The 288,358-nt window shown below is 32.0% G+C and overlaps 3 protein-coding genes and 4 long non-coding RNA genes across 23 annotated transcripts; 2 read left to right on the forward strand and 5 right to left on the reverse strand.

Moving 5' to 3' along the window:
• Positions 1–43,470: 43,470 nt before the first annotated feature.
• Positions 43,471–142,624, reverse strand: LOC127732453 (transient receptor potential cation channel subfamily M member 3-like). 12 transcript variants are annotated; one of them, XM_052241498.1, is made up of 15 exons: positions 142,507–142,624; positions 139,468–139,571; positions 137,612–137,882; positions 136,842–136,933; positions 135,522–135,570; positions 58,353–58,484; positions 56,833–57,078; positions 55,946–56,120; positions 53,512–53,680; positions 52,324–52,556; positions 50,904–50,982; positions 49,749–49,773; positions 45,659–45,727; positions 44,439–44,501; positions 43,471–43,672 (listed from the first exon to the last, which is right to left on the reverse strand). In XM_052241498.1, the coding sequence occupies exons 1-15, from the start codon at positions 142,600–142,602 to the stop codon at positions 43,601–43,603; spliced, it is 1,875 nt and encodes a 624-aa protein (XP_052097458.1). In that variant the 5' UTR covers positions 142,603–142,624; the 3' UTR covers positions 43,471–43,600. The 12 variants fall into 12 exon arrangements, with proteins under 12 accessions (XP_052097458.1, XP_052097456.1, XP_052097454.1 ...); XM_052241496.1 differs by lacking the exon at positions 58,353–58,484 and adding an exon at positions 134,645–134,776; XM_052241494.1 differs by lacking the exons at positions 53,512–53,680; positions 55,946–56,120; positions 56,833–57,078; positions 58,353–58,484 and adding exons at positions 129,830–129,998; positions 132,064–132,238; positions 133,083–133,328; positions 134,645–134,776.
• Positions 80,725–86,538, forward strand: LOC127732458 (uncharacterized). The gene is made up of 3 exons (XR_007996270.1): positions 80,725–80,812; positions 83,306–83,388; positions 86,371–86,538. It is a non-coding gene; the product is annotated as an uncharacterized LOC127732458 (long non-coding RNA).
• Positions 116,875–123,106, reverse strand: LOC127732454 (uncharacterized). The gene is made up of 3 exons (XR_007996266.1): positions 122,307–123,106; positions 121,363–121,458; positions 116,875–118,015 (listed from the first exon to the last, which is right to left on the reverse strand). It is a non-coding gene; the product is annotated as an uncharacterized LOC127732454 (long non-coding RNA).
• A 1,517-nt stretch (positions 142,625–144,141) lies between the features above and the next one.
• Positions 144,142–164,393, reverse strand: LOC127732381 (uncharacterized). Its single transcript, XM_052241414.1, has 14 exons — positions 164,216–164,393; positions 161,871–161,923; positions 160,756–160,800; positions 158,867–158,963; positions 156,373–156,425; positions 154,041–154,176; positions 150,724–150,830; positions 150,428–150,527; positions 149,476–149,567; positions 148,619–148,811; positions 147,826–147,860; positions 146,043–146,174; positions 144,702–144,780; positions 144,142–144,158 (listed from the first exon to the last, which is right to left on the reverse strand). The coding sequence occupies exons 1-14, from the start codon at positions 164,220–164,222 to the stop codon at positions 144,142–144,144; spliced, it is 1,146 nt and encodes a 381-aa protein (XP_052097374.1). The 5' UTR covers positions 164,223–164,393.
• Positions 164,394–175,839: 11,446 nt separating this feature from the next.
• LOC127732456 (uncharacterized) lies at positions 175,840–180,083 on the reverse strand. The gene is made up of 3 exons (XR_007996268.1): positions 179,282–180,083; positions 178,171–178,247; positions 175,840–176,103 (listed from the first exon to the last, which is right to left on the reverse strand). It is a non-coding gene; the product is annotated as an uncharacterized LOC127732456 (long non-coding RNA).
• A 14,829-nt stretch (positions 180,084–194,912) lies between these two features.
• Positions 194,913–197,008, reverse strand: LOC127732461 (uncharacterized). Its single transcript, XR_007996272.1, has 3 exons — positions 196,858–197,008; positions 196,061–196,193; positions 194,913–195,017 (listed from the first exon to the last, which is right to left on the reverse strand). It is a non-coding gene; the product is annotated as an uncharacterized LOC127732461 (long non-coding RNA).
• A 43,317-nt stretch (positions 197,009–240,325) lies between these two features.
• On the forward strand, positions 240,326–283,700 carry LOC127732452 (uncharacterized). Of its 6 annotated transcripts, none has more exons than XM_052241483.1 (10): positions 240,326–240,598; positions 253,168–253,227; positions 256,124–256,265; positions 258,484–259,047; positions 261,409–261,975; positions 263,241–263,339; positions 264,416–264,706; positions 266,671–266,865; positions 272,807–272,845; positions 280,942–283,700. In XM_052241483.1, the coding sequence occupies exons 4-10, from the start codon at positions 258,513–258,515 to the stop codon at positions 281,769–281,771; spliced, it is 2,556 nt and encodes an 851-aa protein (XP_052097443.1). In that variant the 5' UTR covers positions 240,326–240,598; positions 253,168–253,227; positions 256,124–256,265; positions 258,484–258,512; the 3' UTR covers positions 281,772–283,700. The 6 variants fall into 6 exon arrangements, with proteins under 6 accessions (XP_052097443.1, XP_052097444.1, XP_052097448.1 ...); XM_052241487.1 differs by lacking the exon at positions 240,326–240,598 and adding an exon at positions 244,082–244,209 and having other exon boundaries at positions 266,671–266,879; XM_052241482.1 differs by lacking the exon at positions 240,326–240,598 and adding an exon at positions 244,085–244,209.
• Positions 283,701–288,358: the final 4,658 nt, after the last annotated feature.

Consider the following 288,358-nt stretch of genomic DNA (forward strand, 5'->3'; position numbering starts at 1 on the left):
ACTGTTGTTTCGCCCTTGCTATCCGTTGTTTCGGCCGTGTTATCTGTTGTTCGCCATTGTGAGCTGTTGTTTCACCCTTGCTATCTGTTGTTTCGGCCTTGTTAGCTGTTGTTTCGACATTGCTAGCCGTTGTATCGGCCTTGCTAGCTGCTTGCTAGCCGTTGTTTCGGCCTTGATAGCTGATGTTTTGGCCTTGATAGCTGTTGTTTCGTCTTGCTAGCTGCTGTTTGAGCCTTGCTAGGTCTTTTGCCCATGCTAGATGTTGTTTTGGCCTTGCTAGCTGCTGGTTGGGCCTTGCGAGGTGTTGTTCGCCCTTGTTAGATATCGATGTTGTTTTGGCCTTGCTAGCTGTTGTTTGGGCCGTGGTAGGTGTTGTTCGCCATTGCTAGATGTTGTTTCGCCCTTGCTAGCTGTTGACCAATGCTTACAATATGTATCGTAATCCGAGTGATTATTTATTTCTCTTTCAATAATTTTATAATATATAACGTTCCGACCATACGAATTCTGGAAGGGGAGGAGATTTGTTGATTTTTTGCTAATTGAATTTTATTTTTATCTGTTGGTAGGCATGCTTGTTTTTTTACCGCGTGAACATTTATTTTCAATTTTTTACAATTGTTTCCTGCGTTTTTTGTTGCAGCATATTTATTTTCATCCTGTATTGTGTAAAACTATATGTTCAGCTCTTACCAGACCATGATATTTATTTTTAAGGTACCCCTGTTCCCCTCTCTTTTCATGAAAATATCAAATGGTCGTTTCTTAACCAAAGTCCTTGAATTTAGAATTTTTCAATTATGTGTAATTAGTTGTGCTTGAAAACAAGGAACACCGTTTATTCTTCGTGTATATACGGAACAGTGTGTTTGGTTCGACTTGAAGCTGAGGAATTTAACACTATCTGGTAGTTTAAATTAAAAATAATGCATGTTATCAGATAGGCGAAAGATACCAAAAGGACATTCAAACTCATAAGTCGAAAATAAACTGAAAACGTCATGGCTAAAACAGGAAAAGACAAACAGACAAAAAAGAGTACACAAAACACAACATAGAAAACTAAAGACAGGTAATGGAATGTATATATCAGATGTGTACAATAAAAAAGAAAAAAAACCTAACTGTTATAAAAATATATACTATGGAAAGCTGGTCAATACCTGACCATGTTTCAGCCGTGCAGGTAAATTGCTATATTTTACAAACCTGTTACTATTGACATGTTTGAATTATTAATTTTCAGGTATCCCAGTGAAAATTTGATATTAAGATAAAATATGTCTTATTGTTAATTTCGTAATGTGACAGTGGATATAGCGATACTGTTAACATGGACAGGTAAACCCATAATCTTTGTTAATACCAAGTCAGGAATATGACAGTTGTTTTCCATTTAGAATTCGTTAGATGTGTTTGAGCTGTTAATTTTGCAATTTTATAAAGGACTTTCCGTTTTGAATTTCCCTTGCAGTTCGGTATTTTTGTTATATTTATTTTAGTCATATCACCGTTAAAGAGCCATTGTATATGGGAAGTCAATATATGTAACACTTTTATACGGCATATTAACATAATATTGGGTTAGTTTGTTCAACTTGTTTACCATAATAATTGTTTGGTTCATTTTATGCTTGATCAAATTGCGTGTAATTTAGGCTTTTATCAATTTCTGAGACAACTTCGGGGATAGTAGCAATTTATTCATTGACTAACCGTAGATCAAATGTTTTATGTATATGTTTGACATCTTGACTGACCGTAGCTCCAATGTTTGATGTATATGTTTGACATTTTGACTGACCGTAGCTTCAATCAATGTTTAATGTATATGTTTGGCATCTTGACTGACCGTAGCACCAATGTTTAATGTACATGTTTGACATCTTAACTGACCGTAGCTTCAATGTGTAATATGTTTGACATCTTGACTGACCGTAGCTCTAATGTTTAATGTATATGTTTGACATCTTGACTGAACGTAGCTTCAATGTTTAATGTATATGTTTGGCATCTTGACTGACCGTAGCTCCAATGTTTAATGTATATGTTTGACATCTTGACTGACCGTAGCTTCAATGTGTAATATGTTTGACATCTTGACTGACCGTAGCTTCAATGTGTAATATGTTTGACATCTTGACTGACCGTAGCTCTATTGTTTAATGTATATGTTTGACATCTTGACTGAACGTAGCTTCATTATTTAATGTATATGTTTTTGTTACCTTATACACCTTCTTAAAAGTGCTGAAGGCGTGTCGATGTCATTTTTCTACGACACTCTCCAATTCTTAATACAGTGTTGGTTATAACATCTAAATGTATTACTTTTTTTTTTACATCTAGGCATATCAGTGAACGTTACTCTCTTTATCAGACATAATACATTGTTATGGTTAAGATATAGTTTAGTTACAATGGTTATAATGACCTGAGTTTACCTTTGGTTATATAACCTCTCTACGTGTGCACCCATATGTGACTTCGAAATGAAAATATGGTCACTGCTGGTCTAACTTCGACCGACAGTGAAACCCTTGCCAAAGTTGGACATCCGTGCGGTTGTGCGGAATGCATACATACGTAGCCACGTACGGTCAAAATGTTGACGTTAAATCCGATGCCTCGTGTAGAGAGAGTACCACGTTCAAAAACCCTTGCAACAATCAATTCGAGGGGTCCGTAGGTGGTCTGATGAAAGAGAAAATTTCTGTCTTTTTTCAATGTACCCTATCTGTTCATTGCATTTCAGGTTTCGCGTCCCTCGCTCATGTCAGACCCCGTTGTTGGATCTAGCTATTGTGTTTGTTGTAAAAGGTTTTCGTCCTGACCATGAATGAAGTATTTGCCATTGGACATTACACAAACATAAACCAATCAATCTCTACGGATGTTGCACTCTACTGATGCAATCGTTAAATTAAAAAAAGAGAAACAAAATGTCTTTGGTACTTGGTTTTGTTTGATTGCTGTTACATTGATCTATATTCCAGAGTCACATTAAATGATAACATCTGATGTATCTTTTCAGATAAAAAAATGTATATACTTCATATTTGTCAATTCAAAACTCCGGCTTAAAAAGGTGTAGGACAGATGCCCATTTGATCTACACGAGAAATAAACTTACTGTTCTTTAATTGGCGTGCGCAATCATTTGTATATTGTTTTGCATGCTGAACTATATAGCATGCATTCTAGATTAATCTTTTTCAATCTCGTCTTTCTATTTTAATTTTTGGTATTTATTTCAGGATGCGGTTGCCCATCAGTAACCGTAAATGGAACTGTATCTGAAATGATAACAGCTTGCTGTGCTTATTGCCAGAAACATTGTTGTTGTAGCTGTATCATCACGACATGCGGAATAGAAGATTGCTGTGCCAATCCAGCATGCTGTACTGGACAGTCCAATCAAAATAATTTTGGAAAGTTGTACCAAAGTGTTCTCAGAAAATACTTTAAAGGTGTTTTTAGAAATTTCGATGAAGGTGTTATAAAAAAAGTCGATGAAGGTGTTCAAGGAAAATTCTATGAAAAAAAGGATTCAAAGACAGGCTGCAAATGATAATAGAATTAAAAACTATTTGTCTTAAATTAATAAATTGATGGAAAAACACTTTCATTGTACACTGCGTAATATTAAATGGTTGAGCGGCCAAATACGTTTAGTCTCAGAACAGTAGAACATGAACGATATTCTAATAGACAACCATTCGGTCTAGCAACTGTTTTCGAGTAACTCTTGTCTTTTACTTTCTCAATCAAATGATTACTGATTGATAGTTTGGTCTGGGCAGCATGATTTATTTATTGGAGAGGCGAAAGATACCAAAGGGAAATTTTACTTCATAAATCGAAAACAAAATTGACAATGCCATGGCAAAAAAAAAAAAAAAAAAAACATACAACAAATAGTATTCACAACCAGCATAGACTGAGCCATACGAAACCCATCAAAAAGCGATGGTAATCTCTGGTGATCCGGAAGGGTAAGAATATCATGTGCAACATGTGAAGCCCGTCGTGTTATTTGCTCTAAGCTAGCTTTTGTTAACTGCGAGAACTCTTTGGTTTGGTTTTTAATCGTTTTTTGGGTTGATTGTTTATATCGATCGTATAATGAAGCCTTTTTCAACTGATTTGTACAGTGTGTTCTTATTGTGTGCTGTCCTGTCACTATCACCGGTTGGAGAGGATTCACCACGTAGAGAGCCACATTTTGTATATGTTTTTCTCAAGCAAGGAGTCTGAGAATCGGAGGTTGTAGTTGGTATTTGTCTATTATTTAATTTGTGTATCAGGCCGTTGGATTTCTCGTTCGAATTGAACTTTGTCATGTTTTATACCTTATTATCAGGTGTGAAATTCGCACATTTTGAAACTGTTCTGCGACCTACTGTTGATTCATCATTATTTGTTGGATGCCAATTTTCGTGGAATTCGTGGGTACAGGTGAACCACGAAATTAAATGTTCAACGAATGACAAATTTTCTATAGGCTTGTATGAAGACTTCGGCAAAACCACAAAATTAAATATCCACAAACATGTACGTTTTCCTTCATCCACGAAAATTGGTATCCACGAAAAGAAATGAATCCACAGTATATACCTTACATTTACGTCATTAGATCTCTGGTGGATAGGTGTCTCATCGGCAAGTTTACCACATTTCATTTATATCGATGACCTTAACCGTTTTTTCAAATCTTTTGGGAAATTATGCTTGTCAATCCTCTTCAACTTGAACTGGATTTGACCTTCAAAGTTGTTTTAATACGGCACGTGTGTATGGCTTACCAAATTATAAGTATAGTTCTTTTAAGCGTTTTATTCTTGTTCTGTTTACCCGAACCCTGAGCTATCCATTGTCCCCATTTATACATGTGGTCCGTAAAGTCAATGAACATGTCTTTTTCTGATTTGTATGTATGCTTGATTTAATAAGCCATGATGAAATAATGTTAATGTTTATGTAAAACGTAACAATACAGTACACATTGTGTTACGAATTATGGGGCTATATTAAAGAACTTCATACTTCACAACATAATTCTTTTTATACGTCATTATATAAGTTAGATAATTGATATATATAAAAATAGGGAGATGTGGTAGGATTGCCAATGAGACAACTATCCACCAAAGTTCAGATGAAGTGGATGTAAGCAATTATAGGCAATGCTTCTGTAGCTTTAATCAAAATACTCAGTTTAATCATTTTATACTTTGTTTAAGATTCAGATAATATTTACTAATGAACAATGTTATTTCTTTATATTTTGTTATTATATTTAGTAGACTTGACCTGGTTTAAACAAAAACCCTTGTCCCACCAACGTTCTTGTATTTGTCTTGTGTCATGTAATTTTTTTTTAAACAAAATAGCCAAATCCATCCATGGTCAACATTGCCTGAGGGAGTTGAACCTTAGTTTTATTAGTCATTTTCCAAACAAAAAGTCCATCATTGAAAACTATAATTTAAAAAAATATGTTTATATAGTTAAAAATTAATACTTAAATTCAGTGAAAAACATATAAAGACTATGCATAGTCAAAATAATAAACATGAAATTATTTAGATAGGCATCTTAATTTCGTTATACATTGAAATATTTTTTAATGATATGCCCTTTTTACATTTTTGTTTTTATTTTTGAATTGGAGTTTTTTTGTTCTTTAAGATACCAAGAAATCTTACATTCTTTGAATTATGTTCAAAAGTTTACTTACAATTTGAAAGATTTACTCGGGTTGCATAAGATTAAAAAAAATCATACTGTGTAACAGTGACACCTAACAATAAAACACTAATTTCTCTTATAATTTAATTTACTCAACGTTTTCCCATTTTCGCATTTTTTTTTAAATGTAATTATTTATTAGAAAGTTAACTCAACCTATTATTTCAAGTATGTTTAACACATTATCTAATGATAGGTCTAAAGTAAGTCTATTTTGTAGATTTCCTTTGTTTCAAAAGGAGCGACACCGGGTGGGTCGATAAGGTAAGATCTCCTGCTATGTATCACCAGCCATGCGAATTTACACTCAGTCAAACGTCAACATCGGGAATAGAACAAAATCTATAGAATAACAAATCAAACGACTCTACTGGTATCTAAAGATCTAAAACTGAGAAAACATGTCGCTAGTCAATTGAGACAACGATAACTTGTATCTGTCAACCTTTTGGTAATAGTGACCATAAATCTAATGTAGTGGATTTTTGTTGTTCTTCTTTATAGTTCTGTTGAATAGTTTTATTTGCGTACGAAACACACCCCTTTTAAGTTCATATAAAGTGAACATGAACAAGAGTAACGCATTAACTGAGATATATTGATACGATACGATGGAGCATATGTTAGTACCTGCTGAAAAAAGGGAGGTTGACAATAGGAAAATTGAATATATTGAATATAAAATCACCTCTACTGGTACTTCATGATGGAATGCATTATATATAAATTACTTTTAGATCAATAGAGCATAAATCAAAAAAGTATTTACAAAACAAAACTGAACTCCAAGGTATATTCAAAAAGGAGGAAGACCACAGAACCTAAGAAAATCAAACGCTCGTGTATATCAACCATTGGAACGAATGGAAAACATCTGTCATATTCAAGAGTGTCAATTATAAGCTCATCTGGCCCAACAGGTCGGTGTGAGCTATTTCTATAACTTGGCGTCCGTCCTCGTCTTTTATACAAAAATATTCTCCTTTGAGCACAGGAGCACCTGAGATCTCCCGGTTTTTTGGTAGGGTTCGTGTTGCTCAGTTTTTAGTTTTTAATGTTGTGTTTTGTAAACTGTTGGTTTTTCGTTTTTTTTTTTGCCATGGCATTTTTAGTTTGTTTTCGAGTTTATGAGTTTGAACAAGCTTTTGTTATTTTGCTCCTCTTTTCTACTAACAAGTCAGCATCTATGAAACTGTTAGTTGCCTTCTTATATATGTTTTTGCCTTTGAATGACAATTCTTTTTCCATTTTTTCTTTGCTTTGGGAAAAAACTAAAGATGACAGAAGGACACTGTGAACAGCAAAAACATAATCACCGATACAAGATCAATAAATAAAAGATTTGAGTGAGGAATTATATTCTAGCCTACAATGCTGGAGTGTGGCCATTAATACAGATGCACACAGACCTAGCTGAGCGGCACATGCTCTTCAAATTCGTTCTTTATTTGGCCTTTTTAACTTTTTTTATTCGAGCGTCACTGGTGAGTGTTTTATAGACGAAACGCGCGTCTGGCGTATAACATTTTGAATCCTGGTATCTATGATGAGTTGATTTACAGCTTCTATATTTCTTTCCATTTACCGGTTTTGGAAATAAATATTTATGGAACCTCAACATTTATGTATAAAAACTAGAAGACGTGAAATACATGACCGAGACTGCAATCCAGAGATAAAAATAACCATAGGATATATAAAAGGCATCAGTCTTAAACAATTGACACGTCTAAACAATATTTTAGCTCAAAATGGTTTGGAGGCGATGAAAATTGTGTTTAAATAAAACACAAAATTATCCTCATAACTTTTAAAAGCATTAACATATGAAACAAGACAACATAATACGATTTTTCTGACTAAAGACCGGTTCACGAATATGAGGCGGCGTTAAACAAGATTTTCAAAATCTTAGCCCTCCCCATAATTATTCTCGATCAATGGACAACCTATACGCACATCAAATAGTACACTTTAGAGATCAGGACATCACTGAACTCCTTAATACAGGTATAACACTGCATGAACGCATGCGTTTAATAAAATTTTTTTTTTCAATAAATTCCTTTCTACTTAAGTTTAGAAATATACTTGAAATTTAAGGCAAATTTTACTACAAGTTTGTCAGAAATTACTGAATTACTTAGATCTGAAAATTAATTCACATTAAAGTAAATTTACAATACAATATATTTCAAGTTTATCAGAATTTATTGAATGTTTTACAGTTGGAATTTAATAACGAATAACGCGAATCTAAAATATTTTCTACTTCTAACTTAAGAGAATTTATTCTGTTATGTTTATTTGCAATTAAAGTCTTGTTAGATCACATTAAACCCCATCTTTAATGAGATTTATTTTTTATAGTATACATATAGTTAGGAGTAGTTTAAAAGGAAATCAGTTTCAGATAATACTTTATTTTATATAAAACCGGTTTCTAATTACGTTTGAAAAAAATGTATATGTTTGAGAAAGTATAATATTTCTACCCAAATTTAAATAAAATAAAGCATTAATTTTGTACTCCAGTTATTCTAATCTTTTTTTTTTCATTGTTCACTGAATTATCCGATTATGAGGAAAGTTACTATGACATGACTTTTTGTATGATGTTTAATAGACCTTTGAGTAGTATGATCTGAGACTACAGTGTTGTGCAGTATATTAGTCTCAGGTTTGATTTATCGGCTAATGAATCATTTATTAAAGAAAACATTTTGTTTTTGTCAGATTTCAAGAAGTTGATCATAATTCTTTACTCCCTTATCCATCCCAATATAACTTATTTTACATTCAAATTCCTATTTTCCTCGTACATAATTTAACATTCTCGAGGGTTATCAAGAAATTAGGCTTTTAGTTTTCTCAATTGAATTGTTTCATAGTTTTCAGGTCGGGGCCTTTTGTAGACGTCTATACGGTATTGATTTTTTTTTCATTGTTAAAGGCCGTACGGTTGCCTATAATTGCTTAAATCCACTTCATTTGAACGTTGGTGGATAGTTGTTCATCGGCAAATATACCATATCTCCTTATTTTTATATACATCAAATATGCTGTATTATGCAATTAAACCGTTTAATCAGGTATTTATCATTCGTACATTCGTTATCATTTGTATTGTTTATATTCATTTGCATTATCTATATAGCTAGGATTTTTACTTTTTGCAATAAAGTTATTATATATTGTAAATGTTTACCTCCCTTTGATTGCAAAAGATGTGTTCAGGGGGAACTAACTGCGCTGCATTTACAGCAACTTTTTAGTTGGTTATTCTTAAATATAAACTATTACCTAATTGGTTTATTTCTCGTTTCCATCTTTCTGTTTACGAGCACAACAACGCCAGCACATACAAGATTTTGTTATATGATCAAGGTTAAAAAAATTAAAAAGATGTACAATACCTAAAAAATGTTAAGGGAAAAGGCTATTTTCTAAACAAATTATATATTTATTTATTTATGTAAATAAAACAATTGGAACAGTCTGGCCAATCCTTGTTTTAAGAAGCAGAAGAAAATTGAAATTTGAAGCAAAAACTACGAAATGAAGAAATGCGTTCTTTTTTTATTTTCGATATCTTATTTTATTCATGTCGTATCTGCTAATACATTTACTGTAATTGCAAACAGATTTCCTTATGCAAGTTTGTGTGACAATCTTTCCATGATATCAATACACATATGACCATGATTCTAGGGAAATCTCAGTGTAATGGTTATGTTTACATGATGATATGTTAAAAAAACATATAATGCCTTCTATATTTTTTATCTCACAATTAAGAATAAAAAATCCATTTGTACAAGAATTAGGATGAGACCTAAATCCACCAGGGACCAACAGACATGGATTCACAGCATGACCGTCACCAATGACCTAAACTCATATATAAATAAATAAATATATAAATATATAAATAATCTTTATTTCAAGAGGATAATCCCATTAGTTAAAACTAATCTTCCTGAGAGTCCTCAAAATAATAATAACATATTAATAAAGTATATACAATATTATAATGACAATATTATAATGATATATACACAATATACAATTGTATATAGATATTAAAGAAAAAGCATATTAATTTGAACAATTTATGAAAAATTTGTAACATTTTGTTTTAAAAGATACAAGTGTATTACTCATCTTTATTTCTTGTGGTAAACTGTTCCGTATTTGAGAACCAGAATATGTAAATGTTTTCTTCAAAAACTTAGTTTTTGGCTCCGGAAGATTTAATAATTTTTCATCAGCTGAACGTAAATTATAATTTTGATAATCAGTAAAATGAAAGTTTTCTTGTAAATAGTTAGGAACCATATCCTTCAATGATTTAAATACATTGTAAAGTATTGCCTTTTGATATTGAATTCGTTTTTCCACATTTAACCAGTTTAAACTTTTAAACAATAAACTGGAGGATGTCATTATGTCAGTTTCTACTATAACCCTAGCAGATTTCTCTAATAACTTATTTATAAGTTTATTTAATCCACTTTCATATCAACTACCCCATACGCTGCAACAATAATCAAACAATGGCAGAATATAAGCATTGAAATAAATAATACTGTAATGGTATATCGTGTAGTAAGCCATCAATTAAAAGCAATTAAAACAATGTAAAACAATTAAAAATTAAGCGAAATCAAAACGGTGCGTAAACAATAAACTAAGAGCAAACAAGGAAGAAAAACCGACGACAACTACTGAATTACGGGCTCTTGACTTGGGACAGGAACATATAAAATGAGGCGGTTTAAACATGTCTGTTAGCGCACAACAATCCGCTTAACTTGGACAGTGGTGTAACAATCGCCGATGTCGGATTTAGGACAATGACTGCTCAAAACTTCACTGATATAAAACATCAGGTGCTTGTTTCTGATTGTTCTTACTATGAATAATATCTTAATCAATTTTTGTAATGATTAATGATTGCAATCATACTTGTAACATAAAACGTCTTAACGTCAGAATATTTGGACTGTCCATAAAAGTAGATATGTTGGGTAGAAGTTTCTTCTTACAACATGCCTCATTCCGACCACTCGCAGAATTTTGCCAGAAGAGTTCTAAAGCGCGAAAAAGCGTTTAACTCTATTTAGAAGAAAAATCAGATTAATTTCACCTTCTGACTTCACCATGCTTTACGTGGTTGCATATTTACACATTTCGCACGGTATTTCTGGGCATCGTCTAGACATGCGTTATAAACACGAAAGCAGGCTAGGTTCATCCTAGTCTTACCTATCCGTATATGCAAACTATAGTGTTGAAATGTTAACCGCTTCGACAGGATACCCTATTGGGTTTTTAAATATTTAGAACTAAATCTTATAGTATATCTGCATTATTGTACTGAAATCTTTGTAGCATGCTCTCTGCAAATGTGAAAGGTCGTGTATTCAATACCTGACAGTATCAAACAAAAGACTTGAAAATAGTGTGGCAGTCGAATCACAATGCATGGTACATACTTATATTGTGTATACTGATCAGAATATAAATTTACTGTATATTTGACACTGGAATTGAAAAAACCGTCGATCCTTCCTGAACGTATAAAAGGTGTTAATCTAAAAACAAATATATATAGACCGCTTGCTTCTGTTATAGAGCCTAGAAAAAAAATTTCAAGAAAAAAAATCGTCCCCCTCCCTTAAATTTTACAGTAGATGACTGAAGAACAACATATCAGATTGATGTGGTCTTACTGTTGCTGTTTAATCTTTTCCAAGCTTCAATCTTTGACACGGGCATCGTACCCATCTTTACGCACCTAGTTTAGATTGTCATCAAAACGAAAGAAGAATATGTGGGATATTAAAAAAAGTATAGTCCTTTGAAAACTTTCAAAACCTTGATCCGTTGTGATTTCCTTGCTTAAATCAACAAAAAAGTGAAAGTGTTGTTGAATATGCTAGATGTGTATCTATTTTACCAATTGCAATCAACGAATCTTTGAATCCTGCATGACTGTGCATGTTTGTGTCATGTAAGATTAAGTGTGTGTGAAATGTGTTTCAGGAATAACTATTGACTTGAGCATGCGAAGCATCCGCTTCTATTTGCATATCATATGAGAAAGGCGAGCTGTAAATGTTATTGTAATATTGTTTTTTGTTTGATAAATGAAAACTAGACAAGCTTGCACAAATATTTGAAAATTTAAGTAGTCAGTTTATAACAATTTTAACCGATAACGAAAACACAATTCCCCTCCCAATATTACATTTTGACGTTTAGCACTTCTCCGTATATTCTCTACATGCAGGTTGTCAAATACCACAGAATTTAATAGTCTGGCTAAAATTAGTTCAAGATGTTATTGTATGAAAAATTTCTAACCTTCAACCTAAAATCTAAATCATTTTGATTTAATGTCACACGAACTCAAAGGTAGAAACCGAGAACTTTTTTTAGAGTACCCATATCATGAACAATTTAGATTGACAAAGAAATAACACCAACTCCTTTAAAATCAAGTCACAAAGGTTAAGTCAAATGACTTTATTTGGACAGGTAACTTCAATATGAATAATGCGACATTGATACTTTGACATTAAGATCAAAATTAAGGTAATATACATTTTGTACAAGTAATGATGACAGGCCCCACATTATCGTATGTACATAGGTCTTCTTCAAAGGAAAAGAGTATTTTTACAAGAGTACTTCCACACAGGAAGAATGGAACACATAATATGCCAACCTTATTTGAAAGGGCGGTTATAAATGAAAGTCTTTTACCTGAAATATCCTATACAAATGTTGTTGCTTTTGATTAAGTTCTAGTTAACTCTAGATTATTTTTTGTATAACCACATCGGTAGTTTCACGGTAGCGTGTATTTTCCCCAAGAACAGGCCTAGAGGTCGTGGGTTTGTCCAAATCGAAATAAAACCAAAGACTTTACAAATGGTATTTGTAGTTATCAGCAGTATAAGAGCAAATACTAAGTCTTGTCAAAATATTAAACAATGAGTTCTTTTTCGGACTATTAACATGTATAAACATTAATAAAGTTTTTCTTTGTGTATATGTGGGAACGACCTTTTGATATTTTGGGAGGGGGATTATTTAATGAATCTTCTGGCCTTGTTATACATGTCCCTGAAAAAAGACAATTTTAGATAAATAAGCCGGCTTAGCAAAAGGGGAAAATTAATATTCTCTACCCGAAAATCATATACTGCCCCCTCTCCTCCAACAATTACATGATCATCCCCTTAACAGCTAGTACGTAGAAAATTATATTCAATAAACAATCAATTTTACTCCCAGCTGTAAGAGTACATTTCCACCATCCCTATCGTTTGTCGTTCAGTTGCAAATGTTACAGATATATCTAAGACGAACCACATTCAACAAATGCTATCCATTTTAAAGAGTTTCAACCTTGATATAGAATATTCATTTATCATATGTAAACTGGAACTGTCGATATGTCTAGGGAACTAGATTGCCGAATGGTCTACGTATACTTAAATGGCCACTAGCGTGTCAAAACTGACGCTGTGACTTTGGTTATTTCTTCGGCAAAGTCTGTTTGGCTTAGATCTTTAAAAATAGACAGGCGGTTCTTGTTTTCCTGTCGAAGGCCGGTGGTTTTCTCTGGCTTTCTCCACTGGCATGGAAAGCCCAGTGTAATGAAAGTGGCGTTAAAACCAGCAAACAACTAATTATTGATCGATATTTTGACCTTGCTGAAGCGCGTTAACTCGTCTGTATACGATGATAATCGATTTGTAATTTGACAACTTGCAGTTTTTAAGTTTTTTATTCACATAAGTTTGAGTTCAGTACAACTTGAATAACAATAACTCGTCATACATTTACGAATCTTTTCCCTTACCGGTAAAATGATTTTATCTCAGTTTGGACCATTTTTCAAGACATAATTGCGCAAACGTTTTCCTTCACTTTCAGATACCGCACTTCTGAGAACCCTAATTGTACGCCTATCCCTGAGAACAGATATACTATATTTTTGCCCAAAATATTGAATAAACCATTTTAATTTCGGATGTCTTAAATGTTATCATTAATACCAGAGAAGGTATGCCATTGTACCATTCAGGTTTGTTTTTAATGTACACAAAAGATTTCCGACGGTCAACACAGAGTCCAATGAAGTAAAATTTCGATTACGACAGTGACATGATGAGGATGTGGAGGGGGTCCCCCTTATTGAATTACATATTTATCTTTGATAAATGCATTGACCTTTAAGAAATATCGTCCAAATGTTGGCTAACTAGCCCCCCCCCCCCCCCCCCCATTTTTTCAAAGTGGTTTATCATTTTCGGACAAAATGGGTGACAGATCAATGAGATGTCGGAATATATGGGCAATCGCACCTCACTCCAATCTATAGAAAGAGAGAATTCTTAACAGAAGGTCTTCAAGTAATCAGTTCTATCTGTTATGGTGTGTCTTTGTATGTACATGTATATTTTCTCTTTTAGTATCATAAAAAGGAAGATGCAAATGTGGTTCAATGGAATCTTTTGTGTAATCATTACAGCTATGGTTGTTTACCAATAACAGTTTCTATTATATAGACAGATGTGGCATATAAAATTTGGTATACATTGGCCTTATGTATTAAAGCAGAGTTCAAGATTAAGATAAAGCAAAAGTTAAAGGATATGAAATTTTACAGAGGTACGGAAAATTTCTCCTGTATTTGTTGCGCTACCGTGTCCAAGTTTTTAAATTGCAAAAATCCTAAATATTTATTTGATAAATCACATATGATATATGATAATATAACAATGCGCAATCCAAGTGTACAACATATACAACATGATAGATAATTATATAAAACATTTTACTACAAGTGAAAATTAAGTATATGCTTTAACCACAAGTCTATTTTATTGGAAGGTAAAATATAATCAATAATCTCCAGCTATGTACTTAATGCTAGCCTAACGAATGGACACCATTTTTTTTTTTTAAATTCAAACTCTGAACCTTTTCAAATGCAGTGTCTAGCTAGGTATTTATTGAAATCAAAGATCCAAATTTCAAAAAGTTTCCAAAATTAAACAGTCTATATATTTATGTTAAAGGTCGTTACTTAAGTGTATCAATTATTATTCAATAAGGAATTTAAAACTCTCCTACAATTTAAATTGCTAAGGGGTAATCACTAAAAAATTTCAAATATCTGTCAAAATAACAGTCTTATGCTATCTGAAAACATTTTAATAGTTTAAAGCTCACCTACATTTACGATTTAAATTGCTTAGGGATATCCAACAGATCATTTTTTTAATAAATACTAAAAATTTGCAAATATCTGTCAAAATTGCAGTCGTGTGCCACCTTAAGGAATTTTAATAATACATGTTTAAAAGGTCACATGTCCGAAAATATATATACAAAAATATGTTTAAATCTAAAAATACACATTTGACACTATGACTTTTTATTTTAAAATAATGGAGAACTTTTTAAATTGGTCTTGTGGAATAAAATTTAGGGGAAATTAGCTCCACCGCTTTCCATCTTAATATTGATTTTTATTTTACCAACGCCTGACTTTTAATTAGTTTCTGACCCTAACTTAAAACTGTAATGTAAAATCTGGCAGATATTTTCACATCCGTAAGAACAAATGTTTCTTAGTAGGGTGCATTTTCTAATAAAGGATCAAAGGATGCACATGGTATTCTATTATCAAACTTTCAATACATCAGGATCGTGGCGTTCCTTATCAATTAGCTTAATGGGGCGTGTTAAATTATTACATAATAATTTGAACTCTTGAAAGCCGCTTATCTTTGAAATTAAGAAAATCGACATTATCTAAACAATGTAAAGTTTTTCTATATATTTACCCATGTAGATGGGTATTTAGATAATGAATAATATAAATGTACATGCATGATACTATATATAAATCATACACTTTTTCTCTTACTTTTATTTATGTTTGCACCCTGTATTTTAATAAACTAAAAGGAAATATGTCTACCTAGCTGAAAAAGCTTACAAGAAAGGCGATGTAAAAACAAATAAATTATATTCTAATATATGAGTTAACCATTTGTTGGAGGCAAATACATTTTATAATGTCAATATAATACTTCCATGATTAAATCATGAATAAATCATTGCTGAACCGTTTTGTGTTTGCATACATGTACATTCTTGTGATGACAGGTAAGAGATGTACTACGAATCAGATGTGGATACAAAAATATTCCATAGATTTTTTAGTTTACATTTTTTCTCTTGCAATCCAATAAAGATTTTTTACTTTTTTACACAAGTATTCCCATTTTAAACTTCCAACACAAATTGAAAGAATTTTTTCCACTTTTGCTAAGCCAACGAAGATACAGATATCTTGTTTTAGGGAGGGAAAAATCATACTTGATAAACAACCCCAAGGGTTGACCGGGATTTAGAAATATTGTCCTCCTTGGACTTCTCTCGTTCCGGCTGTAAAATCCTTGCTCCAGTCGGGGGCTTCCATTTGGCTGTTTGGGATACATAAGTATAGGTAGTCGTGCCCTTCCTGAACACACATGAACTATTTGCCACTGAACATTAAGCAATTAACAATAAATGCAGTTGGTGACTTCCTCGAACGCATCGATCTATCGCATAAAACTCGAAACAAAGAATACCACAGTTAAGTTTGTCTCTCATCTTGACTTATACATCTAGAAATTGACCATGATGGTCGATTTCAAACAAAACTTGACATCAAAAAGATGATTCCAACTACCTTATTTTTAATTTCTATGCAACAGTATCACAGCAGCTCTCGTGTATAGCTTTCTTTTGATACGATATTTCAGAGCGTGTATGTCCTATCATGATTTCTTTGATAGATTTATTACTGTTTATTAACGTCCAGTAGTAAACGTTTCATGCATGTTCAGGACGAGACAAATAAAAAATGAATACCGTGAATAGTTAGGTCCTGCAATAGGGGGTCGACCGGGATGACGTTGGAAATTTGGAATGTCAATTGAAAATGTTGGTATATGGAAAAAGGGACAGAAATTAAGCCTTGCAACTGGCCAACGCCCGTCCTCTCACAGATTTGTTGCAAGGTTTCATACCATGAAAAGAGCACCGGTATCGGAGTTACGTTCTCATTCTGACCGGACGTGGCTGCGAATTTATACATCCAATACAGCCCAACGGACGCTTTATTTTGGATACGGGTTTCTGCCATCGAAAGAAGATCAAGGGGTGATCACGTTTCTAGACCCCTGCCAACCCATGGGGTCTTCTTGATAATTAAAAGGAAGCTTTTAACCCATGGGTTTCACGTGATATAGTTACAGTTATCCTTTCGAAAAAGTTACGGACGCCATCACGTGTTGGTTACAGTTCAGTAATATATGTGTCACAGATTACCACCGATATGTTCATTAGAGTATTGTCTTGATCACAACTCGTCCTGTTTTCCTCGAATGTTACATCACGGAATGAGACTTTTTATCGAATTTGTTCATAAATGAACAACACGACGGGTGTCATAACACAATATCACACACCTATACCCCCCTCCAAAAAAAAAAAAATTTGACCCCCAAAAAATTACCCTCATTTTAAGTAAAAGAGCCCTAAATTTTCATAAAAAAAAAAGCAAAAAAAAACGCAAAAACACCAAAATTTTCTTACTCCCAAAAAAATTTTTTTTTTACTTTGGAAAAAAACGTTATTAAAAACACCCAAAAAACAACAAAAAAATTCCAAAAAAAAAATAAATAAAAAAACCGGGAGAACAGGCGAAGAAAGAATTCTGTGGGATTTAAGAGAAAAAAAAAATTAAGTGTTTTTCCTTAAAAAATGGAAACAAACGAGCGGAGCGAGATACACTCCGAATTACCAAAATATCCACATTGTGCTATTATATGTGGACAAACAGGATGTGGAAAAACAGAGTTTGTTCTTGATTTATTAGAAGGAGAATATAGTGGAGTTTTCAAATATATAGTCATACTTTGTCCAACAATTCAATGGAACAAAGCATACAAAAATCGTGAATGGATTGGTGATGTTAGAAAACCAAAAACAAAAAATCTAATAATTGTTAATCCTATTGTCAAAGAAGAAGAGAAGCTACAAGAACTACTAAGAATGTTCTTTAAAAAATATGCTGGTCATCCAACATTATATATCATTGATGACTGCAGTGCAACAAAAGAACTAACAAAGAAAAAAGATATGCTGTCCGAGCTTGCATTTTCAGGAAGACATGCGGAACAATCAGTGTGGGTCATTTCACAGAGATACAACTCTGTTTTAAAAGATTTAAGAGAACAAACAAAATGGTTATGCATGTTCTACACAAAAGATAGAGATAGTTTTGATAATTGCCTAAGAGAAAATGATGTTATTCCTACTTTGGAAGAAAGACAAAGAATAAAGGAAGAACTTAAAAAAAAGAAACATCGTAAATTAATATTAAAGACAGATCAACCTACTGATTATTGGTTACTTGATTAATTTTTTTAGCAATTCTCAAGTAATGCTTAAGTAATGCTTAAGTAATGCTTAAGTAATTCTTAAGTAATTTAACCAAAATTTTTAACCAAAATAAGCAAAATAATGCTTAAGTAATGCTTAAGTAATTCTTAAGTAATTTAACCAAAATAAGTAATTCTTAAGTAATTTAACCAAAATAAGCAATAAAAAAAAAGCAATGCTGTTGGAAATACTAACAATTGCAACAAACACTGCAGTCTTATCATTGGTTGGATATGTTGTATTTAATTTTTTTAAAGTTAAAAATAAATTATATCCGTTTTTTGAAACGTATAAAATGAATGCATAAGAATTATTAAGCGAGCAAATTGTGGAAAACATAAATATTGATGATGAAGCGAGCGAAGTGAACGGTTCCCTTCAAGAAAAAAAACGCGAAAGATTATCATCCGTTGTTGCTGGTGGGAGTAGTAAACAATATCTGGGTAAAGAATTACAACTGTCAGATATTGATAAAATGACAACAGAGCAAATAAACAAACTATACTGTAAATATGAAGCAAGATTGGGAGCTAGTATGACCAAGACATTAGGAAACTCTTTTATAAATTTATATGTCATGGGTGTATCAAAGTTTTTCAAAGTTGTTAATCCACCAATTTTAATACAAGACTTAGAGGAAGATCCTTTTATCAATAATGCTTTAACTAATACATGTTGTGAACTGTACTATAGATATGGAATGTATCTTGCTCCTTTTACTGCAATATTAACAACAGCAAGACATATTGAACCATTCGCTTCGCTCGATTTCCGAAAAAAAGATGAAAATAATGACTTAAAAAATGATGAATGAAAATCCTGAACAAAAAGAAGTATTTAAAAAACCCAAACCAAAAGACCCAAAAAGAGTAGCTGCTGGTAAGAAAGGTGCAGAAGTAAGAATAAGAAATGCAGAATTGAGAAAAAAAGAAGTGGAAAAATTCAAAAAAGAAAATTCAAAAATCAAACAAATAACAAAAGATTCTGATACAGAAACAGATTATGAATCAAACGAACATATCCCTTCTGTCAAAAAACACTCCAGTTCCCTAGTTGATTACAAATTTGTACTTTTTCCTATAAGTATTGTTGGATTGGGATTGTTTTTTTACAACCAAAGTAAGAAACCAGAAAGAATGATTAAAGAAATAACAAAACCAGAAAAACAAAAGAAAGAAATTGATCCTTTTGAATTTAATTAAATTTAGTACATTAAAATGACAACTCAAAAAGACGGAAAACAAATAGCAAATATGTTATATCATGCTGGAGTGGAAACATTGTTAACAGTTGGATATGCAGAAATAGGTAAAAAGGTATTAAGGAGGCCAGCACCAAAAGTGGATTTTAATATGAATGATGTTGTAATGTTATCCATTGATATATTACTTGCGATAGCAACAAAAGATATGTTGATTAAGCAAGGTATTATACCTGCTGATATCATGAAGTAATTTTTGTTTTTATAAAATGGCAAGTGCTTTAACAATGATGCTTGGTGGGGCAATAACAAATGCTTTTGCATTTTCAGGGAGTAATTATTTATTTTCACATATGGGTAGTAATGCAAATGAAGAGAAAATAAGACATGATAAAGCTATAGAAAAATTAGAAAAAGCACAATCAGAATGGAATAAAAAAAGAATACAAAGATTAGATTTTATAAATGAACAATTACAAAAGGAACATCATGCGGTTCAGACTTTTGATGATGTTGACCAGGCAATGAAACTATACTATCGTGTCACGAATAAAAAATTAACTTCATTATCACCTAAACCTACATTAAGTGATTTTTATACTCCATCAGAAGACCAGAAAAATAGAGAGATTGCATTTGTTGTTGGTGGTATGACATTAACTGGTTTTATTGTTTGGAAATTAAAATAAAAAATAAATACAATTTACGTTTGTATGAAAAATTGGAAAAATAAGAAAAAATTGATAAAAATTAGAGTCCTTAATTTCTGTACTTTTCCTGGTAAAAACAGCAAAATTGCAGAAAAAAGTATGTACTATTCCTGTACTTTTTCTGTTTTTAGAAGATATATAAAAATAAAATAAAAAATTTAATTTTATTAAATTTCAGGACATGGTTCTTCAAAAACAAATTCATAAACTTTATCTGGTCTAATAAAAGCATCCCAACCAGGAGGAAACTTAGATAACTTTTTACCTTCAAACTTTTCCATTACTTCCATTTGTTTTGAAGTTAAAGGACATTCTCCATCATCTCTTAAACAACATATCTGATAATTTGATAATTTTATTTTTCCTAATATAACTTTAGCATAAGGATCATCTTCCTCAGTATAAGCATCAATCATTTTTTAGTCTTCTATTTTTTAAAATAAAAATTTAAATTATATATTTTTTAATATCCATAAGGAAAACTTCTAATTAAATTTTCATTTTCACAATATACCATTCTTTTATCAAACATATAATCATAAGCTTTAACTTGTTTAACTGTTTTAAGTTGATGATCTTTTCCTATTTTTATATTATTATATGGAACAGTTTCATATTTTTCATTTTCATCAGTAACTATTTTTATTTTTTTATCTAATGTAATCTTTTTTTCTACTTCAGCATTTAATCTAAAACCTTTACAACAGCTAACTAGTTTTTCTGTATCTAGTTTCATAGAATAATCTTTTGGACCAGCAGATATAAATTGTTTTATATGATTAGCGTTATGTTTTGAAACAATTTCATCTGTTAAATCTCCTAATTTATTTCCCATCATACTTTCTATTTTTTTACAAGCTTCAGAACCATCATCATTATAAATACAAGAATCTGTATCCATGTATAAAACTCTTTCTTGAAGAATATCCAATAGTTCGTATAATTTTAATCTAGCATGTGCTGTTGTAAACAAAGCTATATAAACATTTACACTTGGATTAGGTTTAGAGTATTCTTCTTTATTTTTATATTCTGTTAAAACAATATCTTCATCTAATATCATAGTACTTATATCTTTATATTTTTCATTAAATACTATTTTAGTTATATGTTCTAAAGTAAAACAATATTCTTTTTGTGTAAAATTATCTCTCATACCAAAATGTCCCCATAAATTATTTAAACATATTTTAGCTATAAATCTTAATCCTGAATTGTACTTAACTTTGTCAATATCTAGATCATAAGCAGTATTATCTATAATGTATTGTATTTTTGTTTTACATTCTTTATCGTTTTTACAATCATTTTTACAATATTTAGGATCACATTTACATCCTGAAGCTTCTTGTTTATATTTCATAAACGTATCTACATAAAGTTTAAATATATCTGTAGATGTTTTTTCAAAATGTTCTAGTTCATATATTTTTTGTAATTCATAACCTTTTTCTATTGCTTTATCTATTTCTATTGTGGACCATGTACCTACTATAACTCTTTCCTCATCAGAATGTATACATTTTTCATTTTTAATATTTTTACATTCTTTACATCTTTTTATTTCATGTATTTTATCATGTTTATTTAAAGTAGGATCATCTATGTGTTTACATTTAAAAGATATTTTATTCATACATGTTCTACATAATCCAAAAAGTAATTTATGTGTATTATCACTAGTTAATTGTTTATAAGGTAAAACAGGGTGATACAATCCTTTAGGTGGTAATATTTTACATTTCATTATTCCGAAATAATTATTTTTTATATAATCATCTACAGATATTTCTGTAGATGTAATAGGATGTCCTATAGGATATTTACAATATTTATTTACTGATGGATACAGAGAACAAAAATCTACATATCTACCTTTTAAATCAGAAAGATTATTGTATAATTGAATAGTTTCTGTTCTTCCTCCATAAAATGCATCTCTTTTATCAATAGGTTTTAAATGTGGATCAACTTCAGGATATTTTTGTTGATCAAACTCACATTCCCATATTGTATGAATTTTTACATTTGGTTTTAGATAATCTTCAATAGTTTTAAGTCTTTCTTTAGTTTGGTTATATAACTCTTTCATAGTTTTTTTATTTCTATCTTTTTTACATATTTCTTCAGGACTATAACATTTTGTACATCCATGCCAATAACATCCAAAAAATTCATAAACATTACGCATTTTATTTTCTCTATCATAATAATAACCATCGACTTTATAACATTTATTATTAATGAATAATTTCTTTTCACCTCCCCTTTTAGCATGTTGAATCATTATATTATATTCTAAAGAAATATACTCTAACCATTGTATTGATTTTTGTGAATGTACTTCTTTAATTGTCATCTTTTTGTGAATTCCAATTGTTTCATTTGTCAACATTAATGTTTTAAATATTTTTGTACAACATTGAGCAATTGTAATATATTGAAATGGATCGATACAATTATTGGTTATATTTAAAAATAATTTTCTATATAAGGTACAACCTTTGGCAAGAATTAAAACATCCAATAGACAATAATAAAATATTTCTTTATAGAATTTAAATTCTTTTTCTTTAACTTTATTATACCATTCATCAAATAATTCTTTATTTTTAATTGTCATAGTATTATAACCAAAATATTCTTTATCAGGATAAATTCCCTTATATTTTTGATTCTCTGTTGTATTAAAATAATGTGGAAAATAACCTTTGTTACCCACAAATCCAAATGTTTTTGGGAAAGCAGCTAATCCACATAATGTAAAATTTATAGAATCTATGAATCTTAAATTTATTCCTTTAATAAATATAGCTGTTAATTTTAGTCCAGAAGAAATTATGTTATGTTCAATTTTATTTTTTACAATGTATCCTAAAATCGGTTGCATATCATAACCTTTTCCATAATGTGAAATAAAAGTGTAGTCTTTAAATTTATCTCTTATGAAATATTTACAAAAGTTGTCTATTACAGAATTTGTTTCATATTTAATTTTTTCTACATCACTAAAACAATCATCTATGTCTAATTCTAACAAGTTTAAATTATCAATATTGAAATCACATTTAAATACTTTTACATAGTTATTTTTATAACAATAAATATTTTCTAAATCGTAAGCTATACAAAAATTCATTATATGTATTCCTGTTTCTTGATTTGCTTCAAAATCAAAATATATATATTTATTATTTTTTACTTGTTTTGGTACTGATGGTTTCATATAACATAAGTGTTCTTCATTACTTTCCGTGTATTTTTCATAACATATTAAACATATTTTTTCACCACATTTGTGATTTTTACCTGTATATGTTTTGTTACATTTATCACAAATATGTTGTTTTCTGATAGTTGTTACTGTATTATCTTTGCATGTATGTTGTTCAGTATAACCAATTAAACATACTTTACAAAACCTACGTTTAGCTAAAAATCCTGTTATATTTGTTATAGTGTCAAAGTGTTCATCATGATAATATAAATATATGTGTTCATTATATTTTTCATTACCACCATATACAATATATTCTGTACTATTTGATGTAAAAACAATTATCCTAATATTAAAATAATTTTCAAAAGCTTTTAAATCTTCCAAATCATTTCCTTCTTCTTTTATTTCTACTCCTGATTGTTCATGAAAATCTTCAGCAACTCTTTTTTGTAATGGTCTACCCTCTTTAATGTGTTTTAATTGTGAATCTGTAAAATCTTTTAATAACTTATTTGAAGCCAAAAAAGTTACAATTGCCCTTGATAAACATATTGTATCATCATTTTTTATTTTGATAATACTTCTTTTATTTATGACATCTAATATTTTTAAAGCTTTACCTTTTCCTCTTTTATTGGGTATAATAGTAACTTCAAAAATAACTTCTTCTAAATTTAATTCTTCAGCACTATTTAATAATCTTTCCATTTGATCCATGAATAACTTTTTAACTGTATTATATGTTCTTATAGGCCAGCTTTTATGTTTAGTAATTATGATTTCATGAATAGGTACTATTTTAATTCTTCCATTAGGGTAATCTTTTATGGAATAGTCTACCATGTGGTCAAAAGCATTTGTAAATGTTTCTTGTTTTTCATCCTTTAGACTAATTTTATAATTAAATACATAAATACTTGCTTTATGTTTATATTCTTTTGTCAAAACAAGTTTATATGAATCTTCTCGCTTGGATAAAATTTTATCCTTTTTTGCCTCCATTTTTTAAGAAAACATTTTAGTTACTTAAAAATGTCTAAAACAAATCTAACAAATAAATTAGCAGATGAATTACATCATAGAGTTATAAAATCTTTTCCTAAAAGACGTGTTTATGTTAATTCAATAGATCAAACATGGGCAGTTGATTTGATAGATATACAACAATATTCAAAACAAAATAAACACTATAAATATTTATTAGCAGTTATAGATGTTTTTAGTAAATATGGTTGGTTGATTCCATTGAAAAATAAAACAGGAGTAGCAGTGAGTGAAGCATTTAAAACATTATTTAAAGAAAGAAAACCAATGTATATTTGGTCGGATAAAGGATCTGAATTTTATAATCGACAAGTAAAAGAATTGTTAAAAGATAATAACATAAAGTTATATTCAACTGAGAATGAGGAAAAGAGCAGCGTGGTGGAACGCTGGATAGGTACAATGAAACAACATATGTTTAAATACTTTACTGCTAATGAAACTTTTAAATATTATGATATATTGGATAAATTAGTTAAAAATTATAATAATACAGTACATTCTTCAATTAAAATGACACCTGTTAAAGCAAGTAAATTAGAAAATGAATTAACCGTGTATAAAAATTTATATCCAGAAAAGAAAGAGAAAATTAAAAAACCTAAATTCAAAGTAGGTGTTAGAGTAAGAATAACAAAAAAGAAAGGTAAATTTGAAAAGGGTTATACTACTCGTTGGACCAAAGAAATATTTGTAATTGAAAAAGTTTTAAATACAAACCCTGTTACTTATAGAATAATTGATTTAAAAGGCGAAGATATTAAAGGTGGATTTTATGAACAAGAATTACAGATGACTAAGTTTTAAATCTCTAGGTACCTGTAAATATTTACAATGATCGATTTAGTTTATTTAAAAGTCATATCCTATTGAATTAAACACTTACTTTAGAAACACTTTTATAAAACCTATATAACAAAAGAAATTTAAATGCCTCAATTGCTTAATATGTTATCAAGGCTATAAAATATCAAGTTTCTTTCAATTTTAATGAGTTATCCATTTTAAATAATAATGATCCCAAGGATCAAATGATACAGCAATGATTATTTCAATAAAATACAACACTTCACATCAATACTTTAATATTTACTAACTTATTATCACAAAGAATAACAATACACCCCATTGAGCATTTTATCACATTAATAAGAGAAGATGAGAACTAGTATTGAATTAAATGATAATTGATAATTCTCTCCATTTTATTATCTTTACTCAAATAATCAATACTATGACTGAATTTTTAAATTGTAAGTGATACAATGATAGATGGAATGTAAAAATATCAACAGTTCTGTAATTGGATTATTGATTAACTCCTTAGTTGCAGTAAACACTTACTTAGTTACACTTTTACAAAAGTAAACAACTCCTTAGTTGCAGTAAACACTTACTTAGTTTCAATAAATACTTACTTAGATACAGTAAACAACTCCTTAGTTGCAGTAAACATTTACTTAGTTGCAGTAAACACTTACTTAGTTTCAATAAACAACTCCTTAGTTGCAGTAAACACTTACTTAGTTGCAGTAAACACTATCTTAACTACCTAATTGTGACATGTTCATATTCAAAATGGAATCTGAATTGAGAAGATGTAATTTAGTTAAAGTGTCGGATGAATTAGAAAAATTAGAAACGTTGTTAGCAAAACATAATAATACGATAAATTTACAAGATACAGAAATAAACAGTACAAAAAAGGAAATTGAATTGTTGACCGATAGAATAAACAAAGCTAAAGAAGATTTTGGTGATAAAAACAAAAGACGGATTTGGTTGAGATTAACAAGACAAAAAGTTAGTGCAAAGACTAAACTCAAAAAATTGACAACGAAAAGAACATACGAGAATGAAGAAAAAACTACATTGGAAATAAAAATAAGTGAATTGATTACCGAAAGGAATAAGATTGCAGAACTTGTTCGTCAAGACAGCAATTACTAGTAATTAACTTCTTTAAATCTTCCATCTTCAAAATTAATTTGTGCATCCTGGATTACAAACAGATAAACATTTATTAATTTATTTGCTCCTGCTGTTTTAGTTATTTGGATAGTAATGCCTTCAGAAGCATTTTCAATTCTTCTACCTGAACCGTGTAATGAGTTGTCATCTGTTGAACGTAAATCTAACCATAATGCATAATTAGTTGTAAGATATTTTTCTAATGTTGTATAGGATAAATTTAAATCCTTTAAAACTTCTTCTGTTGTTTTATTTCTTTTTGAATTTAAAGCAAAGAATTTATTTATTTCATCCCATTGTTGATATGCTTTCATTCCTTGACTGTATAGTTGATTTGGAACACCTTCTATTGTCATTTCTACTTTTGTTATGTTAGGATTATAATAAGTTTCGGTACTTGTTCTTTCAGGATCTTCGAACAACATTAGAATTCCTTTCATACTTCTAGCTGGAACATTTAAATTTATATTCCACAATGTATCAGATTTGTTTTTGGTTATTTTTCTATGTCTTAGTATTCTATCGTACAAAATAACCATCTTACCATTAACTTGTTGTCTTATCTGTCTTGCTAATTCTGCATCAGTAACCATATCAAATTCTAAACAAATGTTTTTGATTGTATAACTTGCAGATGTATCTGTTGATTTAATAACATTGCTATAATTATTAAATGTAAGTTCATATTCAAGTCTATCACCAAGACCTGCTTGATAAAAAGGCATATGAGTTTCTAATAGTTCAAAATCAAGTGGGATACAAAATCTTGCACCATATGCAGTTGCAATTGCTTCATCACCTATGTCTGATGCTTTATTATCTGCACCAACTCTGTGTTTTAACATGTTTGTTTCACCAATTCCTTGGTATGCCATATTTAAACGTTCAGATGTAGATTTCCATAAATCAACATAACAATGATAAATATCACTATCATCAATTGACATAATTTCATTTCCACTTATACGAATTGTTGTTTTTTTAACTATTGTTCTTCCTATGTTTTGATATATAGTTGCATTGTCGTCTGTAGATGTGAGTTCTATTTCAAATGCCAATCTGGTTGTTCCAGGAACAATAACATCATTATTGCTTAGATTGGGGAATCTCACTAATAGCTGTTGATTTTGATCAATAGTTGAAGGATTATTTGTTATTGATACACTTTGACGAATACCTTTCACACCACGGGGTTCTCTTATTTTTCTGTAAGGATTTAATTTGTTTCCGTATGCCGACATTTTTAAGGATTAAATTTGTTATAAAAATAATTCAATTATCACTGATACTAGAGTATTGATACATGTATAATTATTAGTCATACTAATAAAACTTATTAAATCTCCAGCCTTAACTTCAAAAGGTGTATAAAAGTTATTAAAACCGTGTGTGACACCATTATCCAAACTCATTTTGTAAATAGTTGACTTATCATTAACAATCATCTTAATGGCTATAATATCTTCGCTTGTTCTTAAACTTACTAAACTAATACCCAATATTTGTCCTGGAAAGTTCATTACATAATAACCACCACCAACACCAAAATTAAACTTTTTATTTCCATGTATTGGACCATCAATTCCAGCATATATACTTATTATTTTTCTGTCTGGTTTATTTTTAATATTACCAACTATATTTTCAACATTTAAAACTCTGATGCTTAGGGCAGCGACACTCCGATGTAAATTTTTATCCTTAGTATCCATTGTTTGAAGCTCACTCTTCATATTTAATATTTCTTTTTCTACGTTTTTTTTTTTGACACCAAGTATGCTCATTTTATTAAATAAATTATATAACTTCTAAAACACAATTAATTGGTAAATGATTAATTATCTTGTTATTATTTTCATCTCTTATTTCTAATTTCAATTCTGTTATAACATCATTTACTAAACACTTATATTCCGGATGCTCAAATCTCGCTGTTATAACTTCACCAAACTCTTTATTTTCAACTGGAATAACAGCTAATAATTTACTTGGCTTACCATCAAGATAATTATGAGAAGTGCTAACTTGTTCCAAATGGATATATAATGATTTATGGATAGCAAAATCCACAAATTTGTTTCCATAATGTAATTCATTAGGTTCGAATTTACGTTTATTATTAAACCCTAACATATTTCCCAAACCCTTACTTATCCTTAACTCAGTAGTAGTGTTTAATGAAGCGATACCATTTGCTTCATTTACGGATAATACAATATTTTCTTTTTGAAATTCATCCACTATTTGTTGAAAACTATAATAACCATTCATAATCCTTTGCTGTTCCTCTCCGGTTTTTTTTATAAACCCATGATAAACATTATACCAACCTATGCTGTATCTTATAAATTTCAAACCAATACGTTTATTTCCATTTCTGTTATTTATGTATTGTTCTAAGTTTATTGTATTATCAATATTTGAAATAGTATGAAACATTTTTAATATAAAAAAAATGATAACAAAAGAATTTAAATATAATCCTAATGTTTCATATAATCCAGGTATTAAATATTCTGAAAAAGATCATCAATTAAAAACAAATCTTGTAAATCAAACGATATTTGTAAATCAAAAAGAGAACTTTAAAACAGCTTTTCCTGATTTATTTCAAAACTATCAAAACCCATCAATACACACTAACGAACCATGGAATGCCTGGATTCATTCTTCATTTGATTGGTGGCAATGTCAGTTAAATTTTGCAGTTTGGTGTGCAAGTACAGGATGTGGTGTTTCTTATAATGATCATATACAAAATACTTCAAATCTTACAAAGTCTTTTTATATGTTTCATTTATATTATTGTATTGCCAGAATTTTAAAAGAACTTAAATCACCTTTACCAACAGATTCTTCTTTCTGTTATTACAAGAACCCATATGACAAAGCTGCATATCAGAAATTATGTGATGAATTTAATATTTCTCCAAATACAAATTGGAGACAAAAACTAGAATCATCATGTCAAGGATTAGGAAGTTTTGAGCAATATTATAAACCAAGTGGAGAATATAGACAAAGAAATAAAATTAAAGGACCTTTCTTTAGTACTCATGATACTATTAAGCATGAAAAAGATATAAGTATGGCTTGGACAACATTTATTTTAGATAACTCTAATGGGTTTACACAAGCAGGTATTGAACGTATTAATTAAAGTATTAAAATTTATGTATGGGCTTTGTTAGGTGCACAATCTCAAACAAAAACAAAAATTTTAAAAGTAGGAACAGGATTTGATGCACAAAAACAATTCTTAGCAAATGTACAAGATGTAATAAATAGTCCTATCGATTTACCCACCCAGATATCGAATTATGAAAATGTTTTAAAATATGCAAGAAGTAAAGTTGATTATGCTTATGGACTTGGTTTATATATGTCTCCCAGTGATATGGTTTTACAAATTGGAAGTATTGTTGGTTATAATAATAAAATTATAATTGCAACAGAAAATCAAACACTTGGGTTAAATGATGATTTAAATAATAAAAATTTTGATCATGTTGATTTTAAACCAAAAGAACCTGTAAAACCACAAGAACCTATAAAACCTGAAAAGATCATGAAGATAATAAACAAGCAATAATATTTGTAAGTATTGTAATAGGATTTACAGCACTTTATTTTTTCAAATAATCTCTAGCAGCAGTAAACAATAAACTAACAACTAAAATAAGCAATGCCCATAAGTTGTTTGCAAACCAATTTACTACGTCTTTTGTTGCAGACAATAACCAAGAAACAATAGAACCTATAATACCTGGTAATGCAGCTGCTAATTTTCCTGCAAGAAAAGATAATAATTTTCCAAGATTTTTTAATTGTTTTTTTATCCAGTCTTGTACACCACCACCTTTTGATGGAGGAGAAGGAGAAGGAGAAGGAGAAGTAGTTCCACCAGTAAATGCTTCAACAATAACACCAATAATAATTCCAAAAGCAGTTAAAACACTAACTATTGTTATTCCTTGTTCTCTGAATAATGTTCTTATTCTTTCACCTAATGTTTTGTCTTCGTTTAACATTTTATGTATTGTTTGTTTAAATCTGTTTACTTGACTACGTAGTTTTTCTTTATTAATATTAATTACTTCTAGTCTTGCACTTCTCTCAGATTCCAACTCTCTTATTCGACTACTTATTCTATCTATTTGAAATTTATTATTGTCTTCTTTAGCTTGTTCTAATTTGGCATTTTCTTTTGCTAAGTCTTTATTTGTTTCATTCAGTTTTGCTAAATTATTTGCAATCTCATCTTCCGCTGTTGTAAATGCTTTTATTATACCATCCATCTCTCTTTTTGTCATTTTTGTTTGTGTTTCTTCATTTATTAAAGATGTTCCTTGTTCAATAAATGAAGTTTCTATTTCTTTCACATATGTTTCTGCATTACTTGCTGTTTCTAATAATTCTTGTCCTTCTTCTTGTGTAGATATTTCTTGTAATAGAATTATATATTATCGAGTTCATTTAACATTCTCTGAAACCCTGCTCTACCTTCTCTTAAATTATCAGATATTTTATAATCATCTACACCTAAAACATCCCTGACAAAATTAACACCGTATTCTCTTTGAAGAGTGCTAAATTTATAAAACTTTAATACTCCTTTTTGGTAATATGTTAATGCAATATCATTACCTTTTTCATCTTTTACATATAAGATTTGTCTTCCCTTATGATTTTCCCCAACAAAAAAAACCTCTTCATTACGTATAGTTTCACCATTTTTTTTATAAAATTGTTTAATCATTTTTTTTGTAGTTTCTTTTTTACGAATTTTAACATCATTTTCTGATAAATCTCTTGATATTTCAAATTCCTTATTTATATTATTTTGAAACTCTTCGTCATCTTGAAAAGACGTTTCTTCTTCTTCATAATCATCATCATAATCATTATTTTTAAACTCAGGATTATCAAACTCATAACCTCCTTCAGCCATTTTATTCATCTAAAATATTAGATAATAAACAATAAAAAGAACCTGTTAAAAACAACTTAAGATAAAAATAATTAAATTTTTTATTTAACATTATTTTTACATTTTTTACTAATTTTTCTTTTGTTTCTTCATCCATTTATTTAATTAAAAATTGATTCATAGTTTGGTGGATTTCCGTTATCAACTAAAATTATTTTATTAAAGAAAATCAAAGATTTTCCATTTTTTTTTTTAATTCGTTTTTTACTCTATTTTCTGTTTCCTCAATTAGTTTTTTTCTTTCATCATCTAGTAAACTTTTTAAAATTACTTTTTTTTAATTTTTTTTCATCTCATTAAATTTTTCTAATTCATCTAAAATAAGTTTAAATTCATCTACACTTATCTGTCCGTCAGTTAAAGATTTTGATATTAAATCTTTTATGCTGTTTAACTTGCATTCTGCCATTGTTTTAATTTCATAATGTTTTTTTGATTTTGTTGTCAACTTTCTTCTAATTAATTTAACTAGACCTCCTAAACTTCCACATACAACAGCTGCAATTTGTATGGGAAGTAAGATAGGAAAAGCTATTCCTATACCAGCTAAAACAACAGATGTCGAAATTAAACTTGTATCAACACCATCAGTAACATTAACTCCGCGTTTATATTTTTTGTATAGTGATTTACGTTTATCTCTCTCATTTATTAATGTTTTTTCTATTTCTGTTATTTTTTGTAGTCTATAATTTTGTCCATCTTCTATAGGTAATTCTGGATATAAATCAGGAGCTGTAGGTTGTTTCATTTTTTAAAGTAAAAATTGATTTTTTTTTTTTTTTTCTCTTAAATCCCACAGAATTCTTTCTTCGCCTGTTCTCCCGGTTTTTTTATTTATTTTTTTTTTGGAATTTTTTTGTTGTTTTTTGGGTGTTTTTAATAACGTTTTTTTCCAAAGTAAAAAAAAAATTTTTTTGGGAGTAAGAAAATTTTGGTGTTTTTGCGTTTTTTTTTGCTTTTTTTTTTATGAAAATTTAGGGCTCTTTTACTTGAAATGAGGGTAATTTTTTGGGGGTCAAATTTTTTTTTTTTTGGAGGGGGGTATAGGTGTGTGATATTGTGTGTCATATGTGAAGCATGATTTGCTTATCCTTAAAGATCCGGAACAGTTTCAGTTCATTTCTTTGAAGCGCATCGACAACTTTTAAACGTATTGTTAGTTGAAGTTTATGTGAATTTATGGTACAAAATCGTTTCGATAAAAATTGCAAAACTGTTGATGGGCCATGATAATGTTGGCTTGTCGGGGCCTTTTATTGCCGACTATGGGTTTTTCTCATTGTTGAAGGACGTACGGTTGCCTATAAGTGTTTAAATCCACTTCATATGAACTTTAATGGATAGTAGTCTCATTGATAAGCATACCACATCTCCTTGATTTTATATTGTGTTCATCGTTAAGTTAATAAATTTTCTTGGAGAATATGTTTTGATGACAGTCATGATTTGTATCCTTCATTCTCCGTCCGAATACTTTCCTAGCAACATAAAAAGAAGCAAGGGCATGCGATAAAGAACAAGGCAGAAAAAACTATTTTAATATACGGCAGAGAGGTCACGTTTACATTGCTGGCATCTTTTCCTGAATAAGTTAAACAATATTAATGTCTTTATATTTCAAGCATTATATGTGCTAGACCGTACTGTGACCTATAATGGTTTACTTTTATAAATTTGACTTGGATGGAGAGTTGTCTCATTGGCACTCATACCACATCTTCTTATATCTAGCTCATACTATTAGTTATCTTGGTGTAATCAGGGGTGTACAGAATTTTACACCGTTGTTGAAAATTCATACACCCTGAGGCCGAATGGCAGATTTGCATAATACCAATAATTTAATTGATGAAGAATTTTAATATGAATATATTGATACATATATAAATAATTTTTATATTTGATAATATAAAAGTAATGCATCTTAGGATGACCATCAATGGCTTAAACTGCAGAAACACTAAAGTAGTGTCGGCCCATATTAGGCTATATGGGATGTGTGGTTTATAGGCGTTTTATATTAACAAAAAGTGAAAATATCAGCCTATCAAAAGCTGTTAATTAACGTAATTTTAAACTTCGGTGGAGATCACATGTTCATTTGATATTCCGTGCATCCGAGTGGTGGGATTAAATTTTTCACCTAAATATCGAAGAACTATAGATATGGGGGTTTTAAAAAGACATTATTGGAAATCTTTTTGGCAGTGTATATGTACAAAAGGGGGGTTTAACTGAAAAAGGTCTGATACTGCATATATTTACATAGGTTTTTATTTGCAATTCGGCAGTATTCAAGTGTTTTATAAGTCAGGTTCAAGAATGTAATTTGAATTAAGATGTCGGATAGGAGAAGTTAAAGTACATTGTTTATCAGGGGCGGATTCACAAGGCGCGCGCCTCCTAGCGACAGAAAAAAAATGTAATTTATAGGTGAAATTACAGCCAATTTTTTTTGTTAAAGTTTTGTCCTCCTACTCTCATTCTCAGGGGCACCCCAACTCCCCCTTTACATAAAATCCTGGATCTGAGCCTGTTTATTGTGCTTATTTGTGAATCTAAACATCTATATATATCTGAAAGACACTGGAAGCTTGAGATTGAATTAATATTTTTTTCTGATTTCTGTCCATTGATAAGTGTTAATAATGTTAAGTGTTCAAAGGAATTATCACAAATTAACACAAATGCCGTATTGAATGGCAATGAATCCGCAGTCAAACCACTTGAGGTAGGCAGTTTGACATCCGAATTCAACTAACATTAGATTTGAACCTAGAATAAATATACGTGATGACGCAAATGCATGATATTTTTTTCCAGAATATCAGTGTGTATGCTAACCATTTACTATTTCTCGCGCAAGAAAAGTACGTGCATGCATAAACATTGATTTCACTCGTCGAAGGTGTTTTTTTTTTTGCATTTCTTATCTATGTTGTGTTTTGTGTACTATTGTTTGTCTAGATCTGTTGGTCTTTTTCTTCCGTTTTGCAGAAATTGAGAATTGGAATAGGATTATGTCTTTGTATATAAAACACGGAGAAATAATGATGTACACTCCCAAGTAATAAATAAAATAGTCAAGCCTTAAAAGGTAGTTTCAAATGGTAATTGTATACAATTTTCTATTTACAACTAAATTCCTGCAATGCTTTTAATTGACTTGTGCACGAATAACATATTTTCAATAAAGGTAATATTTTTTTATTACCTCATTCTATCAACAGTCAATTATTTCAAATCAAAAGCAAAAATAAATTCAGCAAAAAATATTTGGTGACCAGTCAGTGGTCTCGGGTTCACGTGTTGCCTTTCTTTTTTTATATATATATATATATATATATATGAATCGACGATTTGCCGATGGGTAATATGATATCGTCACAAAAAATCTAAAAATGAGTACACAAATATCATACTTTATATACGAAATGTACTATATGAAAAGCACTTTAAGCTTTACAAATTTGTATTGCGTTTTGAATAATAAGTTACTGTACTATAATGATTAATTATGGATAAGGACAAATTATTATGTCCTATCTAATCAGCATATCTTATATGATATTTTCACCAAAACAGTATTTTTAAGCTGAGTTTTCAAGTTTTATTTCTCAGTTTACAACTGAATTATTATATTTAAAATTGAGAATGGAAATGGGGAATATGTCAAAGAGACAACAACCCGACCAAAGAGCAGACAACAGCCGAAGACCACCAATGGGTCTTCAGCGCAGCGAGAAAATCCCGCACCCGGAGGTGGTCCTCAGCTTGCCCCTAAATAAAATTGTGTACTAGTTCAGTGAAAATGGACGTCACACTAAACTCCAAAACATATAAATGAACTAAAATTAAAAAAACATACAAGACTAACAAAGGCCAGAGGCTCCTGACTTGGGACAGGCGCAAAATTGTTGATTATATATTAATCGCCAGGTAAATTTTATATGTTGTTACAATCATGTCCTGTTGTTCGGAGCGCCTTAAGTGCCATATACATATACAATTTTCGTTCGCCCGAGATTTAATCTGGTGCACATCAGTTTGAAAAATCGTGCGCACCACTTTGAAACTAGTGCGCATGAAAAGTCGTGTGTACCATTTATGAAAGTCGTTCGCATTATTTTAAAAGTCCTACACACCATTTTTGAACGTTTCGCACCAGTTTTTGAAATGACATGCGCATTAGTTTCGAATTCTTGCATACGATTTTTGAATTTCGTGCGCACCAGTTTTAAAATCCAATGATTTGTATTTTAACAACTAAAGTTTCACGTGTCGGGTGTAAATTGCAGGATAATGTATTTGTACTCGCTGCGAAACAGGAGAAAAGCTCGGAGAGCCTCGCTTCTCGTCCTGTTTCTAAACCTCGTACACATACATCTTATATTTTCCGACAATGTACATACATTGTATATAATATATGTTATGCTTTAAATCTGTTATATACACCACTTGTATACATCGGTGAATGTCATAAATTTAGGTGTTTTTTTTAGGTACATATATATTCTGAATGACGGATTGATTTAATAGTCTTTTGGTTATTTAGAAATGATGAACTTTATTGAGTTTTGTAACTCATGTATTTTAAATGGTTTAGTTATAATTGTTATATTTAGATTAACACTTTAACAAAGAAGTCATCTAAATGTAAAGGCAACTGGTAAAAGTGCAAGAAAAACAAATTAATGTTGAAAAGAAAGTGGATATTATGATTCAAATACTACAATCAAAAACAAATGAACGAAAAAAGGGAAGCCAAAAGATTAACGTCCCTGCACTAATTGCAGTAAGTAATTATTCATTGTTCAACTTTTAATTAACCTTTTCAAAATATTGCATATTGTTCATGTAGTAGCGGATTACAATTTTTTTTTCGGACTGTGTACAAAGAAGTAATTGTGGTCGGCACAAGATTCGAATACATATTGCACACTTACATTTTGTGTTTTAATTGTATAAATATTGCAAAATTTTACACACTTTGATTACATGTTGTCATGTTTTAATTAGAATGTAATGAAGTCGTGAAGTTAAGAATGTACATGTATATATATTTTATGTTTGCGACTTTCTACACATATAATTATATAACTTCAGTTCTCAGTTGTTCTTGATGCATGCAATTTAAATGCTTAAGAGCGTATCTTTTTCCTTTCAGCAATCAAGAAGGGATGGTTATCAGCAGGGTATTACTGAAAAGGATTTCATCTGGAGAATATAAAGAACGAAACTGGCAGTATTTCAAAGTATGTATATATGATATTAAATGATTTAAAAGTTTCCTTGGAAATTGAAAAAATCTCATGGTTTGTTATTCAAACCAATGTAATTTAATATGTAATGTATGTCCACATTCATCATTAAACGATAGGGTTTTAGGAAAAATGCTCGATTACTTGTGATTTACGACATTGAAACAGATTTAAATTTGTATCTACTTTGAATCATTAATTATGAAATTCTACTTATTCGAGTATAAATCTTAATTTTGTACACAGCTTTTGGGTCAATTAAAGTGAAAAATTTGCAGGATATATATATGTGTATTTGGTAATCATAGTTCTATTCAGATTCAAACAACATTTTAGCACAAATTGATAATTTTACCGACTTTTGTTACACTCTTATTTAAGGAAGTTTTGATTTACAGTAAGATTATTTTTCAATTTACTTTTTTTAGATATAATTCTGCAGAGAACAAAGAGAAGTCTGGATTCATCATAGAATTTGTAAAAGGCCCAATATCCTGATGAAGTGGAGGGTGTTGTTAGAGGTTTGTAGCCCCCCCCCCAAACCCCAAAAACAAAATAGTCGAAATTGCAGTTCTGCAATACAATTGCTTAGCCTAGAAGGCATGTTTAACTGTCATATTAAGAATGACATCTAAAAAGTTAAAAGTAGTCAAATTCAGTTGATACTTTTTTTATTTCGGAAAAGAGTGTTACGTTACTGAATAAATCCTAGCTTATGTTAACATTACATTGATACTATCGGCTTTTTTTTTACAAGAGGGTATTTTTGTTGTGCTGTTTTATGGAACAACCATTTAACTTTAAGGGGGGAGGGGGTATGTTTTTTTGTCTGAGTCAGAATTTTTTTTTCGCCCAAAGCGCGAACATTTTTATTTTGCAAAATTGAACACTATAAGGTATGAGGGAAATCTGGATTCAGAATATTTTTTTAGGAAATAACCATAACCCCCCCCCCCCCCCCTCTTTGAAATCACATGGTCGATCCCTTGTTGCTACACACCTGTATCTTACCTCTTTTTATTTCGAAACATGACGTTCCAAATTACCATTGAATTCACTTCATATGATTTCGGACCAAGTGTTGAAATGAGTAATCCCATTACCAGCTAGGGGCCTGTTTTTCGAAAGTATCTTATGACTAAGACATGTCTTATGATGGTCTGAGGACATGTCATAGTCGTAAGATATGTTTTCGATATATCATAACTTTTGTCGTAAACTTAAGACACTAGCTCGCGACATGACTTACGATGGTCTTATGATTATCAACTAGAATTCTAATTACTTTTCATGTATAATTTCATGTACAATGTACATTACAATAAAAATAATAGTTGTGTTGCTCAGTCGGCAAAATATTTAGATTTATTCTTTTCCATTTTGCATTCAAACTTTTTGAATCTCCTGCGACGTAAAATTTGGACTCCTTTTCTTACTCATGATTTCGAAAAATAAATATACATATTATTTCTTTCCTTATATATTACTTTATTTACGCATTTGCACGGGCATATAAGCAGACAATTTCAGTAATATTTTGAAACGCCATATAATTTCCATATTATAAATAATAGCAAATGCATACTATTATATAACTTTAATAGATTTATTTTGATTTCGATCATATCACATCAAAACATTCTACCATGGACTAACCAAGTGACACTGTTTAGTCTCAAATGGAGACAAGCAATTGTATATTAAAAAAATTTAAGTAGATTTTTTTTTTTGTAGGACGGATAAAGACAAATTTTGAATCGTTCAAAGCAAAGAAACGAAGAGACGAAACTGGTAAACAAGAAGAACATAACAAGAAAATGGCTGTGTACAGCAAGATGAGAAGAGTAAGAACTGATTTTTTTTATTATGGTGAGCAATTCAGACATTACAGTCAACATAAGAAGCGGATTTAGACGGGAGTTTTATTTAATATTATATACTTATATCACTCTAAACAGGGAACCCCCTTTTAACTTCATTTTCTTTTTGCTTTTCACTAAATTCCTTTTGTGACGCTACAATAAAAAAAGGAAAAAGGTGACCATATCTAACGACGTCACATATATATTTATACATCATTTTGCAGATCAGTGAAAAAGTTTGTCTACGTAACGTCTAAAAATTAAAATAGAAACAGAATCCAACACCGAATCTCGTACAATATAATATTTCTCCACTCTCGACAATTGAATTTTCAATACTCAAAAAGCTCGGCAGGCCTTCATTTGATGTAGCGGTAGAATTTCTTTCTCCCTCTCTCGCCAGCCGGGCTTTTCAAGAGAGAGAGAGAGAGAGAGAGAGAAATTAAATGCTAAGAATTGAGTGTTCTGTTGGATAATATATCATATTCATAAATAATATACAGCATGCTTTCAGTCACAGTAATCACTAGTATTGTTTTTACAGACTGCTTTTTGCTGAGGTTATAATAATAATAAAAATAAAAATAATAATAATAATAATGATAATAATATCTTTATTGAAAGAGAGTTATTACGGCATATATGGAATCTATTTGTATGTATTCAAAATGAAATTCAAGGAATTTTGATTTGAGCTTTATTCTCTTTTTTTTAGAAATTAAACAACAGAAAAAAGGCCCTAAAAGTAAAAGTCCAGTATACCAGAGGAACAAAAAGAAAAGGGCTCGTAAAGCCTTGTGGTGCAGAACATGTCTTATGAACAAACAGATTCATAAGACGAAGGATCGTTTATCGTCAGACCTCTGCCTTGGAGGTCCGACGATGTTGATAAATTAGTAAAAAAAACTAGGCCAAAAGCATGATGGTCAACTAACCAAGAGAAGCAGACGGCAGCACCATAAACGAAAGGTTGGGGCAGTTTCCTCAAGGATAAAACCAGAAGTCGTGCCAGGACATGAATGGGTGTTTAAATAGTTTAAAAATAATGTCAATGATTAAACTTTATTCGTTTTAAGTATGCAAGTTTTACCGACCAAAGTAAATGCTACATGTAATTGTTAATAATTTTTACACAATTATTTGTCCAAAACTAAAAAAAAACAAAAAATCTGATATATCGTTCTATTCTTATATTAACATATTTCAGTCATCACGAAATCAAATAGATGCAAACAGAAAGAGAAAAAATACATCTTCATGCCGGATGTCAACATACCGTCTTCAATAACAACAAGCGGTTCGAAGGAGAACGTTTTTGATAAAAAAAAGTAAAGAAAAGTGCTTTTCGAAACAACAGTAATGTCGTAATGGGCAAAACTATTTAAAAATAACACGAACAATGTACATTTCATTGGCAAAACAAAATATAATAACTTTTTGATTTGTAACCTAGCATCACGAAAAATAAATGTTAAAAAAAATATTTTTTTATAGAATCTTCATTTTTAGATGAAAAATCTTGGTTTTTTTTATAAATATGGAAGTGATACTGAGAAAATAAGCAGTGTATTATTTGCACATAGTAGTAAAAAAAAAAAAGAAGACAAAATGGTAATTCTTCGAAATAGTAAGAAACTTGGTATATATTAAATTTCAATGTTTTAAATATTTCTGTTGTGCGTAATTATACAATATAAACAAGAAAAAACTAGATAGCAGTAAATTTTATCTGGTACCCTGATGTAAGTAATCATACAATGCATGTATACAACAGTTGGTTTTACATTTAAAATCCTTGTTTTAGTGGTGAAGCTCTTCATTGTGTATTTTGTATATTATATTGATGTCCACGCGAGCATAATCAAATATATATTTTGAAATTAATTGCACTGATAAAACATATAGACATGTAACTGGGATCTTATATGTGAATCTTTTTTTTTCTTTCTTCAATTGATTAAAAACAGTAAGCAATGAAAGGGAAACAACTCTTGTTAAAATAAGAATATTTTTCGTATCTTTAAAAATTGAAGAAATTTGTTGTTGTTTTTTTTAGCTTAAAGGTTTACACGTTTATAATTATTAATATTCTTATAAAAAGTAAGTATTAAGATCTTGATTTTTTTATTTTAATAAGAAAGGGGTTGTATAGAATTGGGTGCTTGTTAAACCCTCCAAATTACGTTGGATTTTATTATTCAGTTCGAATCTTTGTATTCAAAGGGAAATAACTCTTTCTATTAAAATAGTTGTTAGTTGTAATTAGGTAAGACAATCAGAACAACCACAACAAAGAGAATTCTGCAAATATGTTTCTGCTTATGATATTTAAATACTCAGTCCTTTTCGTCATGAAGTTGATATGTTTTTGTTCCTTAAAAACAGCTTTAAGCAAAAACAAACAAAAATGCACAAAATTAGAGTTTTATAATTTTGTTATGTATGTAGATGTTTTCTTTTAATTATTATAGAATGGAATGTTAGTACTTTAATTTGTCATGTATTTGTAAATTGAAAATAATGAATAAATTTAGCTAAGATTCTAGATAATTGTTTTTTTTTTATTCAGGATTTCGCCATAGTCTAGATCTCCATTACGGGCAGCTTTTTTTTATGAATTTCCAGTTGCTCCTCTCACTGTAATATCTTATATTTTGAGGCAATCGTGAGTGTTTAATTCGAATTATGGGTTGTGGCAACTTAGGGTGTACAATTATGGCTTTGTTTGTTATACTGAAGTATGTTTGTATAAACAAATATATCCTGCATTATAATAGGGTTCGATTGTAAGAACATGTGGATGAAAGCTGCAAATATACTGTTTTCTGTCGTGAATTTGCAGGTCAATTGGCATATATTTGGTGCACCAAACACGGATATTACAAAGATTTTCGATAGTAAATGGAGTCAAAATGAGTTTAAATTTGAAGTAAATCAAGTTATTTTGCACATAAAATCTTTAAACTTGAAGTTGAATTTGATTTCAATTTGCATTAAATGAAAGTTTATCGTTGTATTAAATTTTTAACTCGATGTTGTATCAGATTTAAAACCACAGTAAACAGCTTACTGTTTGGAATATTATTGACTTTAATTTGTAGTAAATCATGTTATACAGATTTTCTCTACATTAAATTTGATGTTGTATGTATATTAAACTTTGTTAAATTCGAAAATTACTGGACAGTATATCAGGTGTCAATTCATGAACTTACTAGTTGTAAACTACTATTAAACATTGCGTTTACTTGAACTATAAACTACCAGAAAAAAAATAAAATCGGAAATTACGACTGATTTTCAAGTAGTTTATTGATACCTTAAATTAATACTTTCATGCAGTGTAATAGAAGGAGAAAAAACGAAAAATAATCATAAATGATGTTATATTAAAGACTGATCGCATTCAGTGACCACAAGCTTAAAGTTCTTGACCTGTTGATGTGGAATTATGCCGTCCTATCAATTCTACCAAAAAGTTGTGCCAACCATGTCTTACACCTTTTTTCATAGCGAGTTCTTTAACAACTGAAAATGAACAAGTCAGAACAATCGAAACAAGTGAACACAGATATCTATACTACTAAAGGAAGGAACCGATTTCATTGAGCCGCAACTCCTCTGAAACCATACAAAGTCGGAAATATTTGTGATATGACGTATAAATGTAGTGTTTTGTACTTCCTAAATTTGTCTTTGAAACAATCTTTTTTCCACAGAAAACGCCAATTTTTGAGAAAATATCCAAATTCGGAGACCGTTATCGATCCGTGTCTTATACGCTTTCGCGCATGCTCAGTCGACGTACTGCCCGCGAAATTTAAAAACTCTTTGTTTTTAACACTTGCCCAATTGTACCGCGATTCGCGGGCATCTTCTAGTAAAACAAAAATCATAAAAGGTGCTCGTGTAGTTTAGGAAGCAAATACATATGGGAACTTTGAGATGTTCAGTAGCAGATTTTAATTCAGTCGTTGTTGAAGTACTTCGGTAAGGTATTTACGTTAATCGACGAAAACGTTGTTTACACAACACGCTTTCCTTAAGTTTGTTCTATAGCCTCGGCATCTTTCAAAAGAAATCTTGTATTAGGTCATTTTCGAAATATTGAAAACAAAATATCTTCAAAAATTGATGATTTTTTAAAACAAGGAATCAAAACTTTATAATCAACATTATCTCGTCTTCAGAATGATTTGCAGAAAGGGGAAAGGGAGGCGTTAATGAGTTTACAAAACACCTCTTCCAGTTAATTTTAAAAGGTGGATGGAATTTTGGGCCTTTCTTAGAAACACAACACCTCACGGTATTTGAACAAAGTGTCCGGTAACAACATGGCCACAAGGATCATGTCATAACCTATGATTATCAAAAATTTCTAGAGCAGTAAAATTGGTACCGTCAATATTATTATTACCACTTGGCTGATACCTTTGCTGGTGGACTATTTGTTCCCGATAGTATCACTAGCTAAGTAGCCAGTACTCCTACCATGCTTTGTTTTAATTTGTTGTTATAAAATTTTGAAATCTTTTTAATTAAAGGATTTTTTCTCCCTCGTGGATAGCTTTGATTCCTTGTCCAGTTTTGAATTTACTTTTGTTCTATTTATTGTTTTAACAACTCTTAAACGTTTGTATTATATTTTAGGCTTTCAAATATTTTGGCCAATATATAGTAATAGATACATTTCTCACATCTGGTGCACAATGGGTACCGTCAATGTTATTTCAATAACCAGGAATGTTGTATCCAATGTCTACGTCGGCAGCAAAAAATGTACAGTTAAAACTAACATTTGTTCTTTTTTAGGTGTAAAATACAATAAGTAAGGCGGTATCATAAATATTGGAAAAAAACATTTCTGAACGTTAAAATCATTTACTTAACATGATATTTTGATTAAATGAAAAACAATTCTCTATCAACATATATATTTCAAATTGGTCTATCTAAAATTCTAGAAAAAAAGCACAGTTCTCTCTCATTACAAATCCCTATATTGTACTCAGGATGTATTGTTACTACGATTATATCATTCAGATCGTCTACAGAAGACATTAGACTAAGATCCATTCATATCATTTCTAGAACCGTGTTTTAAACTTTCTTCCATACTTTGCAATTTGTCCATCATCTGAAAAAGTAAAAGAACAAAGATGAATTTAAAATCAATTAAAATGTCTATTGAGAAGTTATGAAATTGTTTCCTTATTGGACAGATATGTGCTTTAAGTTGCAGCTAATTTATCAACTGTTAAAATACAATGAAATAAAACAGTCACGAGTCTGCAAATAATTAAACAAATACGTATGAAAAAGTTTTGATTTTAGTCAACCTTAGTTCGTACAGGATAAAACAAAATTGTATATGTCATTATGAAGTAATAGATGGTTACCTTTTTCAAGGTTTTTTTTTTGTCTAATATAAAATCGAAATACAATATGCTGAATGGAAAATATATTATATCAATAAAAAGTAAAAGAAAGCAAGACTCGGGTTGATATTTACGGTCATCCGAATAATTCACCAGATCCTAAATTAAAACCTTCACTAAAGTGGGACGTTCATTTGGCTGTGCGATATGTATAAATACACAGGGCCATTTTCAAATAACTCTTTCAACAACTCTCTGTGGGGTTTTTAGGTGAATTCCTCTATCCAAAATATTCTCTTGCATTTTTCTACGTTTGCGTCCTTGATCTCAGCGGTCATACTGTGCAGCACATACAACAATCCTTTTGTTTGAACGGTTAATTTAATCTTGTCTTTTTTTTCATTGAACGTTAAAGTAAACGAAAGTGAAAACCATTATCTTATGAATGAGCATGATGCCAATTGCATTTGAAGTCAAATGTCAAAAATATCAGAAACAAAAAATTAAATTATTTAAACTACAAACCATTTTCTTTGTATCCTTTAATTCTGTTAAGCTACCTTCCAGATTTTTAAGTCTGTTGATTATCTGAAAAATGATAATAGATAATCAAACATATTCCGAGTAAATGTAGTCTTCTTTATTGTAATAACATATTCCGAGTAAATGTAGTCTTCTTTATTGTAATAACATATTCCGAGTAAATGTAGTCTTCTTTATTGTAGTAACATATTCCGAGTAAATGTAGTCTTCTTTATTGTAATAACATATTCCGAGTAAATTTAGTCTTCTTTATTGTAATAACATATTCCGAGTAAATGTAGTCTTCTTTATTGTAGTAACATATTCCGAGTAAATGTAGTCTTCTTTGTTGTAATAACATATTCCGAGTAAATGTAGTCTTCTTTATTGTAATAACATATTCCGAGTAAATGTAGCCTTATCTATTGTAATAACATTTAGATTAAGATTTCACAGTGACAAACTCATATTTATACATTATATTTGCACAAAAATACAATTAAAAAATAAACAAATAATATATTTTTTATTTTTTTTTATTAATAAACGAATAAATATATGCATAATAGTTAACATAAAAAAGTCACATAACTACGCTGAACAGTGATAACAAAACCTATACTGTTGACACGAGAACTTTGCACAAATGTTTATAGAAACAATGTGAAGACTGAAATTTACACAGTAATGTTTTGCAGATATATTTTTGTATAACATGCACACAGATTTGTGTATAACATGCACACAGATTTGTGTATTGTCAATATTAATTTTTATACCGCTAAAAGTTCAACAATTTTGATAATAAGAGGATTTTTTTACTGGAAAATCGTTTACATCTAACATAATTGTATGAAACAAGGATATGCACTTGCACAAACAACATGACGGATGCAAAAAAGTAAAAAAAAACAAAAAATACCGAACTTCAAGGCAAGTTCAAAAAGGCAAAGTCCAAAAATCAAAAACAAATGCTATCAATCAACGGAACAAGTGCAAAACAACTGCCATATCTCTGATTTAGTACAGGCAACATATGGAACAGGAACTGCTTACCTTGCCGTAGCACCTAAACTTACCCCCAGACTTTTTGTGGGGTTCGTGTTGCTCAATCTTTAGTTTGCTATGTAGTGTTTTGTGGAGTCGTCCGTTTTTTTGTTTTGCTTGGTGTTATTAGTTTATCTTCTGCCTGTTTTTTTTAATGAATATGTTTGTTTACATACCTCTTGAGTTATCCTGTTATTACTCTCGTTTTGTATTTCTTGCTTTGTGCTATTAGAGTCAGATTCTCTCTGAAGCATTTATAAAAACATGATTTTATAGAAATAATGTTGACTGATTCTAATATATTTTTCTTGGTAGTGGCAGATACATGAATGTACAATTGTTTAAATTAAACACATTTAATGATATTGATAAATGCATGTTCCTTTATTGTAATTAATAGGAGACCGTAAAACCTGAAAACAACACTTTATAAATTTCATGCGTCCGAAGCGCTTTTCATGATTTTTGTTCGCCAGGAACGCTCAATGACGACTATTTAAAAATTAAGGATGCATAAGAAACGAACTAGTTGAAGAGCTACATGACCCCCCCCCCCCCCCCCCCCCTCCCTAAAAAAAAATAAAAACAAACAAAAAAAAACAACCTAAAATTTATAGCCAAATTGATCTAATTCAGCTTTGTCGGAGGGAATTGAAACCTTAGTTTCTAAATAATTTATAAATTTATAAACGGGCAATTTTTCAAAAGTTTGTTAAAAATCATTTCAGTACCGAAATACTGACTACTGAGCTGATTATACCCTCGGGGATAAATAGAATACTAGCAGCGGTATCGACCCAGTGCTGTTAAAAATGAAAACAACACTTTATAATTTTCATGCGTTCGAGGAGCTTTTCTGGATAAACCTTCATCAGGAATTTCCGATGTCGAATATTTGAAAGCCAACAATGTTTAAGAACCGATACAATTGGAGAGGTACATGTTCAAGATACAATTTACATTTAAAACTCCTCAAATCTATACGTTTCACATATAGCTGTTTTAACATGAATGAAAACCAAAACATGTTAAATTACCTTGATAAATATCCGTATGCTACACTAATTTGGAATTGGGTAACACCCCTACGATAACTACACAAATTATCTCAGTTTTTGTTCATTGTTTAAAACCCATATGACTACTACACCGATTATCTCAGTTTTGTTCATTGCTTAACCACACACCGATTATCTCAGTTTTTTCATTGCTTAACGACACACCAATTACTACACCGATTATCTCAGTTTTTGTGCATTGCTAAACGACACACCGATTATCTCAGTTTTTGTTCACTGCTTAACGACACACCGATTATCTCAGTTTTTGTTCATCGCTTAACGACACACCGATTACTACACCAATTATCTCAGTTTTTATGTATGGCTAAAAGGCACACCGATTACTATATCGATTATCTCAGTTTTTGTTCATTGTTTAACGACACACGGATTACAACCCGAATATCCAAGTTTTTATTTATGGCTTAACGACACACTGATAACTATATCGATTATGTAAAGTTTTTGTTCAATGCTTAACACCCCACCGATTACTATGCCGATTATGTCAGTTATTGTTCATTGATTAACGACACCCAAATTACTACACCGATTATGTCAATTTTTTGTTCGTTGCTTAACGACACACCGATTACTAAACCGATTATCTCAGTTTTATTTATGGCCTAACGACACACTGATTACTACATCGATTATCACAGATTTGTTTATTGTTTAACGACACGCGGATTACCACACCGAATATCCCAGTTTTTATTTAAGGCTAAGAACACACCGATAACTACATCGATTATGTCAGTTTATTGTTCAATGCTTAACACCCCACCGATTACTACACCGATTATGTCAGTTGTTCATTGTTTAACGACACCCCAATTACTACACCGATTGTCTCAGTTTTTGTTCATTGCTTAACGATGCACCGATCACTACACCGATTATCTCAGTTTTTGTTTATTGCTTATTGACACACTGATTCCTATAACGATTATGTCAGTTTTTATTCATGGCTTAACGACACACCGATTACTGCATCGATTATCTCAGTTTTTGTTCATTGTTTAATGACACACGGATTACTATACCGAATGTTCCAGTGTTTATTTATGGCTTAACGACACACCGTTAACTATATCGATTATGTCAGTTTTTTGTTCAATGCTTGACACCCCATCGATTACTACACCGATTATGTCAGTTGTTGTTCATTGCTTAACGACACCCCAATTACTACAACGATTATCTCAATTTTTGTTCGTTGCTTAACGACACACCGATTATCTCAGTTTTAATTCGTTGCTTAACGACACACCGATTACTACACAGATTATCTCAGTTTTATTTATGGCTTAACAACACACCGATTACTACATCGATTATCTCAGATTTGTTCATTCTTTAACGACACACGGATTACTACACCGTATATCCCAGTTTTTATTTATGGCTTAAGGACACACCGATTACTTCGTCGATTATATCAGTTTTTTGTTCAACGCTTAACACAACACACCGATTACTTCACCGATTATGTCAGTTGTTGTTCATTGTTTAACGACACCCCAATTACAACACCGATTGTTTCAGTTTTAGTTCATTGCTTAACGACCCACCGATTATCTCAGTTTTTGTTCATTGCTTAACGACACGCGGATTACTACACCGAATATCCCAGTTTTTATTTTGGCTTAAGGACACACCGATAACTACATCGATTTTGTCAGTATTTTGTTCAAAGCTTAACACCCCACCGATGACTTCACCGATTATGTCAGTTGTTGTTCATTGTTTAACGACACCCTAATTACTACACCGATTGTCTCAGTTTTTGTTCATTGCTGAACAATGCACCGATTACTACACCGATTATCTCAATTTTTGTTTATTGCTTATTGACACACTGATTACTACACCGATTATGTCAGTTGTTGTTCATTGCTTAACGACAACCCAATTACTACACCGATTATCTCAGGTTTGTTCATAGCTTAACGATGCACCGATTTCTTCATCGGTTTTCTCAGTTTTGTTTATTGCTAATTGACACACTGATTACTACACCGATTATCTCAGTTTTTGTTCATTGCTTAACGACACACTGATTACTACACCGATTATCTCCATTTTTGGTCATTGCTTAACACCCCACCGATTACTACACCGATTATCTCAGTTTTTATTTATGGCTTAACAACATACCTATTACTGCATCGATTATCTCAGTTTTTAATTCATTGCTTAACGACACAGCGATTATCTCAGTTTTTGTTCATTGCCTAACGACACACTGATTACTACATCGATTATCACAGTTTTTATTCACTTCTTAACACAGCATCCGATTACATCAGTTTTTGTTCATTGTTTAACACAATACCCGTTTACCCCCGTTTTTGATCATTGCTTAACGCAATATCTAATTATCTCAGTTTTTGTTAATTGCTTAACACAATTGTTTCTTTCACATCGATTTATGAAATTTATCACCGGTAAACTACTGTTGCATTAACTCCACGACACATTGAAACATTCTCTATTCTCGTAACACAATTTGCCAATAACAAATTTTATGAATAAAGTCGAGCAATCGATTGAACCGTCTTGACAGCCCGACTTTCTGTACTAGAAACTTTTAACGGCGGCTTCGATGGCGAACACACAAAGACTCACGTTGGATAGATCAAAACAAACTGAAATATTCCATATTCAGAAAAAAATATCATAGCTTATTGACAATTTTTTTATTTGTAGAAAATGAAACAACATGTTATAGATGTCATGCGTCCGAAGCGCTTTTCTAGATTTACCTTCATCATGAACGCTCAAAGAGGAATATTTGAAAGCCAAGGATGTACAAGAACCGAAACAGTTGAAGAGCTATATAACCTAAAAGGAGCTTAAAAATAGCGACATCTATCTCACTTCAGCTTTACATGAGGGAGCTGAAACCTTGGTTTCTCTATCATTTCAAAAATTTATAAACGGACAATTTAAAAAAGGTTTTTAATAAATAAATATTATACAATATGATTGAATTTTCAGTCATCTTTTGGTTGTATGAACATACTAATCATGCTAATAGTGCCAACGTTGCCCAAAACACAATACTTTCTGTATAAAAAACCTATGTATAACGAATTGATTTATATGAAATGTATGATTTAATCATTTATTTACATCTAAATCGATCACTCGTATTCGACAGTCAAAATTATTCACTGTTAAAACAAAAGAAAAGGTTTACCGTAACTGTGTTAACATCTATTTTCCTGCAAAAAAAAAGTTAATCGTCATCCGTAATAAAAAAAAATGCACATTATAGCAAAAGTTTTTTTTCTTTATTTCAAATAAATTCTTGACAGCTGATCTGTCACATAAAGATCATCTTAAATCATCAAACCAATTATTACATGATTTCAGAAAACGAACGACTCGAGTAGGAACAACTAATTTGAAATATACGTGGTGACCTTAACAATGTTAGATCTGATAGATCTGACATATTCTCCCCTCAGTGGAGACATGGCCAACACTTTGGCCATAACCCTACGCCACTCGGACAACTAGACTATATCTGTATTTATGGAAAATATTAAGAAGGAAATTTAAGATCATTGTCTTTATACCTTAAAAACATACACATTATTTATGCAAACCAAAACCCCAAAACTTATGTTTTCTCTTTTTTTCCGATCCTTCAATTGCACACATTATAACTTGATGTTTAGAGTTTAAGGATGTAGTCATTTCAGGTTAAGGAATTTTTGTCAGATGTTCGGACTCCTTGGGTTTTCCCTACGATACAAGGTAAAATATCTTGCCCCATTTCACCCTTTTTTCTTTTCCTAGAAGACTTTAATAGCTCATAAAAGGTCATTACTAAAATTTAAGCAGATTCTAGATTTCTTTTCTTACAATTTGAGATCCAAATAATGTCAATGCTAAATATAAGGCTAAAGTCCGAGTCAAACTTATCCCGTCATTTTCTAAAAATCAAATATCTCGAAAAGGAGTGCCATAACCTATCATTATTTTGAGATTATTTTGTTTCTTAACCAATGCTCTTCTGAATTATAATATGAATTTTAAATTCCAGATTTTTTAAGATTTCACCTGAAAACATCTTTATGTGTGACACCGTCCTTACTTCTTTGTAATATTGGCCACTTGACGACGAAAACACATAGCTACAACAGTTTAAACATTAATCAAGCTCTATTAATTTTTTCTTCACATAGGCAACATGGACAACATGTATTTTAAAGGAAAACACAACTTTTATTTGGAAAGATTAGATTTCAAATAAAGAAAAAGAAGAACACACTGTCTTTATAATTCATTACATACCATTCAAATATACACTACAAATAGACAATAATGCATTGAATAGTATATTTACCCTTGGTCTTTTTGAGCCTTTGTCTCCTCTGCTTCTGTCGATTTAAGTTGCAAATCATAATTAGAATCAAAGAGAAAAACTGAAAGTAAAGCATCAAATACTTTTACGATAACTATCAATAGTTAACTTCATTTTTTTAAAAATATTTTTCATTTAAGACTTCATGTAATATAGGGACACTGGTTTAACGTCTTTTTAAACAACGAATGAATATTCTGTAATTGGTACTTCACTTAAATACTCGAATAAAGTGAACAACACCTATTTTTATCAAAATAGATTATTTTGAGAAGTGTCAACACTAGATAACTAAAATCATAATATAGATATAAAAAGATGTGGTTTGAGTGCCAATGATACAACTCTCCATCCAAGTCACAATTTGCAAAAGTAAACCATTACAGGTCATAAGTACTTTTACATTAAAATTCCTTCTTAAGGATATCACCAAAACAAGATTACGAAGCATCTTCAATTTTCCAATTTGACACAGATAGACGACTTCAAAGTAAATAGCAGACTTGGTCAAATTACCATTTCTCTGCAGCAACATACCCCCTTGTCATGGCGTTAACATATTTTAAACAATGTTTTACGCCGGTGCATTCTTCCTTCGACCCTAGTAAAACTATCGCAAAAGTGGGGCGTCCGATCGGCTTTGAGGGATGTACAAGTTCGCAGCCACGTTCGGTCAGAATTGGGACGTTAAATTCGATACTTCATGTAAAGAGAGTGCCACGTTCTTTGTACGTTAGGAACCCTTGCAATAATTCTTTGAGGGGTCTGAGGTGGCCTGTTGCAAGGCTAAATTTCTGTTACTATCCAATGTACCCTCATTTTCCCGAGCAAGTACAGATTTTCACCGACCTTCATCCCGGACCGTCTCTATTACAGGAATTACCTATTATATTTATTGTTAATTTGTTCTCGTCCTGAATATGAATGAGATATTTGCCACTGGACGTAAAGCAACTAACAATCAATCAACCAACCAACACAATTAAGTGGAAAACGACTGATATCAACATAGATAGGGTTAACGGTTTAGAAATTGTTGACCGATACGCTATGCTGTGTACAAACTCACTAGCGACATGTTTTTGCTCTTTCGGATAACAGAATAGTCGTGCGATATGTGAAAGTACAGTAAAGGCTCAATTGTGACATTTAGAGTAAGTGTGGATACGAATTGCGGTTGTTGTTTAACCAACAGACGCTTCTCTTTCGAAGCAACCTTTTGGAGTTCATTTGATTCCCCCAGTTTTTAATTATTTACCTTGATTGATTCTTCGCATTTGTATTTGCACCTGAGGTTATAACTGTTAAAGTTTAACTGTACATCTTTCTTTTAAATGTCTGCAAATTTGCTAATTTAAACAAACGGTACGAAAATCTTCTATTTTTGAAATGTACACCATACCTCTGACAAATTGTGGGTGATGATTAAGCTCTTTAGTACGATCATTTTCGTCAGAATTCTGCTGTCGTAGATTTGCGCAGAAAAGCCACACAATTGCAACTACTGTTCCCGGTAAGGTAAGTAACTGGAGGTGTATTGGAAATATTGTTTGGATACTATATTCCTCAAGAAAAGATGTCTGTAGCTCAGACCAATAAATCATCGATTTTGTATGGACGTCCTCAAAAATGTTACTGAAATTCAATTGAGCAAGTGTGTCAAAATTCGCTTCACAAACAATATATGTGTTTATCTTTGGAAAATATGTCTGTTTGGGTTGCTCACCAACATTGTGTCAATATAACGGACATATAAGCAACTGTCATACAAGTAGGAGGTTTATTTTGTTATAAAACCAGATAAAACCACCATTTTCGGAAAATGCGTGTTCCAAGTCAGGAATATGAAAGTTGTTTTCCACTCGTCCATTTGGTTGCAAACGTTTGATTTTGTCAGTATTTATGGACTTCCACTTTTTGAATATACCATGGAGTTCAGTATTTTTGTCATACTTTTTTCAAATGCAATGTTGAAGAGTATTAAAAACTAAAAACTCCGATAAGTTGTGCGATACGGATAATACGATCTATTCCTGGGATAGACAAATATTAGTGTTCCAAATAATTTAACATTTAAAAACATTAAATTTACAAAAAAAATGAATTCAGTTATCTTTCATACATGTATCAATACCAAAATGCTGACTACAGGATTTGTAAAAAAAGGCAACAGTAGTATACCGTTGTTCAAAAGTCATAAATCGATTGAGAGAAAACAGATCCGGGTTACAAACTAAAACCGAGGGAAACCCTTGTTGACGAAATGTGTTAACCCGTTTTCACAGATAACATTTGTTTAACGAAGCAGACAGGAGTACAAACAAAATAACTACATTTGTAAGTGTTTTCTGTGATTAGAAGCATATTTATTAGTTCAATATTTCCTTAGTTTAGTTTTTTATGTTTTGTTTTGTATATAATTGGTTGTCGTTTGGTCGTTTTTCGTTTTTTCCATTGGCAATGTCATTTTGATTTCGACTTCTGAGTTTGAATTTTCCTCTGGTATTTTTAGCCTCTCTTTTGTATAGATCTGAGCACATTGAATATCATGTTTTTTTGCATTGTTCAGCGTATACCATTTACTTTCTACCTGTACATAGCTATCAAAAGATTCAGCATTATGACCACTGCTATCAATGCGTAAAGGGCTTTTAAGTAAGGTGTAATGTATAAACCAAGTTTCGTTGGACATCGCGGTAAAACTCCACTCACATCACTTTCATATATTGTCTTGTTGAAGGTGCAGTTTGGTTCAGTCACTAAGATTGAATGAGACACAAAATTAGAAACAGAGAAGCAATAATAAACTAATTTTACCAAACAATTTTGTACATTTCACTTGAGAAAGAGTTGTTCTTATTATTATAATTTACAAATCTAATAATTTATGCTCTTATGAACCCTCTCTTTCAAAACATATCAAGTTTAATTTACAATTTGGTGTCTTAATTTTATTGCGGGAAAAGAAAGTATATCTTATTTATGAAGATAGATAGTATAATAATCTTAACCATGTCACAATTGTTATAAAAAAACCGATTAGCATAGTTTCACAAAATAGAAAACAGATAAAAATAAAGTGTATGAATCATGTATATTTATATAATTACAAAATCAATTCTACAAAAATGATTTTAAGACTGTCACAGTAAAATGTGTTCGTAAATAAACAGGTTTTACGTAAGATGAACTACCAAAAACATCTTGCAAATTTTATTTCACATCTGCTCTCAAAATGTTTACTTGCGTTAACCCAAATATATATACACAGATATAAAATCTTTATGCATTTATTAGATCAAAGTTGATTAAAGCCGCGCTAGATTTCTTGACGGTGTATCTATTAAGTTATGTAAATTAAAGTTTGATCTATCTAGTCTTTTCCCTTGAAACAAAGGCAAACAGCAAGAGCACACGCTTTTTAAATGCTGCAAATAATAAACCAGTAGGAGTACCGTATTCGGAAAGTAAAAGATTTATATATTTTAAAAGATGCTAAATTGATATTTAAACTCATGAGTCGAAAACGAACTGAAAAGCAGATACACAGTATACAAAACACAACATACAAAACTGAGCAACACGAACCCCACCTTAAATTGAGAGTGATCTCAGGTGCTCAAGAACGGTAAGCAGATCCTGCTCAATATGTGGCACCCGTCGTGTTTCTCTTGTAGGTACAAACACGATGATAAGTCTTATTCGGTAGGTCAAATCGATGACAAGAGGACGGGAATGCATGTGGTTATAACAATTGGTACATATCCGTCGTCATATGTGAAACAAGTATTGCATATCGGTCAACAAACTCGTGATGGCGTCCGTAAAGTGTTCTATTGATTAATTGATTGGTGTTTAAAGTCACTTTCAACACTATTTTGCTATTTCGTGGCGGTAAGTTTTTATGGATGGAGGAAGCCGGAGTCCCCGGAGTAAACCACCGACCTTCGGTAGGAATAAAATGTTCGAAGGAATGATTTCAAAATCACCGCTTGGAACACTTGGTTTAAAAGTTTCTTTTTAAAGTAGTACTGTTTGTAGTACAAAATCATAAAACCTTATTCATTACTCAGTTATCCTTAACTTTGTATCTATACTCGACCAGATATATCTACTACTAGCATGTTTCATCTGAAACCCGTCTTTCCCTTTTGTTTATGTAGAAAATGGCATGTTTCTTAAAATCAGTATTATTGCTGTATTTATATTATTTCGCTTTAAAGATTTCGTTATACACTGGCTCACACAATGAAATTTCAGTTCAAACGAGTTAATTTGCGAAACTCACCTGAACTGAAAATCACATGAATTTGTTTACGTTAATTTTCAAACAAAGGTATTCAAACACTATTAAAATCATGAAAAATACATATTTTCTTTATAAAGTTCAAGTAAAATTCACGTGAAAAATTTCACTTGAAATTAATGTGAATCTTAATTCACATGAAATTAACGTAAATTTTTTCATGTGAGTTACACGTATAATCTCGTTTGAGTTGAATTTCACACGAGTATTTTTACGTGAATGTCACGTGAACTTTACACAATAAATTAGCATTTTAGTTAAATTTAAAATTAGAATACAGTAAAAAAGTAAAATAGCAAAAATGCCGAACTCCAAGGAAAATTCAAAACGGAAAGTGCGTTTATCAAAAGGCAAAATCACAAGCTCAAACAGATCAAACGAAAGTTTACTTGCACCTTGTTCTTGCTAACAAAACGATCATTAATACCAAAACCTTCCTGACTCAAAAATATATATGACGGTACCTTTAATATTTAGGAAAGTGATAATAGTTGCATCATTCTATACGAAATCGAAATTATAAACCATTTTGTTAAAGTAATAAGCAGTAGCGTAACAAAATAGGTTCACATATCAATTTGAAAAATTAGATAATGATAGATGTTATATCTTCCCTAGTTCCGGTTGTAATTCCTCATTGCATGGAATTGTCTTGCATATCATTTCTCATTTTGACAAAATAGTACTTAAGGTAATGAAATATTTATTTAACTCTTACATGTATCAGCTTCTAAGTTCACTTCTCCAAATAATATCCAATATCCATTCGATAAAATTTTTTCGATCTCTGTCCAGCTAGCCTCAGAATTCGGATATAGAAGCGCATAAAAAGACACGCTGTACCAAAACATTATGACAAACATAATTGTCATGAATGCAATTGTATGGTTAATCTGAAATTAGAATATATCAAACTGACCCGTACATAAATAAAAAAAACCCAATAATATCACTAAGTAGGAAAACTTGTTCTTCTCTGATTTGAAAAGCAAATTCAGATTTTCATGTTGTAAATTTTAGCCTCGGCAGCTCGAAAAGTATCACTTTTATTGTGATAATGATGTTGATCATTTGATTTGAATATTTTTATTTACTACAATAGTTTTGGTAAAACGTTATTGAGATTATATTAAACCTTACGAATCGAAAATAACAAAGAAACTTATTATTTCCATAACCTCAAAGGGTGACTCGGGAATAGAAATATGGTCACTACAGGTCTTCTTTAGACCAGCAGTAAAACCCTTACCGAAATGGGGCGTCCGTTTAGCTAAGCGGGATGTACAAGTACGCAGCCACATCCGGTCAGAATGGGGATGTTAAATCCGATGCCTCTTGTAGAGAGAATGTCACGCTCTCTGCACGTTTAGAACCCTTGCAACAACACTTTGAGGGGTCCGTAGGTGGCCTGTTGCAAGACTTGAATTGTTTTATACTATTCATTTTGGGGTCCTTTATAGCTTGCTGTTCGATGTGAGCCAAGGCTCCGTTTAGAAGACCGTACTTTTACCTATTATTGTTAACTTTTTATAAATTGTGACTTGGATGGAGAGTTGTCTCATGTGCACTCATACCACATCTTCGGATTTATATAGTCTTACATACCATCATTCGAATTATGATTAACTTTGGTCCGAGAAACTCATTTATGTAGTACAAACTGAGTAATCTTATGCAAATAAGCATAAATATTGCAACTAATAAACATTTTGACGTAGTTCGGAAAAAAGATCCTTCAACAGCTCTCAGTAGCATTCCAGACGTATATCCTATAATCAAAATGCAATCTGCTATGTTCCACCAATCACGAAAATATGGTTTGATTCTTTTTCTTATTAAAGCAACAATAACCTAAAACAAAATAGACATGTATGTTAAACGGAACCAATTTAAGCTTATATATTACACACCTTCTATAAACTATTACACACCTCCTATTATATATTACACACCGTCTATAAACTATTACTCACCTTCTTCAAACTTTTACTCATATTCTATAAACTATAACACTACTATTATTCCCATAAGGTATCATTCATAAATGGCACACTTATAATTACAGCCAGTCATTAGTGATATTGTCCATTACACTTCTACAAAACTGAGAGTGACTTGATAAAAGAAAGGCGAAAGATACCAAAAGGGACATTCAAACTCCCAAGTCGGAAATAAACTGACAACGCCATGGCTAAAAAAGAAAAAGAAAAACAGACAAACAATAGGACACAAAACACAACATAGAAAACTAAAGACTGAGCAACACGAACCCCACCAAAAACGGTTGTGATCTCAATTGCTCCGGAAGGGTAAGTAGATCTTGCTCCACATGTGGCACCCGTCGTTATAATCTAGACACCATGTATCAGGAGCTTACTTGTAAACAACAGCACGCTTTTTCAGAAAATCATACACGGGAAGGCAAAGTAAAAAATAACCAAAATATACAAATGTATATAAACTCCATATTAAGTTCTTTTTAAACCTTTTAACATGAGCATAGAATGTTCATAATGGTAGATTGAAGTCATCTCCTTTGTCGCAGTTTTCAATTGACCCTGTCCGTCAGATATTAAGCGTAAGATAAAACTTTCATGAAACCTGTTTTGCTTCTCTGCAAAAGAATTATTTTATATTTGGTCTGCAGCTTGATAATGTTGAGTTGTAGCATGTGAGATATTTTTACATCTGCCGTACAGCAAATTCTTGTCTGCCGATAGTTCGATTTTACCACACTCGTTTAACAATGAAATATTTCGTTAAAATGACTGTTCTTCTATGAGAGGGCATGATCAGTTATGATTTAGTATGCATGTTACCTTATTTATTTGCGTACAGCGACGCAAGTCCAGACACGGTTTTGTCTTAATTGAAAGAGTTATATATATATAATGTATAGCATTTTGTCATTCATTTCTACTCTGCCATCAGTGATACAATATTTCTATTAGTTTGTAATAAGGAATGCGTCTAAAGGGCGGAGAGGTTCAACAATTGATATTATGATTATTAAGTATAAGTAAAATTATCATAAATATGAATAAGATTCAACTGTTTAATCAAGGAAACAGTTGAGAAAAAGCATGAGATTTTGGACATATTTTACTGTCGACATAAGAGGTCACCTGTTTTGTTTCATTTACAAAGAAACTAGCCATCCACGCTATTATAATAAAGTCAATATAGGTGATTCCATCTTCTCTGTAGTCAAACAGCAACATGTATGCATATGCAAGAAGGAGAAAAGTGAATTCCAGCTGTAACATTAATAAACAAAACAAATGTTATTACAAAAATATATTGCCATAGCGTCATTATTTAGAAAATATTTGTTAGACACACTTAGCTTTGCAATGTTTTGTAGACTAGATTGAAATTACAACTGTTGATATTATGCTGACGTGATTTTTTTTTGGGGTTAATGTGTTATTCGTTGACGGACTTTAGTAGCGTACCATGCAGAAACATAGAAACTTTTTGATGCTGTATGAATACGACATATTTATGTAACTTTTAATACGTTGATTGTTGATAAAACGAAATTGACTGGTTTGAAACGTTAAAAGAAATTCTAAACAAGTCAAGTGTGTATCGATTAACCAGTTGAATACTTAAACAAAACATTGAGTAATCTTGTGACAAAAGACAAGACACAATGAACACAATTAAGTGAATGCATTTCTTAGAAACAAAAAGATTTACAAGTATTATGTACTAATGATAAATAGAAAATTTCTGAATAATAGCCAACGATAAATCTTACGAGGCGATGGATCATATAAATATGATACAGTACACTACAAAATATAATAAGCAAGTTTATAAGGGTACAACATCACCAAAAAAATAGTAAAATCATGAATAATGATATGATGTGGTATGATTGCCAATGAGACAACTATCCACCAAAGTTCAAGTGAAGTGGATGTTAGCAATTATAGTCAACTGTAATGTTTACATTGTTTAGGTTTGCAAATTGTGTAAAATATGAACTTTCATACCGAATGTAAAAATATTTTCATGAATGGCAGCTTGTACTTTTTGTAAAACCTGAAATAAATTGAAAAGTTAACGATTATTTTAGAATGGTTACCGGAATAAACAATAGTTACTCTCATGATACCTGTATAGCTAGTTACTATGCATGTCATTAGGAAAGAACAAACCCGAACCCTTGAATCCCAAGGATGTGAAAACTTCAATATCCGAGGATCTGTAAGATAAGGCTCTCAAATCAACCAAAGGTCAATGTTAGGGTTTATCAGCAAAAACATAGTCCGATTTATATATGCTAAACTTCTCCTACAGTGCACACAAAATTACAATTTTCGTTGAAATATCGATCGACAAAATTCAACACTTATATATTGTTGATCAAAATGTCCAGCATTTTTATGATATAATCTTTGGTGACTATAGTCTTGGCATGCGTGTGATCATAAGTAAGTTAGATTTATCATGACCGAAACCAAGGTATTTATATTTACCATTCCCATTTTTGCATGATATGATGGAAGAATTTTGGAGTGAATCTGCATAGCGAAATGAAGGTCTCGACACAAAAATATTGCTTTTGGGTTCCTGGGTTGGACTCTTACATATTCTATGTGATAGGTTGGTCGCTGTTTTTTCAACAACTAGTTGAATACATATAACGCACATTAAGGATTTGACACATTAAGCATTAGCAATAAATTCTGCTTAGTAGGACGAGGCGATGAATTTACAGATGAACACCTGCCACAGACAACAATGGATAGGGACAACTATTAAGAGTTATTTCAATGGGTTTTTAACGTGCATAGATCATAGCACTCTCCCTTCAAGTGGCATCGGATATCACGCGCGAAAGCTGAGTATGACAAGGATATAATAAGATACGTAAAGAGTAACATGAACGATAGTAATTATCTTATTGGAAAGCAAAAACGATATCAAGTCAGGTGTGATTAGGGTTGATAGAACTCATTAAACGTTTTGATATAGTTCAATTAAATACATATTTTAACAGATACATAATTATAGATTATTGATGATTTTTCGAAAGGGCGACAGCCCTGAGATGAGATGTGGCTGATAAACATCCTCGAGTTTGAAAGACCATTGATAATCTGTTTATCGCTATTTTGCCAATGAGGTCGTTCATGTTTACATTGACAACGTCACGTGCGCCCTTAGTTTCTGACGATAATATTCCATCTCCAGCGAGTAGCATGATATGAAAAATTATCACCAAAAAGATCAAAGGAAAAATGCACAAAATAGCGATAATTGCATTTATTGTAATAAAGAAGGATGTTGAGTTGCAAAATTTATCTTACCAAAGTAATAGACGATTATCCATCTCCATGTTAATCATTAATAAAGGCATCACAAATAGATGGACTGAGAATCGAACAATATACCAAAAAGTCTGAAAACAAAACATTTATTACATATTTAATGTAGCTTTAGGTTCTAGTCTTGTTTACCAATTGTAACACCAATGATCTTATATTTTCATAACCTCATCATAGATACCATTCAGACGCCCGTTTCATCTACAAAAGTCTTAGCAGTGACACCGAAATATTTAAAGGCCAAATAAAGTACGAAGTTGAAGAGCATTGAGGACCTAAAATTCCGAAAGGTTTTGCCAAATACAGCTAGGTATCAATTCCTGCAGTAGAAAATCCTACGTTTTTCGAAAACTTGATGGCATATATATATCGTTCTATCGTTTCGATATGATTAAAATGTCTTTTTGTATTTTCACGTTGGTATTCTCTTGTTTTTGGATGTTCTACATTGTTTAGATATTTGCCCTAGTATTCAAATTATTCTGCTTATTTTGAAAATTATCGAAAAATTTGATGAAGTTGTTTTGCGTATTTCTTTTTGTCTATTGTTTTCTCCTTTTTTGGGGGGATGTGTGGGTAAGGTAGCATTTCTTTGATTGTCAATTAGTTCGTTTCTACATATTTCAGATTATCCCTGTCTTGCATTTGCTTCCTTACTTTCCTCATCTCTCCCCGTAACGGAACGATTTTAGATATAAACAAGCCAACGGATTAATCATATCAATGAAATGTTAGTTTTGTTTACTTACCGTCTGACCATCTATATTCTCTGTACCATACCACATCTGTTTTAAGATTTTCTTTACTGTGTCGTTTTCAACGAAATTTTGGTTTTTACTGTTGATAGCATCCATTAGATATCCATGATTCAACAAAAGCCTTCCTGCATGATTGATGGCATCACCCAGCTCTCTTTCTTCTGTTTTGTTCTCATTAATTGTCATTTGTTTCTTTCGTTCCTTTGTAACATTAGCATCATAGATATGCCGAATTATGCAGATAACTCTTTCAGTGAAGACACTTGAACAATATAGTAACAAAATGAAAAGACTTATATTTATATATATATATATACCTCCCACATCTCCTTCACTTATAACTATTGTTAACAATTGAAGTTACATTACAGCATAGGGGAAGGTTGAGCGTTTACTAACACATTGTTTATGTGACTTTTCCAAGCCAGCCACATGTTATCCGTTGTTTGTCGTTGTTTATGTGACTTTTCCAAGCCAGCCACATGTTATCCCTTGTTTGTCGTTGTTTATGTGACTTTTCCAAGCCAGCCACATGTTATCCCTTGTTTGTCGTTGTTTATGTGACTTTTCCAAGCCAGCCACATGTTATCCGTTGTTTGTCGTTGTTTATGTGACTTTTCCAAGCCAGCCACATGTTATCCGTTGTTTGTCGTTGTTTATGTGACTTTTCCAAGCCAGCCACATGTTATCCCTTGTTTGTCGTTGTTTATGTGACTTTTCCAAGCCAGCCACATGTTATCCGTTGTTTGTCGTTTGTTTCTGTCTGCCTTATCATTAACCATTCATTCTTATATTATAAATCAGGTAATTTGATTTTTTCTTCTGAAATGTGTCACATTTTGTATTTTAAAACTAACTATATGGTGTTTGGTTCCCGCATTTAAAGAGGCCCATAAGATGACATGTAATTGTTAATATCTTTGTCCTATGGAAAGTTGTCTTATTGGCAATCGTATCTCATTTCCTTCTTTTGAATTAACTAGATACACATAAAATCAAGCAATAAACACTCATGCAGAAAAGAAATTGCTAAGTAGATTTACAAAACAAGCAAGTCATTTCTATGTGGAATATTGTTTATTAAGATTCAAATTTCTAGTCATTTCATTTGAAGATATTCACAAATCATCTAATCTCTGAGCAATTTAAAATTGCTATTTTGAATGAGGGCTTGTCATTTAATCATATGTTTTTATATTTTTTTAAATGCATGACCAAATCAGTGACGTCAACTGTACCTTTAGGTCGTAATAAGCTGTTGATGTTAAATACAAACGTAAACGCTACTTTTAAATTAGTCTTTTAATATCAGATTTATTAAATAAAATTGAGAATGAAAAAGGGGAATGTGTCAAAGAGACAACAACCCGACCATAGAGCAGACAACAGCCGAAGGCCACCAGTGGGTCTTCAATGCAGCGAGAAACTCCCGCACCCGGAGGCATCCTTCAGCTGGCTCCTAAACAAATATGTGTACTAGTTCAGTGAAAATGGACGTCATACTAAACTCCAAATTATACACAGGAAACTAAAATTAAAAATGATACAAGACTAACAAAGGCCAGAGGCTCCTGACTTGGGACAGGCGCAAAAATACGGCGGGGTTAAACATGTTTTTTGAGACCTATGCTACAATGCACATCTCATCGCAAAATTGACATTTGATTGCCAACATTAATGCTTTGGCTACACAAGAAGCATACACTACGTCGAGGTATTTAAAGCATTCGTCCTTTAAACGCATGAAATAATTGCAACTGGACGTTAAGTCAGCAGTCAATCAATCAGTAATAAACACGTTGTAATATGTTTTATTTTATTTGCATCATTACTTTTTTAAACGTTGTAGTTTTTCCTTCAAGTGTGTCGCTGTTTTCCAATTTCTGATTTCATCTTCTAATATAGCACACCCAACAAGAAGATGACGATTCCCAATCTGAAAGAAGAAATGTTAATTTGGTCATCTTTTATAAGGTATTATATCTGAACCTATATTGTTTTCTGTTTGGTATTAAATTAAGAATTAAGATCCATTTTGTTACATCTGGTGATCCGTTTATTTGGCAATCGCCATGGCAGTCAGCAGGGTTTAAGAACATCCGTTGTTCGACCTGCTAGTCAAATGCGTTTTGTTAAAATATACTTTTTCACTTTTTTGGTATTTTGGAAAATGTTGTTTGTGCTGTATTTAGATCCCTCTACCATGAAATTTGTTTTGCATGCACACGTATAAAAATTGCGGTTTTTATCCAACGCAACCATAGGTTTGAACGTTGTTTTCAATTTAGACTTGTTTATATATATAGATATATATATTTTATATATTTTGTTTGTTCTCATTTTTTAAAATAAACTTCATCGAATAAACTGATATTTTGTGGTTTAATTCTTCGCTTCTTAACACAATTTGCAATACGAGTTTTTCAGATATAAATTAACGTAAGAGTAAATATATTTTTTTCAGTCGGGCATCGTTCTTTCAACATTCTTGGATCGTCCTTATAGCGTTTGAGCATTGTTAGTAATTCTTCTTGTTAGTAATGATGATGATGCTTTTCTTTTTGACGTAAAACAGATCGAAAATAAACATAAATAATTCTTTCAGACAATGAGCTCATTCGGACTCGGATCTGTTTGTGCATTTAGTCATTCACAATAACTTTTATTTATTTTTGTTTTCTTTACTATCAATCTAACTTAATTGAAAACAAATTACAGAAAGATTATAATTGTTTTTGAAAATGTAACTTGAATTTTCTTCGGCTTTTGTATTTGATTTATGTTGTTCGAATATTATTTTTTACGCATTTTTAAAACATTTGAACATACATTTGTTCCATAAATATTTCAATATGGAAAATAAAAAAAAAAAAGAAATCCGAAAAAGAAAAACAAACAAGAAAATATTCTGCATGTTTGTAATATAAATGAAGGAAAGGTTGTAATATAAATGACGGATTTTTTAGACGTAAAAACGAAACGAACATAATTGAAAATTAATTAGTTTATTCGAATTCAGATTTGTTTTTTCATTGAGTCATTCGAAATGGATTGTATGTGTTTGTGTGTTATCTACCGAATACAAATTCAACTTCATCAATTATGATTTAATTAATGAAATTACTAAAATGCTTTCTTAAAAGTTCCAATATAAGATATAGACTAGTAAATTGATCAAAATATGATCACCGCTTAAATTTAATTTGCGACAACAAAACAACTCTTTCACTAAACGATTCATTTCTGCAAATTTGTTGGTTAGTTCAAGTAAACTATGACATCAAAAGCACTATTTTGTGTCAGAGTGAGGCAACTTTTACGTTCTAAATTAGAGGGAGTGAATTGGTGGTCTGACACCTATATATATGAAATATCAGAGAAAGTTTGCTTAGGCTAAAGACATGTTGTTCTTGGTTTACTTCTATTTGCCGGTTGTGTTGTGATGGTTAAAACTGAAAATATATTTCTTTTTGAAACCCATTTGCATATTATTAACTAGCCTCGTTCAGAACTTTTTTTCATTTGTTTTATGCTTTTTATGTATTAATAATTTTTGCATTTTAACCTGTGGGGATTTGACTTTTTACAATAAAGATTATTATTTTAATTTTATTATTTATCTATGTCCTATATCTTAATCTGTCCTCGAAATAAAACGATTCTATACGAATGTTTAGAAAAATAGAACAACTTTTGAATATTTATGTGTCACTTGTATTCTGCTGTGTATATCCTCCGAAATAACAGCAACTCCGCCCCACTTCCAGTTAATTTCTGTAGACTTTAATGTACATCATTTTTTTTATTTGTCTGTTCCTAAATATGAATGATATTTTAACAACTGCACGATTATTTTTTTCACTGGAACCAACCATTAATATTTCACGTCCGCACAAATAATTAAAAAAAAACTACACCAATGATGCATTTCTCCAAGGATATATAACAAAACAAATGTGACATATGTGACTGTAACCAAACGACACAAAGGAACATAAAAAGTAAAATCACAAAAATACTGAACTCCGAGGAAAATTCAAAAAGGAAAGTCCCTAATCAAATGGCAACATCAAAAGCTCAAACACATCAAACGAATGGATAACAACTGTCATATTCCTGACACTTGGTACAAGCATTTTCTTATGTAGAAAATGGTGGATTAAACCTAGTTTTAAAGCTAGCTAAACCTCTCACTTGTATGACAGTCGCATCAAATTCCATTATATTGATAACGATGTGTGAACAAAACAAACAGACATAATAGGTAAAAATGTCAAAAATAGGGGTACATCAGTCAACATTGTGTTATAATCTTAATCACATAAAAACAAACAAATATGTATAAACAAGGAAGCACACAATGACCTGTAAACCAAGCATATTAGCAAAAATTGAAGACAAGAATACACAAATTTACCATGGTACAATGACGGGATGTATAAGTACAGAGCCACGTCATATATGTATCAAACAAACATAAAAAGGCATATAGACAAAGCACATTAGCAAAAATGAAAGACAAAATACGAGAATTATCATAGAACAATAACATAATGACGAGATGTACAAGTACCGAGCCACGTCAAATGGATATCAATAAAAACAGACTGAACAGTATATTCATAAAGACAAATAAAAGAATAGTATAACATGTTATTAAGATGATAAACAACGTCAGTACCAATAATCTATACTACAAGACCATCGTGTATTATTTGTGAAGTTGATAATGAATATTTATCAACAAGGTCTTGGTACCTTCCGATGAACTTTTTTTAGAAAAAATGACGCGACGTTCTTTGACATACCCCTGGTTCATCAACTTTCTGCCCAGACACTGGTGACGTGTCATATACGCCAAGGACACAGTACTCAAACAGAAAAATTAGATGTAGAATATTCGTTATTGAGATGCAGATAATAAAAAAAGTATAGCATATGATATGCAACCTTTCAGACAGAATCACTAAAGAAAGTGTGGCATAAACGTCAATCAAACATAACTCCAAAGAATATGAACAAATGTGGAATAGGTTAACGGGACATTGATTGTTGGTTGCTTAACGTCCAATGGCAAACATTACATGCATGTTCAGGACGAGAACAAGTTAACAATAAATACAATAGATAGGTCTTACAAAAGAAGCCAAGGTCGGGGAAATTCGTACTGCCACTGGAAAAAGAGGGTGTATTTGATAGGGACATAAATTTGGCCTTGCAATAGGCCACCTACTGACCTCCCAAAGAGTTGTTGGGTTGTTCTTAAGGCGCAAAGAGCGTGGCATTCTCTCAACACGAGACATCGAATTTAACGTCCCCGTTCTGACCGATAGTGGTTGCATACTCGATCATCCGGCACAGCCAAACGGACGCCCCACTTAGGCGAGGGTTCCACTGCCGTTCGGGGGAAGACCAATGGTAATCATATCTCTACTTCCCAGTCACCTTTGGCAGTGATGTATCATATAAATCAATGGCACAGTACTGTAACGAAATAAATAATAACAACAGATGTGTCAGGTAACTACTCAACGATACAAAAAAAATAATTAAACAATGTGGCATATACGTAAATGATTGATTGTTCGTTGCTTAAAGTCCAGTGGCTCACTATTTCATTTTCAGAGATAACAAATTAACAATAGACCATAGGAAGGTCCAGAAGTCCTGAAGTAGAGGCTTTCTGGGGTTAAAGTCGGGATACATTAACTGTCATTGGAAAATGAAGGTAACGTGAATTGGGATAGAAATTGTGTTTTGCAACATTCCATTTACGGACCCCTCAAAGAAATGTTGCAAGGGTTCTTAACGTGCAGGGAGCATGGTGCTATGTCGACATGAGGCATCAGATTTAATGTCCTCCGACCAGACGTTGCTACGTACTTGTACAACCAGCACGGTTAAACGATGTAAACAGGACAGTATCTGGCGAAACAAAGTCGGAAAATATGTTGCATTAAACCTACTGACACCATACTCCCACGACGCAAATAATAAAAAAAACTTGTCATTTTCGTCAATGAGAAAGTATCATTACATTAAACATGTTCAAACTAGTGTAAAAAGTGACATTTACATTTCTGTGCATCAGCGATACAGTATCCTCACAACACAAATAGTGAATGAGGTAAGAGAAGAAAATATTACATATACGCTGGACAAAGAGTACCTCAAAGACAAAAATAATTAAAAAAGGTTGCATATACGGAATAAGACGTTACTCCAAAAACAAATCATTTTTTTTAAAATGTGTTATATACGTCAATGAGACAGTAGACCAACGACACTAATGATAAAAAAAACTGGCATTTTCGCCAACAAGAAAGTACACTAACGACGCAAGTTGTTGAATATGTGATATTAATGACAATAAGACAGTACTCCAAAGACGGTAAAATGGTGTGGCACATACTTCACATAACTCAAACGACACAAATAATAAAAACAATGTTGTGGCATATAGGTTTTTAAAATAAATACTGAAATAGGATGTTTCGTATATATCTTTGACATAGTACTCCTACGATACAAATAAAACATAAGTTGTGGCATATTTGTCAATGTGACAGTACCTTAGCGACGCGAAAAAAAATATAGCATATAGGTCAATCAGACCATGCCCTGACAAAACAAATAATACAAGAAAGATGTGGCATAACCGTGAATGCTGAGACAGTACCATAACAACACAAATAAAGAAAATGTGGCATTACGGTCAAGGATACAGTACCGAACAACACAAACGACAAACAAGAGGTGCCGTATAAATCAATGACACAGTTCTTCAACGATACAAATTGTAATAAAGATGTGCATATCCGTCAAGGATACAGTACAGTGCACATAAAAAAATAAACACAAATGTGGCATATTTGTCAGGAAAACAGAACTCAAACGACACAAACAATGACAAAATGTGTCATACGAGGCCAATAATAAAACAAAAAAGATGTGGCTTCAACGTCAATGAGAGACTACCATTAGACAGCAAATTGTGAAAAAAGTCTTATGTGTCATCGAGACAGTTTCATAACAACGCAACTAATGAAACATGGCATATTCGTCATTAAGACAGAACCCTAACGACGCGAATGAAAGAGATGTGACATTAACGTCTAGAAAATATACCCAAGCTACACAGATCTTTAAAGAGTATGTGTCATATACGTCAATGACACAGTACACTGACGACATCAATAATAAAACAACAATGTGGCAATGAAAGAATACCCTTACAAAGCAAATAGTGAAAATGTGACTTAGGAATGAAAAAGGCAGTATACTTACAACGCAAATAGTGAAAAAGGTGGCATAGACGTCCATAAGCCGCTCCCAAAATTCATTACAAACAAACCCAATCCTCCTCCATATTCGCCTTGGACACAGTACTCAAACGGAAAAAGATGTGGCATAAACGTAAATGAGACTATACCCTTACAACGCAGATAATAAAAAAAAGTTATGTCATATGATATACAACCTTAAAGACACAAGAACTAAAGAAAGATGTGGCTTATACGTCAATAGTGAAAATGTGACTTAGAAATGAATAAGGCAGCAAATAGTGAAAATGGTGGCATAGACGTCAATAAGACAACAACCAACAACATAAATAATAACAAATAAATATTGCATTACTTTTCTAGCAAACGGTTGCAGAACTAGTACATACTACAAGGAACATAAACCGCATCCCTGTTTACGCCTCGAGTCAACGGAAAAGGATCCAATATAAGATTATTAACTATATCAGAAGAAGAAATATCAGTGTTTAAAATTTTAATCCATTTAATAACATTTGGACCAACATTATTCTTTTCTTACGGTTAAAAAAGGAAATCATACTCAACACGATCATATGGTTTCTCTTGATCGAGACCAACAAAAGCACAAGGAATGTATGTTTTTTGTTCGCCAAATCAGATATATTCCTAAAACGATGAGCATTGTCAAGAATTGATCGATCACGAACCGCAAAAGTCTGATCTGGATGTATCAAAACATGAATGACAGTCATAAATCTATTGGTGATATTTATGGATACAATCTTGACGTTAACATTGAACAGTGATATCAGTCGATTCATCTTTAATAGATGAGATATTTCTGGATATTTACATACATTATAAGTGTTATATATGATAGTTTCTGATCATTGGACAATGTACCTTCTTTAAATATATTATTTTACATATCGAGTAAAACATCAGACACAATATCAAAAAAAGTTACATACAATTCATTAGATATGCCATCTGGACAAGGAGACTAATTATTCTCCATACCTTTGAGAGGTTTTAAAATTTTCATCTTTTGTAAAAAGTTTATCATTTATATTCTAGTCTGATTCACTCAATGTTGGTAAATCTTCTAAAAACAGATTCACAAAGTTTACTATATATACCTTCTGTAGTGAATAAAGTGGTATGAAATTCCGAAACTGGTCTATATCACCAGAAGTGGAAAAATGTTTAGAATTTTCCTCAATTTTTGTAATAAATTTTTTCCGTCCTCTATTAGCTTCAAGTTGAAAAAAGAACTTGGACGGTTATTCAGAATTGTCTAAAAAATAGCTCTCGAACGAATTTTTGAACCTTGAAAATTATCTTTTTAAAACTCATGTATCAACTGTTTGATGGCCTTTACCTGTTCCATATATTCGCCAGGGTTAGACTGCGCATGTCAATGTAATCTTTTGTGGGTCATATCCATGTATAATTTTACGTTTAATTTTATTCTTGCGACTTTATATTTATCCATTTTTATGACTTATGTTACTTGAAAAGGAAAACTTATATATATACAGACACATGTACATATGAAATTTATTAAACAACAATATGATTTATAAATATCAAACAAATTTTGTGACATGAAACAATAATGAAATGGAGCAAAGCTCTTCGAAGTATTTAATGTCCGTATGTCATATCCATATCATCTACATCCTGCTCCCTACAACACTTGTCTTGCAAAGGGGGGATACTAACTTCGTTCTGACCCCATCCGTACTCGTCTTGCCAGGGCCTATACTGTCCTCCTCCCCTCCCGCGCTTGTCTTACTGTGTCAGGAGAAACATCAATGAAAACTTCGCATATTCGTCATTTAGACATAACCGTAACGACGCAAATGGAAAAGAGATGTGACATTTACGTTTAGGAAACCATACCCAAACTTACCATATATTAAAAGAGTATGTGTCATAAACGTCAATGACACAGTACACTGATAACTTCAATAATTAAACAACACTGTGGCATATACGCCAATGAAAGAACACCCTTACAAAGCAAATAGTGAAAAGTGTGACTTAGGAATGAATAAGGCAGTATACTTACAACGCAAACAGTGAAAAAGGTTACATAGACGTCAATAAGACAACAACAAACAACAAAATTAACAACAAATAAATCTTGCATTACTTTTCTACTACAATGGCATCCCTGTTTTACGCCTCGACTCAATGACTAAAGGATCATAGTATATACAATTATAAACTATACCAGAAGAAGAAATATCAGTGTATACAATTTTGAACCATTAAAAATATTTGGACCAAAATCATACTTTTCTATATATAGCTAACGCTTCAAAAAGAAAATCATACTCAACACGATCATACGCTTTCAAGACCAACAAAGGCAGAGTTTTTTGTTCGACAAACCAGAGATATTCCTTAAAAGATGAGCATTATCAAGAATTGATCGATCACGAACGGCACATGTCTCATCCGGATGTTTCAAAACATGCATGACAGTCATAAATCTATTATTCATAATTTTGGATATAATCTTGACGTCAACATTTAACAGTGATATCGGTCGATACAGCTTTAAAATATGAGATTTTTCTGGATTTTTTACATATAAGTGTTAGATATGATAGTTTCTGATCATCAGGCAAAGTACTTTCTTTAAATATAGTATTATACATATCAAGTAAAAAATCAGACACAAAATTTAAAAAAGTTACAAAACATTTTTCAGATAGACCATCTGGACCAGGAATTCTCCATACCTTTGAGAGCTTTTAAAATGTCATCTTTTATAAAAGGTTCGTCAATAAAATTTTTGTCATATTCACTCAATTTTGGTTAATCTTCTAAAACAAATCACAAAGTTTATTATCAATACCTTCTGTAGTGAATACAGTGGTATAAAAATCCCGAAACTGGTCTATAATATCGCCCGAAGTTGAAAAATGTTTTGAATTTTCCTCAATTTTTGTAATTAATTTTTCCCTCCTCTGTTAGCTTCAAGTTGAAAAAAGAACTTGGATTTAGTCTTAGATGCATGCTATTTTTTTATTAGTTGGTACTGGCTTTGAACTAGCTGTCAGTAACCGAGTACTCTCAGATCTGTACTTAGTATTTTTTTGTTGTTGGGATATACAAGTACCCGGCCACGTCCACTCTGTGTTTTTGTTATATGTATTTCTATTTGTATCCATCTGATAAGTTAAGCCTTTTTCAACTGATTTTTATAGTTCGTTCTAATGTTGTACTGTTTCACCACTGTCCCAGGTTAGGGGGAGGGTTGGAGTCCCGCTAACATGTTTAACCCCGCCACATTCTGTATGTATGTGCCTGTCCCAAGTCAGGAGCCTGTTATTCAATGGTTGTCGTTTGTTGATTTGTTACATATTCGTTTTTCGTTCAATTTTGTACATAAATTAGGTCGTTAGTTTTCTCGTTTGAATTGTTTTACATTTGTCATTTCGGGGCCTTTTATAGCTGACTATGCGGTATGGGCTTTACTCATTGTTAAAGGCCGTACGGTGACCTATAGTTGTTAATTTCTGTGTCATTTGGTCTCTTGTGGAGAGTTGTCTCATTGGCAATCATACCACATCTTCTTTTTTATATTGGACGATTATTCAGAACTGTTAGCTTTTGAACGAATTTTTGAACCTTGAAAATTATCTTTTTGAAATTCGTGTATCAACTGTTTGATGGCCTTTACCTGTTCTATATATTCGCAAGGGTTAGACTGCTCATGTTTTTGTAATCTATATAATTGTTGTTCATATTCATGTATAATTTTATTCCTTCGTTTACAATAATAAATAATAAATAACTTTATGTTATCTTTACAAATTGACCAAAGATCTTGATCTCCATCCAAATCATCAATTAAATTTAACAAAATATTTTTGAACGAGTCTCTAAAAGGTTTATCTTGTTAAATATCATTATCAATTTTTCAATAACAATAAACAGTGGTTAAGTTTTTATATTTTCAAAAGTTAAAATAACAGCATCACTATCACTACAACTAGTAGCGTTTACAGTAACATTATGTATATATTGTTTAAAAATGCTACTTATATGTATTCTATCTAAACGACATGAAATAGTTTGAGCATGAGAACACCAGGTTAAAGAAACTTTGTCAGTTAAAAGATATCTAAACGAATCGCATAAACTGTAATAAGAAAGTAATGCCCTAATCTGATCAGCCCCTTTTTGCCCAAAATTTGGATTACCTCCCCTCTTATCCAACTTGCCATTCATAATACAATTAAAATCCCCGGCGGATATGATTTTCCTGACACACACAAAATGTGGGTGAATTTTTTTCAAAAATTCCACTCTTTCTTTTTTATTATTTGGACAATATACATTAATAAGTCTGAATGTATATTTCAGTCTACATAAATAAATCTTCCATTAATGTCAAATTTAAAATTATCAGTTATAATATTTTTATTACATATTAATATTCCAACACCTCTGGCTATATTAGATCCATATGAAAAATATGATTTACATTTAAAAAAGTTTTCAGTATTGTTATTATTATTATTATTAACATTTTTCTTCCACCAAATTTTGTCCGAGATTTTTTTTTTTTTTTTTGAAATTTTTGACTTGTTTCAATGGTAACAGAGACCATTTCCAAAATTTTAATGACAGATGCCACATTGATACATTGGAGTGTACATACCATCGAAGTTTCAATGGATTTGACCTACCATTTTAAGAGAGGAAATTCTTCTTTAAGGTTTTTGGAGAATTTTGACTTTTTTTGCACTGTTTCCATGGTAACGGCAGCCGTTTTGGAAATTCCAAAGCCAAATGTCACATTGTAAAATGCCAGTCATCATTACTGTGAAGTTTCATCAAGTTTGGATCCCAATTATTGTCACATTAAACTTTGATGTCCGTTTGTGTTGCTTATTCAATTGTGTCATTATAACGGAACTATAAACAACTGTAATACGACAGGGAGGTTAAAGTAGCTATAAACCAGGTCTAACCCATCATATTTTTCGGAAAATGCCTGTATCAAGTCAGGAATATAAAAGTTGTTTTCCATTCGTTCCATCCGTTGGATGAGAGAGTCTAGCGTTTGATTTTGTCAGTTTTTATGGGTTTTCCTTTTTGAATTCAACTTGGAGTTCGATATTTGTATTTTACTTTTTTTCCAAATGTATTTTATTGTGTTCTAGATTTTTGTTTCATTGTATTGATCTGCAGACGTAAGAGAAGACAACCCCAAAAATCAGACTTCTAATATACATACTATATATAATGTCTTATTGAGAAAAATAAAAATGACAATAATTACAAATTCAAATGTTATAGGCATGTGAGAAAATAGGAAAAGTTGAGAAAATAGACGGCGATGGTGATGTTGTTGTACAGTTTGGACAGCAAGTCTGGGTCTATAGTCCTGCTTGCCTTATTCCTGCACCAGGTCAGAAGGTCCATAATCTGGAGTTGGTACAGACCGAAATGAAACCAAAAGCAAGTGAAGGTTATTATTGAACATAAATAAATCAAAAACAGCAGTCTACCGATTTTCATATCTCACGAATCGAATAAGAAGTAAATCAAAGTTACAAACACAATAACTGAGGGAATCGTATTAACTCACAAAGGAACTGCGTAAGCGTCTCTTGCTAAGCATGCATCCCCGCCAATCCACACTCAGTCAAGAATTCCCAATCAGAAATAGGACAAAATCGAAACATTGCAGATTATAGGACTCCTCTTATATACTAAGATTTAAGACTGCTGGTGTGTTTAGACACAGAAATATGGTTCAGTTGCCTTATTCGTTATGATGATCGTAAAACATGTGTAGATTTTGTCGTTCGTTCTCATAACTCTTTTTAATCGGTTTTTGTGTTAAGAACACATCCTTGCTAATAAACTTTGTATGAAGTAAACATGCATGAGATAAACGTATCAAATGATATATTATTCGATAGAGGGTATGTAACTGCTTTGAAATGGGAACTTGTAGATTGGGAAGTTGAAATCTCAAGTTCGACATAAAATTTAGTTTGAAGTAGTTGATCTGTGGAATGAGGTGGTTGACTTAACAATTTACAGGCAATTAAATATATTTCTAACAGTTTGATAATGTAAGAATATATATGTGGTTGGCTCTAAACAAGTATGGTTAGTTCGTCTTATTAGAAAATGAGGTGTGTAACTGTAACTTTCCTTTTATTTTTGTAGTATTATTCATGGTTTTAATAACTGTCTAAACCTTTGCTTATATCAGAAAGTACAAGAAATGACTTATCCGACAGCCTTGCCAGACTTGTTGCACACATGGTAATCCTGGGTCATCAACAAAGGATGCAAACTATTGGACCAGAGCATATGGTGCAAGCTGTAGTAAATGGCGATATAGCTACTGTTCAGCAATATATCAAACTGAAGAAAGATTTGGTAATAGTTCCATTCGATATAAATAAACTTAAACAAATAGACAGACAACACCATGACGACAAAATAAAATAAGAACAAAAACATAGGACATAATATAGTCCATGAAACACCAAATAATAAACGAAAGGTGGTGCATATTAAATTCAACTTAATATTTTTTCAATACGATTAATGCTTACCTCCCCCGTAGTGACACTCATTGTGAGTTCATACAAAACAGCTCTTATAATTTACTGTACTGAAATAAAGCAAAACTGGACTAGCATAAAATTAGATTCAATAAAACAAGAAACGACTGATTTGCGAATAAATATGAATTTGACTTTCTTATTTAGAAACAATTAATTAAAAATTGAGAAAGGAAATGCGGAATGTGTCAAAGAGACAACAATCCGACCAAAGATTAGAAAACAGCCCAAGGCCACCAATGGGTTTTCAACACAGAGAAAAAATCTCGCACCCGGTGACGGGCTTCAGCTGGCACATAAACAATAATGTGTACTAGTTCAGAGACAATGGACGTCACACTTAACTCCGAAACATATAAATGAACTAAAATTAAAAAAAAAACAAGACTAACAAAGGCCAGAGGCTCCAGACTTGGGACAGGCGCAAAATGCGGCGGGGTTAAACATATTTTGTGAGATCTCAACCCTCCCCCTATACCTCAAGCAAATGTAGAATAAACAAACACACAGAAATACACATAGTAAAGCTCAGAAGTCCGAGTCCGATGTCAGAATAGGAAATAGAAGAAACTAAGCAAAATGACAATGATACATAAATTAACAAAGGACGACTAGCAGTTACTGACATGCCAGATCCAGACCTCAATATAACTGATTAAAAGAGTATGTCTTCACCATATGAAGATCAAGCACAATCCCTCCCGTTAAGGATTTAATATAATACCATCATAAAATATACGAAAAGAACATAACCTGTATCATAAAAAAAAAAATTCACAAAGATAATGAACTCCGAGGAAAATTCAAAACGGAAAGTCCCTAATCAAATGGCAAAATCAAATGATAAAACACATCAAACGAATGGACAACAACTGTCATATTCCTGACTTGGTACAGGCATTTTCAAATGTAGAAACTGGTGGATTGAACCTGGTTTTATAGCGCTAAACCTCTCACTTGTATGACAGTCGCATCAAATTCCATCATATTTACAACGATGCGTAAACAAAACAGACATTATAGGTAACATTGTCAAAATATGGGTGCAGCAGTCATCACTGTGTCACAATCTCAAAACAAACAAACATTTAACAAAGAAGCACAAAAAACATCTATCTCATTTAACAACCACATTCATTGCTTACTTATATATGTATTGTAAATGAAACCATAAAGGATTGAAATATCTAAAGTCCTCTGACTACATTCGATGTACATCTACTCTTAGTGTAGACTCGCGTGTTTGACGCCAGAAAATGTAAACGTCACACAGTAAGAAATATAAAATAATTTTGTCATTCAAAGTATTTTCAAAATTATAATTTCACATGGGGAATGGTGGAATACAGGGTTGAAAAATCAAAAGTTTTTTGTTAGAACTAATTTCAGAAAAAGACCAAGATTTAAAATTATCCAGAAGTTCTTAAGAATTTTTAAGAATCCACATATGGTTAATAGCACTACGCGAGTAAATTAATTGTGTCGCTCAAAGTATTTTCAAAATTATAATAGAACAATAACATAATGGTATTATAATAGAACAATAACAAAATGGTGGGATCTTTAAAAGTACAGAGCCACGTCATATGTATTAAAGAAACACATAAAGTAACACGTACAAAACACACCAGCAAAAATCAAAGATAATACAAACACATTGACAGGATGTGTAAGTACCGAGCCATGTCAAATGGATATCAAAGAAAACAGACCAAACATTAAAAGTAATATTAATGATAGAACAAAGACAATTAAAAGAACAATATAACACGTTATTAAGATGATAAGCAACGTCAGTACGCAGAATCTATACATCAAGACCATCATTTATTATTTGTGAAGTTGATACGGAATATTTATCAACAAGGTCTTGGTACCTTCCGATGAACTTTTTTTAGAAAAAGGATGAGACGTTTTCTGACATACCCTTGGTTCGTCAAATTTCTGCTCAGACACTGGTGACGTTTTACAAAGTCTGAGTAGGAGCTGCAAGCTCTTGAATATCGAATACATTGGGAAATGTATAACCCATATAATGCTGGTTTTAGAATACATGTGTTTATTTCCGATGCAAAGACCCAATGAGTGAATTAATATTAATTCCAAAATATGCCATCTTTAATGTCCTGACAACATTATCGTGACTATATCCCGTCTGTTTGAAGGTTCGGTTAGCTTTTGAGGTGAATGATGACATTTTTGTGCTTTGCATAGAACTGTATTACATCGACATATCCGTGAAAAGTTACCGTCCGGCCCCCCCCCCCCCCCCCCCCCAAAAAAAAAAAAACCTGCTCTATATTGTCTTTGGAAAATATTCCATTTGATTACAGAGTTATGTGAATTTAATTTGTTGGATTCACAAGAATATTGATTAGACGTAAATTCCTGTCGGTCTTTTTTAAAATTGAGGAAAATGATATTTTGTCTATTCTTTATTGAGACATCTCAACGCCACACAAAAACATGCTATTTTCGCAATATGCTTAACTAAGAAATTTAGTAGTAGCACTTTTTGAGCAAAGTTGAAATACAGTTTTTGCTATACTTTAACGGCTGTTTTCTGTTTTACGCCCACCGATATTATATTTGTAATTTTTGTTTAAATAATTTTGTCCTAAATTTTATAGCAAATTAAAATCCTTGTAAACTCATTTCTTCTTTCATGTTCGAAGATGGAGAGCATTGTGGATCCACAATTTCTATAAAAAAAAAAACACCAAACAGTCCTAAACAATTGTAAAATTTCGATTTTGGTATTTCTACAGTAAAAATGATAAATTAACAATACATTATCAGCATAAATATAGTAATTACATGTGTTTTTTTAAGTGAAGACGTACCATAATTTTGTTATTTGACATTTAGGATGTCAAAGGTGACACACCATTGCATGATGCAATTGCAGCAGGAAACGACAATGCAGTAGAATTATTACTTGCTATTCCATCAATCAATCTGACACTTCGTAACAACAAAGATTTTAACCTACTAATTTTTGCTGCATTCAAGGAAACGATAAGTATGTTCTTGAATGTATAGTATCATCATTAACTGGTACTACGGTGTTTAAAAATTAAACCTCCTGATAATACTTTAAATGCAAGATTTGAAAACTTAAACTAATCGCTCAGTTCAATTGAATGTGAGTGGGAAACTCAATAACTTATTTGTGCATAAACAAATATTTGTAAGTACGACAACAGAAGCTTTAGCAATTATTAAGTAGTAAAAGATTCTGAAATAATACGGCATAAATAATCACTGTGTCGCTGTTGGTTGATTACCAGACAAACGAAATGTCATCATCACAGGAGCCAGTTCTTCAGTACTGGAATTTTAAGTATAATAAATATTGTTTGCAATGTCAAGTTTCATAAAATGATGTAAATGTGCTATAAACTTATATCCCTCACGAAAATGTAAAGATAGACGAACATGGCTATTCTACAGATATTTATGATTGTGTGAATAAAACTTTCGTTTCAGTTTGTATTCGTCCTAATTGAACATATTTGCGTTTTCAGTACATGAACTGGTAATCAAGTATGTCTTTGGGTCTTTTTGCATCGGAAATAAACACATTTATTCTAAAATCAGTTGTTGGCATGATACGGGTTATGTTCTTCTCATATATTTTATGATGGTATGATACTAAACCTCTAACGGGAGGGATTGTGCTTGATTTTCATATGATGAAGACATAATCTTTCAATCAGTTTAATCGAGGTCTGGAGCTGGCATGTCAGTAACTGCTGTAGTCCCTTGTTAATTTATGTATCATTGTTATTTTGCTCAGTTTCTTAAGTTACCTATTCTGACATCGGACTCGGACTTCTTTTGAACTGAGTTTTACTGTGCGTATTACTCTGTGTTTGTTTTATTCTACATAGCTAGAGGTATAGGGGAGGGTTGACATCTCACAAAACATGTTTAACTCCGCCGCATTTTTGCGCCTGTCCCAAGTCAGGAGCCTCTGGCCTTTCTAAGTCTTGTATGTTTTTTTAATTTTAGCTCATTTATATGTTTTGGAGTTTAGTGTGACGTTCATTTTCATTGAACTAGTACACATATTGTTTAGAGGCCAGCTGAAGCCCGCCTCCGGGTGCGGGATTTTCTCGCTGTGTTGAAGACCAATTGGTGGCCGTCGACTGTTTTCTGCTGTTTGGTCGGGTTGTTGTCTCTTTGACACATTCCCCATTTCAATTCTCAATTTTATTAAAGTCAACATTCATATAAACATATCAGCTGATTATGTCAGAAAGGGGGTCTTATTTACCCTTTTTGTACTAAAAACAACTGCAAAAAAGAAATTAAGTAGATTATCTGTTTTTTACAAAATTCTATCTTGAAGTGCGACAGAAAAACTGCTAGAAAAATCCCAAGAGCTGTCTAAAACAACGAAAAAAGATAAATTTTTGGCCCTGCATGTTGCTGCTATCAATGATCATCAAGATGTTGCAGAAAAACTTTTAACCAAGGTTATGTTTTTCAAAAGCTTATACTAAGGATCAATGACGGAGATTACTAGTTATATATAAATAATACATAGATGAGACATTGATAGAGCAGATTGTTACCCCGAGAGAGCATTGTTAAGTGAGGCAAAGCCGGGGTTGACAATGTTTTTTCCAGGGGTACCAACCTCTCTATCACCCTCTCAACTATGTGTTATTTAATTTATTATACTGAATGTTCTATCACTATTGTATTTTACTGTAAAATTTTTAATTTAAAGTACATAACAACGTCACAGTTATTAGAAAAACAACAAAAGTGAAGCAAAATGATTTTTAATTTTGACAGTCAATGAAAACGTTCTGAGGTCAAAACGTAGAACATGAGGATTGTCTTTTATTTATCGATGTAAAGTCAATTCAATATTGATTTTTGATTGGTCTGCACGAGAGGGTGATATTCAAGACATTGTCTCCCGCTGAGCCAAGGGAGAGAGTAAATTGTCTCCCTTGTATTAGCCAATCAAAATCTTGTATTTTAACGTGAAGCATAATAATAGAAAATAGATGTTTCTGTTGTAGTTACTGTCATTATCTATGCTACTTGAATAATGCAGTACGATATATTATCTAACATAACGTAAACACAACGCATCCAAGAATTAAACTTATATATAACTAACATATGGTGTTGATTAAAAATCACACCATTCCAGGCCTTTTTGTTTTCCACATAACTAATATTACCAATAAGTAACAAGTTCCGGGTCGAATCCGATACCAATACCAATAGAATATGTCACATGTAGTTAACGGTTGTATTAAGAAAACCAGGACGGGATCAAACAGAAAGATTTTAAAAGCAGAGACAACTGTGCACCTTATAATCAACATTACTTTATCAGATGGCTATACGAATACTAAAAATATAGGCTAAAAATAAGGCGTAGGTATTTTAATTCCATCAAGGAACCACGGTCAATATCGCGGATGTTTTCTAGTGGTTCTGTAGTAAATGTGTATCATTTGTACAAAGCATTTTTATATTCTTCAAGGGTGACACAGACATTAATCTGAAGAATGATGAAGGATTAACTCCTCTTCACGTTGCATGTCATGAAACATATTTTGAAATGGCTGAGCTGCTAATCGAAAACGGTAAGTGCGCTCTTATGGTCTGCACTGACAAATACATTATCGAATATACCTTAAAAGGACTTTTACATTTGGTTGATATCTGTACCCTATTCCTTGACTGACGCGGGAATTAAGGCTCTTTCTCTACTGATGTTGATGTGATTTTTTTGTTCGGTACTTAAATGTTTCATTATGGAAATCGTTGTTCCCACGAGTCTTTAAGGAAAGAAATGGGTATTCTCCTGTTGAACGGTGTTTTAATTTCTTGTTTCGCTTAATAGTATAACACGAATTATAGTATTCTTAATTCATGCAAGAGATTGAAAAATTGAAAAGAAAGTGATCTTTTTAGATACCCGTATAGTCGTATGATCTGTACGTCAGCCTATTGTGTCCTATTGCTGATTGTAAAATGCTGATTAAGTTTTAATTCGCATGGCGGGTGATGCATGCATAGCAGTAGACGATTACCATGGTGATACATCCGGTCTCTCTCCTTTTGGAGATAATGTGATTCCTTCATTTTTTGTGAAAAATTGATTGGTCTCTTCTAAATCGATTTACGAGATTAGAACATCACCAAACCTCTGTCGACCTAATACTTTCTTAAATAACTTTTTTTAATATGCAACTGAAAATGATATGATGCAAAGCTTATCCGGATAACTTGACTTCATGCCCGGTTTTCGTATGGTTAGTTTTATGTTGTTTGTCCAATCGTCGCTTTTATTTTTGGACATGGTGTTGTGAGTTAATATTGGGCATGCTTTTCTATTGACCCCTTGCTATCTTCTCTCTTTTTCTTTTTGTCTCTTTCTCTCTCTTTAACTAAACAGTGCATACACCTGGAAAATTTGATATGATATGAATGCTTCGACTGATTGCTTGTTCGCTTGATTCCAGTGGCACATATTGCTTGAATGTTCATGGCATGAACAAATTAAAAATTGACACTATCGAGGAAGGATCTGTAAAAGGTGGTCGACCAGAATGAAGGACTTGAAATTTAGAATGTCACTAGAAAATGATTTTATATTGGATAGGGACATACATTTAGCCTCCCAAAAGGCCATTAACGGACCCCCTCAAAAAGGTGTTTTAATTGTTCTTACAGTGTAGAGAGGGGAGCATGCCACTCACTATACGAGGAATCAGATTTAATGTCCTCATTCTGATTGGGCATGCCTGTGAATTTACACATTGCAAAACGGACACACCAACTTAACAATCATAATACTCCCAATCGAAAAAGGACAAATGATGACCAGTCATATATATTCACGTCAACCCTTGGGATAATTGGTATGAGTGCAATTATGACAACTTCCCATCAAAACATATTTAACGATGAAATATAAATGCATACAATTATTATTATTATTATTATTCAGGACAATTTTTTTGGATATGCCGGTTATGGTCTCATTGAACACCTCAATTCCATTTTAGCTTCAGCTAAAAATTTCTCTCCTGGAAGAACTTGATGAAACTTAGAATTTGGGATATTAAGAATTGAGCCGAGTGGAAAGAGGCAAAAAAAGATATGTCCTTTCGTGCCAAAATGTTACATTTGTTTTATTGCAGGGGGAAGCTTTGGTTGTAGGTCCCCTGATTACGCATCTCCAGGTCATAAAGGAAAATTAGGAAAAAACGTTGAAAATGCAACGCTTGACTCTAAGATTTTATCTTATACCATTGATATGAATATATATTTGCTCAATCATAAGTTTTAAAAATAATTATATAAGGAAACAGCTATCAAGATTATAAGTGTTTTATTACATGAAAGAGAGTATAGTTAGAAAAGCTTCAAAAAACCTGCAAACACTAAGACAGCACACCACCAATATCTGATAGTGTCGTTCTTTATGTCTAACAAACAAACAGAAGAAGGTATTAACTTACATCAACCAAATATTGAAATGAAGTTTGAATATAGTTATCAAAGGTACCAGGCATATAATTTGATACGCCGGACGCGCGTTTCGTCTACATAAGACTCATCAGTGACGCTAAGATCAAAATAGTTAGAAAGCCAAAAAAGTATAAAGTTGAAGCCAGAAATGATGACACAACATAGATAGAAATGAATCAAGTCTTAGACACCCCTACTGAATAAACAGTCTATCAGATACTGATTTAATGTATTCATCAAATTTGCGATAAGTTTTGCACGTTTAAAATACAGAATTGCTGAAATCTTGTTAACAAATTTCGATGCCCGCCTTAGAAGTATTAAAAAATTGGAAACCCCCCTTTCCATTTTCAAAAATTTTCAAGGCCCCCTTTATTTCCCTCCTCCTTTCAAGTAACAAATGAACAATTGGCACGAAGCATAAAAACACAATTATCTCAGATTTTATTGGGAAATATCTCCATCAATACTGTAGTAAATAAAAACCGCTCACAACGCGATATCAGATCAGACTAACTTCTTACAATATACCGCCTCTCATACATGTCATAGTCTTTTGAACCTGTTTTCGTATAAACTTATCAGACTTTTTTTTCCAGATGCCGATGTCAATACAAAGAGTAATACTGGGCATACACCTTTACATGTCACGCTTGGTGTTGAGCAACAAAATCTCCCAGGTGTAAGATATCTCTTTTTTTTTGTTAATTTTATTTGAAAGCAAATGTTTTAAAGATATTGTTGATGATGATTGGTTGATCAAGTGTAACGTTTGTTTTTGTTAGTTTGAATGAACTTTTTCCTTATTGAATGTACCTGGGAGTTTGGTGTTTCTGTTATTTGTTTTCTTTGACGCTTAGTACATTATATCAATGTATTACTTTTCATTTATTAAACTTCAAGTACTAGTATTGAAAACCAAGAGTTCCCAGTATGGGAGGGGTCATATATGCCGAATGTTCGAATAATTTAACATCCCATATACAGTACAGATAGCGATATTGATGGTATCGGTGATGTTATATGTCAACACACAAGCACCAACAACTGTTATTCCACCAGTACTGGAATCAGCCCCGTGGTGTACAAAATCACAAAGATACCAAGAGTGAAATTTGATAGGACAAACGTGCAGTTCGTCTTCCTAAGACTCAACAGTTACGATCGAATCAAAATAATTGAAAGGCCAAAAATACGGAGCTCATGAGCACTGGAAACTGTATTGCTGATCATCGGAATCATTTGCATAGATTACTCCTAAAATTCCTTTGGCACAAAAAAAAATAACGCTGTCATTTGACAACGTATCCTAAGTAAAAGCAAGCAAAAAAATGATTGAGGGGAATACTGCTTTCTTATGTGCTACAGGACATATTTCATCTTTAATTTTTCGACGCCAAACGTAGCATTCTACCAACATACAGCTGTTAGCATTAAATATCACAATTTGTAGAAGTAAAGAGAGAAAGTAAAACCACATTCGCAAAATGTAATCTGTTTATTTAGAGGTTAAAAATGAGCGGACATTCTTTTTCATACTTTAACATTATCAATTCCTTCATAATTGGCATACTGATCTGTATGATCAAGAGATGGGTGTCCCTCAGGGCAGTATTTTATCTATTACATTATTTAGTCTTAAAATCAACAGCCTTGTTGAAGTTTTAAAAAGTAATATTGAAGGTTCATTGTATGTTGATGACTTTTTAATATGTTATAGAGGCAAAAATATGAATAACATAGAAAGACAATTACAGTTATGTCTTGGAAGAATTGAAAAATGGGCCTCGGAAAATGGGTTTAAATTTTCCACTTCAAAAACGGTCGGGATGCATTTTTGTAACAAAAGGCAATTGCATCTTGATCCAGAACTCACTTTGTACGGCAACCCAATTAAAATGGTTGATGAAACCAAATTTCTTGGGTTAATTTTCGATAAAAAGTTAACCTTTCTACCCCATATCAAAATGTTAAAATCGAAATGTTTAAAAGCATTAGATATTTTAAAAGTTGTCGGCAGCACCGACTGGGGTGCTGATCGCAACATTTTACTTAATTTATATAGATCTCTAGTTAGATCTAAACTAGATTATGGCTCTATAGTGTATGGCTCTGCAAGGAAGTCCTACATACAGATTCTCGATGCTGTGTATCATCAGGGTTTGCGTCTCTGTCTTGGCGCATTTAAAACCTCACCAGTTGAGAGTCTGTATGTAGAGGCTGATGAGCACTCACTCTCTAACAGACGTTTGAAGCTTGGACTTCAATATGCTGTCAAACTAAAAGCCTACTCAGATAATCCTGCCTACAGCTGTGTTTTTAATCCAATTTATGAAGATATTTTTGCAAAACATGAAAATAAAATTCCGTTAGGTATACGTTTAAAATCACATTTAGCTTCTTTTGATCTAAAATCTGTTGCTCAAGTTGAAACTTGCAAATGTCCTCCATGGGAACTTCCCAAACCAAAAATGATATTTGATCTCCGTGAACACAATAAAAATAAAACAAATCCTCTTTTAATTCAGCAACACTATGCTGAAATCAAAGCCAATTATTCAGATTTTTCAACTGTCTATACTGATGGATCAAAAGATGGTGACAGAGTTGCATCTGCTGCTGTCTTCAGGGACAGAGCTGCAACTCTCCGTTTGCCATCTGAAGCATCGATCTTTACTGCTGAAGCAGAAGCAATAATTTTGGCTTTGAAATTTATTGCTTCTTCAGATAAATCCAAATTTATTATATGTTCTGATTCACTTTCATGCTTACAAGCTATACAAAATACTAAAATTAAAAACCCAACAATTCTCAAAATTTTATATGTAATGAGGAATTTAAAAATTCTTCTTAAAGAAATATTATTTCTATGGGTGCCGAGTCATGTTGGAATCCTTGGAAACACAGCTGTAGACCTTGAGGCAAAGAATGCCCTGGGTGACCCTTTATCTAACTGTGATATACCATATACCGATTTTAAATCTAATATTAGAGAATATGTTTTTAATATATTGAAAAATGAATGGAGTAAAAAAGATGGTAATAAATTACATGAAATTAAACCTAATTTATGTAAACCTTTCAATAATTTTATGTGCAGAAAAGATCAGTGTGTTATTTCTAGATGTCGTATTGGTCATACTAGAATAACACACGAATATCTTTTAAAAAATGAAGTAGAACCACAATGTATACCTTGTAACTGCAAGTATACTATTAAACATGTTTTAATCAATTGTTTTGACTTTGCTGATATTCGGAAGAAGCATTTCAATGTCAATAATATGTATGATTTATTTAATAATATTCCATTTACAAATATTGTTTCATTCTTAAAAGAAATTGGAATATATTATTAAATATAAAAATGTTGTTATATTTAAAAACGATTTTAATTTTTATCACGTTATCTTAGTGTTGATTTTTATTTGTAAATAATCAATTTGCTTTAGTCTAGAATTTTAGTTTATTGAAAGACCTTTTGTCTGATTTTAAAAATATACCTTAAATTGTTATAATATTCGAATTAGCTCTCGCCGCGATATAGCCTTTCTGTGCTAATGCGGCGTAAAGCAAACAACAATCAATCAATCAATAATTGGCATAAAGGTATAATTATACCTTGATCGTAAATTTTAATATACTTAACATTTTTGTTGTGAAGCTGTTAGGATTAATGTTGAGTCGACCAAATGACGAGAGCGAACGGGTGAAAATCGCCTGTTTGTTAATTGACAACGATGCAGACACTACAATCAAAGATAATACAGGGAAAACCCCTCTTCAAATATGCAAAAGTCCTAGAGTACGAGACGGAGTTCTTAACTTCATAAAGCGGATGTAAGTACATTATTATATATCAGGCGATCATATACACATAAATGTTCTTCAGTTGCTAAATAAATACCAGTTACACATATAAAATAAAAAAAAAAGCATATTAATGAAATGTTGTCACTTGAAAAGGGAAAAGGGAAAATTATCAGCCATTTCAATCTGATTTTAACAGTTCGTTAATACGTTGAGCTGTTTACCCACTGTCCCTTGTTTGGGGAAGGTTTAACGCCCAATACTGTGTTTAACCCCTTATTCTATACAAGTCAAGAGCATGTAATGTAGTTGTTGATGTTCGTTGCTGTCTGTCATATTAATTTTCGTGTATTGTTTTGTCATAAATCAGGCCGTAGGTTTTTGTTTATGCTGTTTTACATTTTGTTATATCATGGTCTCTTATATGTGACTGCAGGTTTAATTTTGCGCATTGTTGAAGGCCGTATATTGCTTAAGCGTTGCTTAAATCTACGTTATTTGGACTTTTATGGGTCGTTTCGCATTTATAATCCTATTTAATTTATTTAGAGTTACTACATCGTGTTACCTCCGCCATGACAAACGACAGTCTACAAAACACAACAACGAAAACTGAGCAAAACGTACTACACCAACAACCGGGACTGATCTGAGAGCTCCAAAAGGGTAAGGAGATTCAGCTCCAAAAAATGAAAACAACTCTTTATAAGCATCCGAAGCGCTTTTCTGGATTATCCTCCGTCAGGAACGATCAAAGTCGAATATTTGAAAGCCAATGATGTATAAGAAACGAAACAGTTGAAGAGCTGTATGACCAAATTAACAAAATTAGAAACAATGAATCAGATGTGAATATTTGAAACGACAAACGATATAGTTTGTTTATGTGTGCATAAGTATAAAAAAAAAACATTCTATTATCGATCCTAAATTTAATGACAGATTAAAAAATAAAATCCAACTTTGTTTCATTGAATAAAAGCAAACGTAGACTTACATAACTTGTTAGAGGAAAATAAAACTTTGCAAGGAAATTTTCTGATTTAAACAAATATTTCTCTGAATCTGACAATATCACCATCTTAGGACGTATTTTTTTTTTAACAAAAAACGGGGTCTTTTATAGCCTATCAACGGTATGAGTTTTTCTCATTGTTTAAGACCATACAATTGCCTATAATTGCTTACATCCACTTCATTTGAACTTTGGTGGATATTTGTCTTATTAGCAATCATACCACATCTCCTTTATTTTTATATTTATAACAATTTGCTCCTCTATTTATTGTTTCAGGCAACAAAAGAAAAGTCAGAGTGGAGCAACAGCCGCAGGTGATCCATTTTTGGCCCTTTTGTCTGCCTTGCTAGTTTTGCCTTGCATTTCATGTAACGACAATGTTGCCAACGCAACTTTCCGTCCATGCGGTCATAAAATTGTGTGTGCTGAATGTAGCGTTCGTTTTGACGTATGTCCAAAGTGTAAAACTGATGTTGAAACACGAATTGATGACGGTAAGAATAACACCTTGTGTTCAATCATCAATATTAAACTTTATGCCTGAATTCGATTAGAATGAAGTTAATTTTGATAATGTTCTGGCAAATCATAAACAAGACAGGTATTGAAATGTACGGACATTTACTATCAATAGACCGTAGATAGGATACCCGTTAATAATCGATATTTCACAATCATAATTAACATTTTGATACCATAGTAGCAGTGATTTGTTCGCCTACTAAAGATATTTTTGGTCATGTTGGACTCTAATATTCGATAATGAACATTTGAATATCAAAGAAAAGTTTTTTTTTGTAATAACATTGTAAACCAATGTATGTCTAATTTCAAACTGAAAACCGTTCAAAGAGCATCCTTTTTCCAAGTCGTCCTTATACACTTACGTCTGTTTGTAAAACACCAACAATTATAATTAATCTTCTTTTTATGTATTTAAAGGTTAACCCTCCGGTTTGTATAATTATTACAGTAATTATTGAAATTGAATCGAACTTTTTCCATTTATTTTTATGTTCTGTTGTTCTTTTCATATTTCCAGAGGGAAGACGCATCGTATTAGAAAATCCCTGTCAATTGCAGTAAAAACAATGGAGGATAGAATTTACCCGTCAAGACATGAAGTGAACAATGTTGTTAACCTATATGTAGTTTTAATGAGACTGTATTTTATATAAGTTGTCTCCCATGCATGTTATATATATTCTTAAATCATCTTTGAATGCTTCTCAGTAAATAATATAATTCCTAACAAGGAGTAGTAGATAGCAAATTAAAACAATTGTCTAATGCGATAGATTACTATCCCACACGGAAGACAACTGCCATGTACTTAGTAGTCTATGTCGTAAGATCTTTTGAAAAGAAATATGGTTGATAGCTGTTATAAGTCATCATAATAAAGATATAGACGTTTACTTCTAGGAATATTTATACGCTCATTTTAATAATCATTTATTATAAAATGTATTAAAACGTTAGAATTACTCATCCAAATTCATATGTAATGTTTATATATCAAAAACATGTATCTAATCTCTAATCTGTAAATGTTACTTTTAACCATATCAATTTTACAGCACAAAATGCGATCCGTTTTTTTTTAGAGATAAACCATGTTTCTTTTGTCATGATCCAAATTTAACTTTAGTCTTGATTTAGCTATTATTGAGATGTATTTATGCTAATTGTGGCATCAATCAAGTAGACATTACACAACAAATTAATTTGTTGTGTCCAGTATATTCCAGTTTACTCAAATGTAATTTATATTTGTATTTTATAGTATTTCGATAGTCTTAAATTGTTTAACATTTCACAGCGGTATAACATGTAACTTTAATTATTCTTCATTTAGTTTATTTATTTTGTATTTACCTTGTATCATAGTATAAATTTATTTGTTCTGTGTATGTTTTCTGGTGTTAATATGTCTTTTGATTGAGATAAGCTATTTCAATTGATATTTTATAGTGTGTCTTTCTTTGTTGTGATGTTACACTATTGTTTCAGATAAGGGTGAAGGTTTGGTACCATTTAAACGTTTAAACCCGCTGCAATTGTTTGCAACTGTCCTTAATAAGGAATCTGATGTTCAGTAGTTGTCGTTTGTTGATGTGGTTCATAAGTGTTTCTCGTTTTTCGTTTTTTATATAGATTAGACCGTTGATTTTCCCGTTTGAATGGTTTTACACTAGTAATGTTTGGGGCCCTATATAGCTTGCTGTTCGGTGTAAGCCAAGGCTCCATGTTGAAGACCGTACTTTGACCTATAATGGTTTACTTTTATAAATTTTGACTTGGATGGAGAGTTGTCTCATTGGCACTCATACCACATCTTCTTATATCTAAGTCTTAATTTTTTTATCGTATAAATTGATAAAAGGAAAATTGTTGAAATGTCTAAGTGAACTTCCACATGTTTCGGTTTCAGCGTTCCTGATGAACATAAAGCCAGAAATGCGTTACGGACGCATCAAATTAATAATGTTATTTTCCTATACTATCACTGGGTCGATACCCCGAGGATATCATCAAATCGGTAGTCAGCGCATCGTAATTGACATGAATTTCAACCAAATTTTCTTTAATTTTCCGGTCATAAATAAAAAAATTTATTTAGAAAATAAGGTTCCAACTGCCTCAGACAAAGTTGACCGTACATTACTTTGGCTATATTTTTAGATCCCTTTTGGTCATATATTTTTTCATGTGTTAAGATCTGATCCTTGGCCTTCACATGTATGGGTTTGAGTGAATCTGAAAAAAATAAATCAAGAAAAGTGCTTCAAACGCACATATTAATAGTTTATTTTCATTTGGAAGGGTGAGTTACTTCGTCTATGTTTGAGATGTTAGTTAATTCGTCCAAGTTAGAATCTTAAGAACTTCGAGAAAATGTAAAATATCATTCTCTGAACCAAATTCTATCAAAACCTTTACTTTTTCCACTCTACACCTCACCTTACCACATGAAACATTAAAACCCTGTCTTAAAGAAATAATCCACAATGCTTTCCGCCATTCAAAAAGGTACCATACGCTACAAATCAATTGTGTTGGAACATAATTTTGCTTGTTTTGTAAAATATGAGCCCGAAAATAAAACATACTACACCGAAGAACAAGACATCAGTATGCTGGAGTTTATCATTGACAACATATTTGTTGCATTTAGAGGTCGAATTTTCTAGCAGATTAGGAAATTTTTACTGCCACAAGGAATTCGAATTTTCAAAAAAGGGCCCAAATCTTGCCTTGTCGTGTTCCTCATGTAGGTACACACTCGTTAAAAAATCTAATTCGGTAGGTAATATATAAGAAAAAGAGGACGGTTGTCATTACGACCATAAAAACAGACCCGTCGTCATCAGCCAACTCATGACTGCGACCGTAATTGTTTGAAGGGATGTTTTCCTCTTTACCACTTGTAACACTGGGTAAATAGCTTCTCTGTACCCAGCAATCCTCTTTAAAAAAAAATCATGATAGGAAAAGCATGCTCTCTATCACTATATACATGTAAGAATATACAAAGACTATTTTCAACTTAAAATCAGAACAAAAATCAACTCATCAATGATTTATTCAGTTATACACAAGATAGGAATAAAAAAATAGACATCGGTGCTTCTACCATCTTTATAAACCGAACCACAGTTTATCTTAAAAGTGCAAAAATTACAGACACAATATTTCCATGTTGTAGGAAAATATATAATTTATTTATTTATACCAGCTTTAGAAACAGAAAGAAAAGTCAGGCTCGCCGAGCTTTTCTCCGGTTTCTTAACGATTACAAGTGTATTTCATATTTTCTTACAACGTGTGTATATTGATTTTATACTGAAGTTTAATATCAATGCTTAAGTGTTTAGTTTTTTTTTATTATTTCCCAACCGTTGGATTTGATTTTTTAACGAAATCAACATGACTGCAACGCAGACAACGATGCGGACCCAAAATTGAACTGTTACGTGAACAGTAATTTGAATATAACTGGTCGCTCACTACAGAAGCGGGATACCAGGTATACAATATAAATGTATACTTTATGTGTATTGCCTCATGTTATCTGTCTACCTGTTTTTGTATAGTAGAAAAGTCGATTGCAGGATTAATATAAAATAAAACAAATAAAGAGATAACAGGGATATAGTTTACTAGTTTAAAAACTACGATACAATACAACAAACCATCAACTACTAACAACTACGATACAATACAACAAACCATCAACTACTAACAACTTCGAAAAATCTGGGATACACACATAGGTAATCCCCAAGGGTGACTGTGGTCGCCCTTGGTCTTCTTCTGAACGGGGGTAAAATCTTGCCAAAGCTGGGACATTCGTTTGACTGTAAAAGATGTACAAGTACGCATAAAAATTTCCCCGACATTCATTCCGGAAGGCCTCTATTACAGGGCCTATCTATTGTACTTATTATTTATTTGTTCTCGTCCTGAACATGAATATTTGTTACTGGACGTTGAGTAACCGACAATCAATCAATCAAACACACACAGATAACCAAGAAAGAACAGCACATATACAAGATAACCTGACTTGGTCACAAGATGTGGTAGGATATACCAATTTAACGTACAACACATAGTCCAGATAGCCTGACTTGGTGACAAGATGTGGTAGGTTTATACAAATTTAACGTATAACACATGGTCCAGATAGCATGACGTGGTCACAAGATGTGGTAGGTTTATACCATTTAAGGTACAACAAATGGTCCAGATAGTCTGACTTGGTCAAAAGATGTGGTAGGTTTGTACCAATTTAACGTACAACACATAGTCCAGATAACCTGACTTGGTCAATAGATGTTGTAGGTTTATACTAATTTAACGTACAACACATGATCCATATAGCTTGACTTGGTTACAAGATGTGGTAGGGTTATACCAATTTAACGTACAACACATAGTCCAGAAAGCCTGACTTGATTCAAGACACGGTGAGGTTATACCAATTTAACGTACAACACATTGTCCAGATAGCCTGACTTGGTGACAAGATGTGGTAGGTTTATACCAATTTAACGTACAACACATAGACCAGATAGCCTGACTTAGTCACAAGATGTGGTAGGTTTATACCAATTTAACGTACAACACATGGTCCAGATAGTCTGACTTGGTGACAAGATGTTGCAGGTTTATACCAATTTAACGTACACCACATAGTCCAGATAGCCTGACGCGGTCACAAGATTTGGTAGGTGTATACCATTTAAGGTACAACACATGGTCCAAATAGTCTGACTTGGTCCAAAGATGTGGTAGGTTTATACCAATTTAACGTACACCACATAGTCCAGATAGCCTGACGTGGTCACAACATTTGGTAGGTGTATACCATTTAAGGTACAACACATAGTCCAGATAGTCTGACTTGGTCAAAAGATGTGGTTGGTTTATACCAATTTAACGTACAACACATAGTCCAGATAGCGTGACTTGGTTCAAGACATGTTGGGTTCATACCCATTTAACGTACAACACATGGTCCAGATAGCCTGACGTGGTCACAAGATGTAGTAGATTTATACCAATTTAACGTACAACAAATAGTCCAGTTAGCCTGACTTGGTCATAAGATGTTGTAGGTTTATACCAATTTTAATGTACAACACATGGACCAGATAACCTGACTTGGTGACAACATGTGGTAGGTTTATACCAATTTAACGTACAACACCTAGTCCTGATAGCTTGACTTGGTTCAAGACATAGTAGGTTTATACCAATTTAACGTACACCACATAGTCCAGATAGCCTGAAGCGGTCACAAGATTTGGTAGGTGTATACCATTTAAGGTACAACACATGGTCCAGATAGTTTGACTTTGTCAAAAGATGTAGTAGGTTTATACCAATTTAACGTACACCACATAGTCCAGATAGCCTGACGTGGTCACAACATTTGGTAGGTGTATACCATTTAAGGTACAACACATAGTCCAGATAGTCTGACTTGGTCAAAAGATGTGGTTGGTTTATACCAATTTAACGTACAACACATAGTCCAGATAGCCTGACGTGGTCACAAGATTTGGTAGGTGTATACCATTTAAGGTACAACACATGGTCCAGATAGTCTAACTTTGTCAAAAGATGTAATAGATTTATACCAATTTAACGTACAACAAATAGTCCAGTTAGCCTGACTTGGTCATAAGATGTTGTAGGTTTATACCAATTTTAATGTACAACACATGGACCAGATAACCTGACTTGGTGACAACATGTGGAAGGTTTATACCAATTTAACGTACAACACCTAGTCCTGATAGCTTGACTTGGTTCAAGACATAGTAGGTTTATACCAATTTAACGTACACCACATAGTCCAGATAGCCTGACGCGGTCACAAGATTTGGTAGGTGTATACCATTTAAGGTACAACACATGGTCCAAATAGTCTGACTTGGTCAAAAGATGTGGTTGGTTTATACCAATTTAACGTACAACACATAGTCCAGATAGCCTGACGTGGTCACAAGATTTGGTAGGTGTATACCATTTAAGGTACAACACATGGTCCAGATAGTCTAACTTTGTCAAAAGATGTAATAGATTTATACCAATTTAACGTACAACAAATAGTCCAGTTAGCCTGACTTGGTCATAAGATGTTGTAGGTTTATACCAATTTTAATGTACAACACATGGACCAGATAACCTGACTTGGTGACAACATGTGGTAGGTTTATACCAATTTAACGTACAACACCTAGTCCTGATAGCTTGACTTGGTTCAAGACATAGTAGGTTTATACCAATTTAACGTACACCACATAGTCCAGATAGCCTGACGCGGTCACAAGATTTGGTAGGTGTATACCATTTAAGGTACAACACATGGTCCAAATAGTCTGACTTGGTCCAAAGATGTGGTAGGTTTATACCAATTTAACGTACACCACATAGTCCAGATAGCCTAACGTGGTCACAACATTTGGTAGGTGTATACCATTTAAGGTACAACACATAGTCCAGATAGTCTGACTTGGTCAAAAGATGTGGTTGGTTTATACCAATTTAACGTACAACACATAGTTCAGATAGCCTGACTTGGTTTAAGACATGTTGGGTTCATACCCATTTAACGTACAACACAGTGTGCAGATAGCCTGACGTGGTCACAAGATTTGGTAGGTGTATACCATTTAAGGTACAACACATGGTCCAGATAGTCTGACTTTGTCAAAAGATGTAGTAGATTTATACCAATTTAACGTACAACACATAGTCCATTTAGCCTGACTTGGTCATAAGATGTTGTAGGTTTATACCAATTTTAATGTACAACACATGGACCAGATAACCTGACTTGGTGACAACATGTGGTAGGTTTATACCAATTTAACGTACAACACCTAGTCCTGATAGCTTGACTTAGTTCAAGACATAGTAGGTTTATACCAATTTAACGTACAACACATTGTCCAGATAGCCTGACTTGGGCACAAGATATGGAAGGTTTATACCAATTTAACGTACAACACATAGTCCAGATAACCTGACTTGGTCAAAAGATGTAGTAGATTTATACCAATTTTAATGTACAACACATGGACCAGATAACCTGACTTGGTGACATGTGGTAGGTTTATACCAATTTTACGTACAACACCTAGTCGTGATAGCTTAACTTGGTTCAAGACATAGTGGGTGTATACCAATTTAACGTACAACACATTGTCCAGATAGCCTGACTTGGGCACAAGATGTGGTAGGTTTATACAAGTTTAACGTACAACACATAGTCCAGATAACCTGACTTAGTCAAAAGATGTAGTAGGTTTATACCAATTCAACGTACAACACATGGTCCATATAGCCTGATTAGTCACAAGATGTGGTAGGTTTATACCAATTAAACGTACAACACATAGTCCAGATAGCCTGACTTGGTCACAAGATGTGGTAGGTATATACCAATTTTAATGTACAACACATGGACCAGATAACCTGACTTTGTGGTGACAAGATGTGGTAGGGTTATACAAATTTAATGTACAGCACATGGTCCAGAAAGCCTGACTTGGTGACAAGATGTGGTAGGTGTAAACCAATTTAGCGTACACCACATGGTCCAGATAGCCTGACTTGGTGACAAGATGTGGTAGGTTTTTACCAATTTAGCGTACAACACATAGTCCAGATAGCCTGACGTGGTCACAAGATGTGGTAGGTTTATAACAATTTAAATTCAAAGAAATCTTTGCTTATCTATACGATATGTCGTAAAACACGCAGCTTTTAGGATGATTACTTAATTGAATATAGGATAAACAAGAAAAGAAAAATGTGTATGAGGACACGAATGCCCCCAGCACAAGCTTGCTTGTTTTGGTTCTGAGAAATGTGTATGAGTTTCATAAAATATGCGAAAGGCAGACTTAAGAAACGAAAAAAATAGGAATTTTCCAAGTTAAAACGGGGATAACTCTAGAACGGTAAGTGACTTAGTGCCCAAATTCGAACTCTCTCTCTCTGCGAGTTTTGGTTCTTAGCATTGTGTATGAGTTTCATTAACTTTAAATGGGGCAAACTTAAGTAAAAGTGAGGAAACGAAACAATTTTCAATTTTCCAAGTTATAGAGAGGCATAACTCTAGAACAGTTAGTGACTCACTGCCCACATTCGAGCTCTGTATGCTAGTTTTAATTCCTAGCATTGTGTATGAGTTTCATAAAATATACATGAGGCAAATGTAATCGATTACATTATATAACTTTTATCTAAAATAACCATAATTACCTGGGATTACATAAGATGACATTGTATACTGAGATATTGACAAAATGTTCTGAAATATTTATCCTCACATAAAAAACCTTTTTTGAGTGGATACATGTGTTTTTCATTTTTTTTTAATATACTCATTATGAAATAAAACAAGAACAGTGTGCCATTGCTCTGTTTGATAGCATTCCCTATAAAAGCAATACCATTGTCTAATTAACAATAACATTATCTAATTAGTCCTAAGCCTAGTGCAAATTTTCAATTTACAAACAAAAACTGAACATTACATCCACTTCATTTGAACTTTGCTGGATAGTAGTTCCATTGGCAATCATACCACATCTCCTTATGTTTATATATAATGACTAATTAATGACCCTGTAGCTTTTTATCTGTTTGAGTGAATACATGTGTTTTTCATTTTTTTTTAATATAAACATGTTATTAGGAAAATAAAACAAGAACAGTGTGCCATTGCACTGTTTGATAGCATTCCCTGTAAAAGCAATACCATTGTCTAATTAACACTATCATTATCTAATTAATCCTAAGCCTAGTGCATATTTTCAATTTACAAACAAAAACTGAACATTACATCCACCTCATTTGCACTTTGGTTGTTTCATTGGCAATCATACTACATCTCTTTATGTTTATATATAGTGACTAATTAATGACCCTGTAGCTTTTTATCTGTTTACGTTTACTTTTATTTACATTTTATTCATGTGTAAATTATCACTTACAATTTTATGAAAAACAATAGGTGACCATGGGAAATAAAAACAGATTATATTAATTGATCGAATCAATAAAGTTATTAGTTTATTTTCATACTTTACATCGATGAATTAAATATTTCAATATTGGTTATTTAAAAAACACATTAAAATTTGTATGGAAAGCAACATATATACAAATTATGAACACAAGAATTTAGTTTTAAATTCCAATATTGATTAGGTTTGCTAATTCATGTTAATAATGAAATTCAAAATTGGAACCGAACCCTTACATACATGTTATATGCTGTTGAATGTCCCTGTAATTATATTGTGTAAACCCCAAAATGAAAATATGGAAAGGTTATTCATTAAGTGAACTGTTTTTAAAATAAATGGCATGTTTACACTTAACATGGTTAAATTAAATCTAACATTGTTATATTATGAAAAGAATCAATCACATTGACCCATGGTCAATCACAGTGGTCATAATTTTGATGATTTTCTTTATTCATGCTTGTACAAAATATGTTTAAAAAACCAGTTTCATATACAAATACAAATACGGCTATTGTTTGATTTAAATTTGCTGGTATTCTCCTCGGATTGTATAGTATTTTGCCTCGGACTTGGTACAACATATTAACTTGGACTTTGTAAAGAATCCTTCCCAGGCCTTGATGCAGTTTTATCCCTCGAACTTGGTACAGTATTCCCCCTTGGACGTGATATAGCAGTATCCCTCGAACATGGTACTATAGTTTTCCTCGGACTGGTTACAGCAATCTACCCTGGACTTGGTACAGCATATCAACTAGGACTTGGTACAGAATCCTACCCCTATTTCGATGCAGTATTATACGTCGAACTTGGTGCAATATTCTCCCTCGGTCTTGGTACTATAGCCTCCCTCGGACTTGGTACTATAGTCTCCCTCGGACTTGGTACTATAGTCTCCCTCGGACTTTGTACAGTATTCTCCGTCGGACTTGATACAGTATTATCCCTCAAACTTGGTACTATAGACTCCCTCGAACTTGGTAGAGTAGTATCCCTCGAACTTGGTAGAGTATTCTACCTCAAACTTGGTAAACTATTCTCCTTCGAACGTGTTACAGTATTCATCCTCTGAACTAGGTATTGTAGTCTCCCTCGTACTCGTTACTGTATTCTGCCTTGGACTTGGTACAACATCTTAACTATGACTTGGTACAGAATCTTACCCCGGTTTTAATGCATTACTATCCCTCGGACTTGGTACTGTATTCTTCCTCGGACTTGATACAGTATTATCCCTCGAACATGGTACCCTAGTCTCCATCGGACTTGATAAAACATCTTAACTCAGACTTGGTATAAAATTCTACCCCGGCCTTCATGCAGTATATCCCTTTACCATGGTACAATGTACTCCCTCGGACTTATAACAGTAGTATCCCTCAAACATGATAATTTAGTCGCCCTCAGAATTAGTACAGTATTCTGCATCGAACTTTGCACAGCATCATAACTCGGACTTGTAGTCAGCACTTCGGTGTTGACATGTATATCAATTATATGGTCGTTTTTATAAATTTCCTGTTACAAAACTTTGAATTTTTCGGAAAACTAAGGATTTTCTTATCCCAGGAATAGATTACCTTAGCCGTCTTTGGCACAACTTTTTGGAATTTTGGGTCCTCAATGCTCTTCAACTTTGTACTTGTTTGACTTTAGAACTATTTTGATCTGAGCGTCACTGATGAGTCTTTTTGATCTGAGCGTCACTGATGAGTCTTATGTAGACGAAACGCGCGTCTGGCGTATTAAATTTTAATCCTGGTACCTTTGATAACTATTGGCACAGAATCCTACTCCGGCCTTGATGCAGTATTATATCTCGAACTTGGTACAGTATACTCCCTCCAACTTGTTACAGTATTCTCCATCGAACTTGGTAAAGTATTTTCCATCGGACTTGGTACTGTATTCCGCCCTCAGTATTGATACAGCATTATTTCGCGAACATGGTACTATAGTGTCCCTCTGACATGTTACAGTATAACCCTCGATCTGGGTACAATATACTCCCTCGCACTTGTTATAGTACTATCCTTTGAACTTGGTATTTAAGCCTCTCTCGGACTTTGGTACATTTATCTGCCTTGGACTTAGTACATCATCTTAACTCGGACTTGGTACAGAATACTACTCCGGGCTTGATGCAGTATTATCCCTCGAACTTGGTACAGCATTATCCCTTTAACTTGGTACACTATTCTCCCTTGGACTTGATTCAGAAGTATCCCTGTAACTTGGTACTTTAGTCTACCTTGGACTTGGAACAGTATTCTTCCTCGGACTTGGTACAGCATCTCAACTCGGCATTGGTACATAATCCTACCCCGGTCTTGATGCAGTTTTATCCCTCGAACTTACTGAAGTATTTTCTCTTTGACTTTGTACAGTGCTATTTCTCGAACTTGGGACAGTATTTCCCCTCGAATTCGGTACAATATTCTCCCTCGGAATTGATACAGTAGTATCCCTCAACTTTGGTACTGTAGTCTCCTTCAGACTTGGACCAGTATACTCCAACCGCCTTGTTGCAGTATTATCTCTCGAATTTGGTACAGTTTTATCCCTCCATCGCGGTACAGTATTCTGCCTTGGACTTGGTACAGTTAAATCCATCGAACGTGGTACAGTATTCTCCCTCGTACTTGGTACATCATCGTTACTCGGACTTGGTACAGAATCCTACCCATACCTTGATATAGAATTATCACATGAACTTGGTACATTGTTCTACTTCGGACGTATGACAATTATCTACCTCGTTTCAAAATATCAACAACGGATTTAGTACAGTGTCATATCTTTGACTTTGTACAGTCTCATGAGGGATAATATGTTGTCATTTGCGCGCCTTTGTAAGTAAATAAATCTGTGTAAATTGTTTATTCTGCTCAGCAAAGTAAGGATTAAATAAACTAGAAAATACATTGGTACGCATAGGACAAATGAAAGATAACTGGTTGATTTAAGATGGCAAAATGAAGACATGTTCATGACCTTTTGTATATGCATTTATGTTTTATACAGGACGTGAACATGATTAATTACGTCAACTTGAATTAAGTTGGTTTTATATATCGCAAATGACGGCTTGTAATATTTGAAAGTGCACAAAACATCGAAATGAGATTACCACATTGTCATTTCACATTTCTTGTTATAGTTTTTGCATGTGGAGTTTTTAGGCCAAGTCTCTGTAACCATTTTCGGGGTAAATCAGGTATGTCTAAATAATTTCAATTCTAGAAGTCTGTGTAATTCTTTTATTTACTCTGGAAAAAATTATGTTATTCATTGAAAGAAAAGCAGATAAAAACACAATTAAAAAGCAAAAAGATTACTTATCTTTAACTAAAGAATTACTAAAAAAGGTAGGATATACTAAGGAGACATCCAAAAGTCAAACGGAAACTAATAACACAATGATCAAAAACAAAAGATGACAAACAGACAAATAAGTACACAAACACAAAATAGAAAAAGTAAAGACTGAATAACATGAATCAAATGAAAAACAGGGGGTAATCGCATATGGTTCTGACGGGGAAGCAGATCCGGTTCCAATAGGGGCACCCGTCACGTCATTACATAGTAAATCTTATAGGAGAATAGAATCGTGTGCGCCGGAAGGGTTGACAATTCCTTTCTCTTAATGTGGGGTTGTTGATTCTTTGTATCATTTAAATGTTTTACTTATAAGAACATCAATATAATCACTATTCCTATATTCAGGAACTGTTGAGGACTCAATTACCACGTAACAGAACGATGTTGTTTCACGTGCCTATGATATATCGTCACGGCTCGGTAAACTAAACGATGGTATAAACGTTGCTACATGCGTATGATATTGTCACGTCTCGATAAATAAAACGATGGTATAAACGTTGCTACATGCGTATGATATACCGTCACGGCTTGGTAAATAAAACGATGGTCTTAATGTTGCTACATGCGTATGATCGCAATAATAAGTTTTGGCATTTTGGTATCAGATATATATATCTGTATGCAGAGTTTCATAAAATGATGAATCATCCATTTTTGTGATTTTTTCACTTTAACTTATAATTATAATAGATTCACGGACATTTTTTTCTGAATTTTCAGTAATAACGGTTCAGTCGAAAGAAGAATAATGTTTGTAAACAAACATGGCATATTGTTACGATGTTTTGGGTTCAAGCATGTGATAATCTTTTACGGTTAAGTCAATTAAACAAAGTCGTTGGTACATAGAAATAAGAAGATGTGGTATGAGTGCCAATGAGGCAACTCTCCAAACAAGTCACAATGTGTAAAAAGTTAACAATTATAGGTCAAAGTACGGCCTTCAACACGGAGCCTTGGCTCACACCGAACAGCAAGCTATAAAGGGCCCCAAATTGACTAGTGTTAAACAATTCAAACAGGAAAACCAACAGTCTAATCTATATAAAAACGAGAAACGAAAAACACTTAAGAACCACATCAACAAACGACAACCACAGAAACAGGTTCCTGACTAGGAACATGTGCAAACAAATGCAGCGGGTTTGAAAATTTTAAAATAATAAAATTCAAATGAAACTTGTTAACACAAATTTCCTCTTTAATTGTTGGTAAAAGACTGGCGAAAAATATCAAAGGGACATTCAATCTCACAAGTCGAAATCAAACTGACAACGCCATGTCAAAAACAAAAGGACCACGAGATAACAATAGACATATTGATTTATTAGCTATTTGTGTCTGCTCTCTTATTAGTTTTGGAAAGAAACAATATGTAGACACCACCATTTCTATTTTGATGAAAAGACATTTATTACGACTTTTATAAAACAAAAAATCAGAGTATTATAATTAAACGATTAAAATAGTTCAATTTATTATTTGTGATTCATTTTCCAAATCTAAGATGTTGTAATTTAGTTACGAATCAATTTGTCTTCGTTTGAAAATTTCAAATATATTCTGCCAAAATCCGGTGACATGTGAACAAAAGAAAAAAAAACACGATTTGTTATTTTTCATTACAATAAAAGCTTTTTTCGCTGAACTAATATATCGTAATAGCATCCATCGAAATGTTCATAATTCATTTTAAGTTAGCTATTTAAATATGAATTGCTAAAATGATTCTTAGTTGGATTTGTTTTTGTTTTTATAGAATTCAAAGCCATATTTTATCCTTATTGCTAGCTTTGCTTCAACATACATACCAGTGAAACATACAACATTTTATTTGATAAATATGAAGTCTCAATATACGGGCCGTTTTTTCCCTAAAAATCTTTTTCAAAACATTTGTAAGACAAAATGAAATACGGAGTAAAACGGCATTAATCACCCGAATTTCCAAAGGTTGTGCCATATACAGCTTATTTGGTTAAGGCAAATAAATCTGCAATCATCTTTTTGAAAGGACGATTTAATCAATATGAAAACTTCATTTTGGTAAGATTGCTTGGCAGTATAGTGTTAAGTTTCGAAAAGTCATATCTGTTAAACTAATTAAAAGGACCAATAGCACGTAATTTTCCGACTTTCCTTTCTTTACCAACTTAAACCATTTGGAATTTAAACAATATAGTCCTCTTGCATTTCATTTAACCTTTCAACTGTTAGTTGAGTCTTAATGATGAGTCTTATGTAAACGAAACGCGCGTCCTGCGTACAGAATAAAAAAAAAGTCTGGTAATCCCAACCCCTGTATATCTATTGACATTCCTCCTTGTAAATACGCCACATTTGAAGGATTTTATGTAATCCCTTATGGAGTTACTTTGGCACCAATTCACTTTTTTTTTACATTTATTAGCGATTGCGGTCGATGTGGTTTGAAAGAACCATGAATGTCTTTATCTTCTAAAAAATCAAATCCTTGGGTTAGTTTGTTCAACTTGTTTACAATAATAATTGTTTGGTTCATTTTATGCTTGGTCAGATTGCGTGTAATTTAGGCTTTTATCAATTTCTGAGACAACTTCGGGGATAGTAGCAATTTATTCATTGTTGACATCTTGACTGACCGTAGCTCTAATGTGTAATGTATATGTTTGAAATACTGACTACCCGTAGCTCCAATGCTTAATGTATATGTTTGACATATTGACTGACCGTAGATCCAATGTTTTATGTATATGTTTGACATCTTGACTGACCGAAGCTCCAATGTTTAATGTATATGTTTGAAATATTGACTGACCGTAGCTCCAATTTTTGATGTATATTTTTGACATCTTGACTGACCGTAGCTTCAATCAATGTTTAACGTATATGTTTGGCATCTTGACTGACCGTAGCTTCAATGTTTAATGTATATGTTTGACATCTTGACTGACCGTAGCTTCAATGTGTAATATGTTTGACATCTTGACTGACCGTAGCTCTAATGTTTAATGTATATGTTTGACATCTTGACTGACCGTAGCTCTAATGTTTAAGGTATATGTTTGACATCTTGACTGAACGTAGCTTCAATATTTAATGTATATGTTTTTGTTACCTTATACACCTTCTTAAAGGTGCTGAAGGCGTGTCGATGTCATTTTTCTACGACACTCTCCCATTCTTTATACAGTGTTGGTTATAACATCTAATTTAAAAATGTATTACTTTTTTTTTATATCTAGGCATATCAGTGAACGTTACTCTCTTTATCAGACATGATACATTGTTATGGTTAAGATATAGTTTAGTTACAATGGTTATAATGACCTAAGTTTACCTTTGGTTATATAACCTCTCTACGTGTGCACCCATATGTGACTTCGAATTGAAAATATGGTCACTGCTGATCTTCCTTCGACCGACAGTGAAGCCCTTCCCAAAGTTGGACATCCGTGCGGTTGTGCGGAATGCATACATACGTAGTCACGTACGGTCAAAATGTTGACATTAAATCCGATGCCTCGTGTAGAGAGAGTGCCACGTTCAGAAACCCTTGCAACAATCATTTCGAGGGTTCCGTAGGTGGTCTGATGAAAAACTAAATTTCTGTCCTTTTCCAATGTACCCTATCTGCTCATTGCATTTCAGGTTTCGCGTCCTTCGCTCATGTCAGCCCCCGTTGTTGGATCTAGCTATTGTGTTTGTTGTCAGAGGTTTTCGTCCTGAACATGAATGAAGTATTTGCCATTGGACATTACGCAAACATTAATCAATCAATCTCTACGGATGTTGCGCTCTACTGATGCAATCGTAAAATTAAAAAAAAAAGAAACAACATGTCTTTGGTACTTGGTTTCGTTTGATTGCTGTTACATTGATCTATATTCCAGAGTCACATTTAATTATAACATCTGATGTATCTTTTCAGATAAAAAATGTATATATTTGTCAATTCAAAACTCAGGCTTAAAAAGGTGTAGGACAGATGCCCATTTGATCAACACGAGAAATAAACTTACTGTTTTTTTAATTGGCGTGCATTTGTATATTGTTTATTGTTATGCTGAACTTTATAGCATGCATTCTAGATTAATCTTTTTCAATCTCGTCTTTCTGTTTGAATTTTTGGTATTTATTTCAGGATGCGGTTGCCCATCAGTAACCGTAAATGGAACTGTATCTGAAATTATAACAGCTTGCTGTGCTTATTGCCAGAAACATTGTTGTTGTAGCTGTATCATCACGACATGCGGAATTGAAGATTGCTGTGCTAATCCAGCATGCTGTACTGGACAGTCCAATCAAAATAATTTTGGAAAGCTGTACCAAAGTGTTCTAGGAAAATACTTTAAAGGTGTTTTTAGAATGTTCGATGAAGGTGTTATAAAAAAAGGCGATGAAGGTGTTCAAGGAAAATTCTATGAAAAAAAGGATTCAAAGACACGCTGCAAATGATAATAGAATTAAAAACTATTTGCCTTAAATTAATAAATTGATGGAAAAACACGTTGATTGTACACTGCTTAATATTAAATGGTTGAGCGGCCAAATACGTTTAGTCTCAGAACAGTAGAACATGAACGATATTCTAATAGACAACCATTCGGTCTAGCAACTGTTTTCGAGTAAATCTTGTCTTTTACTTTCTCCATCGAATGATAACTGATTGATAGTTTGGTCTGGGCAGCATGATTTATTTATTAGAGAGACGAAAGATACCAAAGGGAAATTTTACGTCATAAATCGAAAACAAAATTGACAATGCTATGGCAAAAAAAAAAAAAAAAAAAAAAAACGATCATAACAAATAGTATTCACAACCAGCATAGACTGAGCCATACGAAACCCATCAGAAAGCGATAATCTCTGGTGCTCCGGAAGGGTAAGAATATCATGTGCAACATGTGAAACCCGTCGTGTTATTTGCTCTAAGCTAGCTTTTATTAACTGCGAGAACTCTTTGGTTTGGTTTTTAATCGTTTTTTGGGTTGATTGTTTATATCGATCTTATAATGAAGCCTTTTTCAACTGATTTGTACAGTTTGTTCTTATTGTGTGCTGTCCTGTCACTGTCACCGGTTGGAGAGGATTCACCACATAGAGAGCCACATTTTGTATATGTTTTTCTCAAGCAAGGAGTCTGAGAATCGGAGGTTGTAGTTGGTATTTGTCTATTATTTAAGGTAGCACAATACAAAAGCAACAAAATTTTATCAAAATTTCATTTTCAGCTGTTTTTGTTACTTCTTAATATTCAAAAACCACAGAAGAAAAAAATATTTACATATCTTGCACTGTTAATGAGTTTTGATGATAATTAGTTTTATAAACAAATGCACGTGTCTGACTGGTACAAGATAAGAACATGTGGGCAGTACTATGTGGTTAATCAATAGAATCATTTGGTAGCTTTACGACCACTGACCAGCAATAAAAATAACAGTTATGAAAAAGAGGTGGATTAGGGATTTATGGAAAAATGAAGATAATGAATTCCAAGTAAAAATACATTTCTGTATTGGAGCTACCAGGAGAAAAAACAAAACAACTATTTGGAGCTATAGAGGGAATCAAAATATAAATGTACAGATATTAAAAAAATATAATTGTACAACAATAAATGTTGCTGATGTTTATACTAGAATTTCTTGAGGAGAATGTTTAAATATGAATTCTTTTTAAAAGAAAATACAAATTAAATATTTCATTTTCAAACTGCAAAAAATGAAAAAAATCTACTTTGTGTAAAACACCATATTGTCATTGTATACAATTATAATTCTAGAAATCCCCATAAGGATCCTCTAGACTGACCAACTGATCATTTTGTGTACACATGCATAACTTACAATGCAAATAACAAAATATAACATTTTATATACTAAAAGAATAAAATCCATATTGAAAAAAGTAAATGCAATGTGTAATTAAACTTCTAAGATCATTAATAGTAAAGGTTTATCATGGTGGGCGGAGTTTTGACCATATCAGTAGCAACTGACTTAAGCAAGGTCAATAATGATGTAACATCTCCCGCCAGATCGGATTTTTGATGCATATGGTGTGCATTTCCTTTATATATTTAGAATTGCTGAATTGGAATGCTTTCTTGCTGGTCAAAACCTAATTGATTTATGATTAAAGGCAAATCCTCAAGTATCCCCATGATACATGTGTGAATTATATTGAAGTTAATGGGGTACAAGTAGGAAAATCCTTATTGATTCAATTGTGACACATTCATTTTTGTCATGAAAATGTAGTTTTAAATGAAATTAGCTCCTAGATGGGTGCCCCTATATGTCTGATTTTCACACATGTTGTTCCTTGACCAGTTATCTTAAAAAGGGTGTCTCAGATTTCCAAAAACATCAATAGAACACATTTTATACCCAATTTAATTAAGTGATCTCTTATGAATTGAGGTTGCAAACTTCATTGAAGGTTTATGAGAGAATGAAATACAATAGGAAAAATCTGAGACACCCTTTTGGAGGTCAAACTGTGTTGCACAAGAATCTATAAAATATTTTTGGATGGTATGAATAACAAAGACGCTAATTTCATTCAAGTGTGGACATTACATTATAGCAACTAATTACATAATAATTAATTATGTAATAATCATGTCATAATGAAATAATCACCATTTGAAAGATTAATCTTTCTTCTTTCTTTTGGTACCTCATTTATAAAATTTAAAGCTGGATGAAAGTAATTACATCAATTTAAAGTTGTCTGATTTGGGGTGAAAAAATCTTTGTATTGTGCTACCTTAATTTGTGTATCAGGCCGTTGGATTTCTCGTTCGAATTGAACTTTGTCATGTTTTATACCTTATTATCAGGTGTGAAATTCGCACATTTTGAAACTGTTCTGCGACCTACTGTTGATTCATCATTATTCGTTGGATGTCAATTTTCGTGGAATTCGTGGGTACAGGTGAACCACGAAATTAAATGTTCAACGAATGACAAATTTTCTATAGGCTTGTATGAAGACTTCGGCAAAACCACAAAATTAAATATCCACAAACATGTAAGTTTTTCTTCATCCACGAAAATTGGTTCCCACGAAAAGAAATGAATCCACAGTATATACCTTACATTTACGTCATTTGATCTCTGGTGGATAGGTGTCTCATCGGTAATTTTACCACATTTCATTTATATCGATGACCTTAACCGTTTTTTTCGAATCTTTTGGGAAACTATGCTTGTCAATCCTCTTCAACTTGAACTAGATTTGACCTTCAAATTTGTTTTAATACGGCACGTGTGTATGGCTTACCAAATTATAAGCATAGTTCTTTTAAGCGTTTTATTCTTGTTCTGTTTACCCGAACCCTGAGCTATCCATTATCCCCACTTATACATGTGGTCCGTAAAGTCAATGAACATGTCTTTTTCTGATTTGTATGTATGCCTGATTAAATAAGCCATGATGGAATAATGTTAATGTTTATGTAAAACGTAACAATACAGTACACATTGTATTACGAATTATGAGTCTATATTAAAGTACTTCATATTTCACAACATAATTCTTTTTATACGTCATTATATAAGTTAGATAATTGATAAATATAAAAATAGGGAGATGTGGTAGGATTGTCAACGAGACAACAAATCCACCAAAGTTCAGATGAAGTGGATGTAAGCAATTATAGGCAATGCTTCTGTAGCTTTAATCAAAATTCTCAGTTTAATCATTTTATACTTTGTTTAAGATTCAGATAATATTTACTAATGAACAATGTTATTTCTTTATATTTTGTAATTATATTTAGTAGACTTGATCTGGTTTAAACAAAAACCCTTGTCCCACCAACATTCTTGTATTTGTTTTGTGTCATGTAAGATTTTTTAAAAACAAAATAGCCAAATCCATCTATGGTCAACTTTGCCTGAGGGAGTTGAACCTTAGTTTTATTAATCATTTTCCAAACAAAATTTTCCAAACAAAAAGTCCATCATTGAAAACTATAATTTAAAAAAATATGTTTATATAGTTAAAAAATAATACTTAAATTCAGTGAAAAACATATAAAGACTATGCATAGTCAAAATAATAAACATGAAATTATTTAGATAGGCATCAATTTCGTTATAGATTGAAATATTTTTTAAATGATATGCCGTTTTTACATTTTTGTTTTTATATTTGAATTGGAGTTTTTTTTTTTCTTTAAGATACCAAGAAATCTTACAGTCTTTGAATTACGTTCAAAAGTTTACTTACAATTTGAAGGATTTACTCGGGTTGCATAAGATTAAAAAAAGAATCATACTGTGTTACAGTGACACCTAAAAATAAAACACTAATTTCTCTTATAATTTAATTTACTCAAAGTTTTCCCATTTTCGCATTTTTTTTAAATGTAATTCTTTATTAGAAAGTTAACTCAACCTAATATTTCACGTATGTTTAACACATTATCTAATGATAGGTCTAAAGTAAGTTTATTTTGTAGATTTCCTTTGTTTCCAAAGGAGCGACACCGGGTGGGTCGATAAGGTAAGATCTCCTACTATACATGTATCACCCGCCATGCGAATTTACACTCAGTCAAACGTCAACATCGGGAATAGAACAAAATCTATAGAATAACAGATCAAACGACTCTACTGGTATCTAAAGATCTAAAACTGAGAAAACATGTCGCTAGTCAATTGAGACAACGACAACTTGTATCTGTCAACCTTTTGGTAATGGTGACCATAAATCTAATGAAGTGGATTTTTGTTGTTCTTCTTTATAATTCTGTTGAATAGTTTTATTTGCGTACGAAACACACCCCTTTTAAGTTCATATAAAGTGAACATGCACAAGAGTAACGCATTAACTGAGATATATTGATACGACACGATGGAGCAGATGTTAGTACCTGCTGAAAAAAGGGAGGTTGATAATTGGAAAATTGAATATATTGAATATAAAACCACCTCTACTGGTACTTCATGATAGATTGCTTTATATATAAATTGGGTAAAATAATTTTACTTTTACCTTTAGATCAATACAGCATAAGTCAAAAAAGTATTTACAAAACAAAACTCCAAGGTATATTCAAAAAGGGGGAAGTCCACAGAACCTGAGAAAATCAAACGCTCGCGTATATCAACCATTGGAACGAAAGGAAAACATCTGTCATATTCAAGAGTGTCAATTATAAGCTCATTTGGCCCAACAGGTCGGTATGAGCTATTTCTATAACTTGGCGTCCGTCTTCGTCGTTTATACAAAAATATTCTCCTTTGAGCACAGGAGCACCTGAGATCCCCCGGTTTTTGGTGGGGTTCGTGTTGCTTAGTTTTTAGTTTTTAATTTGTGTTTTGTAAACTGTTGGTTTTTCGGGGTTTTTTTTGAAATGGCATTTTTAGTTTGGGAAATAAGTATTTATGGAACCTCAACATTTATGTATAAAAACTAGAAGACGTGGAATACATGACCTAGACTGCAACCCAGGAACAAAAATAACCATAAGATATCTAAAAGGCATCAGTCTTTAACAATTGACACGTGTCTATACAATATTTTAGCTCAAAATGGTTTGGAGTCGATGAAAATTGTGTTTAAATAAAACACAAAGTTGTCCTCATAACTTTTAAAAACATTAACATATGAAACAAGACAACGTAATAAGATTTTTCTGACTAAAGACCGGTTCACGAATATTAGGCGGCGTTAAACAAGATATTTAAAATCTGAGCCCTCCCCATAATTATTCTCGATCAATGGACAACCTATACGCACATCAAATAGTACACTTTAGAGATCAGGACATCACTGAACTCCTAAATACAGGTAAAATAGAAGACGAAAAAACGAAAAATAATCATAAATGATGTTATATTAAAGACTGATCGTATTCAGTGACCACAAGCTTAAAGTTCTTGACCTGTTGATGTGGAATTATGCCGTCCTATCAATTCTACCAAAAAGCTGTGCCAACCATGTCTTACACCTTTTTTTCATAGCGAGTACTTTAACAACTGAAAATGAACAAGTCAGAACAATCAAAACAAGTGAACACTTATTGAATCCAGATATCAATACTACTAAAGGAAGGAACCGATTTCATTGAGCCACAACTCCTCTGAAACCATACAAAGTCGGAAATATTTGTGATATGACGTATAAATGTAGTGTTTTGTACTTCCTAAATTTGTCTTTGAAACAGTCTTTTTTCCACAGAAAATGCCAATTTTTGAGAAAATATCCAAATTCGGAGACCGTTATCGATCCATGTCTTATACGCTTTCGCGAAGGCTCAGTCGACGTACTGCCCGCGAAATTTAAAAACTCTTTGTTTTTAACACTTGCCCAATTGTACCGCGATTCGCGGGCATCTTCTAGTAAAACAAAAATCATAAAAGGGGCTCGTGTAGTTTAGGAAGCAAATATATATGGGAACTTTGAGATGTTCAGTAGCAGCTTTTAATTCAGTCGTTATTGAAGTACTTCGGTAAGGTATTTACGTTAATCGACGAAAACATTGTTTACACAACACGTTTTCCTAAAGTTTGTTCTATAGCCTCGGCATCTTTCAGAAGAAATCTTGTATTAGGTCATTTTCGAAATATTTAAAACAAAATATCTTCAAAAATTGATGATTTTTTAAAACAAGGAATCAAAACTTTATAATCAACAGTCTCTCGTCTTTAGAATGATTTGCAGAAAGGGGAAAGGGAGGCGTTAATGAGTTTACAAAACACCTCTTCCAGTTAATTTTAAAAGGTGGATGGAATTTTGGGCCTTTCTTAGAAACACAACACCTCACGGTATTTGACAAAGTGTCCGGTAACAACATGGCCACACGGATCATATAATAACCTATGATTATCAAAGCTTTCTAGAGCAGTAAAATTGGTGCCGTCAATATTATAATTACCACTTGGCTGATACCTTTGCTGGTGGACTATTTGTTCCCGATAGTATCACTAGCTTAGTAGCCAGTACTCCTACCATGCCTTTTTTAAAATTTGTTGTTATAAAATTTCGAAATCTTTTTGAATAAAGGAATTTTTCTCCCTCGTGGAAAGCTCTGATTCCTGGTCCAGTTTTGAATTTACTTTTGTTCTATTTGTGGTTTTATCAGCTCTTAAACGTTTGTATTATGTTTTGGGCTTTCAAATATTTTGGCCAAGAGATAATAATAGTCACATTTCGCACATTTGGTTCAATACAATGGGTACCGTCAATGTTATTTCAATTACCAGTCAGGAGTGTTGTATCCAATGTCTACGTCGGCAGCAAACGATGTACAGTTAAAACTAACATTTGATCTTTTTTAGGTGTAAGATAGAATAAGTAAAGCGGTATCATAAATAACGGAGAAAAACATTTCTGAACATTAAAATCATTTACTTAACATGCTATTTTGATTAAAGAAAAACAATTCTCTATCAACATATTCATGTTTCAAATTGGGTTATTTAAAATTCTAGAAAAAAAGCACAATTCTCTCTCATTACAAATCCCTATATTGTACTCAGGATGTATTGTTACTACGATTATATCATTCAGATCGACTACAGAAGACATTAGACTAAGATCCATTCATATCATTTCTAGAATCGTGTTTTAAACTTTCTTCCATACTTTGCAATTTGTCCATCATCTGAAAAAGTAAAAGAGCAAAGATGTAGACGTAACAAGTGTTTTGATCGAATTTTAAATCAATTAAAATGTCTTTTGAGAAGTTATGAAAGTGTTTCTTTATTGGACAGATATGTGCTTTAAGTTGCACTAATTTATCAACTGTTAAAATACAATGAAATAAAACAGTCTTGAGTTTGCAAATAATTAAACAAATATCAGAAAAAAATCAATTATTTAAACTACAAACCATTTTCTTTGTATCCTTTAATTCTGTTAAGCTACCTTCAAGATTTTTAAGTCTGTTGATTATCTGAAAAAAGATAATAGATAATCAAACATATTCCGAGTAAATGTAGTCTTCTTTATTTTAGTAACATATTCCGAGGAAATGTAGTCTTCTTTCTTGTAATAACATATTCCGAGTAAATGTAGTCTTCTTTATTGTAATAACATATTCCGAGTAAATGTAGTCTTCTTTATTGTAGTAACATATTCCGAGTAAATGTAGTCTTCTTTATTGTAATAACATTGTGATTAAGCTTTTACAGTGACAAACTCGTATTTATACATTATGTTTGCACAGAAATAAAAAATAAACAAATAATAAAAAAAATAATAATGATTTTATTAATCAACGAATAAATATATGCATAATAGTTAACATAAAAAAGGCACATAACTACGTTGAGCAGTGATAACAAAACCTATACTGTTGACACGAGGACTTTGCACAAATGTTTGTAGAAACAATGTGATGACAGACATTTACACAGTTATGTTTTGCACACAGATTTATGTACAACAATTTTGATAATAAGAGGATTTTTTTACTGGAAAATCGTTTACATCTAACATAATTGTATCAAACAAGGATATGCAATTGCACAAACAACATGACGAATGCAAAAAAGTAAAACAAAAAATACCGAACTTCAAGGCAAGTTCAAAAGGGGAAAGTCCAAAAATCAAAAGCAAACGCTATCAATCAACGGAACAAGTGCAAAACAACTGCCATATCCCTGATTTGGTACAGGCAACACATGGAACAAGTTCTGCTTACCTTGCCGTAGCACCTAAACTTACCCCCAGTCTTTTTGTGGGGTTCGTGTTGCTCAATCTTTAGTTTGCTATGTAGTATTTTGTGGAGTCGTCCGTCTTTTTGTTTTACTTGGTGTTACCAGTTTATCTTCAGCCTGTTTTTTTAAAGAATATGTTTGTTTACATACCTCTTGAGTTATCCTGTTATTACTCTCCTTTTGTATTTCTTGCTTTGTGCTATTAGAGTCAGGTTCTCTCTGAAGCATTTATAAAAACATGTTTCTATAGAAATAACGTTGACTGATTCTAATATATTTTTCTTAGTTGTTTAAAACCAGTTGTTGGCATGATACGGGTTATGTTCTTCTCATATATATTTTATGATAGTATGATACTAAATCCCTAACGGGAGGGATTATACTTGATTTTCATATGATGAAGACATAATCTTTCAATCAGTTTAATTGAGATCTGGAGCTGGCATGTCAGTAACTGCTAGTAGTCCTTTGTTCATTTATGTATCATTGTCATTTTGCTTGGTTTCTTTTGTTACCTATTCGGACATCGGACTCGGACTTCTTTTGAACTGAGTTTTACTGTGCGTATTACTATGTGTTTCTTTATTATACATTGGCTAGAGGTATAGGGGGATGGTTGAGATCTCACAAAGCATGTTTAACCCCGCCGCATTTTTGCGCCTGTCCCAAGTCAGGAGCCTCTGGCCTTTGTTAGTCTTGTATGTTTTTTAATTTTAGTTCATTTATATGTTTTGGAGTTTAGTGTGACGTCCATTTTCACTGAACTAGTACACTATTTTATTTAGGGGCTAGCTGAGGACCACCTCCAGGTGCGGGATTTTCTAGCTGCGTTGAAGACACAGTCTGTTCTTTGGTCGGGTTGTTGTCTCTTTGACATATTCCCCATTTCCATTCTCAATTTTAGAGATACATGAATGCACAACTGTTTAAATTAAACACATTTAATGATATTGATAAATGCATGATCCGTCATTGTATCTGATAGGACACCGTAAATTCTGAAAACAACACTTTATAAATTGCATGCGTCCGAAGCGCTTTTTATGATTTTTGTTCGTCAGGAACACTCAATGACGACTAATTGAAAACTAAAGATGCATAAGAACCGAACCAGTTGATGAGCTACATGACCCCCCCCCCCCCCCCCCCCCCCCAAAAAAAAAAAAAACAAACAAACAAAAAAAACCTAAAATTAATAGCCAAATTGATCTAATTCAGCATTGTCGGAGGGAATTGAAATCTTAGTTTCTAAATAAGTTATAAATTTATAAACAGACAATTTTTCAAAAGTTTGTTAAAAATCATTTCAGTACCGAAATACTGACTACTGAGCTGATGATACTCTCGGGGAGAAATAGAATACTAGCAGCGGTATCGACCCAGTGCTGTTAAAAATGAAAACAACACTTTATAATTTTCATGCGTTCGAGGAGCTTTTCTGGATAAACCTTAATCAGAAATTTCCGATGTCGAATATTTGAAAGCCAACGATGTATAAGAACCGATACAATTGGAGAGCTACATGTTCAAGATACAATTTAATAGCCAAATTGATCTAATTCAGAGTTGTCGGAGGGAATTGAAACCTTAGTTTCTAAATTATTTCAAAATTTATAACCGGACAATTTTTCAAAAGTTTGTTAAAAATCATTTCAGAACAGAAATACTGACTACTGAGCTGATGATACTCTCGTGCATAAATAGTATACTAGTCGCGGTATCGACCCAGTGCTGTTAAAAATGAAAACAACACTTTATAATGTTCATGCGTTCGAGGAGCTTTTCTGGATAAACCTTTATCAGAAATTTCCAATGTCGAATATTTGAAAGCCAACGATGTATAAGAATCGATACAATTGGAGAGCTACATGTTCAAGATACAATTTACATTTAAAATTCCCCAAATCTATACGTTTCACATACAGCTGTTTTAACATAGAATTAAAACCAAAACATGTTAAATTACCTTGATAATTTCCGTATGCTACACTAATTTGGAGTTGGGTAACACCCCTACGATAACTACACCGATTATCTCAGTTTTTGTTCATTGCCTAAAACCCATATGACTTCTACACCGATTATCTCAGTTTTTGTTCATTGCTTAACGACATACCGATTATCTCAGATTTTTCATTGCTTAACGACACACCAATTACTACACCGATTATCTCAGTTTTTGTTCATTGCTTAACGACACACCGATAATCTCAGTTTTTGTTCATTGCTTAACGACACATCGATTATCTCAGATTTTTCATTGCTTAACGACACACCAATTACTACACCGATTATCTCAATTTTTGTTCATTGCTTAACGACACACCAATTATCTCAGTTTTTATGTATGACTAAAAGGCACACCGATTACTACATCGATTATCTCAGTTTTTGTTCATTGGTTAACGACACATGGATTACTACACCGAATATCCCAGTTTTTATTTATGGCTTAACGACACACCGATAACTATATCGATTATGTCAAGTTTTTGTTCAATGCTTAACACCCAACCGATTACTACATCGATTATGTCAGTTGTTGTCATTGCTTAACGACACCCCAATTACTACACCGATTATCTCAATTTTTATTCGTTGATTAACGACACACCGATTATCTCAGTTTTGTTCATTGTTTAACTACACACCGATTACTATACCGATTATCTCAGTTTTTATAAATGGGTAAAAGGCACACCGATTACTACATCGATCACCTCAGTTTTTGTTCATTGCTTAACGACACACGGATTACTACACCGAATATCCCAGTTTTTTTTAAGACTTAACGACACACCGATAAATATATCGATTAAGTCAAGTTTTTGTTGAATGCTTAACGCCCCACCGATTACTACGTCTATTATGTCAGTTGTTGTTCATTGCTTAACGACACCCAAATTACTACACCGATTATCTCAATTTTTGTTCGTTGCTTAACGACACACCGATTACTAAACCGATTATCTCAGTTTTATTGATGGCTTAACGACACACCGATTACTACTTCGAATATCACAGATTTGTTAATTGTTTAACGACACGCGGATTACTACACCGAATATCCCAGTTTTTATTTATGGCTTAAGAGCCAATCTGCCAGAAAACCATGCAAAACCGTCCGAATGTCATTTTTTCCAAATGAGTTCATATTTGGCATATTGGTGCACCTTAGTAATGTAAATAACCACACAAATTTTTTTTGGGAAAATATTGAACCGATCTGAATATTTTTGAGCGCCATGTTTTAACAGATGAAATTGCTCGAAAACAGCAAAAATAAGCCTTTTTTGGCATATTTCGCTGGTTTAAATAAAAAAATATGGTAACATTTATAATTTTTTGATAGTTGTTCCTAGTAATACATCACTTTAAGTGTAAAAATGCATAGAATTAACAATGCTGTCTATTAAGTGTATGTATAATCTAACTGTTTCAATATTTCTTATTTAGCTACATGTCCAAAATGGCTGATTTTGGTCATTTTTCAGAGCCAAAATACTCCAAGACCCGTTTATGATTGTAAAACAACATATCTACTTGCAAAGTATAACTATATATACCAAATCAAAAAAAATATCAAGCTCGGCAAATAATGTTGGTGTCTGGTATATGCCACAACAAAATGGGGTAACCTGCATATTCAAATTTTCTCAATTTTGCCGTCTAATTTGTAACTACTGACATATGATAGGATCTGGACTTATAAATAAGTATAAAAACAAATGGAAAAGAATAATTAATGTTTCATTTAATACATTAAGAAAATAATCATACATAAATACAAATTATTCATTATAAATCTAGAGGCTCCCAGGAGCCGAAATAGATCGTATTGACAAATTGTGAACCTAAAACGATAAAAAACACATATTTCAAACGCAATCAATTTAAATTAGAAGTTAAACAATTCAGAATAAGTTCAGACTGTAAAAAAAAAGTTTCTTCTGACCACTTTTGCAATTTATTCTTATAATATATTGATATAGTTGTCGGATAGTAGCAGAAAACTGTGAAAATTTGTAAATTTACACATTTCAGGGACAATAGCTCATAGATGTTATGTCCAATTTTTCAGAAAAAATTTGGGTATTTAGATCTTGTCATGTTGATAGTTTTTATCAATATATATATATATACATATATTGAAAAGTTTTTAAATTTTGTATACATATATATATGTATGACACTTCTTCTAAAGTTATTAAGATGATGGTTTAAAAGTGAAAACTGTAAACAGATGATTTTAACAGACACTTAGTGATGGAAATTTTTTTATGACCCTTTGAGCCTAGTATGCTAACAAGGCAAGATTTGCCAGGTACCTATATCTATGTTGCTGCAATGTGGTCAATACAAACATGAAAATCATAAATGCTTTTAAAAAAAAATCCCATAACTAGACGAAAAACAAATTACTTAGTCTATATATACCAGTGCAAAATTTATAAAGAATTTTGAATGAAATTGTATAGCTGTTAAGATTACTGTACCTATAATGCTCTACATCACATCCTCGGAGATAACAGAATTAAAATAAGTCATATGAATCTTCAAATTTCAATATAGTTGAATGTGTTTTTTTATACTTGAACGGCTATAGGTTTTACTATAAAACAAGTGTACATTAACTTTCTTGTAAAAGAAAAACCATAACATTAAAATCTCCATAAATGATGAACTGTTATTTTTTGAGACATCATCCCATGGAAGATTTAACTGATGTTTTAAAGTTGGAAAGTTTCTGTTGCTTGTTTGGTTGGTTGAAATTGTTTCTGTTAGAAGCATTATCAGTCTCCCAATCTGATGTTGACTGCTGTGAAAGTTCAGTTGTTGTTGACACTGACTGAAAGGTTAGCTGCGAGTCTAGATCTGAAAACCACAAAACATACATACATAAATCAGGCTGTTAGTTTTCATATTTTTTCATTTTCTTATTTTGGGGCCTTTTATGGCTGAATATATATGCAGTATAGGTCTTGCTCATTGTTGAAGGCCATATGGCGTATGAAGACCTATAGCTTTACTTCTATGTCATTTGTTCTCATTGGCAATCATACCACATTTTTTTTTAATTTCATATATACCACTGACAGGAAATAAAATTGACAACTTTTACTGTAAGTGGATGCAGTTACAAAATTCTCCCAACTAAAGCCAAATCATTTTTGCAGAATAGTTATTATCCACTCCTTTTAAGCATGTCCAAATAGCCCTTAACATCTTTACAACAATAATAAAATGCTCCCCTGGGGCGCAGCTTGATACGACCGCAGAGGTCGAACCCTGAACAGTTGGGGCAAGTATGGACACAACATTCCAGCTTGATACAGCACTGAATTTGGATTGTAATTAAATATTTGACACAGCATAGGTTTCTCACACAGAATGAAAGTGGTCTAAGAACTTAAAAATTTTTAATTTACCTATTCAAACCATATCATTATTATTTGCTTTTATATATAAATCAGAAATAACCAATTTAAAATGGAAAATTTTAAAGAAAAAAAAAAAGAAAAAAAATCCCCCCCAATTTTTTGAACCCCCTTATGATTCATCACCCCGAAACTCAATCCCAGCTTTCCCTTTGTGGTATGGTACCTTGCAGTACAATTTCAGAGAGATCCATACACTTGAACACAAGTTATTGTCTGGAAACTAGAAAAATGCTTGTTTTTTGGCCCCTTTTTGGCCCCTTTTTGGCCCCAAATTCCTAAACGTTTAGGGCAATTACCCCCAAACTCAAACCCAGCTTTCCCTTTGTGATATGGAACCTTGCAGTACAATTTCATAAAGATCCATACACTTACACACAAGTTATTGTCCTGAAACTAGAAAAATGCTTGTTTTTTTGCCCTTTTATGGCCCCTAATTACTAAAATTTTAAGGGAATTACCCCCAAAATCAATCCCAGCCTTCCTTTTGTGATATGGAACCTTGTGATACAATGTCAGAGAGATCCATACACTTACACACAAGTTATTGTCTGGAAACTAGAAAAATGCTTATTTTTTGCCCCTTTTTGGCCCCTTATTCCTAAACTTTTTGGGCAATTACCCCCAAACTCAATTCCAGCTTTCCCTTTGTGATATGGAACCTTGAAGTACAATTTCATAAGATCCATACAATTACACACAAGTTATTGTCATGAAACTAGAAAAATGCTTGTTTTTTGCCCCTTTTTGGCTCCTAATTCCTAAAATTTGGAGGCAATTACCCCCAAAATCAATCCCAGCATTCCCTTTGTGATATGGAACCTTGTGATACAATGTCAGAGAGATCCATACACTTACACATAAGTTATTGTCATGAAACTAGAAAAATGCTTGTTTTTTGCCCCTTTTTGGCCCCTAATTCCTAAAATTTGGAGGCAATAACCCCCAAAATCAATCCCAGCATTCCCTTTGTGATATAGAACCCTGTGGTACAATGTCAGAGAGATCCATACACTTACACACAAGTTATGTCTGGAAGTTACAAAAATGATTATTTTCTCCTCTTTTTGGCCCCTAATTCCTTAACTGTGGGTACCATAACCCCCAAAATCAATCACCACCTTCCTTTTGTGGTATTGAACCTTATGGTAAAATTTCATTGAGATCCATTCGCTTCAACTGAAGTTAGAGTGCAAAAACTAATGTGTCTTCGGACGACAACGACGACGCCATCGTCATACCAATATACGACCACAAAAATTTTTTTGCGGTCGTATAAAAATTGCCTCCATTTGGTTTGGCATGTCAAATTACCTCTCAATATAATTTTACATTGAAAACAGACAATGGTGATAATTTGACCGCTTTTAGTAACAATCTTTGAAATGGTGGCCATCTTTATATCTGTTCTCTGTGTCAAAGTACAGCTAAATATCAATATTCTTCAAATCAAACTCAACAAAATTGAAAATTTTACCCTTTATTTGCTGTGTCCATCTTTAAAAAAAAATTTCATTGTTTTGTTGGCATGTCAAAAGTGCTATAATTCCTTAATGTCAATTTTCATTAAATTAACCAGTGTTGAAATTTGTGCCATCCTTGGTGGCCATCTTGAAAATGTTTGACATCAGATAATCATCCACATATTGTGCATTTCTTTTCACTAAAGTTTCATTTAAAAAGATAACACCAGTTATCTCAGAAAAGGACAAATTTTGTGGAAGATGAAGAAAAAATGCAAGTTTGGACAGAACATTCAAGTTATAACAGCTCTAAATTTGTAATGGGATTAAATATTTGACAAAGAATAGGTTTCTAACACAGAATAAATATGGTATAAAGATAAAGTTTAATAGATAGCATATCAGAGAACCCCAAGATCAAATTAAGATTTAAAATTTAGTTTAATTTTGGACCCTTTGGACCTCAATGTAAACCAATTTCATAATAGGGCCCAAAAACTAAATACAGGTTAGATTCAGACTGAATCAGCATCTTTAAAATTATTGTTGAAATCAAACACAGTTAAATTATGGACCCCATTTGAACCAACTTGAAAACTGGGACCAAAATCATAAATCTAAGAACATATTTATATTCAGGATATTTGATTATTTCTATTTATCATTCAAAGAACCCTAATTCATTGTAATTAGAGTTCAAGTTTTGTTAAAATTAAACTAAGTTAAAATTTGGACCCTTTGGACTTAAAAATGTGGACAAATTTGAAAACCGGACCAAAATTAAAAATCTAAATATAAAACATTTGCATTTTGTATATCAAAAGAACCTCAAGAATTCAAGTTGTGTAGAAATAAGAAAATAAATTTTGGACCATTTTGAAATCAATGTGAACCAATTTAAAATAGGGCACAATTGCAACATCTTAAATTATTTAAATACATTGTTAGATTTAGCATATTAAGAACCCAAATAATGTATTTATTTTAATTTGTTCTTGTCCTAAACATGCATGAACTATTTGCCATTGGACATTAGCATTACCAACAACCAATCAATTAATCGATCAGGTGAAAAATCTTCAAAAGTACCAATAAAAATCTCCCCCTTTTATATTTGAAAAAGTAAATCCACAAAAATACTGAACTCCAAGGAAAATTCAAAAACCAAGTTAACAAAGACCTGTTTAATAAAACAAATGATGTACAAATGTATAACATGTAATTGAATAATTATGTTATTATATAAGTGATTACATATACTTTGTATGATTACCATGTTATACAAACAGTTAAATTAATATATAAGTTAATAATAACTTACCAATATCTTCTTCTATACATGTATTTAGTTTGACCTGGCTATTGTCACTTTTACAAAAATTCATCTTAATTGAGCATTGCTTGCATATATATAGCCCTACAAATAAAAAGTGTTAAACTATAAAATAATTCTTCAATTTTGTTTTACATGAAATAAAATATATCAGACAGGAAATGTAGGGTAGTGTAGCATCACTGTGCATGTAGTTTAAATGTATGTTTTTTCTTTTAAAAAGGGTTCTATAAGTAATCTACATACATGTACATGTAGAGTCCTAAAATTGAACTTTACAAAAGTTTGCAATGCTTTTGATTTTTTTAGTCTCCATGGCCTATTAGTTCATTAATAAAATATTATTCTCTGGATAAAGTTGTCTAGTGTTACATGTACAGTTTGTTGTATGTAAAACATGTATTTGTAGGAGGCTTTTCCACGAGATAAAAGTTTTTTTAGTAGACAAAGAGCTGAACAACTTCCAGTAAGAACTGAAAATATAACTTAGGGGAAGAGAATAAAAACCTGACCTGCTAAACGTTGAATATGTTGAAATAGATTTTGATTATTATCATGATTCTGGTCTATAAATTGATTTTTTAAAGCAGAAAATAAATATATATTGTACCCTGGTTAATAGCTTGAAAATTAAAATTCTGTCCTAAGCTGACAAGGACATAAATATTTTGACCATTCTAACCCTCCCCCTTGCTTTTTTAATCAAATGGTCCCCAGACAGAACAATGTATATACGGATATATATTATTTGCTTGCACTTTGCCATAGGAAATAAATAAGATGTCTTAGAAACAGGTCAGGTGTAAAAGAATATTCACATGCCCCTTCAACACCCACCCCCTTTTTTTAATCTAGCTAATGGATCAATTGTTGGTCCCCTAATTTCAGATTGACTATATGGAACAAATGAAAATTGATTGTAAGATTTGTACCTGTTCCTACTGGAATAACTCGTCCTGTATACAGCCTGTTTTGAAAGGGTGAAGATCCTTGGTCAGCTTTGGCTTTGCTGGAAGAGGGTTGGACGAGATGTTGACATCTTGCTTGACTATCATGTCAATGAATTCCATAAAAGTCCCTGTACTTCGAGCATATTCAAAGACAAGATGATGTAACAACCATGGGAAAATAAACCACTCCTTGTCTTATATAAAATAAGGAGTCCTGTTGGAAATTCTACACCATAGTTTTCAGTATTACTCAGACTTCCTAAATGTAGATGAATGGTAGTCTGTATCTGTATGAATATGTTTGGTTACCAATGCTGGTTTCAATACCACGGTAGAGAGAGTGTCGTTGATTTATTGATGGTGCGCCAGAGCAGTTTTGACACTCTCAATCTCAATTTTGGTGCGAGCAAGGTGGTTCCACTCGCTCACTTTTTTTTTTGTTTTGCTCGTTGAAATCTAAAAACACTTTTTGCTGTTCATGGACTTATTTTTCCAATCAATATTTATCATGTTTATTCACTAAATTATTGTCATGATTGTCAAATTTCTTGGCAGTAATTATTTTTTTTGAAAATGCTATTTTGGTCTTTAGTGCATTCAGATATCTTAAATAGTTTGTAATATGTAGATGTATAAGGCTGGGATAGCCCACATGCTCATCCTAGATTATTAAAGTCACAAACTTCACTGTAAACATTTGTCTGCCAAACCATCACTGGGAGCTGACATGTTTGAGATCTTACCCAAGGGAGATAAGTCAATGGAAAAGCATAAAAGATGGACTCCCTGGTTTCAGACAATTTAATGATTTTTGGACTTGTTGTACAAATACGTCTTATTTCAATTTTCAGACAAATTGATTTTACTTGTTCGAATGATATCATGAGCCATTTTAGTACCAATTGTGTTTAGAATTTAATTAAAATCAAAATCAAAATGTGTCAATTTGGGACTAAAATCACCATTTTTCCAAGGCATAAATTAACATATAATAGTCATTTGCCAAGCTTAATATTTTGTTTTGATATAAAACATACCCCATAGTTAAAACCGATATAAGTTGCAAACAAATCCGGAATGGGTCTTGCAAGATAGAAGCGAATGAAAACCACGTAAATTCATGTATGAAAAACCCCGCCTTTGTGTCCCTGCTCCTGGCAATGTGCCAAATCGTTTAAATTTTCATTTGTATTGATCATAACATAGTAAAATGGATGAGTTTCAGCTGACATTACTCTAAAAACTCAACTACCCCATTTAATATGCTTCTGGGTCATTCTTAAAAGCCATAAAAAAGTTGGATTTTTCCTTGGTTTCATTATGAATTTACAGAATTATGCAAATGAGGCTGTTACTAAAAATAGATACGATTCTGGGAAAAATTAAGTGGTCAAATTCTTTTATTTTATGTCAAGGATTAAGATGATGTATAAAAATTTGTCAAGTTGTGATTGTCGATTTGGACGATTTTCTGAATATTGCATGGTTTTCTGGCGGATTGGCTCTTAAGGACACACCGATAACTACTTCGATTATGTCAGTTTGTTGTTCAATGCTTAACACCCCACCGATTACTACACTGATTATGTCAGTTGTTGTACATTGTTTAACGACGCCCCAATTACTACACCGATTGTCTCAGTTTTTGTTCATTGCTTAACGATGCACCGATTACTACACCGATTATCTCAGTTTTTGTTTATTGCTTATTGACACACTGATTACTACATCGATTATGTCAGTTTTTATTCATGGCTTAACGACACACCGATTACTACATCGATTATCTCAGTATTTGTTCATTGTTTAACGACTCACGGATTACTATACCGAATGTTCCAGTTTTTATTTATGGCTTAACGACACACCGATAACTTGATCGATTATGTCAGTTTTTTGTTCAATGCTTAACACCCCACCGATCACTACACCGATTATGTCAGTTGCTGTTCATTGCTTAACGACACCCAAATTACTACACCGATTATCTCTGTTTTATTTATGGCGTAACGACACACCGATTACTACATCGATTATCTCAGATTTGTTCATTGTTTTACGACACACGGATTAATACACCGAAAATCCTAGTTTTTATTTATGGCTTAAGGACACATCGATAACTACATCGATTATATCAGTTTTTTTAATGCTTAACACCCCACCGATTACTACACCAATTATGTCAGTTATTGTTCATTGCTTAACGACAACCCAATTACTACACAGATTATCTCAATTTTTGTTCGTTGCTTAACGACACACCGATTATCTCAGTTTTTTTGTTCATTGCTTAACGACACAGCGATTACTACACCGATTATCTCAGTTTTATTTATGGCTGAATGACGCACCGAGTACTACATCGTTTATCTCAGATTTGTTCATTGTTTAACGACACACGGATTACTACACCAAATATCCCAGTTTTTATTTATTGCTTAAGGACACACCAATAATTACATCGATTATGTCAGTTTTTTGTTCAATGTTTAACACCCCACCGATTACTTCACCGATTATGTCAGTTGTTGTTCATTGTTTAACGACAACCCAATTACTACACCGATTGTCTCAGTTTTTTGTTCGATGTTTAACACCCCACCGATTACTACACCGATTATCTCAGTTTTTGTTTATTGCTTATTGAGACACTGATTACTACATCGATTATGTCAGTTTTTTGTTCAACGTTTAAAACCCCACCGATTACTACACCGATTATGTCAGTTGTAGTTCATTGCTTAACGACAACCCAATTACTACACCGATGATCTCAGTTTTTGTTCATGGCTTAACAACACACCGATTACTGCATCGATTATCTCAGTTTTTATTCATTGCTTAACGACACACCGATTATCTCAGTTTTTGTTCGTTGCCTAACGACACACTGATTACTACATCGATTATCTCAGTTTTTATTCACTTCTTAACACAGCATCCGATTACATCAGTTTTTGTTCATTGTTTAACACAATACCCTTTTACCCCCGTTTTTTATCAGTGCTTAACGCAATATGTAATTATCTCAGTTTTTGTTAATTGCTTAACACAAGTGTTTCTTTCACATCGATTTATGAAATTTATCATCGGTAAACTACTGCAGTTATTGCATTAACTTCATGACACATTGAAACATTCTCTTTTTTCGTAATACAATTTGCCAATTACAAATTTTATGAATAAAGTCGAGCAATCGATTGAACCGTCTTGACAGCCAACTCCCAACTTTCTGTATTAGAAACTTGTAACGGCGGCTTCGATGGTGAAAGCACGTAGATTCACGTTGGTTAGATCAAAACAAACTGAAATATTCCATATTCAGAAAAAAAATATCATAGCTTAATGACATTTTTTTATTTGTAGAAAATGAAACAACACGTTATAAATGTCATGCGTCCGAAGCGCTTTTCTAAATTTACCTTCATCATGAACGCTCAAAGAAAAATATTTGAAAGCCAAGAATGTACAAGAACCGAAACAGTTGAAGAGCTATATAACCAAAAAGGAGCTAAAAAAATAGCAACATCTATCTCAGGTCAGCTTTACATGAGAGAGTTGACACCTTGGTTTATTTATAATTTCAAAATTTATAAACGGACAATTTAAACAAGGTTTTTAATAAATAAATATTATACAATATGATTTAATTTTCAGTCATCTTTTGGTTGCATGAACATACTAATAGTGCCAACGTTGCCCAAAACACAATGCTTTCTGTATAAAAACATATGTATAACGAATTGATGTATATGACATGTATGATTTAATTATATATTTACATCTAAATCGATCACTCGTTTTCGACAATCAAAATTAATTACTGTTGAACAAAAGAAAAGGTTTACCGTAACTGTGTTAACATCTATTTTCCTGCAAAAAAAAAATAATCGTCATCCGTAATAAAAAGAAAATGCACATTATAGCAAATGTTTTTTTTTTCTTTATTTCAAATGAATTCTTGACAGCTGATCTGTCACATAAAGATCATCTTAAATCATCAAACCAATTATTACATGATTTCAGAAAACGAACGGCTCGAGTAGGAACAACTAATTTTTTTTTTGAAATATACGTGTTGACCTTAACAATGTTAGATCTGAAATATTCTCCCCTCAGCGGAGACATGGCCAACACTTTGGCCATAACCCTACGCCACTCGGACAACTAGACTTTATCTATATTTATGGAAAATATTAAGAAGGAAATTTAAGATCATCATTGTCATTATACCTTAAAAACATACACATTATATATGCAAACCAAAAACCAAAAACTTAATGTTTTCTCTTTTTTTCCGATCCTTTAATTGCACACATTATAACTTGATATTTGAAGTTTAAGGATGTAGTCATTTCAGGTTAAGGAATTTTTTTCAGATGTTCGGACTCCTTGGGTTTTTCCTACGATACGAGGTAAAGTATTTTGCCCCATATCACCCACTTTTCTTTTCCTAGAAGACTTAAATAGCTCATAAAAGGTCGTTACTAAAATTTAAGCAGATTCTAGATTTCCTTTCTTACGATTTGAGATCCAAATAATGTCAATGCTAAATATAAGGCTAAAGTCCGAGTCAAACTTATCCCGCCATTTTTTAAAAATCAAATATCTCGAAAAGGAGTGCCATAACCTATCATTATTTTGAGATTATTTTGTTTCTTAACCAATGCTCTTCTGAATTATAATATGAATTTTAAATTCCAAATTTTTTAAAATTTCACCTGAAAACATCCTTAAGTGTGACACCGTCCTTACTTCTTTATAATATTGGCCACTTGACGACGAAAACACATAGCAACAAGAGTTTAAACATTATTCAAGCTCTGTTAATTTTTTCCTCACATAGACAACATGGACAACATGTATTTTAAAGGAAAATATAATTCTTATTTGGGAAGATTAGATTTCAAATAAAGAAAAAGAAGAACACACTGTCTCTAAAATTCATTACACACCATTCAAATATACACTACAAATAGAAAATAATGCATTGAATAGTATATTTACCCTTGGTCTCTTTGAGCCTTTGTCTCCTCTGCTTCTGTCGATTTAAGTTTCAAATCATAATTAGAATCAAAGAGAAAAACTGAAAGTAAAGCACCAAATACTTTTACGATAACTATCAATAGTTAATTTAATTTTTTCATATATTTTTCATTTAAGACTTCATGTAATATAGGGACACTGGTTTAATGTCTTTTTAAACAATGAATGAATATTCTGTAATTGGAACTTCACTTAAATACACGAATAAAGTGAACAACACCTATTTCTATCAAAATAAATATTTTTGAGAAGAGTCAACACTAGATAACTAAAATCATAATATAGATATAAGATGTGGTATGAGTGCTAATGAGACAACTCTCCATCCAAGTCACAATTTGTAAAAGTAAACCATTACAGGTCATAAGTACTTTTACATTAAAATGCCTTCTTAAGGATATCACCAAAACAAGGACTACTAAGCATCTTCAATTTTCCAATTTGACACAGATCGACGACTTCAAGGTAAAATAGCAGACTTGATCAAATTACCATTTCTCTGCAGCAACCTTTACATATTTTAAACAATGCTTTACGCACGTGTATCGTCACACTATACATGCTTCATGATTAAAAAATGCTTCAACACAGTTACACCCCCCCCCCCCCCCCCCCCCCAAGGGTGACTAGCGAATAGAAATATGGGCACCACTGTTCTTCCACCGACCCCAGTAAAACCCTCGCTAATTTTTACCGACCTTCATCCCGGACCGTCTCTATTACAGGACTTACCTTTTGTATTAATTGTTAATTTGTTCTCGTCCTGAATATGCATGACATATTTGCCACTGTACGTTAAGCAACCAACAATCAATCAATCAATCAACGCAATTAAGTGGAAAACGACTGATATCAACATACACAGGTTTAACGGAATGAAATGGTTGACCGATACGCTATGTTGTGTACAAACTCAATAGCGACATGTTTTTGCTGTCATAGACTTTCGGATAACAGAATAGTCGTGCGATATGTGACATTACAGACAAGGTACTATTCATAGTTGTGACATTTGTTGTGAGTAAGTGTGGATACGCATTGCGATTGATGGCATACTAACAGACGCTTACCATTTCGAAGCAACCGTTTAGTGTTCATTTGATTCCCCCAGTTTTTAATTATTTACCTTGATTGATTCTTCGCATTTGTATTTGCACTTGAGGTTATAACTGTAAAAGTTTAAGTGTACATCTTTCTTTGAAATGTCTGCAAATTGACTTATCTAAACAAACTTTTCGAAAACCTTCTATTTTTTAAAAGTGCACTATACCTCTGACAAATGGTGGGTGATGATTAAGCTCTTTAGTACGATCAGTTTCGTCAGAATTCTGTTGTCGTAGATTTGCGCAGAGAAGCCACACAATTGCAACTACGGTTCCCGGTAAGGTAAGTAACTGGAGGAGTATTGGAAATATTGTTTGAATACTATATTCCTCAAGAAAAGATGTCTGTAGCTCCGACCAATAAATCATCGATTTTGTATGGACGTCCTCAAAAATGTTACTGAAATTCAATTGAGCAAAGGTGTCAAAATTCGTTTTACAAACAATATGTGTTTATCTTTGGAAAATATGTCTGTTTGGGTTGCTCAGCAACATTTTGTCAATATAACGGACATATAAGCAACTGTAATACAAGTAGGAGGTTTATTTTGTTATAAAACCAGATAAAACCACCATTTTCGGAAAATGCTTGTTCCAAGTCAGGAATATGAAAGTTGTTTTCCACTCGTTCATTTGGTTGCAAACGTTTGATTTTGTCAGTTTTTATGGACTTCCACTTTTTGAATATATCATGGAGTTCAGTATTTTTGTCATACTTTTTTCAAATGCAATGTTGAAGAGTATTAAAAACCAAAAATTCCGATAAGTTGTGCGATACGGATAATACGATCTATTCCTGGGGATAGACAAATATTAGTGTTCCAAATAATTTAACATTTAAAAACATTACATTTACAAAAAAATGAATTCAGTTATCTTTCATACATGTATCAATACCAAAGTGCCGACTACAGGATTTGTAAAAAAAGGCAACAGTAGTATACCGCTGTTCAAAAGTCATAAATCGATTGAGAGAAAACAGATCCGGGTAACAAACTAAAACCGAGGGAAACCCTTGTTGACGAAATGTGTTAATCCGTTGTCACAGATAATATTTGTTTAACGAAGCAGACAGGAGTACAAACAAAATAACTACATTTGTAAGTGTTTTCTGTGATTAGAAGCATATTTATTAGTTCAATATTTCTTTAGTTTAGTTTTTTATGTTTTGTTTTGTATATAATTGGGTGTCGTTTGGTCGTTTTTCGTTTTTTCCATTGGCAATGTCATTTTGATTTCGACTTCTGAGTTTGAATTTTCCTCTGGAATTTTTAGCCTCTCTTTTGTATAGATCTGAGCACATTCAATATCATGTTTTTTTGCATTGTTCAGCGTATACCATTTACTTTATACCTGTACATAGCTATCAAAAGATTCAGCATTATGACCACTGCTATCAATGCGTAAAGGGCTTTTAAGTAAGGTGTAATGTATAAACCAAGTTTCGTTGGACATCGCGGTAAAACTCCACTCACATCACTTTCATATATTGTCTTGTTGAAGGTGCAGTTCGGTTCAGTCACTAAGATTGAATGAGACACAAAATTAGAAACAGAGAAGCAATAATAAACTAATTTTACCAAACAATTTTGTACATTTCACTTGAGAAAGAGTTGTTCTTATTATTATAATTTACAAATCTAATAATTTATGCTCTTTCAAAACATGTCAAGTTTAATATACAATTTGGTGTCTCAATTTTATTGCGGGAAAAGAAAGTATATCTTATTTATGAAGATAGATAGTATAATAATCTTAACCATGTCACAATTGTTATAAAAAACCCGATTAGCATAGTTTCACAAATAGAAAACAGATAAAAATAAAGTGTATGAATCATGTATATTTATATAATAACAAAATCAATTCCACAAAAATGATTTTAAGACTGTCACAGTAAAATGTGTTCGTAAATAAACAGGTTTTACGTAAGATGAACTACCAAAAACATCTTGCAAATTTTATTTCACATCTGCTCTCAAAATGTTTACTTGCGTTAACCCAAATATATATACACAGATATAAAATCTTTATGCATTTATTAGATCAAAGTTGATTAAAGCCGCGCTAGATTTCTTGACGGTGTATCTATTAAGTTATGTAAATTAAAGTTTAATCTATCTAGTCTTTTTCCTTGAAACAAATCAAACAGCAAGAGCACACGCTTTTTAAATGCTGCAAATAATAAACCAGTAGGAGTACCGTATTCGGAAAGTAAAAGATTTATATATTTTAAAAGATGCTAAATTGATATTTAAACTCATGAGTCGAAAACGAACTGAAAAGCAGATAAATAGTATACAAAACACAACATAGAAAACTGAGCAACACGAACCCCACCTTAAATAGAGAGTGATCTCAGGTGCGCAAGAACGGTAAGCAGTTCCTGCTCAATATGTGGCACCCGTTGTGTTTCTCTTGTAGGTACAAACACGATAATAAGTCTTATTCGGTAGGTCAAATCGATGACAAGAGGACGGGAATGAATGTGGTTATAACAATTGGTACATATCCGTCGTCATATGTGAAAAAAATATTGCATATCGGTCAACCAACTCGTGATGGCGTCCGTAAAGTGTTCTATTGATTAATTGATTGGTGTTTAATGCCACTTTCAACACTATTTTGCTATTTCGTGGCGGTATGTTTTTATGGATGGAGGAAGCCGGAGTCCCCGGAGGAAACCAACGACCTTCTGAAACCCGTCTTTCCCTTTTGTTTATGTACAAAATGACACGTTTCTTAAAATCAGTATTATTGCTGTATTTATATTATTTCGTTTTAAAGATTTCGTTATACACTGGCTCACACAATGAAATTTCAGTTCAAACGAGTTAATTCGCGAAGCTCACCTGAACTGAAAATCACATGAATTTGTTTACGTTAATTTTCAAAAAAGGTATTCAAACACCATTAAAATCATGAAAAATACATATTTTCTTTATAAAGTTCAAGTAAAATTCACGTGAAAAATTTCACTTGAAATTAATGTGAATCTTAATTCACATGAAATTAACGTAAATTTTTTCATGTGAGTTACACGTATAATCTCGTTTGAGTTGAATTTCACATGAGTATTTTCACGTGAATGTCACGTGAACTTTACACAATAAATTAGCATTTTAGTTAAATTTAAAATTAGAATACAGTAAAAAAGTAAAATAGCAAAAATGCCGAACTCCAAGGAAAATTCAAAACGGAAAGTGTGTTTATCAAAAGGCAAAATCACAAGCTCAAACAGATCAAACGAAAGTTTACTTGCACCTTGTTCTTGCTAACAAAACGATCCTTAATACCAAAACCTTCCTGACTCAAAAATATATATGACGGTACCTTTAACATTTAGGAAAGTGATAATAGTTGCATCATTCTATACGAAATCGAAATTATAAACCATATTGTTAAAGTAATAAGCAGTAGCGTAACAAAATAGGTACACATATCAATTTGAAAAATTAGATATTGATAGATGTTATATCTTCCCTAGTTCCGGTTGTAATTCCTCATTGCTTGGAATTGTCTTGCATATCATTTCTCTTTTTGACAAAATAGTACTTAAGGTAATGAAATATTTATTTGACTCTTACATGTATCAGCTTCTAAGTTCACTTCTCCAAATAATATCCAATATCCATTCGATAAAATTTTTTCGATCTCTGTCCAGCTAGCCTCAGAATTCGGATATAGAAGCGCATAAAAAGACACGCTGTACCAAAACATTATGACAAACATAATTGTCATGAATGCAATAGTATGGTTAATCTGAAATTAGAATATACCAAACATGACCCGTACATAAATAAAAAAAACCAATAATATCACTTAGTAGGAAAACTTGTTCTTCTCTGATTTGAAAAGCAAATTCAGATTTTCATGTTGTAAATTTTAGCCTCGGCAGCTCGAAAAGTATCACTTTTATTGTGATAATGATGTTGATCATTTGATTTGAATATTTTTATTTACTACAATAGTTTTGGTAAAACGTTCAGTAGAAAAATGCTAACACAAATTGAAGAAATGGAGTAAAAAGTTAGGTTAACAACTTAGTGTCTTGATACCTTGCAATAGCAAGTAAGTGGATGAGAGGCAACAGTTCCGACTGTCCGTAATATTGAATTATTGAGATTATATTAAACCTTACGATTCGAAAATAACAAAGAAACTTATTATTTCCATAACCTCAAAGGGTGACTCGGGAATAGAAATATGGTCACTACAGGTCTTCTTTAGACCAGCAGTAAAACCCTTACCGAGGTGGGGCGTCCGTTTAGCTAAGCGGGATGTACAAGTTCGCAGCCACATCCGGTCAGAATGGGGATGTTAAATCCGATGCCTCTTGTAGAGAGAATGTCACGCTCTCTGCACGTTTAGAACCCTTGCAACAACACTTTGAGGGGTCCGTAGGTGGCCTGTTGCAAGACTTGAATTGTTTTATACTAGTCATTTTGGGGTCCTTTATAGCTTGCTGTTCGATGTGAGCCAAGGCTCCGTTTAGAAGACCGTACTTTTACCTATTATTGTTAACTTTTTATAAATTGTGACTTGGATGGAGAGTTGTCTCATGTGCACTCATACCACATCTTCGGATGTATATAGTCTTACATACCATCATTCGAATTATGATTAACTTTGGTCCGAGAAACTCATTTATGTAGTACAAACTGAGTAATCTTATGCAAATAAGCATAAATATTGCAACTAATAAACATTTTGACGTAGTTCGGAAAAAAGATCCTTCAACAGCTCTCAGTAGCATTCCAGACGTATATCCTATAATCAAAATGCAATCTGCTATGTTCCACCAATCACGAAAATATGGTTTGATTCTTTTTCTTACTAAAGCAACAATAACCTAAAACAAAATAGACATGTATATTAAACGGAACCAATTTAAGCTTATATATTACACACCTTCTATAAACTATTACACACCTCCTATTATATATTACACACCGTCTATAAACTATTACTAACCTCCTATAAACTATTACACACCTTCTTTAAACTATTACTCACCTTCTTCAAACTTTTACTCATATTCTATAGACTATAACACTACTATTATTCCGATAAGGTATCATTCATAAATAGCACACTTATAATTACAGCCAGTCATTAGTGATATTGTCCATTACACTTATACAAAACTGAGAGTGACTTGATAAAAGAAAGGCGAAAGATACCAAAAGGGACATTCAAACTCCTAAGTCGAAAATAAACTCACAACGCCATGACTAAAAAAGAAAAAGACAAACAGACAAACAATAGGACACAAAACACAACATAGAAAACTAAAAACTGAGCAACACGAACCCCACCAAAAACGGTTGGTGATCTCAATTGCTCCGGAAGGGTAAGTAGATCTTGCTCCACATGTGGCACCCGTCGTTATAATCTAGACACCATGTATCAGGAGCTAACTTGTAAACAACAACACGCTTTTCAGAAAATCATACAGGGGAAGACAAAGTAAAAAATAACCAAAATATACAAATGTACATAAACTCCATATTAAGTTCTTTTGAAACCTTTTAACATGAGCATAGAATGTTCATAATGGTAGATTGAAGTCATCTCCTTTGTCGCAGTTTTCAATTGACCCTGTCCGTCAAATATTAAGCGTAAGATAAAACTTTCATGAAACCTGTTTTGCTTCTCTGCAAAAGAATTATTTTATATTTGGTCTGCAGCTTGATAATGTTGAGTTGTAGCATTTGAGATATTTTTACATCTGCCGTACAGCAAATTCTTGTCTGCCGATAGTTCGATTTTACCACACTCGTTTAACAATGAAATATTTCGTTAAAATGACTGTTCTTCTATGAGAGGGCATGATCAGTTATGATTCAGTATGCATGTTACCTTATTTATTTGCGTACAGCGACGCAAGTCCAGACACGGTTTTGTCTTAATTGAAAGAGTTTTATATATATAATGTATAGCATTTTGTCATTCATTTCTACTCTGCCATCAGTGATACAATATTTCTATTAGTTTGTAATAAGGAATGCGTCTAAAGGGCGGAAAGGTTCAACAATTGATATTATGATTATTAAGTATAAGTAAAATTATCATAAATATGAATAAGATTCAACTGTTTAATCAAGGAAACAGTTGAGAAAAAGCATGAGATTTTGGACATATTTTACTGTCGACATAAGAGGTCACCTGTTTTGTTTCATTTACAAAGAAACTAGCCATCCACGCTATTATAATAAAGTCAATATAGGTGATTCCATCTTCTCTGTAGTCAAACAGCAACATGTATGCATATGCAAGAAGGAGAAAAGTGAATTCCAGCTGTAACATTAATAAATTAAACAAATGTTATTACAAAAATATATTGCCATAGCGTCATTATTTAGAAAATATTTGTTACACACTCTTAGCTTTGCAATGTTTTGTAGTCTAAATTGAAATTACAACTGTTGATATTATGCTGACGTGATTTTTTTTTTGGGGTTAATGTGTTATTCGTTGACGGACTTTAGTAGCGTACCATGCAGAAACATATAAACTTTTTGATGCTGTATGAATACGACATATTTATGTAACTTTTAATACGTTGATTGTTGATAAAACGAAATTGACTGGTTTGAAACGTTAAAAGAAATTTTAAACAAGTCAAGTGTGTATCGATTAACCAGTTGAATACTTAAACAAAACATTGAGTAATCTTGTGACAAAAGACAAGACACAATGAACACAATTAAGTGAATGCATTTCTTAGAAACAAAAAGATTTACAAGTATTATGTACTAATGATAAATAGAAAATTTCTGAATAATAGCCAACGATAAATCTTACGAGGCGATGGATCATATAAATATGATACAGTACACTACAAAATATAATAAGCAAGTCTATAAGGGTACAACATCACCAAAAAAATAGTAAAATCATGAATAATGATATGATGTGGTATGATTGCCAATGAGACAACTATCCACCAAAGTTCAAGTGAAGTGGATGTTAGCAATTATAGGCAACTGTAATGTTTACATTGTTTAGGTTTGCAAATTGTGTAAAATATGAACTTTCATACCGAATGTATAAATATTTTCATGAATGGCAGCTTGTACTTTTTGTAAAACCTGAAATAAATTGAAAAGTTAACGATTATTTTAGAATGGTTACCGGAATAAAAAATAGTTACTCTCATGATACCTGTATAGCTAGTTACTATGCATGTCATTAGGAAAGAACAAACTCGAACCCTTGAATCCCAAGGATGTGAAAACTTCAATATCCGAGAATCTGTAAGATAAGGCTCTCAAATCAACCAAAGGTCAATGTTAGGGTTTATCAGCAAAAACATAGTCCGATTTATATATGCTAAACTTCCCCTACAGTGCACACAAAATTACAATTTTCGTTGAAATATCGATCGACAAAATTCAACACTTATATATTGTCGATCAAAATGTCCAGCATTTTTACGATATAATCTTTGGTGACTATAGTCTTGGCATGCGTGTGATTATAAGTAAGTTAGATTTATCATGACCGAAACCAAGGTATTCATATTTACCATTCCCATTTTTGCATGATGTGATGGAAGAATTTTGGAGTGAATCTGCATAGCGAAATGAAGGTCTCGACACAAAAATATTGCTTTTGGGTTCCTGGGTTGGACTCTTACATATTCTATGTGATAGGTTGGTCGCTGTTTTTTCAACAACTAGTTGAATACATATAACGCAAATTAAGGATTTGACACATTAAGCATTAGCAATAAATTCTGCTTAGTAGGACGAGGCGATGAATTTACAGATGAACACCTGCCACAGACAACAATGGATAGGGACAACTATTAAGAGTTATTTAAATGGGTTTTTAACGTGCATAGATCATAGCACTCTCCCTTCAAGTGGCATCGGATATCACCCGCGAAAGCTGAGTATGACAAGGATATAATAAGATACGTAAAGAGTAACATGAACGATAGTAATTATCTTATTGGAAAGCAAAAACGATATCAAGTCAGGTGTGATTAGGGTTGATAGAACTCATTAAACGTTTTGATATAGTTCAATGAAATACATATTTTAACAGATACATAATTATAGATTATTAATGATTTTTCGAACGGGCGACAGCCCTGAGATGAGATGTGGCTGATAAACATCCTCGAGTTTGAAAGACCATTGATTATCTGTTTATCGCTATTTTGCCAATGAGGTCGTTCATGTTTACATTGACAACGTCACGTGCGCCCTTAGTTTCTGACGATAATATTCCATCTCCAGCGAGTAGCATGATATGAAAAATTATCACCAAAAAGATCAAAGGAAAAATGCACAAAATAGCGATAATTGCATTTATTGTAATACAGAAGGATGTTGAGTTGCAAAATTTATCTTACCAAAGTAATAGACGATTATCCATCTCCATGTTAATCATTAATAAAGGCATCACAAATAGATGGACTGAGAACAGAACAATATACCAAAAAGTCTGAAAACAAAACATTTATTACATATTTAATGTAGCTTTAGGTTCTAGTCTTGTTTACCAATTGTAACACCAATGATCTTATATTTTCATAACCTCATCATAGATACCATTCAGACGCGCGTTTCATCTACAAAAGTCTTAGCAGTGACATCGAAATATTTAAAGGCCAAATAAAGTACGAAGTTGAAGAGCATTGAAGACCTAAAATTCCGAAAGGTTTTGCCAAATACAGCTAGGTATCAATTCCTGCAGTAGAAAATCCTACGTTTTTCGAAAACTTGATGGCATATATATATATATCGTTCTATCGTTTCGTTATGATTAAAATGTCTTTTTGTATTTTCACGTTGGTATTCTCTTGTTTTTGGATGTTCTACATTGTTTAGATATTTGCCCTAGTATTCAAATTATTCTGCTCATTTTGAAAATTATCGAAAAATTTGATGAAGTTGTTTTGCGTATTTCTTTTTGTCTATTGTTTTCTCCTTTTTGGGGGGATGTGTGGGTAAGGTAGCATTTTTTTGATTGTCAATTAGTTCGTTCCTACATATTTGAGATTCTCCTTGTCTTACATTCGCTTCCTTACTTTCGTCATCTCTCCCCGTAACGGAACGATTTTAGATATAAACAAGCCAACGGATTAATCATATCAATGAAATGTTAGTTTTGTTTACTTACCGTCTGACCATCTATATTCTCTGTACCATACCACATCTTTTTTAAGATTTTCTTTACTGTGTCGTTTTCAACGAAATTTTGGTTTTTACTGCTGATAGCATCCATTAGATATCCATGATTCAACAAAAGCCTTCCTGCATGATTGATGGCATCACCCAGCTCTCTTTCCTCTGTTTTGTTCTCTTTTATTGTCATTTGTTTCTTTCGTTCCTTTGTAACATCAGCATCATAGATATGCCGAATTATGCAGATAACTCTTTCAGTGAAGGCACTTGAAAAATATATTAACAAAATGAAAAGACTTATATTTATATATATATATATATATATATATACCTCCCACATCTCCTTCACTTATAACTATTGTTAACAATTGAAGTTACATTACAGCATAGGGGAAGATTGAGCGTTTACAAACACATTGTTTCTGTGACTTTTCCAAGCCAGCTACATGTTATCCGTTGTTTGTCGTTGTTTATGTGACTTTTCCAAGCCAGCCACATGTTATCCGTTGTTTGTCGTTGTTTATGTGACTTTTCCAAGCCAGCTACATGTTATCCGTTGTTTGTCGTTTGTTTCTGTGACTTTTCCAAGCCAGCCACATGTTATCCGTTGTTTGTCGTTTGTTTATGTGACTTTTCCAAGCCAGCCACATGTTATCCGTTGTTTGTCGTTTGTTTCTGTGACTTTTCCAAGCCAGCCACATGTTATCCGTTGTTTGTCGTTTGTTTATGTGACTTTTCCAAGCCAGCCACATGTTATCTGTTGTTTGTCGTTTGTTTCTGTCTACCTTATCATTAACCATTCATTCTTATAGTATAAATCAGGTAATTTGATTTTTTCTTCTGAAATGTGTCACATTTTGTCTTTTAAAACTTACTATATGGTGTTTGGTTCACGCATTTAAAAAGGCCCATAAGATGACATGTAATTGTTAATATCTTTGTCCTATGGAAAGTTGTCTTATTGGCAATCGTATCTCATTTCCTTCTTTTGAATTAACTAGATACACATAAAATCAAGCAATAAACACTCATGCAGAAAAGAAATTGCTAAGTAGATTTACAAAACAAGCAAGTCATTTCTATGTGGAATATTGTTTATTAAGATTCAAATTTCTAGTCATTTCATTTGAAGATATTCACAAATCATCTAATCTCTGAGCAATTTAAAATTGCTATTTTGAATGAGGGCTTGTCATTTAATCATATGTTTTTATATTTTTTTAAATGCATGACCAAATCAGTGACGTCAACTGTACCTTTAGGTCGTAATAAGCTGTTGATGTTAAAATACAAACGTAAACGCTATCTTTAAATTAGTCTTTTAATATCAGATTTATTAAATAAAATTGAGAATGAAAAAGGGGAATGTGTCAAAGAGACAACAACCCGACCATAGAGCAGACAAGAGCCGAAGGCCACCAGTGGGTCTTCAATGCAGCGAGAAACTCCCGCACCCGGAGGCATCCTTCAGCTGGCTCCTAAACAAATATGTGTACTAGTTCAGTGAAAATGGACGTCATACTAAACTCCAAATTATACACAGGAAACTAAAATTAAAAATGATACAAGACTAACAAAGGCCAGAGGCTCCTGACTTGGGACAGGCGCAAAAATACGGCGGGGTTAAACATGTTTTTTGAGACCTATGCTACAATGCACATCTCATCGCAAAATTGACATTTGATTGCCAACATTAATGCTTTGGCTACACAAGAAGCATACACTACGTCGAGGTATTTAAAGCATTCGTCCTTTAAACGCATGAAATAATTGCAACTGGACGTTAAGTCAGCAGTCAATCAATCAGTAATAAACACGTTGTAATATGTTTTATTTTATTTGCATTATTACTTTTTTAAACGTTGTAGGTTTTCCTTCAAGTGTGTCGCTGTTTTCCAATTTCTGATTTCATCTTCTAATATAGCACACCCAACAAGAAGATGATGATTCCCAATCTGAATGAAGAAATGTTAATTTGGTCATCTTTTATAAGGTATTATATCTGAACCTATATTGTTTTCTGTTTGGTATTAAATTAAGAATTAAGATCCATTTTGTTACATCTGGTGATCCGTTTATTTGGCAATCGCCATGGCAGTCAGCAGGGTTTAAGAACATCCTTTTTTCGACCTGCTAGTCAAATGCGTTTTGTTAAAATATACTTTTTCACTTTTTTGGTATTTTGGAAAATGTTGTTTGTGCTGTATTTAGACCCCTCTACCATGAAATTTGTTTTGCATGCACACGTACAAAAATTGCGGTTTTTATCCAACGCAACCATAGGTTTGAACGTTGTTTTCAATTTAGACTTGTTTATATATATAGATATATATATTTTATATATTTTGTTTGTTCTCATTTTTTAAAATAAACTTCATCGAATAAACTGATATTTTGTGGTTTAATTCTTCGCTTCTTAACACAATTTGCAATACGAGTTTTTCAGATATAAATTAACGTAAGAGTAAATATATTTTTTCAGTCGGGCATCGTTCTTTCAACATTCTTGGATCGTCCTTATAGCGTTTGAGCATTGTTAGTACAATATTCGTGTATCTCCATACATCATTCGTTCATTATATAGATAATCATCTAGTTGACTACAGCTTCTCGTTATTTAATATTATATTGTATCATTTAGCGCATGGTATAAATTAGCCTTTCGTTCGTCGTAATATATCGTGCAGCGTTTCTTTCGTCATATGATGTATGGTATCGTTAGCGTTTCTGTAAGGGTATACTATATGATAATTTCCTTTATATAAACTCATCACATCTACAAGGCTTGTAATCTAGTGCGTCAGACGGGCGTTTAACAAATAAAATTGTATCGTTCTAAAATTGGTATTTTAATTTGAGTTGTATTTCGTCTTCATACGAATTTTCAGTAGCGCTTTAATTAACAAAGTTGGAAGGCGAACATTCAGTATGAAGTTAAAGAGCATTCAAACCCCTATTTTTAAAGTCGTAACAAATACGGATTATGTCAGCTATATACATCCTCGGATTTCAAATGTTTGGCTTTGAGCGTTTCTGATGAAGGTAAATCCAGAAAAGCGCTTCGGACGCATGAAATTATTAAACGTGTTGTTTTCAATTTTTTACATCACTGGGTCGATACCTCTGCTGGTGGACTATCAGTCCCCGAGGGTATCATCAGCTCAGTAGTCAGTACTTCGGTACTGACATGATTTATAACAAACCTTTCTAAAATTGTCTGTTTATAAGTTTTGAAATTATAAAGAAACTAAGGTTTCAACTCCCTCAGACAAAGTTGACCTTAGATGAATTTGGCTATTTATTTTAGGTTTTTTTGTCATATAGCTTTTCAACTGTTTCGGTACTTATACATCCCTCGGATATCAAATGTTTGGCTTTGAGCGTTCCTGATGAAGGTAAATCCAGAAAAGCGCTTCGGACGCATGAAATTATTAAACGTGTTGTTTTCAATTTGTTATTCTATACATGAGAGTAGAAACTATTTCAACAGTTAATAATAAAAGGATTGTATGATGAACTACAATTCCAGAAGTATCTGGATGTATCGGAATTAGAACAAAGATTAAACATGTATACCAGCAGCGGTAATGGTCCAATGCAAGTAAAATGTAAATAAAGCCAAACATTTGAAAATCGAATGTTTAAATACCTACTACCATATGGTCAATTCTTTTTGCAGTAAAAGATGACCTTTGAATATATTATGATGAGGTATGTACAACCAGCGGCGTAGGTCATATGTGGATTCTTAAGAATTCTAAAGATCTACTACAAAATCTTTAATCAGAATATTTATTGTTTTGCAGTTATATCAAATGTTTTTAATTTTCTACGAATGGCACTACTATTACCTATGCACAAATGACAGATCGACTACATCGTCTCATGAAACAGAGAGTTTTTTTTACAAAAATGGGGATCGTAGATACAAATTCCTTTTTATGGCCGTGATTAATCTTATTTTGTAAAAAAAAAAAATTACACCGATTTAAACCAAAAAAATACAATAAAAAAGACATAATGAATGTGCTTGACTTTTTAAACGACACTGTGGTTGAGTTTGGTGGATTGATAGTTCAACAGTCGGTATTCTAAGGGGAACTACTTATCAGAGACGGATTTAGGGAGGGCAGGGTGCCCCCCCCCCCCCCCCTTTGTCGGAAAAATGTGTTTGATTATTTAGGGAATCACTGAAGCATGACTAAGTGTGCCCCCTCTTGTGGCAGTCTGTGCCCCCCCCCCCCCCCTTTCCTTTATGAAAATTGCTGGATCCGCCACTACTAATACTAACTTGCTTACTTCTTTTTGTACCAGTATAAAGCAGAATTCATACAGAACTTTGTCAAAGACAAAACAAAATGCACCTTGCAAAGTTCTTTAGTTTCACTTTCAGACATACTGATGACATCCCTTCACTCAATAACCCACATGGGTGTTACCCTTACACATCAACCGCGTCAACAGAAATTTGAGGAAAGTTGACTATAATCGTTTTCGCGATATGATAACCTCGGTAAACTAATGTTTCCCATATTTACAGAACCTGTTGGAATTTTAGTATTCTTATATGTTATTGTTTTTTTTTTAAATTAGTGTACTTAATTCTTTCAGTTCCACATAACAAATCTACACATAGACGGATTGGAAATATTAGCTATCACACATTAAGACATCGGAAACCAGTTCATTTTGTTCTGTTGAGAGATGCATTGAATACTCGTAGGAAATAATGTTCTTTCCATATATTGCCGCCTTTGATCTGAATTAGAAATGAGTATTCAAATGTCGTGAAATACTACTGCATACTAAGTGCTATTAGTCAACGATTTACTGGTCGGTTCTATATTTATTCTTTTTCTTTTTATAAAAAATCTTTTCATTTGAACTTACATATTCCAAGTCTACAAGCTGTTGGGCACCAATCCAGTACTGTTTATGCAGCAAAGCCAAAAATACAAGACCGTAACATTCAGAATCCCTATTCATAAGCTTTGCTTCTGGTGCAGTAAAACCTTTTAAAACAAACAGCATCATTTGATATCATTTACTAATAAAATGTAAATAAGGTAATATATAAGACACATATTTTTATAATATTACTTTTGACATACGGTTAGAAATAAAATCAATAAATGAAGTATTAAACGGATACACGTACTAAATAAAATTGAGAATGGAAACGGGGAATATGTCAATGAGACAGCTATCCGATCAAAGAGCAGACAATAGCCCAAGGCCACCAATGGGTCTTCAATACAGAGAGAAAGTCCCGCACCCGGAGACCGACTTCAACTGGCCCCTAAACAAAAATGTGTACTAGTTCAGAGAAAATGGACGTCACACTAAACTCCGAAACATATGAACGAACCAAAATCTAAAAAAAAAAACATACAAGACTAACAAAGACAAGAAGTTCCTGACTTGTGACAGGCGCAAAAATGCGGCGGGGTTAAACATGTTTTGTGAGATCTCAACCCCCGGTATGCCAATGCTTCTTATTTTGCACCCATACTGGTATACTTGGTTTTGTTACTCATATCAAGCAGAATTGAAGAAAAATAGAAAAAAAAATCTTGCAAAGATCTTCAATTTCAATTTCAGATATATTGAGGGTTCCAGTCAATCAATACCTTCATTTCAGTGAGTGCTTGCATCTCATATATCGTAGTAAACTTGTGAATCAGAATAATCCCGTAATCAGAAAGTGCTTCAGTCCTTCATCTTTTCCTAGATTTTGACAAAAATTAAGGACGTCTAGCTATAATCTATCACAAACATAATGATTACAACTTTTTGTCAACGTCCTATTTTCTAGCAGGAACATCGTAAAGCGTTTACAAAATGTACATATCTTAGCTAATACAACTCTCGTACATGTTCACACTTTAACGACTTTATCATTTCCTTTTAAGTTATCATAATTCTTCTAATTGTAAATCTGTTATACAAATTATAAATGAAACCATTCCAAATGGTGCTATGAATCAGTTTCCGGACTTGTTAATGGCTCCGGTAAACTTATACTATAAATGACCAATTTAATAATATAACTCTATTCTTTTAGATTAATATCTGAAGTCATTTAACTACACAAGGTCATGTTTTTTTTCTGACTGTTAATGACGTTTTAACACTTAATCCATTGGATGTTGGACGTGTATTGATTAATATTTTAGTCTTAGACATTTTTTATTAGTTGTTATTGACCTTTAACTAGCTTTCAGTAACTGCGAGGACTCTCAGATCTGTACTTTCTTTTGTTTTTTTGTTATGTTTTTGTTATGTTCTTCGTATCGAACTGGTGAGTTGAGCCTTTTTCAACTGATTTTGATAGTTTGTACTTTTACACAAATGTTCCCGGTTATATATTATATAAGCCTTTTATAGCTTATTATGCGGTGTGGGTTTTGCTCATTGTTGAAGGCTGTATATAATTGTTAACTTTTGTCAGTTGGTCCCTGTTGAAGAGTTGCCTAATAAGCAATCATACCACATCTTTTTTATATTTATATATGCCATGCTCAACTAAATTGAAGTAAGTACTACAAAACAAAACAAACAAAACAAAACAAAACAAAGCAAAGCAAAACGAAACAAAACTAGCCTGAACAAAAACAGAAGATACAATCAAATCAAATATTGTTAAATGAAATCAACTACAAAGCTATAGATATATGAATTTAAAAGGCTTTCGAAATATTTGACACGCCAAAATGTTGTCTGAATTCTCGCATCGCAAAGCACAACTTCTGGATTTATTTATATCGGGGTTATATTGGATGAAGTTGTCTCAAATTTAATAAATGTATCAGGCACTTGACTAATACAGGAAGTCCTAATTTACATTAGAATATTTACCTAATTGCATACTTCCAAATCTTTAACAAGAAAGTCACAACTCAGTATGGAGACAAACAATTGTATGTCACAAAGACATCTATGACATAACCATGGTTTCATTTTGTAGTTTTTGTTAGGCTGAAGATTAATCAGAGTAATACTTTAAATATTCGAATAATAATATTGGTGTCAAGGTTTAATTAAAATCAATTTAAGTATTCGCTATATAACTATTTGATACAAACCTTTGTGATCAGGCAGTTTGTAATCCATGTCGGTAAAACATTTCTGGTTTGACCATAATTCCTTTATATATTCATACTCCTTTTTAAAATAAACACTAAATATGTAAAGATTGGTTAGGCCAATTCATTATAAAGCAAAGCAGTACAGTATCAAGTTAAATATGTAAAGATTGGTTAGGCCAATTCATTATAAAGCAAAGCAGTACAGTATCAAGTTAAATATGTAAAGATTGGTTAGGCCAATTCATTATAAAATAAAGCAGTACAGTATCAAGTTAAATATGTAAAGATTGGTTAGGCCAATTCATTATAAAGTAAAGCAGTACAGTATCAAGTTAAATATGTAAAGATTGGTTAGGCCAATTCATTATAAAGCAAAGCAGTACAGTATCAAGTTAAATATGTAAAGATTGGTTAGGCCAATTCATTATAAAGTAAAGCAGTACATTATCAAGTTAAATATGTAAAGATTGGTTAGGCCAATTCATTATAAAGTAAAGCAGTACAGTATCAAGTTAAATATGTAAAGATCGGTTAGGTCAATTCATTATAAAGTAAAGCAGTACAGTATCAAGTTAAATATGTAAAGATTGGTTAGGTCAATTCATTATAAAGTAAAGCAGTACAGTATCAAGTTAAATATATAAGTCAATTCATTATAAAGTAAAGCAGTACAGTATCAAGTTAAATATGTAAAGATTGGTTTGGCCAATTCATTATAAAGCAAAGCAGTACAGTATCAAGTTAAATATGTAAAGATTGGTTAGGCCAATTCATTATAAAGCAAAGCAGTACAGTATCAAGTTAAATATGTAAAGATTGGTTAGGCCAATTCATTATAAAGTAAAGCAGTACAGTATCAAGTTAAATATGTAAAGATTGGTTAGGCCAATTCATTATAAAGTAAAGCAGTACAGTATCAAGTTAAATATGTAAAGATTGGTTAGGTCAATTCATTATAAAGTAAAGCAGTACAGTATCAAGTTAAATATGTAAAGATTGGTTAGGTCAATTCATTATAAAGTAAAGCAGTACAGTATCAAGTTAAATATATGAGTCAATTCATTATAAAGTAAAGCAGTACAGTATCAAGTTAAATATATGAGTCAATTTATTATATGCATATTTGTCTCAGTTCTTTTATTTATTTGTTCAGTGTTCGGTGCATATTTGTCTCAAGTTCTTTTTACCCACAGCTGATTTATTTGAAAGCCTGTTGTGTGATTCATATGGGGAACACCGGATGTAGGTGTTAATGAAGATGTTTTTTATTCACGCATATAACTAATTGATAATTATTTCATTCTTTTTGTACACTGTTAACAACATTAGAACCTTCACCTCCTCATATATGTATTCTAGAGCACTCTTCAGATCGATTGGCCATTTTATGTACTTTTTTGGAATATTCCACTCCCCTTTCTTCAAAAGGTACATGAACAATGCAGTATGATTGTATGCATGTATTTCTTTCTGAAACATAAAATTCATGCCATGTTATTGAAACATAAGTAAAATATAAAATAACAATCATTAAAAATCGAATTTTTTGTGAGTTTTCTTTCCAACTAACTAAATGAAAAAAAAATAACCAGTGCTGACATAGAAAATAAAACATATACAAGAATGAACCCTTTGACGTGCAGAGCATGTCCTACTCGTAATTCAAAGTATCGGATAACATGAAGTAACTGTTTGACAGATCCGCAAAATGCTCATACGTTACAACTCATCACTGCAAAGCTCCTGGCCAAATATAAAGTCATAATGTTTAGTAGTCCCACCGCAAAAAATGTGGCATTAAATTCAATCGACAATTCGTTTGCAGTCAATTTAGTATTGTTCAGTAGCGTTTCAGACATTCAGCATGATGTTGATGGGTACAGGTAAGGAACAACTTCTAAACAATCTGAACATGGACTGAACAGATCTTAATTGACTGCAAGCAATTTGTCTAACATCACTGAATTTGCTGCGTTGGATAAGTTTGAAAATTATATTAAAGAATGAAAATGTCTTTACGACTTATTGTTCGGTCTTCCAATTATAAAAAAAAAGATGTGCTATGATTGTCAATGAGACAACCTTCCACCAGAGATAAGATGACGTAGAAGTTAAAAACTATTGGTCACCATACATTCCTCAACAATGAGCAAAACCCATACCGCATTGAGCTGTTCAGATCAAAATTGTATTACAATTCTACCAAAAAACATTCCTCAGATGTTCATTAGACGAAAGTCGGACATCGGTATCAGCATATATTTTTATTTTTTTATTTTGTCTAATACGTCTAAATTAGTGTTCAAACGTCGAAAAAGTAAAACCAACAAAAATACCGCTCAAAGATAAATTTGAAACGGAACGTCCTTTATCAAATAGCAAAAATAACAGTTCAAGCACACCAAACGAATGGAAAACAACTGTCGTATTCCTAACTTGGTACAGGCATTACCTTATGTAAAAAATGATGGATTAAACCTGGTTTTATAGCTAGCTAGACCTCTTAATTGTATGACAGTCGCATAAAATTCCATTATATTGACAAAAATGTGTGAACAAAACAAAGAGACATCATAGGCAAAAATGTAAAACATTGGGATACAGCATTCAACACCGTGTTATAATCGTAAACACTATAAAAACAAACAATCATTTCAACAAAGAAAAACAAAATGACAAATAGACAAAGCACATAAGCAAAAATGAAAGACAAGAATACATTGTGTGCAAAATAGCAAAATCTTAACCAAAATAGCATCATTTTAGGATCTTTTAACTACAATTTACACAATGTTTTTTTTTACAATATGTTAATATTTAAAAAAAATAGCATTTAGGGGTACAGCTCATATATCACTTGACTAAAAATATGCGTAAAATGAACATTATACGTCAGTATATGAACGGCAACAGGTTTATGTCGTGAAAGTGAAATCACAGATAACCTTTCTGCACTAAAGAGACAACTTGATATCAAGATGTTTCTGAATCAAAATGATAAACATAATTTTGTTATGCGTGACTAAGATAACTATTTTTGCAACTAATAAATAATGGTTTATATCATACCTCCACCTTTTTAGAGGATATTTATATTATTTCTCTGAGAAATACAACTTACAAATGTTTGCTCTGCTAAATCCTCGTCCATATAAACTAGAAATATAAGATAACACAATTTATACATAGATATACATTGTTATTGACCACTTAAATTTTGTAAGTTATATTTGAGGTATATTCCAAAAGACTTTGAAAGATACGGTGGGCAGTAAACACAAATACCAAATCATTTACAAACATTTTAGACTAAAATAAACATTTTTTCCAAACAGGCCATGAGTAGCTTTGATCAATTTCAGGACGAACCTATCTCTTAGTTCGTATCTATTTGACACAGAAAATAAGCCAACAGATGTACAATTTATAATGAGCAGTTTTTTTTTTTAACTTCCATTAATCTTTAATGACAATTTGGTATTAATGATATGTATATTTATGGTTGAATGAATACTTTTACTTGTTCAAAGTTTGAATTGTATCAAGAAATTGACAATACATTCTTGAAAACGGGTTGCTGCAAACAGAGAAGCTGTTGAACAAAGGGTTCCATGTGTTAAGTGGTAGTCATCCCTGTGAATATTTTACTTGCACTTTACGAAGATGTCTGACCGTTACGAAACAAGTTGTCGCAAATGAAAACGGACATGTTACAACGATCGTGGCCTTCCATGTTTTTGCCATGGCGTTGTCTGTTTCTCTTTAAATTATTTGTTTCGACTGTCTGATGTGTACCAACGCCTCTTTTTTTTTTTTTATTTCATGTGAAATAAGTCTGTAAACCTAAATTAATTCCTTAAACTGGAGTCATTCAAATCCAAATTGTGTATTAATACCTTATTGTGGAAATATACCTCTAATAAGCATCTGACAAACGATAATATCAAAGTCACACCAGTTTTCCGAAATAACATTATCAGACGGAAAATCATCCGTCACTGATTTTGTTTTCTTTAAACGCCATTCACTTTCAGTATCTGTTTTGTATTCTGTAAAACTCTGATCAACGTCTTCCGGCCATAAAACACTAACATCGGACATGTCGTTCTGGTATACATAAAATGGTAAATGTAGGAGTTAAACTAAAACATAATCATGACGAGAACCCAATGTTTTGTTCTTTCTTCTGAGTTCCAAAGTTTGTTTTGTTTTTTTCGTTTTTTGACATTCGTTGATAAAGCCGTACTACATTCCATGATTTGATTTCATAACTTTATTATGGGAAACATTCCGAAATGTGTCAAATTTGTTTCAAAACATAAAAATTGAGATTCAACAACATAAAAAAAAAGAAAAAGTTGGTTGCCAATATGGTGTATTGACAGAAATTATCCATCTGACAGTGAGAACTTAGTTTACACCAATTTAACCACTGACTAGTTGTTTTACTTCTATCGATAATTTGTAAAATATTCTGATTTTAATTTATTAGTATCTAAGACTAATTATTTTAACGTAAACTCAAACAAAAACATCATAAATTTATTGTTAAAAATATTGAGAGAATTACTTTTTTTAACATGAATATAAAATTTAAGTATATTCACGTATCGGAATAAATATCTTTTGTATGATTTGTTCAATTCAGTGAAATTTAAACACATTCAAATATATTTGTGAAATTTAAATTTCTTATGTATTTATGCATTCTTTGCGAAATGCAAACTAAGATCATTTTTTAAATGTTGTTCTTAGCAATACAATATTTTACCTTTAATCGAATAATAGGTATCTGCATCTTTTGGCTCTTCCAATTGTTTCCAATGGGTATAATGACAGGTACAACGTACAATCCAAAGAAATCTTTTATCAGCCAAAGAAAGAATTGAAACAAATTTTATAATAAAAAAAACCATAAGAATAGATAAATAGATTATCATAGATATATTCATAATGAGAATAGTAATAATACAAACTTAAATCAAAGTAACCGCATCGTACATACGTGGTATGTGACTATTCGTAGATTATGTGCCTTTACTGTAAGTCTAAACAGCATCATAATACCATGTTAATGTCTAATATTAAAATGCGTTTACCTTCTGTCACACTAGACAAAACTTAAAAACAAAAATAAAAAAATAAAACAAAGTCCCAGTCATTTAACCTCTCACTGAAATTCAAGATAACTCCTATATGTCATAGAAGTGAGAGGTCACGAACATGACAGTTGTGTTCCATTCGTTTGATGTGTTTGAGCTTTTGATTTTGTCATTTTATAAAGAACGTTCTTTTTTGAATTTCTTTGGAGTTCGGTATTTTTTGTTATTTAACTTTTTCCTAACAATGGTTGAATTTTATTAGTTGCGTTTTTAAGTATCACGTATACGTTGACTAATTTATTTGATGGCACTGCGGTTGTAATTTTATTTACACTAAGCATTCAATATATCATAACTATATCTTGGAGGTATACGCAATATCTATCTTTTAAACATTCTTTATTAAGTAGTAATCAATGTATCACTCATTAAGGATATCAGGCTTATAATTTAGTACGCAATACGACTTCGCCTACCAAACCCCCAAAAATGTTTATTTAGATTTAGCCACGCCCCTTTTACTGAAAAAACATTAATGTTTTGATAAATAAACATGTCATACAACTGTTAATATTTAAGTCATATTTAGAAAAAAGGGTAGTTATTTGTTAGATAACATACATTCTGCAATTTCATTAAAGTAATCCATTTCGTTTCCTGGTTTCCATGATCCATTGATGTCCACTCTTTCGAATCTACGAAATCCTTGTTTTACAAGTTCCTAAGAAAATATTGAAATCCATATATTATGTATCATTGGTATCATTCAACGGGATTGAGACCCAACATTTACAAACTCTTATGTGGTTACATACATTTATGATTAACAATGTATAATGAATTAAAATAATAATCATGCAAAATACATATTCAACGATTGCACATTTTTTTTATTGAACATAAGTACCTCAACGTACCATAATTATTGCTTTATCTGTCTTGTAGTGGATAAAAGCAATATCGTTAGAATCACAGATCAGTAAAACTCTTGTTCCTACAAAATGACAAGGCAATTTGGTCTGTCCTGAAAGAACGTGAAAAGAAAACAATTTATACATTTGTGGCGACCAAAGCGCTTCTCCTAATTGGCGTTAATCAGGATCGCACATACCCCAAAAATGTTTAACTACCGGAACACGTGATCAACTAGCTGACGAACCGATGCAAATCAAAACAAAGAAATCTTAGGTCAACCTCGACTGGGGGTAAAGAACCTTACTTTGTTAATAATTTTTCAATTGATAATTTAAAAACAAAAGTGTGTTATGAATCATGTCAGCACCTAAGCAGCGACTACATCGACGTAATATCTAAAACACTACAAATATTCCTACTCTTATTCCCCTCTCAAACCGTTGCTAAGGGACGTCTCAAGTTTTGTCATGAATTGATACTTCATATACTCTCTTTTCAATATGTTTCTCCGTGCTTGAGGTGTATGCTTCTATGTTTTTTAACATTTTTACCTTTTATGTTTGTTTGTTTTCCTCACACATTGCTGTCAACATAATTGAAATCTATGCGACTGTCATACAAGTGAGAGGTTTAGGTAATTATAAAACCAGGTTTATTCTACCATTTTCTAAATAAGGAAATGTCTTTACCAAATCAGGAATATGACAGTTGTTTTCAATTCGTTTGATGTGTTTGAGCTTTTAATTTTGCCATTTGATAAAGGACTTTCCGTTTTGAATTTTTCTGACGATGACTTCTCTCATATATGTGCTCGTTAGTATTTCCGCTATCGGCCATTTTGTTGATGGAATTGGTATACAGTTCGCAATATACATGTACATACGTCATTTTTTCCAAACTTCTAAAATATATCTCGTGTGCCTCGTTGTTGAATAAATGTTTGTATAGGATCTGCAGGCTAAGAGCAATTGTTGGAAATTTATGTATATACTATATACAAAAAAAGAAGATGTGGTATGTTTGTCAATGAGACAACTCTCCATATGAGACCAAATGACACAGAAATGTCTGGTTTCTTGGCCAGATATATATATAATTGATCATTTGTTTATGTTTCTCCATGTTTATATTCACCAATGCACAGTAGTTGTGTCTTGCAATGAATTCTGATCAAATCGGTGCTAGGAACCGTCTTAAACTTTAGGGAAGCGATAGTATATTGGAGATTATATCCAAATAGTATGCACATTTCCAAAAAAATGTTCCCCTCCGCTTTCAACCAGAGTTGCCGAGGATGACGAACTTAAAGCAGCAAAGATGAAATATCTTGCCTCTCGGGTGACTATTATCCAAGCGTTTCTTTAAGCGAATTCCTTCGAAAGAAAAAATTGTATAATCGATGGCAAGGTATTGGTGCTTAATATAAAATCATAAGATCCAAAATAAGAGAAATTAAAAATATTTTTTTCCCAGGAAATCCGGTATCTTTTATTTTGTTTCTTTTTTCTTTGAATTTTTCGATATTCTATTCCACAGATGGGTTTCTGCTGGCGATTGCTATTTTCGCACTTTGAGAAAAAATAAAAACTGTTGCGATTAAAATTCATTATTGGCGAAAGATTTTGCGAATAAATAATAACCGTTTGACTACGTCTATATTGTTGATTGTTTTCAGTTTTTTCGGACTTCTTCCCTGATCAGACGATACTGGGATTTCACCTTGAACTTGTCGCGCGTTACGATTGTGAAAGAAAATCAATAATCAGCTGATTGCACTTTTTAGCTATCGGTAACAATGGACTATTTAAAAAAAAAAGGGTGTTGATTGTGGATTTAATGAAATTGTGTGGTTAAATGGCGTTATATGTCACCTTAAGGATAGTTTTAAAACTTTGATAGAAATAATTATTTTGAAGTGGGTACTTAGCAATCGTTATAGGGATGCACGTGTTTTATTTGAATCATAGTTTTACATCTCAACTTTTTCTTTAAACGATGGCCAAGAACAGAAAACTGTTTAAATGAAGAAAAATGTTCAAAAGTTAGAAAATCTTTGACCTTATAGTCTTTTTCCTTGAACTTTGATAGAAGTAATTGTTTTGTAGTAGGTACTTCACATTCTTTTTTGCAACGCACGTGTTTGAAGCATAGTTTTACGTCTCAACTTTTTCTTTTAACGATGGTCCGGAAAAGAAATCTGTTGTTATGAAGAAAAATCTCTGACTTTAGTCTTCGTCCTTCAACTAGACGGAAAGTATCCGATAGACTTATTGAAAATGAATACAGTGTTCCCAGAAGTCAAAAATGATGATTTTATGATTTATATTGCAATTTCATAGTATCTTTAAAAAAAGTAAATATTTGTAATTGTTGAGTGTTTATTTGTTACAACGTAGACAGATTAAACAAAATATATGTAGAATCAGAGATTGTATTACATGTCTCCGCTAGAATTATAATAGATTAGACAACAATGCTGTAAAATGATTTTTTGTGTAACAAAGAAGAAAAAAATTTAAACGATAAAATATGTTTATGAAAGTGGCGAAAAATATATTATTTTGGCGAAAGAGGTGGACAAACTAAAAATTGAATCAGGTGAAACCCTGCCTTACAGTGTCATAAAATACCATTATATATTTGATATGAGCATCTTATCTTAAGGCAGTGTACTTGGTGGTAATGTTGACATCATATTAAATAATTGTATCTAATATTAAAGAAATCGAAAATAATTTCAAGAACTCCGGATTTTTCATAAATTTTTAGACCTTTATTCCTAAAAAGCTGTAAAATACCGTTACATTTTTATCTGACTGAATATATCAAGACACAGTACTTGGTGGTTACATTGAATTTTCACTTAATAAGCAAATTTGTAGATGCAATATCAGAGAAAATGTAAAAAAATACAGAAATCTGTTGTCTTTAATAATTCTTTTAATTTGTTTCCTCGAAATGCACGTGTATTGATTTGAATAGGTTATCTTCATGTGTTTTTGTATCAAAGATATCACATATACTAGTTAATGAAGTACTCTTTTATAAAAGTGTTATTTTCATTCGCGAAGAAGGTGACTACATCCCCCAACCCTACCCCCCAAAAAAACTCCAAAAAACCGGAAAGGACTACCAATATGACTAAGGAACATGTAGTTCCCTGTGCACCTGTACACTTAGTGTGGTTGGAGACATTTAAACACTAATAGATGACTCCCTACAAAACATTTTAAAATCATTGCCTTTGATTCACATGACATTGTTTTTTTTTCAATTTGTAATTTGTTCTAATAATTAAGAAAGCTTTGCATATACTTACTTGCAAAAGATATGACTTCTTCCATTAGTTTCAATCTGTCATCTACTTCTCGATTAGCAAATATGAGACACGTCAACGGTTTGTGTAACTTTCGTTTGTCTCCAAACCGCAACGATTCCCAACAGATCACCTCAATCTATAAATAAAAGTTCTATGATGCAATAAATTGGAAGAGAAAATTGATTATTAAAAACATATGCTGAAGATTATGATGACGATGAATATATTGCAATATGATCGTATCTGATATACATTGTTTGGAAAGCGCTAGTAGTAAAAAGTAAAACATTAGTTACTAGGCAGTCAATTATCAATGCTTAATCTGCATTGTAGACTGTTTTCTAAGAACTATTTTTTCTATCTTTGATGATATATAAGTCATTATTACATTTTATCAAAAATACCAAACTCCAAGCTTAATGTCCATATAACTTGACAAAACCAAACGCTCGACTATATTAAACAACGGAACGAAAGGAAAACAACAGTCATATTCCTGCCTTGAAACAAGCATTTTCGGATGAAAATAGTGGGTTTAACCTGGTTTAGTAGCTAGCTAAACCTTCCACTTTATCAACAAAATTGGATTAGCAACCCAAACAGACATAATTTGTTATCGTGACAACAAACGGGATCCAGCAGCCAAGTCACGTATTCCTATATATATAAGTTTTAGGATTTGTGCAACGATATTGATAAAAGATAAAGATATAAAAAAGATGGAATGAAATCGTATTGACAGATATTTCGGACCAACAAAAAGCCTTCATCAGTGTCAGTCCCTTCTCAAAATGTGATATAACAATGAGTTCTGTGTGTGTTAATAGAGCTCACACATTCATACAGGTGATCTTGTACTATGTCAAATTAAGTAGACGTGAACGGGTATCTTTGACATTACTGGATGTGTATTTTGTTAACCTACAATGTTTTACCATTAAGAACGTATGGGTCTAAAACGTGCGTGAAGAATTTCAACGAATCGTTTATGCTATATGAATTTGTTGCATTAGTTTAAAATGATTTTAAGTTTTTATCATGTTATCTAGTTGATGAATTTTTATTTGTAAATAAGTATTTTCGCTTTAAACTAAAGTTTTAGTAAATTGAAGGACTTCATGTCTGATTAAAAACAATTATATATATATATATTATAATATTTGAATAGCTCTTGCCGCGATAAAGCCGTTTTGTGCTGATGAGGCGTAAAGCAATCATCAATCAATCAATCAATTTAACCAGACAGACTCTACAAGAACATGGTATATTGAACTAAGTTTTTGGTTTTATAGCAATACAATTTTTATTTCATGTTTTTCATTACATATTTTACGTAACGATGATTTTGTGAATTTTGCTTTCATTTTCTATGTTACATTTTCATTTTAAAACTATAAATTCATGACCCGCAGAACGGATGGTGCTCATTTTTGCCTCATTGTCTTCTCTGTAAGGTTGTACTTTGTGTCATATTACTTTTATTTATATTGTCTTACATATACCGCGTCGGCCTTTTTTTCATGATTTGATGACAAAATGGGCAGGTTAAATTTACACTGTGTATAATTTTTGCTGAATGAGAAATACACGCGAAAAAATAACTATATCGTATTGATAAAGATGTAAACAACATAAACTTGTGTAACTGACAAGAAATCGAATACAAATAAATATGACTAATACAAACAAAAATACACATAATTCAGAGAACTTTTATGGAACGTAAATTATGTGCATTGGAGCATGCTTAAACTTGAAGGTTTTGATCATTACAGATATACAAAAATCCATGTAAATGTGAATTATTTTCATCTTATTTTTACATTACATGCAAAATGTTCGGATTATGACACAAATCAATAGATTAACATTCTCCATTTCCATTCTCATTCCCCATTTCCATTCTCAATTTTATTTAACATGTCACTGATTGCTGCGTTGTCAAAAGGTGTTGAATGTATGATTAATCGATATAATTATTATGAAAACAGAGATCTTAATTAAGTATGCTCATTCTTCAGATCCGTCGAAGAACACAAAAGACTCGGTAATTTACAGTATAATGTATGAAACTGTCGAACAACGATAAATCTTTCAATTTGCAGTGAAATTTACGCGGGGTTAAATTTTCGTGTTTTTTAGTAGCTGCGAATAAAGCGAAAATTAATCACACGCGAAAAAAACCCGATATACGGTACATCCAGTTGTCATTTTTATTCTCAGGACTATCATTTAAGATTACCAACAGACTTTAAAATTGTATTTTAATCAAATGCAGGATTTATAACATTCGTTTTCGGTGAACATTATTAAGAAACAACAAAACCTCTACCTTTTTCTGTGCGAATCCATCTCCGAACTCAACTATACACATACCACAATCGCCTAGAAATATAAAGATTAATCAACTAAAACACGTGTATATTATGTAAATATTCTTGAGGACTCTTTGTAGGTGGTAAAGTGAATCCAAACAGTTAAGAAAATGACTTCAATGTACTTTATAATATTTCATTATAAAAAATAACAAAAACAAATTACAACTAGTATGAATAGCTTGAATTTTCATAAAAAGTAAAATAACAAAAATACCGAACTCCAATAAAATTTCAAAACGGAAAGTCCCTTATCAAATGGCAAAATTAAAAGCTCAAACACATCAAACGAATGGAAAACAACTGATATATTCCTGAATTAGTACAGGCATTTTCCTTGTGTAGAATGGTGGATTAAACCTGGTAATATTGCTAGCTAAACCTCTTACTTATATGACAGTCGCATAGAACTCAATGGAATTGCCAACAAAATGTGTGAGCAAAACAACCAGACAAAATAGATATACATGTCAAAAATTGGGGTACAGCAGTCAATATTGTGGTCTAATCGCAATCACTATAAAAAAAGCAACTCTGTCAACAAAGAAAAACAAAATGGACTATAGATACTCTATAGACAAAGTACATAAGCAAAAATGAAAGACAAGAATACAAATATGACCATACCACAATAATACAATGTAGGGATGTATAAATACCGAGCCACGCCAAAAGGATATTATCAAAAATGGACTAAACAGTAAAGGTTTAAAATATACAAAGACACATAAAAAGAACAATGTTACACGTAATTGAGATGATAAACAACGTCAGTAACTAGAATCTACACTTCAAGACCATCATGTATTATTTGTGAAGGTGAAAAGGAATATTTATCAACAAGGTCTTGGTATCTTCCGATGGATTTTTTTTTGAAAAAGGACGCGACATTCTTTGACATCAACCTGATTCCTTACTTTTCTGCTCAGCCACTGGTGACGTTTTATAAACTGAGTAGCAGCTGTAAGCTCTTGAATACCGAATGAGTTGGGAAATGTATATTCCATATGCGTTGAAGTTTGTAAATTGCTGTTAAGATGGGAGAAATTTATAGTTTCGAAATTGAAATCGTCTCGTTTGTCATAGACTTTCCACAAATGTAAGAAGTATGTAAGTCAAAATATAACAGGCAGTCTACTGTTCCTAGTGTTGTAATTTACTAAGTTTGTACGGAAACTTCAACTTTTGATGATAATTAAAAATTGCAAATGTTTCTTCAGTATTGTAATTATATAAACTGTCCACAGTGGCTTTCATCCTAATCTTGAATTATAAATATCCTTTCATATTTTTTATAATCCATTTTGAATTTTCGTAAAATGCAGTTTGGTTTGCTTATATACTACAATACATTTGCCCAATCAATTATGCTTTATTTACAATTGGAAATGTTCCTCTAGAACATATATTATTGTTAAGTTACTCTTTTGAAATAAAACTTTGTAAAGAATAACACTGTTTGAACCCTTCAGTACAAATAAGTCAAAGACTTTTGTAATGTATCAAATCACTTTGTCCAATCTCTTGGACAATTAACAAAGCACATCATATTCCATTTTTTAATATAATACCGATTTAAAAGAGAGGCGAAAGATAACAAAAAAACATTCAAACTCACAAGTTGAAAATAAACCGAACACGCCATGGCAAAAAAAAGAAAAAGCCACACAGACAAAAAACAGTACACAAATCACAACTTAGAAAACTAAAGACTGAGCAACACAAACCCCAACAAAAACTGGGGGTGATCTCATGTGATCCGGAATTGTAAGCAGATCCTGCTCCACATGTGGCACCCTTCGTGTTGCTAATGTCAGTACAAAACAAGTGATACGTCTAATTCGGTATGTCATATTCGGGGAAAAGGGGCCGAGATTGTAGTTACGACAATTGGAACATATCTGTAGGGCAGTCTTGGTTTAAAAGCTTCCTTGTGAGCAGCAACCCTCTAACAAGGAAATCATGATAGGAAATACAACCCTGGAATATCGTATCAACTGGGAGATATATACTCCGTATGCAGTTGCTGCTGGAATGTTGCTGCATAAAATTGGAAAGTTCACAATTGGGAAGCTGAAATCATCTCTTGGGTCGCAGAAAATCCCGCTGACGGAAGGACAAGAACTTGCAAGCGCAATCTAAATATATTGTTGCTGTTTATTTTCATATGCTAGTAGTGTAATATAACCATGTAAAGCTATTGTCTTCTCAGGTCAATTAAAAATCTCATATAAAAGTGAAAAACATTTTCATCATGTAAGGTCAATTAAAAAGATGAAATGCCGAGATGTATCATTGCCATGTCACTTTATAGCATCTACTGTGTTTCAGAATAGTCGGACAAAGAAAGATGTCAATCTAAATGGTTGAAAGCTCAGAGAAATAGAGTAAGTATATAATTGCAATTCAAACCCACCATATATTTATAATATATATGAGTATATCCAATACCTTCAATATACTGTCTTTTTAAATCTGTAATTTTGTAACCATAGAAGGTTTTACAATGTAATATCCTCCCACCAACACTTTTATGGCCTTGAATTTCCTGTTAAAAATAAATAAGCTTAAACATTACAAAAAGCTGTTAAAACAATTTCAATACTTTTTTTCTGACAGCACACTTGTATGGCCTTGAATTTCCTGTTTAAAATATATAAGCTTAAACATTACAACATAAGGCTATTAAAACAACATAAATACTTATTTTTTTATCAGAGACATTCAGAAGGGTCAACAATCTCCATAGTTTATGAGAACATATTATTAAAAAGGTCAAGGTTTTATCTATATCTACTGAATTCTGTTGATGAAAATTTTCTACAAATGATGAAAATTCAAATGGGCAACGTTGTGTTGCATTTATTTATTACAGCACATCTAAGGACACACTTCTATCTGTTACCAAATTAGGAATATTCTCCTTTACTGAATTTCTCTCTGAATCGTAAATCCAACTTATTTTAAATTTAAGCTTAAAAGTACGAACAAGGGTCACAATATACTAGTATAACGTTTGTTATGGCTTTTGTGTAACACCAAAGTTACAACATAAAATTACACCAAAAGTTAAGCAATAATTGAATTTATTGAAAAAAAATTGGTCTTGATTATATTTTGTTGAGAGAATTTCTACATCATATATGACAAGAAATTAAAAGAAGTTTTTTCAATATAAAGTTGGTAAAACCAATCAATGTATGTCTTTGTACACTTGGTTTATTTATAAGTTGAAGGTTTTAAATACCAAGTCCTCTTATATATTGTAATTTTATGGTTTATTTTTTAGTGATTGTGCTAATGATTAGTTAAATAAGTCCTATCCAACTGATTGTAACAGGTTGTTATTATGTTGTGCAATTACAACGGTCTTGCAGGTAAGTAAGAGTGGAGCCCTCACATACAATTTACACTCGGCTAAACAATGTATGTGCCTGACCTAGGAGACTGTTAATCTGTGGTTGACGTCCTATTTATTTTCTGTCCCATGATACTGTTATTTTGCGGTTAACGTCCTATTTATGTGTCTGTCTTAAGATATTGTTATTTTATGGTTGACGTGTGTAGCTGTATGCAATCTTCTATTTTGTTTATACCTTTTGTATTAATGAACCATATTTTTCTTTTGAATTGTTTCATTCCGTCATATCTTTAATTCAGGCAGCAAAAATGATTTAACAAATACCATTTAACAACACGTTATTCTACTATGTTAATATTATTAGCTCATGGACTGACGCAGCCAAAGAAACATAACAATACAATGCTCAGGTCTATACATGAATGAATAGTTTGGTAATGTGGTTCATCTATGAGTTCAGTCGTCCATTTGTAGTCAGTCCTGTACTAAATAAAAATTAAAGAGATGTGGTATGATTGCAAAAGAGACTACTCTCCACCAGGGATTAAAAAACAAAGAAGCTAACAATTATAGATCATCGTAAGGCCTTCAACAATGAGCAAGACCCATACAGCCTTGTAAGCTATAAAAAGCACTGAAATGACAAATATAAAACAAATCAAACGAGAAAACTAATGGCCTGATAACCGATTAGAATAGTCAATCCGTCAGACGCTAGATAGAAATAAGTGGTAAAGTCTTTCCGTTAGACGATAGAAAAAAATGAATACCAGGAATGGTTCTTTCATTGCTGAAAGTCAATCCGTCAGACGATAGAATAAATGATGGCCAGGAATGGTTGAAATGTTTTAAAGTATTTAGTATTACCCAGGTTGGGAAAAAAGTGCCTGAACATCATTTGTATTTAAATTGACTAAATAACTATTGTTTTATTTAAAGTTTTGATATTTCAAAGATATTTAGGGTGGGATGTACTTACCAAGTTCTTTGTTTTTCGACGACCCTCATCTTCAGATTCCGATTCCTGGAAAAGACATACATGCATCTCTATCAAGACGGTGCGTGAAAACTTTGGAAATAAATGATATGAAATAACCCCATATCTATTGATCATCTGTAATATCTTTAACGGTACAAATCTTATTGTACCAGATGTGCATTTTGAAAAATAATGTCCCTTTGGTGAGGTTTGAGCCAAAAATATTTCGTAATCGAAAATCTGTTACGAACGTTTAAGAGATAACTTGATGCAGTTTAATGAAATAGTTTATTTTAAGGCAAACAGTAGACAATATAGTTTTACTTCAAAGAAATTCCCGATAGAGATGGTTTTTCTTTACTTATATTAAAAGGATATCTCTCTCCTGTTAACATTAAACAATATAGTAAAATTTCTATTAAATATTGCAAATCTATTTTGGTTTAAAAAAATACGAAGGAGATAAATCACAAAACCCCTACAAATGAACTTTAAAGCTATATGTTTTATGACTTATCATTATATTAGTATGCAGAAGTTTGGTCACTTGTTCAATAATTTTTCGCTCAATTTGTTTATTTAAAGAACTATTTTTTTTAAATTATAATAACGATTTCATTTCTGTTTTTCTAAGAGACAAATGAATGTTGAATGTTAAATGCACGTGGTGCGTCACTAAATTGTACAGATAAACATGTGATTACTAAGGAAAGAGGCGTTATTTTTATTGTGCATTTATTTGTATATTTTAAGATAATGACAACATGTTAGGTCGTCGCTATGGAACTGAGTGTGCATATTATTATAGAGGACTTGACATCATCCCCGTTTTTTTGTAGGACTCGTGTTACTCAATCGTTAGATTTGTATGCGGTGGTTGTCTTTTCGCCATAGTTAAAGTCGTATGTTTGTCTTCTGCTTGTAAGTTTAAATATCCCTTTAGTATCGTCTGCTTCTCTGTTTAAACTACCATGGACATGACGTATTCAGTTGTTGAACCAGCACGTACTTTTATACATTTTATTTCTGCTGTAACATTTAATTCGTTATGGGCTTCCTTGGAGTTTACATAAAAAAACATAAAAAAACGAATTTGAATAAAATGTTCACCATACCGATTTGGTAATCCAGTCTGTATCCGTCGAACCAGGCATTAATTCTATAACTTCTGAAACAAATCAAACCAAAACCTTAAAATGTTGTTTTTCATTTTAGCCATGCGATGTTTTCTCTTCGACTTATACGAATTTTGACTGACACTTTGTTTCTCCCGATTTTTTCCTTTATTCATAATTGTGCCTTCTAAAAGATTTAAGCTATTATCACATTGATAAAATCACTTGCCTCTTAAACATATCGTTATGTTTAATGGATTATGTTCGAACATACTTTGGTTTACAATCATGAGCCTTTAAAAATAGTTGTTGGCTAATTTTATTTTGCCAAAATGTATCTGTTTCGATGTTATTTTAACAATGTATGATGTCAATAGCTATAGGTTGTTAAATATATCTTATACGTTGGTTAACTAAATTATCACAAAAGAAAAACAAGTAGGCATAAAAAAAAACAAGAAGTAATATAACAAAAATAACATAAATAACGAACTCCAAGGGAAATTCAAATCGAAAAGTCCCTTATCAAATGGCAAAATCAAAACAGCAAACACATCAAACGAATTGAAAACAACTGTCGTATTCCTGACTTGGTACAGGCATTTCGTAATGTCGAAAATTTTGGTTTAAACCTGGTTTATAGCTAGTTAAACCTCTCACTGACTATCATATAAAATTCCATTATATTGACAACAATGTGTGTACAAAACAAACACACATAATAGGTTAAAATGTCAACAATAGGGGTACAGCAGTCAACATTGTGTTATATAATCTTAATCAATATAAAAACAAACAAAAATGTCAACAAAGAAAAACATGGCATATAGACAAAGCACATAAGCAAAAATGAAAGATTGGAAATACAAAAAGGGCTACAGCACAACAACAAACGAACAAAAGAACAAACCAATTACAGAATAGAAACACATAAGAATGTTACTCTACGGAAGAAAATTAAAAGAAAAATAACAATAGATTGAATACATAGTTATCGATTGATACAGTGTAGCCTTTGAAAAATATTACATATTTTGATATAAAAAAAAATGAAATGTATAGAAATTTACACCAACATTTTGTATAAATATTGTTTTTTTCTTCCTTTCCTCCATATATCAAATTTTTTTAACATTATGGACAAAATAAGACTATTTTTTTCACTAAACAACCGATTAGTTACATTAGATATTTCGGAAAACGTTATTTCGAAAATATGTCGTTTTTCTTTTGTATTTTTGTGCGCACCATTGGTGGTAATGCCTTATTTTAAACACTCGTCGGTAAATTCAATATTTAAGTAACTTACAATGAAGAAATATTAACTATTTTTTCAATGATTGATCCACTATAATTGCATTTTTTTTTTAAATTTCATTTCGAAGACTGGTTGAGCAGCCATACACCGTATTTAAGCGAAGGTCTAACATTAGAATAGAGAATGGAAACGCGGAATGTGTCAAAAAGACAACAACCCGACCAAATAGCATAAAACAGTCCAGGGCCCCCAATGGGTCATCAACGTAGCGCGAAAATTCCCAACCCGAGGGCGGGCTTCAGCTGATCCCTGAATTAACTTACTTATGTAATGGTCGACGCTTTTATATTTCTGAAAGTTAACAAGTGCGCATTAAAGTAATGTCCGATAAAAAATTAATGTTACCGGACATCGTTATTGTTATGACTCAATGTAATCGTTGGATTAATTTACAATTAACAATTAACATCAACATCAACATCATTGCATATGACGTCCATTTGATGTATACTGATATATATATATATATGTTATCTGGCATATATATGTTGTCTTAAACATATATGTTGTCTTGGATATGTATGTTGTCTTGGATACATATATTTCTTGGATATATATGTTGTCTTGGATATACATGTTGTCTAGGATATATATGTTGTCTAGGATGTATGATTTTATTAGTTTTTGGCTATGAACTAGCTTTCAGTAACTGAATAATCTTAGATTGGTACTTTGTTTCTTTATAAAAATATTAAAATGAGGGAAGTATAACCGCAAATCCAATAAGAAACTAATCAGAAAATAATGAAGTAGACGTTAGTAAGGGAATATAAGGAGATGAGGTATGATTGCCAATGAGACAACTATCTACAGGAGTTCAAATGAAGTTGATGTAAGCAATTGTAGGCAATCATACGGCCCTCTACACAAAGTGTTTTTTTAAAGTTTTTTTAATCTGTGTATCGATATGAGTCAGGTCTTTTATAAAAGATATTTTTTAGGGGGGCGGGGCTTTTATTATTTTATCGATAGTTGCTTTATTGACATTCATCCCATTAACTTTTATTTCAGTTTATATACAACTTACCAGCCATCACGCTGAAACTTCTAAGTCCAATTTTGCTTCAACCAGATGTTATGATGATGCAGACCACAAATATGATAGTTATTGTTAAATCTCATATGAAAAGATACATGTATAAAATTAAGAATGCATGACAATTAAAACTACCAATTGTGAATCTTAATATTCAATACTTTTAGTACAATCTCAAAAAATTAAAGCATATTTCGTAATAAGTAATAAAAAAAAAGCATTCTATACACATTTGATCATGCGTCCGTATATTTAAACATGCATTGGGATAGTAAACAGGATATGCGAAAAAGGTAAAATAACAAAAATCACGAACTCCATGGCAAACTCCAAACGGAAATGGCAAATATAAAAGCTCAAACACATCAAACGAATTAAAAACAATTGTTGTATTCCTGACTTGGTACTACCATTTCCTTATGTAGAAAATGGTGGATTAAACCTGTTTTTATAGCTAGCTAAACCTCTCACGTTCATGCAAGTCGTTTAGAATTCCACTATCTTGACAACAATGTGTATCAGGTGTAATACCACCATTGATTTTCCCCTATTAGTCTTTGTTAAATTTGCACTTTTCAAAAAATTGTGCAGAATTTATCTTTGTTTCAAATAAAGAAATACTTGGCATGAGTAAAGTTTGATCCTGTCCAGTACTATAGAAAAAATTTCACATAACATTTCATTGCATATAAGAAAATAACCATCACTGGAAGTTAACCAATCAAATTTTCCCCCTTTTTTAACCTGTGTACAAGCTTTAGTAACCATGTAACCTCAAGTTTCCAAAATATTCTATAGAAACCCCAAATAAAAAAATAATGGTGCTTTGAAATACCCAAGATATATGTTTATGACCCAGAAATGTTTTACTGCAATGAAATGTAGGATCAATTACCTACAACTGTCAAATTCAAGGGAATATTTTTTTTCGACCTATTTTCGTATGCAACCGGATGTGACATACTATGATTTGGTGGTATTACACCTAAAGAAGACTTTTTTGTTAAATAAACTGAATGTGACTTTGTTCCTTTGTAATACTGGTTATTTCAAGCATTCCTGTCAAGTTTTGTCATAATCAGTTCAATAGTTTGAGAAAAATCTAGTATAATGTAAGACGACATCTACAGCGATTCGAGCTAAATTTCTTCGAAAAATCCAAACCAAGCCGCATCATGATAGAATATAGTGTGGACCAATAAATGATCAAATATTTATCTCATCTGCCTACAAACAGTTGAATATGATACAAAAGATGATTTTAGGATGATAAATACTACTAATGGACCTCTTTGTCTTCCTTATAAGGTCTCTTTTGGTCCATTTATACCTCTCATTTCCTCAAAATTTCTACTTTATAGGCCAATAAATAAAAATTTTGGGGTAACTTTCACTCATTTATGATAGAAATGTTATAATAAATGATTAATTGAAGTATTCAAGCTGAATGAACTATCCGTATAAAAGTTTACTGTCTCCAAGGAGGTTTCAATAAGTCCTTACGTAAAACTTAAATTTACGCCGTGTTCCAGAGAGGGACATAAAAAGCTTCTCTTTTGGTGAATAATTTGTTGTTACTGCTTTAAAAATAATTTCATTTACTTAAAACTATATATTTATTAAAGTATTTCTTAGGAAAAATTTTCTAGTATAGCAAAATATATAAGAAAAAAGGAGAAAAAGCTCCCCAAACTCTAAGTATGGCATATTCTGTCAACTAATATTCATGGTAAAGTCCTATTTCAAGGAAATTTTCTCATAAAATGTGTTTTGGAGACTCAATCCACTCAGAATATTTCATTATTAGTAATATTTCACTTAAATAGCAAGAAATTTTAACACATGAGAGTACTCACAAGGTCAAAGGTGCATGTACAGCTTCCCATATTAGGTGTAATACCACCATTGATTTTCCCCTATTAGTCTTTGTTAAATTTGCACTTTTCAAAAAATTGTGCAGAATTTATCTTTGTTTCAAATAAAGAAATACTTGGCATGAGTAAAGTTTGATCCTGTCCAGTACTATAGAAAAAATTTCACATAACATTTCATTGCATATAAGAAAATAACCATCACTGGAAGTTAACCAATCAAATTTTCCCCCTTTTTTAACCTGTGTACAAGCTTTAGTAACCATGTAACCTCAAGTTTCCAAAATATTCTATAGAAACCCCAAATAAAAAAATAATGGTGCTTTGAAATACCCAAGATATATGTTTATGACCCAGAAATGTTTTACTGCAATGAAATGTAGGATCAATTACCTACAACTGTCAAATTCAAGGGAATATTTTTTTTCGACCTATTTTCGTATGCAACCGGATGTGACATACTATGATTTGGTGGTATTACACCTATCACAATAAGAACAAATAACTAGTTCCACAAATAAAAACAGAATGGCATATGAACATTCTACAGATCAAGTACATAAGGAAAAATGAAAGACAAGAATACAAACCAAAGTACAATAACACAATGTGGCGGGATGTATAAATACCGAGCCATGTCAAAAGTATATTACCAAACCTGGACTAAACAGTAAAGTTTAATAATATACAATGGCAAATAAAAAGAACACTATAACACGTAATGAAGATGATAGTACCGAGAATCTATACTGTAAGACCATCATGTATCATTTGTAAAGTTAATATATATTTATCAACTAGGTCTTGGTATCTTTCAATGGCCTGTTTCAGAAAAAAAACGAGACATTCTTGGACATAATCCTGGTTCATCAACTTTTATTTAGTCTGAGTAGCAGCCGCAAGCTGCTGAATACCGAATGAGTTGGGAAATGTATATCCCATATGCAGGTGATGTTGGCATATTGCTGTTAAGGTGGGGGAAATTTATAATTTCAAATTTAAAATCGTCTTGTTTGTCATATATTCTGGTACTGACATGACCGCTAATGTCAAATTCAAAGTATAAGTCTAAACATGAGGCTGAGGAAGCCGTGTCTGTTGTTTATTTAATTTCTAGTTCTGAAGGAAATATTAATGGAACCCAATCAGAAAAGTTTTGATTGTTAATGGGAAGAAAATCATCAATATATCTTAACGTGAAATTAAATGACCTGTTATTAACAAGGTTTTTTTTCAGGGTATGCAATACAGGATAATTTTATATATAAAGGTTTAATTGAAGCGTCTATATCAGAATTTTGGAACAACTTAAAATATGATTTATCTGAATAGTACATGGTAAAAATAAAAGGTTATGTCTACCTGTCATATCGATGAGTGAAGGTAATGATTCATCATACAAAACTCGATATATTAAATTAACTATTATGACTTTGATGACACTTTCTGATCATTCTTTATTAAAATTTTAATGTACACGGTGTTTATAGTGTTCATAGGAAAACTGTCACATGCGTTACTCTGTCCCATAGACTTGCACTTAGCAAAAGAAAAAAAGATTTTGTAGAATTATAGCCTCCACATAAAATGTGCGGTCATTAATTGGTGCTGGAGAGTAACTCAACAAGAAAACGATAATATGTACTCGACCAGTATTGTTAACAGACTGTGTTAAAACACGCAATCTTTGATGTCGGGAACATTATTTTTTGGGCAACAGTAGTTTACCGATGTTCAGATCCTTTCCAACAATATACAAAACGAGCATAAACAAAAAATGAGGAGCGAGACGGGATGCAACGCCAGTGTGAGCGTCTCCTGCTATATATTCATCGCCCGATATACCAATCCACACCCAGTAAACATGTCAAAATTTGGATTGAAGGATTGTTTGTTGTTCCACGTCCAGTGGCAAAATTTGTTCACGAAATCTTTAAAACACATGGCTCGAACAAAATTTGACTTTTCCTTTTTTATGCGGTTGCTGTATGAACCATACTCAAAAATAAAGCTACCTATATGACAAGTCGTTGTTATATTCATATTTGTTTCTTATCTATACATTATTCTCCTGTTGGAGACCGTATGTTAAAATGCAAGTCGAGTTTTTTATTGTTTTTTTTATCTAGAAATAAGATGTGATATGAGTGTCAATGAGACAACTCTCCATCCAAGTCACAATGTGTAAAAAGAAAACAATTATAGGTCAAACCTATACCAAAGGTATTAACCACATCAACAAACAACAACCACTGAACAACAGGTTCCTGACTTATCTGTTGTTTTTTGTGTGAAGAATAATTTTTACTCAAAATTTAATGCATAGAACACGCTATAATGCTCCCAGTAGTATTTAGAAAACACTCTGATCGTTTTTTTCCCGTTGGTTGATGTGTCGTACAAATATGCACTGGATCACTTACTATTCTTACTAGATTAACGGGAACAGAACAAAATAAAACGCGAACACTTGATTGTTGGAAAATATCTTTCCTCTAAGTAAATAAGGAAGATATCCTGAAACACAATTGTTTGAACACCTTAACTAAACAGTTGTTAGTATCAGGGGTAAATAATCGTGAAACTAAACCAACCAAGGTACAATTGAAAATTCAAAATCTAATAAAGACTTTTAGTATAATTTAACCCTAAAGCATCACCAAATCCGGATAAAGAATTAGATATTTGGTGGATTGATTGTTGGTTGACTAACGTCAAGTGGAAAATATTGTCTGCATGTTCAGGACAAGAACAAATTTACAGTTCATACAATAGGAAGGTCTTGTAATCGAGGCCGACAGGAATGAAGGTCGGGGAAATTTAGACTGCAACGGGAAAAAGAGGCTATATTGGATAGGGACATATATTTTGCCTTCTAACAGCCCACATATGACCTATCTAGGATTAATAACAAGGGTTCTCAACGTATACAGAGCATGGCACTTTCTCTACACAAGACATCGGATTTTAACGTCCCTATTTTGACCGAAAAATATTTCTGAAAACTTTACGACAGAATATTTCGAGAGAAAGCTAATTAGCCAGGAAGAGGTCGCCTCCATTAATTGAAAATATATACATGGGCAACGATCTATTGTTATAAAATATTAAAGCAAAAATGGCAAAGCCAAAATAAAGGTCTTCAAAGCCTTCTCTTCTAGCATGTAGATGCATTTTGACTCAACGGTAGGAAATATTAAATTGCTTTCAGTTGTCTTCTTTAGAAATCTCGTCATAACTCACTCTGTTTGTAAACATGTATATACATCGCATGTATTTATCTATTATAAGATTTATTTTTTTCGGTAATGACAAGTTATATTGGTCTCTTTGTTGGTAATGAATTAAACAAATATTAAGAATACAAAAAATCATAAAAAACATCAAATTAGCATTACTGCGTGCAGAAAGTATAATTTCTGAGATCTTTTAATATATACATACAATGTAAGCTTCCATATAATATCCTCAAACTATACAATGAAAAAAACATCAAGATATCATGCCATCATCATTAATATGTTTTGCGTATAAGACAGTATGAGGAAATCTACTATATTTACAAATTATTTATTATACATGATAGAAAATAGACGCTATACAAATGTTTCCCTTGAACCAACAACATCTGATTGAATCATCATTGTTAAGTTCTTATTGGTAAATCGTTAATTGTATTCAAACAGTTTTTTTAAATGCCATCTATGTACACAATGTCGATACTTTTTGGGAGTTTTAAATGTTTTGTTGGGATTTTCCTTTCATTAACTATTTAAATCCATAAAATTCATATGTGAATGCACAGGTATAGAAAAATCGTTAACTTGCATACATTTGTATCTGTACTTTATGTTCAATGCGACCATTTACATGCTTATTTGTTTGTTTTTAGAGTGATTAAGATTATAACACAATGTTGACTGCTGTACCCCTATTTTTGACCGTTTTTCCTATTATGTCTTTTTGTTTTGTTCACACATCGTTGTCAATATAATGGAATTTTATGCGACTGTCATACAAGTGAGAGGTTTAGCTAGCTATTAAACCAGGTTTAATCCACCATTTTCTACATAAGAAAATGCCTGTACCAAGTCATATGACAGTTGTCCATTCGTTTGCTGTGTTTGAGCTTTTGATTTTGCCATTTGATTAGGGACTTTCCGTTTTGAATTTTCCTCGGAGTTCAGTATTTTTGTGATTTTACTTTTTTTTGTATAAAATTCGTTTCACTGTACTTAATCAATTTTTTTGTTGATTCAATAGACTTGATGTAGTTCATTATATTGTTTAATTTAAATCAATGCATATTGGGAGAACACCATCTATTTGCATATCATTTGCATATTTCTAGTTTGATATGAGATGAAAATGTTGCCTTTATTTCTAATACAAATTCATTTTCGAGTCTATGAGATTGCGCATTTCAGTTTCAATTAAGACGTTATTACAACAAATTACAATACGATAATTCGTTTTAAAAGTAGGTAAATTAATATCACTTTGCTTTCATGTAACCATGGTACACTCGGGCATACTTTAGTTCTGTATTATATATAATTTCCCTTTAACCGCTTTTTTCATTCCGGTTTTGAATAGATATTTTTTATCTGACCTACAGTCCTTGGATGGTGTAAACTTCCCACTCACACCATACACCATTACACCATTCACCATACACCATTACACCATACACCTTGTGCCATTACACCATACACGTTACACCTTTGCACCATACACCTTACACATTACACCATACACCATTCCCCATTCTATCTACACGATCCGAAATTACCCATAATGCAATTAAATTTCAAAGAAAGCGTGCGACTACAAAATTATTTATTTGATTTAAAAAACGAATTTTGATCACAATATTGTAAATTAATGTATAAAATTAAAATCTCCGTGGTCATGCCTATGATGGTTATATAAACAATACAGATTAAATATATATACATGTATTTGTAAATAAAGTACGCATAAAACTTTGCTTGTAATGCAAATTTATCCGCGATCTGCCTATCTATAAATTAAAAACGATATTGGTTACAATGCTATTATTATCGGTTTTAACATGTATCGTAAATCTTATAAACTTGGTTTTCAGATAAAATCGACAAACAATGCCAAAAATGAATACTTCAGGATGACTGGTACATGTACAACATGTACAACAAAATTATTTTAAGCATCAACCAAAACTGACCATATTTGCACTTATAATTATAAAATTGAGAATGGAAATGGGGAGTGTGTCAATCTGTTAATTTATATAGGGTTAAAAAATTTGGAAATATTTTTGCCCTCCTTTTATTAAAAATATTGTCTCGCTACAAAATTTCAGTAATTTTGATACCTCAGGCTGACTCATATAACAAAATTATTTAACTCATCAACCAAAACTGACCATAATATTTTCACTTTATTATATAGATCTATATAGCCGCATAGTAAATCAGCAATATTTTGATGTCAGGGTGGATTGTATAATACAAATGACAGCAACATTGCAAAACAACATGTACAATGACAAAAATTTGTCCCCATCAATCTAGATTGCCAGCATGTCCTCTTTTTATTCAATATATTGTCTCGCAACAAAATTTCAGTAGTTTTGATACCTCAGGTTGACTCGTATAACAAAATTATTTTAACGCATCAACAAAAACTGACCATATTTGCACTTTACTATGAATATCTATAAAGCCACATAGTAAATCAGCAATATCTTGTTGTCAGGATGGATTGTATAACACAAATGACAGCAACAGTGCAATACAATGACAACAAAAATTTGTCCTGATCAATCTAGATAGCCAGCATGACCTTTTTTATTCAAAATATTGTCTCGCAAGAAAATTTCAGTAGTTTTGATACCTCAGGCTGACTCGTATAACAAAATTATTTTAAAGCATCAACCAAAACTGACCATATTTGCACTTTATCATGTAAATCTATATAGCCGCATAGTAAATCAGCAATATTTTGATGTCAGAATGGATTGTATAATACAAATGACAGCAACATTGCAACACAATGACGACAAAAAATATACCCATCAATTTAGATAGCCAGCATGTCCTCTTTTTAATTAAAATATGGTCTCGCAACAATTTTTCAGTAATTTTGATACCTAAGGCTGACTAGTATAACAAAATTATTTAAACGCATCAACAAAAACTGACCATATTTGCACTTTATTATGTATATCTATATAGCCGCATAATAAATCAGCAATATTTTTATGTCAGGATGGATTGTATAATACAAATGACAGCAACATTGCAATACAATGGCAACAAAAATTTGTCCCCATCAATCTAGATAGCCAGCATGTCCTCTTTTTATTCAAAATATTGTCTCGTAAGAAAATTTCAGTAGTTTTGATACTTCAGGCTGACTTGTATAACAAAATTATTTTAAAGCATCAACCAAAACTGACCATATTTCCACTTTTAATATTATGTATATCTATATAGCCACATAGTAAAGCAGCTATATTTTATTGTCAGAATGGGTTGCATTATACAAATGACAGCAACATTGCAACACAATGACAACAAAAATTATCCCCATCAATTAAGATTGCCAACTTGTCCTCTTTTTATTCAAAATATTGTCTCGCAACAAAATTTCAGTAATTTTGATACCTAAGGCTGACTAGTATAACAAAATTATTTAAACGCATCAACAAAAACTGACCATATTTGCACATTATTATGTATATCTATATAGCCACATAGTAAATCAACAATATTTTGATGTCAGGATGGATTGTATAATACAAATGACAGCAACATTGCAATACAATGACAACAAAAATTTATTACCATCAATCTAGATAGCCAGCATGTCCTCTTTTTATTCAAAATATTGTCACACAACAAAATTTTAGTAGTTTTGATACCTCAGGCTGACTCGTATAACAAAATTATTTAAACGAATCAACCAAAACTGACCATATTTGCATTTTATTATTATGTAAATCTATATAGCCGCATAGTAAATCAGCAATATTTTGTTGTCAGAATGGATTGCATTATACAAATGACAGCAACATTGCAACACAATGACAACAAAAATTTGTCCCCATCAATCTAGATTACCAGCATGTCCTCTTTTTATTCAAAATATTGTGTCACAAGAAAATTTCAGTAGTTTTGATACCTCAGGCTGACTCATATAACAAAACTATTTTAAAGTATCAACCAAAACTGACCATATTTGCACTTTATTATGTAAATCTATATAGCCACATAGTAAATCAGCAATATTTTGATGTCAGGATGGATTGTATAATACAAATGACAGCAACATTGCAATACAATGACAACAAAAATATGTCCCCATCAATCTTGATAGCCAGCATGTCCTCTTTTTATTCAAAATATTGCCTCGTAAGAAAATTTCAGTAGTTTTGATACCTCATGCTGACTTGTATAACAAAATTATTTTACAGCATCAACCAAAACTGACCATATTTGCACTTTTAATATTATGTATATCTATATAGCCACATAGTAAAGCAGCTATATTTTATTGTCAGAATGGATTGTATAATACAAATGACAGCAACATTGCAACACAATGACATCAAAAATTATCACCATCAATTTAGATTGCCAGCATGTCCTCTTTTTATTCAAAATATTGTGTCGCAACAAAATTTCAGTAATTTTGATACCTAAGGCTGACTAGTATAACAAAATTATTTAAACGCATCAACAAAAACTGACCATATTTGCACATTATTATGTATACCTATATAGCCACATAGTAAATCAGCAATATTTTGATGTCAGGATGGATTGTATAATACAAATGACAGCAACATTGCAATACAATGACAACAAAAATTTATTCCCATCAATCTAGATAGCCAGCATGTCCTCTTTTTATTAAAAATATTGTCACGCAACAAAATTTCAGTAGTTTTGATACCTCAGGCTGACTCGTATAACAAAATTATTTAAACAAATCAACCAAAACTGACCATATTTGCATTTTATTATGTAAATCTATATAGCCGCATAGTAAATCAGCAATATTTTGTTGTCAGAATGGATTGTATAATACAAATGACAGCAACATTGCAACACAATGACAACAAAAATTTGTCCCCATCAATCTAGATTGCCAGCATGTCCTCTTTTTATTCAAAATATTGTGTCACAAGAAAATTTCAGTAGTTTTGATACCTCAGGCTGACTCATATAACAAAACTATTTTAAAGTATCAACCAAAACTGACCATATTTGCACTTTATTATGTAAATCTATATAGCCGCATAGTAAATCAGCAATATTTTGATGTCAGGATGGATTGTATAATACAAATGACAGCAACATTGCAATACAATGACAACAAAAATTTGTCCCCATCAATCAAGATAGCCAGCATGTCCTCTTTTTATTCAAAATATTGTCTCTTAAGAAAATTTCAGTAGTTTTGATACCTCAGGCTGACTTGTATAACAAAATTATTTTACAGCATCAACCAAAACTGACCATATTTGCACTTTTAATATTATGTATATCTATATAGCCACATAGTAAAGCAGCTATATTTTATTGTCAGAATGGATTGTACAATGAAATTGACAGCAACATTGCAACACAATGACAACAAAAATTATCCCCATCAATTTAGATTGCCAGCATGTCCTCTTTTTATTCAAAATATTGTCTCGCAACAAAATTTCAGTAATTTTAATACCTATAAGGCTGACTAGTATAACAAAATTATTTAAACGCATCAACAAAAACTGACCATATTTGCACATTATTATGTATATCTATATAGCCACATAGTAAATCAGCAATATTTTGATGTCAGGATGGATTGTATAATACAAATGACAGCAACATTGCAATACAATGACAACAACAATTTGTTCCCATCAATCTAGATAGCCAGCATGTCCTCTTTTTATTCAAAATACTGTCTCGCAACAAAATTTCAGTAGTTTTGATACCTCAGGCTGACTCTTATAACAAAATTATTTAAACGAATCAACCAAAACTGACCATGTTTGCACTTTAGTATGTATATCTATATAGCCACATAGTAAATCAGCAATATTTTGATGTCAGGATGGATTGTATAATACAAATGACAGCAACATTGCAATACAATGACAACAACAATTTGTTCCCATCAATCTAGATAGCCAGCATGTCCTCTTTTTATTAAAAATATTGTCTCGCTACAAAATTTCAGTAATTTTGATACCTCAGGCTGACTCATATAACAAAATTATTTAACTCATCAACCAAAACTGACCATAATATTTTCACTTTATTATATAGATCTATATAGCCGCATAGTAAATCAGCAATATTTTGATGTCAGGGTGGATTGTATAATACAAATGACAGCAACATTGCAAAACAACATGTACAATGACAAAAATTTGTCCCCATCAATCTAGATTGCCAGCATGTCCTCTTTTTATTCAATATATTGTCTCGCAACAAAATTTCAGTAGTTTTGATACCTCAGGTTGACTCGTATAACAAAATTATTTTAACGCATCAACAAAAACTGACCATATTTGCACTTTACTATGAATATCTATAAAGCCACATAGTAAATCAGCAATATCTTGTTGTCAGGATGGATTGTATAACACAAATGACAGCAACAGTGCAATACAATGACAACAAAAATTTGTCCTGATCAATCTAGATAGCCAGCATGACCTTTTTTATTCAAAATATTTTCTCGCAAGAAATTTTCAGTAGTTTTGATACCTCAGGCTGACTCGTATAACAAAATTATTTTAAAGCATCAACCAAAACTGACCATATTTGCACTTTATCATGTAAATCTATATAGCCGCATAGTAAATCAGCAATATTTTGATGTCAGAATGGATTGTATAATACAAATGACAGCAACATTGCAACACAATGACGACAAAAAATATACCCATCAATTTAGATAGCCAGCATGTCCTCTTTTTAATTAAAATATGGTCTCGCAACAATTTTTCAGTAATTTTGATACCTAAGGCTGATTAGTATAACAAAATTATTTAAACGCATCAACAAAAACTGACCATATTTGCACTTTATTATGTATATCTATATAGCCGCATAATAAATCAGCAATATTTTTATGTCAGGATGGATTGTATAATACAAATGACAGCAACATTGCAATACAATGGCAACAAAAATTTGTCCCCATCAATCTAGATAGCCAGCATGTCCTCTTTTTATTCAAAATATTGTCTCGTAAGAAAATTTCAGTAGTTTTGATACTTCAGGCTGACTTGTATAACAAAATTATTTTAAAGCATCAACCAAAACTGACCATATTTCCACTTTTAATATTATGTATATCTATATAGCCACATAGTAAAGCAGCTATATTTTATTGTCAGAATGGGTTGCATTATACAAATGACAGCAACATTGCAACACAATGACAACAAAAATTATCCCCATCAATTAAGATTGCCAACTTGTCCTCTTTTTATTCAAAATATTGTCTCGCAACAAAATTTCAGTAGTTTTGATACCTCAGGCTGACTCTTATAACAAAATTATTTAAACGAATCAACCAAAACTGACCATATTTGCACTTTAGTATGTATATCTATATAGCCACATAGTAAATCAGCAATATTTTGATGTCAGGATGGATTGTATAATACAAATGACAGCAACATTGCAATACAATGACAACAACAATTTGTTCCCATCAATCTAGATAGCCAGCATGTCCTCTTTTTATTAAAAATATTGTCTCGCTACAAAATTTCAGTAATTTTGATACCTCAGGCTGACTCATATAACAAAATTATTTAACTCATCAACCAAAACTGACCATAAAATTTTCACTTTATTATATAGATCTATATAGCCGCATAGTAAATCAGCAATATTTTGATGTCAGGGTGGATTGTATAATACAAATGACAGCAACATTGCAAAACAACATGTACAATGACAAAAATTTGTCCCCATCAATTTAGATTGCCAGCATGTCCTCTTTTTATTCAATATATTGTCTCGCAACAAAATTTCAGTAGTTTTGATACCTCAGGTTGACTCGTATAACAAAATTATTTTAACGCATCAACAAAAACTGACCATATTTGCACTTTACTATGAATATCTATAAAGCCACATAGTAAATCAGCAATATCTTGTTGTCAGGATGGATTGTATAACACAAATGACAGCAACAGTGCAATACAATGACAACAAAAATTTGTCCTGATCAATCTAGATAGCCAGCATGACCTTTTTTATTCAAAATATTGTCTCGCAAGAAAATTTCAGTAGTTTTGATACCTCAGGCTTACTCGTATAACAAAATTATTTTAAAGCATCAACCAAAACTGACCATATTTGCACTTTATCATGTAAATCTATATAGCCGCATAGTAAATCAGCAATATTTTGATGTCAGAATGGATTGTATAATACAAATGACAGCAACATTGCAACACAATGATGACAAAAAATATACCCATCAATTTAGATAGCCAGCATGTCCTCTTTTTAATTAAAATATGGTCTCGCAACAATTTTTCAGTAATTTTGATACCTAAGGCTGACTAGTATAACAAAATTATTTAAACGCATCAACAAAAACTGACCATATTTGCACTTTATTATGTATATCTATATAGCCGCATAATAAACAGCAATATTTTTATGTCAGGATGGATTGTATAATACAAATGACAGCAACATTGCAATACAATGGCAACAAAAATTTGTCCCCATCAATCTAGATAGCCAGCATATCCTCTTTTTATTCAAAATATTGTCTCGTAAGAAAATTTCAGTAGTTTTGATACTTCAGGCTGACTTGTATAACAAAAGTATTTTAAAGCATCAACCAAAACTGACCATATTTCCACTTTTAATATTATGTATATCTATATAGCCACATAGTAAAGCAGCTATATTTTATTGTCAGAATGGGTTGCATTATACAAATGACAGCAACATTGCAACACAATGACAACAAAAATTATCCCCATCAATTAAGATTGCCAACTTGTCCTCTTTTTATTCAAAATATTGTCTCGCAACAAAATTTCAGTAATTTTGATACCTAAGGCTGACTAGTATAACAAAATTATTTAAACGCATCAACAAAAACTGACCATATTTGCACATTATTATGTATATCTATATAGCCACATAGTAAATCAACAATATTTTGATGTCAGGATGGATTGTATAATACAAATGACAGCAACATTGCAATACAATGACAACAAAAATTTATTCCCATCAATCTAGATAGCCAGCATGTCCTCTTTTTATTCAAAATATTGTCACACAACAAAATTTTAGTAGTTTTGATACCTCAGGCTGACTCGTATAACAAAATTATTTAAACGAATCAACCAAAACTGACCATATTTGCATTTTATTATTATGTAAATCTATATAGCCGCATAGTAAATCAGCAATATTTTGTTGTCAGAATGGATTGCATTATACAAATGACAGCAACATTGCAACACAATGACAACAAAAATTTGTCCCCATCAATCTAGATTACCAGCATGTCCTCTTTTTATTCAAAATATTGTGTCACAAGAAAATTTCAGTAGTTTTGATACCTCAGGCTGACTCATATAACAAAACTATTTTAAAGTATCAACCAAAACTGATCATATTTGCACTTTATTATGTAAATCTATATAGCCACATAGTAAATCAGCAATATTTTGATGTCAGGATGGATTGTATAATACAAATGACAGCAACATTGCAATACAATGACAACAAAAATATGTCCCCATCAATCTTGATAGCCAGCATGTCCTCTTTTTATTCAAAATATTGTCTCGTAAGAAAATTTCAGTAGTTTTGATACCTCATGCTGACTTGTATAACAAAATTATTTTACAGCATCAACCAAAACTGACCATATTTGCACTTTTACTATTATGTATATCTATATAGCCACATAGTAAAGCAGCTATATTTTATTGTCAGAATGGATTGTATAATACAAATGACAGCAACATTGCAACACAATGACATCAAAAATTATCACCATCAATTTAGATTGCCAGCATGTCCTCTTTTTATTCAAAATATTGTGTCGCAACAAAATTTCAGTAATTTTGATACCTAAGGCTGACTAGTATAACAAAATTATTGAAACGCATCAACAAAAACTGACCATATTTGCACATTATTATGTATACCTATATAGCCACATAGTAAATCAGCAATATTTTGATGTCAGGATGGATTGTATAATACAAATGACAGCAACATTGCAATACAATGACAACAAAAATTTATTCCCATCAATCTAGATAGCCAGCATGTCCTCTTTTTATTAAAAATATTGTCACGCAACAAAATTTCAGTAGTTTTGATACCTCAGGCTGACTTGTATAACAAAATTATTTAAACAAATCAACCAAAACTGACCATATTTGCATTTTATTATGTAAATCTATATAGCCGCATAGTAAATCAGCAATATTTTGTTGTCAGAATGGATTGTATAATACAAATGACAGCAACATTGCAACACAATGACAACAAAAATTTGTCCCCATCAATCTAGATTGCCAGCATGTCCTCTTTTTATTCAAAATATTGTGTCACAAGAAAATTTCAGTAGTTTTGATACCTCAGGCTGACTCATATAACAAAACTATTTTAAAGTATCAACCAAAACTGACCATATTTGCACTTTATTATGTAAATCTATATAGCCGCATAGTAAATCAGCAATATTTTGATGTCAGGATGGATTGTATAATACAAATGACAGCAACATTGCAATACAATGACAACAAAAATTTGTCCCCATCAATCAAGATAGCCAGCATGTCCTCTTTTTATTCAAAATATTGTCTCTTAAGAAAATTTCAGTAGTTTTGACACCTCAGGCTGACTTGTATAACAAAATTATTTTACAGCATCAACCAAAACTGACCATATTTGCACTTTTAATATTATGTATATCTATATAGCCACATAGTAAAGCAGCTATATTTTATTGTCAGAATGGATTGTACAATGAAATTGACAGCAACATTGCAACACAATGACAACAAAAATTATCCCCATCAATTTAGATTGCCAGCATGTCCTCTTTTTATTCAAAATATTGTCTCGCAACAAAATTTCAGTAATTTTAATACCTATAAGGCTGACTAGTATAACAAAATTATTTAAACGCATCAACAAAAACTGACCATATTTGCACATTATTATGTATATCTATATAGCCACATAGTAAATCAGCAATATTTTGATGTCAGGATGGATTGTATAATACAAATGACAGCAACATTGCAATACAATGACAACAACAATTTGTTCCCATCAATCTAGATAGCCAGCATGTCCTCTTTTTATTCAAAATATTGTCTCGCAACAAAATTTCAGTAGTTTTGATACCTCAGGCTGACTCTTATAACAAAATTATTTAAACGAATCAACCAAAACTGACCATATTTGCACTTTAGTATGTAAATCTATATAGCCGCATAGTAAACAACAATATTTTGATGTCAGAATGGATTGCATTATACAAATTAAATGACAGCAACATTGCACCACAATGACAACAAAAATTTGTCCCCATCAATCTACATGTAGATAGCCAGCATGTCCTCTTTTTATTCAAAATATTGTCTCGCATGAAAATTTTAGTAGTTTTGATACCTCAGGCTGACTTGTATAACAAAATTATTTTAAAGCATCAGCCAAAACTGATCATATTAGCACTTTATTATGTCATGTATGTAAATCTATAGAGCCGCATAGTAAATCAGCATATAGCCGCAAAGTAAATCAGCAATATTTTGATGTGAGGATGGATTGTATAATACAAATGACAGCAACATTGCAATACAATGACAATAAAAATTTGTCCCCATCAATCTAGATAGCCAGCATGTCCATTTTTATTAAAAATATTGTCTCGCAAGAAAATTTCAGTAGTTTTGATACCTCAGGCTGACTCGTATAACAAAACTATTTTAAAGTATCAAACAAAACTGACCATATTTGCACTTTATTATGTAAATCTATATAGCGGCAGCCGCATAGTAAATCAGCAATATTTTGATGTCAGGATGGATTGTATAATACAAATGACAGCAACATTGCAATACAATGATAACAAAATCTTGTCCGCTTTAATTTAGAGTGCCAGCATTTCATCTCTGTATTCGTTATATAAAACTGTCACTAAAGTCAGTATCAGTATCTGTATTTCCCACTTCCATGACTTCTGAATATGGACGGGTACATCACAGATTCCTTTTGGGCTATTGTGTGATGGGTTGGTCTGCGCATAAATTAGTCGTGCTTGCTGAGGTGTGATGATTTAAACTCAGTAGTTCAGGATGGTTTGTATAATAAAACTATTCCACCTCATCATCCAACAGTGTGACTGACATGACAGATTTCATTTGTACTTTATAATGAAAAGTATGAGAAGTTCTCTTCTAGGAAAAGTATACTGTTAGTATATTATGTCGGTTGGTTGATTTTGTTGGTGGCTAAATATCAAGTGGCAAATATTTCATTCCGTTTCACATAAGTATATTTTTTCGGACGTTCAAGATATCATTTATAATCCGTAAAGACAAATCTAACAAAATTGACGAGATTGTTCATAATTATACAACACCTTATGTGCAATAACACTGTACAATTTTCCTTTGAACATTTTTTGGAAAACAGAATCGTAAATCCAAGGCAAACATAGGTGAATGACGATAAGATCAGAAAAATTGGGTAACATCTGGAGTGCCACAGGGCACTGTCCTTGGCCCAATCTTATTCCTCATTTACATAAATGATTTCCCAGAATATTTACAACACAGCACCTTAAGGTTATTTGCCGATGACAGCATCATCTATAGAAACATCAAAAACATAGATGATGCATCCAAACTACAACAGGATTTAAATTCAGCGGCACAATGGGAAAAAGACTGGTTAATGTCATTTCACCCAGACAAATGCTCCATACTTAGAATTACGCAAAAAAAGAAACCAGTCAACCATGACTACATCCTTCATGGTCACATTCTCCAAACTGAAACAGCTACAAAATATTTAGGCATAACCATCCAATCTGATCTCAAATGGAATAAACACATAAATAATATAACAGCTAATGCAAATCGACAACTTAATTTCCTAAAACGTAACCTTAAAGTTTCATCCAAACAAATTAAAGAAAGGGCATACATGTCATTAGTAAGACCTAAGCTTGAGTACAGCTCTTGCGTCTGGGACCCTCACAACAAAAACCAAATCAATCAAATTGAGATGGTCCAACGAAGAGCTGCTCGCTATACATGTAATAGATATCACAATACCAGCTCAGTCTCAAATATGCTTGATCACTTACAGTGGCCTACATTAGAATTGAGACGTATACAAACAAGACTAGTGGTATTCTATAAGATCATACATCAACACATAGCAATCTACCCTAAAGATCTTCTCGTTAAATCAGACAGTAGAACAAGATATAAACATACCAACCACTTTAAACAAATTCAAACAAATAAAGATTCTTACAAGTTCTCATTTTATCCACATACAATAGTACAATGGAACCTACTTCCTACACCAGCAATCCTTTGTACAACAGTCGAAGGCTTCAAAGAGCAGATTTCTATATCTGCTCTTTCACAAATATTCTAAAAACTGCATAACATGTACATAGTTTTACCATGAAATATACATAGGATAACAATCCACAAAAAAATTTATTAAATCACTGTTATATTTTTACTTCATTTTCTATGCACCAATGCAATGTAACGTAAAATTACTGAAAATTTATTTCTTTTAAATTGTAAATAAGCCACGCATGCAACGGCACGTAATAGTCAAAGTTGTGACTGAGTGCGGAAATATGAAGATAGATAGATAGAAGATATTTATAAAGAGACTGTCAAAAGTGGGGAACGAAGCAACTTTAAAAATGATGTTGATAACCCGTGATATAAAAATACTGTTCCGATGCGTGGATAACCTTTCTATTCGCCTTCTAGTTTAAATAAAATCCTTTCTTTTATGATAACTGCATGTGATCACAAGTGTGTAATTTTAAAGCCATTGTTTAATGTAAATAAGAATATGAAAAAAAAAGATTTTTTAATATGTGTATATTAAATATATATGACATAGAGTCGAACGAGTAAAGTAATTTGCTTTACTGGGAAAAAAGAACAATAGGATTATTATTATTGTTTATGTTTACAATCCGAAAAATTAAAATAAAATGAACTTCGGTTTCAACCAATGAAATGTCGTACACCATTCATTCACACCATTCCCGATCGCACGTTACACAATCACACCATTCCTCATACACCATTACACCATTCCCCTTACACCATACACCATAGCACCATACACCTTCTACCATTGCACCATATGCCATACACCATTACACAATACACGTTATTTTGGGAAGTTTACACCATCCAAGGGCTGTACAATAATTCCTCTGATTTATTTTATAATTGTGTTACTCCGCTGATCGAAATAGGTGGGCGTGTTTACTAACAAACACTATACTTGTCCTTGTCACGGCTTTTGTCATTTTGTGTTGATCATTAGTGTCTTTAAATGCATTCAAAACTTTTTTAGATTATTTATTTAATCTTGTATAAAGACTTGTTTATTGATGAGACCTATATATTAAACTTAAAATACCTTTAAATTTTTCATTGAAGTGTAATTATTTCATTGACCATGATTTTAAAGCCACAAATGTGTTATACTAACATTTAACCTTTCCTTTAACATGATTCGGAAATTACCTGCACTGATATATAAGGTATATTATGTATAAAAGAAAACACAGGATAAATGCAGGGATGCACCACTATTCATTAAATTGAGTTCATTCAGATCCACGCAAAATAGTAATATCCTGAAATATCATCAAAACTAATTCTATATGTTTTAAATTGTGTTTTAACTAAACATGTTCCGTACTATTTGAATGTAAGTGGTAGTTATTTAATAATTAAAGTACTAGTTTTCAATATTCATTTGAAAAATATGAAATTGTTTTTCATTATTAAACGAAAAATAAGCGGCAAATGTGGTTCTTTTGAATGCTATAATTTAAGCATTTCATAATAAAATCTAGCACTTAAACTGTCTAAGATGTATTCGTCAATACAAATATGGATTTGATAAATATCACCCCGCCCATTGGTCAGTACGCCACGTGCAGGTAACGTTTTTTGTTAATGTCATTTGAGCGAGAATACTACTTCAATGTTGTTGGATTAATGTAGGCGTATCAGAGAGTTGCAACGGATAGTTGGGTCAGATATACCTACATTTTTCGCATGACTGACTGATTAAGGTAGACATATTAAATGATTGGTTGATTGTTGGTTGTTTAACGCTCAATGGTTCTTAATTTTCATACGTTCAGTGGCCAATGTCGTGCATGTTTATGAAGAGAAAAAAAATTAACAATTAATGCAATAACGTGCAGCGACGGTTACCTTTTTTCTGCAATAACGGAAGAACATCAATGGATGACCATATTTCTATGCTCCAGTCGACCTAACAGGAAAGAAATATTCGAATACAATTTAGACTACAGAAGTTTACAAAAAACAGTAAAATAGCAAAATTACCGAATCCAAAATGGAAAGTCTTTTATCAATTGGCAAAATCAAAAGCTCAAAAGAATGGAAAACAACTGTCATATTCCTGACTTTGTACAGGCATTTCCCTAATAGAAAATGGTGGATTAAACCTGGTTTTATAGCTAGCTTAACCTCTCACTTGCATGACAGTCAATACGTCAATTTCATAAATCGATATAGTAAATACAAATCAAGGTAACAAAAAAAAAAAAAACTGAGTGAATCTCATGAACAAAAAAAATGAAGGAGCATAGGCGTCTCCTGTCAAGCATGCATCAACCACGATGAGTAAAACAAAAGACACATATATGCTATTTCCTGTTTGTGCTAAACTAACAAAAAGCGGTCATTTTAATCGTTTCAGTTTAATAGTATCAATTAAAATTTAAAAACTATCATTTGTCTCCTTTTCTCATTAACGTTATAGTTATAACAAACCCGATTTAATTCAGGTCATACTACATTAGCTTTATTTGACAAAAACTGTTCGGAATTTAGGGTCCTCAATAGTCTTCCACTTCCTACTTCGTTATTTATTTCATTCGAGCGTCACATTTTTATATCGGCAGATAGAAAGGGGAAAGCACTGTTCAAAATAAGGTAAATTTACGATGACGAGTTATATTTGTGAAAAGTAATATAAGTCGTACCTAACACAATACACTCATAGGTTATCATGATGAATTTTTTTCTGACTTTTTTTTTTATCTCAAAATACCGAATACAAAAAAAAAAAAGAATTAGTAAACTAATATTCATATAATGAATGTAATGAGTATATACAAATCTTTACGACGTGTTTCAGTTTCAATCTGTTATTCGTTTTCCACTAAGCAATATTTGATCATCAAGAAAAAAGTTTGCATTTTCCTACAAAAATGACTCGTATGCCAACAAGTCCTTCAGTATTGCATAACTATACTTACTAATACTTCGATTTGGATAATATAATGTATTCCATAAATAATATATCGAAAAGTAACATGCATAATGTCTATAAAAAAAACAAACAAATCGTATCCTAACAGTTATTCAACGAAAATATAGTCAAGTAAATAAATATAATTTAAATTCCATATTATTGTGTACAATTAGACGTAAATTTTAGGACTTAAAAACACTACAATTATATGTTTTAATATAAATTCTATACCCCATTATATTGGCAGTCGATAGAATAGAAATACACACGTAGTTAAAACCAATTTTGTAACGTTTAAATAGAATAGAAAGAAAAGAAGATGTTTATTTTGATTTGACTTCAAATTAATCGTTTAAAAAAAGATCGGTGGTGAAGGTTAAAAGTTCATCAAACTACGGGAGACAGCTGTCAAATACTAGCTGCATCTGAGTACGGTAGTGTTTAACATATAGAATAGGATTAAACAGAATTAAAAAAAGTGAATAGTCAACGAGTTATATTGTTTGAAGAAGTGAAATTACTATATACATATAGATTGTCAGTAAAAAAGTATCAAATTCAAAACGTCGATCAGTTTTTAAAAACCCAAAACAAAATCACTTATGTGCCCTAGAATTAATGCTAATACGCTTATAAAGTAACAAGAACGTTAAATCGACCAGACTAAATATTTACATAGTATGTCACTAAATAAGTTAGCTATATACATGTAATCATGTACTTAACCAGGATTGATTGATTGATTGTTGGTTGGTTAAAGTCCAGTGGCAAATATTTCATGCATGTTCAGGACGAGAACAAATTAGCAATAAATACAATAGGTAGGTTCTGTAATGAGGCCGTCCGGGATGAAGGTCGGGGAAACTTAGACTGCCACTGAAAAAAAAAGCATATTGGATAAGACATAAATTTTTAGCCTTGCTACAGGCCACCTACGGACCCCAAAAGAGTTGTTGCAAGGGTTCTAAACGTGCAAAGAGTGTGGCACTACCTTTAAGCGAGGTATCGGATTTTACGTCTCAATTTTGACCGGACGGGGCTGCATATTTGTATCTCCCGCACAGCCAAACGGACGCCTCACTTTGGCGAGGGTTTAACTGCCGGCCTGATGGAGACCAATGTTGACCATATTTCTATTCCCCAGTCACCCTTAGGGGTTCTAACCAGGAGGTCAATGTGGTGTTAATTAGAAAAAATACATCAATTATATTTCGGTAAAGACCGACATAAGGTCATGAGGTCATGAGGTTCCTTCAGGACTATTTTGCGTTACCTTGACTTTTAAAATCGGTTAACGAGTTTTTAAACATAGGTAAACTTCTGTCACCTGTATACCAAGGTGCTCTTTAAATATTTAAAAGGTAATAGTTTTCCGATTTTAAGAATCATCAATGATAAGTTATAGCACGTGTTGTATATGATACATCCAAGGACATAACTTCTTTCCAAATAACGATAGTTACGGAATAATCATATTTAAACACTGATCAATGAAAGTGGAATACAGTTTTTGCGATCATGGCCAAATCTTTATATTTAGCTTCAATGGTCCATTTCGTATTTACTTTTGGAGATTGATTGATTGATTGTTGGTTGCTTATCGCCCTATTTTTCTAATATTTAACTGTTTTTATTTTAATGTGTCTAAAGAATAATTAGGGCATTGTATTTGATGATATACACAAATATACTTTCTACAAAGAGAGATGTCTCGCTTTTTGTAATTTTGAAAGTAAAATGCAAATGTTGATAATAAATGGAAAATATTTGCAAAAAAAACAAAAAAAAAATCTAGAGGCTCTAAAGAGCCTGTGTCGCTCATCTAGGTCCTTGTGCATAATCAACAGTGGACTCTCTCCGACATTGTAGACAAGAATATAATTCAGGAAAACAAAATTTTTTTGTTGATCTTATATTGCTGACCATTTTTACTGTTTAGTTTTTCTCTATTTTCTTTATTTTATTATGTTGGGTAAAAAATCCTCATTAAAGGACAATCACTCGTATGAAGAGTGACAGTCTACTAACTTTATAAACAAAATGTGACTTGTTTTTGGATCTTGCCTTACTGATCATATTTTTTATTAAAATTTCTATTTATCTATTACAATTTTTATCATAGATGCAAAAAATAAAAGGTAAAATCGTCAATAAAGGGCAATAACTCCTATAAGATGTCGACGGAAATTTACTTTATATTGCCTGAAATGTTGATCTAGCCATGATGATAATTTTTGCTTATTCAAATTTCTATCTATCTATTTTAATTTTTAAGATATAAGGTAAAAACGCAAAATATTGGCAAAAATTGTCATATAAGGGCAATTACTCTAATAAGGAGTCGTCTGACGATTTCGACTATGCATTCTTATTCGTAGATCTTGTTTTGCTGATCATCTTTGAACTTAAAGTTTATCTCCATCTATTATAGTTTTCAAGATAAAATGCAAAAATGAAAAAAATGAAACAATTTGCCTGTAACGGCAATAACTCCTATAAGATGTCGCCTGACAGTTTTGACGGCATTGAACAATTGGTAGAGCTCAACATTCTGAATATTTTTGTCCAGGTCAGATTTCCCCTTTTTATAACGGTTTTTAAAATAATAGACAAAACTTGCATTTTACTCCTATGTTCTATTTTAGCCATGTCGGCCATCTTGGTTGGCAAGCGGGGTCATCAGACATATCTTTTAAACTAGATGCCCAAATGATTATTGTGTCTAAGTTTGGTTAAATTTGGTCCTGTAGTTTCAGAGAAGATTTTTGTAAAAGTTCACGACGACGGACGCAAAGTGATGAGAAAAACTCACTTGGCCCTTTGGGTAAGCTAAAAAGATAATGTCCATGACGGAAGGTTGAGGGCGATATAACCTCCATGGAAATGGTAAATGTCAATGCTTGTAAAACAGAATACATGTACCAAAGACCATTGCCTTATCAGAAGTAGTTCCCTTTAATTACTTGTAAAAAATGCAAAGGTTTTAAAGTCAATAAATACAATATTGATAGGTATGGGGCCATATAATCTCAATGAAAGTAAACTTGCAAATGTTCAAACAACTCCATAATATTGACTTCATATATATCAGTGTTTATCTTAAACTAATCTAATCACAAATTTCACATTTGACATGTCAACTAAGGACACGTTTCAAAGTCAATATGCCATGACAATTGGGGGCTAAATAATATCCATGAAAATGCGATGAGCAAATGCTAATACAACTGTATACAGAATTCCATTTACAAACCACAAGTGGTTCCCAAAAAATTGACCTAATCACAAACTATTACATGTAAACTTCTGAAAAGTTTCAAAATATGTAAACCATGACTAAAAGAAAGGGCTAAATAAAACTCCATGGCAATTAGATGTGCCGATTATGATACAACTGCATACCGAATATCATAGATCTATCTCTAGCGGTTCATATCAACTGGTCTAACCACACTAATACTAAATTGACGACGCCACTGACGGAAAGTGTACGATAAGTCTCGCATTTTGGCCCCTTTGAAGTTAACAAAAGACGACGAGTTTTGACAATAGGTAACTGAAAACTTTGAATCAGGCCAGCAATAAATCAAATTCAAATATTTGCCCTTCGCTTAAAAAATTACATATCAAAATCATAGTAGCGAACAATATCCCTAAAGCCATTTTATTTTATATTACGATACATATAATTTGGCTTTTAAATAATTGGCTTTTGATTGATTGATTGATTGTTGGTTGCTTAACGTCCAGTGGCAAATATTTCATGCATATTCAGGACGAGAACAAATTAACAATAAATACAATAGGTAGGTTCTGTAGTAGAGGTGTCTGGGGTTGAGGTCGGAGAAATTTAGACTGCCACGGGAAATGAGGGTATATTGGATAGGGACAGAAATTTAGCCTTGCAACAGGTCACCTACGGACCCCTCCAAGAGTTGTTGCAAGGGTTCTTAACGTGCAAAGAGCGTGGCACTCTCTTTACACGAGGCATCGGATTTAACGTCCCCATTCTGACCGGACGTGGCTGCAAATTTGTACATCCCGCACAGCCAAACGGACGCCCCACTTTGACGAGGGTTTTACCGCCGGTCGGAGGAAGACCAATGGTGACCATACTTCTATTCCCCAGTCACCCTTGGGGGGAATTGGCTTTTGATAAAAATGCTATTAGCAACCAGTCTGCAATTATATCATCCAAAACAATCAACAAGGGGGTCATCGGATTTGATTTTAACTTAGTGCCCTTAAAAAAAAGTAAAATGTATGCCATTTGTTTCCCATGCCTTTAACATGTTTAAGGAGATGTTATATTTTGCCATTTGATGAAGGACTTTCCGTTTTGAATTTTCCTTGGAGTTGGGTATTTTTGTTATTTTACTTTTGATATCTATTAAATAATTAAATTATCAATAAGAAAGTAGGGTACTAACCAAGCCCACAAGTGTGGGAAATTGCTATGATTGCTTTTGAAAGTTTTTTTTTATATAAAAAATATTCTTCTTGATTAATCGGTAACCAAGAGTCTGCTTCTTGCCCCGCTATTGTCGCCATTTCTTTTGTCGTCCCGAACATGCATGCAATATTTGCGACTGGACGTTAAGCAAATATCAATCATCAATTAAACTTACATCAATCACAGACATTTTTTTGTCAACATGTATTTTTTTTTAACAACCATACATTTGTAGCAGGAACAATTCTGCTGGGGATTCAGAGATGCGGATCACAGCTAATACTAGCGTATTGACTGATTGACGATGAATGCCAAATGTAATAACGCTTAAATAATCTAAAGTCAATGAAACAAAACCACAGTATATACAAATATATAATTTAATTCTTCAATACCATTTTCATAATATCAAAATCCAATTTAATCGAAATTGAACATTACATGGTATTATAGGTATGTGGCAGATGCACTAACCTTCATGTTGGAAAACTCGGCCTTCCTCAAGAAATATGACAAAGTTAGCTGAATAATATTTATATAAATGTCAAAGTTTCTAACTGTTAGTCATCAACATCTTTACACCTTAAAAAATCAAGAAAAAAATATTTCTGAAAATTAATAAATGTCTTCATAATCAAATTATAAATACCATTCAATTTAACCCAATTGTAACGATTAAACATTAAATGACATATTTATCAACCAATACGAAATTTGGAGTTAAAAGGGGAACTGATACCTATACTTCCACATTCCTCTCCCTAAGACAATCGATAAAATGTATATCAAAATAATTTAACCTTTACAGGCTTATCAAAATAAAATATTACGCAACAGATAAGCCGCATAAAATGTAAATGTTTAGCGTAATAAATATTTGGTTACAACAATTAACATACAAAATGAAAATAAGTCAATGTGTAGAACAAAATTAGGATAAGTGTTTGAAAAAAAAACCAATTGCCATTGAAACCCTGGTCTTTTTTATCAAATGTTCTTTGTTAATTGATTCTTTTTACCTATAACCTGCCTCAATATTAGGCCTATTTATTGTTGCTATTGGTATTATCATGACATATGTACGGTGGCAGTAGTCATGTTCTTGTTGGCATAAACTAACCATGTTACAATTATAATTGTCCATCTTGAAATGTTTTGTTAATTGCGAGTCTTTACCAAAAACAATATACAATGTTACCTGAAGTTACCATTGTGACATAGATTTGTTCAATTCCCAAGGGCCAAGGACAAGTTAAAAAACGAAGTAGAAAAGTACATGTGAGTAGTCAATAAAGATATGTTTTTGAACGTCAGTATTATATTTATATCTTATAGATTTGAATGAATGAACGATGATTCATACATTTAAAAGGTATTACATTTTGTGAACCCCTCTATTCATCTTCCACATAGCTTAATATCGTGGATAATAAGTTTTATTTTTTAAATAATTTCAAATTTACAATTAATCTATTCAGTAAAATGTGTTCTTGCATATATTAGTCATGATAATTTATTTCATCACTAGAGGATTTGATGTTTAAAATTGGTATTGTCACATTTGGCATGCTATTGATCCTAATTTGAAGTTGTTCGTCTGTGTCATTATAAAGAGCCAAAAAATGTCGACAGAAAGATTTATATTTCGCTTAGATAAATAAGATGCAAAAAGGCAAACCTACGTATTTTTTAAGATTCTTTTTCGTTTTGTCTTTGTATCACAATAATCTGGCCAAAAGTGACTGTGCATTTGTGTTTAGGTCCCTGTACTGACTCATCATGACTGTGTATTGATGTTTAGGTCCATGCACTGACCCATCGTGACTGTGTATTGGTGTTAAGATCCCTTTACTGACCCATCGTGACTGTATATTGATGTTAAGGTCCCTGTACTGACTCATCGTGACTGTTTATTGATGTCAAGGTCCATGTTCTGACTCACCGTGACTATGTAATGATGTTTAGGTCCCTGTACTTACCTGGCGTAATTATATATTAATGTTTAGGTCCCTGTTCTGACTCATCGTGACTGTGTTATGATGTTTCAGTCCCTGTTCTAATCCATAGTGACTGTGTAATGATGTTTAGGTCCCTGTACTGACTCATCGTGACTGTGTAATTATGGTTATGTCCCTGTACTGACCCAGTGTGACTGTATTGATGTTAAGGTCCCTGTTCTGACTCATCGTGAATGTGCTATGATGTTTACGTCCCTGTACTGAGTCATCGTGACTGTGTAATTATGGTTATGTTCCCGTACATACTCAGCGTGATTATGTAATGATGCTTCGGTCCCTGTTTTGACTCATCGTGACTGTGCTATGATGTTTATGTCACTGCACTGAGTCATCGTGACTGTGTAATTATGGTTATGTCCCTGTTCTGACCTAGCGTGACTGTATTGATGTTTATGTTCCTGTTCTGAACCATCGTGACTGTGTATTGATGTTTTTGGTGTAACACCACTAATTAGGGCCCGGACAGAAAGCACATACCAGAAAGTAGTACATATTTACACAAAATAGTTCCTACGCAAATAAATTTGGAAAGTGTATGAAAAAAATTTGCAAGTTATACACTGTCCACACTAGGGACTAAATCTAAGTACGATAACTGTGTCCTCGGACCTTATTATCTAAATGTATAACAAAGCAATTTACAACAACAACACAACGAGCCGACCGACATGAACCAACGACAACCACTGAACTACAGGCACCCTGCAAACATGTCACGAACACATCTTTTTCTTCCAACAAATTTTCTTCGTGTTTACACTTATTATATAATTACATCTATGCCAAACACACAGAACAATATGATTATACTCATGTCGTACCTTAATTTTCTTATCAATAATCGTAAACTTCATTTATGTAATTTAGAATAATAAATCACTGCTATATTCGACGGGAAATTGAATTTTTGTTTTATTGCTTCTTTGATCTCCAGAATACCTTCAGACGAGGTATAAGGCTTTGGTCCGAGATAATTAATGAGAAGAAATTGCAGTAGTTTGACAAATTTGGAGGAACGACCGGGGAGGGGGTATGTTTTATTTCCTAAACAAATATTCTGATCTTCAATTTGATGAAAAAAAAAAATATTCTGGTCATATGACAAAAACCAAAAATAGTCTGAATCGAGCTTTTTCCCAAATCTTATATAGTGTTAAATATTGAAAAAATAATTTGATTGAAAGCGTCGAAAAATAAATGAAAATGTTTTTACTGAGAAAAAAACATAACCCCACCCCCTTTTGAAGTTAAATGGTTGCTCCCTAAAACAAACATTATACAATTATTAATAAGTCTATCGATCTCTGATGATATACTTGTCATTCTATTTTCAATACACTTTATTTATACCTTAAGGCTAAAATACATGTACTTTGGCATGTATGTTTATACACTAAACTGTTAATTGTTTATTCGGGTTTTTGATGAGGAGGTGTGATATTATATAAGATGACTAAAAAATTCTCAATTTTCAATGTTTTTCGTTCTTCAATTATTACATTTATATCTAAAATATTTGAACGTTTTCGACACTATGATGTCATATCTGAATGATTTGTAATTCTGACTTTGATCAACTTCTATCCAAAGGGCGCTATGGGGAATTCTGTTATTTTTTTAAATGTGAGTGTTGTTTTTTTTTAAACTAATATTCGTTTCTAATGTTACGCCTTATTTATGCGATATTGCAATTAATGAAGATGATGCACATCTATTTTTATTTTCGACGTAAGGAAAAGGGGGTCCTGCATCCAGAGCGCCGGCGTGTTCTTTAAACTCATTCCTGATCCTTTAAAGATTTCCTTCCAATTTTGATTTTGAGTTACATCTTTGAAAATTTAACCCTTTTTAATTCACGAAAAAACTCCAAGGAGCCTGATCTTTACTTTTATAAAAAGTAAAATCACAAAAATACTGAACTCCGAGGAAAATTCAAAAAAGGAAAGTCCCCAATAAAATGGCAAAATCATAAAAAACAAACACATCAAACGAATGGATAACAACTGTCATATTCCTTACTTGGTACAGGCATTTTCTTATGTAGAAAATGGTGGATTGAACCTGGTTTTATAGCTAGCTAAACCTCTCACTAGTATGACAGTCGCATCAAATTCCATTATATTGACAACGATGCGTGAACAAAACAAACAGACACAATAGGTAAAAATGTCAAAAATAGGGGTACAGCAGTCAACATTGTGTTATCATCTTAAACACTATAAAAACAAACAAATGTAACGAAGAAGCACAAAAAGGCATACATCAAATTTAAAATCCTCATTTTGCTTATATTATACGATTTTATTTATCTATGTAAAATCCACCCATAAAGGATGGAAGGTTTTAAGTACTGACGTAAAATCGCGCGTTTGAAATTCGCACAGGTAGACATAAAATAATTTTGTCGTTCAAAGTATGAGGGGATACATAAATACAGAGTCACGTAAAATGGATATAACAAAAAACAGACTGAACAGTAAAAGTAATATTAATAAATAAAATAGAATAATTGTGTGGTACAAAGTATGACGATATACATAAGTACAGAGTCACGTCAAATGTATATCACAAAAAACAGACTCAACAGTAGGACCAAGGACACAGTTATCGTCCTTTGGTTTTCGTTGTCTACGAATATAGTCCCTAGTGGTTAAAATGAAGTAATTATTTGCATTGCCGACAATGTTAACATTTTCACCTCTCACTCACTTACCCTAGCTTTAAGGAGGAATTTGTCTTTTGAATCACAGAGTATCATACATTTGGGTGTTGTTCAGTACCAAAAAACCAAATGTGCCGCAGCTTTTTTTACTTTAAATTTTGGTTCTTAACAACTACCGTCTGGCTTGCACCTAATTTTTGTGTCAAAAATTGGGACGTTCACCTCTACAACAGATAGGTTAAGAAAATTATTACTGATTCAATAAAATTATTTAAATGCATACATAATGTTGCATAAATACATACCTTTCTTCCACCAAAGTCATTTCTTTAAATATCATACATATTCATAAAAAAAAATTTATATTTACTTCTTGGCTTTATGTTGGATGTAAAAACCAGGTGGCGCACAGAACTGTATTTACTTCCTTGTAACCTATACCGATTCCAATTCTGTTCGAATAATATAAGTTGTGTGTTTTTTAAGTACGGATATATGAATGTAACAAAATAAAATCAATCTTAATTTAGTGTTTGTCATATTTCCTGAGAAATTACATGAAAAGGGGAGTAACCCCAATTCGACGGAATATGCAAAATTTACTGAGATTTTTCCACTCATCAACTTTAAGAACCATTCTGACAACTTCACTCTGACTTTCAATCCATATTTCAATATATCATTAGATACATACATGTCAGTGCTTATATAAAATACATATAAAAAAATAATTGCATAAAGCAATCTGCAAAAATTTTAAAAAGTAATGCTTAATACTGAAAATAGCATTGTTTCATCTATTTTTGACAGTTTTCATGTCACAAAAGGTGTACTAAAGTTAAAAAAGACAACTTCATTAAAAATAAAATGTGTACTAAGATAACCTGCATTCCATGACAGTGTTTGTTTACATCAGTCCTGACATTACATTACACATACTGTACTTAAAGGTGATGCTGGTGTTGGATGAAAGATAAAGGCTAATAATAGATTGGGTGCCTATATCTCTGAGTCAGACTCCCAGAGATGACAATATTTATATTTAGACATTTTTTTGTGTTAAAAAATAAAATCACTGTTTCAATTTATTTAGAAAGTCAAGTTTAATTATTCTGCAAGTGTATATTTTTTTGCTATGCCTGTGACAAAATTCAGAAAAGGAAATAAATATTCCTTCAATATAGGACACAATCCATATAATAAAGACCAGAAAAGATCTGAGGAAACATTGACTGGAAAAGTTTTAAGAAATAGAACCACTACTCACTATAAAAATGCAAACTCAAAGAAATCTGTAGCTGGCGGCCTGAAAACTGTTGGCAAAGATGATAGGTCTTCCTCGGACTATTCTCTCCGCAAAAGGGAACCAAACCAAAATCAGGAAAAATCTGTCCAGACTCCTATTAAAACAACAAAGTATGAATAAATTATTATTTAAAATGTCTCTTGAAATTATAAATTAACAAGTTATGAATAAATGTCAATAAAATATCCTTTCTTTATATAAGTTAAGAGATATAAAGTTCTGACTGTCTATTTAAACATTAAATTCTGTTTGAATACAAGAATTCAATTGAAATAAAACATATATCAGGTGACAAATACATTAAAAATATAAAATCATCATTAGATTTACACAAAAGTAGGCAGAATTCATTTTTCAAGATAGTAAAAGTAATAAAAGAGCACAATTTTAAATATGATATAAGGGAGGTAATTCACATTTATATGGAAAATATTCTCACAATGCATTTTGGCAATGCTGTTAAGTACAACGGCGACCTAATCTCACTTTCAGGGACACAAGAGATAAAAGAACAAGTGCCACCTGGGAAAGAGAAAGCAGATCAAACCGGTATGTCCATATTAACCAAAATGCAGTAATGTGGAATACAGCTTTCAAGGAACATGCCAGTATATCCCCAGTGTGTAATGAATTTCTCCACTGGGACATGAAAAAAGAAGAAATAAGAGGATTAGGCTGTAGAGAACAGATGAAATGTACACATTGCACATATCATTCTAAATTTTTTTCATTGTACGAAGAAATTGCTACCAACAAACCTGGCAGGAGACCAGCCAAAGTTAACGTTGGACTTGCTGTTGGACTGAGTAAAACACCAATGGCTGCAGCAGGTTACATCCGACTCTGCTTAAGTACCAATCTGCCACCACCATCAGCTCGAGGTATCCAGGATGCGTGTAATAAAATACTCCCTGAAATAGAAGAAATAAATACGAACGATATGAAAATGAGGCGAGAAAGACTTAAAGATATACAACAACAGAATGGGAAGTCAAGTCCAAACGTCATTAATGCGCAATCCGATGGAATGTACAACAACAATTTGTATTCCGGAGTGGGAAAAACACCTTTTCAACCTGCCACTCAAGTTATATACAGCTTGGCAGAAAATGTCACCAAGCAGCATGACATTATTGGATTAGTTGTGCACAATAAACTTTGCTCAAAAGGTAAACATCTCAGACCATCAGATGTGCACCAATGTTTGGGTAAGGACTGTTCTGCCACAATCCCATTTGAAAAAAGTATCGGCGATGAAAAAACATGGGCCAAAGAGTTACTACAAGAGCTGAAGGAGTCGAATGACATGGAAATCGAGTATCTTACAACTGATCCAGACAGTGGTGCATATCAGGCAGCAACTGATTTACATGAAGCAGGCATAACAAAAACTAAACCGACGCACCAGCTTGATACCCGGCACATTTCAAAGAACCACCGTCTTTTCATAAAGAAAAATAACAGGTTATCTGAGATCTTGAAAGGGAATACTGCTTAATTAAGGACTCAAATTCAAAACAAACTTGCAATCGATCTATCTGAAAGGTGTCACGGTGAAATATGTAAAGCGTTTGAAAAATATGGGAATGATATAGACCTGATAAGAAATAAATTAACATTTGCGGCCGATGCAATTGTTGATTGCTATCAGGACTGGCACCTTAAATGTGCAACACACTCTTTACTATGCAAAGGTTTAAGAAATAACAACTGGTTAGGAAAGAGAGCTTTACTGGGGAAAAAATTTGGAATAAAGCATACAAAGAAATCATCAGAGATTCTGCGTGAATGTGTGAACTACAGAATGTGCCCAGCAATGATGGAAAAAACTAAACTAAATTCCAACACGCAGAAAGTTGAAGCCTTCAATCGTGCTTTACGAACATCTATACCTAAAAATGTCACATTTTCAAGGAACACCTCTGGACGGGCGCATTCTGCAGCACACACTGTCAATGTAGGGATGGCAAACTCAATATTTACCCTATGTGACAAACTTGGCTGTTCCATAACTGCAAACAGTAAAGTTCACCAATCTGTTAAACAAGTTAAAAAAACAACAAATATGTTAAAAAATTATAAAAAACAATTGATGCCTGTGTTTCACGTTCAGAAAGGCGGGCAATATTATTCGATTTATACGAAAGACACCAAGAGGGAATAGCGTACCAAAACAATATGCTTTTGCCGCCCCCAAAAGAGAAGGCCAAATATGAGGACCACCCCTATAGCAAGTCAGCAAAAAACAAGAAATCCAAATAAAACCATAATAACCTTTATAAAGTGCAAAAGGGTTGATGTGATTTACAACAAATTCCCTGATTCTGACAGTGTATGCGTTCTTGATTAACATCATGTTTTTCAAATACGACATGATGTACATTTATACAACATTTATTTCCGCATAAATGACTGCATTCCAACTCCTCAGGACCTTTGAATTTTGGAATTTCATTTCTTGTTTTCTGAAAATGAACCATGTATGCAAATCTATGGATTCTCTCTCTACTTTTTTCACCAGATGGCCATTTAACCTTAGTATAACCATAGCCAGATGCATAAGTTGCACCAGTCCATACTATACACCCCTTTTCATTGTGTGAATTATCAGATTTATACAACAATTTCAATTTCTGCTTTTGCCAAAATTCGTCCATAATGTTTCTCTTTCAGATTCATCAACAAAAAGGTTAATATAAAAAAGGATTTTTAGAAAAAAGGAACTTAACTTAAAAATTTGGAAATCCACCTTTAGGTTAAAATGAAGTAATTATTTGCATTGCCGACAATGTTAACATTTTCACCTCTCACTCACTTACCCTAGCTTTAAGGAGGAATTTGTCTTTTGAATCACAGAGTATCATACCTTTGGGTGTTGTTCAGTACCAAAAAACCATATGGTGCCGCAGCTTTTTTTACTTTAAATTTTGGTTCTTAACAACTACCGTCTGGCTTGCACCTAATTTTTGTGTCAAAAATTGGGACGTTCACCTCTACAACAGATAGGTTAAGAAAATTATTACTGATTCAATAAAATTATTTAAATGATACATAATGTTGCATAAATACATACCTTTCTTCCACCAAAGTCATTTCTTTAAATATCATACATATTCATAAAAAAAAATTTATATTTACTTCTTGGCTTAATGTTGGATGTAAAAACCAGGTGGCGCACAGAACTGTATTTACTTCCCTGTAACCTAGTGTGAACAGTGTATAACTTGCATTTTTTTTTTGATACACTTTCCATATTTATTTCTTGATATTTTATGCATGAAATATTGAGTAAGGGGATGAAATTACATGTTAAAAAAATTTGGGTGCGGAATCTTTATGTTAAGTAGTGATTTGGTCCAGTTAAAAAAGGTCAAAAATTAGAATGTCTGAAGCTGTCAAACTGAATTTTAGCCCCCCTTAACACAGAATTGTCAATATTTTGAGTTAGAGCTGGTAGAAGTTTCTATAATTTTGATATTATTTGTATCAATAGTAGTACACTACACTATACAAATCTTTTTGAGATAGAGCAGGTGCGATTTTTTTAATTTGAATTTATTGTCTAAAAGAAATGCACTACGACATAACTGTGTTCTCGGGCCTAAGAGATGAATTCCGTAAATGTAGATTCTGTACTTTGGCAACTTTCCTGAATGGTTTGCTGGTTTTAATTTGTCAAACTCAATAAAAGTAAAGGATTTACATCTTTGTTTGACAGAAATTCTGTTAAAATGTCCCATTTTGGCATTATACGGCTAAAATAAGCATTTTAAAGCAGTTTCCATTTTATGCCTAAGAGCCATGCTGAATTTCTATCTGACAGCTTTTTATGTTCCTGATATTTGTGTGTCTATGCTTAAATCAAATTTAATTAACCATTTGTGAACTCTGAATCTAGAGAAAAGTAGATTATCACAGAAAAAATGTGCAGTATATTTGTATTTATGTCCCTGGTTAAACGGCCTGTTTGATGTATGTGAAATGTGAAGAGCTTTGTACATAAAATCTGTAGTCCATCACAAATATTTCGTAAAAAAAAACCACTTTACAATGACCAGTACACCCTATTCATTTCATATGCTACCATAATTTTCTTCTTTAGGATAGTAAGTGGTTCAAATATATGCCAATTGAGACTAAACTACATGAACGTTTTCCATTGAAAAGTGAAAAACTGGTCATCAGACCATACTGTCTTCAAAAAAAAAGTTAAATTCAAGAGTCCTTTTGCAATTAGACTTCTTGTATCATAACATCTTAGCATAGAAATGAGCAAAAAGTAACAAATTTCCATTTCTTATGGCCTCTGTGTGCATTTTTATATGTAAATATGGGCTACGGCCTAAATCGACTCTAAATAATTCTCAGTCTTAAATGGCCTAAGACCATTTTATACTCATGTTGTATGCTTTTTGTAACTTTTCTTTACATTTAAAGTACATTTAATATATATGGAAAAATAATGTATGGTTAAAAAACTTCAAAAACTTCAAATTGGTTGAAAAAAATGCATGTTTATGTAAGGCTTCCCCTAATTCGAAAATCTCTGTTTTCAGGCACAGGCTCATATAAATTTGACTTTTGAATAACTGTGATAAATCTGATAAATCAAATGAGTGTTCCGTTGCTTTTAATACTTATTATACTATATTCAAGAGTATTTAAAAAGCAAATTTTTGCAATATTTAAATTTTTTAGGCCAAAATCTTGACAGTTGAAAATATTTGATTTAAACGTCAAAAATAAACATCCAAATTTCAATATTAAAATGACCCTAGTTTCTATAATATATATCCTATGGCCATAAAACTTGGCCAACTATATTATAATTGCCTAAGCTTAAGTCATGCAAAGTTTTATTAAAATTGGTCAAGTTTTTCTATCCTATTAGGTTCAAGGACACAGTTATCGTCCTTTGGTTTTCGTTGTCTACGAATATAGTCCCTAGTGTGAACAGTGTATAACTTGAATTTTTTTTTTTATACACTTTCCATATTTATTTCTTGATATTTTATGCATGAAATATTGAGTAAGGGGATGAAATTACATGTTAAAAAAATTTGGGTGCTGAATCTTTATGTTAAGTAGTGATTTGGTCCAGTTAAAAAAGGTCAAAAATTAGAATGTCTGAAGCTGTCAAACTGAATTTTAGCCCCCCTTAACACAGAATTGTCAATATTTTGAGTTAGAGCTGGTAGAAGTTTCTATAATTTTGATATTATTTGTATCAATAGTAGTACACTACACTATACAAATCTTTTTGAGATAGAGCAGGTGCGATTTTTTTAATTTGAATTTATTGTCTAAAAGAAATGCACTACGAAATAACTGTGTTCTCGGGCCTAAGAGATAAATTCCGTAAATGTAGATTTCTTTACTTTGGCAACTTTCCTGAATGGTTTGCTGGTTTTAATTTGTCAAACTCAATAAAAGTAAAGGATTTACATCTTTGTTTGACAGAAATTCTGTTAAAATGTCTCATTTTGGCATTATACGGCTAAAATAAGCATTTTAAAGCAGTTTCCATTTTATGCCTAAGAGCCATGCTGAATTTCTATCTGACAGCTTTTTATGTTCCTGATATTTGTGTGTCTATGCTTAAATCTAATTTAATTAACCATTTGTGAACTCTGAATCTAGAGAAAAGTAGATTATCACAGAAAAAATGTGCAGTATATTTGTATTTATGTCCCTGGTTAAACGGCCTGTTTGATGTATGTGAAATGTGAAGAGCTTTGTACATAAAATCTGTAGTCCATCACAAATATTTCACTAAATCTGTAAAAAAAAAACACTTTACAATGACCAGTACACCCTATTCATTTCATATGCTACCATAATTTTCTTCTTTAGGATAGTAAGTGGTTCAAATATATGCCAATTGAGACTAAACTACATGAACGTTTTCCATTGAAAAGTGAAAAACTGGTCATCAGACCATACTGTCTTCAAAAAAAAGTTAAATTCAAGAGTCCTTTTGCAATTAGACTTCTTGTATCATAACATCTTAGCATAGAAATGAGCAAAAGTAACAAATTTCCATTTCTTATGGCCTCTGTGTGCATTTTTATATGTAAATATGGGCTACGGCCTAAATCGACTCTAAATAATTCTCAGTCTTAAATGGCCTAAGACCATTTTATACTCATGTGGTATGCTTTTTGTAACTTTTCTTTACATTTAAAGTACATTTAATATATATGGAAGAATAATGTATGGTTAAAAAACTTCAAAAACTTCAAATTGGTTGAAAAAAATGCATGTTTATGTAAGGCTTCCCCTGTTTCGAAAATCTCTGTTTTCAGGCACAGGCTCATATAAATTTGACTTTTGAATAACTGTGAAAAATCTGATAAATCAAATGAGTGTTCCGTTGCTTTTAATACTTATAATACTATATTCGAGAGTATTTAAAAAGCAAATTTTTGCAATATTTAATTTTTTTAGGCCAAAATCTTGACAGTTGAAAATATTTGATTTAAACGTCAAAAATAAACATCCAAATTTCAATATTAAAATGACCCTAGTTTCTATAATATATATTCTATGGCCATAAAACTTGGCCAACTATATATTAATTGCCTAAGCTTAAGTCATGCAAAGTTTTATTAAAATTGGTCAAGTTTTTCTATCCTATTAGGTCGAAGGACACAGTTATCGTCCTTTGGTTTTCGTTGTCTACGAATATTGTCCCTAGTGTGAACAGTGTATAACTTGAATTTTTTTTTTGATACACTTTCCATATTTATTTCTTGATATTTTATGCATGAAATATTGAGTATGGGGATGAAATTACATGTTAAAAAAATTTGGGTGCTGAATCTTTATGTTAAGTAGTGATTTGGTCCAGTTAAAAAAGGTCAAAAATTAGAATGTCTGAAGCTGTCAAACTGAATTTTAGCCCCCCCTTAACACAGAATTGTCAATATTTTGAGTTAGAGCTGGTAGAAGTTTCTATAGTTTTGATATTATTTGTATCAATAGTAGTACACTACACTATACAAATCTTTTTGAGATAGAGCAGGTGCGATTTTTTTAATTTGAATTTATTGTCTAAAAGAAATGCACTACGAAATAACTGTGTTCTCGGGCCTAAGAGATAAATTCCGTAAATGTAGATTTCTTTACTTTGGCAACTTTCCTGAATGGTTTGCTGGTTTTAATTTGTCAAACTCAATAAAAGTAAAGGATTTACATCTTTGTTTGACAGAAATTCTGTTAAAATGTCCCATTTTGGCATTATACGGCTAAAATAAGCATTTTAAAGCAGTTTCCATTTTATGCCTAAGAGCCATGCTGAATTTCTATCTGACAGCTTTTTATGTTCCTGATATTTGTGTTTCTATGCTTAAATCAAATTTAATTAACCATTTGTGAACTCTGAATCTAGAGAAAAGTAGATTATCACAGAAAAAATGTGCAGTATATTTGTATTTATGTCCCTGGTTAAACGGCCTGTTTGATGTATGTGAAATGTGAAGAGCTTTGTACATAAAATCTGTAGTCCATCACAAATATTTCACTAAATCTGTAAAAAAAAACCACTTTACAATGACCAGTACACCCTATTCATTTCATATGCTACCATAATTTTCTTCTTTAGGATAGTAAGTGGTTCAAATATATGCCAATTGAGACTAAACTACATGAACGTTTTCCATTGAAAAGTGAAAAACTGGTCATCAGACCATACTGTCTTCAAAAAAAAGTTAAATTCAAGAGTCCTTTTGCAATTAGACTTCTTGTATCATAACATCTTAGCATAGAAATGAGCAAAAGTAACAAATTTCCATTTCTTATGGCCTCTGTGTGCATTTTTATATGTAAATATGGGCTACGGCCTAAATCGACTCTTAATAATTCTCAGTCTTAAATGGCCTAAGACCATTTTATACTCATGTGGTATGCTTTTTGTAACTTTTCTTTACATTTAAAGTACATTTAATATATATGGAAGAATAATGTATGGTTAAAAAACTTCAAAAACTTCAAATTGGTTGAAAAAAATGCATGTTTATGTAAGGCTTCCCTTAATTCGAAAATCTCTGTTTTCAGGCACAGGCTCATATAAATTTGACTTTTGAATAACTGTGAAAAATCTGATAAATCAAATGAGTGTTCCGTTGCTTTTAATACTTATTATACTATATTCGAGAGTATTTAAAAAGCAAATTTTTGCAATATTTAAATTTTTTAGGCCAAAATCTTGACAGTTGAAAATATTTGATTTAAACGTCAAAAATAAACATCCAAATTTCAATATTAAAATGACCCTAGTTTCTATAATATATATTCTATGGCCATAAAACTTGGCCAACTATATATTAATTGCCTAAGCTTAAGTCATGCAAAGTTTTATTAAAATTGGTCAAGTTTTTCTATCCTTTTAGGTCCAAGGACACAGTTATCGTCCTTTGGTTTTCGTTGTCTACGAATATTGTCCCTAGTGTGAACAGTGTATAACTTGAATTTTTTTTTTGATACACTAGTCATATTTATTTCTTGATATTTTATGCATGAAATATTGAGTATGGGGATGAAATTACATGTTAAAAAAATTTGGGTGCTGAATCTTTATGTTAAGTAGTGATTTGGTCCAGTTAAAAAAGGTCAAAAATTAGAATGTCTGAAGCTGTCAAACTGAATTTTAGCCCCCCCTTAACACAGAATTGTCAATATTTTGAGTTAGAGCTGGTAGAAGTTTCTATAGTTTTGATATTATTTGTATCAATAGTAGTACACTACACTATACAAATCTTTTTGAGATAGAGCAGGTGCGATTTTTTTAATTTGAATTTATTGTCTAAAAGAAATGCACTACGAAATAACTGTGTTCTCGGGCCTAAGAGATAAATTCCGTAAATGTAGATTCTGTACTTTGGCAACTTTCCTGAATGGTTTGCTGGTTTTAATTTGTCAAACTCAATAAAAGTAAAGGATTTTCATCTTTGTTTGACAGAAATTCTGTTAAAATGTCCCATTTTGGCATTATACGGCTAAAATAAGCATTTTAAAGCAGTTTCCATTTTATGCCTAAGAGCCATGCTGAATTTCTATCTGACAGCTTTTTATGTTCCTGATATTTGTGTTTCTATGCTTAAATCAAATTTAATTAACCATTTGTGAACTCTGAATCTAGAGAAAAGTAGATTATCACAGAAAAAATGTGCAGTATATTTGTATTTATGTCCCTGGTTAAACGGCCTGTTTGATGTATGTGAAATGTGAAGAGCTTTGTACATAAAATCTGTAGTCCATCACAAATATTTCACTAAATCTGTAAAAAAAAACCACTTTACAATGACCAGTACACCCTATTCATTTCATATGCTACCATAATTTTCTTCTTTAGGATAGTAAGTGGTTCAAATATATGCCAATTGAGACTAAACTACATGAACGTTTTCCATTGAAAAGTGAAAAACTGGTCATCAGACCATACTGTCTGCAAAACAAAGTTAAATTCAAGAGTCCTTTTGCAATTAGACTTCTTGTATCATAACATCTTAGCATAGAAATGAGCAAAAAGTAACAAATTTCCATTTCTTATGGCCTCTGTGTGCATTTTATATGTAAATATGGGCTACGGCCTAAATCGACTCTAAATAATTCTCAGTCTTAAATGGCCTAAGACCGTTTTATACTCATGTGGTATGCTTTTTGTAACTTTTCTTTACATTTAAAGTACATTTAATATATATGGAAGAATAATGTATGGTTAAAAAACTTCAAAAACTTCAAATTGGTTGAAAAAAATGCATGTTTATGTAAGGCTTCCCTTAATTCGAAAATCTCTGTTTTCAGGCACAGGCTCATATAAATTTGACTTTTGAATAACTGTGATAAATCTGATATATCAAATGAGTGTTCCGTTGCTTTTAATACTTATTATACCATATTCAAGAGTATTTAAAAAGCAAATTTTTGCAATATTTAAATTTTTTAGGCCAAAATCTTGACAGTTGAAAATATTTGATTTAAACGTCAAAAATAAATTTCCAAATTTCAATATTAAAATGACCCTAGTTTCTATAATATATATCCTATGGCCATGAAACTTGGCCAACTATCTTATAATTGCCTAAGCTTAAGTCATGCAAAGTTTTATTAAAATTGGTCAAGTTTTTCTATCCTATTAGGTCCAAGGACACAGTTATCGTCCTTTGGTTTTCGTTGTCTACGAATATAGTCCCTAGTGTGAACAGTGTATAACTTGCATCTTTTTTTTCTTGATACACTTTCCATATTTATTTCTTGATATTTTATGCATGAAATATTGAGTAAGGGGATGAAATTACATGTTAAAAAAATTTGGGTGCTGAATCTTTATGTTAAGTAGTGATTTGGTCCAGTTAAAAAAGGTCAAAAATTAGAATGTCTGAAGCTATCAAACTGAATTTTAGCCCCCCTTAACACAGAATTGTCAATATTTGAGTTAGAGCTGGTAGAATTTTCTATAATTTTGATATTATTTGTATCAATAGTAGTACACTACACTATAAAAATCTTTTTGAGATAGAGCAGGTGCGATTTTTTTAATTTGAATTTATTGTCTAAAAGAAATGCACTACGAAATAACTGTGTTCTCGGGCCTAAGAGATGAATTCCGTAAATGTAGATTCTGTACTTTGGCAACTTTCCTGAATGGTTTGCTGGTTTTAATTTGTCAAACTCAATAAAAGTAAAGGATTTACATCTTTGTTTGACAGAAATTCTGTTAAAATGTCCCATTTTGGCATTATACGGCTAAATAAGCATTTTAAAGCAGTTTCCATTTTATGCCTAAGAGCCATGCTGAATTTCTATCTGACAGCTTTTTATGTTCCTGATATTTGTGTTTCTATGCTAAAATCAAATTTAATTAACCATTTGTGAACTCTGAATCTAGAGAAAAGTAGATTATCACAGAAAAAATGTGCAGTATATTTGTATTAATGTCCCTGGTTAAACGGCCTGTTTGATGTATGTGAAATGTAAAGAGCTTTGTACATAAAATCTGTAGTCCATCACAAATATTTCACTAAATCTGTTAAAAAAAAAACACTTTACAATGACCAGTACACCCTATTCATTTCTTTTGCTACCATAATTTTCTTCTTTAGGATAGTAAGTGGTTCAAATATATGCCAATTGAGACTAAACTACATGAACGTTTTCCATTGAAAAGTGAAAAACTGGTCATCAGACCATACTGTCTGCAAAACAAAGTTAAATTCAAGAGTCCTTTTGCAATTAGACTTCTTGTATCATAACATCTTAGCATAGAAATGAGCAAAAAGTAACAAATTTCCATTTCTTATGGCCTCTGTGTGCATTTTATATGTAAATATGGGCTACGGCCTAAATCGACTCTAAATAATTCTCAGTCTTAAATGGCCTAAGACCGTTTTATACTCATGTGGTATGCTTTTTGTAACTTTTCTTTACATTTAAAGTACATTTAATATATATGGAAGAATAATGTATGGTTAAAAAACTTCAAAAACTTCAAATTGGTTGAAAAAAATGCATGTTTATGTAAGGCTTCCCTTAATTCGAAAATCTCTGTTTTCAGGCACAGGCTCATATAAATTTGACTTTTGAATAACTGTGATAAATCTGATATATCAAATGAGTGTTCCGTTGCTTTTAATACTTATTATACCATATTCAAGAGTATTTAAAAAGCAAATTTTTGCAATATTTAAATTTTTTAGGCCAAAATCTTGACAGTTGAAAATATTTGATTTAAACGTCAAAAATAAATTTCCAAATTTCAATATTAAAATGACCCTAGTTTCTATAATATATATCCTATGGCCATGAAACTTGGCCAACTATCTTATAATTGCCTAAGCTTAAGTCATGCAAAGTTTTATTAAAATTGGTCAAGTTTTTCTATCCTATTAGGTCCAAGGACACAGTTATCGTCCTTTGGTTTTCGTTGTCTACGAATATAGTCCCTAGTGTGAACAGTGTATAACTTGCATCTTTTTTTTTTTGATACACTTTCCATATTTATTTCTTGATATTTTATGCATGAAATATTGAGTAAGGGGATGAAATTACATGTTAAAAAAATTTGGGTGCTGAATCTTTATGTTAAGTAGTGATTTGGTCCAGTTAAAAAAGGTCAAAAATTAGAATGTCTGAAGCTATCAAACTGAATTTTAGCCCCCCTTAACACAGAATTGTCAATATTTGAGTTAGAGCTGGTAGAATTTTCTATAATTTTGATATTATTTGTATCAATAGTAGTACACTACACTATAAAAATCTTTTTGAGATAGAGCAGGTGCGATTTTTTTAATTTGAATTTATTGTCTAAAAGAAATGCACTACGAAATAACTGTGTTCTCGGGCCTAAGAGATGAATTCCGTAAATGTAGATTCTGTACTTTGGCAACTTTCCTGAATGGTTTGCTGGTTTTAATTTGTCAAACTCAATAAAAGTAAAGGATTTACATCTTTGTTTGACAGAAATTCTGTTAAAATGTCCCATTTTGGCATTATACGGCTAAATAAGCATTTTAAAGCAGTTTCCATTTTATGCCTAAGAGCCATGCTGAATTTCTATCTGACAGCTTTTTATGTTCCTGATATTTGTGTTTCTATGCTAAAATCAAATTTAATTAACCATTTGTGAACTCTGAATCTAGAGAAAAGTAGATTATCACAGAAAAAATGTGCAGTATATTTGTATTAATGTCCCTGGTTAAACGGCCTGTTTGATGTATGTGAAATGTAAAGAGCTTTGTACATAAAATCTGTAGTCCATCACAAATATTTCACTAAATCTGTTAAAAAAAAAACACTTTACAATGACCAGTACACCCTATTCATTTCTTTTGCTACCATAATTTTCTTCTTTAGGATAGTAAGTGGTTCAAATATATGCCAATTGAGACTAAACTACATGAACGTTTTCCATTGAAAAGTGAAAAACTGGTCATCAGACCATACTGTCTGCAAAACAAAGTTAAATTCAAGAGTCCTTTTGCAATTAGACTTCTTGTATCATAACATCTTAGCATAGAAATGAGCAAAAAGTAACAAATTTCCATTTCTTATGGCCTCTGTGTGCATTTTATATGTAAATATGGGCTACGGCCTAAATCGACTCTAAATAATTCTCAGTCTTAAATGGCCTAAGACCGTTTTATACTCATGTGGTATGCTTTTTGTAACTTTTCTTTACATTTAAAGTACATTTAATATATATGGAAGAATAATGTATGGTTAAAAAACTTCAAAAACTTCAAATTGGTTGAAAAAAATGCATGTTTATGTAAGGCTTCCCTTAATTCGAAAATCTCTGTTTTCAGGCACAGGCTCATATAAATTTGACTTTTGAATAACTGTGATAAATCTGATATATCAAACGAGTGTTCCGTTGCTTTTAATACTTATTATACCATATTCAAGAGTATTTAAAAAGCAAATTTTTGCAATATTTAAATTTTTTAGGCCAAAATCTTGACAGTTGAAAATATTTGATTTAAACGTCAAAAATAAATTTCCAAATTTCAATATTAAAATGACCCTAGTTTCTATAATATATATCCTATGGCCATGAAACTTGGCCAACTATCTTATAATTGCCTAAGCTTAAGTCATGCAAAGTTTTATTAAAATTGGTCAAGTTTTTCTATCCTATTAGGTCCAAGGACACAGTTATCGTCCTTTGGTTTTCGTTGTCTACGAATATAGTCCCTAGTGTGAACAGTGTATAACTTGCATCTTTTTTTTTTTGATACACTTTCCATATTTATTTCTTGATATTTTATGCATGAAATATTGAGTAAGGGGATGAAATTACATGTTAAAAAAATTTGGGTGCTGAATCTTTATGTTAAGTAGTGATTTGGTCCAGTTAAAAAAGGTCAAAAATTAGAATGTCTGAAGCTATCAAACTGAATTTTAGCCCCCCTTAACACAGAATTGTCAATATTTGAGTTAGAGCTGGTAGAATTTTCTATAATTTTGATATTATTTGTATCAATAGTAGTACACTACACTATAAAAATCTTTTTGAGATAGAGCAGGTGCGATTTTTTTAATTTGAATTTATTGTCTAAAAGAAATGCACTACGAAATAACTGTGTTCTCGGGCCTAAGAGATGAATTCCGTAAATGTAGATTCTGTACTTTGGCAACTTTCCTGAATGGTTTGCTGGTTTTAATTTGTCAAACTCAATAAAAGTAAAGGATTTACATCTTTGTTTGACAGAAATTCTGTTAAAATGTCCCATTTTGGCATTATACGGCTAAATAAGCATTTTAAAGCAGTTTCCATTTTATGCCTAAGAGCCATGCTGAATTTCTATCTGACAGCTTTTTATGTTCCTGATATTTGTGTTTCTATGCTAAAATCAAATTTAATTAACCATTTGTGAACTCTGAATCTAGAGAAAAGTAGATTATCACAGAAAAAATGTGCAGTATATTTGTATTAATGTCCCTGGTTAAACGGCCTGTTTGATGTATGTGAAATGTAAAGAGCTTTGTACATAAAATCTGTAGTCCATCACAAATATTTCACTAAATCTGTTAAAAAAAAAACACTTTACAATGACCAGTACACCCTATTCATTTCTTTTGCTACCATAATTTTCTTCTTTAGGATAGTAAGTGGTTCAAATATATGCCAATTGAGACTAAACTACATGAACGTTTTCCATTGAAAAGTGAAAAACTGGTCATCAGACCATACTGTCTGCAAAACAAAGTTAAATTCAAGAGTCCTTTTGCAATTAGACTTCTTGTATCATAACATCTTAGCATAGAAATGAGCAAAAAGTAACAAATTTCCATTTCTTATGGCCTCTGTGTGCATTTTATATGTAAATATGGGCTACGGCCTAAATCGACTCTAAATAATTCTCAGTCTTAAATGGCCTAAGACCGTTTTATACTCATGTGGTATGCTTTTTGTAACTTTTCTTTACATTTAAAGTACATTTAATATATATGGAAGAATAATGTATGGTTAAAAAACTTCAAAAACTTCAAATTGGTTGAAAAAAATGCATGTTTATGTAAGGCTTCCCTTAATTCGAAAATCTCTGTTTTCAGGCACAGGCTCATATAAATTTGACTTTTGAATAACTGTGATAAATCTGATATATCAAACGAGTGTTCCGTTGCTTTTAATACTTATTATACCATATTCAAGAGTATTTAAAAAGCAAATTTTTGCAATATTTAAATTTTTTAGGCCAAAATCTTGACAGTTGAAAATATTTGATTTAAACGTCAAAAATAAATTTCCAAATTTCAATATTAAAATGACCCTAGTTTCTATAATATATATCCTATGGCCATGAAACTTGGCCAACTATCTTATAATTGCCTAAGCTTAAGTCATGCAAAGTTTTATTAAAATTGGTCAAGTTTTTCTATCCTATTAGGTCCAAGGACACAGTTATCGTCCTTTGGTTTTCGTTGTCTACGAATATAGTCCCTAGTGTGAACAGTGTATAACTTGCATCTTTTTTTTTTTGATACACTTTCCATATTTATTTCTTGATATTTTATGCATGAAATATTGAGTAAGGGGATGAAATTACATGTTAAAAAAATTTGGGTGCTGAATCTTTATGTTAAGTAGTGATTTGGTCCAGTTAAAAAAGGTCAAAAATTAGAATGTCTGAAGCTATCAAACTGAATTTTAGCCCCCCTTAACACAGAATTGTCAATATTTGAGTTAGAGCTGGTAGAATTTTCTATAATTTTGATATTATTTGTATCAATAGTAGTACACTACACTATAAAAATCTTTTTGAGATAGAGCAGGTGCGATTTTTTTAATTTGAATTTATTGTCTAAAAGAAATGCACTACGAAATAACTGTGTTCTCGGGCCTAAGAGATGAATTCCGTAAATGTAGATTCTGTACTTTGGCAACTTTCCTGAATGGTTTGCTGGTTTTAATTTGTCAAACTCAATAAAAGTAAAGGATTTACATCTTTGTTTGACAGAAATTCTGTTAAAATGTCCCATTTTGGCATTATACGGCTAAATAAGCATTTTAAAGCAGTTTCCATTTTATGCCTAAGAGCCATGCTGAATTTCTATCTGACAGCTTTTTATGTTCCTGATATTTGTGTTTCTATGCTAAAATCAAATTTAATTAACCATTTGTGAACTCTGAATCTAGAGAAAAGTAGATTATCACAGAAAAAATGTGCAGTATATTTGTATTAATGTCCCTGGTTAAACGGCCTGTTTGATGTATGTGAAATGTAAAGAGCTTTGTACATAAAATCTGTAGTCCATCACAAATATTTCACTAAATCTGTTAAAAAAAAAACACTTTACAATGACCAGTACACCCTATTCATTTCTTTTGCTACCATAATTTTCTTCTTTAGGATAGTAAGTGGTTCAAATATATGCCAATTGAGACTAAACTACATGAACGTTTTCCATTGAAAAGTGAAAAACTGGTCATCAGACCATACTGTCTGCAAAACAAAGTTAAATTCAAGAGTCCTTTTGCAATTAGACTTCTTGTATCATAACATCTTAGCATAGAAATGAGCAAAAAGTAACAAATTTCCATTTCTTATGGCCTCTGTGTGCATTTTATATGTAAATATGGGCTACGGCCTAAATCGACTCTAAATAATTCTCAGTCTTAAATGGCCTAAGACCGTTTTATACTCATGTGGTATGCTTTTTGTAACTTTTCTTTACATTTAAAGTACATTTAATATATATGGAAGAATAATGTATGGTTAAAAAACTTCAAAAACTTCAAATTGGTTGAAAAAAATGCATGTTTATGTAAGGCTTCCCTTAATTCGAAAATCTCTGTTTTCAGGCACAGGCTCATATAAATTTGACTTTTGAATAACTGTGATAAATCTGATATATCAAACGAGTGTTCCGTTGCTTTTAATACTTATTATACCATATTCAAGAGTATTTAAAAAGCAAATTTTTGCAATATTTAAATTTTTTAGGCCAAAATCTTGACAGTTGAAAATATTTGATTTAAACGTCAAAAATAAATTTCCAAATTTCAATATTAAAATGACCCTAGTTTCTATAATATATATCCTATGGCCATGAAACTTGGCCAACTATCTTATAATTGCCTAAGCTTAAGTCATGCAAAGTTTTATTAAAATTGGTCAAGTTTTTCTATCCTATTAGGTTCAAGGACACAGTTATCGTCCTTTGGTTTTCGTTGTCTACGAATATAGTCCCTAGTGTGAACAGTGTATAACTTGCATCTTTTTTTTTTTGATACACTTTCCATATTTATTTCTTGATATTTTATGCATGAAATATTGAGTAAGGGGATGAAATTACATGTTAAAAAAATTTGGGTGCTGAATCTTTATGTTAAGTAGTGATTTGGTCCAGTTAAAAAAGGTCAAAAATTAGAATGTCTGAAGCTATCAAACTGAATTTTAGCCCCCCTTAACACAGAATTGTCAATATTTGAGTTAGAGCTGGTAGAATTTTCTATAATTTTGATATTATTTGTATCAATAGTAGTACACTACACTATAAAAATCTTTTTGAGATAGAGCAGGTGCGATTTTTTTAATTTGAATTTATTGTCTAAAAGAAATGCACTACGAAATAACTGTGTTCTCGGGCCTAAGAGATGAATTCCGTAAATGTAGATTCTGTACTTTGGCAACTTTCCTGAATGGTTTGCTGGTTTTAATTTGTCAAACTCAATAAAAGTAAAGGATTTACATCTTTGTTTGACAGAAATTCTGTTAAAATGTCCCATTTTGGCATTATACGGCTAAATAAGCATTTTAAAGCAGTTTCCATTTTATGCCTAAGAGCCATGCTGAATTTCTATCTGACAGCTTTTTATGTTCCTGATATTTGTGTTTCTATGCTAAAATCAAATTTAATTAACCATTTGTGAACTCTGAATCTAGAGAAAAGTAGATTATCACAGAAAAAATGTGCAGTATATTTGTATTAATGTCCCTGGTTAAACGGCCTGTTTGATGTATGTGAAATGTAAAGAGCTTTGTACATAAAATCTGTAGTCCATCACAAATATTTCACTAAATCTGTTAAAAAAAAAACACTTTACAATGACCAGTACACCCTATTCATTTCTTTTGCTACCATAATTTTCTTCTTTAGGATAGTAAGTGGTTCAAATATATGCCAATTGAGACTAAACTACATGAACGTTTTCCATTGAAAAGTGAAAAACTGGTCATCAGACCATACTGTCTGCAAAACAAAGTTAAATTCAAGAGTCCTTTTGCAATTAGACTTCTTGTATCATAACATCTTAGCATAGAAATGAGCAAAAAGTAACAAATTTCCATTTCTTATGGCCTCTGTGTGCATTTTATATGTAAATATGGGCTACGGCCTAAATCGACTCTAAATAATTCTCAGTCTTAAATGGCCTAAGACCGTTTTATACTCATGTGGTATGCTTTTTGTAACTTTTCTTTACATTTAAAGTACATTTAATATATATGGAAGAATAATGTATGGTTAAAAAACTTCAAAAACTTCAAATTGGTTGAAAAAAATGCATGTTTATGTAAGGCTTCCCTTAATTCGAAAATCTCTGTTTTCAGGCACAGGCTCATATAAATTTGACTTTTGAATAACTGTGATAAATCTGATATATCAAACGAGTGTTCCGTTGCTTTTAATACTTATTATACCATATTCAAGAGTATTTAAAAAGCAAATTTTTGCAATATTTAAATTTTTTAGGCCAAAATCTTGACAGTTGAAAATATTTGATTTAAACGTCAAAAATAAATTTCCAAATTTCAATATTAAAATGACCCTAGTTTCTATAATATATATCCTATGGCCATGAAACTTGGCCAACTATCTTATAATTGCCTAAGCTTAAGTCATGCAAAGTTTTATTAAAATTGGTCAAGTTTTTCTATCCTATTAGGTTCAAGGACACAGTTATCGTCCTTTGGTTTTCGTTGTCTACGAATATAGTCCCTAGTGTGAACAGTGTATAACTTGCATCTTTTTTTTTTTGATACACTTTCCATATTTATTTCTTGATATTTTATGCATGAAATATTGAGTAAGGGGATGAAATTACATGTTAAAAAAATTTGGGTGCTGAATCTTTATGTTAAGTAGTGATTTGGTCCAGTTAAAAAAGGTCAAAAATTAGAATGTCTGAAGCTATCAAACTGAATTTTAGCCCCCCTTAACACAGAATTGTCAATATTTGAGTTAGAGCTGGTAGAATTTTCTATAATTTTGATATTATTTGTATCAATAGTAGTACACTACACTATAAAAATCTTTTTGAGATAGAGCAGGTGCGATTTTTTTAATTTGAATTTATTGTCTAAAAGAAATGCACTACGAAATAACTGTGTTCTCGGGCCTAAGAGATGAATTCCGTAAATGTAGATTCTGTACTTTGGCAACTTTCCTGAATGGTTTGCTGGTTTTAATTTGTCAAACTCAATAAAAGTAAAGGATTTACATCTTTGTTTGACAGAAATTCTGTTAAAATGTCCCATTTTGGCATTATACGGCTAAATAAGCATTTTAAAGCAGTTTCCATTTTATGCCTAAGAGCCATGCTGAATTTCTATCTGACAGCTTTTTATGTTCCTGATATTTGTGTTTCTATGCTAAAATCAAATTTAATTAACCATTTGTGAACTCTGAATCTAGAGAAAAGTAGATTATCACAGAAAAAATGTGCAGTATATTTGTATTAATGTCCCTGGTTAAACGGCCTGTTTGATGTATGTGAAATGTAAAGAGCTTTGTACATAAAATCTGTAGTCCATCACAAATATTTCACTAAATCTGTTAAAAAAAAAACACTTTACAATGACCAGTACACCCTATTCATTTCATATGCTACCATAATTTTCTTCTTTAGGATAGTAAGTGGTTCAAATATATGCCAATTGAGACTAAACTACATGAACGTTTTCCATTGAAAAGTGAAAAACTGGTCATCAGACCATACTGTCTGCAAAACAAAGTTAAATTCAAGAGTCCTTTTGCAATTAGACTTCTTGTATCATAACATCTTAGCATAGAAATGAGCAAAAAGTAACAAATTTCCATTTCTTATGGCCTCTGTGTGCATTTTATATGTAAATATGGGCTACGGCCTAAATCGACTCTAAATAATTCTCAGTCTTAAATGGCCTAAGACCGTTTTATACTCATGTGGTATGCTTTTTGTAACTTTTCTTTACATTTAAAGTACATTTAATATATATGGAAGAATAATGTATGGTTAAAAAACTTCAAAAACTTCAAATTGGTTGAAAAAAATGCATGTTTATGTAAGGCTTCCCTTAATTCGAAAATCTCTGTTTTCAGGCACAGGCTCATATAAATTTGACTTTTGAATAACTGTGATAAATCTGATATATCAAATGAGTGTTCCGTTGCTTTTAATACTTATTATACCATATTCAAGAGTATTTAAAAAGCAAATTTTTGCAATATTTAAATTTTTTAGGCCAAAATCTTGACAGTTGAAAATATTTGATTTAAACGTCAAAAATAAATTTCCAAATTTCAATATTAAAATGACCCTAGTTTCTATAATATATATCCTATGGCCATGAAACTTGGCCAACTATCTTATAATTGCCTAAGCTTAAGTCATGCAAAGTTTTATTAAAATTGGTCAAGTTTTTCTATCCTATTAGGTTCAAGGACACAGTTATCGTCCTTTGGTTTTCGTTGTCTACGAATATAGTCCCTAGTGTGAACAGTGTATAACTTGCATCTTTTTTTTTTTGATACACTTTCCATATTTATTTCTTGATATTTTATGCATGAAATATTGAGTAAGGGGATGAAATTACATGTTAAAAAAATTTGGGTGCTGAATCTTTATGTTAAGTAGTGATTTGGTCTAGTTAAAAAAGGTCAAAAATTAGAATGTCTGAAGCTGTCAAACTGAATTTTAGCCCCCCTTAACACAGAATTGTCAATATTTTGAGTTAGAGCTGGTAGAAGTTTCTATAATTTTGATATTATTTGTATCACCAGTAGTACACTACACTATACAAATCTTTTTGAGATAGAGCAGGTGCGAATTTTTTAATTTGAATTTATTGTCTAAAAGAAATGCACTACGAAATAACTGTGTTCTCGGGCCAGTAAAAGTAATATTAATAAATAAAATAATTTTGTCGTTGAAAGTATGACGGGATACATAAGCACAGAGTCACGTCAAATGGATATCTAAAAAAAAAAAAAAAAAAAAAACCAGACTTAACAGTAAAAGTAATATTAATAAAGATAAATAAAAGAATACTATAACACGTTATTAAGATGATAAACAAAGTCAGTACGCAAAATCTATACTTCAAGACCATCGTGTATTATATGTGAAGTTGATACGGAATATTTATCAACAAGTTCTTGGTACCTTCCGATGAACTTTTTTAGAAAAAGCACGAGACGTTCTTTGACATATTCTGGTTCATCAACTTTCTGCTCAGACACTGGTGACGTTTTACAAAGTCTGAGTAGGAGCTGCAAGCTCTTGAATACCGAATAAATTGGGAAATGTATATCCCATATGCAGGTGAAGTTGGTATATTGCTACTAAGGTGGTGGAAATTGATAATTTCAAAATTAAAATCGTCTCGTTTGTCATAGATTCTGGTACTGAGATGACTGTGTATGTCAAATTCGAGGTATAAGTCTAAAAATGAGGCGGAGGAAGCCGTGTCTGTTGTTTCTTTAAATTCTAGTTCTGTTGGATATATTAATGGAACCCAATCAGAAAAGTTCGGATTGTTAATGGAAAGAACATCATCAATATATCTGAAAGTGAAATTAAATAACCTGGCTTCTTTGATCTTCTTGTTTTTGACAAGTGTCTGAAGGAACTCCGATTCATATGAAAATAAGAAGAGGTCGGCAAGGAGAGGCGCACAGTTCGTTCCCATAGGAATGCCGAGAATTTGTTGAAAAAGTCTACCTCCAAATTCAACAAATATGTTGTCAATAAGAAACTCCAGCATACTGATCATTTGTTACTCTGTGTAGCATGTTTTACCCTTTTGTTCACTATCAACAAAATATGCCTTATGGTATCCCAAAGTAATAAATGTATAGCGTATGCTTCCATTTTTATGATGAAAAGCATTGTGGATTATTTCTTTTAGACGGTTTTTCAATTTCACATGGGGAATGGTGGTAAACAAGGTTGAAAAATCAAAAGTTTTGATAGAACTAGTTTCAGAAAAAGACCGAGATTTAAAATTATCCAGAAGTTCTTTAGAGTTTTTAAAAATCCACATATGGTTAATACCACTACGCGAGTAAACAGTTTCACAGTATTTCTGAAGACCCTCTTTCACTGTGGACAGAATTTTAGTCAATCTAATGGACAATTCTTCAGTGGAACATGTAGATGAGCCGGCAATGTACCGTTGTTTGTACGGAATTTTGTGAAGTTTAGGTATCCAATACAAACAAGGTAAGTCATCCGATTTGTTGTTCAATGCAATGTTCATTGAAGCCATGAAGGACTTATGATTCGCCAAAATCTCATCCTTGTCAAATGATATGTTTTTGTATGTGGGATTACCTGAGTGCTCATTTATTCCTAATTCTTTTACAAGACACTCGTAGTAATACGATATACATATAAAGACAATATTATTTGAAGCTTTGTCCGCAGGAACAACAACATACTTATCTTGAAGAGATGATAGACATTTCACAGCCTCTTTGTTTCTGAAAACGGACTTTGGTCGATCATTCACACAGTTTTTCAACTTATGAATGCGACGTTTTATCAGACCTGATTGTTTTGACCCATTCTGACAAAGTGTCTAGTTGAACTTCTTCTCGTTTAGCCCATGCTCTGGCGTAGTCCTCAATGGAATCCATAATTATTTTGAAGTTATGGTTCCAATTGTTGTTTTGGGGTTCTCTAAACTTAGGACCATGAGAAATCACCTTTCGGAGATTTTCATTGTGAATTATGTTTAGATCCCATGTAATAACATGGCCAGAGGGGCCGTAATTGTAAGGCGAGTGGGAACAGTCACATGTCAGAGGGTTTTTTAGGTATTGTTCTAAATCAAGGTCCTGTAATGCTTTGACTTTTTTTTTTGAAAAGAGGGCTTTCGTCCGAAGTAAAGATATGGTTGTATTTCTGGTTCAATCCAAACAGAGACATTGCCAAGGTCATCAATTGAATGCATATTAATAAGTCCAACAAGTTAAAGTATCAAAACATATTTTTATTTTCAAAATTGTGTGCACGATAGTACAACAAGCACCGTATGTGAGCGTTCATATAGTGAGCTCTTGCTCCTATTTTTTTATACGGAGTATTGCCAAATTGTGGTTTACAGTTTGTGTGCCTGTGTGACATGTGTAAATATGTACAGATTATAAACATATAATATATGAAAGATATTAATACACCCGGCCCAATGGACCTATAAGTCACCTGAAATGATATTGAATAATATAAACACTTATATCCCGTTATTAGAAATAACAAAGCTATATGAAAAGAAAAGAGGACTAATGAATTAGAAATTGCATTTTATGCCAAAAATGAGACAACTCTGCAAGAGACCAAATGACACAGAAATAAAAAAAAATATAGGTCACCGTATATACTTGTATATGTCTCTGAAAGGACCTATACATAATCAAATCCAATGATTAAATATGTTAAATATAGCTAAAGAAAAATATAACAAAGAAACACGATATAAATTAATCCAAGTGTAGTATATCGATTAATACTATTTTTTTTATTTTTCGAAAACTGCAGTTGACCATGTCTAGGTGTTCGGTGTTAAATTGGTGATCCGTGTCGGTTCACTCTATCAAGTGTGCTACCAACCTTTGAAGACACATATACACGTGTCCCTGACGCTATACACGTACGACTATCGTCTTAACAAATTAACAAAAACGGTAATTGCCATTCCAATCACATATACACAGGAAGTCCACCTCCGGCTATCACCACATGTTTAATACATTCAGCTGTAAGTTATCTGTGTATACATGTATATAGCTTTTAACTTTTATTTTTTAAAGAATCAATGCAGATGTACAGATAGATAGTTTTCTCCCATTAAAACATGAATACAAAATAACAGATGTCATAACATAATAAAATATTTAAAAAAAAGATAAAAGAAATAAAAGTAGATAAAATAAATAAAAATAATAAACAAATAAAGCAAATTAAGATGTTTAAAGAAATAGTTTCAGTGTTTAAATATTTTGAAATTATGGTCAAGAAGAAGGAGTAGTTTTACTGTGTATACATCTTATGAAATTGTTTTTAGAGTTCAACAGTGTCTTGTATTTTAAAACATTATGTCTGCTACATTAGTTTGTTTGGTATCACTCAATTTTTTTCCTTTCATCTTCTAAAGCCGAGGAAACAAGAAATTCGTGATATTCGTTTCCGATATGTCCATTCTGACATATAGAACACATTCTGTCACTTCTGTCACATGATACTATCTCCCTATATATATATATAAGCTATATACATTTTTGCACATTTTATTCTGATTTTAACCCATTACCAAACACGTTTGATTCTTCCAGACTGACTATTTCAACTCTGTAAGGACATTTTTTTAAAGATTAAAAAAGATACAATTTATCTACAAATGGGGGGAGGGGTGTGTTTAATAAAGACAGTTTTAAAAACGTGTTATCGTGTTACAATCAAATATGCACAATGCAAGGAATGCACATAAACTCGAGAGATAGGATTTTCGTTTAAATATGCGGCATATAATAATTTGATTTATACTCTTTAATAATAAATAATCATAGTTTCACAGCTTCACGTATATATTATAATTCGTCTAATAAACTATATATGTGTGTGCGCGTTATATCTTCAAAACATAATGTCATCTATGATTGGTTGATAATTGCTTAACGTACAGTGGCAACTATTTCATGCATGTTCAGGACGAATGTATAAGATCTTTGATTGTTTCTGTTTAATTAATTCTTGACTGTTTTATATATATATATACATTATACCGGTACACCTGTCTACTGTTAAAGCCTTATGTTGGTATTAAAATGTCTTCTAGATATTGGTGTCGTAGAGTTGCTGTCATATTGATGTACACCCAATATATTCTTAAATTCACAATGCATGTCGGGATAAATAAAAAAAAAACCATTATTATAGATAAAGTCTATTTGCTCAGTTAAAATTTAAATACCGGACATTCGTTTACTTATTTGAACAACATAACTGCCAAGTAAATCCTCAAAAATGTTATTTTTACGTAATTTTCATTTAAAAGAACAATCCAAACTCATTACAAGGAGAAAATAAACAGATAGCTTGAAACAAAAGATTATAGTTATACTGAAACATTTATCTATTAATATTGTTATTCATTATAAACGGTCACTAGCATTGACAGACTTATTCAAAATATAAATAAGAAGATGTGGTAGCTATGAGACAACTATCAACCAGTTCGTTCGTCCACCGACAAGAAAATAACAAAACTTCCGAGATCTTGTGGTATAAAACTATTTCTGAAGAAATGTGTATATTCATTTAGTTATCTTTGGTTCTTAGGTCGAGTAAAAAAACTTACATGTAATACATCTATAGGAATAATCATACGAATTTAATTTTAGGGGCGGATCCAGGATTTTTGAAAAAGGACTGCATGGGGCCGGGGGGGGGGGGGGGAGGCTTATAATTAATTTCAGAGAACGTATTTGGTTAGACGATGTTATATGCTACAATGTCATATATATTGATCGCAAGAAACATGAAATTTTATTAACAATCGCGATCAATAGCCATCTACATCTCCCCTGTATTTCTAACCTGATTTTACTATAAGAGTGTTATACTATCGATTCAAGGATTTATATAGGATTCAATCCTAACTGGTTGCATCTAAAGTAAAAAACATAATTATAATATACACAGCACAGTAATAGAAAGACATATTAGTAAAAATATAAATAAAATTAAATTTCAAAATGCTCTTCAAGTCCTTTTAGAGGAATAAGAGCATTTTGAATAAGGCTAGGTATGATTGCCAAGGAGAAACTAAACACCAGAGACCAAAGGCCGTTTTTCTTTTTTCTTTATATTTTTTGTTCATTATTCTCTATTAAGTTTTAGCACCTCATTGTTCTCTTTTCTTAATTTTTCTGTCGATTTTTCTTCATTCTTTTTATTCGTACATTCTGCAAACCCACATCAAAAACCCTCTCACATGTCTTGCATTTTTTATGGTAAGTATTTGTTTCAGGAAGTTTTGATAACTTTTTTATTTTTTTATTATGAAAGATCTTTTAGTTGTTTAAAAGAATCATAGTGTAATCAGAAAAAATACATACATACAAATTTGTTCCACTTATTATATAATCTGTGTTTTGAATATATTTTTAATGGGATTTCGATTACGTGCATAATGTCGTCTTCATTTTTTTATATCTTTATATATACAAGTTGATACAAAAATGTCTTGGACAGTTTTAGTATTATATATTTATTTTTTATCATATGTCATAGATTGATTTGTTCACTGATTCATATAAGGTCAAACTCTAAATCAAGTTGAAGTTTTAATGACGTATTTGCAATATTTATAATGGGGCTGATTTGATGGGTCACATTTAACAGATGTATATACTTAAATTTAATGACCATGTACTCGAATTAACATAAAACAAATATAATTGAGTGAATGAATGAAATTTATATAGTCACAGAGAAAATTGATATTTACAATTATCGATTTATTTATATACAGTTCTAAAATTGTAGAACCCGAATTGTGTGAATGAGCTTAAAGTTTGCATTTAATTCAAAAGCCGTTTCCGTCGTTAAATTAAAGATTTGTACAAAAAAATACGCAATTCCGACATCAGATTTCATTTTCATTGTAATTTATATTAACCACATTGTAATTTATAACCATTTAACTTTCAAACAAAGCAGAAGTAATTTTCACTGAAAGAAATCAATATCATTGATGTACTAAAAATTAGAGTCCAAGCGCGAATGAAGGGAGACAAACCTTATAAATCTGCACAAACTATTTTATGTCAAAATCGGATGATTTACCTGGCACTGAACAGTACTGAAAATTCCCAGACAACTATTTTATCGATGTACGAAAACGTTCTTGACGCTGCTGGATCGAATGCAATGCGTTTTCTCTTAATTACCTGAGTCAGTACTGAACTGTACTGGATTTCCAGCACGGATCAGGGTACTGAACACGTACGGAATAACTGAAAAAGATCTTGACATTTTTCCTTGCGATTAATTCAGGCAATTAAGAGTTGTTCAGTTTAAAATGACCGTTTCAGTAATAAAAACAGTTACTACTGCAGACAACTAAAACATAATTTATTTTGATTTATACTTTATGTTTTATAACACATGTAAATCTGATAAAAAAATCCCTTGATTCTTATTTAAATAAATGTATGAATATTGTGGATATTCGAATATCACTTTTTGAAAATAGTTCAGAAGTAAATAAAAGAGTACATAATACGCCTTTTTCTAGAATAAGAAATAAACCTCAAAAACTGTCAGAGCAGTTTGTTTTGTACCGGCCGACAAAACAGCCAACAATGTGGTGGTGGTATGCCATAAATACTACACGGACGTTCTTACAAATGAAATTTTAAATTCACCGACATTCAAGTCCGTGCGCTCCACAGAGAGTTATATAGCAAACAAACGTATCATAACCACATCACAGCTTAAGGCCTCTTCTGAACATTTGAAGGTCCCTACTATATATTGGTTACCTAAGTTACATAAAAAACCAGTAAAATATCGTTTCATCTCGGTCTCTAGTAAGTGCTCTACAACTAATCTTTCAGTGCTTTTAACTAGTTCTTTAACAACTATCAAAGAACTTGTCATTAACTTTTGTAATAAAATATATGAAAATAGTGGAATTAACTCTTTTTGGAGTGTAAAAAATTCTTTGGATCTTTTAGATAAATTACGTGCTTTTGATGGTCCTTTTGATTCTGTTGACAGTTTTGACTTTTCAATTCTTTACACGACACTTCCGCACAATCTTAACAAACAAAAGTTTTCCTATTTAATTAAATGGTCGTTTGTTAACTCTGAATGCAAATACATTTGCTGCAACTCATTTAAAGCCTTTTCTAATGAGAAAGGCAAATATGCTTGATATCCTTACTGGAGGTGTGATGAAATGATTGAAGCTGATAATTTTCTCCTTGATAATATTTCGTTTCAGCAACAAAGTTTATCGACAGATTGTAGGTATTCCTATGGATACTATGGACACTAAATGCGCCCCTTTAATTGCAGACTTGTTCTAGTACTGTTATGAATCACAGTTTATGACCAAACTCGGTAGAGACCCGTATAAATTGCATTTAATTGATAAATTCAACAACACTTACCTTTATATTGTTGCTATCTGGGTATTTTTTTTCATTAAATAATCAAGAATTTTCTAAATATACTGCTGAAATTAACCCAAAGGAACTTACTTTAAATAAATCAAATATAAACGGTAATTTAGATATGTCAGTTTAACACGGAAAACTCCACACTAACATTTACGAAAAAAGGGACGATTTTTCGTTCCCTATTGTTAATTTTCCTTTTTTGGATGGTGGTGTTGCTTTGACACCATCTTACGGTGTTAATATATCACAACTCGTTCGCGATGCCCGTGTCTGTTGTGACGTTTTGGATTTTAATGAACGTAATATATGTAAAAAGAAAGGCAACAGTAGTATACCGGTGTTCAAAAGTCATAAATCGATTGAGAGAAAACAAATCTGGGTTACAAACTAAAACCGAGGGAAACACATCAAATATAAGATGAAAACAAATTATTAAGTCATGGTTTTCATTACCACACATTACTTAAAACCTTTACTAAATTCGTCCATAGATATAAAGATTTGGTTTTGAATTTTGGTTGTACCTGTAGAAAACTTACTTCAAACGGGATATCACATCCTCAGTTTTACGCAGATATTGTTTACCGTGCCCGGAAATTTAGAAACGATCCTGGTAAACTTATCGATCCTTTAAAAAAACTTATTCTAAAGGATAACCAGTTCAACACTGTAATTTGATCTTTGAATAGTGTTTGTATTGGTATTAATATTGATTTTGTTATCAGTAAATTAAAAGCAAACTCAATATTATTGTTATATACATGTGCATATTAATGGCTCTACAATCTGTCGATACCTGTATCTTGGCATTGCACAAGGTCATGTTTTTCTCCGACTGTTTATGACGTCTTTACACTAAATCCATTGGATGTTGGATGTATACTAATTAATGATTTAGTCTTAGATGCATGATTTTTTTATAAGTTGTTACTGGCTTTGAACTAGCTGTCAGTAACTGCGAGTACTCTCAGATCTGTACTTTGTGTCTTTTTGTTGTTGGGATGTTAAAGTACCCAGCCACGTCCACTCTGTGTTTTTGTTAGATGCATTTCTATTTGTATCCATCTGATGAGTTAAGCCTTTTTCAACTGATTTGTATAGTTCGCTCTTATGTTGTACTGTTACACCACTGTCCCAGGTTAGGAAAGATGGGTCCCCGCTAACATGTTTAACCCCGCCACATTCTGTATGTGCCTGTCCTAAGTCCGGAGCCTGTAATTCATTGGTTGTCGTTTGTTGCTGTGTTATAAAAAAGAAGATGTGGTATGATTGTTAATAAGACAACTCTTCACAAGAGACCAAATGACACAGAAATTAACAACTATAGGTCACCGTACGGCTTTCAACAATGAGCAAAGCCCATACCGTTACATATTTGTTTTTCGTTCATTATTTTGTACATAAATTAAGCCGTTTGTTTTCTCGTTTGAATTGTTTTACATTTGTCATTTCGGGGCCTTGTATAGCTAACTATACGGTATGGGCTTTGCTCATTGTTGATGGCCGTACGGTGACCTATAGTTGTTAATATCTGTGTCATTTGGTCTCTTGTGAAGAGTTGTCTCATTGGCAATCATACCACATCCTCTTTTTTTATAAATAATAATATTGGGCGTGAAAATGATGCAATTTCCTAATTTACATAATTTTAATTGGCATAAGAGGTGGGTACAAATAATTCTAGGACATTTAAACAGGTTGATTATTATACATATAGAATTTTATAACTTTTGTAAGATATACTTGAGAATATAAAAACTTGAAATTATTTATTTATTTAAGACAGACAGACAATATTCAGTCTTTGAAACATTATTTTTTTTTAATATTTAAATGTAAGACAATTATCAGAATTTATAAAATAGATTTTTTTTCATATACTTTAAGTATAAGATCATATTCAGAATTTACAAATGAGAATAAAAGAAATGTGTTATATTGTAAGACAACTTTCAGAATTAATAAGTTAAATAAACCCTGACGCGCTAAGTCGAAGTTTTAACGTGCGTGTTCACATTGTAGCAGTCTGGAGGAGGACATGTTACCTTACCCGGACATATTATTCTGACTTAAAATGACCCCTTAATAAAATAAAAAAAAAAAAAAAAAAAATAGCGGGTATGCGTCAATCAAAAATATCAAGTGATCAATATTCTACATTTGTCAGCAAAACGCAATTGTGATTACAATAAGTCAAGTTAATAATCGCCTCTAGCCGAAATAAGTTACATATATATCATATTCTGAATGAGTTACATTTTTGCATAAAACTGCAATTTTCATAAGAAAATTCCATTCGCCAAATATAGAACACCGATTACTTATAGCATTTGATTAATAGACAAAAGCATGAAACGTAACATTTACCAATGAACCATTAAAATTCAGTCTAAACCCTGTATGACGGACACGTTAACCTTGCATGGATCCCATATGCCAAACATAGTTATCCTATATTACTCATAACAAGTGAGTATTTCACATGATAAGAGATCATGATAAAATTTTCAAGCAATCGCTGAACCTTGAAAAATGAGATCAAAGACACTGGAAATATGACAGACGAAAACTTAGCAGATGCGGATCCAGGATTTTGAAAGGGGAGGAGGGGGTATGAGCAGTCAATGTTTGGAGTGTTACTTGTAAAGTCTTTGCATTTATCATATGTGAAGCTCCATAAAGAAGGTGGGACGGGTCACCTACCCCTCCTAAATCCGCCTCTACTTAATAACATAAAGCTTCTGAATACAAATGAAGCATCTACCCTCTGAAATATAAAGCTTCATATAACTAGTTTACGCCACCGGCGCCGGATAGTTATACCCATGTCTCGCATTCAGTGGCTTTCGTAGCAGGCGACACAAAAACTGATTAAAAGAAGAAAACCATTGGAGCCTGACTTTATATTTTTATAAAATTGAATCAGTTAAGGCTATGATCCAATAATTCGTTGATGGTCATGTACCCACATTTTTTATTTCATTTTTTAAAGCAGGAGATAATTTTATTTTTCATGTTGAATGTTGAATGTTGATTGGACCGTATGATATTAGTATTGCTAAGAGCCGCCCACATACCGAGCAAGTATCGTCTAATTTAAACCGGTACAAACCGGTTCTTGTTTCTCTGCACAGAAATAATTCCTTCTCGTGCACCTAAAACTTCAACAACAACAATTAAAAAACAAATGGAGGATTAAAGTTAAAAAAAAATAGAAATGTTTTTTAACCTATATTTCTATATTCTTTATATTTCAGCACCCCATATTTCTCTATTCTTTATATTTTAGCTCCCCATATTTATCTATTCTTTATATTTTTGCACCCCATATTTCTTTATTCTTTATATTTAAGCAACCTATATTTCTATATTTTTTATATTTTAGCACCCCATATTTCTCTATTCTTTATATTTAAGCACCCCATATTTCTCTATTCTTTATATTTTAGCACCCCATATTCCTCTATTCTTTATATTTTAGCACTCTTATTGCTCTATTCTTCATATTTTAGCTCCCCAAATTTCACTATTCTTTATATTTTTGCACCCCATATTTCTCTATTCATTATATTTAAACACCCTATATTTCTCTATTCTTTATATTTTAGCTCCCCATATTTATCTATTCTTTATATTTTTGCACCCCATATTTCTTTATTCTTTATATTTAAGCAACCTATATTTCTATATTTTTTATATTTTAGCACCCCATATTTCTCTATTCTTTATATTTAAGCACCCCATATTTCTCTATTCTTTATATTTTAGCACCCCATATTCCTCTATTCTTTATATTTTAGCACTCTTATTGCTCTATTCTTCATATTTTAGCTCCCCAAATTTCACTATTCTTTATATTTTTGCACCCCATATTTCTCTATTCATTATATTTAAACACCCTATATTTCTCTATTCTTTATATTTTAGCACCCCATATTTCTCTATTCTTTATATTTCAGCACCCCATATTTCTCTATGTTTTATATTTTAGCACCCCATATTTCTCTATTCATTATATTTAGTACCCCATATTTCTCTATTCTTTATATTTTAGCACCCCATGTTTCTCTATTCTTTATATTTTAGCATCCATATTTCTCTATTCTTTATATCTTTTGCCCATATTTCTCTATTCTTTATTTTTCTCGCCCATATTTCTCTATTCTTTAATTATTGTTTTTTGTCCATTATTCTCTATTCTTTCAACCTATCCACACCCTCCTATATGAATATAGATTGATCAAATACAATATCCGTGTATTTTTTTAAGATAAACATCAATTACGACCGCGGACTTTTCAAATATATAGATAAGATATATATATTAAATGAGAATCACGACTAGTTTTATTGCACCTTGACTATAAAAATAAATCCGAACATATAATTAATATAAAGTGTGTACAGTGACAGCACCAGGTGCATGGGGGAATACACACATATTATTAACAATCCCTATTGATATGGCTTCTTGGTTTTTATCATTATTATTAATAGGTATCTTTATTTTGATTATGTACATGTGTTATACTACAACAGAGAAACTTATCAGTAGAGTGCTATGAGTGTCATCATTCCGACTTTTCGGATTAACCTATTCAGTTGTTTACTTTTTTTTTCGTTGTTTGTTTTGTGTTCCTTTACCTTTTTCATTTCTTCCCGACTCTTTTTGATCGATCATATTCGCCATTTGTTTTTGGAATGTTAGTTTCAATATCACCCATCCGTTTAGTTAAGATGTCAGAAAATTTATTCATGCTATTGGCTAGTCCCACCACTATATTCTTTAGCTCACATATATCATCGAATTTGTCTGAACAGTGTTTATTTTGTGTACATTGATCATGAGGTGAAATTGAAAACCCGTCAATAAAATTTACATGGTTGTATTCCTTAAACTGGGAACATTTTATGATATTTTGTGGACAATGTAGATCTTAAATTAGTATTTAAAAGTCATACAAGATAAAAAAAAAAATTGTAATTTCCATATATACCTTAATATAAGACAAGGTACTTAACTCGCATTTTTGAAAAATGTCATCCGGTCGCGAAATTCCGTTATACATGTATTTCGATTTCTCGGTTGTCAACCCCACTAAAACTTGTTATGCCGTAAATCTAAATTGATTTATCTACACAATCTTATATTTCCAATCGGGTGTTGGTAGACGAAATAATAACGGTTGACATACTTGGGTAGGCCTGCTATGAATGATTCCGACAATAAAGGTATGCGTGTTATACACTGTTGTGTAGATAAATCAATTTAGATTTACCGCATAACAAGTTTTAGTGCGGTTGACAACCGAGAAATCGAAATATAACGGAATTTCGTGACCGGGTGACATTTTTCAAAAATGCGAGTTAAGTACCTTGTGTTATGTTAAGTTATATAGGAAATTATTTTCTTTAAAAAACCTGTGTACCTGGTAGATACAGGAGTGCTTTAGCCAAATTTAGATGTGGTGTAGCACCCATCAGAAACTGGTCGTTTTGAAAATATTGATATTGAAAATAGAGTATGTTTTAACTGTACTGATGACGTTAAAGATGAAAAACATGTTTTGGTAAACTATATCCAGATATTCGTAATGTTATTTTTAATTATGCTAGAATTGTTGATGAGAATTTTTTACATATGTCAGACAGTGAAAAATTGTTATTTCTTTTTACAAATGAAAATATGGTATTTTATGCTGCCAAAATCTGCAATGAAATTTTAATTAGCGGAAATGTATTTTATACTCATAAAAGTTGACTTGTATTTGTATTATAATTTAAGAAAAATTGTTTTATAGTCTGTCATAACTCTTTAAAGAGTGGTTCTTGTTGTTAACTTGTGTTTTAATATGCTGTATATTTTATATGTAACAAATTAATTTTATTTAATAAAGTAGTTGTCTTGTCTTGTCTTGTCTACAAAACACGCTTTCTCTTTTTCTTTTACAAAGTTGTTAATTGATTAACTATGTCGTAATTGGTCTGATTGCTAGGTAAGTCGTGGATTCAGGGGGCGACAGAGCGTACGCTTCTCCTTTGATTGGAAAATATATCATTTTTAGCATAATTAAAATCATCAAATTTGTTTTATCCTCGCTACACTCTGCGTTATTTCTTCATCTGTATATCACAGCTAGTGAATTAGTCTTAATTTCCATCAAATGTATAGTAATATTTCTTTTTCATCACTTTTATATTCTTAAGATATATATAAGCGTTGTCTTTTTTTTATGTGACAAGCCCGTACAGGACTTTAGCGTTAGTATAGAAAGTCCCTGGCCCACAGTAGCAACAATATCCTTTTGATGATCAATTCTTTATAAAAACTAAACTATGTGGACAATGTTCAAGCATCATCGCACACAGGTTTGTTTGTTTGACAAAACAGCTGATTGGATAAATGTGATATATTGGCACGCCTACATTAAACTGATGTCCAATCAAATGCCTTCAGAAACCCGTCAATAAAAGAATTACTGCAAGCATGGATAAGTTAGAGATTTGATTGTGTATTCGATATTTGAAAAAAAGTGTTAGATAGTTACTATTCATTCAACATTACATTGCGAGGAACGCGTCGTGTAACAACCCTCCCCCTTTTTCCGTTTTCGCCTTCTTAATTTTACACTTTCTTTTTAAACAGAAAAGTATAAAATATGACCGTACTGCAAGTTTCTGAATTTTACAAGAATTCTGCAAAGCGACGTGTGATTCCCGGGAACGTCATATTTTCAAGATTTGACCGACCTCTGAAAAAAGTTAGATCATACAAGTTTCATCTATCATGTATAGAAAAAAACACCACAAAATTGTATTCGCAAATTGAAAAAGATTAAGAATAGTTTTATATCATACTAAAAATCCTCTGCAATTATTTGAAAAAAAAAAACAAAAAATATTTTCTCTCTACCTGAAAGCAATCGAAAGCAAATTTTCATTTTATTCTTTATCTATTTGCAAAAGACGAAGAATTCTCCTTAAAACTGTAAATTATTAAAAAAAAAAGACTAAGGATAAATACAAGTGTGTACAACCATCCAGGGTAATAAGTTTTCCATAAAGTAACTAATCCTTAATGCACAACCGTCAAAACTCTGGATTCATTTTTTTACCTGAGAGACCATAAAAGACATACATGTATCTTACAAGAACTTCGACGGCAAAAATGAAAAATAAATGTTTTCTTTTTTGGTAGACAAGTAGCAAATTGAATAAGGAATTTTTAAAATTAAGATATATGACCATCATTCTAAATAAATTGGTAAAAACACGCATATAGAGTTACGTAGATGCAAAAGAATTATTATATTAATAGTCATTTACGACTATTTGATAGATTAAAGGATTATAGGTCAAACACGACACACGATTCATGATTTCCAATGTACATAATTTAAAACAGGTTTATTTTTTTTTATAGATTGCATTCCGAAGTGCACATGCTTGGCTATCATCGTTGAATGTTCAGCGAACAATATTACATGATATGCAGGATGATATTAATCAGAAGCGAAAGAGAGATTTTATTTTTGAAATCAGAGCATTCCTTAAATTCAACATTAAAAATATAAAATTGAGAATGACTGATGTACTTATAATTTTATCTAACAATTAGCATTGGTAGTTTTGGCAGCTTTCTCTCCCTGGGCAAGGGAGGTCCTATTCTTCACGGTAAGCGGACAGAAAGTCACAGGACAAAAAGTCACAGGACAGAAATTCAAAAATTTGATAGGACAAAAAGTCACAGGACAAAAATTGTTTAAGGAATGACTGTAATATTTTTTATGTTATTTCGAATAGACAGAAAAAATATTACAGTCATTTCTTATAATTTAATTCTAAATTCCATTTTAAACCGGAGTAAACCATGAAAAAACGTTGATGAGGTCACGGTCACATGACAAAATTATGTCTATGAGCTGATAAACAAAACAACGTCAGCCAATCAGAAGACGCGTTACATCCAAAATTAAATTATTTGAGTATAGAAGAGAAAAATCTTAAATTATTACTTTTTATTACATATATTCTTTTTACAGTTTAAGAAATTGTTCATTATCCTTGATAAATGAAGATTTATTAAATTCTAATCATGCAAATGATATATTTCTTAGCACCATGAAGCCGTTTAGGTACCAAGCCACTTTGACAGTTTGTTTTCTAAATTATTATTTGATCATTTAATAAATGTGTTTACAAAGTTGGTTTATGTATACAATAGTTCAAGACAAATACAAAAATGTTCTTTTTTTAAATAAGTATTTTTTTATTCAAAGAAAATAGTCTCAGAAACTAAACTGTGACTTTTTGACTGTGACTTTCTGTCCTACATTCTGTTCAACAACCCAACATAATCATTCGAGATTGATATTTACTTCTTTTCCACAAACACGCATTATTTATGAGTAAAGTTCGAACATAGGTCAATTTTGGCGCATTGCATATGCGCCAATTTTTTCAAAATCTAATCTTTCATTTGCGCCAAAAAAAAAAAACTACATTTGCGCCATTTATAAGAATAGTATTCCCCCTGGGTAATCAATTGAGTTCATACTCATTTCTAATACAAAACTGAGAGTCACTTTGGTTTAAAATTATATAATGTTCACATTTTTGAGGTGTCAAGATGGACATAGTCAATTCTGGGACAAACATAGACAATTAGTCTGTAATTTATGATGACCACACTTATAGAAGAGGGACGACAGATACCAGAGGGACAGTCAAACTTATAGATCGAAAACAAACTGACAACGCCATGGCCAAAAATAAAAAGACAAATAGACAAATAATAAAATTTAACATAGAAAACGATAGACTAAGCAACACGAACCCCACCATAAACTGGGGGTAATCTCAGGTGATATGTAGGTTATTTAATGTTCTGAAAAATGGATACAAGCCGTTTAGGGGTTCAAAAAAAATTGCAAAGCCAGAATCACAACAGATATGAACAACAACAAAAATATAAAATATTTGAACGAACACAACCATGGTTTTCAGTGCAACGTATCAATGTATAGTGCTTTCATTAATTTCTGATGAATATGTGTTATAATGCAAACAACAACTGTGTTTAAAATTTTTATTTAAAGTTTCTTGAATAAATGGTTTTTTTTTATCTTATTTACCTGTAATATTGGCGCAAATGAAATGTTTTATTTTTGGTGCAGATGAAATATGGTTTGTGGCGTAAACGAAAGACTTTTTTTGGCGCAAATGAAATGAGAATTGGCACCAAAGCAAAACACCAGTCAATTTGGCTCGGATTCACAACAATTGTCTTCTGGTAAGTATGACCTTTTGTCGACACACGCTCTCCGTGTCAGGCTAGAAAAAATCAATGCATTTAAATGTCACCTGTGTCTTTTCTTCGACCGAATGTTTAAAAAATATAAATAATGGTTACAATTGTAGCGTAATAAACTGCATTTGAACCTAGTCTAACTTTAATTTTCTGTTGAATCAGTTGAACATTTAAGTGGTCGATGTGTAATACTTGAAACTGGACATTATTTTTACGATCGATACAATACAATCAATGTATTTCTATCAATCATTTACCTTACTTAAAGACTTTTGAATGTAACAATATGGTACAATACATTAAATTTACTTAATTTGCATATTTTTTTTTATCGAAATGAAAATATTATAAACTGCTCCCGGTTAATATTAATAAGAAGATGTGGTATGAGTGCCAATGAGACAACTCTCCATCCAAGTCACAAAGTATAAAATAATTATAGGTCCAAAGTACGGCCTTCAACACGGAGCCTTGGCTCACACCGAACAGCAAACTATAAAGGGCCCCAAAATGACTAGTGTAAAACAATTCAAACAGGAAAACCAATGGTCTAATTTATAAGTACACGTTATTTCGTTACGTTATTTTATAGCTTTTTGGTCAATTCCGAAAAATCAAGAAAGCGTCTCACTGTTTTCAAAATGAGAAGTAAAACTGGTGCTATAAAAACAAATTTGATACGAAACAGAAATATAAACCGTACTCTAGATTTATAGTTTTGTACATTTTCTTTTTATCAATCGTTTCTTAACTTATGCTGTTTTATATTTCTATAATATAATTCATTCTTTTATTAGTTTTTGCTAAAAAAAACTTGATGGTAAAATATGTCAGAGAAGTATCAAAATCGGTCTTTATAGGTACCTAGTGGTAAATATAAAACTTTTAACTAAGTTCTTAAAATATGCTTGTATTATTGTTGCGTTTATTTAGGGAAAAAAATGTTTTATTTGTAAATGTAATAATTTTACCCGGTTTATCCTTATATATGATAAAACATGGAAATACATTTAATTTTACTTCCATGGATATCGCATGGGTAATTATTTAGATAGTTTGTGACAATCCGTTTCGGTTGACTGCTCAGATAATCCGTTTATTGAAATGTAAATAACTTTCAATAAGCATCTGTCATCTGTCAAAAATTTAAAAAAATAATAAAGTAAATCAGATACTAGTACTCAGAATATATTTTTCTTGACAAATTGTATATGGCTAAGAACAATTATTTTACATTACAGACAAAAATTTGTTTAGGAACATTTTTGAGATATATTACTTATCATTATATCTTTACAGGCGGAATGAATAAATACAGGATTACTTTATGTCAGAATGCACGACTGCAAAGTTTTTATGACTTACACATTTTCCGGTAACAACAATTATTCTTTGTTTATATAACCAATTAAATGTTAAAAAATCTATCGGAAAAAAATTGTAAGTTTGCATACGTTATTTAATGAAACAGATAAACAGTATTACATTAAAAGACTACAAAATAAAATCCTCCAAGCTCTGCCGATTTTATTCATAAAGGGGGAGCAACCCCTGATAAACACAGAGAAAGTTTCGCCCGTTTTATGTAAAATATTTAAAATCTTAACACGATCTTACAAAAACTAAACAGAATTTTTACCTTTGGTCTGGTTTGATCTAAACGTGGTCTGATCAAGTCTTAATCGAATGCTAGAACAATCTGTCTTGTTTATCTTGACACGACTAAACGGACTGAACACGATATATCGGAACAGTGTTTGAAAGTCTGAAAAGGTCAACGTTTTTCCCTAGCGGTAAATTCAGTCGATTAAGACTTGATCAGACCAAAATGACCGTTTCAGACTGAAATCTTGCTACTTGTGCAAGCCATCCGGGTTCTTAACCAGTCCATGTTATTTTCCATTATAGATATACTGTCCTCCACATTTTTCTTCAGCATTAACAGTTTTACGGGGTCTGCAATAGTTTGCAAGTTTTTTTGCGGGACTTGAAGACCGTCACCTTTTAAGACTATCAGCAGTTTATTTAAACAAGATCATGTTAACTTATTTTTTTCTGACCAATCAACTATTTTATCCTTCAATGACAAACATGGCTCGTAGTATCATAGGAAACATATACAATGTCGTGCTCTGAATCTGACATTTCGACTTCCTCCACAAATCCAGTCTAATTTGCCGCTTGAATCAGTTAAAGTTGTATTTCCATCAGTACATGCTCATTTGCATCCACCCTATTACATGTATTTCTTCTCTTTTATTTCCAGATGCATTTTCTTCTTGACTCTAAATTACTGATATATTATCTTCAACTGCACTACTGGTACCAAGAGCAAATGCTCTAGCATCAGCTCGAACCTCTCGCCAACGCTTCAAGTATGACATGCTTTACAAACCTTGAAAATGTTAAAACATGCGCATGCAACAATAAAAGTTTTTTGTCTAAGATATTATTTTTCTAACTGTGCCAAAAAAAACTTTCACTTCTCGCATGTGATACAATATATCTGCTTTCAGTGTTAAACCTTATGCTGTCTCGCAAACATCAAGCATTGTAATTACAAAAAGTATATATACTATGAAAACCTGAACATATTTAAACATACAGATGTACCTATTCGTAGAACATAGACATGTCTGATCAGGCGAATGGAATGTATGGGCGAAACCCGGAAGGTCTCATGTATGTTAACCTTAATTACTTCAGGTGCAGGAAAATTAATCAAACTATATATTTCCCGCATAATATTAGTGCATGTATGTGAGGCATTTTATAATATTCGCAGTGAAAATAAACTTCTTGTCTAGGCAATACTTTTTAATAATACGTCTAGAATAAAAAGCGTGATTTTTTTAAAGAAAAAAAACACGTACAATTTATGTATACTCACCATTTTTAACATCTTTTCTTATGACATGATTTTCTGCTATGTAATACATGACAGAATAACAAAAGCACGTATTCCTATTTAGTGGATGTAATTGAGGTTCAAATAAAGATAACAACAGCATATATACCCTAGCTGGATATCACACATGTTCCTGTAAAACTTTGACCACTTGCACAAGACATGGTAGAGAAAATGTCTGACGCCGAAAAATAAAAGTGATTGTTGTATGAACACGATGAAGCCAACAGTTTGTGTGACTCAAATGCTTGGGGCAAGTGTCAAAGTTTCTCAAATAGTGAAAAGGTCTATTGTAAAATAGGAATACATTACATTTTGAACTCGGGCTGTCTATGACGACAACTCAGACGCCGTCGAATAAGTCAACTCGGACTGGCTATCAATTCAGCTCGGGCCGTCAATCAATTTAACTCGGACTGTCTATCAATTCAACTGGAATTGTTTATCAATTCAACTCGGACCGTCTATCAATTCAACTCGGACCGTCTATAACATGTATAATGCAAACTCAGACAAAGTATAAAAGGACAATTTTTACTTATACATATAAAAGAGGGACGAAAGATACCAGAGGGACAGTCATAGATCGAATATAACTTATTGAATATTTTCGACGATATAAACAGTCTGAAGAGAAGTCAGGCCTTCTATAATGTGAAGAATAAAGGAAACGTTGTTTTAACTATAATTGACGAAAAACACCTCGGACCGTGTAAGCTGATTGTATAGACCGTTTCAGTTGACTTTTGAAGGGGTCTGACCGAAATTTTAAGAGGATTATTAGCCAAAACCATATCTCTGATATCGCTATTATGTGGATTATATGCAGTAATACAGTTTTCAAATTCTGATTCTCTGAGTATTTCAACCATTTTTTCAAATGATGTTAAGGAAAAGACAAACTGAAATTAAAAACATGAAACTTTACGATTTATGTACAATCCTTTTATTCATCTCTAGCTGGTTGCACTAATATTGATGATTGTCTTCTAGCTGGTTTAGTTTATCTTTATGATGATATTCTTTCTGGTTATTTTAATCTTGATGATGATCGTCGTTACTTTTCCACGATTCCGCGCCTAGTTTTCAAATGTTCCGTCCGTAGTACAATGCATCATGATTACGGAATATATGGAATATAAATACCTTGAACTCGACTATCAAATAGTCTCTACACCGCACACACAAATAATTATTTATCAATTATCCGTGCATACACATCACACTTAACTGTACCTATCTATTTATTTGCACAAAAACGAATAAACCGATTATAATACGAACAGTCAAAACTATCAATTAAATCTTTTAAAGGATAAATTGATGGTATTGCGTGTTTTATTTATTAGAGTGAAAGGATAATATATAATTTAACATGGTACTATTTACACACCTTTTATTCTCTTCCAGCTGGTTTAAATTAACTTCATGATGATTTTATTCACTTTTTCCACTAGTTCGCGCCTAGTTTTCAAACCAATTTTAATGTTGGTTCCTTCCTTAGACTATGCATCATGATTATGGAATATAAAATCCGTGGAAAAGACTCTCAAAAAGTCTCTAAAAAGGACGTATAAATGAATATTTATTGAATATCTGTGCATAAACATCACACTCGACTTTACTTTTTTATTTATTTGCACGAACGATTACACCGATTATAATAAGAAAATTAAAAATGATTCATTAAATCATTCAAACAGTGTATTGATGATTGTTTCTTATAAAGTGGCGCAAAGGAACCTTGTAAATGTGTATGTTGTTGTAGTCTGGCATATCCGATGTTATTTATTTTAGAAGCGGGCTATGTTAAACTTTTAACTTAAGGTTCATTAAATTATTTATATAACAATAGGATACAAACAGTAATGTGAAAGGATAATATAAAATTTAAGAATTTATGTTCGTGTACACGTGTGATTTCAATATTTTAGATACAATGAGACTTTCGACCGGCATATGGCATCCGCCTTTGTGTTGACGTTCTATAAGTTCTCGACAAAAAGAAAGGTAATACTGTGGATTAATTATTATTCGTTGGGTACCAATTTTCGTGGATTTCGTTGGTACAGACCAAGAGAGACGAAATATACATGAGGGACATTCAAACTCTTAAGTCGAAAATAAACTGATAACGCCATGGCTAAATAGGAAAAAGACCAACAAACATAAGTACACAAAACACAACATAAAAAAACTAAAGAATAAGCAACCCGATCACCACCAAAAAATTGGGGTGATCTCAGGTGCTCCGGAAGGGTAAGCAGATCCTGCTCCACATGTGTGAGCAGCAAACTTGTATCAAGAAAATCATGATAAGAAATACAAGCCCAGGAATATCGTATCAATTGGGAGATATATACTCCGTATGCAGTCGCTGCTTGAATGTTGCTACATAGAAATGGAAAGTTTACAATTGGGAAGCTGGTATCATCTCTTTTGTCGTAAAGTTTTGTTTTCAACCGACCCTCATTGTCAATTTTAAGATGCAAGTCAAGATACAAAAATGTATGAGGCAGCCTTAACTGTATCTGTTGTATCCCTTATATCAAGTTCGATGGTGTAGATGTGTTCAACATTGTCACAAATTTTTAATTATTTAGTGAAAGCAAATCATCTACATAGCAGAAAGTAAAGTTACAGGTGAACCACGAATTTAAATTGTAAAGATGGAATCATCTCTCTTGTCGTAAAGTTTTGTTCTCAACCGACCCTCATTGTCAATTTTAAGATGCAAGTCAAGATACAAAAATGTATGAGGCAGACTGAACTGTATCTGTTGTCTCCCTTATATCAAGTTCGATGTGATAGATGCGTTCATCATAGTTATTAAAATTTGAATTATTTAGTGAGAGCACATCATCATTATAGCAGAAAGTAAAGTTAATGGTGAACCAAGAATTTAAATATTCAACGAACTGCAAATTTTCTTCAGGGTTGTATGCAGACTTGGCAAAACCACGGAATCAAAGATCCACGAAAATGCATTTTTTTTATCATACACGAAAATTGGTACCCAATAAAATAAATGAATCCACAGTATAGATGTCATTATAATAAATGAATCCACAGTATAGATGTCATTATAATAAACGAATCCACAGTATAGATGCCATTATATAACTTCGGTACAGACGTTTGCCAGCCGACGTTGCGACCTATTGTCAACCAAATATCCAAGTCTGTTAGCCTCGGGTGCCTGCTGGGGTAGTTTTAGTCACATTTAAAAAACAATCATTTATTTTACAAAAACTAGAACATGATCTGTTTTCAGCATGCCAGGTCATTACTCTTTTGTTTGGATTATAAATAATGAACGTTATTGTTCCGTATGCTTTCTTTCAAAAGATTCCTTGAATTAAAAATAAAAACACATAAACTTTGAGATCTGAAATATGTTTAAATCCATCTTTTTAAAGTTTAAACTCAGTACATAAATTCGAGTTGTTAAAAAACATTTATACAATTCTAATTTAGGTCAATGTTAAATATCAGACTTCAAACTTTAGTTCAAATATCATTTGCATGGTCTGTCAGTTTTCTATTGAAAGATATAAGGTATCATATTTAAAGTTTGATTTAAATTTCAACCAATTATTCTCCATTCTTTATTTGTTGCAACGTAAGGTACAAAAAATACATTAGAAATATCGAGGATTTTCCACATGAAACAGAAACTATCATTTTCAAGTTCAATAAAGACAACAGTGCGGAATCCATTGTGTTAAAAGGGAAGTTATGTCAAATAATATTTCACGTCAACAATAAATATATGATGATATTGCACAATAGACACTTTGTACTTTCAAGTCAATAATTTATAATGGACAATATTAAACATTGATTTCAGCATCTTTGTCTAATTTGACTCTGGATGAAGAAGTCTCTGGTAAGCATATTTATTTTTATAAACATTGTCATTATACGTATGATTAATCAACAACAAAAAAACAAATTTTAAAAATAAAACAACAAACACAAATCAATTACATAATTTCGCTATACTTGAATATTCAATCTTGATCAACTGATTTGATTGTAAATGTCCGCAGGGAGGTCTAAAATAATGAAAAAACTAGGTGTAAGCATAATTATAAATATTGTTTAAAAACTTCACGATCATATAACAAAACTGATGTCGCGTTTAAGACGTGAGTTGATGATTCTTTATGAATGATAAAGGGAAAAAAAATGATGCTTAGGGATGAAAAACATAAAAAGACAGTAGTGATTATGTTCATTTTCTTAATTACATTTATGAATTTGAGAGTTAAGTTTTTTAATAACCAACAAATCGCATAGTGCATAATGAAATTGATATTGATTATATGACAAACAAAAACCAATTAATTTCCTGCCGACGTTATTACGGCGTGGTTTACACTTAAATATCCTTTACTTTAAATCGTTTATAAGCGAGAATGTACACCTGCCCTCTTAATAGGAGGTTAAATACTATAATTAAATAAAAATTTTTTTCAAAGGCCTCTCTTTTGTTAAAAAATATCGAATACGGATTTTCTTTTTGTAGAAAAGTCAACAATAATGAGAAATGTCAGTAAAAAGAAGTCAAGGCTGAATTAAAAGAGTGCATTTTTCATAATCTATTTACTCGTTTCATTAGATAAAATCAACGCGAAAAAACATGATACCTCAAGTAAATGCAAATGAAACAGCATCCGCCATGCGAATCTAAAATCAAATAAAAGACACAACCGTTAAAATTACAATTCAGACGATTATTCTGATATCTAAAGATCTCAGAACGCGCAACATGTCGCTTGAGTATTGAGACATTCAATTCGTGATTGTGACCGTAAAATTTTAGTCGCTCTTCTCCATACCTCTGTTAGAGCAGTTTTTGTATAAATTGGGTAAAATCTATAAAATAAAAATTGTACAAGGTTACATATAAAACCGTAAACGAACAGTAGTTGAAATAAATTCTGCAATTTTAAACATGCTTCCAGAGTAAATATCTTTATTTGTAATACAAGTTGTAAACGTTGAAAATTACAGGTAATATATAAATTATGGATGTATCAAAGATCTTTGTCATTTATAAATCCATAACTTTGTCTTAAAACTTCTTTTCATATGATCAGATTATCATTCGTGTTAAATTATAAAACGTTATCATATTTCAGTTCTTAAGATCGTTATGCTTTTGTTAAGAATGCCAAAGACATAACACGATATGTTTTTTTAATGCATTACAACATATACCTACTTCAACAAATACATAAAGGTCAATCCAATTTTTCAAATCGATTCAATGAAGAAATCACAGTTCTACGCTTCTTTTGTTATAAGGAGTTTATTAATACTATAGTAAATTTAAATGGGAAGATTTAAACCGATTATGTTCGCCATACCTTGCCAACATTTGAAACATATAAAGCGTCTATTGACAGTCCTTCTAGGTCATTTTTTAAATACATTTGATTGTTGCAAATGAGTTCTAGTTGTCTTTATGTACATTTATGGTACATTGGTTGTTCTAGGTTAAAGTAAAGGAATTTTATTTGGTGTATCACTTTATGGATTCCAATCCCTAAAAAAGAGCTTTTATCTCCATCTTCTACTTCTATGTGGATAATCTGAAGTTATTTATTTTAATAAATCCGTTAACTTCTGACTCCCGTGGGTATTTCAACCATTTTTTCGAGTGAATTAAAGGAAACAATCAACTGCAATTTAACAAGAAACTATACGATAAGAGTACAAACCTTTTATTATTTTTAGCTGGTTTAAATTAACTTGGTGATGATCTTCTTTACTTCTTCTTCCACGAGTTTGCGCCTAGTTTTCAAACGAAATTAAATGTGTGTTCCTTCCGTAAAACTATGCATCGTGATAAAGGAATAGAAATACCGGGTACCAGACTTTCAAATTGTCTCTAAACCGCATGACCTTGAATTTAGGTCGCCGACGTTGCGACCGATTTTCAACCAACTATCCACGTCTGTACAACATAGAATGCCTGCTGGGGTATTTCTAAACACATTTTCAGAAGAAATTCATTTATTTTACACAAACAAGAACATGATCTGTTTTCAACATGTGTGGACATTACTCTATTGTGGGATTATAAATAATGAACATTAGTGTTCCTTATGCTTTCTTTCAAAAGTTTTCCTTAAATAAAATAATAAAAACAGAAACTTTAAGATCTGGACGATTTTTAAATCATGTTTTGTAAAGTTTAAATTCAATACCTTAATTCGAGTGGTTAAAATACATTTTTCAATTCTAATTTAGGTCAATGTTAAATTCAAGACGTCCAACTTTAGTTCAAATATTATTTGCGTGGTCTGTCAATGTTCTATGGAAAAAGATCAGGTATCCTGTTTAAATTTTGATTTAAAGTACAACCAGTTATTCTAAATCTGTGGCAATGTAAGGTACATAATACAATCATTGGGGTTTGTCAACACAAATCATAAAATATCATTTCTATGTTAATATGCGGAATTCGTTGTGTTAAACGGAAGTTATATCAAATAACATTTCACTACAATGATGAATATGTGGTGATATTGCACAATAAGCACTTTGTACTTTCAAGTCCATATCATATAATGGACAACATAACACATTAATTTCATCATCTTTGTCTTATTTGGTTCTGGATTAAAAAATAATTTGAATATTTTTGAAATGTTACCACTAAAAAAAGTCATTTATACGATTTCACTGATCATGAATATTCAATCTTGATCAATTTATTTGATTGTTTGTGTCCTCAGGTCTTTCTTCATCCATCTTTACTGTAGAAGCTAAGGCAATAATTCTTGCAGTGTATTGCTACTTCTGAGAAATCACAGTTTATCATATGTTATGATTTTCCATCATGTCTTCAAGCAATACAAAATACCAAAATTAAAAACCCGATAATTCTAAAAATCATTAGCGTAATGAGAAATTTGAAAAATTTTCATTTTTAAAAGAAATTGGAATATTTTCCAAACCACACCATTGAGCAACCAATCAGAGCTAGTTGTTTTTGAATAATAATTCGATTTCCATGTAACATTTTGTAAGATTGCATTTTTTTTCACTTGAACATTCTATATCATTCCTTCAGCTGAATGTATAATGATATCTTCTCAATTATATAGATGGATAGATGTATGTAAATTTCGATTTAAAAAGACAAGATAAATTTCTAATGATCTTTTACATTCCATGTTCGCTTTATTTTACGGTTAAAAAAAATCTTCTTTCTTCTTTTGTATACTTTATAACACACTTTAACAAATAGATACTATGTAAGTTTACAATTTTTAATTGATACGAGTAATTATTGAGTTGGTGACATCACTAATATTCTCTTTCTCGATCATGTGATTTTAATTTCCACAGGTGAAGTATTTTGGCCTTTAAAAATTAAAAATGGCGAAAATATAGAATAATGTAGTTTTACACTTGACTAGGATATTATATTCACTGATCAAATCGAGGTGTACCACACCAAAAAAAGATAGAATACTTCAGACAGTAAGTCTTTTTTAAATTAATCAAAAATATTTCAAAATTTTGTAAATGTGTATCTGAGTAAACAAACGGTTAGTTTCTTTTTTGAAACGATCATATCAAGTTTTCCTTTTTTAGCTCACCGGGCCCGAAGGTCCCCATGTGAGCTTATGCCATCATTTGGCGCCCGTCGTCTTCTGTCGTCGTCTGTCGTCGTCGTAAACTATTTCAAGAAACTTTTCCTCTGAAACTACTAGGCCAAATACCTTCAAACTTTAACTGAATGTTCCTTAGGGTATCTAGTATATAAAAAGGATCCGAAGTTTCGATCCATCAACAAACATGGCCGCCATCGTTAAAAATAGAACATGAGGGTCAAATTGCAGTTTTTGGTTGATATCTCAAATCTAAACCATTTAGAGCAAATTTGACAAAGGGGTAAAAATGTTCAATAGGTCAAGATCTATAACCTTGAAATTTTCAGACGAACCGAAAAACCCGTTGTTGGGTTGGTGCCACTAAATTGGTAATTTGAAGGAAATGCTTTTTGCAGTTTTTGGTTATTATCTTGAATATTATTGAAGATAAAGATAAACTGTAAACAGCAAAAATTTTCAGCAAAGTAAGATCACCAAAATTGTCAATTGACCCCTTAAGAAGTTATTGCTCTTTAAAGACAATTTTACACAATTTGTTCATCATGTTTGCTAACATTTAAAAATCTTCTCCTCTGAAACTACTGGGCCTAATACTTCCAAAACTTTAACTGAATTTTCCTTAGGGTAACTGGTTTATACAATGATTCCGAAATTTTGATCCATTAACAAACATGGCCGCCATAGCTAAAAATAGAACATAGGGGTCAAATGCAGTTTTTGGCTTTTATCTCAAAAATTATAGCAGTTAGGGCAAAGTGACATGACTTATAGTGATGAATAAGTCAAGATATATCTGCTTCGAAATTTTCAGACCAATTGGACCACCCATTGTAGGGTTACTGTCCGACATAGTTTATTTTTATGAAATTTTACTGTTTTTGGTTATTATCTTTAATATTATAATAGATAGAGAAAAAGTGTAAATGGCAAAAATGTTCAGCTTAGTAGGATCTACATATAAATTCAATGATCAAAATAGTCAATTGACTCTTTACGGAGTTATTTACATTGAAACGTTTATTTTTTACATTTTTTCGTGCAAGTCTATTACTTTTTCAAAAAAACCTTCTTCTCTAAAACAACTGGGCCAAATACTTCCAAACTTTAATTTGAATGTTCCTTAGGATATCTAGTTTTATATTGTATCCGAAGTTTTGATCCATTAAGAAACATGACCGCCATGGCTAAATATAGAACATATGGGACAAAAGCAGTTTTTGGCTTATATCTCAAAAACTACAGCAGTTAGAGCAAAAGTGAAAGGGAGTTTAAGTGATAAATGGGTCATGATCTATCTGTTATTAAATTTTAATACAAGTTCGACAACCCATTGTTGGGTTACTGTTGGAAATAGTTTATTTTTATTGAATTTTACCTTTTTTGGTTATTTTCTTTAATATTTTAAAAGATAGAGAGAAAGTATTAATGTCAAAAAAGGTTCAGCCAAGTAAGATCTTCCACTGAGTCAACATGATCAAAATAGTCAATTGACCCCTTAAGGAGTTATTGCCCTTAAAACGTTTTTTTTTCTTTTTACAATTTTTGTGAAAGTCTAATTACTTTTTCAAAATTCTCCTTCTCTAAAACTTTTTGGCCAAATACTTAAAAACTTAAATTGAATGTTCCTTGGAATATCTAGTTTGTGGTTTGTATTCGGGAATTTGATCCATTCAAAAACATGGCGGCAGTTTTTAAATATGGAACATAAGGGTAAAATGAAGTTTTTGGCTTTCATCTCAAAAACTAAAGCAGTAAGAGCAATACTGACATAGGTGAAAGTGTTAAACAGGTTTAGATTTACCTGTCAAGTAATCTTCAGACCAATAGGACAACTTATTGTAGGGTTACTGTCCCGAAATAGTAAATGTTTAGGAAAGTTTACAGTTTTGGGTTATGTACTATCTTTAATATTATTATAGAAAGAGAGAAAGTGTTAATGACAAAATTGTTCAGCAAAGTAAGAACTATAAATAAGTCAAATGCCTGAAACTGAAATTACAGGTGAGCGATATCAGGCTCTCATGAGCCTCTTGTTTAATGTACGTCTACTCTCTAAAACCTTAACATTGTGTTTTCTTTTGAAGTGATTTTTACTGTGCGTATTGCTGTGTGATAGTTTATTTTACATTGGCTAGAGGTATATGGGGAGAGTTTAGATCTCACAAAACATGTTTAACCCCGCCATATTTTGTTCGGAATGTTTTTAGTGTGTCCTCCATGTTTGTTGAGCAAGTATTCATTTTTGTTCAGGGGCCAGCTGAAGCCCGCCCTCGGGTGTGGGTTTTTTCCGGTGTGTTGCAGACCCATTAGTGGCGTTGGGCTGTGTTCTGCTCTTGATCGGGTTGTTGTCTCTTTGACACATTCCCCGTTTAAATTCTCAGTTTTATTTCAAATGCTTACCGAATCTAGTCTTAAACGATCTTCTCAACTTCATTCTTTGTTTGGTGACATATTGTCTTACTATTGGAATAGTTACTGCACGAACCATTTTGGATATGTTAAAATGAACAGAAAGATAAGAAACGGCTTCGATATTAAGGCAGCGCCCTTCGAATGTTCTATGTGACGTCACTAGAAACGAAAATATACATAAATAAAGTATGAAGAAATCAAAACTATGAAGCCAGGTATATTCTTTTGCAAATTTAAATGAAGCAAGTGTGACATAAAATGAAAATATGATTTAAATTTATCATTTCAAAATCATGACCAATATATGTTTCTTGCTCTGCAGAACATTTAAAACTTTACCCTAGATAATGTGACATGTAGCATGCGTAAACGACCTGATGGAATATTGCATATTTATACCTTTAACTATTTCAATGATAATGGTTCAGTAGTTTTCCATTGACCTTTGTTCGAAATACACATAGGATCCATCATTCATTTAAGTCTAATAAGGCACATGCAACCAAATAAAGTGTATATATTCTTGACATATTCGATTTTTCTTATTATCAAATTGAAGGAAAACGTGCCGAAAAAAAGCAACACTAGATAGACTGTCTTAAACAATACACTCGTCGTAGATACTAGGCTTACCATTTTTCCCAAAATAATCATTTCATGAACACATTGAAATTATGTGAACATTTTTTTTTACGATTAAATGATACATCTGTGTAGGGTTCTTTTTCAACATTTTATTCGAAAAGCACCTTGTACACCCCTCCCCATTTCGGTACCATACAACCAATAAATAGAGAGTTGGTACTGACATGCTTATTTCATTCTTTCTAACTTGATCCTTTGCTTTTTTACTGATAATTACATGTTTGTGAAATGTTTATTAATTGCGTTCACTATTCCCCCCAAAATGCAGACTCAACTCTTAACTGAACTAATTATAGTATTTAAATATCATATAGTTAGCAATAAATTCATTTTATTGTAGAAATTTTAAAATTTAAAGATCCGTATATATATAACAAATAACACCAATTACAGTGTGGTGATAAATAAACACATTGGGATAGTTAAACCTTTTATACCTTACATTTCAATGTAAATGGCTCAGTAGTTTTCTATATAAATGTGTTTTACTGAACCACTGCAATTAAGATATTAACTTGTATATTTCACTTTAATTTATTTTTATTTTTAAAGCAGCAGAATGGGACATTTTTAAATAAAATGGTCGTAGACAACTAATTGAATTATACACGCGCATATCTGTCTTAATTAAAAAAAAATTAAACTTAATATAAATCAGTGCTATGAATAGTTTACTTGTTTATTCCACTCAGTGTGGTTGCATTATTACAAAGGAAATAAAAGAAAATTATTAATTAAGAATTATTGAATCTATGATACCTATCTTTTTAGTTTTTATCTCGACATTTTCTTAATTTTTCTCAAAATGGAACAAACCTCAATGTATATTCTAAAACAAATTCGATAGATACTGATACCTATACTTGCTTGTATAGTGGTTTGTTTCAAAGAACTCTCATGTAAGCAACTAGTATATTAACCTTATAGATTAAAACATAATACATTAACACATTATCTTATAGGAGAAACCTAAATGAAAAGAAAATATGAAACGACTTTTTTTTTTATTAACCTTATGATTTTATGTTTAACGGATGACTTTAATTACCATTTTGGCCTTAACAAATCAAAATGGTGAAGCAAAATAATTATGTAGGTATTTTTGTCTAAAATATTAAATTCATACCAAAGGAAAAATACATCAGACAGAAAGTTTTTTTTCAATTACATTTTAAATATTTTATGTTTTTGTCAAATTGTTTACGGTAAAATGGACAGTTGGTTTCTTATGATGCACCGATGATACCAAGTTTTCCTTTTTATCGTGCACGTAAACTCTAACAAACCTTATAAAGACAACAGTAGTATACCGCTGTTCAAAAGTCATAAATCGTCTTTGGATCATCAGTTGTTTCTGAATTGATGGAGAAGATATACCCTTTAAAACGTTAAGAAATTGATAATGAATTTAGGTTTCCGCTTTCCGCCAGAATTGGTTTTTAAAACTTAAAATTCTTTTTTTTTTTGTATTAATACAAATCGTCAGTGCACGGACCTCTCACATTGATGATTATGAACTTAAGGTAATACACCTTCACTGTTCAGATAGGGATAACAATTCCATAAACATTCTTTTTTGGTATAGTACAGGTCTGTGAATATCAAACAATTCACAGAAATAAGATGTTTAGAAAGCAAGAACCAGAAAACCAGTAATGTTCTTTTACAGGCTTTATGAGGCAAGTATGACCCGAAATTAAAATATGTCTAAAATCATTGATATAAAACATTGTTTATTGTTATGAAGATCTTTTTAAAATTACCCTAGATAATTTCAATATAGCATGCGTAAACAACCTGGTGGAATATGATATCTGTATACATTTAAATTAAATCAATTTACTGGCTCAGTTGTTTTCCATTGACTTCTGTTCGTAATACAAATATGATACAATAGTCGGTTTTGTGTAATAAAGCTGATAGACACGCAGAGTAATGGTTTGAAAGGATTGTCAAAACGAGAAAAAATGTCTTTCGTTTTAGTAAAAGTTTGAAAGAATAAACATCTTGTTCCTTTTTTTCTTTAATCTTCAACCAAAGGCAATTGTACTATAATGTTACTCATTGAATAATACATGATTGATTGATTGATAAGCATGTTTTCTAAAGATATCCGCGTGGAGTCCACAAATTTCAACCTGTATTTGGTCACCTGGTGTTAATTTCAGATAAAATTGTCCAGTTCAAATCCGTTGTTTAAACTTTCCTTTAGTATATTGTTGCATATCAGTTATATTAGCAGCGTCTTCCCCCCCCTTTTTTTTTATTATACTCGAAACATTATTGTAAACATTTTTTCTGTGGGACATTTTTATGTTTTTAGTCGGCATGCAATGAAATTTTGGTAAAATATGCTGATTAGTTTGAGAATATATAAATTCATTACTCTGTTCTTTGATTGACTTCTATCTAAAAAAATTCAAGTTATCTGGGACTATATCATTAGAAGGAGACTTCCCTTGCATCAACAAACTTGTGAAACTTGCAGAAATTTTGATAAAACTGAGAAAAAATGTATTACATTATTATCAGCTGAAGGACGCCTCCGGGTGCGGGAATTTCTCGCTGCATTGAAGACCTGTTGGTGACCTTCTGCTGTTGTCTGTTCTATGGTCGGGTTGTTGTCTCTTTGACACATTCCCCATTTCCATTCTCAATTTTATTGTAAAAGTGTCCATTGTATGATGACCTGTGAACTGACCTTATTTAGAAACAAATTGTTAGAACATCAAAACTTACAAAACGAACATTAAATATGATCAATCAAATCATTTAAACAGTGTATTGATTCTTGCGTCAACTAAAGGGGCGGAAAAGTTCCTTGGGAAAAGAGGCGTGTGGTGGTAATCGGGGTTTGCAATAAACACTAGAATAAGATGTTGTTTATCTATACTACACTTTATTTTATAGTTCATTTTTAGATAACGAAATAGAATACGTATAGTTATGTGAAAGGATAATATATAATTTAAGACTTGATGTTCGTGAACGTATGATTTCAATATTTACGATTAATTTAGACGTCCCACCAACATATGGCATCCGACGTTGTGTTTATTACGTTGTATAATGTTGCGACCAACAAAAAAAGGTTATACAGATGTTGTTCTATAACGTCTGATAGACGTTTGTCAAACAATGTTGAACCGACTTTCAATTTAGGTCGCCGACGTTGCGACCTATTTCAACCAAATATCCACGTCTGTACAACATCGGGTGTCTGCGGGATAGTTATAAACACCTTTTCAAACAGAAATCATTTATTAACACAAACTAGAACATGATCTGTTTTCAATATGTTAAGTCATTACTCTATTGTTGATATTATTGATAAAGAACATAGTTGTTCCGTGTGCTTTTATTCGGAAGTTTTCGTCAATTAAAAAAAAACAAATAAAAACACATAAACTTTAAGATCTGGACGATTCTTAAATCAACTTTATAAGTTTTACATTCAGTGTCTAAAATCGAATTATTAAAATACATTTTTACAATTTTAATTTAGGTCAATGTTAAATACCAGACTTCAAACTTTAGTTCAAATATCACGTGCATGGTCTGTCAGTTTTCTATTGAAAAATATCAGGTATCGTGATCTTATTTTGATTTAAATTACAACAAGATATGTTAAATATGTAACAATATACGGGACAAAAATATATAATAAACTATAAATATTTGAGTTCGTCCACACGTATCATAAAATACAATTTTTCAAATTTAAATGCGAAATCCGTTGCGCTAAAATGGAATTTATATCAAATAAAATTATACTACAATGACGAATATGTGATAATATTGCATTATTGGTACTCTGTACTTTCAAGTGAATTTCTTATAATGAACAACATGAAGAAATCATTTCATCATCTTCGTGTTATTTAACTCTGTATGAAGCAGTTTCAGTTAAGCATATTAAGTTAATAAACATTGTCATTCTACGTTTTATATATCTTAAAAAGCTTCTTTTAATATCTTAAAAATGTTACCATAAACTAAAGACAATCACACGATTTCACTAAACATGTGCAGTCAATCTTGATAAATGGATTTGATCGTTTATGTTCTTAAGTCAGTCTAAAATGACCTCCTGCTGCATCTATCTTTTCTGCAGAATGTAAGGCAATAATTCTGTCCTTGCAACTTCTGAGAAATCAACGTTTATCATATGTTATGATTCGCTATCATGATTCACGCAATACAAAATATTAAATTAAAAAACCTGTAAATTCTAAAAACCCTTTACGATCCATTTTTAAAAGAAATTGGAGTATATTCCAAACTTTAATATATTCAATAAATGTAATGTGATTTTAAAGATTTAATACTTTATCTTATTTCTTAATTTTATATGTACATGCATGATTTTGTTTTGAACTAAAGTTGAAGTAAATTAAAAGACCTTTTGTCTGAATTAAAAAAAAAAAAAAGGTTTTTCATAATCTGGTGCAGTTACATCTGCTTCAAATACGATTTGGTCTCTGGTGGAGGAATGTCTCCTTGCCAACCATACAGCATCTTCTTTTTTTTTAATATTTAAATACGATTGTCTGAAATATGCTTCAATGTTTTATTAGTTCATGTCTAAACGACGCCTGATTTTGGTTTTCGAAAATTTGTTCACTGCTGTTATAATTGATAATACAAATAACCGCTCGACTTCCCTTTTTACAGTATTTCCCACCCAGCTACTGATTTCTATTGTATGAAATACTTATTGCATTGATTGTAAATTTGGTCTCGTTCTGAAGATGCATGAAACATATGACACTGGAAATCAATCTATAAATTGTATCTCTTAAGAGCTTATGACGGTAACCTAGGGTATACACATTTTTTTTTGTATTCGTTTTGTATAAACTACGCTAAATGTACTTTCTTTGTTTAACAAATAAATGTTTGGTCAGCTTCAAGTAAAGCAACAGTGAACAGAGCTATCATATTTCATTTTGTATATTATCAATAACCGGTGATATGATATACACATCATACTTAAGTAATTAGTAGAAAAAAAACTAATCGTGTAATGAAGATTATGCAAAGGGAATGTATAATAATCAATGAAATGATTTTGACTATCAACGCTAATCAAGCAATACTGATCATATTCTTCGAGTCTCAAATGCATATCGTGTATATAATTTCTTCTCCCCTTTCTTGACGTCTTCCATATAGTAAAACTAATTCAAGCCAAAGGAATCTTAGCCACACAATTGAGCAACCAATCGCAGCTAATTGTTGTTGAGTAATAATTCGATTTCCATGTTACGTTTTGTAAACTGCATTTTTTCACTTGAACATTTTATACCATACCTTCAGGTGCATGTATATTGATATCTTCTCCATTATATAGATGGATTGATATATGTAAATTTCAATTTAAATAGACAAGATTAATTTCTAATGATCTTTTATATGTTAGGTTCGTTTTAGTTTACGGTTAAAAAAAAACTCCTTTCTTCTTTTGTATACTTTATAACACACTTCAAACAAATAGATACAATTTAAGTCTAAAATTGGTAATTAATATGGGTATTGAGTAACAGATTAAAAACTGGTCTGAAGAATTTAACTAGTTGGTGACATTACCAACATTCTCTTTATCGATCATGTGATTTTAATTTCTACAGTTGAAGTAGTTTGGCCTTTATAAATTCAAAATAGCGAAAATAGAGAAATATGTATTTTTATAACTAATTCAAGCCAAAGGAATGTTAGCCACACCATTGAGCAACCAATCACAAGTAGTTAGTTTTATTTTTTACAGGTTTATATTCACTGATCAAATAAAGGTGAACGACACCAAAACGGAAGAATACTTCAGACAGTGAGTTTTTTTTTAAATAATTAAAAAATATTTCACAATGTTGTCTGTTTGTCTCTGAGTTAACAGACGGTTAGTTTCTTTTTTTGCAACGATAATATCCAGTTTTCCCTTTTTTAGTGTACGTCTACTCTCTAAACCTTAACGTTGTTTTTCAATTGTTAAAGTATAACATGTATAACTATCCTTTCATGATACAGTTTATGTTCTTCTCGTAAAATTTTATGATGATATGATACTAAACCCTTAACGAAAGAGATTATGCTTGATTGTCATATGATGAAGACATGATTTTTCAATCAGTTTAATTGAGGTCTGGAGCTGGCATGTCAGTAACTGATAGTAGTCCTTTGTTAATTTAACATGTTGACCATTGTCATTTTGCTTAGTTTTTTCTGTTTCCTATTCTAACATAGGACTCAGACTTATTTTAAATTGAGTTTTACTGTGCGTATTGATGTGTGTTAGTTTATTCTAAATTGGCTAGAGGTATAAGGGGAGAGTTGAGATCTCAAAAACATGTTTAACCCCACTGCATTTGTGCACCTGTCCCAAGTCAGGAACATCTGGCCTTTGTAAGTCTTGTATGTTGTTTTTTTTTAAATTTTGATACATTTATATGTTTCGGAGTTAAGTGTGACGTCCATTTTCGCTGAACTAGTAAACATTTTTGTTTAGGAGCCAGCTGAAACCAGCTGTGTTAAAGACCCAGGTGTGGCGTTGGGCTGTTTTCTGCTCTTTGGTCGGGTTGTTGTTTCTCTCGACATTTGCTCGTTTTCATTTTCAATTTCATTTAAATGTTTACCGCTTCTAGTCTTAAAAGATCATTTTAACTTTATTCTTAGTTTATTGACAATAGTGTCTTACTATTCTTAATAGTTATTGCACGAACCTTTTTGGGATATGTAATAAGGAAAAGAAAGATGAAAAAAATGCTGTGAAATTAAAGCAGCGCCCCTCATATTTTCTCTCTAAGGTCACAGGAAACGAATGTATACAGAAATAAAGTATGAAGAAAACATAACTATAAAGCTAGTTATATTCTTTTGCAGACTTAAATGAGGCAAGTATGACACAAAATAAAAATAACGATCCAAATTTATCATTTAAAAATCATGGCCAACATATGTTTCTTGCTATGCAGAACATTTAAAACGTTATCCTAGATAATTGGATATGTAACATGCGTAAACAACTTGATGGAATATAACATATTTATACCTTTAACGTGTTTTGTTAGTGTATATATTCTTGACACATTCGATTTTGTTTATTACCAAATTAAAGGAATACATGCCGAAATAAGAAACACTAGATAGACTATCTTAAACAATACACTCATCGTAGATACTAGGCTTTCAATTTTTCTTCAAATAATCATTTCTTAATTTTAACTTTTTAAAATTATGTTAAATATCTAAAACGATTAAATGATACATCTTTGTAGGTTTCTTTTTCAATATTTTATTCTAAAAGCACCTTGTACACCCCTCCTCCTTTCGGTACCATCTACCAAATAAACAGAGATTTGGCATAGCATGCTTGTATCATTTTTTCTTACTTTATCCTTTGTTTTTTTTACTGATAATCACATGTTTGAAATTTGTATTGATTGCGTTCACGATTCCCCCCAAATGCAAACTTAACACTAGAAAAATTGAATTAATTATATAATATTTTGTAAATCACAGTCAGAAATATATTTACTTTATTGTACAAATTTCAAAATTTAAAGATCCATATATAAATGACAAATGACACTCATATACATTGTGGTGGTAAATAAGCACCTTGGGATATTTAAATCTTTTATACCTTAAATTTCAACGTAAATTGCTCAGTAGTTTTCTATATAAGTGTGTTTTACAAGGTCATTCCAAATAAGATTTTAACTTGGATATTTCAATTTATTTATTTAATTCAATTATTAACGCAGCAGAATGTGACTCTCATGTAAGCAACGAGTATATGAATTATAAACGTCTTATAGGTAAACATAAACAAATTCTCTATTAAGAATGTATGGAAAAAACAAAAAATAAGAGAAAATGTAAGAAAAGGAAGTTACAAAAAATAGAATGAAAACGTAAGAAAACGAGGATCAAATGAATAGAATTACAGATGTATATTAAATGATTGATTGATTGTTGGTTGCTTAACGTCCAGTGGCAAATATTTCATGCATATTCAGGACGAGAACAAATTAACAATAAATACAATAGGTAGGTTCTGTAATAGGGGCTTCCGGGATTAAGGTCGGAGAAATTTAGACTGCCACGGGAAATGAGGATATATAGGATAGGGGCAGACATTTAGCATTGCAACAGGTCACCTACGGCAGATGTATATTAAATATGCATCTTCTAGAAACATAAGGGAATCTTGATATTGCTATGCATTATAATGCTGATGACATTAATCTGGGTGCGTTTGAAAAAAGGGAAAACTATATGACTTCCTTGAAATAGTTTGTGTGAGACTGAAAACAACACATCGATGAAACTTCTTGGTTGAAATTAAGATGTCTCTTGTATAAATATATATATATATAAATATATATATGCGTTGATTCATGAAAAACTAACCATTCTCCCTCCGTCACAACAATAACACAAACTATAATTTCTGTTACATTATATATGGTCCAGTGTACATTTATCCGTCATTTACAGATTTTACTCTCTTAAAAAGGTTACAAATTAAAAAAAAAACAATACTGTGTTATACATTCATTCGACATTTAATTCTGAAAACCAAAGATAATTTGAATGAAATATTTTTGATTTTAGGCCCAATACAATACCTTCTCTTTAAACCCAAAATGTTAAAATTGCAATTTTCATTTGCATGATGTATATTGTTTTCTCAAGGTTACAACTTTTAAAGGCTTTCATTACAGGTGCCTTTTCACGTGACCCTATGTTTTACGTATGACTTACGTGGCCTTTAAACACTCAATATGGCGAAGGAACAGACTAATTTAGCTGTGTATGTTGCTGGACTTCTCAATTAACATAATAAAAAGAAGAATTTATCAGCCGGTAAGTTTATTTCAAATAAATTTAAAATATTTCACATTTTATATATCTTATTTCAAACGAACGTGACAATTTGTTTCATCGTATACGTTCACTCTTTTACAAATTGTTTTGAATAATATAATTGTACTTTTTAAAATGTTTCAAGTGACTCAGCTCTTCATCAATTAGAACTTCCTTCTTCATTCGTGTAATTACACAATAGTAAGTGGAACTCCCTTTTTTGATATTCTAAACTTGATAATAAATCGACGAAATATAAAAAGTTTTAGATCTGGGATGAAATTCCCACTATCTTTTGAATTTTCTAAAGGAGTACACGTCTGTGAATCTACTTAAATCTGTTTAAATACTACAAGAAAGACAGTATCTTGTAGCCAGAAAGGTCTAATGCAGATTTTAAAAATCAAGTTTGAATCAAAATAAATTAATTTTATTTTTTCAGAATTATAATGATGAAACAAATGTTTATTGTCATGCAGAACATTAGAATAAATACTCTAGGTAATTTCAACTGTAAACAACTTGGTGGAAAATACTAACATTTAAACTATCTCAATGTTTATGGTTCAGAAGTTTTATATTGACGTTTGTTACCAGTATCAATATGATACTTTATTAAGTTTGTAAGATTAGATTGATTGATTGATTGATTGTTGGTTGCTTAACGTCCAGTGGCAAATATTTCATGCATATTCAGGACGAGAACAAGTTCACAATAAATACAATAGGTAGGTTCTGTAATAGATTAAGGGATTAAGGTCGGAGAAATTTAGACTGCCACGGGAAATGAGGGTATTTTGGATAGGGACAGAAATTTAGCCTTGTAACAGGTCACCTACGGACCCCTCGAAGAGTTGTTGCAAGGGTTCTTAACGTGCAAAGAGCGTGGCACTCTCTTTTACACGAGGCATCGGATGTAACGTCCCCATTCTGACCGGACGTGGCTGCAAATCTGTACATCCCGCACAGCCAAACGGACGCCCCACTTTAGCACGGGTTTTACTGCCGGTCGGAGGAAGACCAATGGTGACCATACTTCTATTCCCCAGTCACCCTTGGGGGGTGTAAGATTAGAACAATGACACGTATGTTTATGATTTAAATGCCGAGATTGTTTATTTGTCATGCTTGAAGCAACACAATTCAGTAGTTTAAACATAATCACTGTTCCTCTAAATGTGCTAGAGTTAAAGACGGCTTCAAACAAACTTGTCTCTCCCATACTTCAATGTTTTATAAATCTATGTCTTAACCACTTCAGATTAGGTCTTCCACTGCTGTTATGCATGATCATCAGTAAATGTGACAAATATCTATACCAATATTTATTTAGAAACTTAAATACTATATAAATGCAATCTTTAAGAAATGAAATCAAACAAATATGACAAAAAGAAAAACGAAGTGGCATATAAACAAAGCACATTTGGAAAAATGAAAGACAAGAAAACAAAAAATGACCATAGCACAATAACACAATGACGGAATGTATAAGTACCGAGCAACACCAATAATGGACAACAATGTGTGAACAAAAGAAGCAGACATAAAGGTAAAAATGTCAGAAATAGGGGTAATTCAGATATCATTGTGTTATAATCTTAATTTTAATCACTATAAAATCAAACAAATATTCCAACAAAGAATAACAAAATGGCAGATAATTTAAAATTAAACCCGTCTCGTTTGTCATAGATTATGGTACTGAGGTGACCGCTTATGTCAAATTCGAGATAAAGTCTACAATTGTAACAAACAAAGAAAACGTGTTCATTGATGTTAAGTGTTTATACTTTTTTGCTATTTGTCTGATTAATATGATTTTTGAATCCATGTTCAGCACACAAGAAAAGTCTGGAAACACTACCGAAATAGTTTTATATTCAGATCTTTCATTATTTGTTTTTATATGTACAAACTTACACTATATCGTTTGTCACTGTGATATTGTATAAAATTATATACAGGTCATAGCATATTGTAGAGGGAAAAGGTTGTTGATAAAAATTGGAAACAGTAGAAACAAGTATAAATTATGTCATTTTCGACACATGTTTTTTGTTTTTTTGTTTTTTGGAATAAATGTCAATTGAAAAACGTATGGTTTATTATTATTTTAATATTAATTGTATTATTTCAAATACCAAATTAACCATGTATTCATTGTCTCTGAAGGTGTAAAGTACATGCCTTTAATTCTTTCAAATAACTATTGCAGTATATTGTTCGAACACAGCAACTATAAATATGTCTGCAGAATCTAACAGAAGACTTGCAAGAATAGGCAGTATTGCCAGGAAACTATTCCCGAAAGTAATGCAAAAAATATTAAAAGAATGTATAAGTCCAAGAGGATTACAAGTGAAATATCAACTGAATAATATACCTACCGATTTCACAGAAATTGAAATAACCTTGATGGACAAACTTCCAAATTTGGATAACTTCACAATCGAATTGTGCTTTAAAATATTGCGATTTGAAAATTTATTGCATGAACCATCGTGTAAGTGGGGGAATGTTCCACACGATACAGAAGTGGAAATCGGCGATGATGTCCAGAGAATACTTAATGCAACAAATGACGTTATCAGTAGGAAGTCGGAGGAAATATCAGAGCTTTATTACGAAGAATTTCAAAACAGAACACAACAGGTGCTTAAGAGAGTGGATGAATATCTTTGTCAAGATACTTGTTTACAATTGTACCAAACAATTCGCAGCTCTGATATAAATATTACTGATATGCTTCAAGAACTGACACTGATGCAAGAAGTCAATGGTATGCCTTATTGTAGAATAAATCTAGATGTATTTACTCCAGCGTTTTTTGAGTTATTATATCTTGAACAATAGAAAATACAATGAACATACCAAATCAAACACTTTATCGCTTTAGTCAAAATTTTATAAAGTTTTCAAAACTGCTGATGCTTAATACCATAAAGTTCAGAAGAAGGAATTAACTTAAATTATAAACGGAATATTTTCAATATTAACAGAATGAATTCTTAATGCTACATCTTTTCTGACAAAAATATGTTACAGAATAAACAAATAAACAACTCCTTACGTTGAATTTGATAAGAAACATGTTAAACACGACGTCAATGAGACCTTGATTGAAAAAAAAGTAACTTGCAGAAAATATCTAGGTCACCAGACCGCTTTGAATAGATGAACCAATCGATACAAATATTTTTTCAATTCCCTCTTACCATAAATCCGGTTTACATAAATGTGAATAGTTTTCTACATAAAATAATCAAATTTCAATTTCAAAGGTGTACTATTTAATTTTTTTTAATATATCGTTACATTTGTATTACGTCACTGTAGCAAACAAGACAATATTATTTCATTGTTTTATTGAAATACAAATGAGAAAAATATTAAAGTTTATGAAACTGTTATTCTCTTGGAGTTAAATCTCTATGTTTTTATTTTGCTGAATTTATTTTTCAAATAATTGTGGAATAAAATGCACAAAATAGGATATGCACAGCAAGATATCTGTACTTTTAAGCGCTAGAATATCATGAATTTCATTTGACGAATTGCGTGAAATATAAATACCTCTTCTGTTGGATTATTTTGTTTATTTAAATTTGCTATTAATTTCGATCATGCACTGAAGCAACATTAATTTTCGAAATTCGCATCTGGTGATGTAAGCTTGATACCGTTAATGTTACAATTTGAAAATTAACTGAAATTCATACAGCCTGCTTTTTCAATCCAAAACACATGACTCATGATTACAATTACAACGGTGTCTTACCTTGGCTTGTTGGTTATGCTTACGTTCAACGTGTTTATATATTTAGAAAAGTACCAAAATCTTTCTCAAACCATTTAAACTAATGAGGACACTGGTTTACAACTTACTAAAGGCCATCAAAGATATCAAGCTTATAATTATTGGCGACAATATACTAATTAGCAGCACGGAAATTAGAACAGAAGACAAAACCAATTTCGACTACATTTGCTGTTTAATTTAGGTTCTTTAAGTTTTGCTTCTAAACTTTAGTTTTCAAGTTTACCCGTAGTTATTCCTGAAACACATGTTATAAAAACTGATATACCGATTTCAGCGAGTTTCCAAAGGTATTATTCGCCCATTATGATTTACATACAACTGTTTTTAATAAACCTTAAATGAATAAAAATGTTAAAATCAAATTACTAACAAAGAAAAAACCCAAATAAAAATTGCGTCCATTTGTCTTTGTTGTTTCATGTATTTTAGCATCCAAAAATATGTATCTCCATTGCATCTGTGAAAGTCATATTAATCGAGTTTCTTCTAAATTCAATGTTACCGGAATTGTTAAACCAATGCTCCATCTATCCTAAACTAGGTCCTGTATGCACGTTTTATTAATATTTATTACGAATCCATATCGTATTATTGATAATAAAATTTCATTCAGTGATCGTTGATTGCAAGCTTATTAACTTGCAAGTGTGTTGCCGAAGTTTACCGGATCGTGACATTGATAAACAATCAACACAGCACACGCGGAGCACGTGACGAATTCGTGATTTGATAAAGCCAAGTTATTTATTTAAAATATGTTCTATGCGTTCCCATTTGTTAATTAAACTTTTCCTAAGCAGTTGTTTACTGATTTGCTGTATTAAATTTGTTCTGTATTACTATGTACCTTCCAGCGCACGTTTGTTTACATTCTTTTATCACGGTTTCCCCTCGCACTCTCGCTATGCGGTGGCCGAAGTTCTAATGAGAGATCTAGTAGTTGAAGTCTTTGCATACAGGAACATAACGACGAATTAATGTACGGGAAGATGATTATTAAATAGCAGTACTTTTATGAAGATTTTAATAATATAAAGGATTTTATTTTACAAGAACGTTCACGTACACATGTGTGTTATAGTAAAATTTAGCCATTCAAGTATTTTAACAATATTCAACGTTTTTTTTTTAATTTGAAGTTTCATATGACTTTAAGGATATTCAAGATACGATGCATTTTGAGAGACTTGAACCAAACGTTTATATTGCATCATGTCGGCGAATGTATCAAAGTGTGACCGTAAACAACAAAAATAATGTATAAACTATAAACTGATGAAGTAACATAACAATATAATTGTGTTTTCTCTGTTCTTGCAGCTATCCACATCGTTGACGAGGAAAGTGAAAAACTAGAACGTTATTCAAGAGTTTCGCGAGTTATCACTGACACTTTCCCAAACATCCTTAGAGATATAATCAGCTCAAATAGTTCTGCAAGCAAAATGTACCAAATGTGTTTGACATATCTAAATGATTTCTCGTCTGATCAGAAAACTAGCTTAAAAGATTTAAAAGCGTCAAATTCATATGAATCAATGGACATTACATTGATCTATAAGTTGTTAAGACAGTTTTCGCTGATAAATCCTCCAACAAAAGGATGGGGAAGTAATCCAGACAAAGCAGATATAAATCTGGCAGATGACGTAGAACGCATACGTCGTTACAGAAACCAAATAGCCCACCGATGCAACACAAACATTGGAAAGGCTGAATTTGATGAATTCTTCGACAATTCTCGTCATATTGGATTACGAATGGATCTCAACTTTTTTCGAAAGAGAAATTACGAACAATTGATTGTTAGACACAAGACATGCAGTATGGATATGCAAATGCAGACCAAATACAAGAATGCAGTAAAGCAGCTAGAGAAAATAAAATGTAAGACAAATATCACAGGGTTTGAAAACATTGGTGTTAAGACAGTAGCTGATTATTGTTTATATTTTCTGAGAGTTTATGTAATTATCATTAGATATGGTATGATTGCCACGGGAGTTATTTTCATGATTTAATAAGTCGTGTGAATGTGAGATCGTTTTTTTATTCTTTATATATTTGACTGATATTTGCATGTTAATGTTCTTTCATATATTCGTGAGCTGACGTAAATCACCCTTTTTACAAGAGAGGCGAAAGACATGAAAAAAATATTCAAACTAACAAGTCGAATACAAACTGACACTCCAATGGCTAGAAAAAACAACGAAAAGACAAACAATTATAAACAAAATAACAAATCATAAAATAATCAACACAAACCCGTCCAAAAAGTAGGGGTAATTGCAGGTGCTCAAGAAGGGTAAACATATCCTGCTCCATATTTGACATCCGTCGTGTTGCTCATGAAAGTACAAACTCGGTGATTAGTCTTATTCGGTTAGTCAAATTGGAAGAAAAAAGGACGGTAAAATGGTTTCGACAATTCGAACATATCTGTCGTCATCTGTGAAAAAAATGTATCCCATTACGGTCAACCAACTCGAGATGGCGTCTGTAATCTTTTCTCAATAATTTTATTTGATATGTTTTTTATGAATTGAGATTCATGAAAGTACCGTAAAAAAACGAGAACGGACTGAAATCTGAATTAGAGGGATGCATAGAAGATGTTACTTAACATGTAGATATATCCGGTTGCGATCTTTTCAGTTTGTGTTTGTTGCCTTGATTATAATCGTCTTCAGTTATGTTTTGGTTTCTAGTATACCTGATATATCTTAAAAGAAAAAAAAAATGTGTGTGCCCACATAAATTGTTATATTCGTGTGCATTGGTTTTTTTACATGCACATCAGTGTTTTTTAATGTTAACCTGAAATCAGTGTTTTTATAATGTCAGATTTACATCTTCCGGTATTTTCTTTTAAATTTGATATAGTTGATACAGTTTTTATTTCTGCTCTGCATATTTCGTTCATTCTATATACAATTGTGATCGATAAGTCGCTTTGAGTTGTCGTTCTTGTAGGAATTATACATCTCTGGTCTAGAACATATGGAGGATTTGTGTCATTTTTGAATATATACGTTTTGTCATTATAAGCCCTGTAAACACACCATACTATGCTTTTCATTTTATTTTTATAATGTGCATTATTTTAGTTTTGATGTCTATTAATATTATAATATCTTTCAATTTTACAGTACAATTTGAAGAAAAGCCTCTAAAATTTTTCTGGGGAGAAAGTTTTGAAAACAGTTTGAGGAATTTGAGACATTTTTTAAAGAACGAAAAATCAGAAGGTAATTTGTTTGAGTGTATAGCATATTTGGTAAGGTTTGCTTTTTCAAAGAAAAGGAAAACAAGTGATTTAAAAACGAATATACTATAGAATGAATATATGATTAGTCACAATTACCAAAATATGATTGATTAATTAATTTTTGTAGTGTCAAATATTTCATAAATGTTCTAGGCAAGAGCGAATCCACAATACATACAAGAGGTAGTCCTGTAAAGAGTCCGTTCGGGATGAAGGTCATGCAAATTTGGACAGCCACTGTAAAACGAGGGGTATTGGATAAAGACAGCAATGTTGGCCTTGCAACAGGTCACCTACGAAGCCGTAAAATAGTTCTTGCAAGGGTTGTGAACGTAGCGTGGCACTCTCTCTACACTGGATTGTATATAATGTTCCCATTATGACCGGACGTGGCTTCGTACTTATACAATCCACACAGCCAAACTGACGCTAAACTTAGGCAAGGGTTTACTGCCGGTTGGGAAAAACACTAAATTCACCATATATCTATTCATATTTTGAAATGAAAGAGTCAATTTATGTTAAAAACCATAGGTAAGCAGGTAGCACATTTTTGAAAAGGAAAAAAAGAGAGAGAATTTCAGATTCAGGTTTCAAATTTAAAAATCATTCACTGGCTATTCGTTGCACTTAGTTTCTTGATAAATATGTTTTATCATATTTAGTTTGACACACATTTTCAGTTTCGAAAGTGGTTGCTGTAAAACAATGTCAACGTCTGTAGACTTAACACCAATAATGTTTAATTTACAAAGGTATATGTATTTCACCTCTTGTTTTTGAAAAGTGATGGGTGCCTTTCTTTCATGAAGGGGAAGATTTTAATAATTGTCCAGGAAATAAATATTTTCATATTCTAAACTTTAGCCATTGACTTTTTTTGATAGTGATAAACACATTGGTAAAAATTAGATTTGTAGGACAACACATTTGCCTTTCCTTATGTGTACAATTTTGTGATTATATCTTAACATTTACATGAAAGTGGTTAAAGCCATCGATTTGTGGTATGTTATATCGCCAAAGGAATGTAATGAATAACTTTATAATATTTAGAAGGAAGACGTAAAGTCCGTGTACAGATCATCTTCCAGAACGAGGAGAATGTCGAGGCAACGATTGATATTCTGAACTCCCTCAAAGACGAGATAAACAAAGACTTGAGTGGAATTGAATTCATTGTTGCCACTAAAGGGAGTATAGTTCTACATGTAGATATATTAGCACAAATGCTGGAAACAGATGAACTATTACAATCCACCCTGGCTTTATTTTTGAGAAAGATTTTCGAATTTATTACGACCTCCAATACTGAACGTTTCGATATGCTTTTGTTACCTGCAGAAGGTTTGTAATTAATGTTTCATAAAAAAATCTTAACCTCAATTTTAAATAACTATATGTTCATTTGAGTACTATATGCTCCTAAAAGATTGTTTTCGGCGGTTCCGAGTTGGTATGAATATCAACTAAATCTTAGCAAAAATTAATTATTTAACTTTATTTGGTTGTAGCTTGTAGCTTGGCAAATATTTCACACATCTAAAGGAAGATAATAAATTAACAATAAACACAATACGTACGTTCTGCAAGAAAGATTGACCAAAATGGATTGATTGATTGATTGTTGGTTGCTTAACGTCCAGTGGCAAATATTTCATGCATATTCAGGACGAGAACAAGTTCACAATAAATACAATAGGTAGGTTCTGTAATAGATTAAGGGGTTAAGGTCGGAGAAATTTAGACTGCCACGGGAAATGAGGGTATATTGGATAGGGACAGAAGTTTGGAAGTCGGAATGGAAGTCGGACCTTTTGAGTGACATTAAAAAAATGTAGGTATGAAAGATGGGGAAAAAAGTATAGCAACAAGCCATATATCGACTCGGCAGAGAATTGTTGAAAGGCATCAATAACGTACAGGGAAAAGCCTCTCCCCTCCACCCTCAAACAAAAAAAAAACAAACCCAAAAACATTGGATTTATTGTCCACATTTCAACAGGAGGCGGATGCAAGACAATGCAATTTTCCATATGAACTCCAATTACGACTAAAGCTGTGCCACTTTATATCAAAGTTTCGTTAAAAAAAACTACATTCTAGAAGGGAAAGTTGATATGTACTACTATTTTATTCAAAGGTATAGTTTCAACATTAATATGCCCCGAAATTCTAAGAGTTTAAACTTATATTAAAATTCTGTACTACCCCTCTCTTCTCTTTGGTTCTCCAAAATTCAATTTCGCCGCTATCCATGTTAATTTATAATGGTAACGTTCCAAATTATGTCTCTATGAGATAAAACAGATATCATATCTGGGAATGTAAACTAACCAAAATATATATGAACATTATACATATCCCCAAAAAGGCGTGGTTTGTGAAACAACTGTATTTACAAAATGCAACCTTCAGGTCGTTGAGGTCATTGATACAAATCAGAATTTAAAAAAAAATAAAATGAATAGGTTATGAATACACATGCTAAATCGACATTTCTTATGTTGTTGTCCACACAGAAAAATCCAAAAACATCGTTTTGTGTGTATGGTAGTCACATTACATAAACTGCTTGATAAATGAATTAGATATTGACAAATCACTTGAACACTCAAACAAATAACCCCATTACGCTTACCAAAGAAAAAATCCTGAATTATCTTGGATCTGTACCCTTTTAGGAATTGATAAATTGTACTTTGTAAGGACCACTTTAATTCGAACAATTTTATTCTGAAATTGACGTTATCCAGATCCTGGATTTGGTGATTTACAACATACTTTTTTACGTTTGAAGGACAAACAATTAGCATTCCAATAATTTACCAAGTATGCTGCAGTTCTAATTTCTACCGATTTGTTCCTTTAATCATAAGGCTGACTTCATACAAGAGCTCCTTAGGGAGAATGAAATGAATCATGCATTATCCTTTAACTTCACTGTCTGCTATATATATATATATATAACATGTATGATGTCCTCTCACCAAATATTTTGTGACTATGATGCACGAATCTGTCTTGTGGGTCATTTTTGCTTTTTCAGTTTTTATCTCTTCATTATAGTTTTATAGCAAAAATAGGCATTCAAATTTTAAACAGTTCAAAGCCGAGAGGTTTCGTCTATATAGTTGATGTCAATTTCAAACTAGAGACTTCAAGGAAACACGACAAAATCAAATTTAAAAAAAATCATATGTTATCTTTAAACCATTCCATATTTGAACAGAAATCAGTGTATCAACGGTTTCAACAATATAAACTTTACTGCTAGAGGATATATTTTTTTCTTTACCTTTACCTTTCAGAGTTCAAACAATGGAACGCACCAACAACTACAGGAGAACCAGTTTATTTAGAATTCGATATCGAGGCCGAGTTATTTAAAGCCAACGACAAAATGGAAGAGCAATTTAGAAAAATTTCGGACGCCATCATCAAACATTCAAACGGAAGTGGAACAAACAATAATATTACTGCAACACTCCTACCTGTTTGTCTTGGTAACTTATTTAAGGTTATACATTTCATAATTTGTAGAAATGCAAATACTTGTAAATATTTATAAAACAGTTAAATAATAGTGTTTACTGTTTTTTAAATTGGTATTTTCACATTAATCCTGTATTCTTTCTGCGAGCCAAAACAGCTGTCTTTCATTCAAAACAGCTAACTTCGACCTCGTAAGACTGTACGGGGACATTATACAGGATAAATACATAAAAAAAAAACCAGGAATGTGTCTATAGTAAACGGATGCTCCACTCGCACTATCATTTTCTATGTCTAGTGGATCGTGAAATTGGGGTTAAAACTCTAATTTGGCATTAAAATTGGAAAGATCATATCATAGCGAACATGTGTACTTCGCTTTTGGAAAATAATGTGTTGTTTGGTAACTCATTAAATATTACTTTATTCTATAATTATTTAATATGTATCGAAAATATCTATATTCATTTTTGTAATTTAAAAATATTTCTTTGGTTCTTTGTTTGACACGTGTATAGAAATGTTCCTAGGTGGAGATGTTAAAAAAATCCGAAACCGAAGGAAAACATTAAAATCATATATATTAAATAGCACTTTCATGTATGCATACATTTGTCTGACATAAATAACTACCTATTATTCATTCCCGTGTTCTATTTCTGTGCTTTTCGAAAGGCATACCGTTTCTACTAAAATTGGTAGTTGATTTCAAAGCAATTTTTGGATTGTATTGTTTCAGTTTTTTTTTAGTATACTACAACAACAAACAACACATGACCGATAGCCTGGCATGGACAGGCTTAAAATGTGGTACAATCTTTACCATATTTTTTTTACGTCCCTTTTTTGAAGTTTCCTTCGGTATTTGTTGTATACTTTTGTGGTATATCATTCTTGTATATCTTCCTATTAAAAGATTTACGAAATTTCCCGAGTTTAAATGTGTCTTTTTTGTAGTGTATACGTTCCGTTAACGACATACCAATAGATGATGGGATAAGATATACGACCATAAATTACGTTTTACGAGACACATTAGAATTACAAATAAGACGCTGATACCGACTGTAAACAGTTTTAAAGTATTCGATAGTCTAGACACCCTAGGTATTAAAGCACGGTTACATTCATTCAAGTCAGCTTTATTAATTCATATTATGTCAAAACGTTGAATTTAAGTTGTGAAGAAAGCACATACCATAGGATGAAACAAGAACATAACAGTCTGGAAAAGGATAGGTTAAGTTTCATTTCTGCACCAATATAATTTAAAAATATTTTCTGTTAATTTATTTAATATGAATACGTTAAGCATGTTTAATCAACTTTAGATTATATACTGTCAAGACACCATCAAGGCATCTGCTATTGTTGTTCAAAATTAACCCTTTCTGTACTTTTTGCAAAATGAAAGTATATAATAGTAGCGAAAAAGCCTTAATTAGAGGTGCATAACTACACCAATGTAGTACTCAAAATAATATGATAGTTCCACGATAATAAATCTAGTTATTACTTGTAACGGAACAAGTACATTTTCAAGCAAGTAAATAAATACTTTAACCATGTCTGTGTATGTCTGATGATGCATATTTAAAACGTAATTTGTAATAGACTAATGTTGATATGGACACCTGTTATATTGTTGCAAATAACAAACTTTTAAACGTCAAACAATAACAATAACTTCTCACAACTACAGTATGTCAGGAGCCTCTCAACGGGATGTAGATAATTACCATATACAGTCAAACCTGCCTTAACGGTCACCTGCTTCTAATGGTCACTTTCAAAACCTATCAAACGTTTTCTCTATATAATTTAACTCTTTTAACGGCCACAGGTCTAACGCGGTCAGCGGCCACCTAATTTTAGTACAAAATGGTCATTTCACAATTTAAAAAGGACATTTTCTAAAAGCAAATATCAGCATAAAAACAAAATATCTGTGTTCAGTATTGAGACCAAACTGATAATCGGAACCGAGATAGCTTAGTAGGGGTGAATTCTTTAATTTTCGTATTCCACTCCTTCCAGCTCACATTTATAACCGTATCATCGACTTTTTCTCGGCGTATATTTCCTACTAAAATTGTTATGGTCAAATTTAGAGCGCTCGGGATCCACCATTTATGATTTGTTTGCCCGCACGAACGATTACTCTTTCGATTTAAAACACTAAAACAATTTGCCTCGATCAAGGCCACTTGCAATGTTGGAAAGAAAAAGAAAAACTAAAATAATAAAGTATATATTAAAACATATTTTTCTCTCGGTTATTTAGTTTGGCTAGCCATTAAACCAGGTTCAAACCACCATTTGTTCTTGTACCAAGTCAGGAATATGGCAGTTGTTATCAAATAGTTCGTTTTTATGTGTGTTGGCTTTCGTTTTTGTTGCACTTCGGTGGTCCTGTTGTTTCCTTGTTTTCCTCTTGTGGTTGATGTGTTTCCCTCGGTTTTGGTTTGTAACCCGGATTTGTTTTCTCTCAATCGATTTACGACTTTTGAACACTGCTACTGTTGCCTTTATTTTTTTGATGATATTACCTCAGTCTGTACATAAGTTATTCTTTAAAAAAAATAACGTTTCGGTGTGATTACAAAAACTATATTCAAAACTAATTTCTATAAACTTATGTTATGAGTAGAAATGTCTTTATAAAAAGTAATCAAAACAAAAATGCCGAACTCCAAGGAAATTTAAAACAGAAAGTCCCTTACATGACAAAATCAAAACTCAACACATCAAACGAATGGAAACCAACTGTCATATTCCTAACTTTGTACAGGCGAAATAATTCTATAATCCCCATTCAGAGTCTCCTAACACACTGTAAATACGTGAAGTCATTTTAATCAACGGCCGTTGACACACATGATCAAGTTATTAGTAAGGTATAAATAACAAAATATCAGGTGTCCATATCAACGCTGTTACGAATGACATTCTATTTGGTGGTGATGCATCTTACAAAGTCTATCTGATTCAACTTGCAGTGAGGTTAACTTGTTTGGCTCCGTGTTGAAGGCCTTACTGTAACTTTCGAGATGAAAAACAGCAATACAAACGCTGCTCCTTTCCTCTTTGTGTTGTTGGCTGTACATGTACAGATTTGTTTGGCATAGATGAATACCCAATATCCTTCGTTATTCTATTATTGTAATAGAAAACAACAAGTTTGTCACCATTTAAAAGCGTCTATTTAATACTGATATTAATTCGATGGTTAATTAGATGACGTGAGATTGTTGGTTGCTTAATGTACAGTTGCAAATATTTCATGCAAGATCAGGGCGAGAACAAATTAGCAATTATTACAATCAGTAGGTCATATAATTGATGTCGTCTGGAATGAAGGTCGGGAGAAATTTGGACTGCCACTGGTAAAATATTGTTTAATATAGTATATTGGATAGGGGCAAGAAAATTTGCCTTGAAACCGCCACCTACGGACCCCTCTTAGTGTGATTGCGAAAATACCTAACGTGCAAAGAAAGCAGCACTCGCATTAAACGAGGCATCGGATTTAATGTTCCAATTCTGACCGGACGTGACTGCGTACTTGTACATCCCGGATAGTCAACGATGTCCTACTTTGGCAAGGGTTTTACTGTCGGTCGGAAGAAAACCTGTAGTGACCAAATTTCTATTCTCGAGTCATCCTTAGGGTTGATGACGACTATACAAAAATACACACGAAATGCTTATACATAATATCGAGTCAATGTATTGCTAATTGATTATTTTAGACTTTTTGTGGTTTTAATGTTATAAATCAAATATGAGAATTTGAGTCGAATCAGTGAAGATGAATTTGACAGCTTTAAAGAATGCATCTATATTCATGTTTCAAATATCGTAAAGACGAACACAGTTCTATATTTTTCTTTTAACGAAAGCAGCTTGCTTGTTCTCCCAAATATTATCATCAATTAAAGCATGATCGAACTTATAGTATAATTAAATTCTAACAACCAGTTTCATACTGTTAAGCTTCTTGAATAACTTGGTCCTACCTAATATGTAATTACCCGATATATCATTCAAGCTGATCCCAGTTTTCTTGGTCTGACATTGATACGGATATCCACTTATTTGATCGAATGTCGGACGGCGTTATGGGAGACACATATAAGTAATCATTGCCTGTAAAAAAATTTAATAAGGCAAAAAAAGTTTAACAACTCTTTTATTAGAAACTCTTAAATTATGAACATAACATTTTCGTTGACTTTTCTAATTTCCAAATTGTGAACAAAATTGCATTCCATTTCTGAGTCATCAAGTAACATAACATAAATCGGCGAAGATCAATTGATATAAAATTTTAGCTAAAAGATCAGTGTCATGCATGATATGAAATAGCACAAATTAAGAACAGATGTAATAGTCACCCCTCAAAGTGTGAGGACTGGTATGTAGGGTTTTTGGATTTTGACGGCCACAAATTGACGGCAAATGATATATAACTAAAAGTCAACTACGGCTTGCGTAAAGCGATGTTATAAGAGTTTTACTAAAGGAAGAGTGGCATTGCACTACAACAATCTTCTTATTCAACTTCTCTTTTACGTTTTGATGTAGATGCGTATTCAAACATCCTGCGCAGCTACCTTGCAACAAAACCTCACTCCTAAAAAAGAGGGATTTTAAATATTTTTTTCTATCCTGGATATGGAAGCTCCCTCATGAAACAACTACCTACCAGATCACTGCAAAAGCGAAAGACCTCATGGTATGGTGTCCAGTATTATAATTTATTGATTGATTGTTGGCTGCTTAACGTCCAGTGGCAAATATTTCATGCATATTCAGGACGAGAACAAGTTCACAATAAATACAGTAGGTAGGTTCTGTAATAAATTAAGGGATTAAGGTCGGAGACATTTAGACTGCCACGGGAAATGAGGGTATATTGGATAAGGACAGAAATTTAGCCTTGCAACAGGTCACCTACGGACCCCTCAAAGAGTTGTTGCAAGGGTTCTTAACGTGCAAAGAGCGTGGCACTCTCTCTACACGAGGCATCGGATTTAACGTCCCCATTCTGACCGGACGTGGCTGCAAATTTGTACATCCCGCACAGCCAAACGGACGCCCCACTTTAGCACGGGTTTTACTGCCGGTCGGAGGAAGACCAATGGTGACCATACTTCTATTCCCCAGTCACCCTTGGGGGGTATTATAATTTAACATTTCCCCTTATAATTGAAATATTAAATTACCCTTATTTCCATCAACAGAATTTTAGTCAGAAAGAATATACCACAAAACTAAATATTTGACACTACAAACCACAGAATAGATTTTCTTAATGATAAAAGGTTCATAAGTTATAGATTGATTGATAGTTGTCTAAGTATCGACCAGTGGCATATATTTCACACATTTTCATGACGATTGATTGGTTGAGTGTTTAACGTCCAATGGCAATAATTTAAAGCATATTTAGGACGCGAACAGATTAACAATAGATATAATAGGCCTGTATGCGGCAGTGCGAAATTACGGTCGGAGAAATTTATACTTCCACTGGAAAATGAGGGTTTATTAGATAGGGACAGAACGTTACCATGTAACAGGCAGCCTACGGACCTCTCGAAGAGTTGTTACAATGGTTCTTTACGTGCAAAGAGTGTGACATTCTCTCGACACGAGGCTTCTTATTCAACGTCCCCATTCTTAGCAGACGTGACCGCGTACATGTCAAAATGGCGTCCCACTTTTTCAAGGGATTAACTGCTGATCTAAAAAAGACCTATAATAATAATTGTTTTCCCCAATCACCCTAGTGGCATTTACGACCAGTGGCAAATGTTTAATTCATTTGAAAGACGAAAACAAATTAAGAATACATTAAATAAGTAAGTATTGTAAAATGGTGGACAATAAAACAATAAACTATCTTATCCAATTTTTTGTTAAAAAAAATCATTTCATCTATTTTAGAAAAAGAAGAAGCATACGCCCAATCTCTAATACCTGACGGTAAGTTGAATATGCGACAGAAAACTTTAACACCTGAGGGTCAGTTGGATAAGCGACAGAAAATGAACTTTGAGTTTGAATGTCCGTTTGGTATCCTTCGTCTCTCTTTAGTCTTGGCAACATTATTTTATGTTGGTTGTTATTGGCTTTGAACTATCTTCAATTGACTGCGAGTACTCTCATATATGTATTTTGTGTTTGTATTAGGGTCCTTATGTGCTTTTTTTTATCGATCTGAGGAGTAATGTACATTTCAACTGATTTTGATAGTTTGATCTTATATATATTGTATTGTAACACATCTGTCCGCGGTTTGGAAGAGGATATGACGCCAGCGAATATGTTTAATCCCGCCACACTCGGTATGTGCCTGTCGTTAGCTGCTATTCATCATATTTGGTTTTCTTTTATTATTTCAGACATAAATCAGGCTGCTTGTTTTCTTGTTTGAATCGTTTTACATTTGTCATTTCGGGATCCTTTATAGCCTTCTACAAGGTATAGCTTTTGCTCATTGTTGAAGGCCGTACGGTAACAAATAGTTATTAACTTCTATGACATGCGGGCTTTGGTGGGGAGTTGTCTCATTGACAACAAAACCACATCTTTATATTGCCGTACGGTAACAAATAGTTATTAACTTCTATGACATGCGGGTTTTGGTGGGGAGTTGTCTCATTGACAACCAAACCACATCTTTATATTGTTACATTTAAACGAGAAATCGTATTTATGCATCCCACGCAACGCCTACCTTTGGCAATGTTTTTACTGCTGGTAGGAAGAGGTTTAGGTGACCATATTTCTATTATCTCAATGGCAATGTTGTTACTGCTCGTAGGAAGAGTTGCAGTTGACCACAATTCTTTACCCCAATGGCAATGTTGTTACTGCTGTTAGGAGGAGGTTCAGTTGACCATATTTATTTACGTTATTTTCTTCCAATGGCAATGTTGTTACTGCTGGTAGGAAGAGGTTCAGTTGACCATATTTATGTACTCTCAAAGGCAATGTTGTTACTGCTGGTTTAGGTGACCATATTTCTATTACCCCAATGGCAATGTTGTTACTGCTGATAGGAAGATGTTCAGTTGACCATATTTCTTTACTCTCAAAGGCAATGTTGTTACTGATGGTAGAAAGAGGTAACGGTGACCATATTTGTATACCCCAATCATTCTTTTGGTTCATTATATATCAGTGGTATGGCATTTCATCGATGAGTAACCAAATAACATGTAAAGATTATTTTTTTTTGTTGGCTTAGAGATCATATTTGATATGAATTCATATTATGAAACAGCACAAAAGAACACATTTAAAAGTCAACCCTGAAAGTTCATCGACTGGTGTGAAAGGCTTTGAGATATTGACAGTTACAAAATGTGCGAATAGTGCCTTTAGTAAAACATCTTTCTTCGCAATATGCAACATAAAGATCTTCAAAACTACAGAGAGTCGTAATAGGGTGATCTAATTATATCACTCTATTATAGTCTGATGTTTGTTAGTACTTATACATCCCACAGATCCACCGGAGGCCACTTGCAACGAAGCCCCTAAGGGCGAGATATTTATATCTGTACCGATTTCCCTATCCTGGGTTGCGATGCTCCCTTGTGAAGCTTGCCCCCTGCCAGATCTGAACGTAACCGAAAGACATGCTGTGTTAGGGTCAAATAATTGTATTTAAATTCCCCCATTATAAAAAAAAAATATTTTAAGTCATGAAGAATAGAACATCAGAAAGTATTTCTAAATGATCAGCTCATAAATGATAAATTGTTGAATTGTTGCTAGCTTAATACGTCCAGTGGCAAATGTCTCGTTCATTTTCAAGACAGAACATGTTAAAAATAAAATTAAATTGTTAGTTCTTTACAGTAAGGCACTATTACACTTAAGCCCTTGCATATCTTGGTACTTTGATCATGGTTCTATACAGTAGTCAACTCGTATATGACTGCAATGATGAAATTTCTTTACAATTCTTATTGCAAATCCACTCTTCTATCCAATATATCTGGTGCGTTTCAATTTTTATTCATTGTGACAAGTTTTCCCAGCGTCTTGTGGTTTTTTATCAGTTGGTTCTATGATTTCCTAGAAAAAGAAACTAAAAAGACAATACATTCTTATGTATCCTTAAAAACCCAGCAATATGCTGAATAAAGTTCAAGGCAGTAGGACAAAGGTAGTCTATAGATCATTTTTTTTTCTATAACATGACATAGATAGCACCAAACAAATAAGTTCTCCCACTGCATAGGTCTATCCAGTACATAACAATGCTCAACACATTACTCTTATGTTTTTAATCTCCTTCATTAACACACTCCTTGAATTAGGGGACGATTCGCTGGGGTGGGGCAAAATGATTTTAAAACTGAAAATATTGGTCTGGTAAGAGATGAAAATAAATAACTATTCCATAAACCGGATGAAAGGAATATTCTGTAAAACAAAGTAGGGACTCTGTGGGAACGTCACGTCAATAAACTCATATCTGCCGTAATGCATAATTGGTGTTATCGACGTCGGTAAAAATTACAAAATAAAAACTTTTTCATTCGATGTCGGTTAAAAATAAAATATCACAGGAAACTTGAATTTTAGCTCTTCAAACTAGGCTAAAAGTTATAGACTTTACCCTTTTGTATCTATATTTCATAACAACTTGAAAATCGGTAATATTATCCACAACGTTTATTTTTCGCTATCATATTCAACAATTTGATATCCTATCGGGACCTAGCGCTATTTATAGAAACGTAAACAGACATCAACATTTTGCATGCATCATCCTGAAGTTGAGAACAGTAAAATTTTGTTGGTATCCTAATCCAATTTCGTCAAAAAGGTGTCTAATTTTGAAGAAAATCTACAAAATTTTGAGTTTTCACCCGAAAGAAACCCCATGTTCACATATTTTTCAAGGATCCATCGCTCCCCGCAATCTACAACATATTATCTTTACAAAAATGTCCAGTTTATGTAAATGTGTTACGAATTGACGAGGCGCCAGTGCGTCAAAGGCGGCAGGGTCCAGCATTAAAAGAACCAAAATAGCGCCGTAACGTTATATTTATTCACTGTTCACATCATCATGCAATCAGTTAAACTTTCAATTTCTGCTAAATTACACTCGAACGTAATGGTTGCGTTATTCACGATCCATTGTTGTCAATTAATAAGATTATAAATTCGAATACATATTTACTTGCACAAATACGACAAAGATTCGCTCGAAAACTAACTTCATGAAATATTGTCATCATAGATACCTGTTAAGGGTTAATTCCCTTTGTTTATAAAAAAAAGTTTGAGGTACTGTGCAGGATATTCTGTACACTTGAATTCACATAACTTAATAAAAATTGTAATGCAATAGTAAGAGTTAAGTATAAATAATCTATTTACTCAACCAATTAATACTTTCCTTTAAAGAAAAAATATATTATTATAATTGAATTCAAACAAAATATGCAATACAAGCGACGTAAATATTTTCTATTTTAAAAATTAGAATGGTCCAGGTTTTGTAAAAAATGTTGAAAAAAATAAATTATACCCCCCCTCCCGCCCATTTCCAAAAAAAAAACAAAAACAAAACAAACATAAAACAAGACGAAAAAGAAAAGTCAAAATGATTTAACGAAAAATTAAAATGAAAATAAGCAAAACAAGCAAAAAAGAATTAACAACATCATGTTTTATCTTAAAATAATATGGATACAAACAAAATAAAAATAAGGAGATGTGGTATGATTGCCAAAGAGACAACTATATCCATCAAAGTTCAAATGAAGTGGATGTAAGCAATAATAGGCAACCGTACGGCCTTCAACAATGAGAAAAAAACCATACCCTATGGTCGGCTATAAAAGCTTGTTATTGATTGTCCTCAGTTATTACCATTCAGTATTGATTAAGTTTGAAGGAACCAAGTATAATATTTATAAGAAGCATTTGATTCAACTTTGAATTTGTGTCACGGAACACATACTACATGAAACACGTCTTCTTTAAAATATTACACTTGTACGAAATTGAACTGATCTGTATTTAAATCGATCTTAAAAAGTTCGCGTTTACATTTGCACAAGCAAGATCGATCGAGATCGATCTTATCTAATCTAGTGCGTTTACACTGCAACATAAACAGAACCGGTCTGACCTGATTACTTTACATTTCGTAAACAAATAATCGTAAAAATTGATTGGAATAATAACGAGTGCATTTCGCGCGGACTATCACACACTGCAAAATTATGGAAAACATAGTTGGATCATTGGAATTTCGTATGCAGTTATCAATTATCTTTTTGGTTAACACGTCACAAGCCATTAAACAAAGAAATGCGAGAAGACTATCACTTGAAAACAAACTGTCAATGCCTTTGAAGATGAGGATTTGCAGCAAAGAACTAGAATTTATCGGTTCAGAAGAATGATGCAAAAACGGCGGAATCTTTTCCCATCCATCATTTTTAAACACGTGTGTTTTTGTCGCCGAACATGCGCAGATTTATTTTCATATCTAACTATATCATTCACTTGAAGAAAGATCGATCGAGATCGATATTAGCGTTTACACCTGAAGAAAGATCGATTCAAAACAGATCGATCTTTTTAAAACCACCTCTGGAGGTGGACTTTGTAAGTCCGATTGAAGATCGATCTTTCCCGTTAACATTAGACTAAGGATCGATCTTTCGATCTCAAGATAGATTGATCTTTTTTACAAGTGTAAACGGGGTCTTAGAAAGTAACTAAATGCTTCCAATCAAAAAACACTAAACCACTCACTAAATTCATTTCGAAATTGCAAAATTGCTGCACTTATTTGAACCAAGCGTATGTCAAAGTGTTGCATGTATATGTTTAAGATCTAACAACATTTATCAAGTTGAATTAAGATTTTTTACCACGATACAGTTTATATTAATGTGATTTAGATTTACATGTAACAGCGTTCATTCATAATAATATCATTTTTAAAACTATATATCCCTGAAAATCATAAAGTTTCTTTCAAATTATATATATTATATATAAATTAAAGAAAGATGTATTGAATCTAGCTGTTTTTAACCCAGATGTAATGTTTCTAAGCTTGAACATTTTGTAACCTGAATTAAAAATATGTATGGCTATACTATCCCTTTTTCAAACCGAATTGTTGGCCCAGGTTTTTCGGATGTAAGACCCTTATTGAGGTGGCTGTACTTTAGCTGTTTGGTATATCGGATGCATAAATACGAAGCAACAGTAAGTCAACTTTAAATTTGAAGCCTTGTTTGCGGAAAGCATTTATCTTTCTGCAAGGCAAATCCACACACATACTTAACAATCCCGCTATAACGTTTGAAGTCTTAATTTCCTGCCCTTCATTCCGCGATCGTCTATTTTTGAAGACCATAAATAAATGAATAATTTGATTTGCTAACTTATTGAGCATATATGAAATGTTTGCAACTGGACATTAAGCCAATTATAATTATAAACCACATATCGTGTCATGTATAAAGATTTATCTACAGATGAATAAGAGTTTCTTAGCTGGTTTGACTCCTTCATGTGAAATAGTTGTCATTTTCATCCACCACCACACGGATTTATTCAAATACATGCATTGTAATATTTCGATTAATATTTTTAAAAAAATAACATCTTATATATATTAAACAAGTTTTTTTACTTGGAGGTTACAAATCCGAAGTGTTCTAGAGTCTAAATCAATACATATTGAAGATTTTGCAAAAAATTTACACATATCTATCTATTAATTCAAAGGGTTATTCAGTGCTATATATTGTTGTAGGGGACAGTTTTAAAACAGTATGTATAAACAAAATATTATAAAATGATATTCAAAATTTTACATTGAAAGATATCCTTAAAACAACTAAAATGATTTGTATCTGAAATACAAGAATGAGCGTTTCTATGGAGTTTAGTGTGGCGTCCATTTCGATGAACTAGTATACATTATCATTGAGGGGCCAGCTGAGGACCACCTCCGGGTGCGAGGTTTTCTAACTGTGTTGAAGACCCATTGGTAGTCTTCGGCTTTTTTCTGCTCTTTGGTCGGGTTGTTGTCTCTTTTCCCATCCCCGTTTCCATTCTCAATTTTATTGGTTTTGGTAAAGTATGCTATTCTTCTTCATTGTTGTGGTACAAATGTACATGTGCAGACTTGTAACAATCTACCTAAGTTGCAGCTTCGACCCATAATTAGGTGATATGTTTTTAAAGAAATGTCATAATGTTGTGGTTAGACCTTCAAAGTATACACAAGAAGATATCATACTCTAAATATTGATAATAATGAACTCTTTGGAAATTGTCCTGATGTCTAATATATTCAGGGAAATTTAGCTCTATTTTTTTCAGAAGACGATACCAACATAATAATATCTGAACATGGCCATGTTAAATTAGATTAATTCATAACATATAATGAAATTGTTCATATTTTAAGTCCATATTTTGAATTGAATGTATGAAAGAGTGCCTGTACATATATATGTTACGTATATACAGGCCTGTGTTATTCTCATTTTCTGTACATACAAGACCTGTTCAGTAGCATGTTTTCATTCTTGAACCCCAAAGGTGACTGGTGGTATAGAAATGTGGTTTTCTTCCAACCACAAGTAAAACCCTTGGCAAAGTGGAGCATCCGTTTTGTTGTGTGGGATGTGTGAATACACAACCACGCCCGGTTAGAATAGGGACGAATTAAGGCCTCGTGAAGAGAGAGTACCACGCTCCCTGCACGTTAGGAATTTTTGCAGCAACTCTTTTATGGGTCCGTGGGTAGCCTGATGCAAAGGAGAAAAATCATGCCCTATCCATTATACCCACATTTTCAGCTGGTGACTGTTGAAATTCCCCTCCTTTTCCCCGGTCGATCCCTATTACAGAACCAAGCTATTACATCTATTTATATTTTGTTCTCATCCTGAATGTGTTTGAAATATTTGCCACTGGACATAAAACAAATTGTCAATGATTTTTTTATCTTGGCTCATGAATGAAAGGAGATGTATAAAGTAACAAGACAGCAAAATAACCACAAAAATAATTACAAAATCATGACTTGAAGCAAAGCTGCGTGTCTTTCTTTTTGACTCTTTTGAGTTATTATTTGCAGTAAATATGTGCATAATAAATATGATACGTGCCTGGATTAGTGTTTTTAATTTTTATTTCTATGCTTAATTCATTATTACTGTCTGAAATCTGGAAATCGTTAAGGTTGATGTAGAGAGTTTCACATGGAAAGGTGGATTGAAACTAATTTTCTTTGATTTTATCATAATAAAAAATGGTAGAAATAGGGGGGGGGGGGGGGGGGGGGGTCAGTTCTTACCCTGGACCTTAGACAAACCGACTTTTGCATCTAACAATGGTAGTCTTATTAAACACTTGCTACACTTCTAAAACAAGAAACTGCTATTTGTGTAAATCATATGGTCAAAAAAGTACATGGAAATTAAAAATTCAAAACATTTGAAAATTTCGTTTTTTAACGTTTTGTGCTAACTAGTACAGTTTCCCGTATTTTCCTGTGCGAAATAAGATTTTCACGTACAAGGGTCATACGCTATAAGAAATAGTTAGTTTTTGCATCCTTTCTGCTCATTTTGTGTATGATGTGTGCTGCGGTAGTTATAATACTAAGTTTTTTAGTGTGTTTTTATTGTAAATTGGAATGTTGGCAGACAAAAGGTATATATTCATGAATATCAGGCAGATGCTTGGGGTCAAAGGTCAAACATAAAAATGAAAACTCTTGTCCTAGTATATTTCTACCACATAAATATTTCAAATAATAAATGCTTTTTGTGTATTTTTTTCTTAAAAAAAAATCCCACAGAGTCCTTAAACAAAGTACAGGATAATGTGCAAAATTAAAATAAGGCCGCCGGACAATAATAAGTAACCGATGAAAATGAAGTCAATCCGCAAAAAATCCTACCCCGCCTCCTTCCATATTAACATTTCATAGTGTACTTAACCAAGAGAAATGTTACAACATTCAATCCATTTTTTCAGGTATTTGTTGAATGCTTTTTTTTCTTTTTCAGAAAACACAACAACCACAGAGGAATCATTCACCCAAGCTCAAACACCTGTCAAATACAACCTTCCTGTTTCTGTCACTTTACGTCAACAGTTAAATATAAAAAAGTCAACGAATGAATATCTGGGCATTACTAGCTGTATCAAAACAGACAATACATTAGTGTTTACCGACTGTAGGAATGAGCGACTTATTATTTGTAATTCAGACGGTACTGATATCCATCACATTCCTCTTTCCTATCAACCATATTATATGACAGTGGTAAATAGTAATACTGTAGCAGTATCCTGTGATGGCAGAACCATACTGATAATAAATATATCTACAGGTTCTATCAACAGTAAATTCAACACCAATGGTCGCTGCTACGGAATATCATATATTGATAATAACCTGTACGTTGTTATTGATAGGAGTATAATACACGTGATGGACCTGGCAGGTCAAGTAATACGTACTATACCTTTACCTTCAGACGATATCACCGACATTACAGTAGACAGAGACAGGTTGGTTTGTATAGACACATCAATATACTGCTGCTCGTTAGATGGAAAACTTATTCGGAAGTTTAAACAGGATAAAATTCAAGATTTACGTTGTGTGACAACAGATAATGAGGGGAATGTCTATGTTACTCGTTCTAACACCAACACTGTAGTAGTTGTATCAGACGACGGGAAACATCACAGAGAACTTCTTACTAAATCGGATGGATTGAATGATCCGTGGGGAATTTATTTTGACAAAAAAAATAAAATTCTTCTTGTTTGTACTGATGATGATGCTTTTCTTTTTGACGTAAAACAGAATGAAAATAAACATGAATAATTCTTTCAGACAATTAGTACGTTCGCACTCGGATCTGTTTGTGTATTTAGTCATTCAAAATAACTTTTATTTATTTTTGTTTTCTTTACTATCATTCTAACTTAATTGAAAACAAATTACAGAAAGATTATAATTGTTTTTGAAAATGTAACTTGAATTTTCCTCGGCTTTTGTATTTCATTAATGTTGTTCGAATACTGTTTTTTACGCATTTTAAAAACATTTGAACATTCATTTGTTCCATGAATATTTCAATATGGAAAATAAAAAAAAATAAGAAATCCGGATAAGAAAAACTGTTTTGGAATTTATTTTAACAAACAAGAAAATATTCTGCATGTTTGTAATATAAATAAAGGAAAGGTTGTAATATAAATGACGGAAAGGTTGTAATATAAATGACGGAAAGGTTGATTTTTTGAACATTAATAAGTTTATTCGAATTCAGATTTGTTTTTATACGCCCGTCAAAATTTTGACGGGACGTATTATAGTACACAAATGTCGTCTGTCCGTCTGTCTGTCCGGCGTAAACATGTCGCACCGTAACTTGAGAACGACTTATCCAAATTTCATGAAACTTAACATAGTTGTTTCTTATGATGGTCAAACGATCTGTATACTTTTTGGTGAAAATCAGATTAAAACTTTTTGAGTTACGGGACTTAATAACTGAAACAGGTGTGTGTTTTTTTCATATGTCGCGCCGTATCTCAAACACAATTTATGATTATTGCTTAAAACTCTACACACTTCTTAGTTATATTTAATCTTAAGATCTGTATACTTTTTGGTGATGATTCAAAATCTTATTTTTGAGTTATTGAGTATTTTGTAAAATAAGGGGGAGGGGTTTTTTACATGTCGCGCCGTATCTCAAAACGATTTATGATTATTGCTTAAAATTTTATACACTTCTTAGTTATAATAATCTAAAGATCTGTATAGTTTTTGGTTTTGATTCAAAATTTTCTTTTAGAGATATTGATTTTTTTTTAAAGGGGGGTTTTCACATGTCGCGCCGTATCTCAAAAACAATTTATGATTAATGTTTAAAATTTTACACACTTCTTAGTTATGGTAATCTAAAGATCTGTATACTTTTTGGTTTTGATTCAAAATTTTATTTTAGAGATTTTGAGTTTTTGGTTAAAAAAAGGGGGGGAGGGGGTTTCGCATGTCGTGCCGTATGTCAGAAACTATTTATGATTATTGCATAAAAATTCACACACAAGACGACGGGCGTATCATGCGTTCAAGGCGCAGCTGTTTATTGCATTGAGTAATTCGAAATGGATTGTATGTGTTTGTGTGTTATCTACCGAATACAAATTACAATTAATCAATTATGATTTATTTTATGGAATTACTACAATGCTTTCTTAAAAGTTTAATATAAGATATAAACTAGTAAATTTTTGCCCAAAATGATTTAAATATGATCACCACTTAAATTCAATTGGCGACAACAAAACAACTCTTTCACTAAACATTTCATTTCTGCAAATTTATTGGTTAGTTCAAGTAAACTATGACATCAAAAGCACTATGTTGTGTCAGATTAGGGCTACTTTTACGTTCTAAATTAGAGGTAGTGAATTGGTTTAAATCATCACACCTCAGCAAGCACGACTAATTTATGCGCAGACCAACCCATCACACAATAGCCCAAAAGGATTCTGTGACGTACCCATCCATATTCAGAAGTGGGAAATACAGATACTATACTGACTTTAGTGACAGTATTATATAACGAATACAGAGATGAAATGCTGGCACGCGTACTCTAAATTAAAGCGGACATTATTTTGAAGTCATTGTTTTCCAATATTTCTGTCATATGTATTATATAAGCCATCCTAACATCAAAATATTATTGCATTTTAATGCGGCTATATATATTTACATAATAAAGTGCAAATATGGTCAGTTTTGTTTGATGCTGTTGAATAATTTTGTTATAAGAGTCAGCCTGAGGTATTAAAATTACTGAAATTTTGTTGCGAGACAATATTTTGAAAAAAAGAGGACATGCTAGCCATCAAGATTGATGGGGACAATTTTTTGTTTTCATTGTATTGCAATGTTGCTGTCATTTGTATTATACAATCCATCCTGGCATCAAAATATTGCTGATTTACTATGCGGCTATATAGATTTACATAATAAAGTGCAAATATGGTCAGTTTTGGTTGATGCTTTAAAATAATTTTGTTATACGAGTCAGCCTGAGGTATCAAAACTACTATAATTTTCTTGCAAGACAATATTTTGAATAATAAGAGGACATGCTGGCAATCTAGATTGATAGGGACAAATTTTTGTTGTCATTGTATTGCAATGTTGCTGTCATTTGTATTATACAATCCATCCTTCTTTGTTGTCATTGTGTTGCAATGTTGCTGTCATTTGTATTATACAATCCATTCTGACCATAAAATATAGCTGATTTACTATGTAGCTATATAGATATACATATTATTAAAAGTGCAAATATGGTCAGTTTTGGTTGATGCTTTAAAATAATTTTGTTATGCAAGTCAGCCTGAGGTATCAAAATTACTGAAATTTTGTTGCGAGACAATATTTTGAATAAAAAGAGGACATGCTGGCTATCTAGATTGATGGGGACAAATTTTTGTTGTCATGGTATTGCAATGTTGCTGTCATTTGTATTATACAATCCATCCTGACATCAAAATATTGCTGATTTACTATGCGGCTATATAGATTTACATAATAAAGTGCAAATATGGTCAGTTTTGGTTGATGCTTTAAAATAATTTTGTTATACGAGTCAGCCTGAGGTATCAAAACTACTAAAATTTTCTTGCGAGACAATTTTTTGAATAAAAAGAGGACATGCTGGCTATCTAGATTGATGGGGACAAATTTTTGCTGTCATTGTATTGCACTGTTGCTGTCATAAATTTGTATTATACAATCCATCCTGACATCAAGATATTGCTGATTTACTATGTGGCTATATAGATATACATAATAAAGTGCAAAAATGGTCATTTTTTGTTGATGAGTTAAAATGATTTTGTTATACTAGTCAGCCTGAGGTATAAAAATTACCGAAATTTTCTTGCGAGACAATATTTTGAATAAAAAGAGGACATGCTGGCTATCTAAATTGATCGAGACAAATTTTTGTTGTCATTGTATTGCACTGTTGCTGTCATTTGTATTATACAATCCATCCTGACATCAAGATATTGCCGATTTACTATATGGCTATATAGATATACATAATAAAGTGCAAATATGGTCAGTTTTGGTTGATGCGTTAACATAATTTGTTATATTAGTCATCCTGAGGTATCAAAACTACTGAAATTTTCGTGCGAGACAATATTTTGAATACAAAAGAGGACATGCTGGCAATCTAGATTGATGGGGATAATTTTTGTTGTCATTGTGTTGCAATGTTGCTGTCATTTATATTATACAATCCATTCTGCCATAAATATAGCTGATTTACTATGTGGCTATATAGATTGATTGATTGTTGGTTGCTTAACGTCCAGTGGCAAATATTTCATGCATATTCAGGACGAGAACAAGTTCACAATAAATACAATAGGTAGGTTCTGTAATAGATTAAGGGATTAAGGTCGGAGAAATTTAGACTGCCACGGGAAATCAGGGTATATTGGATAGGGACAGAAATTTAGCCTTGCAACAGGTCACCTACGGACCCCTCAAAGAGTTGTTGCAAGGGTTCTTAACGTGCAAAGAGCGTGACACTATCTTTACACGAGGCATCGGATTTAACGTCCCCATTCTGACCGGACGTGGCTGCAAATTTGTACATCCCGCACAGCCAAACGGACGCCCCACTTTAGCACGGGTTTTACTGCCGGTCGGAGGAAGACCAATGGTGACCATACTTCTATTCCCCAGTCACCCTTGGGGGATGTGGCTATATAGATATTCATAATATTAAAAGTGCAAATATGGTCAGTTTTGGTTGATGCTTTAAAATAATGTTGCTAAACAAGTCAGCCTGAGGTATCAAAACTACTGCAAATTTTTGTTGTCATTGTGTTGCAATGTTGCTGTCATTTGTATAATGCAATCCATTCTGACATCAAAATATTGTTGATTTACTATTTAGCTATATAGATTTACATAATAAAGTTCAAATATGATCAGTTTTGGTTGATTCGTTAAAATAATTTTGTTATACGAGTCAGCCTGAGGTATCAAAACTACTGAAATTTTCTTGCGAGACAATATTTTGAATAAAAAGAGGACATGCTGACAATGTAGATTGATAGGGAAAAATTTTTGTTGTCATTGTATTGCAATGTTGCTGTCATTTGTATTATACAATCCATCCTGACATCAAGATATTGCTGATTTACTATGTGACTATATAAATTTACATAATAAAGTGCAAATATGGTCAGTTTTTGTTGATGCGTTTAAATAATTTTGTTATACTAGTCAGCCTTAGGTATCAAAATTACTGAAATTTTGTTGCGAGACAATATTTTGAATAAAAAGAGGACATGCTGGCAATCTAGATTGATGGGGATAATTTTTGTTGTCATTGTGTTGCAATGTTGCTGTCATTTATATTATACAATCCATTCTGCCATAAAATATAGCTGATTTACTATGTGGCTATATAGATATTCATAATATTAAAAGTGCAAATATGGTCAGTTTTGGTTGATGCTTTAAAATAATTTTGTTAAACAAGTCAGCCTGAGGTATCAAAACTACTGCAATTTTCTTGCGATACAATATTTTGAATAAAAAGAGGACATGCTGGCAATCTATATTGATGGGGATAATTGCTGTTGTCATTGTGTTGCAATGTTGCTGTTATTTGTATTATATTATCCATCCTGACACCAAAATATTGCTGATTTACTATGCGGCTAAATAAATTTACATAATAAAGTGCAAATATGGTCAGTTTTGGTTGATGCTTTAAAATTATTTTGTTATACGAGTCAGCCTGAGGTATCAAAACTACTTAAATTTTCTTGCGAGACAATATTTTGAATAAAAAGAGGACATGCTGGCAATCTAGATTGATGGGGACGAATTTTTGTTGTCATTGTGTTGCAATGTTGCTGTCATTTGTATTATACAATCCATCCTGACATCAAACTATTGCTGATTTACTATGCGGCTTTATAGATTTACATAATAAAGTTCAAACATGGTCAGATTTGGTTGAAGCGTTAAAATATTTTTGTTATATGAGTCAGCATGAGGTATCAAAATTACTGAAATTTTGTTGCGAGACAATATTTTTAATAAATATAGGACAAAAATATTTCCAAAAATTTTAACCCTATATAAATTAACAGATTGACACATTCCCCATTTCCATCCTCAATTTTATAATAAAGTGCAAATATGGTCAGTTTTTGTTGATGTGTTAAAATAATTTTGTTGTACACGTACCAGTCAGCCTGAAGTATCAAAACTACAGATAATATATATATGTTCCTGAGAGAGTAAAAAAACATGTTATATTGGAACCAGTCTGAGATGTCAAAACTACTGATTTTTTGTGATGATTCAATTATTTGAATAAAAAAAGGACATGCATACTTGTACTGTTGATTGGTGCAGAAAAAGAAATATTATTAATATTACGCTGGCCATAAGCATGATTAACTGTACACCAATATTGCTTTCAATTATCATGATTATTTTATATGATCTAAGTACTATTCGTTTTTGGCATTGTTTGTCGATTTTATCTGAAAACCAAGTTTATAAGATTTACGCTACATTTTAAAACCGATAATAATAGCATTGTAACCAATTTCTTTTTTAATTTATAGATAGACAGATCGCGGATAAATTTGCATTTCAAGCAAAGTTTTATGCGTACTTTATTTACAAATACATGCATATATATTTAATATGTATTGTTTATATAACCATCATAGGCATGACCACGGAGGTTTTAATTTTATACATTAATTTACAATATTGTGATCAAAATTTGTTTTTTAAAACAAATAAATAATTTTGTAGTCGCACGCTTTCTTTGAAATTTAATTGCATTATGGGTAATTTCGGATCGTGAAGATAGAATGGTGTATGGTGTAATGTGTAAGGTGTATGGTGCAAAGGTGTAACGTGTATGGTGTAATAGCACAAGGTGTATGGTGTAATGGTGTATGGTGTAAGTGGGAAGTTTACACCATCCAAGGACTGTATGAGTCCTTCAAGTTTAAAAGTTTCTTATTAACCATTATATTTAGGTCGAATGGAGGCAACTTCACAAATGGTCTGAGGTATTTAGTCGACTTGGCGTCTGAATTTAAGCTGCACTGGTAAGTAGATCGACCCATATGTTACCATCTTGGTCTCCATACACGACAATGAATAACTGTGTATTTGAGCGGTTTCAACGTTTTTACGTGTACGTTAATTGTTCTATGACTGACACAATGTGTTTGTTATCCAGCAAGTGATTCGGTGTATCAACCTATTCCAAATGATAGAAAAACAGTATTTTTCTTTGAAAAAGGAATGTTTCCAATTCTGCATTCGATTCTTTAATATCTGACTTGTGTGTCTCGTGATGCATCACCAGCATCGAAAGA

Source organism: Mytilus californianus, unplaced genomic scaffold, assembly GCF_021869535.1.
Source record: "Mytilus californianus isolate M0D057914Y unplaced genomic scaffold, xbMytCali1.0.p SCAF_24, whole genome shotgun sequence".
Classification (NCBI taxonomy): domain Eukaryota; kingdom Metazoa; phylum Mollusca; class Bivalvia; order Mytilida; family Mytilidae; genus Mytilus; species Mytilus californianus.

What these genes read in the sequence shown, in the direction of transcription:
- LOC127732453 (XM_052241498.1), bottom strand. Translation starts at nt 142,602, where the DNA reads ATGAATAGGGATTCTGAATGTTACGGTCTTGTATTTTTGGCTTTGCTG. An exon ending in AGCTTGTAGACTTGGAATAT is followed by an intron (nt 139,572 to 142,506) that starts GTAAGTTCAAAT and finishes TTCTTCATTCAG; the next exon opens with ATTGGGAATCATCATCTTCT. An exon ending in TAATCATAATTCGAATGATG is followed by an intron (nt 56,121 to 56,832) that starts GTATGTAAGACT and finishes TTCTAATTTCAG; the next exon opens with ATTAACCATACAATTGCATT.
- LOC127732381 (XM_052241414.1), bottom strand. An exon ending in CAGACTGGATTACCAAATCG is followed by an intron (nt 160,801 to 161,870) that starts GTATGGTGAACA and finishes TGTCTTTTCCAG; the next exon opens with GAATCGGAATCTGAAGATGA. An exon ending in CTTTAATGAAATTGCAGAAT is followed by an intron (nt 149,568 to 150,427) that starts GTATGTTATCTA and finishes GGCTGATAAAAG; the next exon opens with ATTTCTTTGGATTGTACGTT.
- LOC127732452 (XM_052241483.1), top strand. Translation starts at nt 258,513, where the DNA reads ATGTCTGCAGAATCTAACAGAAGACTTGCAAGAATAGGCAGTATTGCC. An exon ending in ACTGATGCAAGAAGTCAATG is followed by an intron (nt 259,048 to 261,408) that starts GTATGCCTTATT and finishes CTGTTCTTGCAG; the next exon opens with CTATCCACATCGTTGACGAG. An exon ending in CCAATCTCTAATACCTGACG is followed by an intron (nt 272,846 to 280,941) that starts GTAAGTTGAATA and finishes TTTCTTTTTCAG; the next exon opens with AAAACACAACAACCACAGAG.